The following is a 288,358-nucleotide window of genomic DNA, read 5'->3' on the forward strand; positions in this document are numbered from 1 at the left end:
CTTCTTCTTCTTCTTCTTCTTCTTCTTCTTCTTCTTCTTCTTGACATCTTTCAACCTTGAAATCAGTTCATTCTACCTCAGCCATGATCCTTTACAAGGGTACTTATTGTTACGAAGGCAATGCCAAAAAGCTCAGCTGTTACAAAAGGCATTTTATAAAAGGCCACATGCTAGATAAGGTGGCCGAAACACCAAGCAATCACTATAATAAAAACACAATAGACGGATGAATCTGGTAACAGCTTGTGAAAACAAGCATGAACCTGAAAATATCTCAGTCTAAGCAGCCCTGAGGTGATTGAAATTCTGTTTTCAACACTGGTGATAATCAATTACTGTAAGCTCAGGACTCTCAAACATGCAGGCTCGCCACCTCTTAATGGACGCAGTTCAATCTTGTTTCATACACAGGACCAAACAAACCAGTGGAAAATGGAAGATGATAGACATTAATGAGGAATCTTCCAGGTAAAAAAAGATAAAAAGATTACACAGCTGTTCTATTGAATCTCATCTTGTGTGGAGGCAGAGAACTGTCCTGCCACTTTGTACAGGGAGGATAAGAGCAGCTGGTGCTACCAAATCTAGACACATTTCAAAATGTGCTGTTTCAGAAAAATTTGCACTGCTGGCACCCCAGAACCCCTTGGCTGGTTATCCTTCACTTCTGCTCAACCCGAAATGGCACCCTGTGCCTTTCTTCATTGCAATAGGACTTACGCTTGTGAAAAGAAGTAGGGAATCTGATTTATACAACCATTTTTTATTTTGTGCCTCTACATATAATTCCTTACAGGTTTTTTTTTACTAAGTTTCTGCATGCCAGTGAAAACAATTGAACTCTATTTCCCTTGATTCCTTTCACAATGTCTGTTTTATTCACTGCATCTATGATGGTTTAGGTGAGTATGCCCTTCATCACGCTTTGTCTCCTCTGTCCAAATTTCCAATTATCTAATGAAAATTCCTAGACAATCACTTTCTACATTTGAAATATATGAAGTCATTTCTTGGCTTCAAAGATCCTTTCTATGAATAGAAGGCCCAAGGCAGTCTCTGTAACCATATGTGAGGTTTCAGAACCTGCAACACAGTATTTTCAAAAAGCTTATCACTGAAGGGCACAAACTTGTACAGCCTGCAATAAGGCCATTATGCTATCTTATGCATACTATTGATCTGATACCTAGTAGTAGTGAAAATCTGTTTTCTAGAAACATTTCTTTCTTGACACAGTCTCTAGATCAAGAAATGATGCCAGCAAGCACAAGTTTTTTTCTATAAATATTTACACAATGAAGTGATGTCAGAGTTTTCCAGTCTCTATGGTTTTGTATTGTCTTCATACAGTGGCAATACAGTAACGTGAACTGCAGTAGCTTGGAAAACCAAGACCTGTTTGCATACACATTCTTCTTCCTCCCTCAGCTCTGGTGTATTGTACAGCTATCTGCCCCAAGGGGTATCAAACCCCTAGAATGGGCAACTACAAGTCCCCATCTAAGGCTGAGAGGTGGGGTTGACTTCCCAATTGTGCAGCCAGGTGTTGCAACATGATGTGACATTAGAAGCCATAGTTGTAGCTGAAAGCTAAATGGTGTCCAGAGATGAATCTGCTGTTGTCAGGTTGATTTTCTTTAAGTCACCCTTGAGCTCCTTCACGATGTCTTTTTCAGAGAAGATTGGAAATTCAAAGGTAGATCGCCTTAGGTAGATCGGTGTAACTCGCTCTACGCGGGCTTACCTTTAGCCATGATCCGGAAATTGAAGCTCGTACAAAATGCGGCAGCCAGGTTGCTGGCGGGAACATCTATTAGGGACCGGATTACTCTGGTCCTGTACCAACTACACTGGCTGCCGATCGAGTACCGGGTCATGTTTAAAGTTCTGGTTTTGACCTTTAAAGCTATTCGCAGCCTTGGACCAGCATACCTACGGGACCGTCTCTCCCTATATCGCCCTGCTAGGCCCCTCCGCTCCTCGGAGGCGGACCTCCTGGTGATCCCTGGCCCCAAAGTGATCCGGCTGGCCTCTACAAGGGCCAGGGCTTTTACAGCCCCGACCCCTACCTGAGAAACCATGGTGATGCAGGGAGTATCACAAGGCCTCAAATCCCTGCTCCACTATACCTGAGCTGGACAGCCTGAGCACTCCTCCATCCAATCTTGAGGAACAGGAGCCTCTGCTGCCACCCCTAATACTCCCCTGCTGCCTTGAAGGGAGTGATAGGGAAGCTCCTGGCCAAAGCATGGAGGGCCCATGGCATCCCTTCCACCCCACATAGAGAACCTCAGAGTGAAGGGAAAAGTAAACCAGAAAGGAATCCCCTAACCTTGCACATGCAGCAGCAGAAGATAGAGCCCCTCAAGGGAGGCAGAGTGTGTTTGTGTAAAGTGCTGTCAAGTTGCTTCTGACTCATAGTGGCCTATGAATCAATGTCCTCCCAAATGTCCTAATGTTACCAACCTTGCTCAGGTCTTGCAAACTGAGGGCTATGGATTCCTTTATAAAGTCAATCCATCTCACAGTGGGTTTTCCTCTTTTCCTGCTGCCTGCAATTTTTCCTAGCAATTTTGTCTTTTCCAGTGATTCTTGTCTTTTCATTATGTGAACAAAGTATGACAGCTTCAGTCATTTTAGCTTGTAGGCACAATTCAGGCTTAATGTGATCTAGAATCCACTTTTTTGGGGGGGGGGGGAGGAGTTCTCGATATCAGAAATACTCTCTTCCAACACTACATTTCAGAGGAATATGCTTTCCTCTTGTCAGCTTTCTTCATTGCCCAATTTTCATGTCGATACACAGTAACAGGGAGCCCTATGGCATGAATTTACTTGATCTTGGTTGCCAGTGACACATTCTTACACTTAATATTCTTTTCTAGCTCCTTCATGGCTGCCCTTCCTAGTCTCAATCTCCTTCTGATTTCTTGGTTGCAGTCTCCCTTTTGGCTGATGATGAAGCCAAAGAATGCAAAGTCTTCAACAATTTCAGTTCCCTTATTGTCCATCTGCAGTAGAAATTACTTCATCTTGATGTTCTGCTGTAGTCCTGCCATGGCACTTTCTCCTTTAATTTTCAGCAGTAGTTGTTTCAAGTCTTTGCTATTTTCTACCAGTAATGTATTATCATTGACCAATCTTAAATTGATAGAGTTCCTCCCCCTCAATTTTCACTCCACCTTCATCTAACTCTAGTCCAGCTTTCCTTATGGTAGGCTGTACATACAGATTGAAGAGATAGGGAGATAAAATACATCCTTGTCTAAAACAAGTTATTTATCAGTGACTTGAATAATGGAATACAGGGCATGCTAATCAAATTTGCAGATGACACCAAATTAGGAGGGGTAGCATACTCCAGAGGGCAGAATCAGAATTCAAAATGACCTGGACAGATTAGAGAGCTGGGCCAAAACTTAACAAAATTAATTTCAACAGAGATAAATGTAAGATACTAAACTTAGGCAGAAAAAAATGAAATGCACAGATATAGGATTGGTGACACCTGGCTTGACAATAGTACTCATGTAAGGGATCTGGGAGTCTTAGTGACCACAAACTTAACACGAGTCAGCAGTGTGATGTGGCGGCCAAGAAAGCCAATGCGATTTTGGGCTGTATCAGTGGGAGTATAGTGTCAAGATCGAGAGATGTAATTGTACCACTCTATTCTGCATTGGTTAGACCTCACCTGGAATATTGTGTACAGTTCTGGACACTGCAATTCAAGAAGGATATTGACAAGCTGGAATGGGTCCAGAGGGCAACAAAAATAGTAAAAGGTCTGGAGTCCATGCCCTACGAAGAGAGGCTTAGGGAGCTGAGAATGTTTAGTCTGGAGAAGTCTAGGTTAAGGGAGGACATGACAGCCATGTTTAAATATCTGAAGGGATGCCATGTCGAAGAGGGAGCAAGCTTGTTTTCTGCTGCCTCAGAGACTAGGACATGGAGTAATGGATTCAAGGTGCAGGAAAAGAGATTCCACTTAAACATTAGAAAGAACTTCCTGACCAACAGGGCTATTTAACAGTGGAATTGACTGCCTCGGAAAGTTGTGGAATCTTCTCTTTGGAGGTTTTTAAACAGAGGCCGGATGAGCATATGTTGAGAGTGCTTTGATTGTGTGTTCCTGCATTCCAGGGGTGTGGACTTGATGGCCCTTGTGATCTCTTCCAACTCTATGATTCTATGATTCTAATACCTTTGTCAATTGGGACCATTTTGTTTGTTCATATTCTGTCCTAACAGTAGGCTCTTGTCCAGAGACTAGTTTGCACATTAAACAATGCCGTGCCACACATATTTAGTTTAAAACCAGCTTTCATGATACATAGTCAAATGATTTGCTGTAATCCATGAAACACAAGCTGATTTTCTTCTAAAATTCTCTTATATGTTGCAGTAACCAAGGTAAATTTGCAGCCTAATCTCTACTGGACACTGCAATTCAAGAAGGATATTGACAAGCTGGAATGGGTCCAGAGGGCAACAAAAATAGATATACATACAAGATGGCGTCCGCATTGGTGCTCGGCAGCGGAGCACCGCAAACATTTGCTTTTTAAATTTAAACTCTCTTTATATCAACCTGTACTGAGACTTCCGTTTGTTTCTACTGCACCCCACACCTTAGAAGGGGAGACCTGGCGTTCAAAGGCTTTTATGGCCGAGGGGAGAATAACAACTTTAAGACTCTGAGACAGCTTGGAAACTTGGCTTGAAACTCGGAGGAACCCTGAGACCTCTGGAGACCAAATTACGATCGCGATGAACCAGGACCCGACGGAATGCGGTATCTAACCCCCCTGTTACCTTACCGAGGCTTGTCTGTCTTCTCTGCTCTGCCGATGTTTGTATCGTCACTGGTGCCCCCATTAGAGGCACGCGGGTACCTATACAGCCAGAACGCTGGAAGCGGCTCATTGTGAAACTCCCCTGGCACTCCCCCCCCTGGGGACCCTATAGGCTGCTGCTCCAATCGGGAACCGGGGGGCTATCGGTTGACAGGTGATCCCCCCCGCTCCGGCTCAAGCCCGGGTCCGGCCCGCCGAGGAGCCTTGCAGCCGGAGGGGCTTGTGGAGCCGGAAGAAACCGAGGGAGCAATGCCTATAGCCCGAAGCCAGAGGCAGATTGATTCCCGACGTGGGCAGTGGCGACGGTGTGCAGTTGGCTGTGGGGGCCTTCCCCCCCGTCCCCTAGGGACCGTGGCTGGTGTTGGGGGGATCCCCGTATGTGTGTGATTCCCCCAATTCTTTCCAACATAGCCGCCCGCCAGCTGCTACTGAGAATCGCCACGTAGCTCCTCCCATAATAACGTCACTGAATACATCAGAATACAGCAGGAGCAGTTCCATCCTCTGCCACAGGCGACAGCAGAAGCGCCAAGCCTTGTGGCCAATCCTGGTGACTTTGGAGTGGACATTGTTACACTCTGCCACCCCAAGCAGACATAGTTTTTTTCACTCTGCAGACACTCTTCAGACAGAGTCCGGCCGTGGTTTACCAACAGGGAGGTTGGGTCCAGCTCCCAACGATCTCCCTAAACCATCGAAGACCCAATGATACACTGGAGCAGCCGGATGTTCCCAGTGGGAAGTGGATTTTATACAGTGGGAGTTATATACTTGAACTTCGAGCATATGGTGACATTATTAATTTACAAATGCGCATATACCAGGCTTTCGTAGCAGAGAGAGGCTGGAAGTTTTATTTTTTTATTTTTTAGGGACATATATATCAGCTGTGAGAGCGCTGGTTGTTCCCATTACACCGATACTGGTTTCTAGGACTGATTAAGGGGCCAGTGGCAGTGTGGCCTCTGTTGATTACTATCTGGATTACATCGTGTGTTTTAGGCAACTTGTTCAGGTGGTGTGGAGCCCTGACCTGCCGTCTACATAACAACTATAACAAATATTTCATCCCAGGAATATTCCCCACCATCACTTTTACCATCATCTTTACCATCACTCCTCGCTTGGGAACCTAGATGAGCAACAACGCATGCTTTGAGGATTGCTCTCCTTTGGTTTCTTTATCTAGCACCTCCAAATCTGTATTTTTCTTTAACTTAGATTTTACTGTTGGTAACTTAAGGTTACCAGTCTATTCAGATAGATGATTATTGGTAGTTGTTAGTGTATATAAGTTTATATTTTGTGGATAGTGTGGGATTTGTATTGAGTGTCTATTATGGACAGCTTCATTAGAGTTTAGCTTAGAGCCAGTTCCTCCTATAGCTAGTCTGGTCTAAAGGCCAGACTGATTAAGACTGGCATAACTAACTATTTGGGAGTACTAGCTGGGTTTTCTTTGGTGGGAGGGGAGGCTGGTAGAGCCATGGGGGCACAAAGCCTGGGGCCAGGGATCCCCGTACTAATGGGGCGGGGTAGATATGTAGCGGTGGGCGGTGGCCATATGATAGGAAGACACATGAGATGCAATTATGCTCGTTTGCCTTCTGACATCCGACCTATCCCGAGAAACGATGGTGGTTGGGGTCAGGGACACCCTGCATCGTCTTTGGTGTTAATCAATTTGCCAGGTCCATTAATAATAAGACCATGGTGCTCCGAGTTTTCTCGGAGCCCAACAAAGTGGACCCTGGCATGTATCACGAAACCTGGAGTGCCTTGAAGGGTGAGACCATGCAGCCTCTTCATGGCAGTCACTGCCCGGGTTTCAAGCGTGTCTCCACCCGATCACGAACCCAGGGCCGGGGGGGCGGTGATTCGCGCTTGTTCATCCGTGATTCCTATTCCCTTCAGGGCAGCCTCCCCGTCCCAGAGGTCACCCGGCATAGAGTGTGTCGGCCCTGGAGTGGTTGGCCTTGGCAGAGGCTGGCTGTTTCTCCTGGTGTACCCGGTGCGCCCTAAGCGACCGAGGAGACAACCCTACCCGCCGCAGCTGCTGGAGAGGAGTGGTGGCCGGACTGGGCGTTGCGGTTCCCCAGACTCATCGTCTTGGGGGACTTCTTCAATGTCCATGCCGCATCGCTGCACCCCTCCGCTAGTACAGCGGCCTGCCCGGACCTAGATGGTCATCCATGGCGACGCTTGTAGGTCTCCCTTCTCCTTGATAGGAATTCTGGCCCCACCCATGAGGCTGGGCACCGCACGCTGGGATTTGGTCTTCGTCGGTGGGGATAGGTCTGAGTCGTATCCCTCTACCTGACAGAGTGCGCCATGGTCCGACCATTTTGCCCTGAAGGTCGGCGGGATTGGACATGGCATGCGCTGGAAACCCGTCTAGGCGATGGGCTGATTTATGCACCGCCAGCGAGGAGACTTATTACGATCCACTTGGTTTCCACGGGAATGCTCTGCGGGACCCTGAACCCACCGGCACACTCGGCGAGCAAGTGGAGGACTGGAACTCCACGACTCTCAGCTTCGCCATCGGTGATGTTGTTTGCTCCCTCAAGGTCGTCCTCTAAGCCCCCGCTCTCGGCGCCGCTTCCATGGTATAATGGAGGAGTTCGCCCAGCTCCGTGTATGAAGCGGGCGCTTAGGGACGTCTAGAAGCGTAGGTGCATGGAGGAAATCTACAGCTGGCGAAGCGGCGCGAACATACTTATAGGACAGCTTATAGAAAGCCTATGAGAGGATGGCGAGCGAAGGCGAGGCGTAAGAGGACCTTCTTCTCACCTCACTCTCTCGCGTCCAGCTAGCTCACGCCCAGCGCAATTGTTTCGTATAATTCGGTCATTGACCTCCGTACCGCAGAGATCTTCAAATTCTCAATTGGATATCAGCTGTGAGGTTTCTTTTATGAGCTTTTTTATGCGGATAAGATCACGTCGCTACGCCACGAGCCTTCCATCCACGTTGGCTATAATTAGCGAACTGGAGACTCCTCTTTGCCGTCTTCGGGGCCTTGGTTAATGACGACCCAGTTCTCCTTCTGCTCTCTGAAGCCGCTGTTGACCAGAGCCTTTAGGCTGCTGGTTAGACCTAGCTACCATGTCCCTTCCTGGATCCCGCGTGTCCCGTCCTGGCTTGTAGGAAAACTCTGCCGGGCGGAGCCTACGACCCCATCTGTTGAGTATCATCAATGGTTCTCTTTGAGCAAGGAACCTTCCCGGATGGGTTGGAAGGAGCAGCAGTGGTCCACCCACTCTGCAAAAAAGACCATCGTTAGATCCAGGAGATCTGGCCATAACTACACGCCCGGTTTCGAATCTTTCTGTTTCTAAGGGGAAGTTGGGTAATTGAGGAGAGTGGTGCTGGAGCAGCTTCAAGGTTTTCTGGATGACACACATCGGCTTTTGACCCCTTCCCTAGTCCGGCTTCCGTGCTGGGCATGGAACCCGACGGGGAGATCGTTCTCGCCGAACCGTCACAGACGAGCACTTCCGCATCCAGCTTTGACCATAGGCGGATCGGCACTGCTGGTGTTGTTAGATCTCACCGCAGCGCTTTGATGTGAATTCGACCGCGACTCTTTTGACTCCACCGCCTGGTCAGCTCATCCGGAGGTCGCGGGGCACTGGTCTCCTTCAGTGGATAACCAACCTCGTTCCTCCGGGGCCGGAATCAGCAAGTAAAGGAGGTAGTCGCGGGGACCAGGGCTTCCCGGAGTGTGCCCACCATACAATGTGGTGTGCCTCAGGGCATTACTGTCCCCACTGTTATTTAACATCTACATGCGACCCCTTGCTCAGTTGGAAAGCGGAGTTTTGGGCTGATTTGTCACCAGTACGCTTGGATGACATTACTCCAGCTCTATATTCTGTTGATGGAGGGGGAGCAGCCGCCGCCCCTGCGGCTCTACAGCACTGTTTGGGAGGCGGTAGCTGGTTGAAGTTCGCGGTCAGAGCAGGCTGAAACTGAACCCTTCGAAGACGGAGATCCTCTTGGTTTATTTGGCAGCGTGAAGGAGGGGGAGGGACTCTTCTGAAGCCGCCCGGTATGGGAGGGGGGCCATATTGGCACCGACCCCCTCCAGTTCGCAGAGCCTGGGGTCCACCTGGATTCAATCTATCTCTAATGGAGACTCCAGGTGGGCCCATGCCACAACCTGGCTGCCTTTTTTCCACCTCCTCGGTTAGGCTCCGGGCCAATGACTGGCCCCCTTCCTCTCCAGAGCCGATCGATCTAGCCTCGGTGATCCATTGCAACGGTCATCTCTCAGACTCTGACTATTGTAACTTCGGCTTCTACGTGGAGCTCTTCCCTTGCAGCTTGATCCGGCGTATTAAAACTGGTTCACCATGCAGCTTAGCACGCTTCTGCTTACGGGCAGTACCTCTTTCGGGAGCACATCTCAACTCCAGTGCTCGCGGCAAGAGCTGCATTTGGCTTCCCAGTAGAGTTCCGGATCATCTTCAAGGTGCTGGTATTGGACCTTTAAAGGCCATTCACGGCTTGGGGACCATCGGTGATCTTCGAGACCCGCCTCAGATCACCCCATTATGTCCCTAGGCGTCCTCTTCGATTCAGCGGAGGCCAACCTACTGGTGGTCCCTTGGCCCCTCGGCAATGCGGTTGGAGCTCTCCACGCTGACCCTACAGGACTTTTACAGCCCTGGCCCCGGCCTGGTGGAACGCTTCTCCCTCCAAGCTTGTCCAGGTCTCGCGGGACCTTGGAGAGTTCCGCGGGGCCTGCAAGACGGAGCTGTTCCACGCCTCGGAGGATCCAGCCGCTAATAGTGCCCCATTTTTGGCCTCTGACACCTAGGCCGTAATTACATCATTGAGACTCACCATGCCCCCCTCCACCATGGGGTGGGAGGGTTTTTATTTATTATTTTTTATTTATTGATGCTGGACGCCACACTGCACTTTGAACCTTAACTTAAACTTAGATTTGGGTTTTAAATTGTAAATGTATTAGGAGTTTTACTGCTGCTTTTAAATGCTATTTAATACATTGTTTTAAATGCTGTACACCGCCCAGAGCCCCCAGGGGATGGGGCGGTATAAAAATCGAATAAAATAATAATAATAATAATAATACTTCCTCTCTCTTTTCTGAATCCAGCTTGAACACCAGGCATTTGTCATTCCATATATGGTAACAGTCTTTGTTGTAAGATTTTCAGCATCACTTCACTTGCATGGGAAATTATTTTGATGGCCCAATAATTGCTTCAATCTTTGATGTCTCCTTTTTTGGGAACTGAAATATAAATTGACCATTTCCAGTCTGTGGGCCATTGTTTGTTTTGCCACATTTGTTGGCATATTCTTGCCAGGATTTTGATAGACTCTGTTTCTGTGGCTAGGAACACGGATAAATTCACTGTATTGTTTTCCTTTTTGTCTTGATCTGTCAATGTGTTTCCATGTTGATCTTTCAGCCTGCCTGACCATGCTTCAAATTACCCCTTGATTTTTGGAACAGATCTCTAATTTTTTGTTGATCTATTTCTTTATGTTCTATTGCTTTGTTATAATAGTTCTCTGTGTCTGCATAGGAGTTGCTGGAATGCTACATTTAGACTTTTGAATCTGATTCTGTCACTTTTTACTTTTGCTCCTTACCTGTCTTCAACACTTTTAAGTGTTTACTCAGTCATCCATCAAGGCTTTACATTTCTTTTGGCTACAGGAATAGTCTTTGTGCATCCTACCTTGATAATATTTATAGTTTCTACCCACAGTTCCTCTGGTTTACATTCACTTGGAACTTAGTGATGCAAATGTGTTCTTTACAAGGTCTTTAAACTCTAAAGCACTACTAATATTCTGGTGTTTTTCTCTGATTTTTAGTATCAATGATTCATAGCCTGTGCCACAGTAAGCTACTGGTCTTGTTCCAGCAGAAAGAATAGAGCTTCTCCATATTCTGATTCCAATTATGTAATGTATTTGATTTCTATACTGATCGTCTACTGATGTTAATGTATACAATTGTCTGTTTGGTTGCTTGAAAACTGCAATGAACAAATTGTTGCCTTCACAACATTCTATGAGTTGCTTTGCTGCTTCATTTTGTGCTCCTAGACCAAATCTACCAAAATATTTGATTCTGCGGTTTCCTACTTTAGTGTTCCAGTCACCTACGATTATAAGTAAATCTTGTTTAGGTGTGTGATCAATTTCTTTCTGGGTGCTTGCATAAGAGTTTTCAATTTCTTCCTCACCAGCATCTGCAGCTGGGGCTTGAATGATGGTGATGTTGAAGTCCAATTGATATTATTCAGTCAGACTTTCACTATAGCTCTTGACTACCTGTGCTACATCTCGCTTCACTATTAAAGCAACTGTATTTTTTCTGTTTTTGTCATTCCTGAGTAAAACACTTGGTAATTTTTGGATTGAAAATGTTCTAATCCAGTCCACTTTAGTTCACTCACTCTCAGGATTGAAATGTTTAAAAGTTCCATTTCTTGTTTTGCAATTTCAAGCTTATCTTTTCACATTTCTCTCTTTCTGTGTTCCTATTTGTATGTGTTGAACAGCTTTGGAGTTTCCTTCTGCATCCATTCCAGTCAACAACTAAATGTGCTTTCAACTTGAGTTATCGCATCACTAAGAATAGCTCTATTTGTACTTGTCCTCCACTCTTCAAGGGTACCAACTTCCAGTACCGTATCTTTTTCATTTTGGATTGTCTTAGCATGGCATTTCAATGCAAGGGTTGGTCAGAAGTGGTTTCCCGTTGCCACCTTCTGCACAGTACTAAGCAAGGTTAGCTGTAATGGCACTGCTGTTATCTACAAAAGATCCTGCACTAGTATCATCTTCCACTACTGCTGTTGCTGCCCAGTAGATGCTGATGTGGCCATTGATTCCTGAAGGGGGTGAGTGCATCTTAGTCTAGTGTCTCAGATGTGACCATTGTACCTTGAATAACTCTGGTAGGAATTTCAACACCCCTTGCAGTATTGCTCCCAGCTTTGCTGACACTCACAGATCCCTCACCATGTTAAGGTGTTTGTCAAGGGGGGCAAAAAAGGGAAGACAACACAAGACAACTGGAGAAGGAGTCACTCTGCTCAAAGCTGGACAGGACCAGAACTGGGATTATGGGAGAAGCCCCTTCCTCTAGAGTAGGGGACTATGGGTCTCCAGATGTTCATGGACTACAATTCCCATCAGCCCCTGCCAGCATGGCCATGAACATCTGGAGAGCCACAGTTAGCAAACTCCTGCTCTAGAGGAACTGCCTGCCTCCGGGGGAGCTTCTACCCATGAGTCATGACTGCCTTACCCTGGCTTACAGGAGAAAATCTATTTTCTGTACGATGTCCTTTTCTGTAAGATGTCCTTTGTTGACTAGAGTGTGTTTCCTTCCTTAAATGGTAGGTAGAGTGGCAATTGCTGCTTTCAAAAATTCAGGTAAGTAAGAAGTAGGGCTTGCTTAATGTTCATGTGTTTTCAATGTCTTTTCCTTCTTCCAGGGAAGGGTGTATGTTAGAGAGCCATGTTGCAAATAACCCCCAACACCCCCCCCCCCCCCCCCGATTCTGCTTGTCACCTGGTGTTCCATTGGGAACTGTTTTTGTCTTTTCTCCTAGCTGGAAATAACTGTGAATGCAGTGACTTCATTACACTAGACTGTAAACAGAAAGCATTGCCTTCATTGTAGATTAACTTTGATGATATCATGTGTTGTAGACTGATGATGATATCATGTTTTGTAGCTGATGATGCCATAAAGACTATTTAAAATGAGGACAATACTTGACAAAACAAGTATGGTTTTATTGCCATGTTTCCCTTCACATTTCAGCACAGCCTGAGCTTTCTCTTTAATTTGCAAGGGAGAAGGAAAGATCAGTCACCACAATGCTTCAAGTTTTCAGTGTTACTTGAGTCACTGTGGCCGTGTGCTATTTGAAGGCAGTGTGTATGAGCCCATGGACCAATCTTTCTGTTGCTTCATCCACTTTGACTCCCAAATTGGGTAAAAACAATTTGCATCCCTATTGCAGGGAAACCAGGAAGCAATACACACTGTAATAGCCAGTGTTATAGGCTCAGAAAGAATATTTAAAAATCTGTTAACAAATGAGCAGGTTTCTGCTTGTTTCAAATGCAAATCTACATCCATTTTTCAAGTACTGCACAAATCCCTGCTAAACTTACAGTAGCTACAAGTCTCTCGTTCACATGCAGGAGGATCCATTTACCCAAATGCTTTGGCGTCACATAGGAAGCAAAGTATTCCAGTTCCCACCAAAGCCAGTTGGTACCTGGAAATATGTGGGAAAGAACAGCCCAATCACTTTATTGGAGTGTGACATCAAACCCATCAAAATAAGAACTTCTGGATAGGAGAACAGCTTCTCTTTTTTCTTAACTTAAAGCTACACAAATTATGTTATATGCAGCCCATAAAATCAGGTAAGAAACCTTCAAACTCATTCCATTCTATTTCTGTACATTTTGTATGCAAATACAGATGAAAAATTTAACTGACATATTGCTCTAGGTACAAAACATGTAGTAATCAGACATTCCATATTTTAATTATTATGCATGAATAGTTGTTAGTCATTAGGATGTGCCAGAAGGTAGCCACTCCCAGTGGAGTGATCGTTAATTATTAACTGTGTCATAAAATCCATTGTCAAGAAATGTTGCTTCTGTTGCTCTTCTGCAGAAATGACCCAGCTGTTAATGGAGAGCTTAGAAAGATGAATTCAGCAGTCCACATTTTGGCTGAGGTAAAACCAGGTGCATTTATTTCATCGGCATTTTAGAATTAGTAAGCATAAAATTAAAAATGTTGACTGTAATAAATTCAGTCATACAAGTGCAAGTCTCCAGCTATAATGAATTTATGGCAGATTTTAAAAAAGGTACCAGTAAATCATAAGAGGGAGCATGTCCATTTGACCTTTATTGAAGTATACAGGAAGTTTTTCCTTAGAAATCAAATATGAGAATGGAGATATGGCCAAACGTAAAATCTATCAAATTCAGTGAAAACTGTCCGACTTTAAATAGTAGCTGTAAGAACGACCAATATATATTCTTTGTTACAACCGCCCTCACTCTACAAGTAAAAAAAAAATAATAAACATTCAGTAAACATTCTTTCCTAAGGTAGTTTCCCTTATATATCAGTGATTTATCCATTCTTGTATACATAACTTTTTAAACATACCAATCAGTGGTTCTCACAATTGGAAAATAAAAGCACAAAAAAGTTTACACTCTTGTACAGGTAAATAAAAGATCATCTTGAATTAAACTGTATATCCTGAAGGGCATAGTATAGTTTCAATTTCATTACCTATTACATAATTAGCTTCTTAGATACAAATATTGACATATTTGGCTTGTGCTTCAAAGCCTTGTGTGTCTCTTAAGTCCACGTCAGTGCAGTTCATAATTTGAAGTCACTTGGAAGGTCTTTGCTGCTGCTTGGCTTGACTTGCTCATGCAACAGAGTGTCCTCAGCACTGGTCATGGCACTGCATTTCTCAGCTGGGTCCTCAGCATCTGGGTCCAGGCCTTTCGGGCAGGGCAGTTTTTGAAGCTCTTCTCGCAGTTGAGCTGTGTGACGCTGCGCACACATATGAGAGAATGGTGAGTTATCTTTTCCAATATTTTATCTTTTGGGGGGAGGGATGGAGTCATATTGTGATACTTCGTACAGGCAAAATAAAACCCATTCGTAATAACAGCTTTATGGTCTTAACCTGATAGTTAAAAGGTTTGTTTTTCACCACTATCTCCGAGGACAAGGCAAGCTGCAGCCTGCAGGAACATTCATAATTAAGGGAGTAAAAAGATTAAGAGCCAGACTGAGGAACAGTGGGTGTGCTTGGCAAATTCACTCCATGCTGCACATAGGGTTAAACCTGCACAAATCATGCTCTATAGCATGTTTAATCCTATTGGTTATTGTAACATCTTGATGACTGTTTACAAGCTTGATGTTGAAAATTTTTCTGTGTTTTGTCAGTGGCCTCATATTGAGAAGTAAGAATGGAAGAGCTTTGAAATTTTTAATTTCATTTGAGTCTTAAATACTTCAGTGGAGCATCCTAAACTCTGAAATACAACTTGGACTCATGTTAAGTTTTATGGATCTCCCCTTCCACTATGAGTCAGTTCATATGTATACAACTCTCTCACTCCAACTGAATGTCTGAAATAGCAAAGTATCATGAAAAGTGACACGATAGTTCTACTTCTAAAAGTTTGACTTCTAAAAGATTGTGGGTGATTTACTAGGAATATAGAATGGGGTCTGTGACTGCATGGTGACTTGCCTGCTTTGTGCAAAGGTTACAGACATTACATGATATTCGGATAGGGCTGACACAGTTGGGGAAGAGTCAACTGTCATGGTGTATGCTGGCATCGATGACACTGACAAATGTGGTTTTTGGTCTGATGGAAAAATTTAGGTTACTAGGCAGAAAGGCTGGGAGCTCAAATGTACATTCTCAAAGTGACACAGGCTCCATATGCAGGGCAAACTAGACAGACACGTATCAGGGATTGAGACCTTGGCGCAACCCTGCCCTGCTATGCTTCTGTCAGGAGAAGAAGAAGAAGAAAAAGAGTTTGGATTTATTATCCCCCCTTTCTCTCCTGCAGGAGACTCAAAGGGGCTTACAATCTGCTTGCCCTTCCCCCCTCACAACAAACACCCTGTGAGGTAGGTGGGGCTGAGAGAGCTCCAAGAAGCTGTGACTAGCCTAAGGTCACCCAGCTGGTGTGTGTGGGAGTGTACAAGCTGATCTGAATTCCCCAGATAAGCCTCCACAGCTCAGGTGGCAGAGCTGGGAATCAAACCTGGTTCCTCCAGATTAGATACATGAGCTGTTAACTTCCTATGCCACTGCTCAACTCGTATGTCTTGTTATTGCCCTCTAAAGGAACTGTTTTGCCACTGTGTGGGACATGAAGGTGGACTACATTGACCATTTGTCAGATCCAGCAGGGCTCCTTTTATGTTCTCACTGATAAGTACTCGGTCACATGTAGAAGCCAATACAGATGCTGCAGTCAAAGTGATGAACGTGCACACGTGATATCCTGCCATCTCTGAAAAACACTAACATTATTCTTCACTGTTCCTTCCATGGTGCAAGTTGACATGGAAGCATTTACAAGTGTTAGGACAGTTTAATGTGCCGTGTAGGGTTAAACTATAGGGGTGGCGGAGTTTAAATGTTACATTTCCAAGTATTGTTAATTGAGTAAGCTAAGAAATATAACTAGATTGACAAGCAAGGTAAAACTATTGACATAACCACTGAAAGAGGCTGACTACTTATCTTTCCATTACTAAGGCATGTTATGAGGACTAGAGATGTAAAGGCTGAAGGGGATGGGACAGAATCCTCCCCCTTCCAGTACTTTTATCCCTCCAAATTTTCCAGTGGAAAAAAACTGCAATTTGGGAGGAATAAACGAATTACTTTAAAGACAAGATTTTACTTACATATAAAATCTTATACTGCACGTTTTGAGGAAGACTATTTACCGTATTAGCTAATGTTAATTCCTGCATATACTGTAGACATGTAAAACATAATGTCAATTATATTGTTTAAATATAAAATGAACAAAAGAGGAAAGGATTCTCCAAAAATCCAAGCCTGGGGCAGTGCAAGGACCACCCAGAAGATCCATAGGGCGGAAATAATGAAATTATATTTTTTGTTTACTGTCCACTTTGTAAATTACTGCTCTGTCAAAAACAGCACAATAAAAATCAAGTAAACACTGCCCTTTCCCCAGCACCCCTCCCCTTCAAAGTTTCAGGAAATTTCATAATGCTATACTTGAAACAAGTACATTTCAATGTACCAGCAGGTGGTTCTGGAGCAAGGAAGCCAGCAAAACAGTGAGGTCTTCATGCATGATATATAGTATTAAAAGTAATGGTGGTGGAGAGGCAGGATTACTGCTTTTGCCAGCAGCTATACATTGGCCTGACAACAATGCATTGTAATAAGTTATGAGAGCAAGAACGGCTCTCAGTTGTGGAAAAGGGAGGAAGGAAAGTTTCTTAGTTCAAAAAATTTGGACTTCAATGTTCTGCCACCTTCAATGTGTCTCAGATCAAGCTTTTCAAAATCTCCATTTATCACCTGCTTTAATGCAAGTTTGTATTCAGGCAAGCGAGAGATTTTACTGACCACAACCCTGTACAAAGCAATCAATCCTAACATGGATCCTCACCTTTAGAGCTGCAGCATGATGAGACATAGTTCTGCCTACCCGTTTATCACTGCTGTACTGCTGTATGTCTGCTATCCACTCTTCACACTGGGCCATGATCTCTACTCTCTTCAAGTAGAAATGTTTATGGATAACCTATGAAAACAAATAAAAGGTTGGAGGGAAAAAAAGAACCAATCTGCAGCTTTCAAATTACCCAAACTGTGCAGCTGATGCTAACAAACCAAGAGGTAGTGTTCTCCTGGTGCTTGAATGACAACCTTGACACATGACTTTCTTCTGTAGGCACCATAATTCAATGTTTTTCAATGCAACTTTCATCACCAATTTGCATAGGAAATTATTTTAAACATCTTACTTTATCCTTCCCTTCTTTGTCTCAACCAAAATGTTGAGTACATGATGCATAGACCTGGGAGCTTGCAGTCTAGATTCCTTAAATATCATTCCCAACCTTTTTGACGTCGCGGTACCCTTGACCTCGCTCTTCATAACTCAGAGTATCCTTGAGGAAAACACCTATTTTTTAAAAATTGATTTACTTTATCTACACTGTTGTGAGCATCTGGAGCTGCATTTCCTGTAGGAGTGGCAGGCTACACATTTGGAAAATAAAGAAATAAAACTTGCCTGCAAGTAAGCTTCATTGAATGAAGAACAGCCTTCCAAACAACCAGCTATGGGGCCCACAACAAAGAATGCCATTTGCAAAATGCAGGGGAATATCAACAGGTTTAAAAGAACTCACAATCTTAAGTCTCTGGGGATGGGAGGTGTTAAACCGCAGATAAAATAAATCCCCAGGTGGACTGCTAGTGTCAGGCCCCCAGGCACTCACGCCATGCCCATTTATTTTGCTTCAGGGGGTGGTGGGAGATGGACCCTACCCTTTTGGGGGCCCATAAAATTGAACCCCCAGAAGCAAAGGTTACCAAACCTGGGTGGTGTCATCAAGAGAGTCTCCTGAAGATACCCTGAAAGTTTTGTGCTTCTACCTTGAAAAATGTGCAGCCTGCTTACACATCCCAAAATTCCCCATTGGCTGCAATTGAGCCAAGGTCTTCAGAGCAGAGAATCTGGGGAAATTTCCTGGGGTGCCTGTCAGGGGTGCATTTTTAAACCTAGCGGCACCAATTTCAGGGTAAAATCCAGAGACTCTCCTGATGATGCCACACGAGTTTGGTGAAGTTTGGTTCAGGGGGTGCACAGTTATGGACCCTCAAAGTGGTAGCCCCCATCACCTGTTAGCTCCCATTGGAAACAATGGGGGCACCCCCTTTGGGGGGTCCATAACCTTGGACCCCCTGAATCAAACTTCACCAAACTCAGGTGGTATCATCAGGAGAGTCTCCAGATGATACCATGAAATACTGGTGCTTCTAGCTTTAAACCTGCACCCCCTGAAGCCAAAACATGAAAAAGACACAAAAAATACAAAGAAAATCAGAAGGAACCCGAATATATTCGGATCTCTGAATATATTCAGGTATACCAAATATGGTATTTGTATCATTCGGGATAGTAAAGATTTGCAAGAAAAAATAAGACATTATTTTCTAGAAAACAAAGGAACAGTTACAGATGAAATTCTCTGGGACGCATCCAAAGCAGTAATTAGAGGTTATTGTATAGCTAGAGAAGCAAGATGGAATAAAGAAATAAATAGGAAAAGGAAAGAATTAATAGAAGGGATTAAAGTTAGAAGGACTCAACTTCAGGATAAATATGATACAGTAATAAAAAATGAACTAAACAAGTTATAAGCACAGCTAGATGATTTAGATAAAGCTGAGATGTGGAAAAAGGAAATTTGGGTTAAAATCAATTTCAAAGAGCAAATATAAATTCAATGAAAAGATTGGCTAATTATTTGAAAAAGAGAAAGGAGAAACAGAGAATAAGAGGGATAAAAGATGGTAGTAATCAATATTTAACAGAAAATAAAGCAATAAGGAAGAAATTTGAAGAATTTTATAAAGAATTATTTAGTTAAATCCAAAATGAAAAATATGATGAGAAACCAAAAAAGGTTTTAACACAGCAAGAGAGAGATCAAATGCAAGAAGGTATTACACAAGAGGAAATAGCTAATGTTATTAAAGATTTGAAAAACAACAAATCCCCAGGATTAGATGGGTTTAATGCCAAGTATTATAAGGAAATGTCAGAAGTATTAATTCCAGAGATGCAGATATTGTTTAACCATATTGTAAGAGGACAGAGGGCTCCAGAGACATGGAGGGAGACGGAAATAATAACAATTGAAAACCCAGAACGGAATCCAGAGCAGGTGGAATCATATAGTCCAATAAGTTTATTAAACCAAGATTACACGATTTTTGCAAAAGTATTTGCAAATAGATTAAAAAATATTCTTCTGAAGTTAATTGGACAAGAGCAATATGGCTTTATTAGAGGTAAAGATATCTGTCACCTGTTAAGGAATGTATTAAATGTAATAGAACATGGCAAAAACGAAAAATATGCAATGATAAAGTTATATGTATATAAAGCGTTTGATACAGTTAGTCATGATTACTTATTTCAAACTCTAGAAAATTTTGGTTTTGGAAAACAACTTATAAATACTATACGAGAGATTTACAAAGGAGGAAGGGCAAAAATAAGAATTAATGATGGATGGACAGGAATTGTAAATATTGAAAGGGGAGTAAAGCAAGGATGTCCATTATCACCACATTTGTTTAAATTGGCAACGGAATTTTTGGCAGAAAGGATTAATAATAAAAGGTTATAAAGTGAATCAAGAAGAAATAAGGTTAAACTTATTTGCAGACGATATTTTAGTAATAACGGTGAATCCGGCTGATACAATGAAAGAATTAAAAATAATTCTAGAAGGTTTTCAGAAATATTCAGGATTAAAAGTTAACATGGAGAAAACAGAAATAATGGGGGTTAATGTGGAAAAAAGACTATTAAAGAGAGGATTAGTAAAAAAAGAAGATTAAATATTTGGGCATTACAATAACACATAGAAAGGAGATGTTTAAATATAATTATGAAGCAAGGTGGAAAAAATATTAAAACGAATAAAAGAATGGAATAAGAAGACCTTATCGATTACAGGAAAAATCAGCGCATTAAAAATGTGTATAATGCCGAAAATGTTTTATCTATTTTGAACTCTTCCTTTGGAAATTAAGAAGCAATTCGAGGAATGGGATAGAAAGCTGAAAGCTTGGGTGTTTAATAATAAAAAACCAAGAATCATGAATAAGATTATATGTATGACAAAAAATTCTTTAGGTTGGGGGATTCCAAAAATGCAAGAATATTATGAAGCATTCCAGATTAAGAGTCTGATGAGTATAAACGAGGATAATGTCAAAAAATGGGTTTGGAAATGAAATAAACGGAGTTGGTGTCCATGGTATCTTTAATAAAGAGTTGAAGAAAGGAAATCAAACAACAATAGGTCCAAGAAAGGTCTTGCTAGATCTATGGGAAAAATGGAGAGGTAACTGGATGCCTGGCACCCTGGATGTGGCACCTTTGGGAAGTGTGGCTGGCAAAGAAGGAAAAAAAGTAATAAAAATATTGAAAAGAAAAGAAATTCAAATTGTGGCAAATTTGATCAGGGAAGGAGGAGAAATTATGACACTACAAAATTTTATAGAGATAGGAGGAAATGAGAACTGGTTGGTTTTGAGAGGAATCTGGGAAAGGATAAAGGTTTCACAGATAAAAAGAGAATGTATAATGTCGATATGTCTGGAACTATATGAAAAATGTAAAGGGAAAATTCTAGGGCATATATACAAATATATGGTAGATGATAAGGAATTCATGATAAGAACATTGAATCAAAAATGGGAGAAGGAAGGATTTCTAGACATTGGTAAAACTGAAAAATTAATAGATAGTTGGAAAAATATAAAGATCGAGAAATATATGGAGTTAGAAAGAAAAGTGATATTAGAGTGGTATAGAACACCAAAACAACTAGCATATATGATAAAAGGACTTTGTTCCAAATGCTGGCACTTTGGAGACCTAGAGGCATATTATAGCCATATGTGGATAGAATGTGCAGAAGTAAAACATTTTTGGACAATTGTATTGTTATATATAGAGAAACTGGTGAAGATTAAGATTGATTTAAATAATGACTTAATGTTCATGGGTGTAATGGAAGACAGAAGGGTGGATAAAAAATATAGTTATATGTATAAAATAATGATTAAAGCAGCCCATGCAACAATAGCCTTGCGCTGGAAAGAAAAGAAAAAATGGACATTTCAGAAATGGAATTAGAATATAATATCTGGGAGACAAAGGGACACTTGATATTTTTTCGGATATATTAAATCCAAAAAAATAAGACATTAATGGCAAGATAAACAGAATGAAATTTTGAAGATATGGATAATATACGTGGACTGGATGAAAGAAGCTCGAGTCAATAAAGGCATATGGGAGAAGAGGCTACAGAGAATAAACTTACTGCTGTTTGTGTGACAAAACTATGAGGAAGATGGAATGGGGGGAGGGAGAAAACGGGGGGAAATGTATTGTTTGAAAATGCATGAAGAAGGAAATTATTATAAACTGTAAAATTCAAATGATACAATAAAATTTTTTTAAAAATTGTATTATTTGGGCATACAGATAATTTTATGCCTGAATAAGCCCGAATCCATATTTTACCGAATATTTTCGGCATTGCTCAACCCTAGTCACAAGCATGGAAGTCAAAAGTTTTGTACAAAGCACAAACCTCTTTAAAACATGGTGAGGGATTTCTGATTTGTTCGAGCATAGCCCATTTGACTGTTGCTTGCCGAATATTTCCATCGTATTCCCTGGAACTCTGTGTGCCGCTAGGTGTCCCTCTAGATCTTTCATATCCTGGCTCATTGAAATAGGGCTCTGCAACTAATATGAGAGACTGTACAGACACCAAAACCTGTGAAGAAAAGTGAGCAAGAAGGTTTGGAAATAATCAAAGGAAGTACATTACAAAGCATTTGAAGATATCAAGACAATAAAAAGCACCTTGAGTTTCCCCTTAGTGCAGGTGGTGACCCAATGGCAATAGCGTGATGCTGTGTTCAAACATAATGGACCTTGGAATGTTTCAATTGTCAGGTAAGTTAAAGGAGCACACCAAAATTGCAGAGGAGAGAGAATGTTTGTCAAAGGGGATAAAAATATGTGAGTTCACACAAACTGATTTATGGGAGGGGTTTGTCCTGCCCTGGATAGCTCAGATTAGCCTGATCTCATCAGATCTTGGAAGCTATGCAGGGTAGGCCCTGATTAGAATTGGATGGGAGACCAAACAGCTGTATCTGAGTTGTCTCATATACCTTTAAAACAAATCCCTAATGCAGCAATAGCAGATCAGATGTGAGAGAAGATTTCAATCAAAGGACTCCAACATTACAGAACATCCATGAAACCAGTTAATTATAGAAATGAGATCCAAACTTGCTCCAACAGCTGTCAAAACCAAATCAGACAACAGGAAAATTGTGTGTGGGGGGAAGGAAACTGGCAATGGAAAGTCGCTTTGAGAATATCACATTCAGTTTCTGCTGCTGAAGAGGTAAGCTGCTTTTTCTGGCTTGCTTTTTCAATACAGGTAATTGCTGTGACCAACACTTTGAAAGTTCCAGCTGGATCGGTGATTCTTGTGCGCAATCAGATTCTCAGGCTCACAAAGCTATTAGATTAACCTACATTTCTTCTGTTTTGCTTTATCAGTTATGGGGATTCCTCCCAAATTCCCATTTACTGGCAGCTGAAGGCTGCAAAAAAAATCAAAGGCAAAGCTGCAGCTGTCATGAACTTAGCTGTACAGCACTAAAAATAAGACTGCCACAATGGATATTGGAGAAAGTAATTTGTAACAAACATGAATTCTCCAAAGAATGTAAAACCACATTATTTAACTGGTTCTCTGTTCTACAGTCAATTTCAAAACGCTAATTAAATAATTCTGTGGTAAAGGAAATTGTTCAGCAACACTGAAATTATAGTGCTTTCTCTAAACAATTTCATATATAAGGCATTCAGCAACTAAAGCAATTTGGAAGATCTTCTGAAGACCAAAACATATTAAAGCATAAAATCCACTTTAAAAATGTTAGAACTCCAGAAACAGACAGAGCGGTTACCTATATTTCAGGCCCTACTTCCCTTCCCCCAGGACCCTCAAGTTTTATGTTAGGAATTTCCCATTGCTTCCAGCACCTTATGGCCAGCTGGAATGACTCCAAAAGCAACAGGCAGAAATACATGGGCAGTTGCTACGTGGCTAGTGAGCATTCTGTCAACCTCACACTTTTAAATTCTCCAAAACAGAGCCAAAGCCTCAGGCAGCATAGTGATTTCAAAATTTATTGTAATAATTCTGATTTAAATCTACTCACTATTTTGGATTTATATATTTATCATATGCAATCTGTATGTGATAAATTATGAGCCTAGAGATCAACAGAACTGGATAGGCAAACATGAGTCGGAAATTACAAGGGACTACAATAATTGCCCCTTTAACATGTGGACACTTCATAGGTTTCTTGTATAGCAATGTTTTGCTTAATTCTTTATCTACTTCATTAATAGTAAATTCAGTTGATTTGTTGATTTATACCCAGATGCAGGATTTTTCTCCATACAGTTTTTTCTCCATATACAGTTTCTAAAAATAGTTCCTTCACCCAATAAGTGCAACTTATCATTTCAGTTTATCTTAAGAATCTCCAATACAATTTAGCAAGTGCCAGAAGGCTAGCAAAGGTAGGAATAACATTTCTTCAATCTATTGTGCCTGGCCTAAACCATAAATTCTTCTATAATCTCACATTCATGATAAAAGCTAATAAGTGCCCTTGGCAATTTGTATATTAATATTTCCCAAAGCAAACAACCTGTCAGTAAACCACTATAGCCTACTAAAAAAGGCCTATTATCCCTCATATATTCATTTCAAATGAGTAATCACATTGTACTACTATGACAACAGAACAAGATTCTCATTGTTTCCAGAATTTAATAGACAATATGATATATTCCATCTAGTTCATAAAGATTTTGTTCTTGAGGTTCAGGCAAAATTCATTTAAATATTTTATTTGCCAGAACTGTGTTGGCTAAATAAATTGTATGATAAAACACATTAAGATTAATAAAGCACCTATCAGCAGTAGATACTGAACCAAATGAGAATATTTACATAAAATACATTAATGTTAGGCAAGCGTGACTCTATGCTGAATTTAGTAACTATTAATATCAGTGATGAATAAAGCAGCGACCAATGGATTTTATGTCAAATATTTAGATTAGCGATCTCTAACATCAGTATTTTTCAGAAGAACCCCCCTCCCCCCCTCCGATCTCACTTTTATTAGCTATAGTGAGCTTCATGACATTTTAATATAACCTTGAATTGGAAACATTACTATAACACCTTGCTTAAATGTATACACCACACCTCCCCTTGCTGAAAAAGAAATGCCATATACCTGTAAAAAGCTTGATGTTTGGGGATTCCATTTCTCTTCTGGTCTTCCATGCCAAGTGTTAAGTATACTTAAACAGACCTAAAAATAAAGGTTTTCAACAGTTAAATAAATCCAGTACAATAAATTCAGTACATGATCACAAACAACAGATTGGAGATCCAATTCAAAAATCCATGGAGATCTGGTCTCATGCACAGGCTGTACTGTCCAAAATTAGAGCACGAGAAGAGCTCCAGACTTATCTGGGTCCTGTTTGTGAGCCCACAGGCGTGGGGAGCAGCAAAGCAGTCCTCCGGAAGTCTGTATAGTGGCTAGAGAGGCCACTGAGCAGATGTGAGTTGACAGGGTCTTCTGTCTGCCAGACCTTCTTCGTGGCTGGACAACCTCCATCCTCCGGACTGGACCTGAGCCTGGCCATGGGGGGGGGGCACAGGGAGGGGCTTCCCCTGCAGCCTCACTCTGGTCCTATTTAGGCCACTGACGTGTTTTTCCCACCCTGCCGTCCCTTTACTTAGCATTTTGTTATGGTTGGTTAGGTTTTATGCATTTTCTGTAATTTACCTTTCATATCACAATTTGCTGGTGGTATGGAAATGGATTAATCTGTGTGCTGCTTTCCCTCATCTTTAGGGACATCCTTAAGGAATTTGGGGTGAATGCTTTGTGGACATGCCCAGCTCAGCAGCTGTCAAGATGCCCTCACTCCAAGTGGAAGGGGAGGCTACATCGTGGCTGGAACCCATGAGGAATCCATCAACCTACTATTCTACTTTATCTCCTCCTCGCCCAACAGATGGGCAGGTGGCGAGGTGGAGGGGTATATTGGCTGACAGGGTGATTGCCTGATAATTCCATTGCTCCATGCTGTACCAAGGCTTTGACAGCTGCTGTAACCAATAAAGTTGTAGCCATTTTTAATCCAGTAAGTGGTCTGACTTTTTCTATTCTGGGTCTTGTGTGTGTGTGTGGGGGGGGGGGGAATGGGGGTTGGCACCTCCTACCTGCCCCACCCGCTTAAACCTTTACTGCAAATAAATATGCCTCTAACTGTTAAAATACGTTTATCTGCCAGCAACCTGTACAGTACAGTAGACTTGTCCGAAGAGTAATATTTTCTGGTTACCAAAGTGAACCACTTCCACTGAAGACTGCTACACAATTTGTTTTCACCACTTCTTCTATAATGAAATAAAACCCAAATGCTTACCTTGCCATCATTGTAAAGGTTTGGATTGAATCTCACACTGTGACCTCCAGTTGTCTCCAGATTCACAAGTGGAGGTGAATTAGGATAATCTTGAGGAAAATAAACATCAAATTCAAAGCATCCATTTGCATAAGGTGTGTCTGCTGGGCCAGTTATCAGAACCTTAAGGCAAATTAGAATTAGAAGCTTAGAAAACTACTCTGTATACAAGATGCTAGAACTGTAAGCATCCACAGGAAGTCACTTTCTCTAGCAATAAAATTCAGCTACTCAGCTCAAAGTTCATCCTTGTTCTATTTTCTACTTTTCTGCCTCCTTGGCTCCATAGTCCAACAGCCCTAAGCCTTCACTGATGTATGTACATGGATTCCTTTAGAAGTGTATCAAGGGGAAATGGTGTCCAGAGGCAACACCTCCTCCTGGCGCCCCCCCCCCGCTGCGCTCAGGGGTGGCCTCAGGGGCTGGGTTTGGATCAAGTCCCACCCCCTGCTTCTCTGCAGACCAGTCGGCCTACACGGAAGCTGGGGGGGTGGGGTTCAGCGGCAGCAGGTGGCCCAGGAGGGCGCCACGGCCGCCCCCACCTCTCTGCAGGGGGGGCAGGGCTTGGTGATGTGCAGCTGAGGTGCATGCCATTTTGTTATGTGCCCAGCGAAAGGTATGTGCCCAGGGACATGGGTGACCCCATGTCCCTATAAGCCTCTAGATTCCTTTGAGTGTACAGACAGTTTCTCTGTCCAAAGACCACATAAAATATTTTCTTCCTATTTCTCATTCCAGCCTCCTTGGCTTCTTTTTCCATTAGGCCATTGCCACCTGTACCTATCCTTTATGAATCTGAAAACATGGTCCTGCCTATAAAATCAAGATTGCATATATTCCACAATTCTGCAAATGGGTACAGTCAACTTTTGCTCTAAAAAGAAAGAAACAAATGACTACGCCAAAGTATTGGGCAGTCCACAGGCCAAGTCTGACTACCCAAGGTGTCAGCCTAACAGCTGTTGCAAGTTGATCTGCCAGGATGCTACTTAGGAAGGAGGATATTTGTCTCTCCATCCCCATTCTATTCTCAGACTAACTCGCCAAGTCACTTGCTGAGAAGGACTTTAGTCCTTATGGCTGCAAAAACAGGGTGAAAGCCACAAGAATTGATCTACAGGAGCCTTCAAAGGTTCCAGATAGGCTGCTTGGAAAAGTCTCAAGTGATGGAATAGGGTGGTTAGCATTCAAGGGTTGATAGTTCAGTGCTTAACAGAGTTCCTTGTCCCACAAAAGCAGAATAAAGCAACCAAAACAAGCATGAATCATAGTTAATTAGCATGATTTATACATGGAGCCAATCTCCATTTTCTTTGCAACTAGTTTTACCTTCATGATGTCCAATCGCTCCTCATCACAGCGGACAAAGACGCTGGATGAAGAAGAAAGTGGCAGAGATGTAGAAAGCGTAACAGCTTCTTGAGCAAGGCGTCGGGCTCTAGCAGCACTGTTTGCATCACTGGCATTTTTCACCTGAGACATATAGTGGTAATTTACTTTAAAAACCAGTTTTCCATCATCATCTTCCGAAACCATTTCAAAAGTATCTAGAGAGAGAGAGAAGTGTAACATTTCAATGTAGCAGAAGAAAGTGAACTTATACATGGGTAAAGTAAATAAATTAATGGGAAGGAAGGCAGATTGGATCTCATCAGACCTTGGAAACTCAGCAGGGATGGGACTTGCAAGACAGACCTCCAAGAAAGACTCTGCTGAGAAAGGCAATGGCAAACCACGTGTGCTTAATCACTTAGCTTGAAATCCCCTTGGCAGGGTCACCATGAATTTGCTGTGACTTGATGGCACTTTACAGTCACAACAAAATTAATACCATACAAATCATATATTTTCCAAAAGCCAAGACAATGGACTCAATGGCTTAGAACAGAAACAAGTTCCTCCTCATCACTTCAGGCATACAAACTGGCGTGTGGTTCATGCTTATGGGAACACTGTTCTAGATGCTCCTTATTCAGCTGTAAGCTGGCAATACTGTGTAACTGCGTTCTGGTTATAACGTTCATGTAGCCACAAGAAAATGTGAACAATTTACCATATTATATTTAATAGATAGAAGGTCTCATCTGATCTCCTGAACACAGTTTTTTCTGTGTTTTTCACTGGCAGAACAAAGCTGATTTACTGGGCGGGTATTTGTACCTGCATTGAAACCATGCCCATGATTCCTTCCCTTAAACATTAAAGTAGCCACTATAAAATACTACTGGAACACAGCCATACAACCCAGAAAACCCACAACATCCTAATGATTCCAGCTGTTAAAGCCTTTGACAATATATTAGAGCAATCAATTCATATACTGGTAATCTAAAACAAACCACTTTTAATATAGATTGAGATTGTGTGAAGTGCCCAAGTCTTCTACAAAAAACTCTTTTAAGTTTTGCTATTATCTGGCTGCTGTGAGTTTTCTAGACTGTGTGGCTGTGGTCTGGTGGTTTTAGCACTTAACGTTTCTCATGCATCTGTGGCTGGCATCCTCAGAGGCACGTCATAGTAAGAGATGTTTCTCTCCACTGCACAGGGTGGAGTAATTTATGTGGGCGTATCTGTTTTGTCCTCCTCTCAGATAGGAGATGAGGTGCATTTGGCTTTACCCCTTCTCACCTGAAAGGAGGACAAAACAGATACCCCTCCCACAAATCACTCCACACTGTGCCACAGAAGAAACACATCTTATCCTGACATGCTTCTGAAGATGCTAGCCACAGATGCAGGAGAAATATTAAGAGTTAAAGCAGTGATGGCGAACCTTTTTGAGACCGAGTGCCCAAATTGCAACCCAAACCCACTTATTTATCACAAAGTGCCAACCAGGCAATTTAACCTGACTGCTGAGGTTTTAGTTTTGAAAAAAAGGTTGGCTTCCTCCTCCTCTGCCCCACCCACTCGAGCAGGGGCCAGCCTGCTGTAGCCTCCAGCAAGTCCTGTGCGCACCACTCTGCACCTCTCTAGCATCTCTGCCTCCTCCGCACCCCTCCTCGGGCAGCAGCCACCTGGAAACAGACACCGGGTCCGCCAGCTGAGTCCTCCCTGCTCACTGTGGTGTGCGCAAGTCATGCTCAGTGGCCCAGGCCAGCCTAGATGTGTGTGTGTGGGGGGTGATTTTCCGTCCCCCACATGACGAACTGTGTGTGCGCGTGCCCACAGAGAGGGCTCCGAGTGCCACCTCTGGCACCCCTGCCATAGGTTCGCCATCACTGAGTTAAAGCAACCCGACCATGGCCACTTAGCCCAGAAAACCCACAACAACCAGTTGATTCTAGCCGTGAAAGCCTTTGACAATGCGTTTTGCTTTTATCCACAACCAAATGGAGTCTTTTTAAAAAAAATTTCAAACAAAACAAACAAATTTAATAACATAAGACTTTCAGAGATACAGTTACAAAAGGATTTCTGGCTCACTTTAAACATGTCCTCTTATTTGCTTTGCTGTTCAAATATTTTCTACTGATTAGACAAGGTTAATATAGAAAGAATGGAAGAGAATTATTTATAAATACCTTTTTTTTTTACACATTAAGCTCCCAGTGTCTGAAACATACTGAATATCTAAGCACTCCTGAAGCTACTCTTGGAACACTTGTTTGTGACATCATTACCTTGAAGGTGAAAGACAGATTGATTTCACAGAATTGAACAAATTAATATTAAACTTACCAAACTGGAGTTTTTTCATGACAACCACATATTTTTCTTCAAGTGATCTTAATACCGACAATGGCTTGGCCTTCACTGCAGCTTTTTTAGAGAATTCAGCCAATTTTCTCTCTGTTATAACATCATATTAAAAAGGTAAGGCAAAACAGATTAATTGAACTCCCCTTAATGTAGAATAATAATGCAACATCTCAGTCAAAAGTACATGCTTATAATGTTAGTTCAAATGTGGAATTCCCCTGAATTTAAAGACATATTACTATCTTGCACGTGCAGACGGTCCTGGCTTAATCTTGAGCCAACTCAATATGGATGGATCTACCTTGGTCTTGCTTTAGCCTGCCCATTGATATAACAGAGAGGTTTTTCCCCTAATGAAAAGCAAAAGCAGCTGGGTTCCCTCTCTCTCAGTATTCTACATGGGGTGCCCTACAAAAGTTATAACCATGTTAGTCCAGACGGGAGCAGGAAGGAAAGGCTGCTTGCATGTGGAAAAGGAAATGCTGGTATCTGTCCAGATATGCAAATGAATGCCTGTGAGAAAGGATGTATTCCTGAATCGTAAGAATGTTCACATCTGTTCTTGGATGCAGGCTGCTACCAATTTGCACAAATAGTTATGTCTGTTCGAACGATAACCCTGTCACTGAGTTACTTTACCATGGTTTGCTTGACGCAAGCTTGTTGTAGCAACATAAACTATCTCAGCAGTCCTTTGGATATCTGGCACCAAAAGTGTCAGTCCCTCTGGTTCTTGATCTGAAGAATCTGATTTCACTCCAGCTTTAGCCTTGTCCTTTTTAGATCTGTAAAATAATGAAGCGATCTCATATACTGAAAAAACCAAGACTTCAATTTAACATTAAAAGTACCATCAACAAAGACCATGAAAATGAAGGGTAGATATTTATTTTAAATGTGTCTCACCTGGATCAGTTTGTTTTTTAAAAACACACAACTTGGATAATTTTGTTAGATCCAGACTAGATATTTCTGTTGACTATAAGGGTTTCTATGCACTAAGAATGATCCTCAATAACACAGCCCCCAGTGCTCCCTGAAAATGGTACTGTCTAGACACAAATTCTGCACCTCAGTGAGGTCAGGATAATGCAGTCTTGTACATTTTAGAAAAGATTAAGGACATACCTTAGCCGATTAGTGTAGGTATCCACGCATGTCTTCATTTTAGCCAACAGAGTACCAACAGAAGCTTGAGATTCTAACTGCTCTTCTTCCTCTTCTCCGTTTTCCCCAGACAAAGGCAGCAACAATGGCACCATAGATGTGCACGAGGCAATAGCACGGAGAAGCTCTAACAGAGCTCTGTACAGAGGGACATGTCTGGCCATATCCAAAACTATGCAAGAAAGAAAAAGAAACTTTACTTAGTAAAGCTAGCTACCCAAAAGAGATCCTTACCCAGCAGGCACAATTACACACTTGATCAATGCAAAGGTCAACTGGTACAACTTCATAAGAAAATAGTGTAATTTTGTACTTTATCCTGTAAACAAGGTTCCCTTTAAAATAACACTTGGATATATTGGTTTGTCTGTCATACTAGGCAATACTAGTAAAGCTGGTGTCAATTCATTTACAAAGTCCTTTCAAACAACTGCTGTTAGCAATTTAGGTTATCACACACACATTAACATTTTAAAGCCACAGTACCATCTTAAATTAACGGAGAAGACTAAAACTGGAAGTCTATAACACAACTTCTAATTACATTTTTGTTTTGGCTGTTGAGTCATTCCTTAGATTATGGCTACTAGGCGGATGCTGCTATTCAAACTTGTAATGAAAGCCATGGAGAATCACCAAATGCACAAATATAAGAACAGGGAAACCTAATTAAGAACAGCACATTGAAGATGGATTTTAAACTGGATAAATTTGTGAGTCAACAAGATAATAATAGTAGCTAAAATGGCTGAAATAGCTGAGGGCATTGTAGGCTGCATTAACAAAAGACTTGGCATACAATTGTGCTCTTACACTCACTGCTAACAAGACCTTACTAGGCACCTCAGTTGAAGATGCTGGCACTGTGGATTTAGGGAACAGAAATTGTGATGAGGAGGGTCTAGAAACCACATGATACCAGGCATGGCTTAAAGAACTCAATAAGTAGGAAGAAAACAATTAAAAGAACATGAGCAAATGCTGAATTCTATTAATGTGGGATGGTAGTCACAGTAATGGGGGGCAGATTTTTTAGCAGTTTATTTACTTCATTTATACCTGATTTTTCTTCCCAATGGGAATCCAAAGAAGTTTTTATCATTTTCCTGTTTTGTATTTTATCTGTACAACAACTCTGCAAGGTAGGCAAGTCTTAGAAAGTGTGACTGGCCCAAAGCCAACCAGCAAGCTTCCCTTGCAGAGCAGTCACTGAAACCCGGATCTCTCAGATCTTAGTCTGAAACTCTTTACACTGAATAAGAACATAGTGGAATCTCCGTGCTTGGAAATTTCTAAGAGCTAGAAACAACATTTTTTTTTTTAGACCAAGTATTTAAGAACATTATGCATCTGAACAGTAATGGCCAAATCAGATGAGGTAGACCAAGGTAAAACCAAGCTTTGGCGTTCCTAATACTTGGTGATCTTAACATGCAACTAAAATTCAATCTTTCAGTTCAGAAGTTCTGAAAAATAACTGTGTATATTCTGTTGGAGTACAGTATTTCAAACGTAAGATTTTTACCAGAAAGGAAACACAGTGCTCATTAGAAAGCAAAAAACCCCTTATAAATACATAAACTTTAAGAACAGAAAGTACTAATAAATGCCCATTTGCAGACACTTATTTATCATTATAAGCCCAATGATCTTTAATCCTGTTTTTTTAATACCTACAGATATATTCATTCTTATACAAAAAACAAATAACAATATGAAAGCTAACATCAAGTTCATGAAAGCTAACATCAAGTATGAAGCACTACTGATAACAAATGTCTGAACTGCAAATAGTTTAGAAAATAGCAAGTAACAGGAAATTTGAATCATTCGCTAAAAATATTCAATGTCATTTCACTTACAATACATACCATTAAACAAGTCTGCAAAATGTTTTAATCCTCAGAAATGTTTCACAGCTGACTCCTCTGTCCCTAGGACATGCTATTTTTAACAACATCGCAGAGACAGACTGCTCTAATTCAAAATACTTAAAGGTGAATGGGTTCATAACATGTTTCTGTCCTTCTTACCAATGGGAAACAAAAGTCGATAATTCACGTTTTAAAGGCAGCAAAATTCCACAAGATGACTTTAGCATTTTAGACTAAGCATATTTTACTCTTGGAACTTATTTATAGCCAGCAGTTCTTTACATTTATTTTTACATTACTTACCCTTTTATTTATAAAGGATGACATAGCCACCCATGTCAGATGAAAGCCTACACTGATTCATCCACTATGTCTACACTGGCATCAGACCATGCCATATCATCATCATGGTGCAGGATTAAGCAAATGTGACTGAACATGAGTGAGCACACATTACAGTGCCTACTCTGTGGTGGTAACAGCAGCCAAGCATGTTCCCTTCTTTGCCACCATTGCTTCAGTGCAAATTTTCTAAACACTATCTAGGGCTGTGCCATATATACACCCACCAACGTTTTCAGAGTAAAGAATGGTTCCCTCCAACCTCTCCACACCCATTCTTCTTCCTTTTTTTAATGTCTGCAGAGTGACCAGCTAATGCAGGGGTAGGGAACCTGCGGCTCTCCAGATGTTCAGGAACTACAATTCCCATCAGCCCCTTTCAGCATGGCCAATTGGCCATGCTGAAAGGGGCTGATGGGAATTGTAGTTCCTGAACATCTGGAGAGCCGCAGGTTCCCTACCCCTGAGCTAATGCTTCTGCAGCATGCTCCTTTCTCTCCTTGAAATTTCTTGCTAATTTCCTACTTGATTCCAGTCCATGAGGAATCAAAATGTTACATGATCAAGTTTTATTTGGCTACACACCAATGTCACTGATAATACTGCCCTCAGAATGTTTGTTTTTTTGCAGGAGAGGGACAGCAGAGGAAAATGAGTTTCCATTACAGAGCCATTCAAGCAAAAGCTCTGTACCAGGGGTCTGCAACCTGCAGCTCTCCAGATGTTCATGGACAACAAATCCCATCAGGCCATGGTCATGCTGGCAGGAGATGATGGGAATTGTGGTCCATGACCATCTGGAGAGCCGCAGGTTGCAGACCCCTGCTCTATACCTTGCTGGAATGGTTTCAATGGCTGAATAAATGTCAATTTCCCTGTTCAGACAATAACTCACTTGATGGGTTCAAGGATTTTACTGAAGACATTAGAAAGACAGGAGAGTACAGTTCTGGCAAAAAGGCGCCAAAGCAGTGATAATATGTTGCAGCAAATCCTCACCCCCACATGTGAACCAAGACAGTTAGAAAGAGTCCAGTCTGAAGGCCCGTCCCAGCCGCAGAGCTCAAGGGAAACAGATAAAGCAGCACCTGCAAATTCAGCTAAAGCTCTCCCCAGTAATTCCCCCCTTCCAGCAATGGCCTCCTGACAATAAAGCACAACATACTAAAATGTGGAACATTTACTGCGCTGCCTTAGTTAAAGGGTGGTCATCTTATCTCTTTCATGGAGTGTTCTTCCACACAATGAAGAACAGTTCTGATCTTTTACAGAGAGCCCTAAGGGAAAAAATAAGGGAGGGAGAATGATTTCACAGTAGATGAAAAATGCCTTCCCTGTTTTGACTCAGTCCTAGAGTTGACACTGCTGGTTCAACACACAAAATTAAAACTTGTTGATAAGACTTTTAGATAGTGAAAGAGCAGCAGTTCATTTTTTAAGAAATTTACTCTGAACTTGAGTGTTTCAGATTTTAAGATGATAATTAGGAAGCTGAAACTGTCATTTATTTATTTTTTGCCAAATGGCTTAGTAAAAAGTCAGGCAGAGGTATCTGCCTTAAACTGGTCAACACCATGCTGAGGATGCTGCATGTTAATATTTATCCAGATTTAACAAAAAATTATTCCAAACAAAAAATGACACAGAATCAATTTGATTCCCCCCTAATTCATTTGCACTGTTGTTTTTCAAATTAACATGTTGCAAAGATTAAACTTAAGGCTACCTTGTTATTTCAGAGGGTAGCCATGTTGGGCTACAGTTAGATTTGAGTCCAGTAGAACGACAGAAATATTGTTGGTCCCTAAGGTGCTACTGGACTCAGACATAACATGTTATTTCAGACACACAACAAAAAGAAGTAATTCCAATTATTAATAAGTAATTCCAATGTGGTCACACAGAAAGTCTGAACTGAGTATATTCACAATACACAGACATCTCAGAAAAGAGAGATTCGTAGCAGAGATACACAAGGATTATTATGTAACAGTGTCATTAGATTTTAAAGAAATGAAATGATGGAAAGCAAAACGAGCCTGATAAACCAGAGCAAGTTCTTTTTTGTTGGCTGAAGCTTTTTGGTTGCGGAATACTGTATTAATAATGCTTGGAATCCAGTCTGCATGTGGGGAGCCACCCTTTGCACTGCATGGATTGCTACTCTGGAAGAAGAAGAAGAAGAAGAAGAAGAAGAAGAAGAAGAAGAAGAAGAAGAAGAAGAAGAAGAAGAAGAAGAAGAAGAAGAAGAAGAAGAAGAAGAAGAAGAAGAAGAAGAGGAGGAGGAGGAGGAGGAGTTTGGATTTATATCCCCCCTTTCTCTCCTGCAGGAGACTCAAAGGGGCTTACAATCTCCTTGCCCTTCCCCCCTCACAACAAACACCCTGTGAGGTGGGTGGGACTGACAGAGCTCCAAGAAGCTGTGAGTAGCCCAAGGTCACCCAGCTGGCATGTGTGGGAGTGTACAGGCTAATCTGAATTCCCCAGATAAGCCTCCACAGCTCAGGTGGCAGAGCTGGGAATCAAACCCGGTTCCTCCAGATTAGATACACGAGCTCTTAACCTCCTAAGCCACTGCTGCTTTTGCATTCTGGGAATTTTAAAGGCATGCATTAGAGAGGGGAAGCAAGGAGACCCTGTGTACACAGTATGGCATATAGGCTTTGAATCTTGACAACATCTTTTCAAAGCTATACATTTGCCTTCCTGTTCAGTGAAACAGTTATAACAAATTCACCGGAGAGCTGCAATTAAACATTACATTCTCCAGAAATCTGATCGGGGAGGATTTAAAGTAAGGCAACCTTCTCTCTTTGTGGTTGCTCTAGCTGTGACCACCATAAAACACCCTTTATTTGGCATTCTAACGCTTGTCTTTATTTTCTTTGTTCTTGTCCTTGAAGTTCTCAAAAGAAAGCATATTAAACTGACTGCTGTTGACAGCATACTGTGTGCTTTTCTGCGCCCTTTGAAAGTAGATAAGACACTTTAAACTTTTTCATTCTATTTACATGTGATTTATGATACTTTTTAAATTACGTGAGACTCTTCATCTCTAAGATACTGTTTCTGGTTGAATCATTATTGCTAAATGACAGGTCTCTAAGATAAACATAGCATCCCTGTCCACATCTGTTGCTTGCTGATCTATCTCCCTCTTCACGGTTCTGCCCGCTACACCTGCAAGTGTCAGACTGAAAACTGCTGGATTAATATAGAGGTTTTTGAAGCAAGACCATCCTCAAAGTATCCTCAATGTCAAACCTACAGCAGTCCAGATCTCAGTCACCTTCCCCGCTTTTATGTTTATCAACTAATTAGTGCTTATTTAGGGCATGGAAATTGTGGTTTTAGATACATTTTAAGCTGCACAATTTGGAAATGCACAATGACATCAAATCAGGTTATAAAAACCAAGCGGAAAGGTAAGATAATGCTCTATTTTTCTCTGGCAATCAAGAAAATGCATAAGTCTTTGGGTACAGATTTGGTACATGAAAACAACCAGCAATGGACATGATGTTCTTCCAGAAGAACTATTAACTCCCATACAACCTATCCAATTCCTTACAACAAGGTTCCCTAGCCTTGTCAGGCCTGAAGGAATTTTGAGACATAGCAGTGGGTGTGGCCACAAAATGGCTGCCACAACCTTTCCCCCATGCCTTCTTAAAAAATAGAGGTTCAATTAGTCAGAGATAAAGTAGAAGATATGAGCCTTTGAAGAGAAGCCAAAAAACCTTACAGATAATATTTTCCCTTGAAAAGCTACTAGTGGTAGACAAGGAAGAAGTTCTGGCAGCCATTGATAAACTAAATGCTACCAAATCCCCTGGCCCAGATTTCATTCAACCAAGAGTTCTTAAAGAGCTCAAGCATGAAATTGCTGATCTTCTCACTTTAATATGCAACTTATCCCTAAAATCAGTCTCCATCCCTGAAGGCTGGAAGATGGCCAATGTCACACCAATCTTTAAGAAAAGATCTAGGGGGGACCCGGGAAATTCCAGGCCAGTCAGTTTGACATCTGTTCCTGGTAAATTAGTAGAATCTATCATTAAAGATAAAATTATAAAATATGTAGAAAAGCAAGACCTGCTGAGGAAGAGTCAGCATGGCTTTTGCAGAGGCAAGTCCTGCCTTACAAACTACTAGAGTTCTTTGAGGGTGTAAACAGGCGTGTGGATAAGGAGGAACCAGTGGACATTGTCTACTTGGATTTCCAAAAGGCTTCTGACAAAGTTTCTCACCAGAGACTATTGAGAAAACTCAGCAATCAAGGAATAAGAGGGGAAGTCCTCCTATGGATTCAAAATTGGCTGAGAAACAGAAAGCAAAGGGTGGGTGTAAATGGAAAGTTCTCACAATGGAGAGATGTAGGGAGTGGTGTCCCCCAAGGATCCGTTTTGGGACCAGTGCTCTTTAACTTATTCATAAATGACCTGGAAGTAGGGGTGGGTAGCGTGGTGGCCAAGTTTGCGGATGATACCAAATTAGGTTGGGTGGTGAGAACTGCAAAGGATTGCGAAGAGCTCCAAGTGGACCTTGATAAATTAGGCGAGTGGGCTAAGAAATGGCAAATGCGGTATATGAGCCTTTGGGGAGGGCGGTATATAAATATAATAAATAATAAATAAATAAATGTAGCAAAATGTAAAGTGATGCACATAGGAGCAAAAAATCCAAACTTCACATACATGCTACAGGGGTCAGTTCTCTCACAGACCAGGAAAGGGATTTGGGCGTCTTAGTTGATAGTTCCAAGAGAATATCAACTCAACGCATGGCAGCTGTGAAAAAAAGGCAAACTCTATGCTGAGAATAATCAGGAAAGGCATTGCTCATAAAACTGTAAAGATTGTCATGCTCTTATATAAAGCAGTGGTGCGACTGCACTTGGAGTACTGTGTCCAGTTCTGGTCACTGCATCTCAAAAAGGATATTGAAGAGATAGAAAAAGTACGGAGAAGGGCAACTAGGATGATTGTGGAACTGGAGCACCTTCCTTATGAAAAGAGGCTGCAGCGTTTGGGACTCTTTAGTTTGGAGAGGAAATATCTGAGGGGGGATATGATTGAAGTCTATAAAATTATGCATGGGTAGAAAATGTTGACAGAGAGAATTTTTTCTCTCTTTCTCACAATACTAAAACCAGGAGGCATACATTGAAAATGCTGTGGGGAAGAAGTAGGACTAATAAAAGGAAACACTTCTTCACACAACACGTGATTGATGTTTGGAATATGCTGCCACAGGAGGTGGTGATGACCACTAACCTGGATAGCTTTAAAAGGGGCTTGGACAGATTTATGGAGGAGAAGTCCATTTATGGCTACCAATCTTGATCCTCCTTGATCTGAGATTGCAAATGCCTTAGCGGACCAGGTGCTCGGAAGCAGCAGCAGCAGGCCATTGCTTTCACATTCTGCATGTGAGCTCCCAAAGGCACCTGGTGGGCCACTGCGAGTAGCACAGTGCTGGACTAACTCTGGTATGATCCAGCAGGTTCGTTCTTATGTTCTTACTGTGGATTGTTGGTTGTACTGCCAGAAAGCCTTTGTGGGTTTTGGGACTCTGATCATATTGGCAACAACTGGATTCTCCTATGTAAAAAGGATCTGTTTCAACTGGATGAGGTATATGCTTGTGTGTGTTAGTAAGAAAGGATGAGAGAGAATTCTGGACACTGCTAATGCTTAGGATGGTGGGATGGATGCTCAAGAAAAAGGGGCAGAAGGGATGTGCATGGTCACAAAGGAAAAGAAAGGAGTGTGAATAAGTGAAGGACAAAGAAAAGGGAATGACTATGAAAGGGGTCAGGAATCAGGATCATTGCCTACATGTTCATACTAATTCGCAACATAGTTCATTCTATAGAAACTTAAATCAAGACATTGGAGCCATGAACAGACAAGACAATTCTTTCAATAAACCTGAAAAATGTCACAGCTTTGTAGAAAAATCGGAAATACACTAGAAATTAACATCCCCATAATAGAAACAGCACCCATAGCTTTTCAAAAAGAATTCCCTCAGTGGTAATTGCCAGGCAACCACATACAATTACCATCCTTCAGCCCTTGGCTTCTGCCAGTAAATGGCAGGGGGAGGGGACACGGTGTTTTCTAATATGGGTTTGGCTTTGAGGGAGGATTCACTGAGGTCAGTGAAACATTTTCAGCCTAATTTAATTCACAGGGTTATTATGAGGATAAAACGGAGGACAGCAGAATGATGTAAGTTGCTTTGGGTCCCCACTGTGGAGAAAGATGGGGCATAAATGAAATAATACAAATAGCTGAAGATAGGGGATAGATAAAAGGTAGTTATGGTTGGTTGATTGGCAAGATGGAGAAAAGGAAACAGCAAAAGATTGCTAGGAGGATTGCTAGGAGGATGAAAGGAGGATATGGTTTGCAGAAAGAGATAAGGGGAAATGAGAACCCGCAAGCCATTGCAGTTCCCTGCACACACCATTTTAACAATGTGACAAGTCTGACGCATGTATTCCAAACCAGGGTAGCCATAAACATGGAAAACTATTTTCTGTTTTATCTTTTGTCCCGTTTGTCAGTTTATTATTTGGATAAAGAAAACTTTATCTGAACAACTTACTCTGCCATAATTATTTGTTCTTCCAGAAGGAAAAAATCCTTTGGTGGGGCACAATCATGTGAACATGCCCTCCTTTCAGATCTTCTAAATTTCTGTGAAAATACTGTTTTAATTTATACTCAAGTAATCCTAAAAGCAGACTGAAATATGCTTAAGTACTCAAGCAAAAATATGCAAGCACTATTTAATGGTGAAGTCTTAATGATGAGTTGTTAATAACATTTATCACCCCAAGTCCTGAGATGGCATTATTATAGATATCCACATCAGTAAACTGTTACTAGTTGTTCTAGCACTGCTGTACAGAAGCTAAGCCTGCATGAAAACATCTAGTTATACAAACATGGCACAATCATTGCTAACCTAAGCATTGAGAGTTACCATTTTAGCTGGAGGGATGAGAGAGTAATAGGAGAATCACAATTACAACTTAAAATAAATAAGACTACACTGAAACTGGGAAAGTCAAAAGCACTAGATGGCACTTCTCCCCTGCCCCAGCAGCACAGCATCACAGAATGGATTAAAAAACCTGTATTTTTAGATAACCCAGGTTAACCTAATGTTCTCAGATCTTGAAAGCTAAGAAGGGTCATCCTGATCAGTATTTGGATAGGAGACCACTAAGAAATACCAGGGTTGCAATGCAGAGGCAGGCAATGGCAAATCATCTCTAAAAGTCTCTTGTAAAGCCCCCAACAAGGGCCACAATAAGTCATCTGTGACTTGCCAGAAAATAACAGCTTCAGCTCCTGGACCAACAACAGCTGTATTTTTTAAAACCCCAATTCAGAAATGCAATGTATTAGTGTAAAAGCATCATTGGTATTTTAAGAAGTCTGCTAGCAAACATATGCAGGAACCTGCTGAAGATCATGAAAAATCTGAGCCATACCATACATTAAATAAAATTAATACAAATATTTATGATCTCACCCTAGTCATTTTTCTTCACTGTATTGATTACACTTCATATAGTTTTTAATATTTATACAAGTCTTGACACATATATTACAGATGTCTCTTGAACAGAAGCCCTCCTTAAAACTATACATTAAAATTAAGCATCTTTAAGATCCCTTTGCTCTCCTTTAATGTTTCAGGATACTCCAAACTAAGAATAACTAAACCTAATGGACTATTAAATAGATAACATTGAGCAGCACTAAATTCTTTTTCCAAGCCATTTAACATTCCAAGTGTAGCTTAATTGGCTACAGATGACAATTTAAAAACCTTTTGTTTTCACATCAATGTATCTGCAAAGAACATCATGAATGGAACATATGAAACCATATTGGAAAACAAGGCTAACATAGGATGTTGAACAGAACCACCTTCTAATACCTAAAAATAAGTGTTAAGTAAAACAGTTGGTTGAAATGGGCTGACTAACAAAGGCTATTTAAACACAATAACAACTTCCATCAGTTATACCAGACACCATAAGTTGAAGGTCACTTGATAGCACTTAACACACACACTTATTTGTTTGTTTGTTTACATATTTATAGCTTGCCTTTCTCATCGGGGCTCAAGGCAGATTATACAGAGTGAGTCAATACAGTCAACAAAATGGGACAATACAGTCAACAAAATTCAATAAACAATGAGACAGGATTTGGGTGGTAGAACCAACCAGAAGTCTAAAAACAGAACTGTTAATGTGACACTTTAAATTATGCAAAATTATACAACAGGATCCAACCCACAGCAAACTAGCACAGTCCACTGTTCCCAATAATTTGTACAATGCTACACTGTTGCCTGCATAGAAAAACCTTCCTAACCTATAGTTATGTCTAACTTTTTTGAGAGTCCGAAGACAAACCCGCAGCCAACCACCATGCAGGACTTATTTCCAGCAAAGGCCTGTGAGTCCTGTGCAGTGACTGGGACCTCTCCCAGTGCACCCCCTGGACCTGCCTGATGCCTCAGACCACCCACTGTCACTGCCCGACACCTGGGACCAGTCACGTTCACTGCCAAAAGCCTCAGACTGCTGCTCATCAAATAAGCCAGGCAAGTCCCCTCTTCAGATCCTTCCCCTCCACCAACCCTCCTGTGGTCTCCACCATGCCACTGTTTTCTTCCAGCCTTTCCCAAATGCCTCAGAACTTTACTTGCCCACTGCAGTGCCTCAGACCGCTCCCTGGACCTGCTTTGCTCTTGGAGCCAATGGCAGTTATTTCCTTATTTTTTTAACGCATACACCAACCCCTTCCCAACCTCCAGGTGGGACCTGGAGACCACTTAAACCACTTCTCCTGGAGCAAATGGCTGCTTTGGAGGGTGGACTGTATGGCTTGGCTGTGGTTGGGCAAACTGTTGGCCAAAGCTGCAGTTGTTTCCTCACTTTGTTTTTTTTTAAAAAAACCATATACCAACAGCTTGTCAACCTCCAGGTGGGGCCTAGAGATCTGCAAATGCAACTACCTCCATACCCCTGAAACCACTTCCCTGGAGCAAATGACTGTGTTGGAGGGCGGACTGTTTTGGAAGGTGTACGGCTTGGTTGTAGTTGGGCACATTGTGGGGCACAGTTGGAGTTGCTTCCTCAAATTTTTTTTTCAAAAAACTCTAACACTGACAGTAGCCCAACCTCCCAGTGGGACCTGGAGATCTGTACTTACAACTTCCCCTGGAGCAAATGACTGCTTTGGAGGGTGGACTGTATGGCTTGGTAGTGGTTGGGCACATTAGTTGTTTCCTCATTCCCAACCCCGCCCCCCCCCCAAAAAAAAACACATTACACCAACAGCGTGCAAATGCCTAGGTGGGGCCTGGAGAAGTGAATGCACAACTGATTTCCAGACCAGAGAAACCAACTCCCCTGGAGAAAATGGTTGCTTTGACGGGTGGAGTGTCTGCCATTATACCCTCCTGAAAACTTTCCCCTCCAGAAACTCTGCTGGGGCTTGGTTTTTCTTGGGCAAATTAATGGGCAAAGATGCAGTTGTTTCTTCATTTGAAACCCTGCCCCCCAAAAGCTTGCATCTACGGCTTGCCAACCTCCAGCTGGAGCCTGGAGATTGATATTACAAGTCATCTCCAGACCTAAAGCTTGCCAACCTCCAAGTGGGGACTAGGCCCCCCAAACTCATTACAATGCTATCCATGCTGCCTGACTCCTCACAAACAGCAAAGTGTGAAACCCAGGCAAGTCTCCTGATAAGAACTTCCCCCTCCACAAACCCTACTGTGGCTTGGTGGTTCTTGGGCACATAGTTGGGCAAGATGGAGATGTTTAAAAGTAACATTGCACATGGGGCAGAAGAAGCCAAATTACTTCCCCATTCTGAAACAATCTTCACAAAAAACATTATATACAAAGAAATGTTACAACATTCACTACTAATTTAAACAGGACCTGCCTCACTGCTGCTCCCTCCACCAACAGCTGTCTAGAGCCTGTTGTTGTTCAGCACAACGGGCTTTACTGCTAATCTTGAATAATTCAGTTTTCACAGTTTGTGGAAAACCAGGAGAGCAGGAGCCTTCCTGGCCACCTCAGGCAAGCTATTCCACAAGGCAGAAGCCACAACAGAGAAGGCGCAAGTATAGGCTGTTGTTGATTTTGCCCAGTTGGAGGTTGGCACCTGCAAAAGGCCATGCTTGGATGAGCGAAGTGGTTGTGGCAGTGCATAAGGGGAGAGACAGTTTCACAGATATGAGGGTCGAAGTTCATGAAAGGATTTGCATACAACTCATGGGCAGCCAGTGGAGTGACTACAGTGTGGGAGTAAAGCGCATGCTCCATCTGGCTCCTGGTAACAGCCAAGCTGTGGCATTCTGCACCAACTGGAGTTTCTGAACTGATTTTGAGGCTCAAACTTTTGTGCAAATTCCACTACTTTGTGATTTAGGCCCACTCTGAAAGGAAAATTAGATTTTTATGGTAAATGCTAATGGTAGGAAATTATGATGTTATCATAACATTAAGAAAGATGAAACTAGACTATCATAGTCTCAGCTTTTGGTGCAACCAAGTGTGCATTCTGGTGCCTAGTATAGTCACAAAAGTCTTGGTGATTTCTGCCCATGCAACCACTTCCTTGTTCTCTTTTATTTTCAGGCTTGACCCTTTTCTTATAATTCTTCACGGCAGGAGCTATAATGTGGAAAGCTGTAATACCGCCAAGCCTACCATACTTGAGAAAACACTATTTTTACCTTTCCTTCATTAAAATGATAAGTATTAAATTAAAGCAAAAGCAACATTAATATTTTGTTTAAGCATATTAATTCAGAACACTGCATTTATCACACAGTTTTGTGGTTCAACATAAATAATTGTACTGAAATTGAATCTAATCTGTCAACCATTTTATGCTGTAGAAGAAACCAGAAAATGTTCAATACACAAATTTATCCTTGTAAACACAACACTCACACCCGGGTAATTCTGAAGGATTATTTTAAATATGAGGGAAACTTTGCCAGGGAATGAAGAACTTGGATAAACCCTTTTGGTCTTCTATTTAAGCAACAGAGGCAGTCTGATGAAATGGCTAATTATTACTCTATATTCTGTTGCTTCTGAAACAAGAGATCCTCCAGAGAATGCTGCAAAAGATAAGTAGGGTATCACTTATCTAATCAGGAGCAGACTGGGAAATGAAAATGGCCCAAGGACAAGCCTATAGGTGGGCAATCTCTACCAACCAACATTTCATGGGCCATTGAACTCAGTGGCACCAATAATGGACCTCAGCTCACCCTAATCTCACAAAATGGCAGTAGTACAAGCGGAAACAATTGGTGAGCTGACACTAATTACCAATGAAAGGTCTGAGCTAAGTGATCCATGAGGCACCAGCAGAATTGTTGGGGCTTGGCAACTGACAGCTCTCATAGGTAGTGACCACTACAAAATTTCCCTGTAAGCTGAACAGCCAACTTGCCCCTGTACCTAATAAGTGAAAAAGAAATAATTTCATAAGCTATTATTCTTCAACCAGCCAAACTGTGATTTACGACACAAATGCTACTGCAGTCTAATTAAACACCAAACTTTGTAACAGGTAAGGCAAGGTGAGTGTATGCCTGAGAGATAAGAACTTAATTCCATACCAATGCAAGGAGCCTGAGTTGGTTGGATCCAGTTCAGTGCTATTTAAAGCCGTGTGTTCTTTACAACAATTCAGAAAAGAAATGCCTATTTATTAAGAAATCAAGTTATTAATATTCCATTGAAACTAGTCTAAACTAGAAATCTGAGAACTGCACATACAGAGAAGATTTAAGATTTTAAAATACAAGACTGATGAAGCATCTCCAGGTCAAAGCTCCAGATGAGAGCTAACCAAACTCATTCTTAATTTGGGGGTACCAGATTAGAAAAAGGTAACCACTGCCTTAAACAACTGAAGAATTTATAAAATCTGTTTTGCAGTGGATGCCCTAGGATAAAATACAGCTTTCATAAGCCAGTTAGCAACCATTTACCTTGCCTCTAAGCCAAGTCCTTAATACAGAAATCTTGAAGAATGTTACTTCCTTTTATTTTCACTTCTTACCTCAGTTTATTGGCTCCTGGCATCTTCTCAATACCTTAGGGCATCTTTTAACATTGGCCTTACCAGGTTAACTCAGCATAGGTTCCTTTAGAATTTTTCCTTGTTATCTCTTCCCATAATTTGTGTCTACTGTTGCTATGTCTTTCTGCCAGAGTGGGCTTACCTGGCTGGCTCTATCACTCTAGCTCTTTGAGTCCCAGGAGGAATGTCAAAGAAGTTCAACTTGTACTGAAAATGTTTAAACCTGGTAGAATAGTATACTACAGGCACTCAATGAGATTAAATGTATTTGCATGGAGTATTTCTGGGCCAAATCTTTTACATACATAATTTGTTACACATACATTTTAGAGTACCATGATGTTTATACTGGAGTTCAAAATGAAAACACACAAATAAACATTAATCAAAGGAAAGCTGCAGACACAAGTGCAAGCCACAACAGCAGGTCTGTTTTCTACTTCTTCGACCCCAGGGAAAAACAGAGAATCCTTCCCTTAAATTCAAGAGGCAAAAAAATCAACCTTGAACATGTTTATATTAATATGGTCTATAAATTGAGCAAATAAGCGTGACAAAGATAAAAAGAGGCAGGCTGCAGACATTAACAGATGAGCTTTAATTTTCATTATTTCATCCGCCAACACCATTCAGTTTCAAGCAACTATAAGGGCTTGAAACTTGATAATATTAAGAAAGTGGAGGTATTTAGGGAGCTGAATTCTATATTCCACTCGAATTGCAGCTCAGCTACAAGGTTTTTGTATAAAACTTCTTTTTATGGCAACTATTTCTTTTCACAGTTAGTAACTGTTTCTAGTCTTCTAGTCCTGTTTAGTTTTTTTTCCACAACCCTTCCTAGAAGGCATGACTACATCTAGATTACGAAAAGTAATACGGATTTTCATCTGTGGAATATTATAGATACTGAGGTTACTGGCAAGCAGGTATGTCAAGATACAGGCTGACAAGGTAACTGCTTCTTCTTTGATTATTATTTATCCTACTTAATTACACTTCTGTTTCCAACTTAACCCATTCTAGTCCCTTATACACAGAAACATACTTGAAGAATTTATGATTGGATGAATTTATGATTGGAGAAACCAAGTTTCTCTCTGCCTTCAATTTTCCCTCTTCCTCTCTGGAAACTTTATAAATAAAAATGTGGATTATTTATTTTGACTTCATACCATCTGAAGAAGTGAGCTCTGACTTATGAAAACTCATGCTAGAACAAATGCTGTCAGTCTTTAAAATGTCACTGTATTTCTGTTTTGTTCTGACAGGAGAACTGCAATCACTTGAGCTGTGATGAATGGCTGCCCAGAGAGATTTAAGATGAACAACAGGAGCGTAAGAGTAACTCTGCTTTATTTATGTTGTTTTTTTCTGTGATTTACAGAGACAGGCTCAATTAAGGTAGAGGGACAGAAGAAAGTAAAGCCTTATTCTAAGAAGTTTAATCGCAGGGCTGCACATTTGTACTGCAGCTTCTAGTTCAAAGGTTCCTGCTATACTAGGCTGCCAGTGTACCTTCTTAGCTCTTTAGTTAACACAGATTAATCTCACTTCTACCCCCCACTCTTTAAACCTAGCATGATTGTGCTAGGGAATATCTCACTTTGATCAGCTATATTTTCTTTTTTGTAGGTATACTGCTATAGAAGGAAGGAAGATTCTTAAGTCATCAAAAGCAGAAATTTGAACATAAAGTATATCTGAAATACAGAATTAGAAGGCTTACAGTCTATATTTGTAAAACCAAAAGAAGATTCTTACCTAGGCTTGAGCAAAAATGAAAAAGATGGAAAATTTGGATTCGGGTTTATTAGGCTTTCAGACCTGAAAATCAGATTTGGGAAATCCAGTTTTTTTGGGGTCCATTTAAGGGATTTTTTGCTGTTTTTGCAGCCATATGCCTGTAGGGGGCCACATTTTTCAAGGTAGCAGCACCAAACTTGTAGGTTGGTTTCCGGAGAATCTCCTGATGAGATTACCCAAGTTTGGTGAAGGTTGATTCAGGAGGTCCAATTTTATGGACCTCAAAAGGGGTGGCCCATCTCAAATTGTTTTCAATAGTTTCTAATGGGAGATGGGGGCTATGTAGAACTGGGCCCCCTGAATCAAACTGGACCAAACCTAGGTGCTGTTATCAGGAGGGTCTCTTGGAGCCACCCTGAAAGTTTGGTGCGTTTAACTTAAAAACGCATTCCCTACAGACACCCCAAAAATTCCCCAGATTCTCCTACTAAAGTGATTTGGCTCCATTGTAGCCAATGGGGAATTTCTCGTGTGTGTGTGTGTGTGTGTGTGTGTGTGTGTGTGTGTGTGTGTGTGCGCGCGCGCGCGCGCATAAGGAGCACATTTTTTAAGATAGAGGCTTCAGAAGACCCTCCTGGCAAGAGCACCCAGGTTTGGTCAAATTTGGTTTTTTGGGGGGCAATGTTATGGGTCCTCAAAGGGGTAGCCTCTATTCCACAAATTTCACCAAATTTGGATGCTTTCAACAAGATAAGTTTCCCAAAGCCACCCTGAAAGTTTGGTGCCTACCTTAAAAATGCACCCTTACAGATACCCCCAGAAACTCCCCATTGGCCCTAATGGAGCCAAGTCAAGATCAAAGAATCCGGCAGGCTTCAGCAAAATCTGTGTGAGAAAATTTCCCACCATAGACTTGCATGTGAGGGAAAAAGTAATCACCATAGACTTACATGGGCTTGCTGTTGTGCTTCAATTGCACTGTGCTGGAGATTTTAACTCTGAGGCACCAAATTTGCTGCACAGCTGCTGGTTTTCCTTCACTTGGGTGCCATGGAACCCCCTCAATCAAACTTCAACAAATTTGGTTGGTTCCTCTGAGGAGAGTCACCAGCCCTGTTGAAATCTGGTGCCCCTACACACAGCATGACCCCCACCAGAGCCCCCAATTAAATCTGCAGTAGAGTGCCAGCTGGGCATAACAGCGAGCACCCCCATCTCCCCTTATATCTAGTATACCATGTGGTAAATAACTAAACTACGTGTTCTGATGAAACAGGTCTAAACATACAAGGATGATTGCCTATATTGTTGTCAAATTAAAAAACAAATCTAAAAACATGGTTTCTAACAACTCAACATTATGCTTGCAAAAAATCCATATATCTTCCAGAGCCTTGTTTTATTGTTAGGAATCACATACAGATAAAGCTGAAAACGGCTTCAGCATTCCTTCTAAATTTATCAAGTACCTTTGCTTTAAACAATAGCACGGTATGACTCATTTAAAGTCTGTCTCAATGCCACCTTATTGCTTTCAGATAAAAAAGCCTTATTAATACATGAATCCAAAGAAGTAAAGTAGTAATAATTTCAGTCATATATGTAACAGAATATTTTACATTAAGGGAGTCACTATTAATATAGACTGAAAATATAATATTTCCAATGTATTATTGATAGCTGTGCCCTCCTTCCTGATGAGACCTTTCAATCTGATCACCAACCCCCTTAGATGTTTTGAAAGCCTAAGTGCAGTGGGGAGTCCTAGGATGTGTCCCAGAAAACAAACCTGGACTGCCAAAACCAAGGCACATTCTATCATGGAGGCAGGATGTCAGTGTTAATGCATAGGGCATCCACCCACCCCCAGCTCCATGGCACGTGTAATACAAACATATCCTTTGCTTCAAAGAATGCTTCATCAAAGCAATATGAATCATTTTATGTCACCCTTAAGTGTTCACCTCCAATCCAACCACTGCTCAAAGAAGTCTAAAATCCAATCCGAACCGCATGATCCACCAAGGGGACACAGTTTTACCACTAGGTTCTTTATAACTACCTCACTGTGGAATGTCATGGGTCACCTCCTAATCCACTCTTCAGATCTGAGCAGCAGTTGACTTCAAACTGCCCAGTCAAATTCAAACTGCATTTCTTGAATCAGTCCTGATTCTGGGAAAGTGGGGTCTCATGTCTAGCCATGGGGTCCTTGTCCATAAAAGAACCAGCTCCATCCAGTAAAATGTGTGTAAGGTTATCTCACTGCCCAGTTACCCCTATATACACTTTGCAGGATTTTTTCCCCATTCTTCTTGATAGTCTGCCACCTTAGACTTCTGATGTACAGACTTCCCTCAATTTGCAACCTCTCACATAATCTTGGATCAGGTAGTACTGCCCATGCGAAATCCTTCCTTCCCTCCTCCTGCTTCAACCATCATCCTGATCCCATCCGCTTGATGTGTGTATGTTCGGGAAGCAGAGGGTGGTTTAGCGTGGATTATTGTGGTTCCCTTCCATTTTAGTTGTGGTTCTCAGGATGTAGTTCTGATTGTAGTTTGCTTAAAGCAGTGTGACTGACTATTAGTAAATAAGGGTTCCATTCAGTCTCGATCAGTTGGCCTACGTTACTTTTCCATTCTGAATACTGCTCTGGAATAAAACCTCCCTATATATAGACAAAAGATCCCTTGCTTCCTATTCTGGCACCCCTTTTAGTTAATTTCCCCCTCACTGTACGGGTAATACCATCACTGCTTAGCAAATCTTAAACACCAACTATGTTTTTAAATATATACAACATTTAAGGGTAGTATTGCCTTTAAAGAGAAAATTCAAGCATATATAATATTTACCTGGGAGAAGGTAATTAATTTTACTGAATAAAACAATGTTCACAGAAAGTAAGCATTGGTAGACTGCAGAACCCATTTACCCACCAAGATATCTACACTGTTTGCAAAAAAAAAAAGGTTTATTATGATAACTCTATGTATTTGTAAATAAATTTTTAAAAGACCTTTTAGAAACAAACACCTGAAAAACGTAATTATAATCACTCACCTGTAATCTGAGCAAGTGTTGCACAAGTTTAGCACAACAATCTTCAACCACCCAAATCATAATTCATGCACTGAGAGATTTCGAAGTATTAACTCGTACAATAGTATATTGCACACATTTCTTCTCCGAACAGGATGGATATTAAAAAGGTAATTCCATCCTGAAATAATAGCTTACAGTGGGATAAAAAACAACAACAATCCCTAGTAACCCTGTTTCAGCATAAATGCTTTAACTTAATATTTGTTAAATAGCTCTTGTTAACATCGTTTTATTCTATTCAGCACACTTTCACAGATGTTACTGGATTAAAATGTGCCTGGCCTGACAATGAAACAGCAGCACCATTGCAAATTGTTATGCAACTCACTGTCTGTAAGGGTGAACTGGAGCTTGCTCTTTATTCAGCAAGTGCCAACTGCATGTTTAATCAATGTCACCACTCACTACAGGGTGCAACTGAAGCGACTATCATTCTACTCCTCAGATTTGACTGCTGCTAAGTTATGCAACGCTCCGAAGAATGCCTTGAAATCGTCTGTCAGATGCTCTAAATGCAGGTGTGCACACTCCTAACACTACAGCACGCATGCATGCACACACGCACACCAAAAGAACTTTGTTTTTTCTGGACTCAACTGTAAACAAACGGCTACCTGCCACCATTTGGATTTACAACACAGCGACATGCGAAGAATATCATCTTCAGAGTTCACAAGATACAGAGCATGTTAAATGATTATTTAATTGGAATGTCTTGGGAAACAGCTACATACACAGGAGAAGCCGCAGGAGATTTTTAAATGCAAGACTGAATGGCATATTCATGGTCAGAGCAGAAAATGTCTCATCTGAAGGAAGAATGCAAGACTTAAAAAGGGAACAAACATACAAACATGTGTTGGATATACAGAGCAGGGCTTTCTTTCCTAACTAGGCGTCATTTCAGTGGATAACCAAATTAAGGCCTGCATCTGTTGGAAGATTTTGTAATGTTATTGCATCCTTATCTTAATTCATCAAGGAATTGTTCATGCATGTATACAATCTTCGCTCTGAGTGAAAAGAACAGCCCTCCATGAAGATAAGGCTGTTTCTCCACTGCAGTGAGGAGTAAGCAGCATGTCTGATGAGATTTTATTCCTGATGCAATGTAGGGTAAGAGAAGCTTTAAACAAGTATTTATGCAAAACCAATGTATTAATTTAGATTCCTACCAGCATTCTTTTTAATTTAATGAACAAAAAAGCCAAATACCATGAGACTTTAGGATATGAAAACTGCTGTAACATACAATGTCTTCCTAAATGCTGTGTGAAAACTAGCACATCTGGTAGATGCTAAATTTTGATTAGATTGAGAACGGAATTTTTCACTAGCAATGTTTAAATGCAAGACAGCAAACACTCAGTACCAAAAACTCAAGTAAACTGTCTCTACATATTTGAGGCACATGCTGTCAGATGTACTTTGATGCCACAAAAGAGACAATGTATATTCACAGAAGGGCTAATAAAACATAAATATATTAATTACTGGTGCTGCTACACTACTCCCTGTAGATATTCTGTATGTAAACATCTGGATAACTAAAAAATTACCTTCCAGGACTACATTTTGTAAATTTTTAGTTACTATACCAATATATAACACTAAGGGTATTCTCTCTCTCTCTCTCTCTCTCTCTTTTTCACATACACACACATACACACCACACACACACATGTGTGCGTGCGCATGCATGGACAGAGTTAGGGTTTCATGGGCACAAAGCCACCTTTCCACAGGAAGGACCGACCAAATTATGACTATCAGATGAAAATGTGCCTCTCAGTTACATTCAATATTCCCTCATAAACACCCGGGGTATTTCTGGCATATCAATGATAGGACTGTCCTTTGAGCCACATTTTGTATCAACTTTGTTTTAACACAAGAGCTACAGCTTTGTTAAAACAGGATGAAGATTTCAAAAACATTAATGAAACTGGCTCTTTAAAAACAAACCCCACAAATTGAAACCTATCTGCAATAAACCCTGAGTGGTCTGTATTAATTTTTTTGTTCTTTCCAGCCAGATGCCAGAAGCCTGGTGAAGATCGTTGCGGGCAAAATGAGGAGCTCTGCCATCACAACACTCGAAGATATAAAAAAGCAAGAAGAGAGTGAAGAAAAGGAAGAATCTGTTTTAGCTCTCTTGGGAATAATTGGAACAGTCCTGAACCTATTTGTGATTATTTTTGTGTACATCTACACAACTCTTTGATGTTTTAACAGCAATTCTGAGCATACAATGGAGAGACCAGCAGTGGCAAGACAGATTTGTAAACATTACCCAACAGGAAACAGTCTGAAAAATCAAACATTCCAGAGTGAAGCATCTAGTTAGAGGCATTAACTGCAAAAGGCACCTGCGAACCCAGCTAAATTTAATTATGTAAATGAAGACAAACATTCAACTGATGAAGCTCTAACAGAAGGAATGCATGTGGTATTCTGCTGCCACTGAATAAGCAAGACATTAATATAAACAAATGAAAATACAACAGATAATGGTGCCATAAAACCTTCCTACAAAATGTTTTATTTACTTGATCCCTATTATGCTTTTGGATTTCTGACTATGTATCACTATGTGGGTGACAACTGGAGCGGAAAGGAATCTAGCTCATTTTTAAACCAACTCTATGGGCTAAAATTTACACAGTTGTATAGAAAGAAGAGCACTGTACTGTATTATGAGCAAATAAAATTTTAACTGACTATCTTCTGCAACTAAGTCTCATTCTAACAGATTTGTAAGATGGTTTTCCCTTGAAATAATTCTCATCCAGATGTAAAATATTTTCTTAACAAAAAACAGCATTCAAAAATAATTTCTGTATTATAAAATATAAACATCAAGAAGAAATTTGGCATGAATGATACAGTCCTAAATTCAACTTGTTTTAGGAAAGGAATATACTGAGAGCAATTAGAGTTATGAGCTAATGGTTGGGGCGGGGGGAAGAGACTTAAGTCATTTTATTATTATTCCTGTTCCAAGTGTAAATCACTATTGGCCTAGATTCTGTATAAACTTTAATGAATTTACTTAAAATTCCATTGCCCCTCTAACTCCCATTTGTATACATTTGCTCTAAGGTTATGTTCTACTTTTGAGGAAACATAAAAACTTGTGTACTGGTAGATGTGTAGACAATTCTATTTTTCCAGATTCTACTTGCAAACCTACACTTTTATTCAAGAGCTGTTCTTTATACTGTCATGTTCTTTTCTACTTTAAATACACAGGTTTATGGCTCAGAAATGGCACTTCTACTACAACCTTTTTATTTTTAAAAAAATCACATTTGAGCATAGATTACGTTTGAAAAATAGCAATATTTTAACACAAACCAGAAGTCTTGGAGTTAATATTTTAGGCATTTAAAATTAATACTATATTAGAATAAAGTATCGATATGGAAGCATCAACAAGGCAGTTATCCTCTACTACTATGTAAACTTTTACACAGCAATTTCATTTTGAAAGGTGCAAGATTACTTTATAGATGAAGATCCTGAAATCTAGAGACAAAGTTGGGCTGGCAACAAGTATACTAGATTCAATCCCATTTCTCTATCCAATAGATTCACTTCAACCATTTATTGTTAACAACTAATATTTGGGAGACAAGACAGAGGCTTAGAGATACAAAGGGATCAAGGAGATTTACTTCCTTGGCATGTACAGGAGAGGTCCCTACTTGGCATGATGGCAGGGGAGAGGAGGACCCAGAAGAAGACACAAACAGAAGTTGAATGGAAAGAATTCCAAAAGGAACTATCCTAATCAAAACGAAGGAAATGAGTATAAAAACAAAAGAATGCAACAGACTATTGTCTTGGAAATGAAAAACAGGTAGGCACATAAATTCCCCAAATAAATAAATATTGACTGTTGAAGCTGAGGATATGATAATGTAAGAGTGGATGACAGGAAAAGGACACATAAATAACTTTTATTACTAGTATTTTATAAGCTGTAAATCTGTGAGAAATTGTGGGGGAAGACAAATTATTTCCAAGTCTTCAGAACTATAGGCTTTCCGGGGGTTCAGCAAGTCAATGTTCTCATCTCTCTCTGCTTTCCCCCTTTTGCCCAACTCAACTATTCTCAGCAACCTATGTCAATCCTTGAACTGGTTTTAGATATCCTCTTTTCCCCCTTCTGACTAATATTAAAAGTCACACCTTTTCTGTATAGTTAGGGAGCCCCCTGAGCAGACACTCCAAGCTTGTCTGTGGATGGGCAGCTCTTACTGCTTTTGTAGTTGGCACAAGCAGTTTACTACTATTAGATATAGTAAAACAGTATGAGACAGGAAGCCAAAAAGGCAAGATATGATGACATCCAAAACCCGGAACATGATGCATATAATATCTTCTATTAGGACCAACCAACTTACACATAATAGTATGTGAGCTTTCAAGTTTTCCAGAACTATTCCTTGGTTGGGATGTTATAATTTTTTTTTTAAAGGAAAATTCCTCAGGATGTGAGGGTGTGTTCTTTTCAAGTCTGAATTGTGGGTTAGGTATAAAGTTGCTTGAAATGGTGCTGGTTTCAAGTTACACTCAGCTCTTTTGGAATATGGTGAAGACGTTAAAACAAAAGATCAAGGGCATGCAAAATAATATATGTAAAATTATTCCTAAATAAAGGCATTGATAATTGACCCATTTTATGATTCCATTATTAGAGAACTCTAAAGCAGAATAACTGAATGTAAACAAGGATTAGCCCAAATACTTAAGAGTCTTTCCTACCTACTTTAGAAATTTTCCCGTATTTTGAAATTAAAAAGATTAGATCAAAAATTTACTACTGAAGATGGTTTCCCACAGTGGTTAATCAAATGCCCACCAAGATCAGGAACAAATATTTTCTTGCTGGTTTACCCCTCACCCCCAAAGATACAAGTGTTTTGGCATGGGCTGCCTGAATACCATAAAAATATGTGCACAATACATATATTTATCAAACTGACACTTATGTTGATTTGAGGTTTTTTTTAAAAGCCATCATCTGCCAAGATTGATAGCAATACACAGCAATGGATGGTGCTTTATAAAATTTAATCACGCAAGGTACAGAAGTCCAATCACTGAAAGTTTTCTATTCCTGTAATCTGTTTTCTTCTTCTGCAAATGAACTTTTAGCAGAAATTTTCATATTTGAATGCACATTCTGCAATTAAAATAAGTGTTGTACTTTATTTTCTTAAAATGGATATTCTGAAGTCCTGGTAAAATAAACTAAAACACATTCTGAACTAGACCAAAAAAAAGGTATGTTTGGTGAAATATATAGATACAACAAACAAGGCTTGGTATGGTACATATGGGAGGCAGCATGCTTTCATGTACCTTGGGCACTTGAGGGCTTTACAGGACTGAACGGAGTTCCAAAACCAACTGATATAATTTGGCTTCAGAATGAATATAATATTATGCTTTTAAAAAAGACAAATGTTAAGAGATGAATTTAAAGTTTTCGTATTGTTTAAAAAGGATAAGCCGAGGTATTACAATCGCTTTCTCCTACAGTCACTTCTGAGTCAGAACTCCGCTATTATAAATACTAATACTATTATACCATATGACTAGCATATTTTACCCAAGAAACCCTCGCCATGAAATCTGCAAAGAAAAAAGAAGCAATTGTCAAACTTCTATAATTTTTGCAGCAGTTTTAATGTATATGGTGCCCACATTCCTTCTGCTAAGCCCTATGAAGAGAAGTTTTCCTCAGCTCTTGTAAAAGGCAGAGGACCCCAGTGCAAACACTTAATAGTGCAAATGTATGGCCTGAATACTAGTTCTATCAGAAACCTTTAGACGAAAAGCAAGTATTGTAAATGTGTTCCAGTTAGTATGTCAATTGAATGAGAGACAAAAAATAAATAGAACACACATAAGTTAAACATAGAAAAAATTCAGTCAGGAGTCAATGAAAAAGCATCTATCTGGGAGTCTTTTAGGATAATTCTGAGAACGTTAAGAAAGAGCACTGCCTTACAAATAAACAAGGGGGCATGAATCAAAACATTCATTTATAATTTAGGAATACGGGCTTTGATTAATTTGTGCAATTAACTAGTTAAGTCACTTGTCAAAATGGCCATTTGCTTTATAGGACAGGCATTCAGCATTCACTGTGAATGCAGTTAACTGATGCCATCTACAGACTAAAAATTTTAATTTGTGTGCGAATTTGTTTTGTTGAAAGCAACTGTGTTGCTGGTGAACCCAAGGAAGCCTTTTAGATGAAAATTTTAACCACAGTAGAATGGGCCTTAAATGCAGCATGCACATCTGACGCAGGTGATTAACAGATGCTTGTTAAGTACTGAGATTGGATTCAGAGAATCTCACCCACCACTATCCCTTTCTTGATACAACCTTCTGCTCCACCCAAAAGAACATTTGAGGGCTGAAGAATTCTTGGGAGTGGCATCAGATGCCACATGAGGAGCTGAAGCGAGAAGCAGAAACTGGTTATCCCTCCAGCTCTTGGACTTCTTGAACAAGAGCAGGGATGATTTTCCCCTCAGTTTCCAGCAGTGCTGCATGCCAAGCCACTGTTGATGGTTCCCTAGCCACAGCTCGGGGCTACACAGGGGCTACAGGGTAGCAACACTCCATTCTATGAGTAGAGTTCTGCTTGCATTTCTCCGGATCCAAGTCAATAAGATGTCTCAGAAAAATTGATATAAACTGTATAAAAAGTTATGAACATAATTATGTATAAAAATTATGTATAAAAAGTTAGGAACTGTGCTGTGATAACACAGTCATAACTACATTTTTATTCTTTATGAATAGCATCGGAAATCAAAACAAACATAGAGGGTAATTAAGGACTTTAAAAACTGGAGTAGCCAGAACTTTTGATTATCTTGCCTGTATAGAAGGGCACAGCATGTAACAGAATCTGCATGGGTTAAATAATGCTGTCAAAAACTGTGCTTCTGATACAGTAAGATTCAATATCTGGGCAGTAAGAAGAGAAAATCTGAGTGATAAACCATACATATTTAGGGGAAAAAAGCACTCCAAAATCCAGAAGGAATCAAACCATGTTACACTCTTACGGAAACACATAAGCATTTATTGCAGCACAGGATTTGTGATTTAAAAAAAAGCTTATGTATGAGGCACTGGAGGGGGCTTATTATGCATGCAGTTGGATTCTGACGTTCTTTTTATTCTCTTTTTTCAACCGAGCCTTTCCACATTAACTTCAATTCTCTGAGAAAGGCACAATATGAAATTTTCCACCCATCATTTCATTCCTACCATTTCGGACAACAACCTCCTTGCTATGTTGTTCTGATGGGGATATAATGCCTTCCAAAAAGGAGGGCCTTATAAAGATTTCTAAAATATTATGCTGTTTATCAAAGACAAATGTTTCATTCAGCAGCATTTCATCAATTATGCTAATAAATCTTGAAAATTAAATTGATATTCATTCATAGCCTATGATCTGTAGCAATGTAAAAACTATTTTCTGCTTATGGTGATTTTAAACTGCTCAAATCACTTTTAAATTGTTCAAATCAAAATTACCGATATACCTTTTTTTTGTCTTCTGATGGCACTGGCATTTGAAGATAGAAAAGAGTCAAGGCTGGGACAGACACTAATCTTTGTACTGCTTATCCCACAGACTTTTGTGAAATCAGAATTTCTACACCCGACTTCTATGCAAAACATGAAAGCCGTCCCCAGAGTAATGGGAGACATAGTGTGAAAGAGGAATGAGAATTTACCATCACAGTCTACAACCCTATTATCCTATTCATACTAAGCAGTTCAGCCGGTGTATGTCTGTGTGCTAAATGCCATTAAGTTGTTTCTGACTTATACTACTTATATTTGATTTTCCAACTTTAAAAAAACTGGAGAAAATCAAACCATCTAATTATAGAATGTGTACACAGCTATCTGTTCCAAGTATAGCCTGCTTTTTTCTTTAGTTTATCAAACTGTTACTTCAAATTGTTACTTCAAGAATCACACCTAAGGCCTTGCCCTTAATGTAGACCTCACCAGCAGCAATGCCATCACTTTTTAAAAAGGTTTTTTGGGTAAAAGAAAACAACAGGAGGAGGAAAAAGAAAGAAGAAATAGAACATAATAGAAAAACAAAGGCACAGGAGACAGATCTTGTATTTCAGGTTAGGGATCACGGTGATCTGAAAAAGTTGAAACCTGGGGGTCCTTCAATGTGTTAATCTCAATGAAGCACACAAAAATCCTGACAAACTTTTTGTAGAATTGTTTGATTTGAGTATGACTTTAAACAACTCTTTGAATTTTATTTAAACCTTAGCAGTAAATATGGAAAGCATAACAAACGCAAAACTCCTGATAAGTTACTGGTCTTTAGATAGTTTGTCTTTGACCCAGTTTGCAAAGAGGCAAATTAAACACTGCAACCTGAAGCAACTTAATTACAGGCTGCATGTAAAACTAAAGTGATATGCTTTAGGATCAGGGGGGGAGATTGATTAGAAGCCTAAGACTGTGTATTAGATAAATTATTCACTTTCAGTGAAATTTTATCACTGCCAGGGCTTAAGTAGGAATAGTACACACTTTCTGAAACATACTTTAGTGAGGGACTAACTGCAAACTGTTTTGGGGCAAAACACTAATCTTAGTGTTCCATAAAGATCACATGGGAAGTATGGAGTGAATTGGAAAGAATGTTGAAGAAGACCTGAGGAAATTAAACGCACAACCTTGAATCAACCTTATCAGGAGCAGCAGTGGCGTAGTGGTTAAGAGCAGGTACATTCTAATCTGGAGGAACCGGGTTTGATTCCCCACTCTGCTGCTTGAGCTTGTGGAGGCTTATCTGGGGAATTCAGATTAGCCTGTGCACTCCCACACATGCCAGCTAGGTGACCTTGGGCTAGTCACAGCTTTTCGGAGCTCTCTCAGCCCCACCCACCTCACAGGGTGTTTGTTGTGAAGGGGGAAGGGCAAGGATATTGTAAGCCCCTTTGAGTCTCCTACAGGAAAGAAAGGGGGGATATAAATCCAAACTCCTCCTACAAGCAGCTAGAGATTCTTGGCAAAAGGCTTGGGTAAAGACAACAAGTTTGCCACACCCGTAACAGTCAGGCTCAAAAACAACCGAATACATCACGAGGGTTACACGCAGGCAGATAATGCTGATATTAGTACATAAGCTTCAGCAACAAATTCTGTTCCCGAGTGAACAGGATAAAAGAAGACTAGATATAATGTAAACAAAAGATTAGAACTACACATGCTGGCTGAATTGGAATCTAGCACCAGAGGATTCTAAACCTGAACCAAGATTTTCTTAGGCCCACAGTAATGTGCCTGAACTGACGCACATAGCCAGCTTTGCTTGGGATCGGCAACTAAAAAATCCCCCTTAAAGCACTGAACAAGAATGAGAGGCCAACTAGCACAAAACATTTCAGCTTGGAGTAGATCTTAAGAGTTCAAATATTTCATCACACTATTCCCAAAGCTTAAGAATTGCTTACTATTGCATGTTAGTCTTACTATTAGATGCTTCCAAGGCTCTAGCTGTTTCACACTAGTTATTTATTCAAAACATTTATATCCTACCTATCTAGAAATCCCAACTATTTCAACAATAACTGAAGTACCTAATGTCATCATTCATATCAGCAATAAAAATCAACACAAATAAAAAACATCAGCAAAAGCTCATAACAAATTAATAGGATTGATCATAAATCTCTTGAAACTATTAAAATGAGCCTAACATTTCAACATGAAAATACATAGCTTGGTATATCCTTCCTATCTCTCTCCATTGGACTGAACCTCAAGGTACAGCTCAACACTTTTGAATGACTTAAAGTGCCACACAGCCTTCAACTGCCCAAATACTGGCTTCATTATACATGAACTTGTAACTAAATTCAAGTTTACTGAATTGCAATTGACAAACCACTCCTAACCCTATGAGGCAGCTGTAGGATGAACATACGTATACACATGAAGATCACAGCTAATAATTTTATTTCATGAAAATTCAATATAATTTTAATTTATTCTCTCTTATATCCACATACATACACAATAACCCAAACTGTCCTATGATGAATAGCCTTGGTGCACAGAGCGAAGCATTGCTATGTTCATTTCTAACTGAAACTCCTTGCATGGTGACCCTACCCCTACAGTAATTCTAGAATAAGGACTAGATTTTGATACCATATAGCACTGAATACATAGCATTCCTGCTAGTTTTCTCTGCCTATCACTGCATAAACTTGAACAGTGTCCTTGAAATTATTTTACATAATATATTCTCAAAAGACTGAAGAGAGCCTCAGCAGCTAAATCACACTTCTACCGCTTGCCCCTCCAGTTAAGCAAATTCAAGTTCCCATATTTCACACACATTTTACAGAACATTTAAATGTCCTGTTTGAACTTGATGGACTTTTTGGAAGCAACTTTCATGAACTTCTAATTTTAGAACATGCAGTTTTATAAAACAAAGAACAGCACACTACCTGAATCATTGCGGAGATAAGATGACATTGCTGGAATAAGACATGATTGACTAAGTAGTTCTAGGAGAACTGATGGAAGGGCATTGCTGTTTTGTCCTCTGCTTTCATGACTGGACTGGACATCCCCATTTGATGTGCTGCCTGCAGGATTTATGTAGCTAGCCAAAACCTGAAAGTTTGAAAATCACACATCAAAATTATATTAATAGTCCAAAAAGTCACTGTCTATTCGTCACAGGACAATAAATGAGCGGACAGATTTATTATTCGGGCTCTTGTTACATGAAGTATGCAAAATATCTGAAACTAAATCTGCAAATTTTTTTCAGCTACAAAGCTGAATGTTTAAAAACAGAATAAATTTTGCAAATATCCTCCTGTATCAGGAGCTGTGAAGGTTAATTGAGGAATTGGTGTTGCAAAACAAACTTACATAAAACTTCTGATATATTGTAACTAGGAAGTTCACATAGTGAAAACAACCTCAAAAAACATCCAAGAATTACCCAGAACTCCGGCTGGGTTTTTTTCCACTGATGGAAGTACAACATATATGCATATAGGCACTCAAATACACAAAAAGCAAAAGAATGACTCTCTTCTTCAGGCCAAGCCACTCCCCCAAATGCTGTAAATCTTACCCCCTGGGCCAACAAAAAATAGGTCCCTGTGTTGCATCATGGACCACTTTTAAAACTTTCAAATGTGGCTTGTCGTGCAGCAAAAGGAGCTTGTCTGAAAAGAAAAGGAGCAAGAAAGGCCAGAGGCACAAGGAGAGATACTCTGAAGACCACTCAAGTAAGAACCTTGTTTTTTGGAAGTGCCACAGAAAGAGGCAGAGCACTTAATGCAAGGGAGACAATGAGCTGTTTTACAACTAAGTAGTCCAAAAATAATATATTCATTCCATAATTTAAAACAATTTTGATAGCACAAATGAATATTGTACAGTACCTGTAATAGACAAGTGACATGCTCTTCCTCCAGCCTTTGTTTGGTCAAAGCTTGTTCTACGTCCCATCCAGAAGCTGTGGACCCTGTTCCAAACCCAGTGCCTTTAGCCCAGTAAAGCTGCTGTTCTTCAGCTGCAGCACTATTATGAGTGCTGGACACCTGTGGCTAGTAAAATGAAAACAGGTCATCCTACTTTTTGGGATTGCATAGGTTTCATATTTTGCAGTCAGAAACAGAAATATATCCTATTACATATATAGATCTCGCTATTCTGTTTGTTGTGAGAAAGACATATGTTCACGTTCCATCTGCAGTACTAAACTATGTGATGAGACTTGTTAGAACAAGTTAAAGCAGTCTGCTTTTTGTTGCACAACTAGGGATAAATGTGGATTTCATGGCAGGCTTTGCTTAAGTGTCACAGAGCACTGTGGCTTATATGCAGCATGCACAAACTGGACCTGCTTAGCTATTCAGGCCAAACCATACTTGGCATAAAACAGGCATAGGGTGTGAATCCATGGCTAACCAAAATCCTTTGAGCACAATCTGGACATCTGCCCACACGCTGCCAGCCCCCCCCCCCCCTTTCTGATTAAGGAACCTGATATGTTTCTGAACATTGGGATTTTTACAGATTTTAAAAAAAATTCTGATCTGGTAAAAAGCAATGAATGAAGCAAAATTCTACATCAGAATCACCAGTGTTAACTGCCAGTAACTGAGGAGGATTTTACTAATTCCATTGCAGATCTCACTTGCCCCGGCTCTTTTCAAAGAAAATTTCAGCTGCATACCACTGGTGAAAGTTTGGACGCAGTCCTATATCACAAAGCCAATCAGAGAGCGGTCTTAATCAGTTTTATGTAAGTGTCCATACAGCCCATTTAGCTTCAAGCCTACAGCATATTCCTCAGTTTCCAACACAGCATATGGAGAATGATAATGATAACATCCAAACCATGACACATGCTGCACAAGGTATCACTGATACAGTTGGACCAAACTTTCTTGGACTGACTGTTCGGTCTTGGAACAAAGCCAAAGCTGGCATCTGGTCAACTAGTTCCAGGCCACTAGGCTCACTATAAAGCCCAGAGTGCCTATGCAAGCAGCACCTGCAAAACCAGTGGCCACTCAGATATCTTCATTCAGATTGCGCACCAGAACCTTAATTAGAGACTTAAGGACCTTGGACAGCCACTTCAGGATATGGCTCAAACATTATACATGGTGACAAGAGATAAAAAGAGCAAAACGGTTCAAAGAACCTGCTGAGCATGCTTCCTGTTGACAGCTTCATTTGGTAAAATAATCCTCTAGTGAGAACAGTAGTTTGGGAGGTTACTGCTGTATCATCTGTTCTATCCTTTCGATTCTTCTGGACCATTAAGCAAAACAAATATTACTTTAACTAATGGGCAGCACTTTGAATTCCACTGTAGTAACCGCATACACCTATGTGCATTGTATTTCACTATAAGGTTAAAGCATGTAGGAGGTGTATTACTTATACATTGTTAGAAGAATAAGGATCTTTATAGAAGGAATTTTCCAAATGCCACAGCCTTGAGATTGTTTTAGAAGATACTACCGCCATAAAACAAGAATGCATTTTGACAGTACATTAGAATTGAAAATCTAACACAAGCAGCTTAAGGATGAAAAAAGAAGAGAGGGGTGTGCTCCAAAGTTAATACCATCATAACTTTAGCAACTACATTTGTCAGCTAATGAATATAAAGCTAAACTGACCTCTGTCTGGTTGGGACTAGAATTGGGAACTCTTGGCGCATGGTGGCTAAGAGCTGACAGGCAGGCAAGGATGAGATGTACTGCTCCAATTTCTAATGCCATCCGCCTGAGGAGGACTCCATCATCAGTAGTCAAAGGTGTGGTGCTGAACAAACTGCGCAGCACATGAAATGGAAGAGTTGGAAGCACATTAGCTGAAGGAGACTGTAGAATGTGGCCTAGATGGAGAGAAAACACGCATTGAGCATTTCTGATATAAACTGCTAGCATAACATATTATTGCTAGCATAAACATATTAAGAACATAAGAAAGAGCCTGCTGGATCAGACCAGAGTCCAACTAGTCCAGAACTCTGCTACTCGCAGTGGCTTTTATTCTGATATAAATTGCTAGCAGAACATATTATTACATTACCAGTACTTCCAGGTTTAAAAAAATATATTTCTGCTTATTCTTTCTACACACGGGTTAAGAATGACTCCAGTGGGACAGAAATAGAGAAATATATGATTCAGCTTCCAGGATGGACTTGATTCAGAACACAAACTTAATGTTCTTAAAAGGGATACAATATATGGAAAGTTTATTTAGTACATTCTCAACTTTCAGGATAGTTTAGGAAAGTTTGCCTCACTATAGGAAGATCAACAGGATTCCCTTCCAGATTTTAAATTATATTAGTGACAGGAAAATTAAGAGGCACTAACAGATGCATTGTTGAACCTTCACTTTACTAACAAAACCAGAACATACAGATGGTTCCAGTATAAGTTATCAGCCATGACACACAAGATTTGTTCTTGCTTGAAAGGAATATAATAAAATCATGAAAGTGTTTCAAAACTTTCCTTGTCAGATATAAATAACAGTTATGTCTGAGGACAAAATATTCTTCCGGTTTACTGGTGGAGATTTTATCAGTGCAAAAAGGACAGTGTGTTCTGTTGTCACTAGTTGTGTTCTATTGACACTTGAAGCTCCTTTACCAGCAGTATGCACCTTATGCCATGAAAGCGTCACTGCCCTTAGATGATCAGAGTGATAGGAGACTACTTGATACCTTAATTTCCAGAACGCTTCATTAATTCAATGTTTGCTTAAAACTACTTTCATTGTTTTCCTAATATTTTAACCATAGTTAAGGGATTTAGAATTCCCTGTCGGCTTACATGTTCCCTCTCCCCAGCAAATGCCCTGCTCCCGTTTGAGCATCAACCATGGCAAGGTATTACATCTGCTTAGAGTTTCATTTCAATCTTGTACAGCTTTAAACTAGAGTTAAAATCATGATTTGAATCTGTTTTGCATAGCCTGATTAAAGGTAGCAACGGTTATGTTACACTTCTGTTTGTGACACCACATGCTTAATACTGAAAAGCAAAAGGACAGAAGGATTCCTACAGGAAGGAGAAGGAACATATAACCCTACAGAGTTCTCCTGGCTGCTTAACAATGCTTTAGGGACTACATTACAATAACACTGGGACTACGCAAAGTGTTATTCAGTTTGAATACGGGATAATAATTTATTCACCAGCATCTGAGAGGTTAAGTTACTCGGAAAATATCATGATTTATTCATATTGCTTGAACAGGTTTTCAATACTAGATCAGACCAATCCACTTCATATCTTTGCTATTATTCCTGACTGAAATATGACAGTTAATATGCTGATTTCATTATTTTTTTAAACAGATTTTTGTTTGAGTTTCATTCTACCAAGTAAATGCAAACCTTTCCAAATATGCACATCCAACATGTGGGGATACAAACAATATTGCTATGTAAGGGAAACTGGACCACTGCCTTTACAGACCCACCTTCCCACATAAGATGGAAAAATATTCCCATTTAATACAAGTCAAATTTTAAAGTTTATTCAGAGAGTTTATATGATGTGCATCAACATTTTCGCACTGTATAAATGGAGGTTAGCAAAAAGCAGAAGAATAGTGGTCAAGAAGTAGGGAAATGTTTTGATTGCAATCCAAGATTGCCTGTAGACACCAATTACAAAGATCATCTACCCAGAAACTGATAACCTTGGGATCAATTGTCTCCCACCCTGCACATTACATAAGAAAAATTGCAACACAAACTAGGAAGAGGGAAACCACAGCAACCCCCCACCAAGCTGCCAGCTAAGATTATTTTGCCTTCTCTTACTGGATATGATAACCTGTTTAATCTTGGACAGATCCAGATAAGAGGAATAAGAAAAATAACTTTCAGATGAAAAAAATAAGCAAATACATAATATTTAATCTTTGCAAGGCCATCAAAATCCAGTTTATTTAACCGAAAAAGTACAGTGACCACCTCAAAACCAGTGATTCTGAGCTATTTCTGAGCTGCAATAATTGCACCTGATCAAAGTTCTATTCAAAGCCCTGGAAACAATGTTCAAACTTTTTAAAAATGAAAAACGTTTAACTAAAATTCTGCTCAGTATTTACTCTGTGCCATGAAGGAAGACTCAAAATGCTGTCCGTAAGGACCAAGTTTGATTTTCATAACTTTGGTTCCAAAACCAGAAGAGATCAGGAATTCCATAAAAGCCAGTTCTATGTCTTGCCAAATATGTGTGAACTTGTACACTCAAGAGAAATATTTAGTAGTAGTCCCCAAATATACTTAATGGTTACAGTACGTACTTCCTTCACCATCATCTGTAACTCCCAACACCAATCTAAGCAGACACTGGGCATGTTTCCTCTCTTTAAGTAGCACCTCAGCATAGCCTGGGAGGCGAAGAAATAATCCAAAAGCAGCCAAAGAATGAGCAGGTATGGGAGACATAGTTTGGACTGTTGATTTGATTGGTGGTGGTTCTGCAGCAATTGTTTCTGGGGCTTCATAAACCAACTCTCCCGACTGCTCAATGGTAACCCATTCAAACTGATCACTGTCCTTCTGCTTCTCCTGGGTGGTGGAGGTAACCACTGGAGCACTCACCTTCAGAAAGAAAAGAAGATGCTTAATACCATTATCTGGAGCAGCCAGTAAGAGTACTTTTTGTTACACTGACTGTCACTAAGTAGTCCACAGAGTAATCATTAATGATAGTAAAAATACTTCAATAGAACATTCTCAAACTGTATTCCAGATGAATTATTTTAGACAGGCAGATTATGAGAAGGCAGATCATACTGAAATAACTCAAGAATGATGTATATATAAACTATTCTAGCAAAATAATACAAAAGCAGTAACAATTACTTCCAGTATTAGAATTAAAAGCCAATTCATTTCATCATTAACATCTCTTGCATTATATAATATCGTGAATTCTAAATCATCACTTAATAATCTTGAACAAAACAAAAACTTTAAAAAACTCTTTATATTGATAAAGAACCCACCTTCCTGGTGTGAATAAAATTTTAGATAAACCAGACTAATTTAATTCTGGATTTCAGCTAAATGACAATCCTACAGAGACTACTTGTGCTTTCAGTCATGGTTAGGACCAGAGCATGAGGTCAAGTATAGAAGGTCAACCATTTTCTAGGGACAAGTACCACAGTGACATGTCAAAGTACAACAATGTGAGAAATAACCTGAAAAGCACGTGTCCCCAATACAGATTTGCCCCACATTTCATAGTTTCTAAGTAAACTTTAATTCAAGAGATTAACTATGTATCTGTGCATAGCACAAGTATGAGTGTGAATAAAAGAGAATCCTGCACCTTCATCTGCCTTGCATACTCACTTGTCTACACACTGAGTCTCTTCATGCATTTTTTCTCAAGACATTAAACTCCAAAAAATCAGGGCAAACAGCTGGTCAAAATGAAGACTAAGGGGAGGAGGTCTTAAAAATTAGAAACGCAGTGACTGAAGTTTCAGAAAAAGTGATGCATAATCTACGTAGAAATTTTGTCTGCATAAACAAATGAAGTATTCAAATGTTCTCCCTTTTTGGTTTGTCTTCTGCTGTTTGCCTGGAATGTGTTCATATCTCAGCATCCCTTCTTGGTCCCACCCTGTAAAGCACAGTTTTATTGTGCGGGCCCATATCTTGCGCTACCTTCCAAATGGCAGCCAAATCGCAACTCGTGTGATGCCGTCTGCCTGCAATGCCAAACAGGACCTACTAATGTTCATGCCGCCCACCCTGAAATACTTATTATTTTACATTCATCCAGCCAATTTTGGACTTTAAACCACTCAGAGCTTCTGAAGAAGAGGCTGAGAATCAATGTCTTAGTACTTTATACCAAGACTTGCTGAACTCCTACATGTTGCCTTACTAGGTACATGGTGAGAGAGTACTTAGCACACATTATTTTCACTGTCCAAAAATGAAAACAGTTCTCATTTTAAAGAATTAGACAAGTCATTCTTTCAACCATTTCTTTCTTTCATCCATTTTGGAACTCATTGGGTGGCATGTTTAGGATTCTCAAACCGTCCCCCACCTAGGCAATGAAATCCTTAGTTTCAGTGACTTCACTGGATCACGTACATTAAGTCACACTCTACTAAATCTGACAAAAACACATCTGAAATACTCCAAAACACTGTGTGCGTGTCCATAATGGTTGAGGACAGCAGCGAATGTTATAAATTGTGGCCTGAATACGAACCTCTCCTCATCCTTCCTCATCAGATCACCTATTACTGTCCTCCAGGTTTGTTTTGTGGTGTTATTTCCCTGCTTTCGGTGATTAGGGTTTATATCTTATTCTACGTATATTTTATTGTGGGAAAATATTGTGGATTAGGATGCCATTACTGTGTTTGGTTGAAATGACAACTTTATGATGTGTCATTTTACATTTCATACTTTACTAATTTGTGTAACATTACGGTATTTATAGTTCTGCATTGTAAGCCGCCCTGAGCCCTGCCTTGGTGGGGGATGGTGGGATAAAAATCCAATAAAAGAAACAAATAAACCCCTCACGCATCTCCATCTTAACTACATTCCATTCAAGCGAAGCTCTCAAAATTACTATTGTCTTTGAAGAGAAAAACTGAAATACTGCGTAACATTTAATCAAAAGTTTTTAAAACATAAGAACAATACTGAACCTTTAACAAGAAATAGAACTACATTAAAATCTACTGGGCATAATCAAGACAAACTTAAATACATTCAAATTGCATTAATTTAAAAATGTGTAACCTCTTAAGATTAGGTCAGCGTCACACGTTTATATCTTGTACTTACTTGTTGGATTACATCAGGGTACAGCATAGGAAGCCTTTCGGCGATAAGGGCCAACCCACCCATTCCGGCAAAAACTTGCAATGGAGACTGAATAGGGCACGCTTCAAGAAAGGATTCATCCAGGACTGCATCCATGCACTCCTCACCTGGTGTGACTGCTTCGTCTTCAGCGCAAGATCCCAATAAATCAGCATGCTCTAAATTAGATTTAAATGTTTCAAGATCATGATTATGCAATCAGTTACCTTAAAACCAGCTCACTTCAGTGGCAGAAACAAATGCTGTAGTGATCTGAAGAGCTCCTAAATAAAAACAGAGGAAAGAGGTGGGCTTGTCCCTATGTAAACTGAAGTCTGTGTGTGTGTGTGTGTGTGCGTGCGTATGTATGAGAGGAGAGGCTGACAAATCTTGAAATTCCTTGGCCATCTAAGCAAGCTTTTGATAAAGGACCAGAATCCTGAAACAAAGCTGTGTAATCCTTGAGTATGTAGTCATTTTCTGAGCATCAGGAGGAAAAGGCAAGCACACCAGAAGTTTACATTTTTATTTCTTAAGTACATGCTATGACAATGATGGCAAACCTTTGAGCTCAGCATGTCAAAAATTTGGAAGATACCTAATTGACTAATCTGGCATGTCACCTCCTCCCTTGAACAGAAGTGAAACAATTATTTACATGTTTATTTTTTAAAAATACAGTCCCATCATGTGTGGTGCTGTGCTTTATATAAAGAAATGTCAAATGATGACAAAAATCACTCCAACTCAACAGGAAAAAGAGTTGTTGCCAGGTACTGGTGAATGCTGGTGTGCCATACAAAAAGTTGTGGTGTGCCACCTTTGGCATATGTGTCATAGCTTCACTATCACAGTGCTATGAAAAAGCCATGACAAAAGCGTTATACATAAATAACTACAGGGTTGTCATCACTATGACACACAGCTAATCCCTAATCTTAGCCTAACATTTCCCTCATTTCTCACAACAGATTTGGAAAACTCCATTTAATTGAACACTGAAGGAAGGAAAGCAACTGGTTAAGAAATTAATTCATTCACCACCACAGAATGAAGTAAATTTAACATATAAACCAATGATAAGAATTTCAAGCATGTACACTGTTATGCCACGTAAATAAACACATTCTGATGTGAAAAGAAAAATAAGCTTCGCACTTCTCATTGACACACACTACAATAAAATCATTGCTAAACTACTAGGTTTGCTAAACTACTAAACTACTGAGCCCTTCGGGGATAGGGCAGTATACTAAAATCAATCAATCAATCAATCAATCAATCAATCAATCAATCAATCAATCAATCAATCAATCAATCAATCAATCAATCAATCAATCAATCAATCAATCAATCAATCAATCAATCAATCAATCAATCAAAACAACAACAGGTGCCCTGCCATCCCGGGATTTGTCAAAACCCAATCTAGCCATTTTGAAATTGTCATAGATACAGAACATATGTATTCCCATTTATGCGCAAAGAAGCAAAAAATCCCTTAAATTTAAAATACCACCTAGGCTAAAGAAAATCAACACAATAAAACCATGAACACAGAGACTGTACAATATATATTGTGCATACCTTTTTCAGTATGGAGGCGCTTAAATGAATCTGTTTTTGAAAGGCTTGGGTCTGAGATCACTTTGGAGCCAAGCTTAACTGCTAAGTCTATGGATCTGTATCCTTGAGGAAGTTTGCGGTCATACAGCAGAGTCAGCAGCTGGGCAAGTGTCATCTCAGGTGGCAGAGGCTGGCCTAAAAAACATTAACTAGATTACTGCCAGCAAGTAGCCATGTGAGAAATTAAGATCTAGTAATTACTGAAGTGAACGCACCATTATTCAACTATTTTAAAGGATCTTGATGAGCTGTCTTAGAAACTGATGGTGCATGTTTTATTATTTGTAATTTTGCAAATCACTCTTTGTACACACATTTTTAGAAAGGAACGTTAGATACATACACTGTTAATTCATTAACAATTATTTTGCAAACATATTTTCAAATGACAAACACAACATAACTTAAATGTGAATTTTAAGAAAAGTTACACTTATAAGACATGCAGAGAACAAAAGTTGCACTAGGGGTAACAAATCAATTATTAGTTTATAAATAATATAAAATTACAGATCAAGTTTCAAGAAGGTTCCACCTGGCAAGACTTTAAAATGACACAAATACAACACATAGTTAATTAAATATGTTTTACTAAAGGGAGCAGCAGTGGTGTAGTGGTTAAGAGCAGGTGCATTCTGGAGGAACTGGGTTTGATTCCCCGCTCTGCCACTTGAGCTGTGGAGGCTTATCTGGGGAATTCAGATTAGCCTATGCACTCCTGCACACGCCAGCTGGGTGACCTTGGGCTAGTCACAGCTTTTAGGAGCTCTCTCAGCCCCACAGACCTCACAGGGTGTTTGTTGTGAGGGGGGAAGGGCAAGGAGATTGTAAGCCCCTTTGAGTCTCCTACAGGAGAGAAAGGGGGGATATAAATCCAAACTCTTTTTCTTCTTCTAAAGATTCAAAATTTCTGAAAACTTGAATCCACAGAAAAGGCTTTACTTCCTGGAAGGGGGGTGGGGGAGAGGAGAGACTGATAAATGTTATGAATACTTATGGAATTTAGTTTTCTAAAAACAAAAATGGCAACTATACAGAGTATTTGAGAGAACTGAATGCTGCTGCACCCTGTGTTAATTTAGCAAATGTCCGTTTTTACCATTTGAGACACAGGAAAAAACAAAAATCGAAAATTAAAATCAATTTATGGTAAATAAAAACAAGCATATTGTTTGGACAAAAACAGTTTCATATCATGACCAGGGGATTAGCTGTATATTAGAATATAGCGTTAACTTTTACAGCAACAGACACGTTAATTTCTTCACTAGTGAATGGTTGTAGACATTATAGGATATTAATTGTAGACAAAATTAGCCACATTTAAACACATCCATGGAGTCTAGAGGAATTATTTCAAGTCTGGAGGCATATGCATCTCTTCCTTCCAACCCCTACTCTGGGTCACTTAATAGGCAGTAGCAGAAAGTACTGGTATTTCAAACTAGCAAACCTGATTCTTAACTTGCCAAATATAGTCAATAAACTTTCATTTCACCATACAAAGTGCAACCACCTGCATTTTATTTGCTTCGGTAGATTATTATGATTCATTTAATTTATACCCTGCCTTTCTCCCCAATTGAGTCTCAAAGCAGCTTACACCATTTTCTTCTCCTCTATTTTAACCTCACAAGAACCCTGTGAGGTAGGTTAAGCTGAGCGAGTGTGACAGGCCCAAGGTCACCCAGCAAGCTTTCATGGCATGAGTGCGGATTCAAACCTGGGTCTTTCAGATACTGTTACTTCACAAAAGTTCCAGATTTAGACAACATCAGATAACAAGAATAATGTCTCAACCCCCTTCCGCCCTCCCCAGGTATTACCTGGTAGCAATTTATGGTAAAGGTGAAAAACAGGAACACTAATAGTTTTGCTGGAAGTGTCACCGCCTGTAGAGGAACTGCCTACTTTATCTGCTATTACTCTGCCTCGTCTGGATGGCGGACGAGGAGGCGTGGAGGATACAGCTCTCTTCGATTGTGACTTCAGTCCTATAAAAAAAATAACATTCTCAAAACAGTAATATTAAAGATACTGTGTGCACAAAAGAGCTATCTATATTCATGCAGAGTTCTACATGGCACAGTCTGAAATTTGAAGCTATTTTAACCCATGAGACAGCGCCTCTGAGTGTAAACTCTGGGTTCAAATACAATTTCTTCTAGACCAACTATATATAGTTGATCCAATGTTTGGTTAAGAACTTTTTTTAGAAGATGAAGGCTGTGTGCAATCTTGCATGGATAAGTGCCAAGCCTATTGTCTTTTTATAATCAATCCTAGTTACATAATGCATTCATAATTTTATATCATTGCCTTGCATACTCCTACCTTCCAGGGCTAATGAGTGCAAAAGCATGGTGGAAAAACAATGAGTGATATTTTCAATAGTTTAAACATTTTAGATTTGTACTTTGCTTTCTGCTCTTTTTTACATGACCTACAATGGCCCATACTATTTACCCTTAAGCACTTTCTCCCCCACCCTTCTCAAGATACCGGGAAACTTTAGTTCAAAGTTTAAAAGACTGAACACATACCAGAAGCAACAACAACACTGTAATTGTCCTGAAACCCATTTTCTGCTTTAACTTTTTCTTTTTCTTCATAGTTCTTTTTTTCTTTGTCCTCCTTTTGTTCACTAATTAACTTAGCGGTTATACTAGGAGTATCTAAAGAACAAAATTTTACGTAAAACGTTAAGATCATTATTTGAATACCAGTTTACTCAAAATCAATTTACCTGCCTACTTACTACCGTGTTTCCCCGAATATAAGACAGTGTCTTATATTAATTTTTGCTCCCAAAGATGTGCTTATTTTCAGGGGATGTCTTATTTTTCTGTGTTCTGTGGATTGGACATGCTGGCAGGGGCTGATGGGAATTGTAGTCCATAACATCTGGAGTGTCAAAGGTTTGCCACCACTGCTGTAAGATCAAGATTCACCAGTATGTGTTGCACTGTCTATTGTTTACGCACTGGAGATCACATTTACATAGCAGCACAAAATGCAGTTGTACAGATGGTGAACAGGTGTGTGGGTAGGGACTGTGCATTGGAATCTAAATGTGTAAACAAAACAAGGTTGGGGCCTGTGCAACATAGTGCTGTAGTGGCCTAGCTCAACTGTGTACATCTACACAGGACTACTATTTGGGGCTGGTGACATAGTTACCGTATATACTCGTGTATAAGTCGACCCGCATATAAGTCGAGGCACCTAATTTTACCATGAAAAACTGGGAAAACTTATTGACTCGCGTATAAGTCGAGGGTGGAAAATGCAGCAGCTGCTGGTAAATTTCAAAAATAAAAATAGATGCCAATAAAATTACATCAATTGAGGCATCAGTAGGTTAAATGTTTTTGAACATTTATTTCAAAGAAAAACAGTAAACTGGCTCTGTAAGTGGAAAAGAGGGTCAACAAGAACAATATGGTATCAACAATAACTTTAAAAGTACAAAAACCTTAGCTCAACCAGCAACCAAGCTAAAACACAACAGTTAAAATCCTTCAAAACTGAATTCATCATCATCATCTGTATGTCCAAATGTAACCCGACTTAGATTTTAAGAGGGATATTATCAGAAATGGAACATCTACTATTATCTTCCATTGTAAACAATGGGGGATGGGGCATCCCCTTTGGGGGTCAATAACTTTGGATCCCCTGACCCAAACTTCGCCAAACCTGGCTGGTATCATAAAGGGACTCTCCTGATGAGACCAGCCAGGTTTGATGAAGTTTGGTTCAGAGGGTCCAAAGTTATGGACCCTCAAAAGGGTAGCCCCATCTACTAATAGCTCCCATTGAAAACAATGGGGAATGGGGGCACCTCCTTTGGGGGTCCATAACTTTGGACCCCCTGAACCAAACTTTACCAAACATGGCTGGTATCATCAGGAGTGTCTTCTAAGGGTACCCTGAAATTTTGGTGATGCTAGCATAAAAACTACGCCCCCTGCTGGCCAGCAAAGTAAAAACACACAAAAAATTTAATGACCCGCATATAAGTCGAGGGGAGCTTTTTCAGCATTAAAAATGTGCTGAAAAATTCGACTTATACATGAGTATATACGGTACATCACATGCCAATGTCAATCCCATGTACTTCCAGCCATTCTTCTTACTAAAAGAAATGGATGACTCAGACCCACATATATGACATTTTTCTAAATGGGAGTATTATGAGCAATGTATTGTCTGGTGGGTCAAGATTTATTGGTATTGAAGTAAAGCATTTTGATAAAATAAATAGCATTCTATTATTTAGAAGAAACTTATTTTCCCAGTTAAGGTACAAGCCTTCCTTGATTTTAAAATTCATTAATTAGTTATTGAGAGGTGATTATGTAATAAAATGGAGAAATATTATTTTATTAAATTATAATTAAAATGGAAAGCTAGTATTCAGGTTTCATCTACAAAGAGAATCTGCATTGTATCTTCCTCATGTTGCCATCATAATATACAGAATGAATTTTCTATACCAGTACCACTCTCTTCCAGCAACAGCTGGTTCCATGCAAGTTGTACTTAGGAATATGAAAATAAATATAATTTAAATCATGATTTGCTGTCCTTCATATTGGTTACAAGTCACGGAGAAGCTAAGCCAAGGTAAGTCCATCTACTACAGTGTCCATGCAGGAAAGCCTGCACGTTGCAACCAGACATAATGGAGAAGCAAGAAAGATGCTCTAAAGATAGTTTGCTCATGTATGCTTAGATCAGGCTTAATGCATACCAAGATTTGTAAACCAACTAACCCATGGCTCCCCGTTATAGTTTGTGGCCAACTCTAAAAAACTGTAAATAGATGTAAATGCTTAACAGATTAAAGAAAACAAACCGACAATTAGATTAAGTATTGTTTTCTGTATACAAATTCCATGACCCTGAAAAGGTACAGGTTGAGCTATACAACACTTTTAAAGTGCTGGCATGGGGCTCCATTACAATTAATGCACAAACTAGCTCACAAAATACCTGTAAATGCTAAGGTACGTGTGCTAACTTCTACATGAGGTTGGGGGGCAAGAGGAACAGTTCTGTAGCCCTCCCACAATTTCAAAAAATGAACAGTAAGATCCTTAGTTGAGTATGGAGCCCTGCCTACAACACTCATACTCTAAATAAACAAATAGTTCAGTTATAGTTGACTCACACACACATATGTGGAAAAAATGGTTTCACTGATATGACTGCAAGCTGAATGTAAATTTCCACTAAATATAATTAAAGGCCAATTTTAAAATTATGATAAAAATAATATGGAACTTGCCTGACACACGATCAAGAACTTCTGCCAATGTTGTTGAGACTGGTAAGAGAAGAGTGCGGAACTTGTGCCCTGCCCCATACATTGGATGTTGAATTACATGGCTGGTAGCATTAATTCTACCCTTGTACAACTAAAAGTTAGGAGAGAGAGAGTTATTTTAAGCATTTAGAAATAGTCCATGTTTCATAACGATTACAGATGAAACTCTAAGCCTTGGGAACATGACCTTTGGGCAGTCTTACAAATTTAGGGTTCTTCACTATCTTAGAAAGAACAGGGTTGGATGACACTAGTGCAGCACAATCCCAGAAAGGTCTCTTAGAAATGGCTCCCAGGTAAAGACAAGCCATGGTTTGCCTTTAGGGGAACACAGCTGTGTATTTTCAGACTGCCATCCTCTTCCTTGAGAGAATACATAAGAGAGGAACATCGCAAGGAATACTGAATAAATCTGCAATAAGATGAAGAAACTGTTTACAATCAGTTAAGCATGAAGTTATCCCATATAAATGTAAGAATGAAGAAAAGCAGTCCAGTGTCAGTGGTGTATCGACAAAAAGTGGAGCTTGGGGCAAGAACTGAGTTTTCAGGTCCCAGGGTAGGCACCCCGGCCATCGTCGGTCCCTGCACCTGCTGGCACCCGCCTGGCCCTTGAGAAGGACTGGGCCACATCAGGGCCTCAGGGCGTCGCCTGTTGTCTGGGGCTGGGCCAGCGTCGAGGGGCCAGCAGGGCCAGGTGGGGCCAGCAGCTGCAGGGCCTGGCGATGCCCGGGGTGCCTCCCCCGGGGCCTTGCAATGGCCTGGGATAACACAGCCAGACGGTCCAGGGTGCTTCCTCAGAAAGGACGGCAGCAGCAAGAAGGCATGGGCCATGCTGCCGGGCCCTCTGGAAGACAGGGGCAGACCTGGATGACATGAGCAGCTCCCCCGCCCCCTCCTTAAGAACGAGGGTGGAGGCCAGTATCAGAGGACTGGCTGATCCCAGCAGGGCGCTCAGGGACAGCCGTGGATTGTGTAATGGTGGCTGAAGGAGGCAAGGCAGGCAGCAAGAAGAGAGGGAAGAGGAGACACACAAGACTTCTGCCCTGCCTGGTCTTGCTTGCTTGCGGCCAGTGGTGGGATTCAAATAATTTAACAACTGGTTCCAGTGGTGGGTTTCAAATAATTTAACAACTGGTTGTTTACAAGCACCATTTTAACAACCGGTTCTGTCAAAGTGGTGTGAACCTGCTGATCCCATCACTGCTTGCGGCCCCTGGACTCCAACACAGGGAAAGGAGGCGTGGTGTGAGGGTGATTTTCGGTGGCGCCCGGGGGTCATGTGACCCCACATGTTCCTGTGGGCAGTAGGCCCCTGTTCAATGCTGTAAAATGCTCAATAGTCAACTGTGTCTATTAGAGCTGTCCATTTCAGAACACAATGAATATTCTAGAATTGAAGTGTCTACATGGACACTATCACTGCTGTTTACAGACTACTGTTATGTGCTTTTCATGAGGCTACCTTTTAAAACTGCCTGGAAACTTCAGTTAGTCTAAAATGCAGCGACCATGTTTGTTTGTTTGTTTATTTGTTTATTAATGGCCCACTTTTCTCTCCAACAGGAACCCAAAGTGGCTCATAACATTCTCCTCTCCTCCATTTTATTTTCACAGCAATAGGTTAGGCTAAGAGTTTGTGACTGGCCCAAGGTCACCCAGCAAGCTTTCATGGCAGAGCAGGGATTTGAACCTCGGTCTCCAGAGATCCTAGTGTGACAAGCTAATCATTGCATGCTATTGACAGGGGGTAGATATAGAGATCAGATCATCTTTGTGCTGAAAGATATGCACTAGCTGTTTCCGGGCACAATGTAAAGTGGTCATGCTTATGTTTTTAGCCCAAAATGGCATGGGGCCAGAGAACTTGATGAACTGCCTCCACCGATGTTATTCAGCCTGCCAGTTAAGATGCTCTTCTGAAGCCTTGTAAGCTGCATCTTTGCTTACATATGTTAGGCAGGTGGTGAACAGAGACAGGGATTTTTTTTCAGTGGTGGAACATCACCTGTAGAATACCTTCCACCATGAGGCTGCCTGGTACCTTGCCGTACTTTTAAATTTTATTTATTTATTTATTTGATTTATATACTGCCCTCCCCCATGAGGCTAAAACATTATTTTTTACCCAGGTTTGTAACTGTGGGGTTTTATTTTTTAAAGGCTTCATGGTCTGCTTGTGGCCCAAGGATCAATTAAACAGTTTGATTTTAGGCTAACTGATGTATATGATATGCTGTTTTGCCCTGGCTTGTTTTAGAGGAGTCAGCTTAGGTGTTTGTTTTAATTAATTTCTAACACTGTTAATATAGAGATTGTAACGAGACTTATTCTTCATATGTATGAGGACATAGATAATTTCTAATCAGCACCTGTTAACTTTTCAACACAATCAGAACATTTATTTAAAAAAGTGTAGAATTGAATTCCTAACCAATTGAAGGGAAAATATCCCACCAGGGCTTGGGACTGGGTATTTGAAGGGCCGTCTTCTTCCATATGTTCCCGCCTGAGAATTAAGACCCCAGGGAGAGGCCCTCCTCACTGATCAAAAGAGCTCGTGTAATGTGTACATAATGAAAGGCCTTTTCAGTAGCAGCTCCACAGTTATGGAACAATTTCCCTAGGGAGATGCACCTGGTCCCCCCAATCTTTAGGAGGATGCTGAATACAGTTTTGGGTTAGATTTTCTGCCTATTGACAGTTTTAAATTTATTATTTTTTAATTAGCGTTTTTAATATTTTTTATTTTATATTATTTTTGCTGTAAGCTGTCTTGAGTTGTTACAAGATATAAAAACAACTAACAAATGTTTTTGAAAACATAAAATAAATTGCCGGAAAAGACACCATGCTACTGTAGTTGAAGGGGTTTTTTTCTGAACAATCTAAATCATTAGAGCTGTAAAAGTTTTTCAAATACAGTATTTGAAGCATAAGCACTAGTCAAGGCAAAGTAACATCAAATGTGAGCAATTATTAAGAATCTAGATATAAAGATGGTCCCAGCACTGGTGCAGACTGGAAAAAAAAACTTACAGGGCAAGGTGACTGAAGGAACATGGTCACTTTTTCATCTTCCAGCATCAACTGCAAAAACAGTCTTCTAATAAACCCTGAAATGTTTCCAGATGTTGGGAGATTGCTTCTTTGTGGAGAGGAGTGGAAGAGGTCACAAAGAACCTACAAATTGAATCAAGAAAATCTTAACAACAAGAAATGAACTACTACATTTCCACATAATTTTTAATTGTGAGATTTGTCTTCTCATCACAAAAGCTAGCAGGACTTAAGCATCCTCTGCTTATGTCATGGCATGGTTTGAAATAACAATAACTGGCTATATGAATAATTTGGAATAGCAACATACACCTGTATTATTAAAAAACACCCTGCCACCTTTTTATTTCTACTGTCTTCACATAATCATTAGTACTTTTAAAAAAGGGATTTGAAACTGGTGACACAGGCACTACATCTGACTGATGGAGGTAGGGTGCCATCCAGCTTTCCCCAGCACATGCTATGAAGAACAGGGCGGGAGAAGAAAGATGGCAGGGAGTAGCAGAATGTTTCACTTCGGGCATTCAAGAATTCTCTGCCACATACAAGCTCATTTCATACAGAGGCAGTCAGCCAAGTTCAGGGTTACAAAGCTCTTGCAGGCTGCTTGTGATCTGGCTGGTGCTACTGTATTGCACAAAATGAAGCTGTGCTCATTCATGAAAGAGTTTAGGCTGTTGCAGTGCTATCCATGCTATGAGGGCTGCATTCAGACATTATGCTAAAATTACATTCTGATTGTGCATGAATTTCACATGGGTATCTTTATTCCTCCCTTCTGCCTTCCCCTTTTCATGTGGAGAATCTCAGACAGAAAATAATTGTGGTTCCCTATGGCATACAAGTGCAGGCATATGAATTACTTAGTTTCCCTGCAGAAAGAACAACGTGGCACTTACCTATAACTGCTGTTCGTGGAGTGGTCTTCTGTGCAGGCACACATATGCCTGCACAGAAGGCCACGAAGAGGAACTAAAATTCTAATTCAAGATTTAATCCAAATTTAAAATCCTATTTGTGGGGAGAAAATTCTAACCAATAAGCTTGCATTTGTACATCCTGGGTTACTGGAGTTAACTTTTAACTGGGATTGGCTTCATGAGAAGAGAGGCGGGAGATGCATGGAAGCCCAGATCACAGGTACAGCTACTAGATCTAAACCTTTTCAGTTAATATGGGTCTCTTGAAGTGCTCTGTTCTTACCACAGGCACAAGGAAAGGCAATCTAGATTCCTCCAGAAAGGCTCCAGCCCACCAATGTTTTGTCAGTCATTTAGATTTAAACAATCAGTATTACCTGCACAAAAAGTTAATTTTTTTGTTACCTGAGCCATCAGCCTCTGGTTATTAGGATGGCAAGAGATGCATTGCAAGAAGAAAGCAACTGTTGCATTTTCAATAGCAGTCCTTTGCTGAGTGGTCAACCCTGTTCCTGAAGCTGCAGAAAGTAAAGTAGGCTTTGCACTAGTCTGCTGCATTGCCACACAATGTCCTCCAGAAGTAGCACCAGAATGGCATAGGAGAAATAAAAGTGCTGTCCACAGTGGGTTGACTTCGGAGCCACCTAACCAGTCCTTCATAAGGTGACTATTTCCAACTTCCGTCAAAAACCTGAGAACAGGAGCAACTAAGTCTGCTGTGATGGGCATCTTATTAAAGTGCTGTGGAACATGATGTCTTCTAAGCCGGTCTTGGGAATTATCTGTTGACTGAGTATTGCAGTCATAGGTAGAGCTGTGGTTAAAGCAAAAACTAGCCAGGCTTCTTACAAGCAATGAGGGCAAACCTGAGTCCAGCAGCTGTTTTATAGCTTCAGGAGACTGGGATGAGGCAGCAAGGGTAGCCAGATGAGACTCCGTTAGTGCAACAGGTGCTTGGGCATTTTTAGAGTCATCTGTTAGAGATGAGCTAAGGTCCTGTTTTTTACTGTCATCTGTCATTGACAATCTATGTTGCAACTGCACAGGGGGAGGAGTAATACCCATCCAACCCATAAGTAAGGAAAAATAATTTGGGTGAATGTGGCACATTGAACAAAGCAGACTGTCAACAGCTTTCTTCAAAACCATATTGCAGGGAAGAGACATGGACCAATTAAAGAGAGACCTAAGGACAAGGAGGAAAGAGTAATTAGATCATGGGCCCATTTCTCCTAGCTAATTTTAAAATCATATACACGCCCCATGAAATTATACTTAATATAGCAAACACAAGTTACAGGATATATAAAATAGTAATACTGTTGATTGATGCAATGGAATGTGCATCACCAAGAAGTCAAACATCAAACAGCTGCAATGGATTGTGGGCAGAAAGAGCAGTAGAACGACCAACAACTGCGAAGGAAAAACAGTTCGCTACATCTACCATAAACGCTTACGTTACTTACTCAAAAAGTTCTCTGTTCAGCAATGCTGGTAAGTCATATTCTATGAGCAATTCATAGCTATGCCATAAAATTGCTGCTACACAGTGCAAATGGGAAGGAGATGGCATCAGAAGACCATACTCTCTCGTGGAGCTGTTTGGACAGACATAGTTGATTCGGCCACTTTTCTTCAGAGCAGCTACTCTTGCTGAATCACTTACCCACTTCAGCAGGGCTTGAATTCTACAAAATAGATTAGACAGTACTGTTAAAGATAAAATCTCTTATACTGTTCTATATATTAGAGAGAAACTGGACTTTAGTGAACCAGTAAACTTTAGGCAGCGCACAAGTTAAAAATAAATGCTCACATAACTTACTTAAAGGAATAAACGTTCCTGTAATCCTTATCTGTCACCCACCTGCCATGTAAAGTTCAAAATGTAATGTATAAAGGACGCCTGACATGTAACATTCAAAATTTAATTTAAACAGGCAAGGCTTCATGACTATAGCCAAAATGGATCAGACAATTTGAGTCCAACTGAATCCCAAGCTACTAGCTTCATTTTAAAAAGAAAAGAAAATTATGCCTAGATTAAGTGAGTTGGAAATACCATTACTCATGGTTAGGAATTAATTTTACCTGATCTTGAAGCATAAGCATAAGCATTTTATTGTCATTGTGCACGCACAATGAAATTTACAGCAGCATTCCTCGATGCACACAATTCCAGACTCATACCCCATCCTTCCTTTCCCCTTCCTCCACAGCCCCAAATACATCAACACAAAGCCACGGAGTTCATCATAGCCACAACTCTAGAGTAGAAGCTGTCTCTAAGCCTCTTTGTCCTAGTTACATATCATGTAATGTGATTCTGGCCCAATACAAAACTGAACAAGGGGAAAAGGAGGCCAGGAATTGTTTGTATATGAGAAAATCTGCTTTCTGAAAATGATACACATAAATATACTTCAAAACATTATTGATTTTCCACTATCAATATCATGAACACAAAACTGTAGGATTGTATAACTCAAAAACAGATTTATTCAAGTGGGAGACCCACAAGGACATACAGAGAGTACCTAATTTTACATTGCATTCCATCCCCCATTATTTCCTCCATCCCTTCTCTTATACTCTAAATGGCTTCTAATCTTCTCGTTTCCTCTTTACCTTCTACCCTGCTCTCCCCTCCCCCTCCCATATCTTCAATTATCTCTGGCAGATCTGAGAAACTCTGGCCAGGCTGAGATCTATGGGTAGTGAGTTTCCCTCCATACTATACATAAACCAAGCTTTGGAGACCTTGTTAATATTGTTGCGGGTTGCTAGGCTTTGTTTATGGTTTTTTTTTAAAGTCTCATCCCCAATGTATGTTTTACAGATTTCAGATTATTCTGCTACCCTTGAACTTCTTTCAGGTTTGAGAGAAATCCCTGCCTGTTCCTAGTTCCATTTTCAGTTCTACCAATCATATGGCGCAGTTTGAAAACAGACATATTGATACAAAATTGAAGCCAGTAGAGTGCCCCTTTTATGTTGGGAGAATAAGAACCTACCCCCAAAGTGACCATTTTAACAGAATATACATCTACAATTTCCTAGGGTTGTCACCCTGTTCTACACTTCTATATATACACACATTGCTATCAGATTGCAATTCCTACATAGCAGGCACAAAAAACAAATTAGATGTACTGGTATCCATGCTACAACTCAGGTGGAATCCCATGCCTCCACTCTCAACACTTGGTTGGTCAGCTTCATGCACCCTGTGGGTGTGTGTATAAAAGATACACAATGGACCACATCCAGATTGCACAGAGATCAACAATGGCTTCTTCACAAGGTATTATTTATACCGTATTCCATTTGTATGTGCACAAAGATATAAAGCAAACCATTTACCTATCTTTTGTTCCAGGGTCTTGAGTAGTCCCAAGCTGATAGAGAATATCAATTGTGGAGTCTGATGATAGGCCATTTAATCTTCCAAAAAGCAAAGGACTATTCAAGTCTTCTCACATAGAAGGAAAATTGAAGTTTTATTAAAGATGAATAGAGAAATCTATGTCCAAAAATGCTTTTTAGCTGCCTTAAAGAAACCTCTGATCTTTATTCAAGAACTAAATCATAGTGATAAAGAAACACTTGAAACAATTAACAGCAAATAGACTTACAAAGTGAAGAATCCAGGATACTGCTGAAGCCTCATTATTTCTGTGTGCATCAGTTCTTCTGAGATAATGCATCAGTTTCTGCATTCCAACACTAAGCCTCTTTAGACACAAGATTATTGCTTCAAACAACACACAAAGCAAGCTATGCTCATACCTGTAGGATCACTTCCTGATGCAGAGCAGTTTCTTAAAAGAATGTCTATTAGCTTCAGGCCTATCCTGGTAGACTGAAGTCCAATTTTTACAAGCACGGCCTCAATGTTTGGAGAGTGCATGCCACAGTACGGAGACATCAACAGCGCAGCACAAGTTTGCAGCAGATTGGCTGTGGGTGCTGCTGCACTAGCCATCATTCCTTCTAAATCACTTATGTGAGTGAGACAGTGATGCAACAACCTTAACCATCCAATGCTGAAAAATAAAAGAAACTAAATTGGGGCTATCAGTTTGCCACAGTCTCATTATTCATGCAGATATTTTCAGAGCTGAACATGGCTCCAGTGACACTTTAAGGACCCAGAGTCAAGTGGTAGCCAAATGGGTTTTTTTGCATTCTTAAACTTCCATTAACCAAAAGAAAAACAAAGAAAAGAAAACAAAAAAGAAGAAGCATTGGATGACAAAGTTCCAGTTTCTCAGTGGAGCCATCCTTACACACCAGTCCCACCATTAGCAGAACGGAACTTGTACATCCAGCCCCAACCCTTAAATGTGCAATATATGTCCAACCAACTCTACATTTTCTCACGTTACCCTACAATACTTGCAATTGGGTTTTTCCTCTTATAATTTATCACAATTTACCCTGCAGTTTCTCTAGATTTTCCATATACACATTCCTCTCAGGATTCAGTTGGGCTAAGGTTTTAATTTTTAAAGAATCCAGCTTATTTCACTCAACACATATTTCCCTCTGTCCCTGAGGTACTAATTTAATCTCTGCTCACAGCCCCAGTTCTGAGCCCAAGATCCTTTTTGCCAAAAAGGCAGCAGATTTTAAGCCTATGGCCTGTTTTTCTGGACCTTTCCTCCATAAATTTTCTCTATATTTGGGAGAATCAGAATTATCACGGTGGTCTCTGTCTTGAAAAAGACAGATGTTCTGACTTGTTTCAGCAGCAGAATGCCATTTGTATACCTTCCTTCTGAACATGTACAGGAGCTTTCTGGCAAATATATCTTAAAAGAAATGGTACATAAGAATATCAGGATATTTCAACTTTTACTGTTCTATTGCCAAGACATACCTTGTTTTGGATACCTGGTCTTCAGAAGGAAGGAATGGATTGTTGACTGTTGCAGATGAGGTGTTACCAAAGGCAGTGAGGCCAAGCAACTTTATCTGAGAGAGGCCTAAAGTGCTAGCATCCCGTGGGCGGTGAAGGCGAAGACAAACAGCTGAGGCGACTTCAGCTTTTACAAGCTGAATTTTTATGTAGGTAAGACCACTTGTGATAACAGGAGTAGACAATGGCAACATGTTCACCCCATCTGCACTTATTTCAACTGATACTGATGAAGGGCAAGCTGTAGAAACAAAATGTGCACATACACACAAGTTAGCTCTTGGTTACAACTTGACAGCAGAAATTTCATCCTTTTAAACTAAAAAAAATATTAACAGATAAAACCCAAAAGGAGCATGCTGAACACTATACCAATACAACACTACAACAGCCTAGCTTAAAACAAGATGGTGATATACCAAACACTTTTTACAAGAACAAGTAATTCTCCAGTGCTGTTTCTTCATGGACATTTTTCCATTTGTAAAGATTGTTTCATGAGATTACCATCAAAAGGATGCTACTGCCAATATAGTATTAGGTAAGCCTGGCAGTTTCAAAGTTATAATTAATGCTTTTCAGTTGACTATCCCTAGACATTGACAGAGAAAAAAGTACGTATGTTTTACTAATTTACTGTGGTGATAAAAACCACAGATACATATGAATCCAGGGCCCTTTCCGCACACGCACGGAAACGCACCTCCACTGGCATGAATTATGCCAGTAGAGGCTCGGGGACCGTTCGCACACTAGTGTGTGAGCGGCCCCGCCTCTGGTTGCCCCCCTCCACTCACCGTCCCATCCAGTGTCACTCTGGAGGGCTGCAGGGACTCGCCCACGCTGCCCTCTGACCTCCTGGATGGGACAGTGAGTGGAGGGGAGGGGGAAAGCAGCGTTTTCCCACCAGTGCTGTTCGCACTGCGCCGACAGGAAGACAGTGATTTGCAAAACCCACAGTGGCGGCTTCACGCTGCTCCTGGGCGGCCAGGACGGCGCTGCTGCAATGCAGCAATGCCTCCTGTGCGAACAGCAGCCCAGGGACAGCGTTTTTGCAGTTTCTGGGTCGCTGTATTTCACCTGTGTGGAAAGGGCCCATAAGAACTGACCTGAGTTCAGATCAAATCAAAACAAAACGTTTCATTTCTATGTTGTCTTGCATAGTAGAAGGGATATTGTAATCACAAATCTGATGTAGAACAAGCAATGCAAGTGATGCTATGAAGTGATGCTCTGTGATCCCCACGGAAGAGTTCAATGTGACTGAACCACATCAGTCAACAATCACAGAGTTTCATTACGCATAGTTCTTTGGATCTGCTAAAATTAATCTTTCAGCGGTTCTGCATCTTCTGGTTTGTTTTTCTTAAATTTAAACAATGCAAAGGAAGTATGCCATATTGTCGTTCAATTGTTTAAGTATGATTTCAAAAAAGATGACTTCCACAAAGTTTTCAATTTGTTTGAAAGTAGTAATTAAGCCACACTTGATTTTTTTCCCTAATCAAATACTTCAATGTGAGAATTTGTTGCTAGTGGGACATAAAATATATGGTTTGTTTTACATTTGTTTAGTAAATACGTAAAACACACGCTATTTCAATCAGTTCATATTCTCATTTTCCAGAAACCCCACATCACACTAAATAAATTGTAGTAATGCCTTAGGTAACTATGAGATGAGTCATACCATCCTGAAAATGAGATTCGGGCATGGGCCGAAATAATACACCCACATAGAGCTGCTGCTGGATTCACGTTTCCGTCCCTGGAAATCTTTTATTTCCTAGATGCTGCATTAATGTACTGTGCCCTGCAGCATTCTCCTAATATACCATACCAACCAGTATTCAAAATATTTTAATAAAGAACTGATTAGTAAAGAGAAACCAAGGAAAGAAGGTATGGGCTGAACAGCAAAGATAAAAAGTAATGGAAGACACAATATCTGCAACTCAAGGTCACCTTATCTTCCAGAGTTGTATCAGATACCTACCTACCTGAGCTGAGCTCAGTACCTGAGCATATTTGTAAGTGGATCACAAGCTTCCTAACAGATAGGAAACAGCAGGTGAAGCTAGGAAAAATTACATCAGACACCTGTAAAATGAGCACAGGGCCCCCCCCCAAGGCTGTGTACTTTCACCACTTCTCTTCTCTCTGTATACCAATGACTGCATCTCAAACGATCCATCTGTTAAAATACTGAAATTTGCAGATGATACAACAGTGATTGGTCTCATTCGAGACAACGATGAAACCGCATACAGACGGGAGGTTGAACAACTAGCCTCGTGGTGCCACTGGAACAATCCAGAACTGAACAACACTTTAAAACCGTAGAAATGGTGGTAGATTTCAGGAGAAACCCTCCCATCCTACCTCCTCTCACAATACTAGACAACACAGTATCAATAGTAGAGACCTTTAAATTTCTAGGCTCCATCATACCTCATGACCTAAAATCGTCACCTAATATCAAAAATGTCATCAAAAAAGCACAACAAAGAATGTTCTTTTTCTGGCGCCAACTCGGTGAAGCCTTCAAACTGCTCCAAGGAGCTGCTGATACAGTTCTACAGAGGAATCATTGAGTCTGTCATCTGCACCTCTATAATCAGGTGGTTTGGTTCTTGCAACCCAACAAGATCGACACAGACTTCAGAGAATAATCAGAACTGTATCCAAAGTCACTGCTGCTAACTCATGCCTTCCATTGAGGAACTGTATACTGTATCGTCAAAAAAAGGGCTGTGAAAATATTTGTTGACCTCTTCGCATCCTGGACATAAACTGTTTCTAACTCTTACCCTCTAAACGCCGCTACAGAGCACTGCACAACCAAGACAACTAGACATAAGAACAGTTTTTTTCCCTCAATGCCATCGAATACTCTGTTAAACAAATAATTCCCTCTATAATGTTAAACTTATTTTATTATATATTTATTATGTAATTAGTGCACTACTTTTTTCATCATTCCTATTACCCATCTCCTCCCACTTATGACTGTATGACTATAGCCTGTGCTGACATTTTATTTTATTTTATTTTATGATTTTACATTTTATGTTTTCATTACTACTGATTGTTTCCTGATTGCTTACTAGACCTATATGACAATCATTAAGTGCTGTACCTTATGATTCTTGACAAATGTATTTTTCTTTTATGTACACTGAGAGCATATGCACCGGAGACAAATTCCTTGTGTGTCCAATCACACTTGGCCAATAAAGATTCTATTCTATTCTATTCTATTCCTAATCCATTGAAAATCTGTTACATTTAAATCATGTAAAAAGGATAAACAAAACTTTCTTGTCTTCTCACTTTCACTGATCTCCATAAAATGCTGTTTCTGAGGAATAGGGGACACTGAGGAACAACATGAGGAAGGTCTGAAGTGGGAAAACGGAATAGGCAGAATTTTTTTCTCGTAGAAAATTAGTCTGGATACAAACTTGTGACATATATGACCGGCTCTGGCTGTGTATCTCACTGTAAGGAGCATTCTTATTCCTAAAATATTTTATTATCCAAACAGCAATTTCTTCTACCCTCTACAAGGTAGCTGAAGTGTACTTTACTTATACTTACTTGCAAGAGATGCAAGATGAGGCTGGATATGTATTTCTTTTAACAGCACAGCAGCAGGGAGATGAATTGTAAGGTCACACCAGGCTTCCTCGGGCAAAAAGATGTAAGACCATGCAGCTGACCGAGCTCTTCTGTGGGGAGGAGTTGCCTGTAACAATACTTCAGCGGGCTGGGCTGTAGGGCTGCTTGATGTAATCGAACCTTCAAATAAAAATTACTAATTATTGTTTTAATGGTGGATGGTATCTGATAAGATCTAGTTACATATATTTCCCTACATTTCCACAGACATATACGCAGGGTGCTTCTGATCTGATACCAGCAGATCTGCCCTCTGCCAAGCATTTCAGCATGTCTCCACTCTCTGAGGGAAATCAATCTGAAATGTGTTTCAGTCCTGGTAAGTCATAACTGTAGCTAATATTAATGCTAATGTAACCATATTTATTATTGGTGAAAGAAGGGTAGTGAGAATTTGAAGTTCAGAAGTTGGGGTGGGAGGAGAAGAGTCCAGTTCCATGACTGATTCTAATGGTGTACCTATCATTAAGAAAAATCAGCACATTACATAATTAAGTTCACATCTACAACCTCTCTTCCATGAGGCAAGAGGCAAAAAGCCTCGAGGCTGGAATGATTGTGGTTTTAATCTCAGTCGTCAAGTAATTTTGGTTTTTGCTGCTTAGCAGTAAGCAAACTTGGCAAAATTGTATGAAACAATAAATATTAAGCATACTAAGTTGATTTTAACAACTTTTACTCACACAATGACAATATATAACTTCATACAAATGTACACCAGAAGAAAGCACGTTTTGAAACCAAATCAAAAATAGCTTGAAAGATATTTTAGCTACTAGAATAACAAATGAGCATTTTTGCTATCTTATTTGCTGAAGTGAAATAATCCTTTCTTCCCAATCTCATTTGTGCTGCTATTCAGTCATGGGCTCTTCAATACACCATGTAACTGTTGAGATGGCTCTTCAATACACCATGCAACTGTTGAGATGCTAACCAGATTTACTAGTAAATGTTACAAATTACTTAGCAAATAATATAGAACTAGTCTAATGGGACTCATAAATTTCTATGCCATCTGCTTCTTGCACTCATACTGGCACATAACATACCCAATGGTGCAAAATTGTGGATTCCTTCTGCATTATCAGGCTCTGAAGCTAGGACTCTTGCTTTCAAACTACTATCTGTTGCTTTGCTAGGGCCAGAGTCTAGAAATTTCATAATAGTTGACACCATGCTCCTTGCTGTGTTTACGATGGCTCTTGTACTGGTCACCATGTTATTGCAAATGAGCTGAACACCTCCTATAAGAAAAACAGAAACTTAATGAATGTTTAGGCCAACAACATGGAAAACAGGAGTTAGGTTTCTCCACTTTTAAGTAGGAGAGACATGCTTGATCTGCAAATCTGAACAGTTGGTTTTTATACCACATTTTTCTCCACCTTAAGGAAGAGTGGCTTACAAATGCAATCCCTTCTTCTTCCCACAACAGGTACCTTGTGAGGTAGGTGGGACTGAGACAGTTCTGAGAGAACTGTGACTAGTCCAGGGTTACCAGCAGGCTTCGTGTGTAGAAGCAGTGAACCAAATCCAATTCTCCATATTAGAATCCACCATTCACATACAACAGCGGGGACTCAAACACGGTTCTCAAGATTAGAATATGCTGCTCTTACCACTACACAATGCTGCTTCTCAGTCCTATAATGTTAACATGCCAGCTTCATGGTCTGAGATGAGACGATTTACTCTTTGAAATGGGACTCTGAGCTTCTCCCCAAAGAGAAATGCTGCTCCTGAAGGAGCAGCAGATGCTAGAACAGCATGCACTGCAGTGTGGAAATGCAACTGGCATGCTGAACAGTATTCTACTCATGTAACTATGATGTTGATCTTCATATTTTTCTAGATGTGGAGATGGAAAGCAGTCTTACCCATATCATGAAATGCCTTCAGTGCCTCGCTGGTATCCAGAACTCTTAATATGAACCACAGCAGGGGCTCAGATAACTGGCAAGTGGCAAGGGAACCCTACAGGAAACACATGGAATTGAGCACATGATTCCACAGGCATGACTTCATACCAATAGACTGACAGGTTTTGAAGCAATACATTCCTTTATAGAGTTAATTTATTCACACATAAATGAATGACAGGGGCCCACTTTACATTTGTCACTCCAAGCATTAAGCTGTACATGATAGAACATTTAGCTCCTCTTCTATACTTCACTTATCAACTAGTGATAACAAATGGATTAGTTAGCTCTGCAACAGCATGAGCCTAACAGACCTGACGATATCTTTACCAATCATCCTTCAGTATCCCTTAAAATTACTACTTAAAAATTACATCCTTAAAATTGCTACTAGTCAACAGCAATGACATCAAACAAGCCCAAAATCTAAGTGATATTTTTCATAGCAGACAAGGTTTAGGTTCTCTATTGTAGACAGGAAGGGCTAAAATGGATTAACAGAGACATAAACAGAAAGAAATGACAGACCAACAAGGCCAGTAATTCAATTCACGGGTTCAATTATCCATCTGCTATGTATCCACCTTCTGTATATACCGAGAGATCTACCTATGTAACTCAGACAATAATGTGCTTCAAGAGACAAGGTGCTGGCAATGCAAATAGACTCAAATGACTCGAATCAGCTACTCATGCCTGACATTGCAGAGAAGGCGAAGCACTTCTAACAATGGATTGACCAATCTGCGTCAAGTTTAAGGAAAAAATTTCCCAACACTTCTATGATGACTGTTCATGAGTAAAACCAAATTATCCTAAAGACACTACTGAGCCCAAGCCCATACTATCCAATATTATCCCCTTAGGTACAGCACTTTTCGATGCTTTGAAGAGATGAGGGAAAATATCAAATCAGGATGAGAGATTGCCTGAGAACCATAAAAGTGACTAGTTGTGACCATGGAGAAAGAGCAGGGCGTGACTTTACTGAACAAAGAAGACACAAATGAAGATGGGTACCCAGAAATCTACGTCATAATTCTCCCTTGTATAAAGGATAGCAGTACTTTCTTTATAAACCCTACATATGAGAGCAGATGGGGTAACAGGGCCAGTGGAGGTCCACTAGACTGAGCATGTGGCCATGCCACAGCCATTCAGATATGCACCATGCATCCCACAACAGAGGAGGGAAGGGCCTCTGCAATGCTCTGTAGACCCTACAATATAATTGCGCACACATGTCTGCAGCAAGGAAAGGATGATGTTCAATTAAATCAATTTATGGTGTGATGTTCTGAGCACTTACTTGTCTTCCCATATACCCACAGGCCATGTAGGTAAGAATTGGCTGAAGCATCACCTGCACTGTGGTGGCTTTTTTACTGAGCGTTGTTAATATAGTAAATAATCCATCTCCAACCGATATGGCATCTAGTCCACCATGAAAATTCTCATGTTTTGTAAGATGTAAACCACTTGCACCTAAGATATGCGACAGAATATTCTGATCAGATGGAAAGAAATACGAGAACACAAAATACACACCAAACTCAAAAATCTTTTCAAATACTGTCAAAAACAATGCAAGACCGTAAGTGCATGCTGCTGAAGACAAAAACGTGGGCACAACAGTAAGTAATTTCTGTGTGCCTGGCTATTATGAATGGTAAGAAGTATACAGATGTTTTGGATAGCTCTTCCAATGGAGTTAGCTTTTCACAGTTTTGAGGTTTCAGTGACAGTTAATAGCAAAGGCAACAGATTTTTTTTTCTCATGCTCACACTACCAAAATAAAGTCATAAAGTGGCAGGAGGACCTCTTTCTCCTATAAAGCTATTTATTCTCTTGAGCTTGCCTACTGCTACTCCAGAAGGGTACAACAACCCCCTGAGATATCAAACATCATCCCTCTTGGAGGATGCTATCTTTGAAAATGATTTTGCTGAAGCCTGAGATTTTTTTTCTAAAAAGAACTCAAATGGAGAAACTCAGGCTTCTCTGGACTTAAATTCAGAGAGTTGCAAGAATAATGAGCTTAATGTGATAATCCCAAAGGTGTACAGACAGACAAAAGGAAGATTCTCAGACAAATCAACAAGGAAAATTTAACAGGCTCTTTGAACACACAAATTCAACTCAAAATTTCACATAGAATCTCCTTTTACACTTACATAATGCACAAAAATTATGCATACAATAAAAAGTTTTAATCTTATTCCAATACAGAATGAAAGATTGCCATTTAGAAATATTTTTGAGAATCAAGCTTCAGTTCTCACAGATGTTTAATATGCCACTATTTTTCCCAATATCATAAAATAAACCAAATTTTACTTAATCAAACTTTAGCTTGTGGTAGTTTTGCTGTATCCAGTAGCGTACTATTAAAATTTTTATTAAAAACTGTTATTTTCCTAATTAATTTCTTTTGGGAGACATCCTAGCAAAGCTATTTTAAGGTTCACTTGGGCTTTCAATTTTCACTCTTTCCTACCAAGTCCAGGATATTGCCACCAGATGTGATCAAAAGATCCGAACTGTATTCCACATCTTAGGCCCTGTAACTGCAAATTCTAACAATTCTTGTTGAATGCATTACTTTCTTACTCATGTATTACACAGCTAAGGGGGAAAAAAGTCCAACCACCTATGACACATTAGTTCTAATTACACAAGGATTCCAGTTTATATGAAGACAGTAGAAATAAATATATATTAAAAACCACAGTGTTAGCATCATTTTGGCTCTGTACTTTGCCAGGACTAAGCAACAGCTAGAAAAATGTAAGACATTCTGAGAATTTTACAGGAACAGAAGGATAGACAACACAAGAATTCTCCAAACACTCACCAATTATCATAGCCATAGCACTGCTGTTACACTGCCCCAGAGCAGACAGGATCTGGCTCATAATTTGCTGGTTAGCCAAGACTAGGTCAGCCACATATGCTGCCGAGCCCTGAGTGCTGCCGCTGCTTCCGTTGCTGTCCTTTCCCCCTGAAACCTTTTCTTCATCTGAAACGCTGTCCGTGGTGCTGCTGGGCACCTGAGCCCGGGCACTATATTCTCTGTTGCTTGAAAGCGGCAGCTGCACCAAAATGTTGACCAGCTTGAGCAAATCAAACATGAGCTGATCCCTCGTCATCTCCCCGCACACAGCTTTGGCATCCCCTGGCCGGATGATATTGGCAAAAAGTCCTCCGAAACATGCCCGAGCACCCACTGAACTGTCAGACCCACTGCGAGACATCACTTTGTCGGCACATGTGATGTAATGGTGCACCAAGAATGTGATGGATTCAATAACAGCTGAAATCGTGCTAACTGAAACAACTTCAAAATTCTGCTCAAGTGTAAACTCCAGAAGCTTCACCTGTGCATCCAGAGGACCCTGGCCAGTCTGGAAAGCACCCCTAAAGGGGAATGAAATAAAGTTAGGACTTGAGGACAGATCTACATACAACACAGATGTTCATGTAACAATCATTGCCAGTTCAAGCATAACACTTTGAAAATGTACGCTTGTTTTGGGTGTAAATAGTTACGCTATCTATTTATAGATTAAAGTATGGTATAGTTTTTAAATAGGTACCTGCAATTATTTGCCATCTACAACACATTCTGCCTTCTTTCCCCAAAGGAAAGAGCCTGGAATCAGGAATTCTACCAACTACCAGAAGCCCCAAGAGGAAGCTGAGCAACTGAAGTCAAAGGCATATCTCGGGTGGGGAACAAGCCCTGGCTTGTTGGAAGGGGGGGGGGGGGAGCACCAGGCAGCCCAGAGCACCTGGGCGCTGAGTTCTCAGGGCACCATGTGGATTTGGGGAGGGGGGTGAAGTTACAGGCTCGGTTCTGCCAGGTCTAGCTTAAACTGCAGACTCCACTCGAAGTTCACAGTTTAAAGCTGGACCCAGCCAGGAAGCCAGTCTTGTACTACAGCTTTATACTGCTGTCTCTGCCTCTCAAGTCCATTTGACTTCAGAGGTAGCAGACCTAGCAGTATAAAGTTGGACCCAGCCAGGTCAAAACCCACAGTTCAAGGCTGGGCTTGGTCTGTCTGGATCCTGCATACCTACGGGACTGCCTCTCCCTGTATTGTCCTATTATGTCCCTCCACTCATGGGAGAGAAACCTACTGGACATCCCTGGCCCAAAGGAGGTTCGGCTGGCTTCCACAAGGGCCAGGGCCTTTTCGGCTCTCGTCGCTACCTGGTGGAATAAGCTCCCCTATGAGATCAGGGCCCTGTGGGACCTGAATGAGTTCCACAGGGTCTGCAAGATGGAGCTTTTCCACTGGGCCTTTCCATCTTGCCAGCCGGCCTGACCATTATCATCACTGGCCTCCCATGGGTGCAGTTGTGGTTTAGCGCCATGGGGGAGAGGTGGTTTAGTGCCATCTGACTGTTGTTTTAATGATTGCGTGATGTTTTATAGCTGTTTTAAATTGTAATTTTATTGTTGTTGCCACCCTGAGCCCAGTTTGGGAAGGGTGGGGTATAAATATAAACACACAAACAAACAAACTGAAGGCTTCTGAGATGGAGCCTGCAGTTTACGGCTGGAATCAGCCAAGTCCAGCCTTGAACTGAGCCCCAACCCGCTGAACTCCATGTTGGGGTGGGGGTGTGGCTCAATGCTGGGCAGTGCTTGCCCTGGGCACCACCTTTAGTAGATACCCCTGACCAAAGTACTACTTTGGGTTCAATCCTCACCAGCAGATTGCTAAAACAGCTCCCTTCAGTTCAATGTGGTCATCCACCCAGTTTGCTACAGGGCAAAGCTTGCAACCAGAATATTATTAGCTGCCAGAGGCCACATGCAGGGGAACAAGACCAGAAAGATCTTTAAAAAGCCTGCCATCGTCAATCTTCCATAAACTCAGTATTATACCCTCTATTCCCTGGTACTCTACCTCCAGACATCTTTTTGCCTCATTTCACTTATATATTTAAACACTCAATAAGAACACCACTTTTCACAATGGCAGTTTTTCATTTGCCTTCGCAGATTTACTTACTCCTTCCTTCCACTCACTTCCCCTTGTACATTTTATCCTACTTAGCCTGTTGTATATAAAATGGATGCACTTAGAGAATTTGATACTAGTATGATAAAAATCAGTTTCTAGTGGTATGTTCAGCACCAATTTAACATTTTTCAGGGTGGCTTTGGAGGAAACAACTGCTTCTTCCCTACCATATTGCCAGTGACATTAATATTTGTAATCTTCTCCACTATCACATGTGGAACATGGGTGAACATAATGGACAATCATTGGGAATTGACAATCATATCTATCTGTACATATATCTATTCACAACAATTGTTATTTCAAAGTACTGATACTGAATACAAAGTTACCTCTCAGTTGAAAGAATATGTATTAATTTCAATAAAAATTCACTGAACATTTGAGGGCATGTTGAAGAAAGATGAACTTGTAAACGAGTAAGAAATTCTTGCATAGCTTGCGTGGCTGTAGGGCCAACCTGTGGAGAGAAAAAGAATTAAGGAAGTACCTTAGCTAATCTCTGGTGAACGACATTTTCTGAAATAATCCTCTAGCCCATTGTCACAGAATGCAAATTAGTCTTCAAGCTTGTTCATCAGCATGTTTATTCAGAAACATGTTCCACATATTTCAATGAGACCTGACTTCTAAGTATTCAGGTTTTGGATTGCTGTTAGTCAAACCTGCTGCCTACCCACGTACTTTCCTTTAATTGAGTACAATAGTAATGCAACATTCACAACATGCTGAGATCATTTTGGCATGCCATGCTGGCCTTGTACATAACTATCTACGTACTGAGTAGCTTAGGGAAAACATTTTCTTTTAAAACAAGCAACTTACTAGCTTCAACTGCTCAAACTGTTCAAGATACAAAGTTGCTTGTTGGCAAATGCATACTTCTACAGTTCATCTGTTACATAGCTAATCATAGTGTCATTAAGATATAGGCAAAATGTATCTCAATAATATTCCAGAATCCCTGGCACTAGGATAACATGAATGCCTACCATGTTCGTTTATATCGTTACCACATTTAATAACATTACCTGTGGACTGTGTTGATTTGTTCCATGAGGATTGGTTCCAGAAAGAAATTTCACTAAAACTTGAATGAGGTTGGGATCTGACACCAACAGCTGGGCAGTACTTTCCTGAGATGTAATGGCACTGCTGGGACCAGCTTTAAGACCAAAGAAAAGTTGCAGCACAATTATATTTTTTGCACAATTTTCATATAACATTATTCAATAGTTCAGGTAAAATTCTACTTGGGAAATATTTTTGTTGTCGCTGTTTCAGCCCATTTTGCCAGCTTCAGTTGTGTCTGATTCTTTATTCTGACCCGCTCTGAAGCTGACAGCTCCTTAAGATAATAGATTGATTAAGTGGATAATTTAGGCAAGATCTCTGTTACACCCTAGAGCTAGTTATCCACATGGACCCATCCAAACAGTCACAACATTAATAACCCCCTTATTCTTTCTACTAGAAACACAAAAGCTATCATTGTATACCCAATAACTAAATTTTAAAATCTCAGCAAATCAATGTTTATTGTACAGCATGCATTTTCCAAGTTATTGCCAGTGTATAGTGCAAGTGTGAAAGGGCCTTTCACTTATGTAAAGTTTGGTCAAGTAGACTTGGTAGGATATGCTGTCTTATTTTTGGAATGTCTACTGCTTTATTCAAACTGAACAAAAGTAGTTTCCATAATTTACTATTTTAAAGAAAAGTAGACGACAATTGCTAAGTTTTACACTTAGGTTTCATTAGCGCAATAGTCATAAGTGCAAGAAACTTACAGTTGAACTGCATGTTCGTCATGAGAGTTAAACTATGAAGTACAAGGCACCATGTTCGCAGTAAGGTATTAGGATACCATGCCAGGACAGTCAGGAAGCTAGTTACTGATGCTGCAATAAACACACTAAGTTCAAAAACACTGCATACCATGATGGCAAGTTGCATTTTTTGTTTTATTGTAACTTTTTGTTATTTGGAAAGGAAATAATACTTTTTAGAAAGGGAAAATGCTAGAAAATTCTACTAGGCCAGAGATCTCAAAACGTCTCAACCAGAATAGCGCATTAAATGAATGCTAGTAACAAGCAAATGTGCAGGAGATTAAACAGATAAGAGCAATGGGAGAGAGAAAGTACACCGATTCACCAGTGCTTAACAGAAAACAACAGATGCCTTCCAGAACAGAAGGCAATATCTGGCCCTAAGGGCCACGTTTTACTATTTGGATGAAACCAAGGACAATAGCATATTCCTGTTATCTTTCACCTTGCTTAGTAGATGAGATTCAGTCTGTTCTCAAGTCAGCAATGACATGAGACAGAACTGTTTCTGTATGTGTGTTTTTCCCCAGAAGTAATCTTAGAACCTCTATACATGGCGTCAACATGTTCATAACATGTTATGATTCGCATGCAGGAATTAAGCAATCCCCTAAACACAAATATCTTCCTATGAAGCAATGTGATAACATGTGGATAAATTCCTTACTTAGGGAACAGATGCTCAGGCCCACTGACAGAAAAAAGTTTCAGGCACCATATAAAAAGATTCTGGATCTTATATTTACACTCAATAGCCAGTCTTGTAAATCTACTAGTAGGAAGTAATGTAAGAACCACATTAATCATATTTATTAAGATATTTGCACAATCTCCAGTCAGAAGAAAACAAATTCTGGCCCCACATTTAAAGAATGAAGAGGTGATTAGGAGTTGATAGGGTACATACAATGAGCAGAGACAAAGCTTTCCCGCACTGGGAAAACAAGATAGGGAAGTACATATTCACTATTCCATTTTCAGCTACAATTACACACAGGAATGAGAACCCCTTTTCCTAGGATCTATTACATCACTAGACCACTGTTCCACCAAGAAGATACAGGTAGCATTTTCCTTTGCGGGTAGCATTTTTCCTTTGCAATCCTGTGAGGTATGCTCAGCCAGTATGAAGGGAACTGAAACAATGTCATTTGCCAATGACCATCCAATGATCATCATGGCTGAGTGGGAATTGAACTCCGGTCGACCCTGACCTAATTCAACACTCTAGTCCAGCAATTCGCAACTGGGGTTCTGTGGTACCCTGGAGTGCTGTGAGCGTGTCCCAGCAGTACCGTGACAACGCTACTGGGCCCCCTCCCTTTGCAGAATCACCGCCCACATGGCACCAAAGGTGGGGGGTGGCAGGCAGGGGCACTGGGAGGGGAAGGTGTGTGTGGGGGTGGCAGGAGTAATATTGTGGCAGAGGCAATTCACGGGGTACCATGAAATATGAAGAGCAAGGTCAAGGATACCTCAATGTCAAAAAGATTGGGAAACACTGCTCTAGTCTCTATGTTACATGGATTTTCAGTCCCATTCTACAGGGAGGTATATACAAAAACACAATTACAGAGGCAAGTCTGGGCCATTCCCATTCAATTAACATACTGCTGGAAGGGCACATGGGTCAGCTGGAACAGATATCTGCACACAAAGCTATGATATATCAATGAAAGTCCATATGATAGGAAAGAAACTAGGGTATGTACGCATAAACTCACAGGAACATCTACATAAACAAAACATTTATAGATAACATGGTATATAAAGTTATCAATTCCTGCTTCTTATTCTGAAGATCTGAGTGGAATGCAGGCCAATTTAGCCATAAAGCCCAGTATGAGTACCAAAACATTTCTGTTCAGTTCCCTTCAACCAATTCCAATAGAAATATTATTTAAAGGGTTTTACATCTTGCAGCCCATTCTCTTATTTTAGATACCTAATCCCTCTGCAGCACTTCTATATTTTCATGTAATGTGAAGGTAGATTCAAGATCTATCACTTTAACACAGAGCTAATCTATATGCCTCTTAATACAATAGAAATTTTAGTGTTGACTATAACAAGAATGCCCACCTATTTTAAAATCCCACATTAAACTGTTTGTGCAGTAACATACAAACACGGAAGGATGGCAGCTTACCTTGATTTAAAGTAATGACAGGTGTCCGGTTGGCATTGTACAAGAAAATGTCACTGCAGTTGTCTTTAGTCCCAGTGGACCCAGAATTCAGGCTTAATGTGAGCCATAACTGTAGGAGGGACTCAAGCTAGGGAAAATTGACATGCAGTTGTAATCAAACAAACAACAGATAAACCATGGAACAAACACAGGAAGCTACATTCTAGCAAGCTCCTCTAACTCAGCATCACCTATCACTGACAGTGGCTCTCCAGGGACTCAGGCAGAGAAAGGACTTTTCCATCAGCTGCTGCTTAAATCCTTTAACTGGATTGCCAGAGGTTGAACCTGGAACTTCCAAATAGATTCCTCCCCACTTCTCTTTTCCATGCTGAAAATTTCTTCTATTCATGGTTCACATAATCCACCTCACAGAGTCTCCAATCTTTTTAAATTAGCATTTTGAATTATGAAAGAACAGCCATATATATGGTATAAAGATTGTTTTTCCAGGACTCTGAAATAAACCAACACAATGTTTTTTTGGGGAAAAAAGAATCTGGAACCTCTGCTTGTGAAAAGCATGTGATCTACCACCGAGCCACTTTCTACAGTTGAGAACCTGAGGATAGCTTGAGATTTCATCCAAGCATTATTTATCCTCTGTTGTAGTGCATCACAATTTCTGTGCCAAACAGTAGCAAGGTAATATTTAATTTTAAAACTGTACATTCTTATTTAAACACCAAATTGGAAAACCTGTCACCCATCTGCAGACTTCAACAGTAATTTAAATAGGACCATCCCCTTCTCCCTAACCCTAACAGACACGTGCACACTGACAACTCCCAACAATGAGGTAATAAGAACATATGTAGAGACAAGCAAGAACTTTACACTATTTTTATCAAGATTTTGGAATGAGTTATGAGATGACATGGTTGTATTCCTCTCTCATAAACCAGAAAGCAACAAAATGCTTGTCTGAGGTGTGTTTTAGAGAAGTAAGCTAGCTCGTAACAAGCATTCATTTCATTATTTTCTTCGTTCTAGGTCTTTACGAAGCAGTCTTATTGCTGGATTGTGTGCAATTTCATATATTATTTTTATCAGAGTAACTACCACCAGCACATATACAATATATATAGTTAAAAATATAATAGCTTTTACTACACAGTGGGTAATGTTTCAACTGTCCCCGTAACATAAAGGCATAAGTCCGCTATATAAAGCATGATTTTAAAGAAAAATACAAGTTAATAATTTTGAAATTATATCACTCGTTGCAATATTCTGTCTTCTGTCTCACTCTTTGTATAACCATTTTTCTTTGTAATAGTTAAAAAAAACTATACTCTAAAACCTGGTAAAAGATATACTCCAGATGAGAACTTTCTTCTGATCTGATTATGGTGGTCTGTAATAATACTCTTGTTCTAAAAATGAAAAAATGCTCCTTTAGGAGCTACAATTATGTAGTTTGGAAATTCATCTCAAGATATTGTAGCCTATTGACATTGCTATCTAATGTTAATGCACTGCTCAATGCTTTTCACTAGGACTATCTACCAAAAGTCACAATATATAGGAGTTCAATAAATGGTGGTTGCCCTGTTTGGGTAACTGGCTTACAGTGCAATCCACAAGGGAGAGGAAGGAAGCAAAAAAGTTCATGAGGTGGCGTTTACACCAGCACCAGGGCACTTATGCTGATCCTGAGGAGCCACATGCAGCGTGATACCTGGGTACCAGTGGCTGTGGTGGCAGCACTCCTTCAGTGCTGGAGCTTGTGCCAGCACTGAAGGGGGCATCTTTGGGGTGGCGTTAATGGGCTTCCTGAGCGCTTCTGGCTCTGGAACACCCTCCCTTTTGCCAGCCTGAACCTACACCAGCAAAAATGGTGGCTCAGTCCATTGTGCTGAATAGTGTGCTTTCACAGAGGTGGGGTGAGTTTCTCTGTCAGGTTGCACATCAAGCCTCTTAGAAGGCGCAATGACTGCATCATCCCTGGCTGTGGTGCACCTGCTTCCCCTCTGCATTGAACTGCCCAAGGCCAACATGATGAGAATGTGCTGCAAGCTTCAAGAGTGTAATTACTCACCTGAACATGATGGACTTGTAGCATGGAGAAGAGTTTGTTGAAACATGTACTTAACATTGGTATGGAAGACAGCTGGATGATAAACTGGTTGTTCTGACTTGCTGTGTGCAGCCCCCGTAACAGTGAGTCATCTGTTCCGCTAGGAGACTGAGTTACTAAAAAGAAAACCCCAAGGTTTTTTCAATTACCAAGAAGTTGCAGCTTTTCATTTTTGGCCACTGAACTCATACCTTTAATTTTCCAAAATAAACAAATCAGTTCCGTATCATTTAAACTGAATGCAAGAACCCCACCCCCCAAAGATGAAAAGGTATCAATTCAGATAAGCAGTCCAAGCTTTGTTATTCAGGATATCAGTGAAATTTTATGGTTTTTAGTGACAACATAGTGTATTTTTAATTGCACAGGTGTTTAAATTTTTTTAGGGAGCAACTTCTGTTGAAGTATTTTTCTATGAAGATCTTCAGAAAGAAGCTTCTGGTCTTATCCTGACTATTATGCAAGAACTCCAATTTCTGAAATTCCACTAGTAAATCTCCCCCTCCCCCATGCAAAAATCTTGAGATCTGAACTCAAAAGAAACTGTTGAGAAAATACTTGAAGTTACCATTTGGTATCTCTTTTTCTTGCTATTTGTTCCTCTTTTTTTTTTCTACCTACAGGAGTCAGATTCACTTCTCCATCTTTTCTACTCACCCTCAACAAGCAACCCAATGTTAGAATCTGTTCATGGAATAGTTACCAATTCAGAAGGGTTAATTAGCATATGGAACATTGACAAACTTCTGACACTTGATATGTACCATGAATCATAAAGCTACTTTTCATTTCCCACTACCTACAGTTCTGAAACATGTGGTATTTGAAGCAAGAATACTAGAGTGACTTGGGTGGGTGCCTTCCTCCAAACCTAAGAAGGTAAGAAGAATGGCTGGAACCAGTCTTCTATAATGGTTGAAGCAAATTACTTTCATCGAATCTTAGGGAAGTTTTTGTTGTTATCAAGAAATAGAACGGGGATGCTGCCTACATCTGTTCCTTACAGAACACCTAACAAGAAAAAGAATCTGGTGCTTCAAATGAGCCATTCAAACCTTTTCAAAAAGGAATGCTGGTCTGAGAAAAGGAGCTCAAAATAAGCATCTTCTTGCTGCGACATGGTGCTCTCTCTACTGAATATATTAACACGGTTCTTACATTATTATACAGGACATGTCCCATTGCTTGAAGAATCAGTTTTAAAAGGCATGTATGACTAGGAAGCCCAGATGTGTACTAAGCTGTCACATTTTAAAACATAAAGCTTTAGAGCATCCGTGCTAACAAAGAAAATATTATAACAATATTATAACAATCGGAGATGTGTAGATTTAACTGCAACATTACATGTAGGAGACGTGTTGGTTAATGCTTGCAGAATGGAATCGGCTTCCAGAGTAGACATCATTTTCAGCATCAGTTCTGCTTGCTGCTCAAGTCCAAGCTCTAAACGAGCATCTAAAGCTATGGAAATGAACATAAAAGTCAACTTTTAGAACTGTGTAAAATAAAAATAATTTGTATTCAAACAAAAATATTTTTCAAATCTTTAAGAGATGGGTCTTATGCTAGTTGCTGTAAAGGGAACCTTTTGCAATGAATTGATAGAATATTGTTAAATTCATGAAAAATGGCAAAAACCAGGTATCGAAATAATTAGTGAATTGGAAAATAAAGTCAAATGCCATCTTAACTGGCAACCATATGTGGATGTTAATTGCAGCAACATACCTTTCATACTTTTTGGCACGAACATTAATTTAATGGGAACTTTCTGATTACAATGCTTTCAGACTGTGGCCACAATCAAAAGAAACATATATGATTGCTCAGCAGGCTGTTAGATCTGCATTTCCTAAGCAAACTGCCCCTTCTCCTAACTAAACCACACTGCTTTTTAAACTCAGGGCAACATTCAAAAGCACCCTGAGATGTGGCAAGGACATGCTATAAAACGGCTCTTATCAAAACCATTTTTTAAAAAAACAAGTACATTCCTAACTACTTACCTTGAGAGACTGATACGCTCACAGTTTGTGAGCCATTCTTCTCAGCCGCAACTGGTGGTTTTGCCACAGAGATTCCAACACTTCCAATGTAAGGGTTGTAATTGTATGTACCATAGTCTGCACCCCAGTAGTCGTACCATGTGCTGCTTATTGGCTTTAATTAAATAAAAAAGTATGCAGTTACTTGCCTTTAAAAACCTCATTTCCCTCACAATTACAATACATAGTTTGTACTTATGTATTTAAAAATAATCATCCATTTCAATGATGATGTGCTGAAACTAGTGAAGAGATGCAGATGAGAGAAATTATTTCTAAGTAATGTTTGTTTAAAACATAATTTCCATGCCAAGATGAGGCTGAGCCAATCTTGTAGCACACTGAGGAAGGTGACATGCGCACTGCTTTTCATGTATACGCAGCTTGAAACTCAACCCACATGCATGGAACACTAAATATGCACTGAACTTTGAGCTGAACACAAACTGAGAGTCAGAGAGGGCAGAAGGTGGCAGGATTTCAAAGTGAAAGGACTGGGAGTGTCAGAGTGTGTTAAAGCTCAGTGTGAGCATGGCAGAATGTGTTAGGACTTCAGAGTGAAAACACCCAGTGTTGAGAGAATTAAGTCAGTGTGTCAGAGTGTATACAGAGAAAGTCAGAGCCTCAATAAACTGTTAGACAAAATAGACAGAGAGTCTGAGAGAATTATATGAGATAGAAGTTATCAGAAAGCATCAGAGTGAATTTATGTTGAGTGAAGTCAAAGTATTTGTTGACTCGGTTGATTTGATCTTACTTTGTAAATATTTAGCTTGAAATCGTGAAGTTACCTATCAGTTATAAATGAACTTACTTACTTTGAAGAAACATTAGAATCCCACCCTAATTTTGTTAGGCCCACGTAGGCCATCCACTTTGCCTTATAAGTTCGTACACACTACCAAAAAGAGGTAAAGGGTTGGGGTTTTTTTGGGGGGGGGGGGTTATTCCTGGTGGCAGCTACCGTAAGGGGAAGAATTAAGGGTACAGATATTAATTGGCACTTACTAAGTATTTATTTATAAAAGAAAAAGGAGTGGACATCACTTTTGGTGGCTACAGGTCAATGCAATTTGGTGGCAGCTGTGGGACTGAACATCCTGAGGAGAGAAACTATTTGGGCCATCACAGTAATAGTCTCTTTTCAAGGGTTTGTTTATGTCCTCCAGTTCAGAGGTTATCAAGATGGATAGACTGAGAAACTTTGTCCATGAGGAATGCCAGGGCATGTTAGCTAGAGACTCTTGACACCTATGCTGGGTTGTTAACAGATCACTGTGCTCTTCTATTGAACTGTGAACCACGTCTTACATAAATAAGCAGCTGTATTTGTATGATATAGGAGGGAAAAGGTAAGTCAAATGTCCTAATCATGTATGTGGTTTTATTACTTTGTTTCAAAAACTGATTCAGTCACTGCTCTGGTTAAATCAAAAAGATCAGTTGAAGTCAATATAGTTAGTTAAGAAATACTATATAACAAGCTCTGTTACTGCCATGTTCACAAACGTTTCACATACTACACTGGCCTAGTGTGACAGCCAGAACATTCCTTAGAAGTGTACCAGGGGTTCACGATACTTCCTCTCATAAAAATTCCCACTCCCACCCCAGAGTCTGCTTTAAGCATATAATACAGGATTACAACAACCACAACTTCATTTGTAACCAGAGCCCAGGAAATTTAATTAGCAATAATAATAAGGAAACAAATATTGTGCCACTGTTCAAAGCAAACAAAGCAGAAAAACTCATATGGGACAACAGTGGGAGGAGATAAGAAATTAAAGGCTGTGATTCCTAAGAATGGGAATATCACATCTGAACCAGGCCACTGCAAATGCTCTCCTAATAGCCAGTTATACCCTGTCCCACCAAAAAGTGTGGTTGTTCGTGGTATGGCAGAAGTGAAAGAATTTTTCCCCTCTTGAACGTAGCCCACTGCTTGTGTAACACACACACCAATGTGACTTTAGTGGCCGGCTCACTTGCATACAGAAAACATAAACCTCCTCAGTGACTACTATTGTGGACATGTCTGAATGCCCCACCCCCCACCAGGCTCCTCTTGGCAGCTTCCTTTACAAGTTTTAAGCCAAGCCAGGCTGATACCCTTTTGGTCCAACAGCAAAGAAAAAGTTTGCTTCCAACCTTCAGCATTCTGCTCAAATTGCAAAAGGAGAGCCAAGAATGAATGAGCGCTAAAGAAAACTTGAGAGCAAAAGGTGTAGGCAAGAAGATCCACATAGAGGGAAAGATCAATTGGACATTTCTCTTCTCACCTCTTCCCAGTTCCGATTTCCACTGCTTTGAATGCAAAACACAGACTCACACAAAAACCCTTCTTATCACCACACCCCAGCCAAGTTGGGGTGTAGAAGCCACACTAGAGGCTTGGGGATGAAACAAAAGAACACTCTGCATGAAAATGCACACTGAAAACACACCCCAAATGCCATCTCAGGAGCAACTGTGCAAAGAGAGGGTGGCTGGAGCTACTTTGCTCCCCAGGGTAGGACGACAAGGGATGAGCTGTCCCCATCCAGGCTCACAGCACCAGCCCCAGGCAAATCAATTCCGCTTTAGGGAATTTCAACGAGTCACAAATCAGCCTGGATAAACAAGCCTGCATGCGCAGTCCTCCCTGCATCCCTTTGGCAAGTGGGCTCAGTGGCTAATCCATCACTCCTGGGAAGCTAGCAGCAAAAGAAAAGAAGCCAGGAAGGCAACACTGCTGCTGCTGTGCATGAAAGTAGTTGTGTGCCCAACAAACATCGCTCCACCACTAAGGCAAACAAAAAGCAAAGGTTGAGAGCCCCTGCTAAGGAGAAGCGGCTCCAGAGTAGCTACTGCTTCCTCCCCCCCCCCCCCCTACCGCCCACTGCTGATGAACGGAGAGGTGCTCAGCAAGGAGGCGGGGTGGGGCTGGGGGTGAGACTGGCTCCAGGATCAGAGTCCAAGGAGGAATAAAAGAAGACTGGGTCTGCAACTTTGTTCCCACACTCATCAGGAAGCCCCTGGCTCAGCAGCCAAGCCTGGCATGTCAGTTTTTTGAGAGGAAGGAAGGAAGGAAGGAAGGAAGGAAGGAAGGAAGGAAGGAAGGAAGGAAGGAAGGAAGGAAGGAAGGAAGGAAGGAAGGAAGGAAGGAAGGAAGGAAGGAAGGAAGGAAGGAAGGAAGGAAGGAAGGAAGGAGCAACCAGCCCTCCAGATGTCTTCCCTGGTTCTTGCACAATGGATGTGAAGTAAAAGCTCTCCCAAGTCCTGGGTTCAAATTATAGAACAGAGTGGGGTGTGCCCCCTTTTTTAGCATTTTGACTGCAGGCTTCAGAACTCCACATGGATTCTGCACAGAGCTATATCTCAGTGGCTCCTATGGAAGGACAGGGAGAAATGTGTATTTTTGACAAAACCACTGCACTCTATTAAACTATATTTATGTGACGTATGTGCCCCCCCCCCACCAAAAAAAAAAAAGAACATACACAGATGACAGGGAGCTAACAGGGAATTAAAGTTCCCGAACGTGTTTAGGGTAGGCGCTAGGAATAGGCAGAAGTGGCGACTGATTCACAAATCTCCTGAGATCTTCTGGTGAGACAGAGTACAGTTTGATGCATTTTTTATTTTGAAGAGTGGAATAAGGTAATTTAATGAGGAAATAAAATAAAGGATGGCTCTGGACAGAAAATGAAAAACACTTCTAATCCAGCAGTAGTTAAATCTTTTTTCATTTAAATAAAGAACCACCTGCCTCCTAGAAGATAGAAATGAGTTGTTCCAATACCTGAACCACTGGACAGAAAAAAGTAGGAAAACAGAATGTTATGTGACGTATCTATTCACTTCACTCTCATAATCTCTACATGCAAAACAAAGCATTTGATATCATATAAGCAAGATGGAGAGGACAACAGAACTTGGGGGAAAAACAGATTGTTACAGGTAGGAGCTATTTTGAAAACTCACGTGTTCCATACCTTGAAGACTTTTGCTGCGAGAGGATCTTTTTCCAAATCAATATCTAAAGGATCAATATCAACTTCCATCAGGTCTTGCAGTAAATCAAGATCAATGTCTTTATCTTTTTCCAAAGATGATAGAGGTGGAGTACCTTTAGGTGATTTAAAGAGCTTAATACTGCCAAGTAATGTAAAGTCCCATAACAGATAAAACTGACAAATCCTTGTTATAGGTTATTAGGAAGTTGTTTACACCTTCCATATGGCATAAAAGAATGGCACCCCCACCCAAGACTTTCAGCATGATACACTGTCATAACCAAAGGAAGGCCTCTGCTTGAATCCCCATTCAACCGTTTTAATTTTGCTCTACCCAAAAACATGAGAAGCTCATGGCAGGAGATGAACCAGGGGCTGTGCCATATGGAAAACTCTCAGAGAATTTTCATCACAGACCTGATTGAGCCATTAATGGTTAGTATTATAGAAGACACAAACATAGGTAAAACCGCGTATTTTACTGCACCAGTAATTTAAAGAGTCATGCAAAATCATTGCCCAGCACAGTCTGAGAACCACAGGAATCAGGTGAAAGGAGTCTTCATGATTTAATTCACAGGCAATACAACTCCCATAAATACACACCTTCAACTTTTTTTCGTTTGTATAAGAACTACTTTACTGGAAAACACAAAATACTGTCAAATTGAAAGAGCCATCCTTGTCATCAAGTGCTTTCTGCTCAGCTTTTAAAAAGCAAAGACTGAACTGAAGTACATTGGAAGTTTAGAAAAAAAATCATGTCCAGCCTACACAGTTATCTTTTCTTACCTGTTATATCATGTGCTAAAGGCTCGTCAATTGTTTCCACTAACTGAGCTGTAGACTGCTGAAGAGAATCATCGGGGTCCACAGCTGAAGCTCCTGCATCTTCTCCCATTGCAGCTTCTTCCATGGCCTCAGCAGCTATTGGAGCCAACAGCTCTCCTACATGTCACAGAGGCAACTCATTTACCAACACAGCTAGAGAACAAATTTATCTAAATTGCCCAAACACTTGCACATATTCAATCTTCTCTTTTAAACTAAGTGATTTTTTGACATTTTCAAGCACTGACATGCCATAAAATACTGAAGCCATTTTGAAAAATTGGGCTATACAAAATAAGACAACTGTTGTTAAAATTTGTGTGTACAATGCCATAATTTTAGAAAGCCAGCAAAACACATAGATTTTTTTTTGAAGTAGCCAATTCATAAATAGCAGTTATGGCCAAGATTTGACTGTATACTAACCAACAACAACCCTCAACTAAGGGGTCCTTCTGCTGGGATAGATGAAGGACAGTTAGTCAAGGAATGTGGTGTTACCCAACATCAGCTGATGAATGGCCAGGAGGAAGAGACCACCACTCTCCAGTAAACTCATGGACTGCAAGAAAGAACAGAGACCTGGATACGGCCTCAGGGTTGTCTTGCACCTCCAGTCCTTTCATGGTTCTACTCAATGGTACAGTAATGCCAAATTTTGGGATTTGGCTATTCAGTGAAGTTGCTGCCTGTTGATACCCTTCCCCAGTGCACTGGGCCTCTGATACCCCTTCTCTGCACTGTGGGAACAGTTCACACCTGCCATGGAAACAAAGTTTTAACAAACCTGCGAGAATATCTTGCAGCATACATGTCAGAGAATACTGAGCCCATGCTCCTCCCCAAGAGATATCTCCTCTGTTAAAGTCCGTCCCAACTAGAAGCAATAGCAGCCTTTCCAGTTGAGATTCGTTCACAATTTCACACAAATGAATTGTAGGCCTTGTTGCATTGGCAATTCTAGCAAGAACCTGAAATGGAATTTCAAAAATGAAAAGCGTGATATGTAATTCTCCAAGGAAAAGTTCACTACATAAGATGCAGCACAAAAGCAACTGGTAATGAGAACAAGCAGCTGAATGTCCATCGAGGACTTATTTGGTTTAATAAGGTTCCAATGCATGAATTCTTTAAGTAGGATCATATAACAGTCTACATAACTATTCCACATGTTATCATTTACGTTCACCACACAACTGCCACTTTAACTTGAGTATATTGGTAAAATGTGCACTAGTATCAAACATGAGGTATTGAAACTAATGAATGTTATGCAAGATTCAAATAAACATAAATAAGGAAGAATTTCAGAAGCTGGCTGGAAAAGAATATTTTTCCAAAGGAAATAGGAAAGTGGTGAAATGAAATTGTGCAGGAGTGCACCTTTTATATTCAAAATAGAACTGTAGCTTTAGGTGCCCTGTAGCTCACTGTGCCAATCGAAATTTTAAAACTAGAATTTTAAAGTTAATAAGGTTTTTAATTACTATATATATTTTTAAAACTGATTTCACACACCATGATGTAAGCTACCCTGAGCCTGACTATAGTCAGGAAAGGACGAGATATAAATGTAATAAAATAAAGCTAAAAATCAAGTATCTGAAACTTTGCATCCCCCAGTATATAGTTCTTATGTCATTTTTCTCTACTGTAATTCAATTTTATTGAATTGCTTATTTTACATATTATACTGATCTTTACTGCATAATTTTTATATGTGTAGTTCACCTTGGTCTCAACCAAAATAGGAGATAATAAACAAAGTAAATAAATAAGAGCCAACTATGAAATCTTTCTGTTCCATGATACAGATTTTAAGGTTCATGCCTTAGTCCAGAAGATAGCATATATTCATCAATCAACTATGTTGACTGCATGTCAACTATCAAGCCAGCCTGCCACAGGTACATCTTAGGGCTGAATATATTTATCTTTTCCCAATGCTAGTGGTTAATCATGTAATATATTATATACCTTGCACACAAAAAGCAGAAGATCTGCATGACAAGTAAAATCCATTGACAACAAGAAAAGTGCCAACTTTTGCACTACTGAGATACAACGTTCATGTGCCAGTGTAAATGGAAGGGGTTCAATTTCTGGAGTTTCTTTTGTAGTTGATACTTCTGTATCTAATGTGGAACGAGGCCACTCTGCAGTCCGACGTAAACGAATTAGATCTTTAAAGTGCTGCAAAAGTCAAAAACACAGAACACATTTCTGAAATTTTCAGCTCATCGCTAACATACACAGCATCCATAAAACAATGTATGCCTTATATCTGACGAATGCACAAAGGAAAAATACAATGGAAAATCAATAACTGATTGAACATGCAAATGCTGTACTGCCCATTAGGCCAGAGGCTGTAAATCTTTGGGTTGGGTCACAATCCCTTTTTTAATGCATTTTGATTGTAAAGATCTGCTAAAGGGAAAACATGGGGTGCCATGCCTCTTGCTTGTCTTCCAATGCTTGCAGCTCAATGGGTCTTGGGATGCAAAAGTAAAAGACCACTGCTTTTGGTATGACTGACCTCATAAGAACATAAGAACAAGCCAGCTGGATCAGACCAGAGTTCATGTAGTCCAGCTCTCTGCTACTCGCAGTGGCCCACCAGGTGCCTTTGGGAGCTCACATGCAGGATGTGAAAGCAATGGCCTTCTGCTGCTATTGCTCCTGATCACCTGGTCTGTTAAGGCATTTGCAATCTCAGATCAAAGAGGATCAAGATTGGTAACCATAAATCGACTTCTCCTCCATAAATCTGTCCAAGCCCCTTTTAAAGCTATCCAGATTAGTGGCCATCACCACCTCCTGTGGCAGCATATTCCAAACACCAATCACACGTTGCGTGAAGAAGTGTTTCCTTTTATTAGTCCTAATTCTTCCCCCCAGCATTTTCAATGAATGCCCCCTGGTTCTAGTATTGTGAGAAAGAGAGAAAAATTTCTCTCTGTCAACATTTTCTATCCCATGCATAATTTTATAGACTTCAATCATTAGGTGATTGACGTCTCCTCTCCAAACTAAAGAGTCCCAAACACTGCAGCCTCTCCTCATAAGAAAGGTGGTCCAGTCCCTCAATCATCCTCGTTGCCTTTCTCTGCACTTTTTCTATCTCAATATCCTTTTTGAGATGCGACGACCAGAACTGAACACAGTACTCCAAGTGCGGTCACACCACTGCTTTATATAAGGGCATGACAATCTTTGCAGTTTTATCATCAATTCCTTTCCTAATGATCCCCAACATAGAGTTTGCCTTTTTCACAGCTGCCATGCATTGAGTTGACAATCCCATGGAACTATCAACTAAGACGCCCAAATCCCTTTCCTGGTCTGTGACTGATAGCACTGACCCCTGTAGCGTGTATGTGAAGTTTGGATTTTTTGCCCCTATGTGCATCACTTTACATTTTGCTACATTGAACTGCATTTGCCATTTCTTAGCCCACTCACCTAATTTATCAAGGTCCGCTTGGAGCTCTTCGCAATCCTTTGCGGTTCTCACCACCCTACATAATTTGGTATCATCTGCAAACCTGGCCACCATGCTACCCACCCCTACTTCCAGGTCATTTATGAATAGGTTAATGAGCACTGGTCCTAAAACGGATCCTTGGGGGACACTACTCCCTACATCTCTCCATTGTGAGAATTTCCCATTTACACCCACTCTTTGTTTCCTGTTTCTCAACCAGTTTTTAATCCATAGGAGGACTTCCCCTCTTATTTCTTGATTGCTGAGTTTTCTCAATAGTTTTTAATCCATAGGAGGACTTCCCCTCTTATTCCTCGATTGCTTTCTCATAATTCAGTTAGACAGATGAAGTGATAATATCAGATGTGTCAAATATTCTAAGAGGGTTAAGGAATCAGGCTGGGTTAAGGAATCAGGCTGGGGGGGAACTATACTAATTTCAATTCCTTATGGGAATGTAACTTTAACTGTTTTACTCCCCTTAGTGGAGCTTAATAGTGCCGAGAAGTAGACAAGAATGGGGTGCTGTCTGGTTTCCGGGTTGTATGGCCGTGTTCTAGCAGCATTTTCTCCTGACGTTTCGCCTGCATCTGTGGCTGGCATCTTCAGAGGATGTGAAGATGCAGGCGAAATGTCAGGAGAGAATGCTGCTAGAACACAGCCATACAGCCCGGAAACCAGACAGCACCCCAGTGATTCCGGCCGTGAAAGCCTTTGACAATACAATAGACAAGAATGTTTTATTCATTTTATTGTTTATTAATTGATGTTGTAAGCTGCCCTGAACTCATATGGAAGGGTGGCCTACATGTTGAATAAAATAAATGCGTTCCAGTTTACATGATTAAAGGAAATAATTAGTTGCAGAACTCCAGAAAAATGAAGGGTTTCTTAATATTCACTGGATAATTAACTAATACCATAGGTTAGATTCCAAGAGCTATTTTAGACTTGCCAAAGTGTGATTTTAACACTTTTTTCTTCAAGTAGCAGCTATCTATGCCATATCCGAAACAGCCCCAACAAAAGCAGTTTGCTATGCTATGTGGAACTGCAGTTGCCATTTCAAAAATCTAGCAGACACACAGACACACACACACACAAACTGTATTTATGCAGCTCTCAACCCTAAACTACTTTTTAATAATCAAAAATAAAGAGAAAGGAGAGCAAACACTTTAATACCACTTTTGTTACATGCTGTATCTTAGCAGTGTTCTTCAAGCTGATTCATGAACAGTGCTGAGGGATATTTATCAGGCTATAATGTCATGCTAGCACAACACCCCAGATAATTTCACCATGAGGAACTAACAGGTGCCTATTTTGAATCAACTGAGAAGTACCAAAACCAGGTAACACATCAGGTGAATGAATTAGCAAACAGATCAAGCCTTAGGAGGCAGAATGAACCCAGAACATATTTTGAATTTGCAGAAATAGTAGGTTTTCTGCACAAGACAATAAATATAATTGCAGAACATCATACCTTTGACGTGGCCTGTTTTAATTTTGCCTGTTCTACTAAAAGTTTATAGGATGATCCTTTGTTGCTTTGTATTTTCTCTTTTTCCATCTGTTCCACCAAAGCCTTCTGTTTTGCTTTTAATAAGTTAAGTTGCTAAAAGAAAATGTTAACAGAAGTATATGAAAATGTAAGCAACAAGATGCAAAATAGATACGTACTTTCATATGTTGGTAATGTTAAATTATTTTTTAAAATTTAGTTTGCATGTTAACAAAACTTTTAACAGGCTGCCAACGGAATTGAATTACAAAGCCAGTTTTAAATAAAAGATTTAAGTTACTAGAAACTGGTGAGCTTTCACATATTGTGAATAATAATCAGTTGCCGTCTACTTGACTTCAAGGCTAAGCCTCTTAGCTGTTTAAGTAGAGCAGCAGTTGAATTATTGCCACCTTTATGTCAGTGGTTCCTAAATATTTTCGCCATGCTCCTTGCCCTGAGTGTCAGACTCATGTGAGCTCCTCTTCTACCCAAAAGGCAGAAATTTGCTACTGTAGCCAACAGGGCACACATAGGATCTCCTCAGGTCCCTTGTCTGCAATTATTATATTGTCAGTATCTGTCACACTTGTATGCTTTCAGCTAGGTTCATGGTAGATGTGGGAAAACCAGGCACCTGGAATTTCCTCCCATTTGTCCCTTCACCTCAGTGCACCCAAGCTAACCTACATGTATGAAATCAGGAATCAAACCCACCACAGACTTGGAAAGTTAAATTACCAATGTAAGCTAAAGTTACCTGTTTGTGATGAACAAGTTGCTTCCTGATCTTTCTGGAATATAATCTATCTAAACTACTGTTGCCTTTTGAAGATCTATTAAGACTCTGTGTATGTAGATTATTATTATTAATGAAACTCCATTGATTGCCTAAGAGAAAAGAAAGTAACAATTTTACCATTTGATAAAAATTCAACTTTCAATACACAAACTGAACATTGGGTAGGCATTTCTTGCAGACAAAAATGAAAGGTTCTTAAATTATTAAATCCTACAATGTTATGACAGATTATTGAGCATTTGCATAAATACTGCCAGAAATATTCAGAACACTAATCCAGTTAAATATATTCCGTAGAAGTTCCTAACATCTAGAGCATGTACCAGTCTCATTAAGTAGGAAGAATCTAAATATTTATTTATTTTATTAGTTTTATATGACGCTCTTTCTCTCACAGGCTCCAGGCAGCTTCCAACACTTCATAATAAATAGACCAAAACCAGAATACAAAATAATGGTGAAAGATATATAACCTCTCATGTCCAAACTGAAAGGAAAGAGGAGAGGCCAGTGATGGGAAACTATAGCTGCTTCAAACATGCCTGGTACAACAGCTCTGTCTTATAGGCCCTTTGGAACTGGATAATGGAGTTTTCCCCTTCTCTTCCCCTATGTGCACTTGGCCAAGTAAACCACAATTTACCCAGCTAATAGGAAAGCTACATCTGACCACAAATCCTGCATGCACAGCCTTAGGGAAAACTAGGATCAGAGAGTGTGGACAAAAGAGTTGCAGAGGGAAGAAATTGACTGTTGTCATTGGAAGAAATGGTAAAATGTATCAAAGTGAACTGCACATTACATGCACACAATCAAGGGCTGGGAAAGAACAATGTGGTAGGGGTGCCATTATGTCCTATGGACATCCCCAAAAGCAAATTCAGGTGTACCCATTCAGTAAGTATGTACCATGCCACCAATACTGACTGTCTGTTTGGCCTGGGATTTAATGTTCAGGATATACCTGAGTGGTAAGTGCTTAAAATGGTAAAATGAATGGTAAAAGTTTAATATACAAGTGTTCATGTATGTTAAACATTTAACACTTGTTTTGTAACACTACTTTAGCGAACATGTTTTAAGCCCCAAGCCTTTAGGATACAAATGTAAACAGGCTAAGGAGAAACAATATACTATTTTCAGTCTTGCTTAAAAACAACTGTTAGGACTGTAACTATTCTCAGAGAACAGAAGCAAACTGTACTATTCAAAATATTTTGTACTGTACCTGTCAACAATCTCTCCCTGTCTTTTCCATTCAAAGGCTTTTTGGCTGTTGTGGCTTCATCTTCCACAGTTGCTACGTAATCCAAGAGCCTGGACACCAGCATCACAACCCAACTAATCATAGGAATGTCTAGAACACCTTCAAACAGGATTATTTGGTTTTAGATTAAATAAATGTTTCATAATAGGAAAACACTCAGCTACAAACCTTATTAATTAAGATGCATTTATATTCATTCCAGTTTAAGAGAAACAATATAATCATTGGTTCAACCCTCCCCTCCACCATTTCTCCTCCCCACTGGGTATAAAATCTTCAGGGAGACCACCCTGCTGTGTAATGGAACAAAATAAAGCTATGGTAATGCTGCCATATACTTTTTAAAAGGGTATCTGCGACAGAATACCCAAAGCAATAACTTACTAGATCAGTGGTTCCCAACCTGGGGTACACAATTTTTTTTTAATGGGTTTGCAAATATGGGAGTACAATTTTGGAGAAATGGGTTGCCAAGGAGTATGTGAGTGAAAAAAGGTTAGGAACTACTGTACTAGATTATGATTTTCCAATTACTGTAGTTCTTGAAATATTTAGAAAAGATGCAAGGTCAGTAATTTAGGAAAGCATTCTAAATAGTGACATTAGTATTTATAGGGTCCACATCCATAGAACCAAAAAGCAGTATTCTTTGTGGGGTCCTAGTGTCCCTAAAATTTCTCAGAGTGCTGATTTTTCCAACTTCTCCTGGCTGCCTCATAGAATGCCTAACTTCCTTTCCTATGTACACATTGAAGTACTTTCCACAAGTCCACAGATCTCCTGAAAAGTCAGTCAAGACTCTCTGTGCCTTAAGCAACTATAGTTAAATTTAGTTAAATACACAACACCAACAGTAACCAAAATATTTTAGCTTCACTTCTTCATCACGTTGGATATTTTAAACACTATTCAAAATGAACATACACAAATTAACAAGTGCAAGAGATCATAAATTTTGTACATGTGTAACCCTCCCCCCTCCTTAGTAAAGCACAGCTTTAGTAAGAAAACCAATTTGGAGATAACTACAAGATCTACAAGAACTTTACCTTCAGTGCACCTGTGCACAGGTAATGGAGGTTGAAGAGGGGACAACAGATTATCCAACAGATTCAGCAAACTTTCTAAGACGCCAGTGTTGCTAAGTGATCTTTGGCCAATGCAAGAAAGCAACATGAAGACCCTGAACATAAAAACACATGGAATTCTAAGTTAACTGTAATTCTAATGGTTGTGGTGGGTTTTCTGGGCTGTGTGGCGGTGGTCTGTTCCTAACCACATCTTTGCATAACAAGTTCCACCCAAACACTTACTGACTGGTTCCACACCCTGGGACATGGACAATATATACCCCACTAAACATTCCCTTCTCTCTGGACACAGTGTGTAACAGACTTCCCTCTGTGATACACCTCTGAAGATGCCAGCCACAGATGCAGGCGAAATGTTAGGAACAAGATCCACCAGACCACGGCGACACAGCCCAGAAAACCCACCACAACCAGTTGAATCCGGCCGTGAAAGCCTTCGACAATACACTGTAATTCAAATGTTTAAGTATTCTGATCTTTAAATACTATGTTGCTAAACTGGACAGAACAAGACAACTAGAAGAATGAGCATTTTCAGCAAGACAAAGGACTTAGTAACTATTCCTCCCCCCACCGCACCCTACCCCATTACTGGCTCCTTATACCCCAATCCAAAGGGGGACAGTGGTAGAGCAGAAGCAGGGGTCAGCACCACAGCAATCGGCAGTGCGAGTGCTAGGAAAGAAAGAGAAAATTCTCTTCTCTCCCAGGGAAGTCCACTGTTGTGAATGACTTAGGCCACACTTTTTGGTGGTGAAAGTCTGTGCCACTAAACGGGGTGTTCCTGGGCTGAAACTCCACTTGGAGTCAACTAAGTTGGCTCTGCCCCAGGAAAAGCCCCCTCCACATTGGCACATGCCCCAACAATGTTGAAGTGATGGCGTGGGGGCAAGCTTTCGGATTCAGGGCATGTGAAGCCACATAGTGCCCTGCTGCTGAGTTAAGTGCCTTTACTCTGGCATCTGTGCCACTTTGCATAGTGCTGGCAGGGGTAATACCGCTTCCAGGTGGCTTGCCCCCCCCCCCCCCGATTGCGCAGTTAAAGAATTAAAACATTATCTGTTGTGGACATGCATGGTACAGAGATTTTAAAGCACTTGTGACGGCAACATCCTAAAACATAAATCAAAATGACTCATATTCAAAAAATGAAAACAAAAGATGACAGTCTTAACGATGAAAAATACATTTTTGTCCAATACTGAAAGAATTTTAAAATCCTTTCTACCTATGCCTGAGTTCCAGTGGCAAACAGAACCTTTTCAAATGCCATATTAAACAACATTTTCCCAGTCAGATCAGCCTATAATGTAACTGAACAGCAAAGAAAATTCATCTTAAAAATACCTGTCCTGTGGAAAAATGAGAAGTTGTTCTGAATTGTATAATTCCTGCAGAACATTCGAAAGAAACTGTCCCCACCATCTTTCGCCTCCACATAGCTGAACAAGGAGAAGGCCTGTATGCAAGCGTATCTTTGGAGTTCCGCTGATACACAAATGTTTGAACAATTCTTCACAAGCTTGAGCATGAAATGTACTTTGCAGAACCACAGGAACAGAATGCCCTTTTAAGAAAACAAGACAAATTAAATTAAAAAGGAACACATTTCTGTACTTAAGCACAATGTGGATTAGCTAAAAACTGCTTGTCATGAAGGTATATTACTGATGACTCTGCTCAAAATTCTATTAACTTGATCTATGTTGAGTGTTCTCCTTTAATATGTGAAACATTAACACCTATGGATGATTTTTCTCCCAATGGAAGCAGATTCTTCAGCAAATGAAATATCAACTATATGGAGGAATAACCCGTGAATTTTCCTCCTACTTTTCCACCAGATACTGTGACCACCTTCCCACCCCTCCACACCAAGAGGCTAGAATTGGAAGAAATGCATAAAAAGTACTAACTGGAAGACCCCACCTGTTTTCTCTCCTAGTATATACCTCATGCCACCCTTACAAAACTTTAGCTGCCAAAGGAACTAAACTAATTTCCCCAAACATTTACTTGCTTTTTAAGAATTCTGTTTTCTGACAACAGAATAATATTTTCTGTTTCACACTATAGTATTTTTATGCTATGAGGTTTTATTGTGAACAGTATTGGATGGCTTCATTAATGTAGTAGTGTTAGCTTTAAAGTAGTTCTTTTTATGATTATGAGTTAAGTATTTATCTGGGAGCTACCTTGAGAGTACAGAGAAAAGAGACTACAGCCATTGGCCCTTAGGACAGTCCCTTAATTTTTGCCATCGAGCACAGAGATCTATGTACCCCTTTTCACTAAAAGATCTAAGATCAATTGTGAATTAATCTGCCACTATTTCCTGGACCTTCTTTGCAATGGCCATTGGATGAGCTGCATACAGAGGAAACTTCTGGGGCCAGTCTTAAAATGGCCATGGCAGCACCAAAAGCTCAACTGAACCACTGGCGAAACATGGCTGCGTATGCATTACAGAGAACAAAGGCAGAGATTTATTGTACAACAGTCGTTGGGGCAATATAAATGCTCTTATCAAAGAAAATGTTCAACAGTGCACAGAATGACAGTTTTGGCAAAGGCCGTACTTAAAAATGATTCTTTGATGTTAGTAGAGAATTGGGTCTATTTTCAACAACAGAGTGATTGTTACCACGCACGACCACACTTAAGGATCTTTTGGTGGAAAAGGATATAACTGTGCACATTGTAGTATATCTGCATGAGGACTGATCTCTCAACTAAGAAAGTCACTACCTGAGTACTTTTCATGTTGTCGCTTGTGTTTGAAACAAGGAAGCCAAGTACAACCACACAGTAAAAGTGACAGGAGCCTGGGTGCCTGGCAGCCGAAGTAGAAGACAACCAAAGCTTTCAGATTAAGCCTTGACTGTGCCTTCATCCCGCTTTCAGCCTCTACACTATTTCCTACTCTTTTCTGTTTTCTCTGTTTACACTGGAATTCAACTTACTATGTAGGAAAAAACCACTATGTTGTGCATAATGCCTAGATTTCTTCTCCAAGATCACTAAAATAACCAATAGTTTATAATACTGGCACTGAAACAGTAAGCAAATTCCGGGTAAAATTAACCAGACTACCAACCATTAGAAGAATGGAGCAAACTCAGTAAGGTATCCAACAAGTATCGGATAATTGTGCGTAACTGCTCTGTGGATGACATCTGAATCAACTCTTTGGAATCAGTTTGTTCTTTCAGGATTTTCCTGCTTGCCCCTATAGCTACTTTAAGCCTTTGTACAGCATGGTGAGCCAAGTTGAGCTGAAGCTGGAGCTGAATGCAGTCTTGATAAGCAGAAAAGACTCGGCTGTCTTCCTCTACTGCCTTATCAGGCTTTCGTAAAAAATACTGAGCATTGTTAGCACTGTTCAGTGGAGGAAGGTCAATGCTTTGCAGAAGTGTTTCAAGCCTATGGCAGGCTAAGTTATACCTGTAAAAGTTGGAGGAAAACACAGCACACAATTAAGCTGACATTCGCTGTTAATAAACATACTTCCTAAAAAATAGAATGCACATATATGTCTATCAGAGCAAGAAAAGGAGTTGTGTTAATAAGAAAAAGGGTTGAAAACACTTCATCAGACCTGCACTGTATGTCTTCCTGCAATGCAACCATCATGGCTAAGTGCTGATCAATATCTGGTTGATTTGTAGATTCAACTTCTCCTCTCAAAGGATCATGCATAATTTTCAGTTCACTTTCCAGTGGCAAGATATATGTATGACCATAATAAAATCCTAAAGGGATTTTGGCTCTAGCATTTGTGCTCCCATAACGGCCAATGACTGTGATCTGGAATGAAAGAAAATACAATTATGATGCCAATTCATACTACCTTAAAGAGGAAAGAACAATCAACAAAGTTTAACATGTATAACTTTAATAGAAACTTAAAAGATATTTACCTTCATGAATCGACAAACTGGAGGTGGAATTAAATCATGCAGAATAAGAGAATGGGTACTAATGTCTGTAGCCACCACCAATCTCCTTCCATCAACTTCTTCCCCAAGTGTCCAAATATCAATCGACAAGGAAGCCAGATCTCCACAAGTTGGAATCAGTACATCTGTCAACAATATGGGTCTGCCAAAGTCTAAGGTCACAAATCTCCTTGCACCTTGAGAAATGAAAGTTAGGGATGAGGAAATAAAGTACGAGAAAAGCAGTTCTATTCACAGTCAACACATTCAAAATATTGATGTGGTTGTCCATATATATTTTCCAAGGAGCCTCCCCCTTTGTATTCCCCAAACCACCATGTGATGCACGTCAGGATAAGAGAGAACCACTGGTCCAAGGTCACCTCATGGATGAGTAGTAATCGTGAACCCTAGGACTCCCAGTCCCCAGCAAAACATGTTAATCATTACATCATTGCCTAGACATTTCTCCAGACACTTGACTAGAAGGTCACGAATGAACGTGCCCCCAGCTTTCTAACCTTGAAACCGCAATCAAAAATGCACTTCTGATTCTGGTTGACTAGGCAAGCAATAACCATGGCGTGTTGATTTATAGTTGGCACTGAACAAGAAACAGAAACAGCAGAACAAGCCCATAGTTTGCTCCCAATACTCTTAAGTCATGGGTTGAAGGGCTTTTCAAATTGAGTCACTGTGTAAGGACAAGTATGAATTACATGTCGGTTCAAAGGGTGACCGTCCAGAAGACAATTGTAAAATAACCAACTGGAAGGTCTGTCCTTGTTCTTGCACTGTTTTCCTCTGCTTAGTACACAGTTGTTTTCATTTGACTGGATAGAGCAGCAATTAGCAGCTGAAACATGCACTAGTTCCACAAATTCAAAAGACATCTTAGGCTTCTGTTTCATTTCCATGCCACAATTGCAGACTGTTTTGAAGTTAACAGAGCTTTCAAAAACAGTAGATGAATACAGTATAGCAATCCACTTTCAAAACCACAATCCAGAATTCCACTGAGCGAATCTTCACAGTTCACTATTTTTGCAACTTTGCTTTTTAGTCCCAGCCATTATTTGGACCCTTAACGGAATGAGTTCATAATAATCAGAAAAACCTACCAGAATGCATTCGTTCTATAATGATGGACTGATGAGGTGGAGGCTGAAGAAAATGTGAAGCATGCGATATTGCAAGAGCCAGTCCAGTCCCAAGTGGATTCTAAAAGAAGGAAAAAATAACCATATATTATATTTCGCATACAAGTTTTGTCACTAGCTACTGCACATGCAAAAGAAAAAGGGCAGCCTTTGAAAACTCAAGATTGAAGAGCTCAAAATCATTACAGTGTATATGGATTAGTTTATAAGCATTCCAATGGAAAATTTCAAAAACAATAATGAGTTATTCATTTGCATTAAAGCTTCCCTATAAAGAGGTCAGGCTTAATAAATCTGAGGATATTGTATGTCAAGGGGTTCCATAGTTTCAGCAACACGACCTGTCAAAATACACTGTCTATGCTGAGGTAAACAGTCAAGCTAACAAGCATTCAAGGTTCCTGTCATTAACACTAATGAGACTGGAATGTCATTAAAGCTCTTCTTTTTAGTTACCGTTCTGGACTTGTTTGCATTTTTGTTGTGTGCAGAAAGAATAACTGGTGGATGATCAATGACTGAGCCCGGGAAAAGTTGTGCAAGCTCTGCATTGATAGCAGCAGAAACTGCCTCATTAGGTGGAGTTAGAGGCGGAGTCATGAACAAAGGGGTTGTTTTAGGAGTGGGTGGGATGACATCCGACGGATGAATGAAGAACCCTGGGGCGGCTACTGAGTTGGAAGGCACAGAGTTGTGAACAGGACCAACTGCTGATGCTGCTGCAGCAGCTGCTGCTGTTGTCTGGTGTAGTTTTGCTTCCAGCTTTGCTTTCTGCAGGGAAAATAAAAGAAGCATATGTACTGTAGGCCAGTGCTGCCTGGAAAGGCATTAGCAATAAAGCATCAAGCAACAAGCAGCACCAACAGAACAAAATAAATTAAATACAAGCAAATAGCCTCAGCTTTCTTTTAAAGTTACAATTTTTTTACAGGAAGTTGCAAGGTAGGCAAAAAAAGCTGATAAACAGAGCAAGAAAAAAACATGAATTTATAAGAACTAGTTCACCTAAATTTATTTCCTACCAAAAAAACCTTGATGCAGACCATGTAGGCAAAAGTACTCCAATAAAAGTCAACTGACCAATTAATTCTATACAATTTACGTGGAGACCAGCAGTACTCAATAAAATGTATTTTCAAGTATTGGTATTGAATTACTAAAGAGCAGCTTGTAGCATAACTAAAGACCAGCTTGTATACTCACAAATGTAGGTTCCCTTGCCTGCACACACTGAGGCACCAAGTGTTAACCCCCCAATTCCACATACAACATAAGATCTGGCAAGTTCACAAAACTCCAAGCAATATGAAACCCCACTGAGTATATGTCAGTACCTGATAGGAAACAGTGTGAACTAGATACATGGTAAACTTGGAAGTTAACTATACAGAAATTATAAAACTGTAGCCTCAGCCTTGAAGTTTCTGAACTGAACTGATTAATCTAAAAAGCATAAGCTACACAAATCAAATGTGGGTAGGTTACTAGTTTAAATGCAAGTAGTTTAGCCCAAGTGTCTTGGAACAAATAAACACACTTGGAAGAACAGGAACCATTAATGCCTGCTTTCTTCCTTTTTGAGTCCAAGGGTGATCCTGCTAAAGGTCTGTGACTAAAGAGCAACTGTTTATTTTTTTAAAAAAATTAGAATAAAGCCAATTGCATTTTTCATTTTCAGACAGATAAAGTGCCTTTTTCCCCCAAAATATAAATTTAAACTCAAGTACAAAATTCCCATACACACAATATATATATAAGCCTGTGTAAGGCTTAAAGTGAAATCCATGGGCTGATCATGTGCATTTTCCATCTAGGAGTTTAGTAATGTATGAAATGGCCCTCTTTGCTAGCTCCTGAAGATGTGCTCTTGGTTGAAAGTGTAAAAAATTTAAACACTTTTTTTAAAGATAACTACTCTTTCAGCTTTTGAAGTTTAGAGACATCATGAAAGAGATGGCCTCCAACCTGTTGCTGAAGCTTCAAAAGCTGCTGCTGTTTCTCTTGTAGCACCTGGAGCTGTTGCTCGGCTGAGGCCATTGCATGAGAGAGAGACTGCAAAGCTACCTGGGCCGCTGAACTCAATGCTGTCGAAGCTTCCCCAACTGTCCCAGATGAGAGGCCACCTACTGATGGGGTAACCCCAAACGTACTCACTGGCATGAAACAAAGAAACAAAAACATATTTGTAGAAAGGCAACAGACCACGTATTCTCCCTCCCCCCGCACTGCCCCATTTCACATTTTTGTAACAAAACTTTATTACATATTCAGTCTATTCTTTCCTCTAAGGAGCTCAGGATAGTATCAATAAGTTGCCCTCCATTTTATCCCCATAGCAATGGGGTTCCAATGGCAGGCTTAAAGAGTATAACTGGCCCAATGACAATAAGCGAGTTTAATGACAAGGTGAGATTTGAACCAGGGTCTCCCCAGGTGTAGCCCAACACTCTAACCACTACTCCATACTGGCTTTCAAATACTAAATAGGAAAGCAGCTTTGAAAGTCTAGTTATTTCCTTTCTTCGCAAGATTTACTTTCACCATCACAAGATTTACATTTTATGAAGACAATGTTTCAAAACTATTTGCTAAGCAAACAAGGAATTCAAAATGCTAACATTCAATATTTACATTTTTCTCCCACAACCCACTAAATTTTAAACGACTCTGAGATCTTACTTTCGTCTAATTTTAAGTTATAGGGGCTCAAAGTAATCCTTTTATTCTAGAATCTTATTTAGCCAGAAAGGTTCTATTGGCATATCACGATAGTTTGGCTGTTTTAAGAAGAAATAATAAAATGTTGTATATACCAGTAAACGTACTTGCATCGTCCCTTTCTATCCTGGTTCCATCACTAGTTGAAACACAGGTGAAGTGCAAAGGCTCAACTTCCAGGAGGCCAGTGAGGGAAGTGAAGCTGCCTTCAGCAGCTGCACAACTACTTATCTTACCATTCCCTGAATAATAATAAAAAAGCTTCATTCAATTTACTTTCATGACAACCTGTACATTAAAATTAAATCATTGTAATAGATACAGTTCAGTCATACTCCTAACCACTAAGTCTGGAATAAATATTCCCAACACCAACTGACTTTCAGTTACTAGGTTTAACCTGCACGTTACTAGGTGACACATCAGGAAGATATTTCAGTTGACAACATTCTTACAGAACTCTGTGCCTAGGTGTCACACTGGAACAGTAGAACTGTGCAGTGTCCAATTACAAAAAACTAGTGCATTTGATCTATCCAATTACATTCTATCCTGAGGCAGTTCTTAACCATACACTGGGCTTTGAAGAAAATATACATATTTGAATTTTAAGCAAAACGAAACGATTTGACAAATGTAATGAAGCAATTTATGAATTTTCAACCATACAGTACACAAGTTCTATACAAATAAATAAGAATAATATTGTACAGGTAGGGGGTTTTTTGCAATTCAATAGCAGAAGTTACTGTTATGATATGTGAAAAAAGAAGGTTCATTTCCTAGGTCGCTGGTGGTGACCCTATGGCACTCCAGTTGGCCATGCTGGCAGGGGCTGATGGGAATTGTAGTCCATGAACATCTGGAGTGCCATAGGGTCGCCACCACCATCCTAGGTCACAGATAGCTGAGTCAGCAACAAGGAAGGAGTCAGAAAGTCTGGAGCAACTTGTGATAGTCGACCTTTAACATGATTGGTGCAAGAGACTGTGACTCTGTTGCTGGGCAAAGTGCTAGCTTGAACATTATAAAGCTGTGAATAGAACTCTGTATGTATCTTTAGGCTTCTTACTTATCTTAGTGCTTAGTCCTGTTTAGCTTTAGAACTTTGCATAGTGTTTGTATAGTGCAACTATCAAAGAAAGCCTTCCTGTGGAAAGAACATCTCAAATTGGTAGACCAGTGTCTTATTCCAAGAAGAATGGGGAGGCTGCTTTGAGTATATATGCAGATTGAACTACCTGAACCTCGCCATGTGTCTGCTACTATAGGTAGGTCCGCTCTACTCTCCTGATAGTTACTTCAATGAATATGCTTACCTGAAAGGACATCAGATAAATCAATCTCATCTGACTGCACGCCAATGCTGCTGTTGTATATATTCTTACAAGAAGAGCCACTCATTTCCAAATCGAAGAGCACTGGGTCAAAAGGTGAACTATATAGTCCATACCTACAAAGAGAAGGTTAACTCAATATTTTAATTGCCATGAGGAAAGGCATACAGAATAAGACTAATAGGGAGTCCCAAAAATCTAATTCTGGTTTTCCAAGGAATTCAGCCCATATCAGTTGATGGATTATTATATTTACGCAGTAAGAATTGGAGCTGCACCTCAAAATTGAAGTGAGAATAAAAGGACCATTGATTACCAGATGAAAACCTGAAGTCAAAGAAGAGCTCTGTTTCTATATTCATAGAGGACAAGAGTCCACTTTCTCTTCTTCGGGATTAACTGGAAAAACATGGCCCTCATCCTGACAGGAGGGAGCTCCTTATTCCAATCACAGGAACAGAAAAAACTGGATGGGCAATTGGGTGAGCAGATAAATATCTGCAAACTGACAGAAACACGTGGACATGCATGCAACTCACAACTGGAGAATATACCAGTAATCAGACTGTATTTATTTTTGCGCTCTGAAAATGTATATGTTTCTTCTACTACCTTGTTTGAAGTAAAGCTTCCATGGGTGTTAATCGGTCTTGTAACTGTCTGGACACTGCAGTTAGCAGGGATGCACAAGCAGTACTGCAGCCAGCTAAATCTTCATCTTTTACATAATTCAGCAATACAAAATACCAATACACGGAACCTAGGAAAATTAGCAACAGTGTTTCAGTTTTAAAGCAGCTTTTCAATATATATTTTTATAGAAAGGGAAGGAGGGATATGCATGCACATTACCCACACGTAATTGAATTGCACAACAAAAAACAAACTCGCCTCCTGTCGCAGCTGCAGGCAAATAGGCCATATTGCCAAGCAAAGCCTTCAGAAGGACTGAGCCAAATCCTTGTTGACTTGGTTCAAATTTTCCATTGCTATAAGAAAAAAAAATGCAATGACTTTATTTTTATGATCATGCTGTTACACTGTTAACATGTAGTCAGGACTTCTCCAGCTTCAGCAACACGAGGACTCCCATTCTGATTTAATTTTTTTCATGAACTATCAAACCCTGCCCTCTTCTCTTACAAGCAGACAACATGCTTGACCCTCCTCCCTCACAGGTGTCCAAGATACCCCAGGCTGGCCCTCTTTTGAAAGGGTACATGGCAAGCTACACATGCCTCAAAGGGGTCTCTGTCTTCAAAACAATGCAGTGAGAACCACATCAGCTACAGTTTAAAAGCAAGCTGAAGTAAAATATTTGTATTGTCTACATGGAGTTCATCCAAGGTCTGTACTCAGAGGCTAAGCTGAGTATATGGAGCTATGACTCAAAAAGTCCTAACCCAAATTCTAATCCTTCCCACCTGCTGGCTGGAAGGAACTGTGTACTAGAAACTGAAAGAAACTAGTTAGTAGCTTCAAGCCAGAGGTCAGCAGCACAGAGATAAAAAGGGGCCCGGAAAAAATTCTCAGAATAATGCATAGAAACAGAGAAAGCTCAGTGCCACTCACTACTATTGTCTAAGAGTGTATCTATCCCTGTAGAGAAATCCTCTGCACTACAATAAAAACCAGTTCACTACAATAAAAACCAGAAATAATTATGACAACTTAATTAGGATAGTAATGTCTTGGTGACACGCAACCAATTAGAGCTCCTAGGGCTGAACTACTGGTTCCCTGTCACCTATCATGAGGTTGTACCCATGAGAGACCCAGGAATCAGAGTTCAGGAGTAGTTTCTGGCTGCCACAAGAGTCAGGAAGAAATCCTAGACCTTCCAGATCTATTAGTCTGGACCCAAGCCTAGCAGCTGTTTTTAAGGTGATATGGAAGCTAAGAGACTGTAAGCAACGGTGGCTGAAAAGGGAAGAAGTCAATTTAATTTCTTTCCCTTGAGACAGAGAGTCCGGCTTTTAGTCCTAGGACCCTGATAGGACTCCATTTTCATGTAAACTGGGTAAATGGGAGATATTCATCCACTATTTTCATAGACCATATGGAGCACCTGTATGGACCTGGACCACAATAAAGAAATGCACAATCATGAGAACACAAATGCACTCAAATATAAACCACTCTTTACCAACCTTATGCAGAGAGCCAGAAACCGTGCACATTTGTGTGCTATGCTTCGACCTGCTTCAAAGAAGCAAACTCGTACTATATCAGAAAGACACATCCTTGTTTTTGTCAGCAAGCTCTCATTTGTTTCTTTTGAACTGAAAAACAAATTCAACCTTTCAAACATAACCCTTAAAATAAATGGTGTTTTCTAACAAATGGTAGAACTGACAGTTTTTACCTGCCCGGTCCATTGGACTGAACTCCTGCCAGCCAACATAAAATATCTAACACAAGACTCTGAGCATGTTCTGTCACAATTCCATCTTCTGCCTTTTTGCAGAGAGTATTAAGAAGTCTTTCATGGAATTCTGCAAACTGTAACATTGCACACCGCTGAACTCTAGGGAAAAAAGAAAGTACAGGGAGAGAATTCATTGCTGAAAGTATGGGTATTAAAGAAGCCAGCTTTTTAAAACTATAATGCTCAAGCTCATGGCCAAAAGGGAGGGACCAGGGCAGGAATATGCAACACTTAAGAACTTTTCTCTCATTGGCTATTTCAACAGGACTCCCCCTCCAAGCCCCTACACACATTCAAAAAGAAAAACTGCTTTGCTTTAGTGCAAGAGCTGCCTTTCAAAGAGGCTAGTGTGTGTGCAATTTCTTCCTAAATTTCACTTTAAAGAGTTCTCATGGGATCCTCCTCTGAAAAAGCAGTCTAAGTCTCTGAGGATTTTGAAGCTTTGGGGCACTACGTTGTACAAAATATGCCAGAAAATCAGAAGGATGAATGCACATCTATCACAAGCCTTGCCCAAATATTCAAATCAACTCACACATACAATGAGAAGTACAAATATACAGCTCTCAAGACTGCAGATACAGGCCCAGAGTTAATGAATTCTATAGTAAACATGAAAATTTTGTTTAAATGGGGGTGAGGTGTTACCTGAAGAGCAACTGAAAGAGCTTGCCTAACTAGGCATGTGGACTGCAGTGTTTATAAATCAAAATTACAAATGATAGACAAACCTTTCCTTTGAAACAGATGATTTTTTAAATCTTCTAATAGTTACAGAGACTTCTTGAAGCAAATCACATCCTCTAAGGTTATCTGATTTCCGAGATGAGTTGCTGGCTTCGGTTTTACTGGATGATTTGTCCTGCAAATGTATAAAAATAATTAACAAACCAAATCGATTTGTTTCAAAAGTTGTATCATGACTGCAATCAAAACAGTAAGTTATCTATAGCAAGAACATTTATATAAAATTAGTTTAAAGTTAGATTGTTAATTCAGTTTGCATGCCTGCTATTTCAAACAACAGAAGATACCTGTTTCAAATGACAACTCTCTGTACAAATGGTTGTGGTGGGTTTTCTGGGCTGTATGGCCGTGGTCTGGTGGATCTTGTCTCTAACGTTTCGCCTGCATCTGTGGCTGGCATCTCCAGAGGTGTATCACAAAGGGAAGTCTGTTACACACTGTGTTACACAGTCTGTTACACCTCTGAAGATGCCAGCCACAGATACAGGTGAAACATTAGGAACAAGATCCACCAGACCACGGCCACACAGCCCGGAAAACCCAACACAACCAGTTGAATCTGGCCGTGAAACCCTTCGACAATTCATCTCTGTACAAAGTTTATACTGCATTTTCCCTTCCTACACATATACAGTGGGCTATATCTCACCAGTTCTTCCAGTGGCAGGAGGCAGAACAGAGTGCCCCCTTCTGACCACTAGAAAGGCTATGCTGAGGACTGTGGTATGTAGAATGAGGACAAAGACCAGATAGGATGGCAACTACAGTAATCAGAAGAAATTCAGCAGAAATGCCGGTGCTTTGCCCCATCTGCTTTGCCCCTCTCCTCATCTCCTTATCGCCACCACAAGTTTACTAAGAAGTAGCACCAATTTAGCAGAGGTAGCTATTTCACCTGTAGCCCATGTACTGTGGCATTCACAAATATCTCCCAACCCTCAGAGATGATTTTGGAGACAAACAGTAGGCTGGAGGAGGAGAAGATGAAAAAAAGGATCCATTCCACTCATTATTTCCACAAGATTTTCCACTGGACTCAATGCATTGCTAAAAAACCTGCCATATAGAGACAAGTCAATTGCCAAAAATCAAATGAGTTCAGGTTCTATAAATTTTCTTCTTTGCTTCTTTTCACAATTATATTGTGAAAGAAGTTTCAGAAAACAGGAATCCAAGGGGCTGGATCCAAAAAAACCTACAGTTCAGTTCATGGAAGAGAATCAGTCCCTTCCCACGTTATGCTACCCCAAAAGCTGCTTCCGAGGGCTCCATGACCTTACAGACAATAAGCAGTATGGGGGTCTGCAGCCTGAGTTGGAAATTATGGCACTAGTAGAAATTTCTTCTACAACACTTTAACACCTAAGGCACCTTCTGAAACAGCCCATTATTCGTTGAAGGCATTTTTTTTGTCATACACTAAAAATGAAACAATCAGAAGGGAATTTCTACAAGCAGGTAAGGAGCAGCATGATTCTGACCATGCTTTCTGGATATGTTATTTAAATACCTTGCCTGCTGCAACTTTTGCCAGAAGAGAAGCAAGGGAATGACCCTTGCTATTTTGAGGCTTTAGAGATGGTATCCTCACAACAGGCCATATTCCACCATTGCAAATTTCTTCGTTTCCTCTATCATTCACAGCTTTCACGTGGATTAAAAATGAACGGTATTTGCCACCTGCCATCCCTAGACAAACACACACACAAAGTGTAAAAAACAAAACCTTTAACTTACTTTACATGTACTTTTACACATACTGTTCAATACTTCACTTCTTAGATGACTCTCTAAAAGCAAGTTTAATCTTGGACTAGGGTAACACAAGCAGGCAGATATGTATCCATTAGGTTCCAAAAGTGACTCATATTTTGCAGTTTCATTTCAAAGTATTCTAGGAAGATTTTACCTTTAACAAGCTTTGGACTTGTAAGTGTCAACATTCCAGCATGCCCTGAAAGATCAAGTCCAGTAGCTAACCATACTGGACCACAGAGAATATCTTCTTTATGATCCTCTAAGAATGAACATAATCGAAGACCTTTTAAAAAAAAGTTTGAAAAAGTAATATTGCATTAGCCATTCACAAATGTTCATAAAGTTATCCTAGTAAAAGAGGTCTGAGATATTGCATTAATAACAAAGCACTGTATTTTTCACTACAGAATTATGGTTTCAAAACCCTACATATATACAGTGCTACAAAAGGAATTAAAGGAATGCTATTAAAGGAATGCTAGTGGTTGTGATGGGTTTTCCGAGCTGCATGGCCATGGTCTGGTGGATCTGGTTTCCAACGTTTCACCTGCATCTGTGGCTGGCATCTTCAGAGGTGTATCACAGAGGGAACAAGATCCACCAGACCACAGCCACACAGCCCGGAAAACCATCACAACCAGTTGAATCCAGCTGTGAAAGCCTTCAACAATACATTGAATGCTAGTGAGTGGGATCCAGATTAAATCTTCCAATAACAGGAGTGAGATAATCTCCACTAATTCCCTCTTCTGCCACAGATTCCAATTTGTGCTCATGCTTTTTCCAAGTACCCCCTGGCTCTAGAAGGTGGGCTGCCTTCAAAACAAACATGAAAGCAGGATTGATGAACATAATTTATGTTGTGCCACACTATCAAGTGAATCCTTTCTTCCTTCAGTTTTTTTTAATGGAAGATGCAAACCTATAAGGATGTACATAATTAGCGCACTCTAGTTTCTAGCTCTCCAGACTTCCTGTAGCCAAGCTGTTTTGCTGTTCTGCAAACCTGTAGATGCTTAGCATGATTGATCAGAAGCAACAAAAGTGGGGACCCATTTAATTGGCTACTATGATGTTCAGCCTGTTGATGGAATTAGCACAGTCCTGGAGCATGGCCAATAGTGTCTTCTTCCCATAAGCATTAGTGAAGGCAAAATGAGGTGAAACAGCTCAGCACTTTTCTTGGTAATAGAATTCCATGTCTGGCACTACCTGATTTTTTAGAAGTCTTTAGGTCCTCTATAATGATTTCAGTTGCATTGCTTTTTGGTTTAAACCATGTGGAACATGAATCCTATCAGAGTGAAAGAAGTTCCTCCAATCTAAGCAGCCTTACTTTCTCTTCTGTTGGGGGTTTCTAACTTTGCTCAGTAGAGCAACAGGATACATGGCAGTGCTTCTTCTGATTAAAGAAATTTTCATGTAAGCTGCTTTCAGAACTGAGTATTGAGCTAATAAGTGGAACTCAAATTTTAGTAATAAAAGTAAATAAGAGAAATACCAGAACAGCTAAGCAGTGGCAACAGCGAACCCCAAAACACCTGATTACAAATACCAACTGTTATTTTAAAGGAATGCTATAGTTCAGAATTACTCACATTGTGACTCCTCTACATCCATATTTTGCATTTCTTCATTCAGATCATCTAATCCTGGTTTTCCATTCCTCTCCATTTCAACATTATGCGCCGGAGACAGAGGAAAAGTTATCTGCCTGTCTACAGCTGCTTCTGTGGAATCCAATAAAGACATTTTACACTTCTCTTCAAAAATTCTAAATTGCTGTTTCTTGATAAAATCAATAAAGTATTTTCAATATATTTTTTGCTCCAAAATTTTTTTTAGATATGCTATGCAAGTTCAAATAGTTTATGGTATGAAACCTACCCTTTTATGATCAGTAACTTACTGAATGACAGCCAGGACTAAACAAGGCATTTTGAATGTCTGGGCATAATAACCAAATATTTAGAACCAAGCATTAAATCTCTATGTGGCTGCTCTGTGCAGAGGTTGGGGAAAGAGAGAGGAAATCCCTGACATATCCTTCAGTGCCATATTTTAAATGTACAAGTAATAAATGCTTCCATGTGCTGCCCCACTCCCTCCCTAGGCATCACTATGCCAGCTTACACAGCATTACAAGAAAGTAGTACATAGTTAATTCCCTCTTCTACTCTAAGGCCCCTTCCGCACATGTAGAATTTCTTTCAAATTCCGCACTTTCAATTCACTTTCAATGAACTTTGCAGCTGTGTGAAATTGAAAAACCACTTGCAAACATTTGTAAAAATGGATTGAAAGTGCATTATTCTGCATGTGTGGAAGTGGCCTGAGAAATCTTTATTGCTAGGAGAAAGCAGTGACCTGATGCCAGTACCATTTATGGCAACAAAGAAGCTACCAGCAGCCAATTATTTGCCAAAGCAAAATTGCCATGTTGCTTTCCTCATCACTGTCTGTTTTGTTTTGTTTTGTGCATTTTACAAATGTCCCCATAGATACAATTGTCATTAACACAGGTACAATTTGCAGAAAGTTAATAGATTAAAATGTAACTGGAATGGGATACTATAATTCAGAGCAAAGCAAACTTCATCAGCATTTATCTCACCATCTTAAATCACTCATACACATGGAAAAATCATACCCTTATGCTATTCTGAAGGAATGCTATTGCCTCCTGAGCTGTTTATCAATAAACCTGGTTCTAGTATTTTTGTTTTTAAAACAGATCCACTTTATCAAGTCAACATAAAACTTTTGAAGGTACGTTCAGCAGCAAAGTACTTTCTTAAAGCCAACTTTCATAGAATTGGAAGAGACCACAAGGGCCATCAAATCCAACCCCCTGCCATGCTGGAAACTTTGTTTTAACACAACTGATGAAAACTGAACAAAATTCAGATTTAAGCTATTGCCTTGGTACTTTCAACACACAAAATCCATTCACAACATATATACATTTTACCAACCTTACCTTTAAACACAAAATATTAAAACAGACAATCTGTTTACTCTTGGCTTACCACTGACTTTCCCCAAGCCTGGAGCTTTGTTTTTCAATAAAGTCACTTGAATCTGTGGAATGTTTGTGATGTTCGAATTCAAAACAAATTTGAAGTCCAGATGTCCAACCATACAGGCTTTAGGCAAAACCAGTTCAAAGACATGTTCATCCCAGCTATTGCTACCAATGGAAGAGGAAAAAGTCATGTAGATGCTGATATGTATCTTTTGTTTTACTATAGCTATTCAAGTTAACTTTTTGTATAATTTGTTACAGTGATATAAGGAACAAACTGTGTGACCAGATGTGGCTGTGCTCCTTGAAATGAATGCATGACAGGAAGCTGCAAGCCATTTGGAGATGAGTCAGTTAAACCAATCCTGATCAAATCCATTGTCATCTGCTCTGCTTTTTCCTTGTCTTGTTTGCTTCAGTTGTGTACTGACTCTCTATCAGGCTAACTCAGAAGACCCCAGAGGCAACAAGTCTTGTTTGAGAATATTAAGCAGAGCACTGGGTAAGATTTATAATACTCACTATTATACAGTGGAGAGGTCACCTCTACTGTTTGCAGTGGGGAATTGGCCTCAGGAATAGTAGAAGCCAAGTGAGTGCTGGGCAAAAGTAGAAAAAGGAAGGCCTAGTTTCATCCAGTTTGGTGTCTGGTTTTAATAATTAATTGCAAAACACATTGGTCTAGACGCCTGTGTAAAGGAATGCATGCCTCTGAGTATGTTTGAGGAGGTACAGAATGCCTTTTAGACATAAACAAAGCTCCTGTCCTCAATATACACACACGCACCACTGGTTTCAGACTAAAAGAGTGAAGAGGCATAATCCTCAGGCAGGTTTAAACTCAAGAACCTTTCCCTACAGAAAAGAAATTCTTCCCTGCAAAAAGACCAAATGACTGACAAGGCACCATACCAGGCAGCCTTAAGCCCCAACATTTCTCAGCAGTGTTAGAAAGAGCTACTATTAGTACAACAATTCAGTGAGACACCCCGTGACATTGGGACCTGCACAATATCGGAGTTTAAGTTGATGAGCACATGAGAACCCTAGAGCCTTCCCTGACCCCCTCAACAAGAATTCTCTGGATATGGGTCTGGGAACAATCTAGCATTTTGCCACTTCATTATCACCTCATTCTGCCAGATATGTAGATCAGATCTAACATATGGAACAAGCATACTACAATTTCAGCTATAAAAAGGATCAGTGGCTACCTGAATTTACAATAAGTTTTATAGATCTGTGAACTAACCCTGAAAGCTCTGGAGAATGATAGCCAAATGCAAGAAATGGAACCTTAGAAACTCACTATGAGGGTTCCTTCTGATCTGAGGTTAGGAAGGCATCTTGAACTTTGGGTGATTCCCACCAATTGCTCAGGGAGGCAGGACCAACTTTAACAACTTCCTGTCTCCCAGTTGGGAGTCACCCGCCTAAGACTGGTTACTTCATGAGATAATGAATCCAAGGACAGGAAGGAATAGAACAAAGATAAAATAATACCAGAACAGGTAAAAAACACTATTAGAAGCAAAAAGACTGATAACCACAGAAACAATATGAGTGGGGTTAAGGAGGATTAGAGCAAGAAAGCATCTTCCCCCCTGGTTTGAGCACATAGCATCAATCAGACTCAGAATTCTGCTTTCCTCTTGTCTTCTCTTTCTGTGTTTCTCACTCTCTCTTTTTGGAGGTGGGGTAAGATGCCCTTCTAACCTCAGAGCAGAAGGAACCTTCACAGTGTGTATCCAAGGTTCCTTTGAGGAGGAGGGTATCATGAACTTTGGGACTTCCAAAAGCAGCGTCCCAAGAGAGGGATGGACAATAACTATCATCTACCAGCATTCTATGACTGAAGGCAGCATTGGCCAAGAAGGGGCAGTCAAGTTCATAGTGTCTAACAAATGTTGAAACTAAAGACCATGTGGCCTCTTTGCTTACTTTCCTCCACTGAGGCTTCATGATTGAAGATTGCAGCAGTGGCTGTACACAGTGGCTGTACACAGAGTGTGCTGTGATCTCTGCTGGAACTGCCATGGGAGATATACTATTGAATGGTGTGGCAGATCTGAACTTCTTCCCCTTATTTGGGGCTGTTAATGAAGTAAAAAAATAAGGCTTGTCTTCCTGACTGACTCCGTATGTCAGAGGTAAATACTGAGGGTCCTTCAGAGAGCTAGTGAATGCCACTCCCTCTCTTTGGGGAGGCTAGGTAGTGAACAGAGGAGGAAGAGGAATCTCTTGACTCCTACAGAAGAATGAGTTAACCTTGGGAATAAAGGCTGGATCCAATCAAAGCACCATCTTGTCCTTGTGAACGTCAAATAGCCCTTCCCTGGCTGACAAGGCTCCCAGTTCCCAACTATCTCTTAGCTGAAATCACCACCATGAAGAAGACAGTTTTCATGGGTAGCCATTTAAGGAGAACTTCTTTTAGGAGTTCAAAAGGAAGTTTAGTGAGAGCTGAAAAAAACTACGTTGAAGTCTCCATGACAGGAAACTGTAGATCATAGGATTGACGTGTGCAAACCCCCATATGAGGATGCAGTCCATGTTAATAAGGGGACACCCGTTGTCTTAGATATTGATGTGGCTATAACAGTCACTTGGCAACAAGGGGGGGATTTTAATTTTATTTTTTAATGAATACCTTCTTGTAGGAAGGCCAGCAACTGACCCAGGCCAGGGTTGAGATAACTGACACACTTGCACTAGCAACACCTTGAAAGGTTTCCCAAATAGGATTGTAGATGTGCCATGTGGAGGTCTTTCTAGAGGCCATGCTGGCCTTTGCAACTGCTGAGAAGTAGCCTGAAATAAGAAGTCCATTCCTTTTAAGAGCCACAGTCAGATGGAGCCATCTAGGTCCAGATGTCAAAATAGACACTACTGCACAAGTCCTGGATCACTGCATTCTTCCAAGAGGGTTTAACTGAGAGCTGACTTAAGAAACCATGGTTTGTGGGCCAACTGGAGCCACAAAGCTCACTTCCACTTCTTCCTGACTTACCTTCAGCAAAGTTTCTGGAATCACCAGAAAGGGTAGGAATGCCATAGGAAGTTAGAGCATCTGCTTGTTCTGACTAAGGGTGATGGCATCTGGAGAAGAATCCCAGTATTGGATTATTGGATGCACAGGCAAACTGACCTTTGGAAACCCAACCCTTGCTGCAATTTATAAGGAGACCTCCCGTGTGAGGACAATTCATTTTTGTTGATGGTCTGTCTGCTCCGCCAGTCCATCTGGCACTTCAGCAAACCCTGAATGTGTTCTCTACCCAGGAAGGGTGAATTGGCTCTCTGCATGTAGGATGGATGATCAGGAACACCTGTTTGCTGATGCAGACTTTGATTGAAATATTGACCATCCTGATAAGGACATGTCACTCTATAGATGTCTGTCTGGAAGTAGGTGAGAACATATCTGAATTCTAATGTGTTGACGTTCATCATCTTTTCCTTTGACATCCAGGCACCTTGAGTGACATGGTCGAGCAGCAACACTCTCCAACCTAACAAACTAGCTTCTGTAAGGAGTTGTTTGGTATGCTCCAGGAGGTAGGATTGACCCTGTCTAAGTTTCTTGGGGTTGGAGCACTGGACCACGCTCTGTCTCAAACACACACACACACAAGCACACACACCAGGATTTTGTTGTTTCTGGGCAGCATATCTAATTGATATGGTCAGAGAAACCCCTGAAATGGTCTGAAGTGGAAGTGGGCTTGGAACTGTCACTGTGAAGGAAATCACTAGTTGCTCAAAGCATTCCAAAGGCATAAAACTGGGCAGTCTTGACTTGACCATTTCTTGGCTGAGCTTGATATTTTGGAAGTCTTGTATTCCATAAGAAAAAAACATGCTTTTTGCCTGCCTAAGATGACACTAGGCGTTGTAATCTCTGTGATGGGTAAGACTGATCTTTCCTTGTTCAGGATGAAGCCGTGAATCTCTAAGAGCTGAATGAGAACCCTGAATTCCCGGTCCCAAGTTGGAAAGCAGATCAGGATATCATCCAGATAAAGATGGATTTATATTCCATGCCATTGTATCAGAGCAATCAGTGCTACAAGGACCTTGGAGAAGACTTGGAAGGTGGATGCTAAGCCAAATGGGAGAGACCTGAACTGGAAATTTTGGTCATTGTGGACCAAGGAAATATGGGAATGTGCAAAAAGGATTTTGGGATAGATCACGAGATCTCCACGCAGAAACAGTTGCGGATCACATATCTGTTCACAAACTTCAGGTCTGGAATGTTTCTCCAGTACTTCTCTTGAGAACTGTGAAAAATATGGTGGGGGGGTGCCAATACCAAAAGTTTGGCTGGAACTGAAGCCACTGGATTTGGAATTCCTGTTGCCCCACTCGCCATCACCACCACTTTCACACATACACATTGGAAGGTGCCTGGCATCATGGTTTTCCTTGCTTCTCAAGCTGACCAGACTTATTGGACCTGAAGAACTGAAACTGGGATGATCTATTGGTGTGGGAGTTCCTTCAAAAGAAGCCTCTGCTGCTACACTACTAGGACCACCCTTGTTCTGGTCTGGTCCAGGATAAGGTGTAGTGGGAGTGCAAGGAATGAGGAGGGAAGGTTTTCCTACAGTCTCTCTGCACGTTTCTGGGCATGGTTTCTTTTAATCTCTAGCCTCACCAAGATCATGCCAAGACTTTCCCGAAATAGTTTTCTACTCTGAAATGGATATGCCATTTGGAATGCATATACCATTACTATGGATTCAGAGGGCAGATCTACTTGCCAAGAACGGAGCCATCAGGCACACCTGGTAGTATAAGTGGCTGCTCTAAAGCAGTATGCAAGGATCATTCCTAGCATCTGCAAAGAATGTGAGTACCCTGAGAGTGCAGTTGCCCTTCTCTATTGCCATTCTGTAGTCACTGTAATGGTGTGACCAGAGATTCCACAGGGGGCCCTATAGCAATTACACAGTGTGAGGGGCCAAAGAATAAACCTTTTTGGTAATGTGCTGGTAACTATCTGTTAAATATAGACTTGGCCCAGTCTCCCTTCAACACCCTTTTGAAGAAAGTTGGAGGGGGAACTGACTTTCCTTAGGTGAGAGTCCTGAGGGGGAAAAAATCCTTGTTCCCCTGATACCTGGGTTCACTCCCTGAGGGAGAATACTGGGTCAGAGGTTTCTCTGAAGGACATGGCCAGGATGGCTGAGGATAATAGGGACTGGTAGTCCTCTGTATTGAACAGGCTGATGGTTGCTCAGCAGCTATTAACTCCTCTTCTGGGGAGGACACTCCCTGCTCCCTCTCAGGGTCTTATTGTGATGAGGGGCTTTCTATCCCTCAGTGTTTGCCTTAGATGCAGGCAGAGGTAGCAAGAAAGGAGGAAAAGGCTCCCAAGCCAATAGGAACAAGGGTCCCAAGAGGATGAGGCATATCCCTCACTGCACCTGGACATTTCCTGGGGGGGAGGCAAGAGTGATCTCAGATTGGAGCGTTTTGACCCCTGGGATGGGGTCTGGATAGGGCAGTTCCTTTGGCAGAGCCTAGCATGCCAACATAGCCCTGAGGGATCAAGCTCTCTTTTATTGGGAGAGAAGCATTCATGTATTCCTTGCAGCTCCTGTCAAGGTTCTCCTTAGAATTCCCATCAGCTTAGTGAGCAAGGAATCCACCTGCTTGCTGCCAGGGGGCGGGGGATACTGTACATTACCCCGTTAAAGATCCATTCTGATGGTCAAGGAATCCATATGTATGCAGAGGTTCCAGCGGAAAAGCCTGTGGCATGCCATCGTAGTTGTCAGGAGCTGAACTGGCAGCCTAGAGAGCCATTTGCACCTGAGGTGCTGTTTTCCTGCCTTTTTAATGGTATGTCTTTCAGCACTTTTACTTTAAAGTACTCTCTGTGAGGAACACCTCTCCAATGCTCTATGATAGAAAGTTCACCTCTTCTATCATCTGTGTCCCTCCAAAGCCTCTGGGACTTGTGGCAGTCATTAAGAGGAAGGAGGGGGAGTGAGGGCAGTGAAAGCCTCAAAGAAAACAAAAGAAGCAGCAGAGCTGAAAGGAGATGTGAAAAGAAGGTGCAAAGAGAAAGATAGGCTGGAGAGATTAGAAGACTCTACTCCAGATCTGAATAGCTGTAGGAGAAAGGCAAGGGGTTTTTTTTAAAGGGGGGTGAAGCCACTGCTAAGAGTTTTCCCCCCAGCTGCAAAACCTTAATAAGGCAGGAGGCAAACTGGGTTGCGTGACTCCCAACAGAAGTTGTTAAAATTGGTCCTGAGCAAGTGGTGTGAATCACTGAAAGTTCAAGATGCCCTCCGCTTCAATCGAGAACGACTGAACCTTCTCAGACAAAACGCTATCTGGTAGTACTAAGAGAGTTTTTGGATCAGAAGTCTTCCCCATTAGCAACAGCTCTGAATTACAGGATGTGGTAGATCCCACTTTTAAACACATGAACAAATCTGTTGGATCAACTATTATGGTCCATGCATTGAATTCTCACCTGTCTGTCTGTAACTTCCAAGTCCGAGTATGCTGAGCTGCATCCCCATGATGCTGCTGATGCAAGTGCTGTGGATGCCTCCTTTGCTGCTGCTCCTGTTGGACCTCAACCCAGCATGGAGGAACTGTGGCAGAAAATCGTGGTGTCAAAGTCTCAAAACGAGTCAGCTCCACTAAAGACGTCAAAGTTTCAAGGGAAAATGGCTGGTCCACCAGAAGATCAACTCCTGTTTTAGAATTGAAGGAAAGGAAGCTCAGTGTGCACTAGGCCAACTAATAATCAGCACAAGGATAAAACACACACACACATATTACATTTTGATTACAGCATGATTTTGTACATTACAGGTTATAGGAAATTCTCTACTTATGAACAAAACACTGAAAACTACTGTTTCAAATCAGAACATAAGCATAAGCATAAGCATTTTATTGTCATTGTGCACTGGGTTTTAGCAGGGCAATATATTCTGCTAATCCTGATCTTGAATGCACAATTCTGCAAAATAACCACAGGCTATGTAATTCAGTCCATTCTGATTATAAAGGACTCATCTGGCATTTGCTGTGTAAAATACACAGGAGTTCTTAATTAAACACTATGTGATTTGTTAAAGGTACATCAAAAACATGAACAGAATAAGACCATTTGCCAAACAGGTATTTGAAATTTACCTGCAATGCCTGGACTGGAAGGATTCGATAAAGGCTTGGTACCTTCTGTTAACTGCTCTGCCACTTTAGAGAGCGATGCATCCACAAGTATATCAGCTTCATCTATATCATCACAAGTCTCTCCAATCTGGAGAAAATGAAGTTCTCCACCTAAGCACAGTTCAGAATTCAAGCACAAGTTTAGAAGAATCCAAGTTAAACAATACCTTAATCACAAACAGTAATAAAGACAATTCCCTTTCTAAAGGTATCTGGCTACTAAATTCACAGTAGATACGTTAGCACAAAGTTAGAGACAGAAGCTAGGTTAGGTGGATTTTAAAAGGATTAGTAAAACTCATGAATGTAATGCTTTCAACCTGTGAGTTCAGAGACAAACCCCCAATTGTAGTCACTGTAGGCAGAAGGGAATACTGCTATCAGACCACTACTTCTGCGCATCTCAAAAGCATTTAATAAGTCCCGGTTCTCACCTAATGCTCAGCCTGAATGGAAGCTGGTACATTAATCTCTGTTTGAGGTATCTTCCTGGCAAGAATTTAGACCATAGCTCCTTAGGAGTCTATGAGTACTTAAAATGCTTGCTGATAACTAAAAGACTCAAAACAAATCACCTGTCACTCAATTATACCAAGACCCCTGTCACTTGGGCAATCATTATCAGGATAGTTTTAGCAGCTACATATGGTAGCTCAGTAGAATAGAGCTTTCCAAGTAATCATAAGCCCTTCTTCATAGGGAAGAAAGTCCACCTCTGATCACCTTAAGAGGCAGTTTTTGTAATTACTGATCTATGGTCTCCTTTTTCGGAACAGCTCCAGTTGATGTTCTAATAAGCTTGCCTGGAAGGAGGAGACTAGAGGAAAGGAAAGGGTTCAACAGGCTATTTGAAATTTATCAGGAGAGTACCTCCAGACAGAACTCTCTTCCTTTTGAAAAGTCCAATGTTAGGAAGTCCACTACTAAGATTTGAGAGGGGACTTTTATTCAGGTTGTTTTTTGAACCAAAAGGTTGAAGCAACCACCCCCCCCCCCCCGAGATCCCAGAACATAGTTCAGGTTCTTACATCGTCATGTTTAAAGATGTTCCACAGTCTGAACATACTAACATACACTATTAAGTGATTTAGGAACAATGAAGTGCACACTGGGTCTGATTTTGAAACAGACCCTTAAATTCAAAATTAATAAAATTTAGAAAATTGTCAATTTAGATTGAAACACAATACAGATGCTAGCCAGAATCTAGATAAGCCTGTGTGTGCTCAAATCCTTTCCGCGTATGCATAATGAACCTAGGTGCCTATTTAGCTAAAATTTGGTTCAGGATGGATTTGATTTAAATCACTAGTCAGTAAGACTTGATTTAAATCATGGTTTTCTACATAAACACTCATTTACAACTGGATGAAAGTTTTGTTTCAGAATAACGTTTTAGATCAGTTTTACAGTTCTATCAAAAATTAATGGTTTGTTTACACTATTAGAAATATATAGATAGAGAAGTATGAAATTACTGCAAGGTGAACAACTTCATTCTGGCCACCAGGTCTTGCATTTCTATACTGCAGTATTTGCATTTTGCATGCCTGCCTGTCTTACCTAAACAGAGGCTGTTTTACAGCCTGCTGCCATTATAGATTTGCTTCTTCAGGGAGAGAAAAACTAGATAACCCTCAGGCTATATACACAAAGATCTGAAGAATATTTTGACCAAAAGGTTTCACTTTCATTTTCACTGCTTGTCTCTCCCTCCTCAAACTTAGCTGGTTGAGCAGATCTATTTCACTTCAATCAATCTTCTCCTCATTAAACTTCTTGAAATTTAGCACTAAAGAGGCAAGGGGTTGATTCTGTCATCATAGATTTGCTAAGGAACAATGGGATTAAAGTCTTTTTCTCAACCTTGTTTTGTTATAACATTTTTACTGTGAAGAAGCATGTTACCTCTGCAGACACAAATTCAGTTTTGAGAACTGAAAAAGAAAGCATCTGTGATAATTTCCGCTGAATGAAAAAACTGCTCAAAATACTAACAGAAACCTCTAGAAGAGTATGACACCATGAATGGATCAATGGAATTCAAATACCCCCCCCCCAAATTAAACATTGCATGATTATACAGTTTCATTGGTACATTATAAAAATTAATCCTTATTTCATGATGAATAACCTTTGGACTACAATGAAACAGAATTTTCCTCAAAAAGCAGTTCATTAAAATATGATTTAAATTAAAATTTCAATTTAAATTTTAAAAATCTAATTTTTAATTTTTATAAAATCATATTTTTACTCTCATTCAGTTACACATATAAATTTTCACTACATAGTCCTAGATTAAGCTGAGAGCATGCACATACAGAATGCAAATAGTAGAAACATCCATACTTAACATTGGTCTATGTATCGGATTTCTTTAAAAGGAATATCTGGAAAACAGCTCAAACTGTGCAATGCAGTACCATTTTTGCTGACACCTTCAAAATTATATGTGCAAATGCTCTGCAGAGGTCAACAGCAGGGCTACCAGAATAATGAAATACAGTCACAGGTTGTCTTTGCCTCCCCTTACATCAACCAGATCCAACTCAATCATCATATGAAAACACATCATATGACTTGCCCATATATATGAGTCTTTGGAATTTGCAGCAGCCCATGTCTTTGTTTTCTTAAGACCTTCCTTCCTTCCTATATATTTTTCCCTTTCTCAAAAAGCAACTAAGAGGTTTTTTAATTATATGATGGTTGGCATGTGCTAATAATCCAAGGTTCTTTTTAAGCACACAAGATATAAAATATACACATGCATACAATCACTTTTAAATGTTAAATAATACTCAAGCAAAGATATTATTTCCAGAAGATTCTAATCTTCAAACCTTCACAGAAGCTTGCTATTTAGTTACTGTGGCTGGCCTGTGCAAGCACAGTCCCAACGTGGGACTGTACAGAAGGGCACAAAGAGGTAACAAGCAACTTATATTAGAATGTGCCCTTGTTCGGTCACACCATAAAATACAAGTGTACAGCCAAACATAAAACTAACCTTTCCCCTAGTTATATTAATAATTCCTCTGATTTTCTAGGAAATACCAGGGAAAAGTCTGTATAGCTACCAGCATCTTGTCCCACTGCTCCACACAAAGGCTGCAGAGAGACTTCAGGCCAGCCAAAGTTCTCCCAGAACTTTCTCAGCTCACACGGAGGCAGGCAATGGCAAACCACCTCTGAATGCCTCTTCCCTTGAAAACCCTACGGGATTGCCGTAAGTCAGATGTGACTTGACAGCACACACACAGAAACAATGATCAGCCCAGTAAACCCTATTTGGCACGCAAGAAATTTCATTCTTTATTACTGAATTATTTTATTTGGAGCTTTAGATTTCTTGATTAATCCGCTATGTAAATTTGCAATCCCAGCCTTCCTAAAGGTCAAGAGATCACTGCCAGAAATCAATGAATAGGGGAAGAAACCAGATAGCCAGTGCTGCATGCATACAGGTTCAGTCACCATTACACTGACACAAAGACGATATGGTTTCACAAATTCTGGGAAATTGAAGAAGCTTTCTGTAATCTGTCAAAACTTAGGTCGTGCACTTAAGACCACTGCCCAAATTTATCTTTCATAAACTAAGGAAGTAAAAACAACAACAAAGGTTTCTCATCCCAACACTAATAATTTACAGTAAAAAGGGTCCCAGCTCAGCTCAGACAATGCACCAAACCATGGTTTGTGGCATGGTGACTGAACTGACAAATCATGGTTACAGCCACTATGGCTGTTCCAAAGGCCACTGCCACAGGGCTGGTGTCGAGCAGACACAAAATGAAGGGGAACAATAGCACTAAGTTACAGTCTGCCTGCCAATTTAGGAATTCAAGCTATGTTGAATTCTACCACATTCTACCACAATCTAGTTGAAGGCTACCACAAACAGTGGCTCGACATGTCAGAACTGAGCCTTATCCTTTTAAAGATGACTAACATTATGGAAAAGAATACTCTAGTGCAGGCCATGCTGGCAGGGGCGGATGGAAATTGTAGTCCATGAACATCTGGAGAGCTGCAGGTTGCAGACCCCTGCTCTAGTGCATATATTAGAAGTACTTTAACATCTCAATAAAGAATATATTACAAACACCTTATGTAAATTTCTGTTTTACAAATTTGATTGCAGAATTCAATGGAGTTCTTACCTTTGGTGCATGCACAAAGTCTATCAGTGCCTGAGCAGTATATTACAGACACAAATTTATCTGGTTCCTCAGTCCCTTCCTGTTTAGGTGGCTCCACTTTGGCTAGAATGTCAAAGTTTGAAAGATCTAGTATTTTTACAAATCCTCCCTGAGTGGTTATTACCAGATGCCCAAGAGTAGAGATTTCTGATCTTCTCTCTCTCTCACTGCCATTCTTTGAAGCTATTTGAATGTCCTCTGCAGGCTCCTCACAGTCATCTTCTCGATTATCCAGTATGTCTGGTGGGAGCAAAATCATTGAGGTAATGGTGTCCTGGGGGTCTTTGATATGCTGAATTTTTACAGGCTCTTCTTCTAGAGTCACAATCCTAGTGGCATAGTTCATTTTGTAAAGTACTAGGTAACCACCGCTAGCACTCCGCTGCTCTGGTTGGATTATTAAAGGCATCTGCATATCTGCTGGTGACTCATGCTGGATCATACTGATATTTGCGCCATTCACTACAGCAAGGCTGGAATCAAGCTCCCCCTTCCTTCGGTTACATAGTGCCGAGTTTAATTTGTTTAAATTATTCAAGGCCTCTACTTGATTTATTGCACTCAGGGATTCAACAGGGCATGCCTGCAGTCCTATCAACAAATGAACTCCATCTGCACAAGGAGTGATTGAATCTACACAAAGGTTCTCCTCCTCTGCAAACTTTGGCAGTCGTAGGCACTGAACCAAAGTCCCAGGCTTGGGAACCATAGAGTTCCACTTGTCAGAGTCTGGAGAAGTTAGGCTAGCTGTTGCATCTGCAAACTGCTGAATGTAAGTCACAGGGGGATCCTGTAACAGCAGTTGCTCCTGACTATCCAGCTCCATCTCAATGATCTGTGGAACTGTAAAACCGTCATCATGTAAACTTTTACTCATGATATTGTTCATCTGTGAAAAGATTTTTCCTGCTTTTTCATCAGATTCCTTAATGCTGTACAGCAGCAATATAGGCAACGTCCTCCTTACCAGAGGAGAATTTAGTTCTGAATTAGCACAGGAGTCATTGTCAGTTGATCCCTGGTCTGACACACTGCCACCGTGAGTCCTGCTTAAATCATCCAATGACCTCTGAGAATGACTACTAACAGGAGAGGTAGCAGGTGATTTGTATGTTAATAAACCTCCAGCTAATAAACAAGGAAAGGGAATGTTATGATGTTCCAGGTGCTTTTCCTTCATCTTTTCACTCTTACAGTTGGCCAGGCAAGAGTTTGCCCCAAGTTCTTCTAAATCTTTCACTGTATCTTCAAGTACATTTGCAACTATTTCCCACTGAAGCTTCTCTGGCTGCTGAAGAATGCTGAGCGCTGTTACGTCAAGGCTCACTTCCATGGTTTCTTTTTGCGATGTATGGCCTTTAAAGGAGACCAAATAGAATTAGAAAAACAAACCTCAACAAAAGATCTTTCAATGTCTACAGCAAAGGCTGAAACTGACAGTTTAATCAAGGAATAAGAAACTCAGGAAAAACAGCACTTTCATTTTTTAAACATCTGAATCTGCCCTTTCCAGGCATCTTATAACACAATAACTTGAAGTAATCCTTGTCTCCTCCAAGATTTACTTGTAACCTGCTATCCTCCTCCACTCCTCCACCACCACCACGATTTGACTGCAATGAAAAATTGACAGATATGAAGGAGGCTTTCTCTACTGAACTGTGCTCTTTTTTCTTTTAAGGAACCAGATACTCCACTGGTGAATGCTGCATCCCTGACAAGCATAATGGTACCTTGTATCTAATAGTGAAGTAGGTCTGAATCTGTGGATACCTAAATCCACTTTGGAACAGGACCACTTTCACACAAAAGAAACTTTTCTCCGATTGTGGGGATTCCCCAGGTTTACAAAAAACAAACAAATTGAAAACAAGGGGGGTGGGAAGAGGTAAGGGAGCACATAACAACTATGCTTCATTGTATGTACTGGTTACCAGTCAATACCAGGTCAGGTTCAAGGTTTTAGTTCTGACTTTGAAGGTCTTGTGTGGTCTGGGGTCCTTGTACCTTTGGAACCACATTTCCCCGTATCACCTGAGGAGGACACTCTGGTCCTGCAACAGTAATTTACTGGTGGTCCTGGGCCCCAAGGACTTTAGGTTGGCTTTTTTAGCCCTGACTCCAGCCTGGTGGATCTCTGTCAGCTGACCTTAACCACTTCCGCAGGGCCTGCAAGACAGAGATGTTCCACCAGGCTGAGGCCACCTGCTGTTCCTATCTATCATGCCGGCCTCCTACTAATTACCATTGACTAATCATTGATACCAACCCCTCCTCTTTTCTTTGTACCTTTTGTTCTTGCCACCCTTCTCTTTGATGACATGGAGAAAACATTAGAAAAGGAGATATATTTTATTTATTTTATTCTTTTGATTTTTTAGCCACCCTCCCTGAAGGGCTCAGATTATTGTCAGTTAATCTGATATTGCTGTCAAAAGTGTATATATATGCAGGTATATATAAGTTTTAGCCATAACAACGTATTACATTTTTGTATTTCATTTTAATCCCTGTAAACTGCCCTGAGCCTGACCTTGGTTGGGAATGGGTGGGGTACAAATTGAATAAACAAATCCATCAAAACACTGGAGTGCTGTCTGCACATATGAACAGACAATAACATTCCTCTGGAGCTGCTGCCTCATGGTGGAGGCAGTGGCACCACAAGGGAGAGCCTGGGGAACAGAGGCCAAGAGGTAGGCAGGAAGTGTGAGAGAGCAAAGTAGTAGCTAGAAACTCACTAGCTAGAAACTCACCCCATCCTGCTTACAAGGTGGCAAGGAAGAGGACAGCCAGACAGGCAGAGAAAGGCGAAGGAATGAGAGGTGAAGGACCCTCCCCTTTGCAACTGAGAAGGCCAGGCAGTGCAGTAGGGGGAGGAAGAAGTCGACCCCCCCCCAAACTGCCTCACCTCCCAGGCTTGACTTATCTCCTCCACCACTACCATTCACTAACTGACTCCCACTGTTTGAAGTGGGTGCAGTGACAGTTGGTGAAGGGAGAGGATGCAGCTGCAGCAGAATAGAAAGAGAGACAGAAGGCATTTAGTAATAAAACAAGGGAAAGAGTGCATGTTACAGAGAGGACAGAGCAAGAAAGACTGACAATTTGAGAGAAGGTGTGGGGGAAGAAAGGAGCGAATAGCATGGCTGTTTCTGCAAGTTTCCTGCAGGTCCCGCTTTTTATACATATTTGGAAGTACAAGCTGGTCATATTCACTTTGCGTTTTCAGACGCACATTTGAATCATGTAGCTGTCTCCCTAAAAACCTGAAGTGCTTCTTTATGATTAGTAAAAAGGTAATAGTGTCTAGATTTGTCTTGGCTCACAATACGACAAAAACAATGTATCTGATTACATGAAGCTTTATTTCCCTTCATTTCATACATACACATTTCATAACTGTATAGGTCAACTCTCATCTTTGTCAAAGCTGTATTAAGATCAAGCTCAGTCAACACTTGCTTCAGTGCTATGAACCAGCTATGCTCTCTGCCTCAAAGCAGCAGCCATCTACAGCACTAATTCATGCAAAGTCAATGGGACCTGGACCTGGGGAACTGGGGAATTAGGGGAACTGGGGAATTAGGGGAACTGGGGAATTAGGAAAAGTGAATACACCTCCTGCAAGTTCTAATTTCTTAAATGTAATTCAAAAATATTTTTAGAAACTTAAGGGCACACATGTCCCTGGGCACAACTAATCTGAACACATGGGGGTGGACGTGACCAGATGCCTTCCGGCCCAGTAGCCGCTGTGCCTGTGCGAGTTTCTCCCGTGCTGTGGCTGCTGGGCCGGGAAGAGGGGCAGGCCGAACTCTTACTCACAAGTAAGCGCTTACTTGTGAGTAAAGTCATGCCTGCCTGCTGGGCCAGGAAGTAGGTCTGGACAGCCACCGCTCCTCTTCCTGGTCCAACACCGGGGGCATGCGGCTGCTGGGACGAGAGATATGCCTGGAAGTGGGGCTGACCAAGCTCTTACTCGCAAGTAAGCAGTTTTAAAAGTAAGCACTAACTCACGAGTAAGCCCTGCTTACTCATGAGTTGGACTCCAGCCCCTCTTCCTGACCTAGCAGCTCTGGCGCTAGAGAAAGTTGCACTGTGGCTGATAGGCCAGGAAGAGGGGCTGGCAGGGCTCAGTGTGGGGGTGCCCAGAGTGGTTTTTGCCTCCGGACGCCATATGGCCCCCATACGCCCCTGAATGAAAGTCCAATTTTTCATCTGATCAAGTATCCTTTAATCCTTGTTAAATAACTTATAATCAACACTCTATGCCAAAAAATGCTCCTACCAGTCACTGATTCTGATCTGGATTGCTCTTCACTGTCTGAGTCTTCCAGTAAATCGTCACTAAAGGTAAGATAAACAGTAAAAAGATGATGAATTTAAGGCAATAATTTAATCAACAATTTAGCACTTAACCTATAATTTGGCACTTAAACTATAAACATTTCATTTATGTCATGACAATTTTATTTTCTTCAGTGTCATCCTCCCCTTAAAAATAACTATTCAGTTTGGATAAGGAAGTAAAAGGTCACTAGTGAAAAAACCGAAATGGCTGACAAGGCAAAAAAAAAAAATGAGTAGCAGTGGGAAATACAGCAATTTGTAATACCATGGGGCAGGTCTTAAAAACTGAAGTCAGTGCCAGCTGCTGATGAGTCAGTACAGTCAGGTCACTAGCTTTACTGGAGCTTGAATCCAATCCCATATTTTGAGTTTTCCCCTTCCTTCCCCCTTTGCCTCAACTTCCCATTTGTAAAACAGGAGCAACAACAACTTGGAACAGAAGGTTTGTGCAAAATCAAAGACAGTAAAGCACTTGGAAAAGACAAAAAACTGCACATCGAACACATTTAATTTGTAATATGATCGCAGAAAGAACAAAATCTTTTAAATGCTTTGCTAATTAAAAAAAATTATCTACCAAAATACCACCCTGTCAATAATTCTCACAACCCTCCTCCAAACTGAATTTATATTCCATATAATAAGAGTTTTACTGAGCAATATTAGGTCCCCTTCTAAATACATCTGGCAGAAATAACTGCCCTGCAAATGACAAAATACTATTACTCTGAGCATTTCTTCATTCCGAGACCCAGCGTGGTTTAGTGGTTAAGAGCAGTGAACTCTAATCAGGAGAACCAGGTTTGATTCTCCACTCCTTCACATGAGTGGCGGATTCTTATCTGGTGAACTGGATTTGTTTCACCCCTCCTCCACACGAACCCTGCTGGGTGATCCTTGAGACAGTCACAGTTCTTCAGAACTCTCTCAGCCCTACCTACCTCACAAGGAGTCTTTTGTGGGAAGAGGAAAGGAGTTTGTAAGCTGCTTTAAGACTTCTTTAAGGCAAGAAAGAAGAGGTATAAATCCAAACTCCTCTTCCTCCTCCTGTACAAAACTGTCTCTTGGATGAGATTTTGTAAACTGTGGCCCATGACATACCCACACAAACCCTACTTTTCAAGTAATGAAAAATTTTTATATTTATTTATTTATTTTTTAGATTTATACTACGCCCGATCGGAGGAATCCAGGCTGATGAACAACAGAACAATCATACAATTATAAATACATAGGCCCCATCATAAAATGACTTAAAACTCATAAAAACAGCGAATACTATAATACATAATAGATACTAAATAAATAGAAGAAGTCTGGCTCAATTTTAAAACCTACTGCCTCCCACAGGGGCTGGTGGAGCCTCACATGTGAGGGAGACCTGATGTAACCGCCCCAGAGCATAGAAGCGGTGAGGGCACCCTTATTAGCAGCTATGGACACTCCAAAGGCCCGGTGGAACAGCCTGCGGTCTTACATGAGCCCTGTGGAGGCACTGCGGTCCGCTGCGTGCCAAGTCTGTGGACAGCTGGAGGAAGGGTGTTCCACCAGGCCGGGGCCAGTGCCGTAAAGGCCCTGGCCCGCGTGGAGGCCAGCCGCGTCATAGAGGGGCCGGGGACCACCAGCAGATTGGCCTCTGCAGAACGCAGAGGCCGATTTGGGACATATGGGGTGATGCGGTCCCGAAGATACGAGGATTTGTTCAAATGATCAAAAAGTCTTACTTTTGCCGGTGAAAACAATGAGGCTGCTTGAGAATCACAGCATAACCCTAAACAGAGTCCCATCATCGTAAATTTCAAGAGCACTTTTAATGTAGCTCAAACAGGTGCTGAGCACTGAACTTGGTTGATGAAGAGAATATTAGAAGAGAAAGGAGGTTTCACTTGTGCAAAGGCTCCATGCAGGTCCCTTAGCAAGAGACCCATTAACAGTAAGCACACAGGGGTCTAATTTAGTTATGGGGAAGTATGCATCTGGTGACAATTTGAGAAGTACAAACTGGAGGAAAATCATATGAGATCAGAGACTAGAGAGGATAAATTTGCTGGGTTTTCTCTTTTCAAATGTTCTTATCTACATAGTACCAAATGTGTATTGCTACAGAGGTCTTTCTGCCAACATTCCCTTTTCCTTTGCAAACTGATGGCCCTGTCATCACTACATAGGACTCAAATTTATATTGAATAAGCAACATTTCACTATTCCATGGCCTACAATCATTTTTATTAAGGTTAAACCAGTATGTAAAACACTCTGTATTTTTTTACAATTATCCAGAACTAAGAGGAAGCTTCTTCAGCTTACCTGTCTCCCTCTAATTTTGGTATATCTGAACAGCTAGATGAATCTTCTATCCAAGCTAATGTTGGCCTCCTGGATTCAACCCCGGAGCTCTGTTCACCGGACAACACAAGCTGCTGCACGATTACTGGATCATAAGCATTGATCTCAAACTTTAAGTGCACCTAAACACATTCAAAAACAACTTCAATTTAGATGGAAATTCACATTTAAGAGAAACAACACGTTTACTCTTAAAAGATAAAGCACCTTCATAAGTTTTGAAACATCCCATATGCAGATTTTTCCTCGTTTTGTTGCAGCAGCTAACAAATGCGGACAGCTTCCAGATCCAAAGCATACAATCCTGTCTGTGCCATCTGTACAGGGAAACTGTGCTGGACTGGTAGCTAGGGTGACTGAGAGGGGCACATTCTGTGTGTGTTCACCTTTCACAAACGGGCAATTTGGGGAATGTCTCTCATGTTCAGACCTTAAAGGAATAGAAAAGTAAATAGCATTCATTTCTCTTGATACATTTCTGCAAACACTGATTAGGTTCTGAGACACCTCTAGGTTTGGAAGGCTGAGAGCAGAAACCTGCCATGATCCACCCCATCCCAGAACTTTGTTCTACCACTGAGCTGCCCCTTTCCCTGGAGGACAAAAACCATTTCCAAACAGCTTGTGTTTAGGAATTTTTATATCAATATGTTAAAAAAATTAACACAAACATTTAGGCATAATGCCAGATTATGTGGGAAAGGCTCCCTGCCCTCCCTACACTAAAAAGGGGTTCTCCTCAAAGGCCTATGGGGGCCAAGGTGTATGACAGCTACCTGCAAGGCTAGCATGTCAACTAAGCCCCTAAGAGATGGACTGGGGAGGAGGGGTTACTGCCGATGGCTCCTATTATGCCTCAGTCATGCATATCTAGATCAGAGGAATCTGTAATCAGCAAAGTTATGGCCTGATTTTATCCATTCCACTGTATGCCTTAATTTCTTCTCTCTCATACCTTCTAGCTAGTACCTGTGTGTTAATCCTACATTTTTACTTCAGTCTAGCCATTCAAAAACTGATGAAAATATAGATGCTTCAAAAAGAAAGGATGTTTCAATAGGAACAAGTTAAACACTAATAACATCCATGGAATGGGACCTAAGCATTTAACTTTGCTCTTAAGAATGTCACATTTTTCAGACTTGCTATCAATTTGTTGGTGAAAAGTTTAAAAAACAAGCTGGGCTGAGTGGCATATCAGTACATAAAAAGAGGAAACTCAAGGTAAAAGTGAAGCATCAATCTATGCAATGTCACGTTGAATCTGCTCCAATCTGTACTACAGCCACAACTGAAAAAAGGATGTACTGCTATGATTTCATATTCACAGACCCATAGAGTTGGAAGAAACCACAAGAGCCATCAAGTTCAGCCCCCTGCCATGCAGGAATACACAATCAAAGCACTCCTGACAGATGGCCATCCAGCCTCTGTTTAAAAACCTACAAAGAAGGAGACCATTCATAAGGTAACTATAAACAGATATTGAAATGTAACAGTATAAAAAAACACCACACTTGGGAAAGTTGGAACCTAGCCAGGAATAAAGCGAACCCAATACTGACTATCTAATTGGTTTCAAACATTGTGACTGTTGAAAGCTTGATGCCCAGGTAGAAACTCTGTCGTCATACCTGAATTCTACTGGATTCCTGAAGTCTGGTGAGATATCTTCAGAAAGCATTCAATAACATTTGTATTTGGGACATTTTATCAGTTATTAAACTGGATTTTGTTTAGTAGTTTTTTCTAAGCAAGATGCTATTCAACAGTTTTCTATTTTCAGCACTGCTACCTTTCTTGAATCCAAAATAAGAGGCTGTGAACATCATAATTATAACTACACCACATATCTCAGTTAATTTCTTGTCTAAAAGTACTTTATAACAGAAAGAAGAGTAGCTATGCCCTAAGAATTTTGTTCTCACCAAGGTTCATCTGTTGGCTCCCAGCACACCAAACACACACTACATGTGAAACACATGGCTCGGTCATCCCCTGATGAAGCAGGCTGTGAAAAAGTGGGAAAACACTAGGTTAAATAAAGTTATACACATTTTCACTAGGGCTTTTTAAAATCATGTTGACCAGAATCAGAAGACAATAAGGGCAGGAAATGTATTATCTGTAGTGGTTTTCAAACTTTCTATCTTTGGAGTGTCCTTTCCATGTGATCTTGTTTCCCAATAAATACCTGCAAGTCTACAATGAAACTGCTGACATTACAAAGAATTCTAGAGTATAATTGCAGATCCAAAGTAATTAACTTAAGTAGCCAGATCTGTGACTTGCCCTGTATGAAACAAGAATGTTTCTTAGAATATACCTAACAGTATGCAACAAGGCTGGACGCTACAAGAAATATTACTAGAGTCTTTCTGGGAATCACTATTACTGATTTTCTCCTTGAGCAACCCAGGAGTTCCTGAATCACAGCTTGAAGAATCACTGCTGCAGCATAACACTAGATTGACCTCTCTGACATTCAAGTGCAGTTAATTAAAGCTTAAGAATAGCCTATTGCTCTATGACAGCTGTCAACAGAATCTCCAACTTCAAAACCAACAACATCTACAAGATAAGAAATCTCATCCTTGATCTCCACATGAACTGCTAAGTAATCTCATAATGCCAGAATGCAAATATTTCACCCCCACCTCCAAGTGAAAAATCATCTGCCAGCAAATATTTGCATATATACAGATGGTTGTATACTTTACAGACAAAATCAGCATGTTACTACTTTCTTCTCCTTTTCCCCTGTTAACCTCTCAGGGTTGACAAATATATTACATTTAATTCAAAACTCCATGGAAAGACTAAACATCTTCAAAAACAAGGCAAAATATAATTCTAAAGAGCACCTTCACAAGAAATAAGTCTAGCAATGTATACAAGTTTAATTTTTTTTCTTTTACAACTCATTTTTTGCCAAACAGTATATTCACTGAAATAGGGAGAGAAAAATAAAAGTCAGCGACAGGATCACACAGTGAGAATCTGGGTGGTTTCTGTGAAATGTGACTTATTTTTAAAAAAAGATTAACAGGGGACTGAAAGCAATCTCAACTGTCTATTGTGTGTGTTTTCCCCTCTAATATGCAGATTGCAATGCTATTTAATTTTCAATCAAATGGCCTCAGATTCTGTCAAATCATTTTTATGCAGATGGAAATCACTTATTTTTATTTTTCCATTTGCTGCCAATAGAAATCTCAGTGCTATTATCACTTTAGAGGAAGACAGCTGAACAAAGTTAAGATCTCATTTTCAATGCTTACTGCAAATGAAAGCTTATGTATACAGTTACAAAAAGTTAATGAGAACAGTTTGAGTGTATTCCGTGGCAAAATTTTAATCATGAATCAATTCAGTTCAGTTGATTTATTTACAAATTTTACATCCTACTTTTTTGCCCTCACAAGAACCCCCAAATCATATTTTACAATCATTCGTCACCACGCTTCAGTCAGCAACAACAGAAATTAAATCCAAAAAAACAGCTGAAAACTAAATTGATGAAATAACTGATGTGTGCAGTCACAACGGAAATGTTTGCACCCAAATTCAATTGAAGAAAAGGGGATATTGGGCAACATTTGAGGAAAGTATGCAAGACCTAAACCTCTCAAACACTTAATATGGTACCACAGGACAAGGGGATTAGCACTTCCATGATGGCAAGAAGTACATAACCTGTACTGCTTACTTTCATATACAACATATTTGAGCATTTAGTGGAAACACTGCATTTCCAAACAACTGTTGATATTCTCAATTCATAAAAGGTTTTGATTTACCTGATGGTAGAATCCAGCTTGAGCCATGGGATCTGGCTGCGCCCACCTGTAACCTACATGAGGCCATGAGGTGAATGTCTCCCGTCTGTTGGCCTCACTATACATTAAGGACCTTCAAGAAAGAAAAAATAATAATATAATATATTTTAACAAAAATCTAGCACCAAGAAGAAAGAGAAGCAGCAAGGAAACTAAACAAATTAGACTATCTATTTTGTAAAGCACTATAAGTTTGCTTTTTATTTAGAAGAAAAGCAAGATATAAATATCCTAAATAAAGGTCTTGAAATCTTGAAACTCTTATATTCTTAAGCTCAGAATCAATTTAAATTTCTTAATCAGATTAAATTTTTTATAAATGATGCACAAATGAACAGGGGTATGTATTTGGCAAAGCTGAACTGTAAAAAGAAATCCAAAAAATATACCGGTAGTTAAGGTATTTTCTCTCTCCCCTCACCCTGTCCCCAATGGCAGCAATATAAGGAAGCTAACAAGTGGATCCTGAAAAGTGTTGAAAATGTGGCATTTTGGGGCCCCCAGCTGCTATTTTTTTTAATGTGGGAACTCCTCTCCCTCACCTTCTCACTTACCTGTGGGCCACCAAAATTCACATGGGCTCGGAGGTAGCAGAAAGTTGAACAGTGGGCTTGGTCCAGCTGGGCCTAGCATTCAGCTCTGTGCCACCTGCCGCCTCCAAGACCCAAGTGGTCTTCGAAGGCTCAGCTTTTTTCAGAATCAGGTTAGTAGAGCTGAAAATTTTTGAAAAATAAAAAGCCAGGAAAAAATACCCACCTCATTATGGGGGTTTGGCTTCTTCATATTTTCAGAAAAAAATATGGGTTTTTTAAACTTGAAAAATACTGGAAAAAATGTTGCACAGACTTACAAATAAACCACTGTAAAATAATTCTTCCTGTTAGTACTGATTCTCTTTTCCATACCTATCCACTGATCGACCAGGGCCCACACCAAGTTCAGGTCGTGCGCTGGGCAATAGGTAAGATAATCTATCCATCACAGACGAGGCTACAGGTAAGGCAGCAATATTTTGATTTATCTTCTTGAGTTCATTGACAATGGCACTGGCGACAGATTTCAATACGTGATGTGGGAGATGGAACGTAACTGTTGCCCACTGCAAGAGAAAATAAAAACCCAACCTCTTTTAAAGTACAAGTGTTATACAAGATGTAAGCCTCACATCCAATGACTATGCATTAGTTAGAATACCATCTTTATAGTAAGGCAAAAAGTCACTAACATAGGTTAAGAATTAGCAAAACAAACAGTTTATGTAATTTAATTAAAGCTTGCCAACTTGCCATTGTGTGGTAAGTTACACAATAGAGGAGATGGGGCATGCTTTGGTGCTCTTGGGCATAAACGATTGTTATACAATAACCATATTGTTATACAAACATGTATTAACAAGAAAATCCTCAAAATTTGTTAAACAGAGGGGAACTTCTAAGCAGCAAAATTCTAGAGAGAAGCTATTACAGATTACTCAAATTAGCCCCACTGATTTCCCTGACATTTCATATCCTACTGGACAACTAGAAGTGGAAAGAACCCTAGAAACCTGGAAAATAATTTGAACAGAATTTTGAAACTCCAGTATTGGTTTAGATCTAAGTGACCTCTGCGCACACTGAATCTTCCAACTATTTTTCTCCCTCTCAGCTACAAACCCTTGTGCTGTGTCACATACCAAATCCAGAATATCCTCTGACACTCAAATGCAATCTTTCAATTATCGCAAGTGGCTACAGGAGAGAAGATGAACTAGGAAAGCCTGTTCCACTCACAGGTCTCTAGATTCATGGAATTGTTTAATACCTGACCTTTTCAATGTGTGGGCATGTTCTGTGAGCCAGAAAACTCAGAAGGAAAAATATATAATTTTATTGAGTGCTGTTAATCCAGAGTATGACTTTGTCTAATAATTGCTGAAAGCCATTACATCTCACAAAGGACAAATATACCCCATTACAGGAATTGCTGGAATTTTACAGCTCAATCCAGCAGTTGGGCAGAAGGGACAGCACCACTCGACCCACTCAAAAGGTAAAAAATCTTATCTGAAACTCCTCCATAGAGAAATGCTGTGAAAATTGCAGAATATCTCTGCCAGCAGCCCCACCGGTATATGGGGGCTGTGAGGGCTCTGGAGGCTGACTAAGATCGACCTTGCCCCTGGAATGCTGGTGTAGTTCTGAGCAGCACAGGCATGCCAGCGGGGAGCTGGGTGGCGCAGCCTGGTGTCCCATGGATCTGCTGCGGCTGGGTGCTGGCCTGTTCGCCCCTCCACTGGCCTAAGTCCCCCAGAGAGAGCAAATCTGCCAGCGTAAGTCTGCACTGCCTCCAGAGGAGGATAGCCCCCCCGAAAGGACTAATGGGGGGATCCATTTCAAGAATTTAAAATCAGAACTTTTAAGGACAAACACGGTTAATTAAAAAAATTGAACAGTAGCCTCAATTTTCATAACTGATAGAAAAGTAATCCATTTTAGAAAGACAATTGAGAGCCAGCGTGGTATAGCAGTTAAGTGCAGGTGGACTCTAATCTGGAAAACTGGGTTTGATGCCCCACTCCTCCACATGAACTGCAGAGTTCAATCTAGTGAACTGGATTTGTTTCCCTACTCCTACATTCCTGATGGGAGCCTTGGCCTAGTCACAGTTCATTCAGAGCCTACCTATCTCACAAGGTGTCTGTTGTGGGGAGAGGAAGGGAAAGGAGTCTGTAAACACCACTGAGCCTCCTTACAGGAAAGAAAGGGTGTGGGCATAAATCCAATTTTTTGTTCTTTTTTTAAAACAACATTATTACAAGATTAATTCAGGCAACTGCATGGGTAGATCTAAGCAACGAAAATTAAATGAGTACCAAATGTTTGCCAGGAATAAAATCCATAAACTCACATCAGAAACTCAGAGAACAAAAATAGTCAAGTAACAATCCTTCTAGTATTGAAACATTTGGAATGTTTTCTTACCTTTGCAACTTTATGGTTTGCTGCTGTTTCATGTGAGGTATTTTTTAAGCCATCTTTCAGTTGTGTAAGGAACAAATCATACCCCTCTGTGCTTGACACATCTACCTTCTCCATACAAGCAGATAATAGTTGTTGAGCCTAAGACATGTAAAACAAGTTATCAGTTCTTCAGATACCTAAAAAGGAGTCTTGGTTCTGTATTTGCTTTATGATTTCTGTTTGCAAATTGCATTCCTATCAACAGGCATTCAAAAAGTCTTGCAAATCACACTTTTCATATATGTCAATTATGTTTTCAATGTTCTTGCTCTTTTCAAAAAGGAAGTAAACCTTTACTAATACTGGTTCTAGGTATGAATCGAATTTAAGAAAGCAGAAGCAAAATACTTTATTGTCCCACAAATGCTTTGAGGCATAAGCTACCTACATTGTGATGCATCAAAACAGTCAGATGGCAACCAGTGGAAAAATTATTAGGCACATATATGTTCTCTCTTCCTTGCCTGATGAACAGATAACAGCAATTTGTCTGCAGCTAATAACTTTATATCTGCTCAAGGCAAACAAATACTGAATGCCATTATACCCTGACAAGCTCACTACAAGTAATTAAAAAATCGATCCTCCAGAAGATAATCTATGAGCAGTGTAAACATAAGCTATTTCTGACTACAACAGAGCTGTGGCAGTCACCTGAACTCCCAGAGGCCGAAAGAATGCTTCAGACATTCACCAACAGTTTCCAACCAGGAGTGAGATCTGGCCAGAGGAACAAAAGGTACCCACCAGAACAAAACTTTTACTACCTCCAATAGCATAAATGGCCTTTCGTAGCAGCAATAATTGCTCATTTATGCAGGAAGAACAATTGTATTAGAGAAAATATCAAGCTACTGAACACTACATTTAACATATTGTCAAAATATAACAAGCACATTATCTAAATAAATAGAATTCGAGGGCATCTGATGAAGCTAATGGGCAGTAGATTCAGGATGGAGCCTCTCTGGACTTGGACCGTATCAGAATGTCTTCCAAGTATGGGTGTAGATGTATGCCTGCTGTCAGAGGGAGGTAATCAGTGTTAGGAGAAGGTTGGAGAAGACCCTCGGGGTGGTGGCCAGGCCGAAGGGCAAGGCTGAGAATTGTGGTGAATCTCCGGAAGCATTGGTGGGCTGGAAGAATTGGTACATGCAGGTAGGCTTCTGATAGGTCTAATGATGTTAAGTAGTCTCTCAGTCGAAGAGCTTCCACGATAATTCTCAGAGATTCCATCTTGAACCTCCTGAGTTGGAGGTGTTCGTTTACCGACTGGAGGTTCAGAATTTCTGTCCAGTCCCCTGCTTTCTGGGGGACCATGAAGAAGTGTGAGTAATGACTGCAAAATTTCTCCTCCATCAGGACAAGTTCTATTGCCCTGATTGAAAGGAGATGGTGGACTGCTGCCGCTGTCCAGGAGGCCTTCGGTTCTCTGTTACTGGTCGGTGAGGAAATGAAGCGAGAGCGGGGTAAGTTGAGGAATTCTGCAGAGTAGCCCTGGGATACCACCTCCATGGACCAAGAGTCTACGTGATCCCCCTTCCATAGGTGATGAAAATGGAGTCAGGATCTAGATGGCCCCTCCTGTCTGGGGTTCCTGTCGAACTTGCCCTGAGGGCAAAAGGAGCTACGTTTGCAGAAGGATCCCCTGGGTTGTCATGTGGATCCCCTACCATCCCTGAAAGTTCAGGGTAGGGACCTCTGAAAACGGAAGGTGGTTTGGCCATTGATAATTCCTGTCTGCCCTGACGAATTTAGGTTATACCTTTTTTTATCCTTGGTCTTGACCAGTAGCTGATCGAGATCTTTTCCAAACAGCGTGCCACCTTGGAATGAGTAGCCAGCACCTAAAGTTTCAGAATGCATATCAGCTTGCCATGACCTAAGCCAGGTGATACACCTGCTTACAGTTTGGGATGCCATTGAGCGGGCCGAGAGAATCAGGGCATCAAAGGTAGAGTCCGCAATTAATGTGGCTCCTGCTCTTATGCAGTTCAGACCTTCCCTAACTGCTTGCTCCTCAGGTGGAATGAGTTCGAGTGAACGCCTCAACCACTTGAAAATGGCCCTGGCAACTGTGGAGGCTGGGGCAATGGCCTTGTGTGAGCGTTTTAGCATTGCCTCTGACCTCCTGTCAAGAGGGTCTTTGATGCTGCCCTCCCCGCCTTTAAATACCAGACCTCCTGATTGTACAGCTAATATTGGAGTGTCCATTAATGGTATCTGCAGCATGTTTTCCATTAATTCTTGAATGACATACATATTTTTTGGCTGCGGAAAAAAGGTGCTTATGGCTTGCAGGGTTATCCCATTCTTTTTTATCCTTCTGATGAAGTATTCTGGAAGAGGGAAAGCCTGTTGTGAGGATTCCTCCTGGGGGAAACAGTTTTTGCTCTCCCTGGGGCATCCTTTAATGGGATTGGGTGGTAAGCCTGAGGTGGATGGTCATGCAAGTCCAGGGCAGACATGGTCTTTGCAATCAGGAAGGGGAGATCCTCCTATACAAAGCATCTAAATGTCAGAGGAAGGCAGTTGCATTTCCTCAGATTCAGAAAAGTTTTCCACTGATTCTTGCTCCTCCTCCTTTCCACTGGATTCCTCCTCCTGTGAGAAGGAGGGAGATATGGGATGGAGAACTAGGATAGCCCCTAGTGCCATCTGGATTATGGGAAGAGGTGTCTCTGAGGGGGGGTTGCCCAGTAGCCCTGGGTTCCCCCTCCATCCTGGTGGAGGCTTCTGTGTGAGGAAGGTAGCCAGTAGCCCTGACCCCCCTGCCCTGGTGGTACTGCTCTATTTGCTCAGACATTGTGCACTTTAAATAGTCAACAAAGTCCCTTGGAGAAAAGGAGTGCCAGTCAAAAGGGACGTCTGGAGGACAGCATAATGAGTCTACGCCCAATGCAGATTTCCCTTCCCCTCCCTGGGCTCCGCGTTCTTGCCTAGGCACCATGGAGGGGGATGCTGTTCTGTTGCCCGGCAGATTCTCATTATCCATGAGTCCCCTGGCATGAGCAGTAGCAATGGGGGGAGGAGTCTTGCTAGCCACAAGTTTCCCCTTCTTCGGAGCACTCGCCGCCACTGCAGGTTGAGCGCATTTGTCCTTTTTTGTGGCCTCCTGGTCCGCTTGAGGCAGTTACCCTGGACCTCTTCTTGGACGCTTGATTGGGTCTCGGTTTGGGTGGTAGCCCTGCCCCCTGAAGAGGCAGTTGTCCTGGTCCAGTGGTGGCGAACCTTTGGCTCTCCAGATGTTTTGGACTACAATTCCCATCAGCCCCTGCCAGCATGGCCAATTGGCCATGCTGGAAGGGGCTGATGGGAATTGTAGTCCAAAACATCTGGAGTGCCAAAGGTTCGCCACCACGGTCCTGGTCCATGAAAAGGTGGTTGCCCTGGCCCCTGTAGAGCCAAGCGGTTGTTTTTGCGGCTGGAGGTTCCTTCCCCTGTATCTTGGGCTCATTTTGTTGTGGGAGGGATAACCCCCTTCCTATTAGCCACCCTGGTGGCTTCAGCGGCCGACTTGGAGAAAGTCTCTCTAGGGGGAGAAAATTCCCGATCTGCCATTTTGGCGCGGATTTAGGTAGGAAAGACAAAGGTGACCTATTGAGTCCCCACCACAAAAATTCCAACCCCCCCAAAAAGAGAAATACTAGGGGGGAAGAAAAGGGGGCTCAACAATACCACCACACACGAAGGAGACAGGAAAGGTAGAAAGTCAGGCTGAGGAGTCGAAGAATCTGTGCACTCCCTGTCGGGGCAAGAAAAATACTGAGCAAAATGGAGTCCTAGCCTCAACAGGAAGTGAAAGATTCTATTTCCTGTTGCCCTGAGTACAGGCAAGAATCACCCACAAGATGTCCTCCGCCTCCAGGAGAAGGGTTTATTCCCCAATCCTCCCCTCCCCCTCTCCAGAATTTTCTGCAAATCTGGAAGATCCTTTAGGTTTGCACAACCTTACATTGTAGAGTGGATGGCCTAATTACATGGACTTTCTCTGATCAGCACAGGGGCCAGTCCTCAGCTATCAAGATATAAAGACTGTGGAAATTATAAATGCATAGTGCAATCATGAAACAGAATGGTAATTTGTTTCCCATGCCACAATAATATTATGTCTATCATGTCACTGGTTCAGGCCACTGGGAGTTCAAATAAATGATATTTTTGGTGACAGAGAAACAAGACCCTCTTCCAACTTCTTGTGCTACCACTGCGCCGAACCGAAAGTACTTCAAATTCTCAATTAAGAGGTTGTCAAATATAGAGAGAAAAGGGCATGTAAAACAGCATGACCAGAGGCTCTGGTTTATACATCTGGATAATACAAAAGTTTTATTTCATTGCAGATGTTTTAATTATTTTTAGCAACTATAGCATATGCCTACTTACTCAGAAAGTATATGAAGTGGAAAGCCATAAACTACATTCAGTCAGTCAATGACTAATTCTCCACATGGCCATACCTGTGGATACTTAAATTCATGGTTCGAGGCCATGTAAAAAGGATTATTTTTCTACCCGCCCCCCCGCCCCCCCAAGTTTTATCTGAACATTTGGATGTTAAAAATAGAGATTTAACACGTCCCAAAACAGAGGAATGTTGTCTGTGCTTGTGTGGATAATGCCTCTCCACCAGGCTGGTGGCATCCACCCTGATCACCACATGTTGGAGAAAGGAGAGCCATCCGTAGTTGTAGGCCAGAGAGAAGGGCAGCAGCTCCCCACCACTGCCACTGTTGTTCCCCTCAAAATGGTAGAGAGGAGTACAGATGGTTGGACTGAATGGCAGGGGAAAGGAGAATTGCCAAGGTGGAGACAACAGCAGTGCAAAGAGGGAGGCGGGAAGGAGTCCCCCTCGTCCCTACTATATCAGAAAGTTAGGCAAAGGAAGCAGTACTACAGGTGGGAGGATTGTTAGCTGGTGAGCGAGCAGCTTGATGAGGAAATGGTACAGGTGGGCTAGCCAACATGGGGGTGAGGTAGTAAGGTGATAATAGAGTTCAGAAGAAGGCAACAGGGGTAATGAGGAAGCAGCAGAAAGAGTGGCAGAAGGAGGGTTAATAAAAAAGAAAAGTATCAATGGGAAAACAGGACAAATGAGAGAAGCCAATTTGGGGGGGGGGGGGGCAAAATAGATGTTCCAGTGCCAGTGTTCCATGTCTTTATTTGTAATTTTAAAACATTTTTATCTTGACAGTTCAGTGAATTAATTTTTAAATGCCTTGAGTTAAACACACCCTCTTTAGAACTAGGCCAGCAGGTTATGTTGGACCATTTGTAGTTCTTCAATATTCACCTTTAAAAATTAGATTCCACAGTAATGAGAACATACAAATAAGAAATAACTATATTCATCTTTCCTCTAGCAGCTATAGCAGACTAGCAATGTACTCTTAAAAACTTGCTCATATTTTTGTTCTGATTCAGTCAGTTTAAAAATCTGAGAAATACAATTAACCCACAGTTAAGTTAGTGGGGGCACCAGCATTCCCCCACCCCCCAGCAATAACAATAACAGCTCTCAAATCAACAACTTACCTCAGTAACAGGCAATTCAAGCTGAACCACATCATCCTGCTTAGAAACAGGTGTTTGCAGAGCAGTGTCCAACAGCAAGATGCCATTCAGATCCTTCCTGCATCCAACTGCATAATCATCCACAAAGATGACTTTATCCACAGCGGAAATATACTGACATTTCACCCGTCCACCTGGCTTAGCTGCACAGAGTAAAAAGGAGAATTTTAAAAGTTTATTTTATTTTTTAATTATAAATATTTATACCTCACCTTTTACAAGCGTCTCTAGGCAACTTACACAGGTTAAAAACAATTTTAAAAAATCACAATTATAAATAAAATACAATAAAACAATAAAAATAATATTAAAATAACTCCAACCCCCACTCTCTCAGAGAGAATAAGTACCCATTCATTTCCAGGAACAAAAGCAGTTCATCTAGTCCCACAATTACATAAATTATCATGAATCACACTCACGATCACATTTCTATCAACTTTTTTGAGTCTAAAGGTACTTTTGAAGTCCTCTACTGCACTGGCAGGGGATTTGAATAGAGATTTAGAGATGGATGTAATCAGTGTATTGATGACATTAAATTCCAAAGCTGCAAATTACTTCTCCTAAAGATACCATATTCACCCTTTCCTTGAGTAGATAATCGTTAGACCATGGTTCATGCCAAATCCCTACCTCCGAAACAAGAATTACGCTCAAACCCTCTGTGCAAAAGATTAAGTCCAAGGTGTGACTCCTTTCATGTGCTGAGCCCATTACAACTGGAAAGGCCCAGAGTAGCCAAAGAGGCTAATATATCCTGGACCAGCCTTGGTCAGTGGTACTCAGCATGAATGTTGACGTCTCCCAGAATAATAAGTCAAACCTGAGGGGACCTTATCCAGCTGAGACACAGTGTCCTAGCCAGCCAGTAAGTAAGAAGAATGCCTAACTATCCTTAGACCCTGGTGTAAGGAACATACAATCAATGCCAGCTACAGTTTGCACTGGAACTTGAAAAACTGAAGGACTCACAGAAGGTAACAGCCACATCTCCCAAGCCACTAGAAGGACCACATAGTCAAAATATGTTATTTGGGATGAATGGACCATATTACCAGTTTTGTGCTTCACCAATCTGGCACTGCATAATATTATTGAAGATATGATTGGAACAGGAACCATTGCATCATCATCTTTCTGGCTGCTACGGAGGTTAGATAAGAAGTGAGCATTCTTGCCAAATGCTGGCCTTCTTTGAACATAACCACCCCATGCCTACCAGATCCTAACTGCACTAAAGTAGTACATTCAACATGCATCCTGTGGAAATAACAGATTACCCCAACAATCAATCCCACACTTGGTATGCTACCAGCAAATGAAAAACCATGATGTAATCCAGAGCTATTGTCTCGATGTGATGATGCTGAAGTGTTAACAGGCACCACAGAAACACATAGCTGGAAGGGATCTCAAGGGTCACACAGTCATGTCTGAAGGAAAATGCCTTCCTGACCTCAACTGGCAATCAGCATTAGCCTGGGCATGTAAGAAAGGGTCACAAGAGCTGAGTACCAATTCATCCCTTCCTACCCGCTCTCTCATGATCTGCCTATGGTCACAGAATCAGCATTGCAGTCAGATGGCCATTTAGCCTCTGCTTAGAAACATTCAAAGAAGGAGAGTTCACCACCTCCCAAGGAAGCTTGTTCCACTGAGGAACTGCTGTAACTGTCAGGAAGTTCTTCCTAATGCTTAGCTGAAAACTCTTTTGATTTCATTTTAACCGATTAGTTCTGGTCCTACCTTCTGAGTATAAAATAACCCACTTCATCCTCTATGTCAAACGCTTCAAATACTCGAAGAAGGCCTCTTAGTTGTCTCCTCTCCAGGCTAAACATACCGAGTTTCTTCAATCTTTCCTCATAGAACTTGGTTCCAGAATCTTCACCATCTTCATTGCCCTTTCTGGATATGTTCTGACTTGCCAACATCCTTCTTAAACTGTAGTGCCCAAAACTGAACACAATACTCCAAGAGAGGTCCAACTGCAGTGAAGAGATACCATCTTTTTGTATGATCTGGACTTCTGTCCTTGTACTTCGGCTCATGTCAAGACACTCAGTACTCTAGCAAGGAGTTTGACTGTTTAAGCTGGCTCCCAGCTAGCTGGTCTTTACCTAACAAACAGGGATTCCCACATGAGAATGGGAGGATCTGTCTGGCCTGCTTATTCTAATCAGTGGGAGGGATTGTGCCACTATCTTCCTACTGACCAATCAGACCAATATTCTACTCAATGCAATATGGTCAGTTCATCAGTGTCTGAGGAAGTTCTTGTTATCACCCAAATATCTGCCCTACCAGTAGTTAGGAAATACAGTTACAAGTTACTTAAAGAAGCTCATTTTAGACACACACACCCCACACAAACCATTATTTTCTCACTGCATTCAAAATTACTAATGTACTTATCCTAATATCTGAAGGCTCAGCTATTTCCTTTATGAAACAGTATTCATATTCCTTCAAATTCTAGTGTTTATTCTTTAAAATTGGAACAAATTGCATATTTGTCCTGTAAATCAATTAACTTCTTTTCATGGAATTAAGAGGCTACTAAACAGCTCTGTTGATGGAAGGATTTCTGTCCATGCAGCATGACCCCCTCAACTCCCCTTTCTTGCTACAGCCCAAAATGACACCCCACCCCCCATGCAGCTGAACAGGGGACCCTCAGCAACAGCACAAGCAGAAATGTCAGATGTCTGCAATAAGAGGAAGTGGTGAACTGCCTTTCATCAAAAGAAATCCTCTGTGGAATCCAACCAAACGTCTTGTTCAATCCCTTCATAAAAAACACAATTTGATCATGATCCAATCTGGTTCCCTGCCTCTGGGAGCACATCCCATACCAAACATGGGTGCATTAATACTAGTGTAACCCAGCTCTGATCAGTACAGTTTACTTGGTCATTTACACATTCATATACACATTTGTATTCTGCCTGTTACACTCAAATCAACCAACAAATAAAAATATTACAATAAATAAGAAAACCATTAATAAAATCAAACATGAAAATCATCCACATTCCAGATATTACTCATTCCCAATAATAAAATCATCTCGAAAAGAGGCTACCAGGTTTAACAGACAAATCAGTCAACTAAAGCTTTAGGTGCTTAATCACAATTTTCAACCCTACTAAGTAAAACTAAGGGCAAATAAACTTGTTAATAGATTTTTAAAACTATTTTGTTCTGAAGATGCTGCAACCAGAAGTAAACATTAAGAAAGCTCTTTTCTTTCAACAATGATGATTAACCAGCCAAAATTATGACCATCTGGACCTGCTCCATAGGGATGGAGCCTCCCCCACCAGACCCCATGTCCTACCACTCTACTGAGCAAACTTTGTAGCCTTCCTACAGTCTAAGGCAGGGGTCTGCAACCTGTGGCTCTCCAGATGTTCATAGACTACAATTCCCATCAGCCCTTGCCAGCATGGCCATTGGCCATGCTGGCAGGGGCTGATGGAAATTGTAGTCTATGAACATCTGGAGAGCCACAGGTTGCAGACCCCTGGTCTAAGGCTAGAACTATGTCAATGCCTATAAAGAAAACAGAACAGGGGATTGGTGGCATTGCACTGATTTTTTGCAGCGTGCAAAGTGCACTTACCATACAGGAAATTGCCTGCCCTCCTTCAGAGCTTGCAATAAAGAAGGAACCCTTGCTACTACTAATTTCCTCCTGTGCCTATCCATCCTGCTACACAGTGACTGGAGCAGCAGCTACCTCTCCAATCTCAGCATCAGTTGGTGCTGAAAATGGAAGCTACTATGTTTCTTTTTCCTACCTCAGCATAGCCACTACTGCTCAATGTATAAACTGCCACCTCCCACCACAATCCATACTAGTCTGATAGAAAGGTGAAAAGCATAGGGACATGTCAACAGCAGTTCACAGAGTGAACAACAGGGAAAAGAAATGACATGGCAATGAAAGCTTGAAAAAGGATGCTTGTCAGTGACCCTCACAAAGACCAACAAAATAGAGTTGCACTTACCTGCAACTGTTGTTCATCAATATCTTCTGTCCAGACACACACCAAAGACTACGCGTGCATAGGCCTGCCTCCAGATAGGAGTTTTTTAAGCTTCCTCAGACTGAGGGGGGACATCCCTCCCTTCTAGGGCCAATACAATGGCTTTTTCCCACCCAAAGTCATCATGAGCTCAGGAGGAGGAGAATCCCCTTTCCCTCAGTTTCTGTACTTCCACCTCAATCTTTAATTGGCCTTAGGGGCACCTACTACCAAATGAGAGGACTCCCAGTGGGGAAAGAAGGAGGGAATGCCTGCCTGCACAGAAGACAGAAATGAACAATATTACAATTAAGCACAACAATGTTCTCATCTTCCATCTTCACTGCAGCCTCACTTTGAAAATTTTAGCAAGCTACTCACTAAGAGGAGTTGGGGTGTAGTGAAGTACACCTTTTGCCAACACCTGCATCTCTCCTCAATTGCAGGTCTAACTTGCACCTTGGTGGAGTGGGCCTTGACATCAACAGGACAATACTTACCCGCAGTCATGTAACAAGAGCAAACTGCCGCCACCACCCGCCCAGAGAGCATTTGGAAAGAGGCAACTTTTCCCTTGCCAGGGCCCAAGTAAGAAACAAAAATAAAGTTGTCAGCTCTAAACTGTTGGTCCTACCAGTATAATATAATAGTCCCCTTCTGACATCCAATGAATAAAGGGCTTTTCTCGCTTCAGTTGAAGGGGATGGGCAAAAACACTGGTAAAACATCTTCCTGAACCAGGTTGAATTGACACCACTCTGGTCAGAGTGAATGATCACCTTTCAATTGAAAACCTTCAGGAAAGGGCTCCAGAAGGATAGTGCCCCCCTCAAATCCTAAGGGCTGCCAAATCACTCACTCTTTGGTGAATGTAACTGCCACCAAAGAAGTAACTTCTGTGATAATGCAGGTAGGGGACATGATGGTAGTGGCTCAAAGGGGGTGGGGGGCTTCATAATCTGTGGTAAGAGTAATGATAGTGACCACTGTGGAAGAATAGTGAGCACAGGAGGAATCCTTTGAGAAAGGGTCTAGTCAAGTCTCTGGGAAAAACAGTTAGCCTCAAGCATTTGTGGTATACAGAACAAGTTGAAAGGTGAACTTTAACAAATGTTGTGGCTAGACCCTTATGAGTTAATGATAACAGATACTGCAAAATCTCAGGCAACAGGTACAAGACTGGGGTTCTGACATTGGAACCAATGAAACTGAACGGGTCAAAAGCCCTTCTAAGGTGACTCCATAGCAAATTTAGACTAATCAGCAGCTGACAATACCTTTTCCCACAGAGCAGCCTTAAGCAGAAAGGTCCTATCAGACCTCACCTTGGGGGTAAACCTTTGACCAATGCTGAATTCAGTGACATTATGTGCCTCTCCTAAGCCCATAAGGCAAATTTCATGTTGGCTGCTATCAGTCATCTTGGTTGTACACTGTGAGCAATTTTTAATTAGGGCTTTAGATCCCATTTGGGAATGGAAGAAAGGTGTATGGCAGATCAGCGAGAACTTCCTCACCCATCAACAATCCAAAAGCAACGTTTTTTTACAAAACTGAAAACAGAGCTGGATTCTCCTTAACTGGAGAACAAACAACCATAAAACAGTGAGAGGAAAAAAACCCAGAAAAGTCCTTCAGACAACTAGCAGAGTTCCTATCTCAGTGGTGGCAAAAAAACCAACAAAAAACGAAAGGAAGGGTGGCACCATTCCACCTGAGCATGTGTTGGCTTTTGGCTCAAAAAGCCACTACATTAGCTCCAGAGGGAATATGCCCTCCTCAAGTCCTAAGAAGCTTTAAAAAACTTCTATCTGGAGGTAGTGCATACAGTCCCCAATGCACAAAAGACGGAAAATTAACCACTTCTTATTAAACCATAAATAACCACACCGTTCCTTCGGTATTTTATAGCCACCTTATTGTAGCTTTGGCAGTAAGCTAATATACTTAATCTATTTCTCAAAACAGCTGAGATGGGTTAATCAACTACAGTTCCCGGTTAACAGATGTAAGCACAAAGTATCATAACAAGCGTCTCTCAAAGTAAATTTCTTTAAATGCTTCCTAAAGACTTCCTAAAACCAAATTCTGCAAAATTTATAAGGCAAGGAAATCATAACTGATAAAGCTCACCATTCTCACCCCAAAGATCTTACCTCTTCCACTAAGAGGATTTAGAGAAGGTGCTCTCCCAAAGATCTTAATGGATGGTGGCATGTGTGTATGCTTGTGGGGGTGGGTGCTTATATGTAGACACAATATGCAACTTATGCAGGACTGTATTAGGATGTGCTAGTTAAAACCAGCATTTTAAATTATGCCTTAGCTGTAACTGGAAGTCCTTAAGGCTGACACCATGAGGAAGGAACCTGTGGCATTCTGTACTAGATGATGCTCCCAGACAGTTTTCTTATTAGAAAGAACCTATTTAGAATGCACTGCAATAGTTAGCCCTTGAGATTAGGAAGGCAGGAAAACTGCATTAGGAAAAAGTCTAATGCCATTTTCAAAGAAGGGTACAGTCAGGATACCAAATTTAACTGATAGTTGTGCACATGAGATACAATCCTGGCTCACCAGCAAACAGGGTTTCCCAAGATGATAACTCCACCCATGACAGGTAAACCTACCCATCCAAGATAGATTCCAAATTCCAATAATTATTTGCACCTTGTTCAATTTAAGTTCTAGCTCATTTTTCCTGTTCTGTACCTCTCTAGCAGCAAGATCTGTTATTAATACTTACATGCAATCTAGTATCACAGGAACATAAACGTCAGTGCCATCAACATACTGGTACCACATATATCACACACACATAGATTCCAGACAAAAACTATTCACAAATGTCAGTAATGGCAACAAGACAGATGTGGGAATCTCAACTAAGAGATCCATGATTAAAAGTGATACCTTTTATTGACATCTCAATTTTGCTACCTAAATGGCAGCTCCATGTTCCCATATGGATTAGGCTAAACAGTCAACAGAAATGATTTCCAAATAGATGTTTTAATTTGTAATAGGTTTAATTCCTTCATGATTCTATTCTAGTGATTCTGTTTGTTTTACGCCATGCAGTGCTAATGCCAGTGTTAATTTAAACTTTCTTGAGATCGTTCTTTGCCACATACTGAGGGACTAGACACAACAATAGTATATTTAATATTGGACATAGGTCTGGGTGGAAACATGAGGAGCTATGTCCACACAGAGAAAAGCCAAATTAATATAGTAAACACACTATGTCTCCAGCTTGAGGATATTTCCAGGAGAAAAAAGGTACAGACTGCTTGCAGGCAAACCATTCTGCCTCTGATAACATATGACGGATAAAAAAACCATATGAGATAAAAGATAAGAATGATCAATTCCAGTTCAAACATTTATAAAGAGCACAGTGGGTAGGATGCAAGGTTTGTTTTCAATACCAGAAGGCACTTTCAGCAGTGGAACATAATGTTACTATCTTCTCCTTTACACTGCGACCCACTGAGCTCCCAAAAACTCTGCTCCCAGGAGTCATGAGATCCTCAGTTGGAGCATGAGGGGAAAACTGGGATTCTGAGACACGAGGATTAATAAATATCAACCTTGGCTCTAGCACAAGGATTTTTGAGCTAAGAAATCTCCAAAGCCTGTTTTAATCCTGTACTTGACACCAAATAGAAGAGCCAGCACAGTGCAGTAGCTACAATGTGGGATCCCCTCCCCCCCGCCCCCCCCGAAAGCTTGCTGGGTGATATTGGGATAGTACTCTACTTCATCCTGACCTTCCATGAAGGTCTGGTTGTGAGAACAATGATGTAAGCTGCTTTGGTTCCACAAAGAAGAAAAAAGAGAAGTATAAATATGTAAATAGGTGGGAACACTAGTGTTCAGCTTCACTACCCAGTGAAGTTCATGCCCACATTTCTCAATGCAACTCAGAGCTACTCTAGTTAAAAAACATAGTAAATTCACCTTAAAGTCAAAGCCTCCCATTTTACTTCCATGGATAAGTGATACTATTTACATGTTCAACTCTCATCTAAACAGAAGAAAATAGCAGTAATGTGCAGTCAGTCTTCCAGACTAACTTCAGCTCCCTCCTATCCAAAGTATTCATATTCCTGCTCAACAAAACTGAGAACTCAAAGGTTGTTCTCCAGCTCAGGTTCTCTCCTCTCAACAACTTCAAATGTTGTAAAAATGGCAAATTACACCTTTGCTTAACTCCCTCCAACATTTGTAATATAATTAATGAATTCTGTAAGGTAATAAATCAAAGTTAATATACTAGATGACCCTATTATGTTATTTATTTTTAAATATGTATACTCCGCCTATCCCTAAAGGTTCAAGTTGGACACCGATGCTGTTTGCTTTGCAACTACCACAATTCATAGATAAAGCAAAATTATCTGTAATAGTGCCATTCTAAATAGAGTTACAACGTCTTAAACCTGTTGAAGTCAATGGTCTTAGAAAGTGTCACTGTTTAGGATTACATTGCAGAATTATAAAGACTACAGTGTATTTATAAGCAGAACTGCTTTCACTGCTGAAGGTCCACTGAAGTCACTGGTACAAGTGTACCAGCATAAAGTGCAATAATGAAAATTGACTTCAAAATAGGATGAATGTTATATGGAATAAAGTACACACTTAATGACATGACCTGAAAATAAAATCTGAAAACACCTAAATACCTTCTAGTATTGGTAAAAATACTAGACTTTATCACACGCAAAGGATTTTGGAAACATTCCAGTATATTTCCTACTGGCCCACCCAACTATATTCTCAGTAGTTTCAAATTCTTTATACAAGACAACTATATTTTTACTAATCATTAAGTCAAACCTACCTGGATTTGTAGATTTCATTCTATCCCAAAGCTTTGAGACAAGTGACACAAACTTTTATGCAAAGATACAGCAAAGTTGGCTTAATTAAAGAACAAATATATCTTTAATTTTTTGTTCATGTTTCAAAATGAAATCAACCTCCAGGACCATTTTTATTGTTATTTGACCATTTTTTTCCTGAGACTTCAAGTTTAGTGATTACGAATTAGTTCCCAATTAGACTTTCAGAAACCTGGCAATTTCCACAGCCTGAATGTGTTCACCACTATGAAATTATTTGGAAAAAAACGATTATCTCATCTCAAATGATGACAACCAAACAAGCAACACCTCATACTATCCCACCAATACATTTGTTCTGCTACAACGGAAATGACCACAGCACACACACAAAAATATGGTACACAAATTTAAACAAACATTTTTCATGCTACCACTAGAGTGGCACATTTGTTTTCTTTTCTAGGTATTATATGAAAATCTCTCAAATGACAGAAGTAAAACGATAAGAACCATTCCATATCTTTCATCAGAATACATATGTTTTTATTACCACACAAATTAATATACTCTACCACAATTCTAAGCGACACCTTTCGTAGGTTATTTAGCAGGCTTTGCTGTATCAGCATAACCTAAGATACATTAGAAGCACAATGAAAGGCTGTTTTGCATACATAATGCAAACATCAACCTAACAAGTGTTTCTGAGTAAACATATACAGCAGAGAAGTTTAAAGCATCTATAAGCCCATTCAAGATTCTCTGGCAGATACAATTCAGTTCTATTCAGGTACACAATCCACTGAGTTCAATGGGATTTCTCCCAAGCGGCTGACCAGCTCACATCTATTAGAGAAGGACTTTCTGTGGAAGCAACAGCTTTCATTCTGTGCAATTACTGTCAACACATTGGGAACGCAGAACCAACCGTTGCTTCCGGACACATACAAAGGAAAGAAAGGATACATGCAAACACCACATACATTAAAGGCGCTGTTTCCTATACAAAAACGCCTGAATGGTTTTAGCAGCGATACTTCCCTCCACGGCGTTACCAAAGTCGGTTCACCGGTGCTCCTGACTCCATGACAGAAACCGGCTTGGAAATAGGTGGGAGACGAGTGTTTAAGTGACCAGTTTATGAAAGGGAGACCAGCAAAGAAAAAGAGCGAGAAGCAATTCTTAGAGGAAGGCCCGGATGACGCCAGGCAACTTTGGACTCTCAACTCCACCTTTCCCCAAGCCGTTTCAGAGCCCCAGCCCACCCCCCCTCCGCCGGCTTCGGCTCCTCGTCCCTCGAGAGCAGCCCAGGGACCAGGTGGTGGGCGAAAGGGCAGAGGAAAGGAAACCGGCTCACCTTCGCGCTCCACCGGTCAGGAGGCCCCAGAGCCCAACGGACGCAGAAGGCGCGGGGAGTCCGGCCGCAGTCCCCCCCCCTCCCTCGCCGCCGGCCCCCGCCTCTCCGGCCCAAGGTCTAGGCCTGACCCGGCCACTCCCGCTCACCGTTGAGTGCCGAGGCCTGCAGCGTGGCCCCCGAGGTGCCGTCGATGACTTTGATCGCGCCGCGGGCGGTCACAGCCAGAATGGCGTTGAGCGCCGGGTGGTAACAGAGGCTGCAGAGCCCGTCGGCGTCGCAACGGAGGCAGCCGTCCCGCAACAGCAGCCACTCGCACAGGCCCGGCCCGGCGCCCGTCGACGCCGGGCCCGGCGCCGTGGAGCAAGACGCTCCCCCGGCCTCCTCCGCCGCCGCCGCCGCCATCGCGCAGGACAAGAGGCCCGGCGGGGCCGCTCAGTGACAGTCCCGAGAGCCGCCGCCGCCACCAGTCAGCATCCGGGTCCGGAGAAAGGGGGAGGGAAGGAGGGAGAGGGGAAAGAGAGAAAAAGAGAGAGCCTAGTGCCGGCGTAGGCAGGAAATGACGTCATGGCGCCGGATGCGGAACTATTATCCCTGGGAACTTGCTTCCGCGTTCGGTCCTTTCTTGAAACCAAACAGTTAAACCGCTGGCGGTGGGGAAGTGGGTGGGCGAGACTGATGCTTTTTGTTAACGTCTGTCTTCCCCACCCAGAAAGGGAGAGGAACGGTTTTCATTGCGTCACAAGCCCAAGAGACTCCGCCCACTGCTCTCGCTTGACGCGGGCTTTCCCGACAAGCTCTTTGTTTCTCAGCCGTGGAAACGGGAAGGCCGCCTGGCCCGTGGATGCGATTCCGGGGGAAGAAGGTGCCTTTTTCCAAAGCAAAAAAAGGACATGTAGAGGGAGGAACTCCGCGAGGGTGAGGGAGGAAAGCGCCTGTCTGGCCGGATTCTTTCATCTGGCCCGGGCCCTGGGACCGAACGGTATCCCCTTTCTTAATGATGGCCATTGGATCATCATGTTCCGTCTGGCCTCCAAAAACGAAAATGTGGGTTCCTGTATCAATGTTACCTAGTGCTGGGGGAGTTTGCTTCTGAAACCGAACGTGACGGGGCCAGAATCGTTCCGTTGTCCCCCAACTTCCCAGTTTTGACAGCCTATAGGCAATGCCATCCAAATTGACCCGCGTAACGTATTTTCAAAATCTATCTCTAGCCGCCAATTAGCAACTGTTCTGTTATAACCCACATTAGAGATACTAGGTGGGCAGCTATAATTTACCTTTTAATTAAAAAAAACTTATTTAAGGAAGTAAATGGTCAAAACTGGATTGCATGTTTACTACTGTAACACATTGTACGAGGGCTGTCTTTGACGAAGCTTTGGCTAGTACAAAAAGCAGCAGTGAGAGTCTTCTCTGGAGCTACCCAGTTAAGTTGTCCTAGATTAACCATCAAGGAAAATAAGTATGTGCTAAGGGCCTCAGGTGAAGAGGGCACCTTAGAGGATTTTTTCCTCATCACATTAATTTTGAGGGTATGGTCAATTGAAAATGCAGGAGAAAACTTTTTCTAGTATAAATAAAGTTATAAGAAAGCAACGGTAAGCATTATTTTGTATCTTTAATTTGTGTAAGTTAACATGGTATGTATCTTCAAGGCAAAAAACAATGGAATAATTGATGTTTTTCATACAAATATTTGTTAGAATTAGAATATTCTATATAAAACATATATATGTATTTATGTGTGTGTGTATGTGTGTGTGTGTATCTCTCTCTCTCTCTCTCTCTCTCTCTCTCTCTCTCTATATATATATATATATATAAAATGGTTTACTGTATTTATTTTGAATTACATATACAGTATATCAGGGGACCATGATCTTTTCAGTGCATAGGACCTCTAAAGGCCTTAATCTGGCCTTCAGTTGAGACATATATTTGCTTTGCTTCTGGGTCCAAATCAGAGTGCTGGTTATTACCTGTGAAAGTTATTTCCTGCCCAGGTATACCCCACGTGTCTACATCCACACGTAACCTGTTTGTAAGGCAACAGCGAAATCACGTATAGTGGGTTCAGTCCTCTGAAAGGGCCTACCAGAGAGGGCACCTTCAGCTGCTATATTTAGAAAAGCTGTGTCCGATAATTGGTTCCAGAGTGCTTTTCATGTGAGGGTACATTGTTTCAGCTTTGGCTCTATTGGTAATGCTATTCATTTTCAGTCCTGTTACTTGGATTGATTTGTGCTTGTAACTCTGGCCCTTTCTACACGTTGGCAGAAATGGCTCTCCACCAGCATTCATTATGCCAGTGGAGGCTCGGGGACCACTCGCATGATATTGTGCAAGTGACCCCACAGAGGCAGCTCCACACAGAGCCACCTCAGGACTTCCGGGGGTCGGAGGGCAGCGTGGGCATGTCCCTCCAGCCGTCCAGAGCTGCACAGGGAAGAGTGAGTAAATGTGACACACGGAAGGGCCAAAAGCGGCGCCCTCACTCTGGTGCAGTTTGCACCACACCGGCAGGAAGATGCCGCTTTTGAAAAACCTTGCTCCCGGAGGTTCAAAAGCAGTGTCTTTGCGCCGCTTGGGGGTGCGACCACACTTGGGTGGTGCGAGCTGAGTGAACAGTGTCCTAGGGCACTGTTATCGGGCTGTGCAGAAACAGCCAAAATTACATTATTAGGATAACTTGATTCTGTGAAGATAAGTGGGATATAAATGTTTTAAATTAATTATTTAAAATATTTATACCCAACACCATTGAATCATTAGTATCTTGCAATCCTAAACAGATTTATGTGTGAGGAAATCCCACTGAACTCAGAGAGGCTTACTTCTGTATCAAGTTTAGAAACTGGATACAAATCTTCCTGTCATGCTTTCGTTTTACAGTACATTACAAATTAATATGTAATGTACTTATTGTCTGCACTGCTGAAATACTTCCAGTATTTTTATGCTCTTGTCCATAACCTGATCAATATATAATTTCCGGATAGGTTCGGATGAAATATTACAGGTTGGAAAAAATAACATCTCTAGCTGCGGGTAGGGACAGTTTTTGTGAGCAACAGTAACAGGTAGTAGATTTGAAGACAAAGAAATAGAAGTGAAAGTTTTTACCTGGATTTAGTTGAGACTGAAGTGGGTCTGGAGTTCTGCCTTGTAGAAGTGTCTCTGCCTCTAACAAATGTCCCAACACTGCAGGACTATTACAAGGAATTGAGAAGCATGCACACAAATATTTATGACTAGCAGTAAAGCTTGTTGTACAAGCAAAAAAAAAAGGGAGTGCATGATGGATGGGAGTTTCTTAAAAGTGAGATTTTGAAGGCAAATTTTCAAACAGTTCCAATGAGGAAAAAAAATGGGAGGTGTCTAAGGAAATCAGGATGGATGTCTAAAGAACTTCCAATGGAGCTAAGGTTTAAAAGGGGCATGTACAAGAAATTGAAAAAGGGGGAAACCACCAAAGAGGAATTCAAACAAATAGCCAGGATGTGTAGGAAGAAAGTCAGAAAAGCTAAAGTGCAGACAGAGCTCAGAAATGCCAGAGAGGTTAAAAATAAAAAAGGCTTTTTTTGTTATGGCTGCAACAAAAGGAAGAAAAAGGATATGATAGGGTCACTGCGTGAAAATGGTGAAATACTAACAAAGGACAGAGAAAAGGCAGAACTGCTCAACACTTTCTTTGCCTCGGTCGTCTCTCAAAAGGAAAATGGCTCAACTGAGCCTTTCTAGGGAACAGAATATGCTGGGCATCTAGCAAACAGTGATGTAATTTGGGGAGATAGTCAGAAGAGGTGGTGTTTTGAAGCTAATTTTTTCAAAGAATTTAATAGCTTGATCACATTAACACATATTCCCAAACGGACAGTCATTGGTAAATCTACTGATCAGAACATTCAACATGTTGGTCAAAAGCCTTTCTAGGGAATTCTATTTACATTTGGGAAGGGGGGATTTGCTCTGATTGGTTTTGGTTGGTAGTGACTCTTTGCCACCACGTCTAGCCTTTTAATAACAGAATATGCTGATGACAGATTTGAACCACCTTCATTACACCTTCCATCTTTTTTGGGGGGAAAAATTAACTGAGCAGCGCAATTGACTTCTATGGGATTTGACTGGAGTAAATCTGTTCTGGATTGCAATGTAAGATTGTTAATACAGCAAGCAATCCAGAGCTGGTCAACTCAGAATTTTACTTAAGTCTATTCAGTGGGGCCTAAGCTCAGGAAAGATCCTTAGAATTGCAGTGAAAATCCTCTACTGTATCATATTCTCAAATATCTATCCACTTGTTACAACTTTCCCACTGGATTCTGGACAACTGGAAATAGAGTACTATTTTTGTCCTGGCTTGAACAAAGACTTAGGAATCCTCACTTATAGCTGTAAACAATCTTTAGCAAGATTTACAGTTTCTCACCCATTGCAGATGTTAGCCTAACTATTTAGCCTAACTATAAGTCATATTTTCTTGATTATATTTGAATTTTACCCCTGACCTGGCTTTTGTTTTCATTCTCCCTACATAAATTGACTGCATAGTAAGGTTCTGCTCATTGCATCTGAAGAAACTGGCAGTGTTCAAATGTTTGTGCTGAAATAAAATCATGTAAATTAATCTATTCATATATTAAACCTATGTCATTTCCCCAGTTATAATCTTGAACTATAAAGCTTCGTGATCATCTGCAATGTAAACTTGGAAAAAAGCATGCAAGTGTCTCCTATGCAAGTGCAAATATACCAGGAAGGAATATATAAGGAATATGGAACTGAGTTTAGAACATTGTAAGATGAACGTCCTCATTTTAAAAAGTGAAGTTACAAAGTTTTCCATGGAAAGCATCTATGAGCATAGGGTGCAGAGTCAACTCTGTAAACTGGAACATTTTTAACATGACCCTAAAGCTGGTTGTGGAAAGGAGAACAGGTTTATATTAGAACAATTGCTTCAAATTTGATGTGCAGTATAAGGGCTACATATTTTCAAGTATGACAAAGCTTTATACCTTTGAATAAACCTGAAAATTTATTTACATACTTAGAAACACAGAAATTCAACATATGAAATGTGGATACATCCCTTGGTTTCGTGAGTACTAAATAACCTTTATATGCATTCTGCAAACAAATTTCAGTTTGAAATTTTTATAAAATACATTTTATGCTATATTTACATACATGTTTAAGAACAGGAACTGAATATAATGCTATAAACAAGCTACTGCTAATATTTAATAACTGTAGACATATCATTTTCTTTGCATAGGATAGGCAGAGAAGTGGAATCGTCCGAAACATTGAGCTTCTGTTCATATGAGTTCTGTTCATATGAGAAGACCTGTCACACTCAATGCAAATGTACACTAATCCAAACAGTATTCTGGAGAGAAGGCTTCAGAGGACGACTGCTTTAAAGGAGCCAGATAACTGTACCAAATGTATTTAATTCTTAAATTGGTTTGATAAGCCAAATAAATACATCTCTTCATCACCATTCCTTGGTGGAAATATTCATACTGTTATTTTATAGCCATACTATACATATTGCAAACGGACAGTCAGAATTGCAGTCAAAGTCCTGGGCTCTAATACTAGTCTTAAATAGTTAACTAAAGTGAATTAATGTTTTAATTGTAAGCAATTATAATATTTTGGTGTACTTCTTTTGATGTAGCCTTCTCCTTTGTCACTTACCTACATGCCAATTCATTTTTCTTATTAAAAAGAGGGGCAGTCATAGAAACTTAGAGAGTTAGCCATGGTTCTGAAAACTGTTACCAGAGGATTGTAGTAAGCTGTGCTAGTAGGGTTGAGCACCTTCAAAGCTTTAACAAGATGTTTATACAATGTGCTTTTTCATGAATTAGAGGCAAATATGGTAAGATTTTGCTCATGTCTGAAGCAATTTCATAGAAAGTACTTATATGAAGTCTTCTCATGTTTCTCTTTTGGTCATGGGGGTTGATGTGGAAGAGCACATTTATGAAAGGAAATTTTGAAGACCTGAATCTTCAAAGGGCATGACATAAACACTAGTAATTTATAAATGACAGAAGGAATGTTTAGGACTGATAATTTCACTTCATTTGTAGCAGAAATCTTGTGATATCACAATCACATTGTACAGTTTGCTACAGAAAAAGTTACTCAGAAGATTACCACCACTAAGAATTAACACACCAATTTTAAGATGTCAAATATCATCAATCTATAGAGACTAAAGGACAAGATGTCTTTAAGATAGTGAGCACTGTATAATTTAAGTAGTATGTCTGAATTTAAATTAGAATAAAGGGGCTTTCAATGAAACTCAGAGATTTCTGTAGCAGTCTGATGTCTAGTAGTTGACTTGTTATTCGTTCAACTAAAAGGCCAGCTCAGTAACATAAGTAGCAGTTTTGCAAGACCAAGTTAATCTTTTCAGCTTTCCTAATAGTCAACCTCTAGTCACATAAAACAAAGATGTTAGGAAATTAGTAACTGTAAGAATATGAATAGAAGTGCACATTAGGAGACATCCCATTCAATCCCTCAACGATGTCCATATTTATACTAGTGGCTCCCAGTTCAACAAACAATTTTACTGCAGGAATCTACTTTTCTTTGTGTCTCATATTAAGTTAAATCTGTGAAAACCTTGGAAATGCTGAAGGACATTGAACAAGTCATGATAACCAGGTCATCAAAATAAAAACTGATTGTATTGCAAAGCAAAGTTCAAATGCTCTCATTCTTCAGTCAAGACTTTAGAATATAATTTTACAAAAAAATCTATGCCACACTGAACAGTATTAAGTCAAAACAGAGTACAGTTTGGGAGAAGCTTTGTTTATTCTATTGTAAGACACTGTTCAGAAACATAAGTTTTATTTAACTTCTCTCCCCACTTCCTTGTTACCACTACCACAAAGCTGCAGGTGAAAGAAGAGAAAACCTTGCTGAATTTTTAAAAAATTAACATTTTTTAAAATGTCCTATTGCAAACATACACTAATAATTAAACATAAGAACTAATTTAAACACTAGAATCTTCACGTTGTTATGCAGTCTATAAAATCTCTTAATATCCTAAAGGTACGTATAGATGATAACATAAAAACACTTTTTAAAAGAATTTATAGCAAATAGCCAAATGAAAAGTATGTGAGGCACCACATTTATGTCATGTTTACAGTTTAGTCTGATTAATCAGGACTGATTTATAAATATCTAAAAATTTGCTGTGCAGAACACAAAAACTGAATTTTCAAACTACTACCAATAATTAGAATTCTCCTTTGCTTACTATGCCTATCATTGGGCCCTGCTGCTTTTGGCACAGGTAACAAGCTGCAATTCTGCTACTTCAGCTCATAAACACATTGTTCTTATCTTGTTCAACAAACTAAGATGTCTTGAAACCCAAAACTCTGTTATAAATCTGTAACATAACTAGACCTGTTTAAATAATGTACAGAGATATATTTAAGTTGACCACTTTTTGAAACCTTGACAACAAGGCATGATTCAGTCATTTCTCCTTTCAGTTGGGCTGTATTTCATCAGTCTGACATTTCATCAGTCTTCATAGTAAGCAAGACTATTCCTGTTCCAATTCAGTATTTCAGGTCACACCCCGGTATACAAGGACAAAAAATAAATGTACAATAAGAAGATGGGATAGATCAGGAGGGGCTTCTTGGTCTTAAACTCTTCTCCAACTAATAATGAAGCAGCACTGTATGCAGCCCAAAAGACTCCAAAAAGCTGAAAGAAAAGAAAATAAGAGTGGTTACATTATTATGCACAGGAAGAACTATCCAAATACTGCAACAGACCAGTATTTCTTCCTGGGACAAGGAGGAGGAGAAACCACTAGAAGTGACAATTACTTGAAATTACTAGAAGTGACAATTACTTGACAATTACTTCAAATCATTTAACAACTGGTTCTGATGGTGGGATTCAAATAAATTAACAACTGGTTGTTTACAAGCACCATTTTAACAACCAGTTCTGCCAAAGTGGGGTGAACCTGCTGAATCCCACCACTGCTTGAAACTAAGGTCTGCTGAATTCGGTGGTACCCAGCACGTGTGTCCATTCAGGAAATCAGCCATCCTGTTCTGAAATGGCAGGCCCATTCAGTCAGTTGAAGATGTAATCAACCCTGGTCTAAACTTATTGATTTCATAGGAATGCATTGTTAAAGTCCTAAAAGATTTCAAACTATACCAGTCCACTTTGGGTCCCCACAGGAAAGAAAGGTGGGGTATAAGAATACACCAAGAACTATGTTCAACCTGAACTATATGACAGACCTATGTAAAGTTTTAATCACTTCAAAAATAATGCTTAACACATGTATTCCTGTATATTTCCAGAAACTTGCTGTATGTATTGTCTAGCTTACCATGAACATTTCATAAATCAAAACCATTTTAAGGATGGGCAGCCCAATCCAGAGCCCCCAGCAGCCAGGGATGGTGTCACCCCGCCATCTTCAGAGGGCTTTCCAGCAGCACAGGGAGAGAAAAACGCAAAACAAAATCCGTTGCCAGAAAGCCCTCCATAGGGCTTAATGAACTTATGTCACCCAAAAGAGTGGCATAAGTCCAGGAGCTGCGGGGCAACTTGGCGCAAACCCAGGCTTTACCCCCGGGAATGCTCAAGCCCGCAGGTCTCTCCCCCCATGCCAGCATCAGATTGGGATGCCAGCCGTAGGCGCCTTCGCCTCCTCCACTGGTGTGGATGCCCCTTGTGCCAGCGGAGGGGGCAAATTTGTCAAATGCTGTGCTGTTTCCCCCACAGACTGGACTGTAAGACTACTAATGTAATCACCATATACTTTGGATAAGCTGGCAAGCATTACACATTCATATTATTCACAGTGAAGGAATGCTCATAAACATATTCAAACATCTCTTCTGATGGGTCAACATTTCCTCCCCCAGTTCTGCTCTCTCTGCTTCTGTTCTTATTACTTCCTTCTCTTAAGGCCACTAGATGATCTGTTTTAACAGTACCTGCATCTTTATATTTATAAAGTCCACTTGAAACCCTTTGTGACGTGCACACCCTAGATGTGCGTACATTGTAAGAGTGTTATATGGCCAACTTCTAAATGGAACAGAAGACAGAAAACACTTCCTGCATTAAAATTTAAACCAGAGTGATTTTAAGACACAACTCTGACCACCTGACAAGCATAACATTGCACTTACTTTTATTAAAGTAGAAACAACTTCAAATGATCCAACCACCAAGAGCAGAGGTGCTATTACAATAAGAGGAAGTAAGGAATATCCAATCACTCCAAGAACCTGGCCATATGCCACCTGAAAATTTGAAGTTAATCAAGTCATGGACATCATTGACAACAATGCAGTGCACCAACAAAAAAAGCACCAAATGACTGCTAAATGTTTCATTATATCTTTCTTTAAAGTCTTCCTGCCCTTTTACTGCATCATCCAATCGTCCACATTATTTCTATCAGTCTCTATTATTTCCCTACAACCTTGTTTTGTTAATCTAATATTTGCTTTTATTTACATATTTTAGCCCATTCTTTATCTAATGAGCACAAGATGGAATATGTGCTCATTCCCCTCTTCTGCTACATTATATCCTCACAACCTTGAGCCAGTGACTCTCATCCTTAAGTCACCGGAATGTTTTATGACTAATGGAGTGTATGATCCTGGGCCTCACCAGTCCCAGTTTGACTAACTCCTTACATCACAGTTGCTGTGTCTCCAGGGAAGGGTCTTACCCCTTCTGTATAGGTTCAGAATTGTTGCTGTTGCTATATTAGAGTTAAAAATATAAAATTGAAAACGCAATAGCTTGAACAATAATTTTAAAGTAATTTAAGTAAGGTTCTTACAGATTTTTTTACAAGATTCTTACCTCTCCTCCAAGAACTCTGGCCAACAGGAAGATTGTCAAGGATCCAAATATCCAAATAGTTATAATCCAGGATACAACCTTTAAAAATTATAGTTATAATCAATACAGTATCTCTTTGCTATGAATAACTATTTTTGATGGAATTGAGTGACAAAGTTTGACTAATTTCTATAAGTTCTCCACTTGTTAAAGTTGCTTGAACTGAAGAAAGAAAAGCAAAGATAATATTTTCCCTCTTCTAAGGAGATTCCACAGCAGCAATCTGACAATGGAAACCTGTGGATGGAAGTACAACAGGTCTCTTGTTTTGAATAGCAAACTTCTTTAAGCCTTTTTTGTCTCCATAGTCAAAGGGAGCTACATGTGGAAGGAAGAATGTGATGGTCTTGTGAACACATACAGAAGTTTCTGTCTTGTTTCCAGCTCAGCAACTTGCAGTAAATTATGTCATAACACACCTATTAAACCAAACAACAGTATGTATACAAGAAAGAGAGCTATGCATGCATGATTCATGAAGTTTGAAGGTGCAGATGTGCACCTGGATACATTTTCATCTGCATCACAATGCACATTCAGATGGAGCTTGATTTAGTAAATTCACCTACCTTGAACTGCCCATATAATGAGATCATTGAAAAGAATAGGACAACTGCCAGTGGACCCCAGAAGTCAGGATTATCTCTAACTACTTGTCTATTAAATCCAAGTGAAGGCATCGGCATCAAGACACACCGAATTTTGTAGTATATATCCTTCAGATCAATGTCTAGCTCCTCCCTAAAGTTACAAAAACAAGATATTCATGACTTGTCTAAATTATTTAGATAGATTAACTCTGTTTATGAAATAACACAAGGCTGTATTCATGTTAATATCACTTTGAATACAATACACCCACCTAACAGACCCAGTTGAAAGAAGCACCAGCAGATACCTTATTTGCTGCTGCTTTATTTTACATCATAGTAAAGGATTATTGAAGCATACAAAAATGCACACAAAATAAACAGATTTTCCTGTGTTTGAGGCACCCTTAACTGCCACTGAGCAAACATAAGCACTTTCAGTTGTCAATAACAGCAAGACCCTTCCTGATAGTGCTGCTAGCCTCAAGCAATAGTTACCCAGAATGTATTGGCTAACCTCAATAACTGAGTTGCTCATTTCCTGCAACTCCCTAATCATTCAAGGGCGATATATGCAGAAACGCTCACTTTAGCCATCTTGTAAAAACAAGTCATCATCTACCATGTCTTTTCTTTCTTGGCATATAAAAAGCCATCCTTCACATGATATCAGTTCTATTGCAGATCTGAGTTCAAATGGAGTTTATAGCCTCTGAGCACATTAATTCAATTTGTGGTATCTCTAAACCATGAGAACTTTTATACTGATCTGAAAATAAAATTATATGTAAAATGTAAATAATATTGAATGAAACAAATAATTTAATTAAGAAAAGAGATTATGCTTTGATTTTGAATACCAACAATCACAGATTTTTCAAACAATGCATTTATGTGTTTTCAGTCTGAATGCTTTTAAATGGGTTATGTATTAAATCTGGTTTAATATTGTTACTTAGATTATGATTTATGTCTTTGCAACTTGGCTGTTTTTTATTCAATGCCTTGAGTCCAAAAAGATAAGGTAGAAATATTTTGAATAAATTAAATAAATACTAATTTATTTACATAAACATATAATTAGTTGCAGAATATTTACATACAAGAGTGGTTTATTATCTTCAGGGTCATCATCCTCTACTTCCAAAAGCCAGCCATAACCTCTCTGTCTTAAGAATGTAGTTGCAGTAGATTCTTTAATAAATTCTCCACTTCCTACTCCAAGATTGAGCTTCACGTCAGGAGAGGCTATTGAACCACTAAGTTCTTAAGAAAAGAACAAAAGACAGTTACAAGAACCCACATTCTAGAATATGAGTATCATTGATATATGCCTCACAATTTGTAGTTTATTTTAACCAAGGATACGTTTATATATACTCACATCTATCAAGACTAATACCAAACATAATCAACATCCTTAACACAAAGTTATCAATCATCTTTTAAGAATAATAGCCTGCCATGGCAATTAGCATCAGTCTATAAGTGCCCAGAGCCAGAACTGAGACTGATCCATCTTCTTACCACTGTTAGGGCTTAGTTACTAGGCAGGTTGATACAGGGAGAAGCAGTCCTCCAAGTATGTGAGTCCCAAGTTGTAAAGGGCTTTAAAGTTAAGACCCAACACCTTGAAGAAAGCCTGGAAACACAAAGAAAGGGAATGTGGCTTTTTCAAAACTGGTATGGTATGAACCTGGAAGCCAGTGCCCATCAAATGGAGGACATTAACTGAGGCTTATGATCCCTTCAAGGGCAGGCCCATATAGAATGTCACACAATAATCTATCACTGGTGACAGAAGAATGATTCTGCTTATCTAGGTCAATGAAGATAATTTATACAACAGATGACAATTATATTTGTTTATTTATTACATTTTCTCCCACCCTTCTAAGGTGCTCAGTGTGGTGTACACCACTCTTTCACTTCCATTTTACCCTCACAGCAATCCTTTCAGGAAGACTAGCCTGAGAGAGTGACTGGTCCAAGGTCACTCAGCAAGCTTCATGGCAGAGTATGGATTGAATTTGGGATTCCCAGATCCTAGTTCAACACTTATCCACATCACCAAGGAGGGACCCTGGAAGGAAATCTTAAAAACATAATCTATACACTATCCTAAGAACAAGGCTCTTCATGGACCATACAAAAGTGGAATGAGAAGTATCTAGGATCATGTATTCTCCCCATACACTTATGAACTGCAGCAAAGCACATTAGTGATGTATACTGGCACTGCAAAAGACTAAATATTTGACAGCAGCCTGGGCATTTCATGAGCTACAGCCCGAATCTGCAGATGAAAGTAGCCTGGAAATTTACACACACACACACAATATGAACCTGCCTAGCAACTAAGGTAGTCTTCAGAAGCCCTGCTCCATGTGACCCCATCTTCTGAGGCAAGGCTGAGAACAGAAACAAAACCTCCAGTGAAGCTTCTTTTGAGTTCCACTTCAAAAGAAAAGCAGGTGAGAAGCAAAAGAAAAAATGAACCAACTTAAACTTAGAACTCAATTCTTGCAAATTGTTTTCCTCTTCTTAGTTTTAAGCACCAGGTGAAAACTTTTCCTCTTGTCTCTTAGGCCCCTTCTGCACATGCAAAATAATGCGTTTTCAAACCACTTTCACAACTGTTTGCAAGTGGATTTTGCCATTCCGCACAGCTTCAAAGAGCACTGAAAGCAGTTTGAAAGTGCATTATTCTGCATGTGGGGAATGAGCCTTAGTGATCTCCCTCCCTCTTAATCAGCATAAATGGCTTTCTGGATGCAACCAACGTTTTTTCTGTAGGAAAAAACCCAATCTGTTTAGTTGTAATATTGTTATTACATTAGCTTTTGTGCACCAATATCACTATGTAAAATTTGTGAAAATTTAGTTTTTAGTCAGGAGAGATTGGGTGACAACTAATACTTCTTAAATTTGGTTTCTATGGCAACATTGCTTTGCTGAAGCACTATACATTGACTATGTATCCTAGTCTTATGAGACAGAAGTGCACAGTTCTTATGGAAAAAGATACACACAAGGATGTATGTTCAAGGCATACCGAATTTGGTAGGCAAATGTCTTGAGAAAACTCTGATGTCTAACACTACAGAAGTTGACCATCCCGCATTTAACAAAATGGAGAGGGAGACGACAGCCCATGAACATCTTCCAGTCCATCCCACCACCAACATCCAGCTGCATTACAAATGTCAGAAGCGCCACATTCAAAATCCTTAACAAATCGGATTTAGGTGTGTGCGTACGTGACAGAAAATCCGCAGCAGCCAAGAACAGAACCCCCGAATGTGTTTACAGCATATTAACTCAGCCTCTTTTCTGAGGCGGCCCAGCTCACCAATCAATCAAAGGAAGTTACCCATCGCTTTTAGCAGGCTAAAACAACCCTGCTTAGGACTGCACAGGTAATATGGGCTTTGCGACATAAGAAGCAAAATGCTCCCTCATTTCCTTGGTCTCCCCTTGGAATAAACATCCGTCCGGGCTACGCGCAGGTGCCTTTGCCACGCAGACGAGGCTAGGCCAAGAGGCGTTCACACGGACTCGACTTTCTAAGCCCACCCTGGAAGCACAAGTCCAGACTGGGGGGTGGGGGGGGGGGACACTAACAGAGCAGCCGCCCCCGCCTCGCCTTCAGCAACCACAACCCTTCGGAGCGGCCCGAGGGGAGGGAAACTGAGCGGCTCCGCGCGGCCCTTCCCTCGCCCACTCTTACCTTCAGCGTCGGCCGAGGAGACGAAGGTGAAATCTCCGTTATTAGCCGCATAGAGTGGTGGCGGCGGCGGCGCAGGGGGGGGCTGCTGGGCACTCGGAGACTGCATCGCCTCTCCCGCGAGGGGCCTCCAAGGCCCGGCGGAGACGACCCAGCGGAACCCCCTCGACAGCTGCCCGGAGAGGCGGAGGCAAAGAAGCCACGCCCTGAAGCCAGGCGGTGAGACGTCAAGTGACGCCTCCCCTCCAATTGGACCTTGCCGATTGGCTGGCACTTACCTCTTCCTTGTTGCCGTCACCTTTCCCGCCTCTCAGCCCAATCCCATTGGTCAGAAGGATCGTCGCAACTGGTGATTGGCGGAGTGATGAGAAAGAAGGAAATAGATTTTTAGCTGAGGCTGATGTTGTTATCGGCCACCTTGGACCCCCCAACTAGCCTCCCCCCGCTGAATGTTCTTGGTTTGTACCGTGTAATGATCATAATGTAGCCTTTTCCAGATTTCGCTTGTTCGTACTGCTGATATCCTCACATCAGCGGTTCATTACTGGATTTCAGGTTGCCAGTCTCCTCCCACTGCCCAGTTAACCGGTAGCAATTGCCAGCTTAACAGGATCTTCATGTTTTGGGCCAAGCTAGGCAAATGGGTCTTTCGAAAGTCTAAAAATGAATTGTCACAGTAGAAAAATTAAAATTCATAAAATAGCATTTCGAGTGATAATTTCGAGTGTCTCATAATTTTCCATTTGATTTGTCTGGTTCCTTGTTTCAGTTTAGATATGCATATGAAAATCGATGGATAATGCATTTACTGCCTGAGGCACTTTACCATTTGCATCCATTAAAACTGAGTAGTGGCAGATATAGCTAAACACATAATTGGATGTATAATTGGATGGGTAGGTGTGTTAATGAAAAGTTTTAAATTCCAGAGACTAGAATATGGTTTACATAGCTGGGGAAGTACTTCACATGTCTTCGTTTTTTCAATGTGGTTTCAATGGATTTCATGGCCAGAACCATATGCCAATTTCTTGCAAAAGTTTCCAATATCCTGAGGTAGTGCCTCAAAGGGTATGCTCAGAGTGAGTCTCTCTTTCAGCTGCTGTTCCTTCTCCTGCCAAAGCACTGGCAGGGATGAAAAGTGGACAGTTCCGAAGTGGTGGACAGGCCTGTCAGCAGAAGCATCCTCAGCTCTGCCAAACTGGTTACCCTTGCTATGTCATCTTCTCAAGGTCAGGAAGCCCTGGCAAGTATGAGTGTCAAATGGATGTTCCCTTCCACCTCTCAACTCAGTTACAGGAAAGTGCTCCCAAATTAGTGAAGGAAGCAACAAGAGGTTACATTTGCCTTTAGAAGGTGGCTCTTCTCTTCTCTCCCCATCCACACCCATCACTATGACTTCCATTTATCCAGACCTCTGCATCTACATTATTAAGAAATTAGTAAAAGATGTTACACATAATCTGAGATTAAAAAGTGCAAAAAGTAGAAGCCATAGAAGGAGGGTGAAGGATTCCTCCTACCGTTTGTTCCTGCCCTACGTTTGTTCCTTCCCCTCACTTCCCATGAGGAGATGAAGAAAGTGGTCCAGCAGCTGACAGCACCATCCCTGTGAAGAACTGGGCTGTTACTCCCCAGAAGTCTGCCAACAGAGACCACCATTGCAGCTCTTTTACATCCAGCAGATTATAAAACCACTACTCCTCCCTGCCTTTGGTCCTCAGACCAGGATACTCTCCCCCTTCTGGCAAATTGGAGTAATTGCATTACAACATTGCTTCTGACTCCATGGCTTCAGATAAGAGGAATGGTGGGGGAAAGAAACAACCTCATTGGGCTCAGCCTCAACATGGCTGTTCCAATGTGAGGATTGTCACTTACTTCTGGGACCCAGCCTACCTACATGTTGTGACATAGGAGAAAATATGAAGACCAAACTGCACACTGTGTGGGAGAGCCATGGCTGGCAGTGCGATCCTAAGAACGTTCTGGGAGTACATTCTGGCCTATTGAATAAACCTGAGAAGGTTTCAATCTGCTTAGGATTGCTCTTCTGATTGCCAATGTTTTTATATTTATTTAGTGCAGCCATAGAGGAAATCAAAATTGAGCGAAGGAGCAGTACTGGAAGAAGCAAGTCTTTCCCAGCCTAAATTCCCCGCTCTCCCAAGCCTTTAGTTAATACATACTTACTGAATGGTACTGGTACTGAATGTGGCTGCAGGAAAGCATGTAATTAACATCAAAAACACTTAATAGATGTAAGACTGATTTCAGAAAAGGCCAAAAGGACATTCCAGTTTCTTACATTTCACTATCTGCTATGAAAAATGATTACACTTCATATAAATGAATCAATTGTCTGGATGGTCTTATTTTTATAACTAGAAACTTGGCAATTTACACTGCTTGTATGCTCATAATTTATTTGATTGGGTGGAGGGCAATGATGAGAAAGAATCTCTTCACAAACTGAGTAAGAGGAGATATTATGTTAATTATTAAAACTGAAGATTATGATTCTTTCATCTCCATCCGTGAGTCAGATCCCCGGCTGCCATCCCCCCCTCAAGGCTTCCTGGCAGCATGGGGAAGCTTGAAAAGTGCAAAAGCCTCCCCGCCACCAAGAAGCTTTTATGGGCCACAATAGTCCTACGCCATTGTTTTAGTGGATTAAGTCTTCAGTACAGCTTGCTGGCATAACCCCAGAAGGGAGCCGACTAATGTCAGCACCTCCCCTGGCCATGCCCCCTGCCTCCCACTACCCCCCCCCCCAGTGCTGGAACACGGCACTTAATGCCACGCCAGCATCCATGGGCCCCTACTACCACTGGCATAGTGGGGACAGGCTTGGGACATGACCACAGGAGGTGCTAAAATAGCTGGGATTGAACCAAGGACCTTTTGTACTCAGAAGATATGTTGTGTGCCTTCCTGCTAGCAAGGGTGCGCCACAATATAGTTACCATCACTAAGAAAATCCTACAATTGCACTTTATATGAAAAAATGCAAAATATGAATGGCTTTGAAGGAATATATTGAAGGCCCTCTATCCTATATTCATTCAGTTTCTCTGCAAGACTGAAATGCACAATAACCGACATCTGGGTTTTATGTATTTTTCTACATAGAAGTTCCTATTCAGAATTTTTTTCTATGTAGAAAAATCTGCTTGAAGCAGACATCAAATACTGTCAGCTCCTATTTGTGATTTCAAGGCAACTATTGAAATGGGATTCCATTAAAAAATAAAAGGATCTGCTCATAAAAGACTCTAACAGTAAGATAACTATAAAAAAAACCCAAGTGAAGTCCCACAAGAAATTTGCAGAGATAGTTGGGTAGGAGTTCCTCCCACCCTACCCTTCAGCAACATGCAAATGGCATGCCAAGACTTCCTCCCATTTAATCTTCCCATTTTTTAGACTTCACATTTTTCTGAGGACCTTGGGGGTCCCCCAAATCTGCAGAAGCATCTGTTTGGGATAAGTGTGTCCCCATCTGCATTTAATTGTTTGCAGATGAGGGCATGTGTGGGAATTAGATATTTAGATATGTATACATGTTTCACTAGACATTTGATAACATATTCAAGTTTGTATTTTTTAAAAATACAAGTGCAAAAGTCTGCATTTAACACCAGTCTTCCAGACTAGTCTTCCAATGTGACAGTGGGAGGTAGTTGTTTCTGTTAGTAGATTCCAATCGAGCTATCATTTTCTAATTTGGATGGGTCACTTTGATTTCACTATCAGTGTGGCATTGTCGAAGGCTTTTTTGCTTCGAACATTGGTGTTGAGTCACTTCCGGGTTGCTGGCTGTGTTTAGCAGCATTTCGATTCGGCTAGAGCATCTGTGGCTGGCATCTTCAGAGGATCTGAAGATGCCAGCCACAGATGCAGGCGAAACGTCAAGAGGGAATGCTGCTAGAACACGGCCATACAGCCCGGAAACCACACAGCACCCCAGTGTGGCATTGCTCACTATTAAATTGCCTTCTGATGCAAAAATGTAATATTATGTCTCTGAAAAATGCTCCAAGTCAGCAGTTCTAAAGAAAAGGTGACTCTCAGAACAACTACATTAATATCTCTGCACGTGTCCTTGTGGTTTATGCTAAATGTGAGGAGAGTGTCATGAGATTATCCTTAAGTGGTCACACTAATGATACTGTGGGATTGATGTATATCTGTTTTTTATTTTATTTTTTTTGTACTGGCCATTGACCATAAATAAATTAAATAAATACATAAATCCTTGGGCGGTTACAGCGGTTTTGTTGTTTTGTTTCATAACTATTGAGCTCTTTTTCACATTAATAATTGCAGGCTAACTCACATAGACATGGAAAGCTACTCCTAGACTAAGGTGACCAGATGGTCGCCTTTGTGAACCGGGACAAGCGTCAAAGATGGGCGGCCGCTGCTGGCAAGCAAGATGCGCACGCAGCTGCAGGATAAGGCTGCACATTGCGCCTTCTGGGGTGCTCCCCATGTATGAGCGCCCCAGAAGGTTAAAGGCAGCGCCCGCGGCATGCGCATACGATGCGCTGTGTCTAAGGCGCTGCCGGCTTTTACTCCACACGCCTACCGTCCCAGTTCGGCCACAAAGGTGACCATCTGGTCACCTTAGTCTAGGAGTAGCTTTCCATGTCTATGTGAGTGCGCGGCATGAGTGCGCGGCCGCAGGAGTGCATCGGCTTCGAGGCGCCCCGCTTCCCCGTCACTTCCTGTCACTGGGTGGAAGCGGGAGCCCGCTCAAGAAGGCCACATGAGCTCCTGCAGCCGCCATGCAGGAGTGCTGCCAGACTGCCTTGCGCCCCAGAAGGCAGTGCAGCAGACTTCCAAAAATCAAGACACTTGAAATAACCCGCGGGATGTGGGACAAATTGTTTGAAGGCGGGACGTCTGGTCAGCCTATCCTAGACACAATGCAAATACTGCAACAGCTGAAAAAAAACAGGGATCCTTATAAAATACAAAATATCCTATGCTCTAATTTGATCCTAGTCATGAAACTACTCACCAAAGCTTTTGAGATATAGAGGTGTCATTCATTACAAAAAGTCCTGTTAGGGACAGGTCAGGGCCCTGTCCTTAGAGCTAAAGCTCTGTCCGGTTACTCACAAATAACCATCCATAAGCTTCTTCAGTGTTAAGAGTTTTATTGTTCAATTCTGCGCAGAAGAGGGAACTCTCCTCTGTCAGCAACAGGGAGGAGGTTCAAAGAGCTGCTGCCTGTGTAACATAATTTATAATTACAAAAACATACCTCCCCGCTCCTTGCTCATTGGGTTGAGTCAAGTAGACGTACAGACCTGGTCATCTTATCCCACCTTTTACCACACCTTTTCATCCCACCTTTTTAATGTAACTTGAGTCTAAAACACCTCATGTACAAGTTTCTATAGCAATCAAGTCTTCTGCTACTCCTTATTTATTGCTAGATCCCTTATCTCTCTGAGAGGCCTCGTTTCTTTCAACTCAGAGCCGAGCCTGTGTCAGGCTGCTCCCTGAGTTTCATTTCTCTATGGCCTTTTAATTCACCCCTTTCGCATTCCTTTGTGTTTACCAAATCTTCAGCAAACTCAATTTTAAGCCTAATCAGGGATGTTAGCTAAGATGATTTTATATATATAATGTGCTTCACTCTTTGTGCAGGCTAACTTTATGCACATATAAGCACATATATATATAAGCACACATATATATAAGCACATATATATATAAGCACATATATATATATATATGCACATAAGCACATATATATATATGGCTTAAAACACTGTGAACTATATATGTGTACATATCAGTCCCAACTGCACTGTTAGTGATTTGTTAATCAAGTACTTTGAAAGGAACTATCATTCAGTTTCACTGGAATAATTTTAGTGGCATTTATTCAAACTATTTTCAGTTAGCTTAAATTTCATCCCGATGATTAAAGAACTGATGGTTCCCTGGGAGAATAAGGCAACTTCTTGTCTCGTTATGCTGATAGAACAGCTAAAAAGAAATGCCACAGGTCACAGAATGTGCGCTGAAGAAATAGACCATTACAGACTCTGAGGCTGGAATTTTTGGTAAGTAAGCAGCTGAGTAAAGTAAAGGCCAGACTAGGTGTGAGAGTGTCCACAGTTCAGACCCATGGATGCTGCTTCCACTTTAAAACAATTTTAAAATGCTGCAAGGACCCAATCCTCATTAGGCCTGCAGTGCACCAGGCTGAGCTATTCCCCCTACCCAGTGCTTTTTTGGGTGCTGAAATGGCTGCACCCACCTCCCCCTAGATGTTTCAACAGTTAAACGGCCTCATTCGTTTTTTAAATGGCAGCAGCATCCACAGTCCTAGCTCATACCATGTCTAGTTTTAAGAATCCCATGTGATCTTACAGTCTAAACAAGCACTGAGATCTAGCAGTCAATTTGTAAGCGTCTTAAAAATATGTAGTGATTTTAAAAAAATATTATTATTACTAGCAGGCCCGGCCATGCGTTGCTGTGGCAATTGTCCTTCTCATCACAGTCCGCAACCCACACAGATGTCCATGCAGGTCCAATGATCCCCAGCATAGCCTTTTGGGGTGGTCAAATGGAATCCCTCTTTCCCTTTTCAATGCACATCGTTATATGGTGCTGTCTCACACAGCAAAGTGTGTATGTGTTTCACTTCCACTCGTATTACCTATTTACTGTTTTAACTGCTCATCTCTGCCCATCTGCACGAACATTCTAAGCCCTCAGGCCACAGACAGACAGGCTGCGTGAACATTCTAAGGATGACAGTTAAACACAGCCAGCTTCATGGCCTGGTGCACCAGGAAAAAGACGTTTTACCTTGCTCGGGTATGGACTTGATTTGAAGGTCCGATTACCTGCCTGCAACAGGGAGGGATGTCCTGTGAAAATTTGGGGGCGATCCGTCCAGCAGCTTCTGAGGGAGACCATCAGGGACAAACACACTATTAGATTTATATATGTATAGATTAGAAGCTAGCATGGATTCATCAAGAACAAATCCTGCCAGACTAATAATGATTACATTTTGACTGGTTACCAGGCATAGGAATACTGTCAACATAACATACCTTGATTTCAGCAAGGCATTTGATAAAGTCCCCTATGATATTTTGGCTTTCCACCTGATTAAACATAAGCTAGACGACAGTACTGTCAGCAGGATTCACAGGTGGCTGGAGAAGTCCCCTGGAAGCTTATCAATCATGCTTCATCATTGTAGAAGAAGGTCTTAAGTGGAGTGCAGACAAGTTTTGTCCTGGTACTTTTTAACAGTGAGTGAAGGGCAGTGAAAATGATGGGGGACTAGAAAACAAGTTTAATAAGGAAACACTGAAGGAATTGGGTAAGTTTAGCTTGGAGAAGCCAAGACTGAGGGGATGCATGATCATGTTTTTTAAATTCCTGACAGGCTGTCAGAAGGAAGCAGGCAAAAACTTGTTCTGTACTGCTTCAGAAGATGGACAAAATCTGACAGATTTAAGTTACAGGGTGGCAGATTTTGATTTAACAATAAATCAACTTCCTAACAGTAAAACTGAAGACATAAACCAATTACTTGAGTTGGGGGTTCTTCCCTATTGAATGTCTTCAAGCAAAAGCTGAACAGCCATCTGTTGGGAATTTTCTAGCTGTGAATTTCCTACATTGTGCAAGAGGTTAGAATAATTGGCCTGTGGGACCACTTCCAGCTTTAAGGTAGCCCCCTGTTCAAGCACCACGTCATTACTGACACATCACATTACAATATTTACCAGGCAGACTATTTTTATGACATGGCTTGCTGTTGCCTTCCCCTGTCGTTTACACTTTACCCCCAGCAAGCTGGGTACTCATTTTACAAACTTTGGAAGGATGAAGGGCTGAGTCAACTTTGAGCCAGATACCTGAAACTGACTTCTGTTGGGGTTGAACTCAGGTTGTGAGCAGAGCTTTTGACAGCAGTGCTGCTATTTATCACTGTTTGCCACAGGGCTCCACACAGGTCACCTTATCTATGAACCAGTGGTCTATCTGGTCCAGCATCCTGTTTCTCACAGTGAACAACCACAGCACACTGAGATGAAGGCTTTCTCCTGTTTCCAAGTACTGGTATTCAGACCTTTGCTGCCTCTGTACATGGAGGTTTATTTTAGTCATCAGTAGCCTTTGATGGACCTATCCTCCATGTGCTAGACTGGGTCAAATTTTAATTACTGTTTCTATAAAATGGTAAAGACAATGTAAAAGCTCTGTTTAAAAACCTGAAAATAAAAAATAAATGACAAATTCAAGCACAGGAGGATTAATATTAACTTTCAAATTCATGAGAATGGAAGAATTCAGAACTATCTGAAACTGAACAATGAGGTAATTTGGTGGATCTTTTTAGAGAGGGCACTTCATACCTGTGACACCATCACTCAGAAGGGCTTGTTCTAAATTAGGGGTCGGGTCCCCACAGGGTCAGAGCGAGGGGGAACTGCGCCCAGGGCATGTGTGTGCCCTGTGCCCCTGCCACACCCCCACCCGCCCCCACCCCGGAACGTTCCCTCCACATCCCCGCACTGGTATGGGCCTGATGCTTTGCGCACCCCCCTGTCCCCTTGGCGCTACGCATTTGGGTCCCCAACCTTTCTGAACATGCTGGGACCTTGGGAATTCTACCAGGGTTGTGGAGAAAAACACAGAATGTTAGGGAGTGAGATTATGTATAACTCTAATAGCAGTGGTGGGATTCAGCCGGTTTGCACCACTTCGGCAGAACCGGTTGTTAAAATGGTGCTTGTAAACAATCAGTTGTTAAATTATTTGAATTCCCATCCCCGGAACTGGTTGTTAAATTATTTTAATCCCACCACTGTCTAATAGTTACTCTTTAACATTTAAGGCAGAAGCTCTGTTTAACAGGGTACCTTTTAATATGAATATATCGAGTTTTTAATGTTTTTGCATACAAAACAGCTTACCTTCAATGATACAGTGAAAGTCTTTGTGCTGTGGTGAAAGCTGTTACGATCAAATCAAATCTTCAAGGGCCAGTCAGAAAACCTGTTAGACATTTTGTGGGGGAGGAGGTGTTTATAACTCCCCAATGCTTCAATCCTACTTTAGACCCCCTCCTTTATTCACAAAAGCTATCCCTGTGGGAGGGTCTACTGGCAGCTCTCATTAGTCACCAAGTGAGCACTTAAGCCTATCCCTGACAATGATTGTGCCTAGTAGGTTTCTTTAATAAAAGAGTTTGCTTTACAAACATAAAGGTTTGTCAGATTCTTAACGGGGCTGAGGTTTGAATAGTAATTTTAAGGCAATAAGGCCACTGTACTCAGCAACATAACCAAGTTCCCTTGAGACGAGATGCTTCAGAATTAGCATCAGATATCTGCACTCTCTGACCCCCAAGTCTCACTGGCTATAAATTACTGCTTTTGTATGGAGATAAGCAGCTTTGAGGTTTGTTTTATTTGGACTGTTTCCCACAAGTGTAATAAAAGTGTCCTTAATGCCCCTCAGAGGCTTGTTAATAAGATTAGATGTAGGGCTGTAACATTTGTAGATGACTATCCGATAAATGGCTAATCTGCTTTCAAGGTGGGGATTGATGAAAAAATCACTCTTTGGTATAAATCCTGAACAGTAGTAACTGTGCACTTTTAGCAGTTTGTAACTATTAATGTACTGTTCACTAATTAAAATTCTTACACAATGTCATTTCACCTTGGCCTTGAACTATCTCAGATGTGTAACGAACAAACTAAGTTCAGTACAAAGTAATCATAAACAGTTCTATATTCGCTGGCTTAGAGAGATCCGTAGACAAGGCAGGAGAACTCTGGGCACCTATGGTCCACTAAACAAACCTGACTTCTTATTTTGAAGGCTTATTTGAAGGTTAATTATTATTTGGAAACAACACTGAACTCCAAGATAAAATTTATTTTGTTTTTCTATCCCTTACCTACAGTTAACAGTTATTAAAATGTGGGGCCAGGACCGCGTTTCTGGTCCTACACAGCTGAGTTAGTTTTAAGAAAAACTTAAAGTTAGCAATAAAAGCAAAAGACATCTGACATTAGAAACAAACAGACAGTTTTTACTTAGCAGAATATAGATAAGATTACAGAATGTGAACTCTCCCGGGGGAGAGACACGCCCCGGTGCTCTCAAGTGAGAGACACGGAATTTAGAAGGTTACAGAAGGTTACCCCTCCCGGGTGGCTCTCGAAAGAGGCACGCCCAGTAGAGGAAGAACCTTATTTTTTATAGATGCAAAGACGTCACACAATCCATCCCCTTACATTCCTTCTGTAATTCAAACGCTGCTAGCGCATGCCCTCTCTGTCTGCCCCTATACATATACAAAGGACAGCCATAAAACTAGCTTGCTGTCTCCAAGAAAAACCCGTTTTGCTGTTTTTCTCCCAGAGAGAGCTATGTCCCTAGGCAATGCAGTTCTGACTCTACATACTTTTAGATCATAAAACTTTCCTTCTCTCCCAGCAAGAAATGTTAAAACATAATTCTAACAGATTTTACAATGATTCTAAGACAATAGAATTATAGTAAAATACAAGTAAATGTGAATCACTCATTATCATTTATGTGTTCATTTAACTATATAGAAAAACACTTTGTAATTTAACTAATCACATTCATTTAGCTAGTTCTAACAAAGTCATATAAAATGCATATGTCTTCTGTCACGTAGTAGCCTGTAGTTACAAGATCCCAAAGATGTTATCTTAGCTAGCCTGCATAGTCACTGACAAGCCTGGCCTTTTGACCTACTGCAAAAATGCAGGCTTTTGGTCACTTACACAGAAGCTCCCATTTTGATTTTTAGCTTCTTTGGTTCATTTGGATTTTCATATTTCTTGATTAAATACAAATTTTATACACATTCTGGCCTGTCTCCACAAAAACATAACCTTCAGAACAACTGTATTTTTCAAACATAACAGGAACACTCCTCAATTACACTGAACCAGTCCCCTCAAAAACACAATACAGAAATGTCTTTAAAATAACTGTACAACTATAAACCTAAAACAATGACAAAAGATAAACTTAAAAAAAACCCAGCAACAACCTGAAACATTCGCTCCCTAAACGCATAATCGCTTTTAAAATTATAGCGCATAGCAGTTAAAATTAAACATTCTAAAACATATCAAGAGACTCCAAACAAAGCAGTACACATTTTAAAACCCAAAACAGCACAAAAACCCCAAAGAAACTCTTTTTAAACAGAACCAGAAAGCACGCAAAGTACTCCTCCAACTACAACCCATCAGGCAAAACCAAAACCATGGGAAATCTTGAAATAACAATTTAAATAATATTTTAAAAGAAAGGGCAGATACCAATAAAGTATTTTGAAGGATATATATTTGGGCCAAATATATCAAAGCACACATTCCTAAGCACACATGGAAGGGGTGTGCTACACCAGCTTCATTGATGGCCAGATTGGTTTAGGGCTCAGTTGTGGTGCTGGCATTGTCTTTTAAAACCTTTTGTGGAGATGGATCAGAATGTGTATAAATTTGTGTATTTAATCAAGGAGGATTAATTCAAATGAAACAAGGATTTAAGAATCAAAATGGAGTGTCTCTGTATAGTGACCAGCTGAAGCCTGCATGTTTGCAAAGGTCAAAAGCCATGTTACCTATGCAGGCAGGCTACAGATAACATCTTTGGGATCTTGTCTACGTGACAGCAGAAAGGTGCATTTTATGACATTGTGTTAGAACTAGCTAAATCAATGTGATTAATTAAATAAGGGAAAAGTATTCTATATAGTTAAATGAACATAGAAATAATAAGAGTGATTCATATTCACATGTATTAGTATTTCACTATAATTCTATTGTGTTAGAATCATTGTATTAGAATTATGTTTTAACATTTCAAACTGGGGAATTGTTAGAATCATTTCAAACTGTTGGGAGAGAAGGGAATTTTTATGACCCTATAGAATGCTGCATAGCCTAGCTGCATGGCCTGAGGACATTGGCTTTCTCTGAGAGCCAACCAAGAATAACGGGTTTTTCTTGAAGACAGTGAGCTAAGCTTTTATGGTAGTCCTTTGCATATATGGGCAAGGATGGCCCATAAGCTCACAAGCGATGCAGTTTGAATTACAGAAAGCGTGTGGACGATGAGAATAAGGGGGGTTTGTCTTATTGTGACCAGGAGACAGATCCTGACCAATGAGATTCTTAAGGGGTATGGACCATAATACGTAGAGTAAAGGGATGGACTGTGTGACGCCTTTTGCATCTACAAAAAAACTCAGGTCTTTCCTATACTCGAGCTGTGACTCTCACTCTGAGAGCCACCCGAAAGGGGGCGTGTCTCTCGCTTGAGAGCACCACGGTGCCTCTCCTTCGGGAGAAGGTCACCTCCTGGTTCTAAAGTTTGTGCCTTTCCCTCGGGGGTTGGGGAAGGTCACCTTTTGTAACTTATCTGTATTCTGTAACCTTCTAAATGCAGTGCCTCTCCCTCTGAAGGAGAGTTTATATTCTGTAACGTTCTGAATTCTGGTTCTATCACTCGAGGGCACTGGGGAGTGTTCACATTCTGTAACTTGCTATATTCTGCTAAGTAAACTGTCTGTTTGTTTTCTAATGTCAGATGCCTTTTTGCTTTTATTTCTAACTTAGTTTTTCTTAAAACTAACCCAGCTGTGTAGGACCAGAGAGGCGGCTCTGGCCCCACACTTTAATAGCTTGGGTCCAAAGTACCTCCACCCATATCAACCTACCAGATAGGATTAGCAATTTTGGGTTGAGAAAGTCCTGGAGATTTGGGGGTGGAGCTTGGGAAGAGTGAGGGAAGAGAGGCTATGTAGGCCTTTTCTGTGTAATTTTCAGTTCCTGAAAGCGATCCTTACTGTAGATCAGTGATAGCGAACCTTCTCGAGACCGAGTGCCCAAATTGCAGCCCCAAACCCACTTATTTATCACAAAGTGCCAACACGGCAATTTAACCTGAATACTGAGGTTTAAGTTTAGAAAAAACGGTTGGCACCAAGACGTGCATTACTTGGGAGTAAGCTTGGTGGTAGTCGGTGGCTTTGCTTTGAAGCAACCGTGCAACTCTTCCAACGGGTGAATCACGACCCTAGGAGGGTTTACTCAGAAGCAAGCCCCATTGCCAGCAACTGAGCTTACTCCCAGGTAAAGGATTCCGTGTTAGTTCTTCGCATGAAAATCAGTGGGGTTTAACAGCGCTTAAAAGGGTTACCTAAACTGCTTCCCCAAAACTAGGTCTTAGGTTTAATGCTAATAATCGAGCCCCGTGGCCTAGGGCAGCCTAGATGTGTGTGTGGGGGGGGGGGCGACTCTGTTTGCGCATGCCCACAGAGAGGACTTTGAGTGCCACCTCTGGCACCTGTGCCATAGGTTCGCCACCACTGCCATAGATTAATATACCTTTGAAACACTAATTATAGTACAGGAAAAATTAGAATATTTTTCCTATTGATGTTACTGGCCACTGGGTGTCACTATAGGCCAGAGAACTGGGAACATACCCATTGGGAAACTCAGTTCTTTAACGTTTTCAACGCTTGCAGCTCTATGGCTCAAAACTATGATGTGATATATATGAAGATAATTCAGAAGGACTATTTTAAAAGTGCATTGCAGATATTGGCTTATCAGTATCATGCCAAAATCTCATTCTCCAAAATTCAAACTGAGAAGTAGTAAAACATGTCTGCCATAACAATGTAAAAAGAGCTCTGCTGGACCAAAGAGGTCATTCAGTCTGCCATTCAGGATGTAAATTTAAATAATTATTTTTTAAAATGTACATGTTGCATTTCCTGACATGTGCTCAAGGCAGCTCACAAACAGGCAGGGTTGTGAACTCGGACTTTGGAAATACCCAGAGATTTGGGGACAGTGCCTGGGGAGAACTGATCTCTCTAGTCTTCAGATCAGCTTTAATCTGAGACCTCAAGATCCCACCTGGAGGTTGGCAATCCTAAAAAACAGGGCTATTGGGAACCACCATGTCCCCCTGACAAAGATTCTACCTTGCTCCCCCACTTCCCACCCCACCCAGCCATATGGATGCTGCAGCTTGCTGCTATTAGGAATAGATAGTAATAAAGGAATTGGCATGTCTGTCCGGCTGTTCATTTCTGGCAGGCAAAACTCATGAGAAAATAAAGCTAAGAATCTCAAAATCAGCTGTCTGCTTCAGGATGACTGTGGAAGTTCCAAGGCTAAAAATGAAAAGAATTGGACTATCTCTCTATCCCTCCCCCATACCATTTGCGATGGAAGCTAAGAGTCTCAGTGGCCCTTTCTAAATAGACACTTCAAAATGTTTTGGGGCAGGAAATAGAACAAATAAAACATTCTCTTCAAGAAGTTCTGCATTGTTCCCCCCTCCCCCCAAATGTTTTATTTGCAGCCTCAAAACACTGCATCCTCTTCTCTAGTGATTTTTTTGGCTAAATGTTTTTTTAAAGGCTTCATTTGTGCGCTGTCCCTTTAAAATGCCATTTTGTGAGTTCACTCTTTGCCTGTAGAAGCCCCTTGCCCTGTTTTTGGAGCATTTCAGAGCTTATGGACCCAATAGGATTCCAAAATGCCCTGTGGGACCCAATGCCTCCCAGTGGTTCAGTGAATATGCTGATAGATGACTGGCAAGGCCAGACCTTTAAAGCCATTGATGAGATCACACCCCGACTATTCTCTGTGCCCTCATCCCAAACTGGCCATCGTATTCCATGGAGTTGGATGGGTAGAAATGAGAGGTCAGATGACTAGAGTGAATATGGCAGAAGGTTTGCAATCAAGCTGTAAGAGCATCTCTTAGGATGTTTATGTAGGCCTATGAGATGGCGGTGAAGGCTGCGAAATTTTTTTTTTACAACCAACATTATGTCTGCTAGTTCAATCCAGCCAAATTGCTTTGGGTAATTCAGCAGTTAATGGCCCTGTCAAATAGTCCACAAAATAGTAGTGAACTGGTGTTTAGCTGTGAAGATTTTATCGCCATCAGTATTATTATATTGTTTTGTTTTAATTATATATAGTGAGTTTTAAATATTGTTTCTATTTTATTTTTATCTTTATGTTGTACGTTGCCCTGAGCCCTTCGGGGGAGGGCGACTCAGAAATAAAAAAAATAAAATAAAATAAATAAATGGGACTTGCTAGGAACAATGTGTCACTCCAGCAGATAGGCTGTGACAGCAGACTGAGCAGAATATGGAGGGGAGTGGTATTAGCCATGCCCAGAGACTTCCCTATTGGATCCTCACCTGCAGGAATGAAAGACAGAAACAAGTACAGAGACAAGTGACCAGGAGAGCTTTGCTGGGTGCACTCATGTCTGTCCTGGCTTGCCAGGAACTCCAGTTCATGGCCACGAAACAGAACTCTGCTGCAGTTGCCCTACCTCGCCATGAGGCACAGGCTGGTGAACCATGTTCACTTGTCCTACATTGATGTGCTCAGCGACTGCTAATGAACCATCCACCATGGCAGTTATAGTATTGGAGTACAAGATGCATTATTTCCTTTCACTCTTTATTCTTCCAGCCTTTCCCCTCACCAGATGTGACATTTCTACTGAAAAAAACACACTGAGTATTTAAATATCATTACAAAGCCTCCAGACTAGAGGACAAAGTGACACGCCATGTAAAGAAAAGCTCTCTGACATCTGTGGCTACTTTTTATTTCTAGCAATTGGAAGATTAAATCCCAGCCAAAGTCGTATAGCCATTGTGTTTTAGCCATGCAAATAATTTTACCTGACATGTGAGACACAATGGTGGAAAAAATATGGCCATAATAACAGGTGAACATCTACTGCCAGAATAGCAAATAAAATATTTTCAAAAACAGTTATTCAATTTCTGTCTTACTTGGGTGGGAGGGGAGCAGAGTTATGGGTAAAATAAAACTAATTTTGTGGTTGACTAGAAGGGTTTTCTGTTCTATATTGTCTGTTGTGAATGGCAGCAGGTTCTCCAGGAAGTCTCAGAGAAAAATCTTTCCCTGAAGCTGCTATCTGAAATCTTGACAACCAGAGATTCACTGTGTGGTGGAATAACTATAGCTATCACTACGGATCACCCTGTCAGTGGGAAGGAAACTTGATGCTTTAAAGTATCAGGAGTTGGCAATGAAGATGCCTTGAATCAACACATTGCAAATTGTCATACACAGTTTGGGTCTTAGAAGGAGGGAAATGAAGGCTCATGATAAACAGTTAGATGAAAAGCATATACTATTCTTGAAAGGTTTTTCAATTTTGAAAATAAATTAAATAAACATAAGGCACATATTGAGAATTCAGGAAAGAAGTGTGTAAGTTTACTGCAAATAATCAAAAGTTAAGCAATAGGCAGGGAACTGAAATTGTTACAAAAAAGAACAACAACACTGTTGTAGAATTATTTAAATTTTCTTTTTGTAGTTTGACTTGGAGTCCCGTAGTTTGGCAACTGCTAAAAGAAAGGATTTAGGATACTGAAAAATTATTGGGAAAGTAAGAAGCATGTGACTAAACCCAGATTTGTAGTGCTCAACACTGACACATTATTTCTGAAAGAAGAGATTTCCTCAAAGTTTACATTTGATCTATTCCCCCTTCTCTTCCTCCCTCTCTCTTTCCTCAACCTAACCTGACAAATGAGAAATAGAGCATTCTGATGACAAATCCAATCTGCAAGTGATCCCTCTAGAAGTTTCACATAGATTTTAAATTGCGTGGGAGTCAGCCTGGCACCTTTTGCAACCCAATAATTCAGGCAAGCAGCTTCCCAAAGACACTTTCTGGATATGACAAGTTGGATTGGAAGAATCAAATTAGTCCATTTCTTATTTTAGACTACTGGTCAAGGGGGAAAAACTATGATTAAGGGAACTGAAAGCTACAAAGATGCTTTGCAGAATAAACCAGTTTGATTATCACTTTCTATTTCTTCCAGCAAGTTGAGCAAGGCAAATGCAGTTTCAAAACTGGATCAGAAGTTAGGCTGAATTGGTCTAGGTAGTTAGCATTATCCATGTACGACTGAAACAGAGAGGTCATGAACGTCTGCAAGAAGTCAACAGTTGCTGAAACTGTTAGGTTCTAGACCAGGGGTCTGCAACCTGCGGCTCCGGAGCCGCATGCGGCTCTTTCAGTCTTATACTGTGGCTCCGCGTGTCCTGGAGGTTGGAGGTTAGTGTGGGCGTGTCCTTCCAGCCCTCCAGAGCAGCGCTGGAAGGAAAGATGAGTGGAGGGGCCAAACCAGAGGCGGCTCCTTGTGGAGCAGCCTCTTCGGCTCAATAGATCTTCAGGACCGTGGAAAACGGGTCCAAATGGCCCTTTGGGTGGTAAAGGTTGCCGACCCCTGTTCTAGACTAAAAATGTGTACTCATGACCACACTCCCCGAAGCATCTAGGACTGTTCCCTGAGCTGGATCCAGTGAGGTTTTTTTTGGATCATGAAAAAGGGAGGAGTGCCACCAAGAAAGAATATGCCGAGAATTATAGGGCCTGCATTAATTTATTATCACTATTTTCCACTTTTAAAAGGAAGCACATTTCTGGTTATGACTATGTTTTCCATCCAATTTAGACTGCATTTTCATATATTTATCCCTCAGCCCAGGAATTCTCTCTGCCAAATTTCAGAGATAGCAGAGAAAGAATTCCAGTTTATAAGCAATTAACATCAAAACACATACCAGAAATAAATGAGCTGTTTGGTGGATATAATTCGTGAATTCATTTATTCCTTCCCTCCCTAAGCATACATACCAAAAATTAAAGATCGCTTTTACTGATGACTTATTGAATGTTTTGCACAAGACTCCTCTAGGAGAGTACATTTTCCCCCTCTCCTTCATGACATTTGAATAAGTAGCTTTCTAAATGCTACAGCATCTTTTAAAAAAATCCATGAGGACCTAACCACATGTTTATTTGCCTGTTCTCTGATCTAAGAGGGTCTAACTATATGTTGGAAGGGGAGGGGTTATGTAGGTGAGCACAGGATTTTTCTTCCCTAATGATGCTCTGAATTCTCTGAATTCTGCTTATTTTTGCCTTTTGCACTGCTGGTGTCATGCAAGTGGGATATAACATTGGCACAACTGTGATGCAGCATCAGCATAAATCCACTATGTTAGCATGTCTTTATGGTACACCAGCATAAGGCGATCTAGCAACAATCCAGTGAATATAACTTGAAGATAAGCAGTTATTTATCTTGTTATTTTGAAGCATTTTAAGAGGGGGATGCAGTGACTATAGATAAATGTGTCCCGTCCCCCCACAAGTTTGTTTGGAGAAAATATGTAATCAGTTTGTTGCAGTCAGACAGAATTAGTTTCTCTTGGTTCAGAAACTGAAGGTAAACAGGAGCAGTCTTTTCTTTCTTAAACCACATCAATTTGATTATTCTCTTTGCACTTAGAAAAGAGGTTTCACTGTCTTTTGGAGCTAGGGTTTTTTATTGTCAATCAGCTGTTACAGACTGCACTACATTTCAACATTAAAAATATTAAATGTTTTATGGTAAATGGCCATTTGAAGTGGGCTGCTTCAATTCCTGCATTTTGCCGGTCCATTTAGCAAAAATCAGATAGCTGCTACATTTGCTAGGCTGGACTCTAGGCAAAAAAAAGTATAACAGATTTCTATCACAGATTTCACTAGGTTTACCAGGCTTCGGGTGGGACCTGGAGATCTTCTGGAATTACAACTGATCTACAGAGACCAGTTCCCCTGAAGAAATGGCTGCTTTGTATGGCATTATATCTCAGGTTCCTCAAATCACACGCTTCCCAATTTCCCAGGGAGGGCACAAGCCTGAACTGCGCCCAGGCCCATACTTAGGCTATTTTCCCACAACAACACTGTACTGTTGTTAGAACAGGGAATACCCCTGTGCAGCTGGGAATTCTCCATGGTTCCCAAAGCTGCACAGTGTCTGCCCCCATTGGGTTTTCAAAAACTGCCAAAATTGAGGCACTTTTGAAATGCCCCTGTGAGACTCCTCTGACTCCGCGGAAAATACCACAGCAGCTAAACCGGGGCCATTTTTCCCGCCTTGCAGCTCTGGCCCGCTCCACCAATCAACAGGCACTGGGTGTTTGACAGAATCGGTCCCCTCCCCCCCTCCCCTCCATCAGAAATCCGTGGAAACTGCCGATGGAGACTGAGGGGGGGAGGTGGGGCTGCAGCTTGCCACCATCTGCTGCTGTCCTCGGCTCAAAATCCATCGGTGGTGGCCCTGGCTTTTAAGAGGGTGGGCGCCTCCCACACCAAGCCTGGCCTCAGCCAAGCTCAGACTGAAGCCAGCCGGTCACAATCCCTTTAGTTTGATATTGTTGACTCTGAACCCCTAGCTTCACCTGACTGGAAATGGAGCTTGGGGGGCAGAGCCCAGACTATCAAGCTAGAGGTTCCAGAGCAGCTGCCTTCAGTCTGAGTGTAGCTGAGGCCAGGCTTAAATGGGCCCCACACCAGACCTCCACATGGAGAGGAGAACTGGGTGAACCAGTTCACCCCCAGCCTGTTTGCAATCTCCATGTGGAGATTGTGAATGGAGGTGAGCCTCACTCACCAGCCTTCAACTGCAGCCTGGCAAGCAGGGGTGGGGAACAGCTGTGTGTGTGTGTATATGTGTGTGTGTGTAGTTTTCCAGCCCCTGGGCTTGTCCTGAGCACTGTTTAGGTAGATAAGGTTGTTATAGTGTTGGTCTAAGATTTTGAAGACTACAGTTCATGAAAAAGAAAGCAGATTTTCCAACCTCTGCACATGTAGGTGGGATGAGACTGCACAGTTTTGGCTGGCAGAACAGTTATAGTTGTAGAGCCACCAGAAAAGAATACCAAAGAAATAATCATAATTCATAATGAGTCCAAAATACTCATCAATTTCCTGGCTCTGATGGAGTTCAAAGAGAGAAGGTCTTCCCAGAAAGATAATAACAGGTAATTGCTTTCAGGGTGGACAAAGAGGCTGGCAAGGTGGAGACTTCACATGTTATCTGAAACAGGCTTGTAGCTTAGGAGATTTTCAGGCAAGGTCCACACAGTTGCTTGATAGTAGTTAGATTTTGCACTCAGTAAGACATGCATTTGCTGATGAAATTAACATTGGTGGATTTGCAAGCCTGTGACGATGGGTAGGTATGTGGATACCCACCAGTGAAACAGTCTCCAGCCCAAGGTTTTGGCCATTTGTTAGCATATCCTTGACATTACCTTTTCCAAATTGAGATAATGCTACCTCCTACAATGGGTTTCTTCACAAGCAATATTATGCACTGAAGGTCTCCACTCTCCTTTATCTTTATCAAAACAAACAAACAAAACCAGCCCTATGCCTCCTATGAATTGGCTCATTTGTTTCAAAGACAAACAGGACTGGTTGAACTTGAGAACAAGGCAGCCTGAGTAGCTTCACGATACTCCCTGACATGGGCCTTACTCTGCCCCCCCTTCCCCGCTAAAGTTTAGGACCCTGGACTCCAAATTCCAGCCCCAGTTCCCCAGGAATTTCCATGCCTGGAGTTGGCAACCAGAGTCCAAAAATTAAATTTAGGAGGATTTTTTAAAATGTTTATTTCAAAAGCAATCCAAAACATAATATTGGAAGCAGAAGTGCATAAGCAAATTTACAAAAGAAGTTCAAATAAAGTCAAATGAAAGGCAATATTGTTTTGCACTTAGTTTCTGCAGCAGGATTAGTTACACACAGATTTACAGTATCAGTTTCCTCATTAGGACTGAGAGTTCTTGACATTTTGTATAATGTCTGTTCATAAATATTGGTCCCATTTCAGTGGCAAACCATTTCACAGTCTGCATGGAAATGTCATGAAACCTTGACAGGAACAAAAGTGCTCACACCCCATGATTACCAAAATGGTGTCACTTAAGTTGGAGGTAAATCCCACCCAAAGGCTTCTCCTATTTTGGGAATTGCATTTGACAAGTTCATTAGCATCATCCATTAGATTTATGACACACATTGTGATAGTTCAACAAGCATCTTTGTGCTAAAAATATCATGTAGGAAGGAGCAGTTAAAATGTTAGGTAATGGTACAATGTCTTACAGCCATGTCCTCCTGAAGGATCTTTCCTATTCAAAAGTGCCAGTTGGGCTGCCTTGATTGGGCATGCAGTGAGCCACCTCTTTGCATTGCGGCTGAGAAGTTAACCTCTCTCTTTCTGGGACAGCAGAGTTGGGGGTACAGTTCAAGGGGGTGAAGTCGGGGGGGGGGTCACAATTTTGGTTCTTGCCCCGGGTGCCATTTTAGGTAGGTATGACCCTTAGTCTCCATGCTGGGGCATGGGAAATCACTATTGCTTCACTTTTCTTCTAATCTGCATTCTTAAAAGTCTAACCATAAACAGCACTAGCACATAAATAAGGGGAACTCCGAACTGAGGTGAAGCACCCCTTCCTGAAAGGAACACTACAATAAAAATTTATGCCCACCAGGAGAAGCTCCTGCATGCATAAGTACTCAAGTGTCCATAACATTTAAATTGGCCTTGAGTTTTCCAAGCAAACAATGGAAACACTTCATACTATTGATACACTTACTTGGAAATGACCAGTCCTTTATTCGGCAGAATGCTAGTTAATTGTCCTTGTTGGCCAGTTGACGTTTTATCAATGGGAGCTCATACTAAGAAAATTGGGGATCTCTCTGTCTCTGAATCAGATAGCCATTATTACTTAAAAATATATCCTCCAAGCTGAGAGGAGGCCACAGAAGCAGCAGCTTTATAATGGGCACAAACAGTGGTGGGATCCAAAAATTTTAGTAACAGGTTCCCATGGTGGTGGGATTCAAACTGTGGCATAGTGCCAATGGGGCTGGGCGGGGCACAACGGGGGTGTGGCCTGGCATTCTGGGGGCGGGGCATTCCTGGGCGGGGCTGTGGCAAGGACGCAGCCACTGTGCCGGCCCTTGGGCGGGAAACGAATGCACGTAGGCGCAGGCTGCCACGCACGCCGGTGCACCTCCTGCTAGACTGCTTCAAGTTCTGCGCACTACTGCTGAGAGGAGGGGCGTAACTAAGGCAAAAATCACGTGGCAAAATCACCAATTAGTAACCTCCTCTCGGCACACATAAATAATTAGTAACCTACTCTCGGGAACCTGTGAGAACCTGCTGGATCCCACCTCTGGGCACAAAATAAGAATGGTAAGTTTCTGACTGAGGTAGCTGGGACTGGCATGGCATCTTCATCTTCACCTATGCTTTCGTTATCAGGGATGTAATGTGAATGGGGCAAGCCAGGGCTCCTGCTCTGGGCACCAGTTGCCTGGGGTATATTGGCTGCCGCCACCCTTGCTGCCACTGCTGAACTACTGCAAAGCCTGTAATTGTTTAATTTAGTTCCAGGTTAGTGGCTGAGAAAAGACTGGGGTGGGGACAAGGCCAGGGAAGGGCACCTGCCTTCAGTCTCTTTCTGGACCAGCCGCTTCCTGGGAAGGGCACATGCCTCCAGTCTCTTCCTGGGCCAGCCCCTTGCCTAGAACTAAGTTAAACATAATTAAATGTAAAGCAAACAGTTTGGGCTTCTTATGCAGTGGGAGCAATGGAGGGTAGAGAAATGTGGGCCAGTCCCATCTCTGCTGATGCCACCGCTGCATAAGAGTCTATAAGAGTTTGCTTTAAGTTTAATGATATTTAACTTAGTTCCTGGTGAGTGGCCAGGAGGAGACTGGGGATGAGGACAAGGGCAGGGACAGGGTGCCCTCCCTGGCCTTGTCCTCATCCCAGTCTTCTCCTGGGCTTCCTCCTTTGGGATCCAGCTTTGCAAATGGGAGCAAGGGTCTATGAATTTTCCCCATATTCACAGGCACCCTGCTGCCTGTCTTTTGCAAAATCAGGATCCAGCTTTGCAAACAAGGGAGAGGGCTATGGAGATGGGAAAAACTCTCTCCGTCTTCACAGACACTCTGCTATCCCCCCTTTGCAAAGCTGAGATCCAGTTTTGCAAATGGGGGGGCGGGGCTTATGGAAACGTGGAGAACTCTTTCCATCTTCACAGGCACACTGCTGGCTGCTTTCCACAAAGCCAAGATCCAGCTTTGCAAATGGGGGCAGGGGCCTATGGTACCTATGGTATGCAGGGGTACCTATGGTACCTATGGTATGCAGGGGACAGCAGGTACCTATGAAGATGGGCAGAGTTCTCCCCATCTTCATAGGTACCTGCTGTCCCCTGCTTTGCAAAGCTGGAATGTTTTTTGGGGGCTCAATGTCAGTGTTTGCCTCAGGTTCCATTTCCTATAGATACGACCCTGTTACCTATATCTCTGTAAATCCAGTATATATTTTTCTTTATTTATTGACATCTTTATTGGTCACCTTTCCACACTACAGCCATTTCTGCACAGTCCAAATACCCTGGGTTGAGCAAGAGAAATATCCCGGTTTGGCCAAGAAGTTTGCACAGTTCCCAGTCCTAAAGCAGGTTTGTCCTGGGATATTTCCCTCATCCCGGGTTTTTCAAAAACCGCTAAAATGTTGATCTTTTTGCAAAATCCTGCATTGAATTGCTTCTGTGTGAAGGCCATGGGAGCAAAACTGATGTATTTTTCCAACCCCACCACCTGATCTCCCTGCCTTACATCATGTTCACCCTGTTCCAGCTCACTTTCACCAAGCGCTGGTTGCTGGCTGAACCACACTCAGGCCAGTCCTGCAGCTCTCGGCTCATGTTCCCAATGGGATCCTGGGAGGGGAGGGGTGGGGAAGTGCCTGCCTGGCAGGATGCTCTCATTCCATGACAGCCCCAAAGACCGCTCAAATGTTATTTGGTATATTGGGGAGGGGGAGGTGAGTGTCTCATGCTGTGGTTTCCTGCACATCTTTAAACATGGATGGGACATAGTGCTCTGCCCAGTATTGGTCAAAAGTTTTTACTTTGTATAGCACAACGTGCTTGCCATGTTGCTCACTGCACCGGCTCCTTTCCAAAACTAGAGAAAAGGTGTGTGTGTGTCCTGTTTAGTTTTCCTACAGTTGCTGTGGATCCATCAATCAGAAGCATTGCCTTTGGGAGGGGGGGGGTGTGTGTGAAGCCAAGCAGAATCCAGCACACTGGGGATGTTCGAGCATGAATGCTGCATCTAAATGGTAAAAACAAAAAAAGCTGGGCTCATGTGAAAGAAATTGGAGCACGTCCTCCCAGTCTTGACTCAACTCCTTCACAGAAATGGGCACCCATGCAAAGGGAGAAACCGGGATAAAACAGGCCCAGATTTTGAAATACTGAATGTAACCCAGTATAATTATGGTGTGCGGAATCAACCTACGACACTCATGGTGGCTTACAATATAAACCCAGGTAAAACCATTAAAAACACATTAAATGTCACTGATTAAAATAACAATTTACAACAGCAGATCAGAAAAACTAAACAAATAAAACACCATTGTGAATAAAATAATCTTCAGCTGCCTCCTGAAGATTAAAAGGGGACCAGGCACACTGCCCTATGGAGGTCATGCCATAGTCATGCTGCTGCCACCAAAAAGCCCTTCTCTCACGTACCCATTAGTGTAAACTGCAGGTAAGTGCATACTGGATTGAGTACAGTTTTCCGCATCCAGTTGTCAGGATGGCATCCTCCTGTCATTTGGGGGGCGGGGAAGTCAAGCGAGGAATGCTGATTCACATTCTGGTGTCAACAATCTCTCCTCTGGGCCAGGCCTCTGGGCCTGGTTTAGCTCCCATCCTTCTAGATGTGAAACATTTTATTCCCTTTGTACTTTTGCTTTGGCCAGCTGGGAAGGAGGGGGACATTGGGGATTTAAGATCCTGCTCGATATGTGGTTTTCAGAAGCGTCTATTGATTGTTACTCTTTGGTACTCCAAATAAAATCTACAGCTTGCAGCTACAGTCTATTTTGGACCGGAGTCTGACACCAGTTAGGCTGCACTTAAACTCATGTATGTAGAAAATATTTGCATGCACACATAATAAATGATCCCAAAAGGGAAATAATCAGAATAATGATGGATGTTAGAATGATAAGGAAAATAGTGATGTCATTCATTATAAATAATAACAGCTTGCAGGGGGTGCTGTCTTTGCCGGGCTCCTTGCCTTGATGGCAATGGGCTGTTCTGTTTTTAGCAATCTATCTCTGCTATCTGTGCTGCAAGAAACAAACCTTCGTCCAACATTTCAAAGGCCCACATAGAAATGGAACAGCCTTATCTGTCCACAGTGAGTTGGGGCAGCAGACAGCTCAGATGGAACTTCAGCATGACTCTTGGCTGTCTGTGCTGCTAAGTTTAGGGAGCATGAATAAAGGTATTTATTCCTGGCGAAAAAAACAAGACCAATTATTTTCTATGGAAACTGGAAAATAAACACCCAAGCTGGCAGCAAAACATCTCCCTTCTGTTTAAGAAAAAGCCCAAGTGAAAGGTTACTTTGTAATCTTCACTGCTATAGTGTTTATTCAGTTAAATTCTACATTAGTTTTTCTCAAATAGAGCTTGATAGAGCTCCCTCTGAAGTCAATGGAAAAAGTCCCTTTGGCTTCAGTGGAAGTTAGGTCAGGCCCGCAGGGGCACATTTCGCTGTGGATCAGTCAGCTCAATCCACAACTCATTTAAACAAATACTTGGACTCATGCCAATTTTGCGCCATTAGAATGCAAAGAACTCAATTTTTAAAAGCGAAATTCTTTGACAGGCTTGTGGACTGGTCTGTGTAAAAGTAAAAGCTGAGGTGATGGTGAGAGAAGGTTGTGTATCTGTTTCCCCACAGGTGACTCCCCAATATAATAGATTGTAAATTAAACTGGCAAAAACAATTCCAAAGAAATATCCCTTTTGCTGCCTCCCCCACCCCACAATGGGAAAGAATAATTTTACTGGAAAACTTGGCCTAAAATCATAGTGATATGAAAATGCTTCCTGGTTAAATTTTAATCTGGGATTTACTATGGGACATACATTTACTATGGGCCTTTCCCCACTTACCTTAAGCTCCGTGCTACTCTCTTCAAGTAGCGCGGGGTCCTCGGGCACTCCCCATGACAGGGGCGGCGACAGTGAAGCCGCCCCGACGCTGCCGCGATCGTGGCCCCTCAGCGCGCGGCATCCCTGGTGCTGGAGAAAACGGCACCTTTTGATAACCCCACACTCTGCGTGGGGTCGTGGGGACGCCCAGGTGCGCGCCAGGGATGCCGCGCGCTAAGAGCAGCGCATGGCATGGGGGGATCGCTTCGAGTGGGGAAATTCCCTATGTTTACTACATTGGGCCCAAAAGAGCAGCAAAATGTCCATATCTTTTCAAAATGATCTCTATCTCTTTTTTGGCTGCAATGTTTAGATTGGGATGAATTTTAAAACTATGCAAATGTGTACCCCAACTCTTAGCATGTTTACTCAGAAACACTTCACACCAAATTCAATAAGATTTAAGCCCAAGGAAGTATGTATCAAATTACTGCTGTATATGTAGGCACAGGAATGTATTTACTTTGTCCCTTACTGGTTATTCAGTTAATGTTTATGCTGTGAAAGCCTATATTAATCAGGAGTTAGGAGACAGAGTATGGAGAATGTTTATATTCAAAATAAATTTCTTCTAATTAAATCAGTGGTGAAGTTAATAATATCAGGAACTGCTGGTCACACTTCCTGAAATCAGTGGTGACTACTTCTGAGTAATCATAGTTAGGACTGGGCTGCAATGTCTCTCTTTGGATTGTTCCCACTCAGAAATAACAAGCAATCCAAAATGAAAACAATTTCTTCTTTAGCACTAATCACATCGAAGGCACTTTGCAACTGATAGACCTATTCTCCATGAATCTGTCTAATCTTTTAAAGCTGTCTATGCCTGTGGCCATCATTACATCCTCTGGCAATAAGTTCTACATTTTAATCACTCCCTGTGTAAAGAAGTATTTTCTTTTGTCTGTCCAGAATTTACTGCACATTATCTTCACCGGATGCCCTTGAGTTCTAGTATTTTGAGAGAGTGATGCAAAGTTCTCTTTTTTAACACTTCCCACCCTAAACCTCTAACTTGTCTCCCCTTAGCTGTCTTTTTTTGTAAAATGAAAAGTCCCAGACTCTTCAGTCTTCCCTCACAGGGATGGTGCTTCATCCCCATAATTATCTTAGTTGCTCTATTCTCTTCTTTTCTCAACTCTGCAATGTTCTTTTTGAGATATGATGATCAGAATCCTATGCAGTATTCCGAGAGGTTATCTCATCAATATTTTTTTTGCTATCAAGTCACATCTGATTTAGGGCAATCCCTGGTGCGGTTTTCAAGGCAAGGGACATTCAGAAGTGGTTTTGCTGTAGCCTGCCTCTGCATCATGGCCTGCATATTCCTTGGCAGTTTTCCATCCAAATACTTGCCAGGGTTGACCTTCTTAGTTTCTGAGGTCAAATGAGATCAGACTGGGCTATCCAGGTCAAGACCAAAAGTCTACACAGGGGAATAATAATATTTGTTTTATTTTCAAACCCTTTCTTAATAATCTCTAACATAGAGGTTGCTTTTTTCATTGCTGCAGCAAACTGGGTTGACACTTTCATGGAGCTATTTAGAAGAAGAAGAAGAAGAAGAAGAAGAGGAGGAGGAGGAGGAGGAGGAGGAGGAGTTTGGATTTATATCCCCCCTTTCCCTCCTGTAGGAGACTCAAAGGGGCTTACAATCTCCTTGCCCTTCCCCCCTCACAACAAACACCCTGTGAGGTAGGAGGGGGTGAGAGAGCTCCGAGAAGCTGTGACTAGCCCAAGGTCACCCAGCTGGCATGGGTGGGAGTGTTCAGGCTAATCTGAATTCCCCAGATAAGCCTCCACAGCTCAGGCGGCAGAGCTGGGAATCAAACCCGGTTCCTCCAGATTAGATACACAAGCTCTTAACCTCCTACGCCACTGCTGCTCCTTTACTATGACCCCAGGATTTTTTTTCCGTTCTGTCTCAGCAATCAGTTCAGATCCCATTTGCCTGTACTTGAAGTTGGGATTTTTTTGTTCCAGCGTGCATCACTTCATGCTTACCAGCACTGAATTTCATCTGTCACATTGTTGCACACTCACCCAATTTGTGGAGATCCTCCTGCAGCTCTTGACAATCAGCCTTGGTTTTCACCATCCTGAACAAGCATGTGTCACCTGCAAATTTAGCCAGTACACTACTCACCTCTAGTTCCAGATCTTTTATGAACATACTAAATAGTACGGGCCCCAGAACTGATCTTTGTGGGATCCCACTGCTTACTTCCCTCCATTGTGAGAACGGTCCATTTATTCCTATTCTTTGCTTCCCACCATTTAACCACTGTTCAATCTGTAAGAAAATCTAACCTCTTATCGCATAACTCCCGCATTTACAATTTTCACAGTAAACACAGAAGTAAAAAACATTCATTGAGCTTCTCTGCCATCTCCCCATCTTCCATTTTCAATCCTTTTATCCCAGGGTCATCCAAAGTCCCAACTCTTTTCTGGTTGGTTTCTTGCTTTGGAAATAGTTAAATAAATGTTTGCTTGTCTCAATGCTTTTAACAACCTGCCCCTCAAATTTTCTTTTTGCACGCCTAATTATTGATGGCCAGAACCTGTGGTCATTTCTGTTCAATCCATTGGGAACAATCTTCCACTTTTTAAAAGCAGCCTTTTTACTTTTTAAGTCAACACTCCTTTTCCTCTAAACATTGATTAAATGATTATGGCAGACCAGGATTTAAACAAGTATGTCCGCCACTGACATATAATTTGGCTGTCAAGAAGATCAGTCTGACAATCCTTGAAGTGCAAAAGTAACTGGACAGTGACCTAAGTGCTGAATTGATGCTCTGGTACCTCACCTGCCAACCATTAATATTTTAAATGTTGAGTTAAACACAGTCAAAATAATGGGACTCATTTCACACAGTGTAACATACAAAAGAAATAGAAAGTAGATTACAAAAGTGCAGTGTTTTGTGAATTGCTCAATTTTAGATTAAAGATTCTAATTTTGGAATGAGCGTGCTAAAGCCTTGAGCTCTTTTTTCTTTAACTTTTAAGAAATGCTCTCTGAAATATTAATTTACTGCAAGTTCACTATGAAGCAAGTATTCCTGGTGAAGTAATTTGTTTGTATAGGTTAGCTTGAAGTATCAGTCAAGAGGCCTTTGGCCTAGTCACTAGCACAAGCTTGGCTGTCTAGAGCTCACAGCACCTGTCAAAAGACTGTTGCTAGAGCAACTGGATTCTCCCATGGGACAGACTTTTTGTTGCGAGGCAACTGGTCCTTAAAGTGCATCTGCAGTGGCTATTCTTCATGAGGCTTAACAAGAAGGTAACTTTGGGGGAGAGGGTTTCACATTATGAATCTTAATCAAACTTGGCTAATAATGGCCTAATGATTAACAGTGAGATAAAGGAGAAGAAGCCTTTCAACAATACCTTCTGTAATGTGGTTCTCTTCTCTGGGAGAAGCTAGGTTAAGTTGTGGAAAGGAAATTGGGTGTTGGGAGGGGCCTTCCTGTTCTGATTTCCCCACAGGGTTTTTTTCGCTTTTATTTCATGTGTTTGCAGATCATGGAAATCACTGATCCTCAGTGTGTACACTGAAGTTTTAGACTATTTCCCATGCTGCCGCTTTCCTACAATCACTCTATTTTTTTTAAAAAAAATGTCTGACAATAGTGGCAGCTGCATTATTAAAAAAAGAAAAAATCAAGGGGCACTTTAAAGATTAACACATTTATTGCGGTGCCCTCAGTTGGCAGAAATATAGCAACTGGCATCAAGAATAAAAATTGAATAATGGGGTCAAAAGGGAACAAAATGCAAGAGCATGGATTTTAAGGTACCCTTACAGCTTTCCCATCAGAATGACTTTTGCACCTCCAGAGGAAGGGAAGAATTTTTTGCTGACCCACTCTTTCTGCTGAAGATTCCCAGTATTTTCCCCATGGTGTTCCTTTGGATCCACTGATCCAGAGGAGTACAATACTGGTGGATGGGGTGCAGGTGGAACCAGAGGCATATCTAGGGGAAATGGAGCCTGGGGCAAAATCTGAGTTTTCTGCCCTGCCAGGTGCTCCATTTTCCCTAGATAAGGGGTGGGGGGAGAGAATTTGAGCTGTGTGCTGATCTCATGAAGGAGTGCCCAGGTCTACCACTGGGCAGGCTGGAAAGGGCCAAGTCAACGTGCCAGCATGGGCTCTGGCTCTGGAGGGTCAATGGCTCAAAGGATGCTGCTGAATCCACACTGAAAGCATTACTTTCAATGTTGATTAAACAAGGGAGCCAAGATTCTCCCTTTAAGGTGGATTTAAAAGGAGAATCTGGGCTCCCGTTTAAACAACACTGAAAGTGATGCTTTTGGGGGGGGGGAGCCACCCGAAAACAGCATCAATTTCAATGTTGTTTAAACTAGGGAGGCCAGAGAATCTGGGGAAATTTGGGGGGGGGGGGTGCCTGTCAGGGGTGCAATGTTTAAGCTAGCAGCACCAAAATTTCAGGGTATCTTCAGGAGTTGTTCCTGATGATACCACCCAGGTTTGGTGAAGTTTGGTTTGGGTGTCCAAAGCTACTATTAGCTCCCATTGAAAACAATGGAGGATGGGGCACCCCCTTTGGGGGTTCATAACTCTGGATCTCCTGAGCCCAGGCTTACCAAACCTGGGTGGTAACATCAGGAGAGTATCCTGAGGATACCCTCAAATGTTGGTGCTGCTAGTCTGAAAAGTGTGTCCCTTGCAGGCCGAAAACTGAAAGAACACTAAAAATACAAAACCCCACAAATGAACCTGAATTTTCCCGCCCCCCACAAGACCAAATGGCGGATGCCCGGGGACATATTGCCCCATATGTCCCCCTGGCAGCTATGCCCCTGGGTGGAACCAAAGACTGTAATGAGAAGGGAGTTGCAGGAAGGTTACCTAAGTTTATACTGACTCAGTTGAGGCTGCTTAGAATCTTGAGGCTTTTAGCATTCTTTTCGGGTCAATTTTGGTCAATTTAGTCATGCTGTTTTGGTTGATCTCCTAAAAACCCAGTTTTTGCTTAATTTCTCTCTCCTCCCAGGTTCTTTCCAGTTCTTTTCTGATCACTTTTACCCTGTCTTTTTCTGGAAGTCAGTTATGAACCACTTTTACCCTTTTTGTGTAATATTTTTGTTATTTTTTGTCCAGGCCACTCCCATCTTCCTACAGTCCACTTTTCAATGACCAGGCTGTCATTATTATAAAAAACACTCATTCTCTTTCTTTCCTGCACTGAAAACACTCATCATGGTGTAGCAGTTAAGAGTGGTGTATTCTAATCTGGAGAACAAGGTTTGATTTCCCACTCCTCCACATGAATGACAGACTCTGATGTGGTGAACAGGATTGGTTTCCCTGCTCCTAGACTGAAACCCTGCTGGGTGACCTTGGGCTAGTCACAGTTCTGTCAGGACTCCCTCAATCCGACCTACCTCATAAGGTTTTTGTTGTGGAAAGAGGAAGGGAAGGAGTTTGTAAACCACTTTGAAACTTCTTACAAGAGAGAAAGGTGGGGTGAAAATCCAAACGCTTCTTCTTTTTCATTTATGAATAAATAAACATTTATCTTGATTTTTATTAGTCCCTTAATATTGTTTTTGCTAAATTCTTCTTTCTAACAAAATCAGTTTTAAAATGTTCAATTAGAAATAACTGTAATGTTTACTACTAGTTTATTTAAGTAATTACTTGCTTATTTACTTTAACTTTTTATACCACCAAGGCAGGGAAACCACTCAGTCAGGTTTTTCCTGCCTTTTCCCTTCAGGGACTGTGGTGCTTCAGAAAAGGTAGTGTTTATTTGAAAGCACTTTCCCTCAGCCCTGTTATCACTGACCAGAAGGTGAAGGATGTCTGCTGACTTTTATTTTTCTTTTCCACAGGCACTCCCTTCACAAAGGCATGCTGAAATAAATACTTGAGGCAAATATAAAGTTAAACAATAACATGTATTTAATAGGCTAAGGAGATGGTAAAGGTAGGAATGTTAACTTGGAGATTGATTTGGATGAGGCAAATAAGGCAAGAGGAAAGAGGAATATGTTTACACTATTCACAAGAGAACTTGGCACAGAGATTTAAAATTACTTAGTTCAGTTTAGTTTAGATGTTTCAAAGATGTTTCACAGTTTGTACAGCTCCTTTGCTTAGATGTTCTGGCTAATTGTTACCCACATACAGGATCCTAACATAGGCTACGTACATTCTCTCAGTATCTTTGTACAGCCCTCCCAGTTAGGTAAAACCCTCAAGAATAAAACAAAAATTCTCTACTGACATAAACCAAAGCAAATCCTAATATTTCAAACCCACTGGCACACTGGCACACTTCTCTTCCAAGAAGATATTCCTAATTTAGTTTATAAAGACTCTTCAGATTGCCTATTATTAAACTCTTCCCACCAGTACACTTTGTGTTTTTGATTGCTTTCACCCAGCACACAGGCTGATAACAATAGCTCCTGTCACACACTTTGATAGAACTATCCCCTCAGAGATTTTTAGTTTTTACTCAGTTAAGACAGACAAGAGATTTTTAGTTTTCACTCAGTTAAGACAGACAAGTCCTAACAGCATGAAGATTTCAGTCCAAAAACCTCTCCGCTTGTTGTAGTGAGGAGTTTAGCTTCCTCCCTCTTTCTGTATCATGCAGTTACTTGCCCAGAGTGCAGGAGGCAACACCCAATCAGGTGGCTCCCCTGTTCCAAGACTTTTCCTGCCTCACTCTGAAAGGTAAAAAATATTTTATTTTAACAGAACTGCCTTTTAAAAAATACACATTTCTATTGCAGTCTGTCACATCTGCCTTTCTCAGTCTAGGTCAGGGGTAGGGAACCTGCGGCTCTCCAGATGTTCAGGAACTACAATTCCCATCAGCCTCTGTCAGCATGGCCAATTGGCCATGCTGGTGAAACTTGATAGTATGTAGTTCCTAATTTATCTAGGTTCTAGTCTAGGTGGATTATGCAGTGATATTCAAAGTGGATCATATAGTGTCTGAAAAGTTCAAATGTTTGTGTGCACATCTTTTCCCCTATGATTGCAAATTCCTTTGTGATGGGAAGAAACATATCAAATAACAAACAGGTTATGAATAAAACTTTGTGAATTATGCCTATAAATGATTACTTCATTTGATTTGACTTTTGTGAACTAACAACACAGAATTACAATTTCTTTCACTTATCCTGTTAACATTAATTAAATTAATAATGTAATCAATATCCATAACTTTGAGGGCTTGCTAGCTTTGGGGACCTAGCAGAAGGGCATAAAACAAGCTCAGGGCAGGATGGTGGTCCATGGCTCCCTAACAAACCTGCCCAAATGGCACAGGTTTGTCCAAGTACAAATAACTTTCTCTTGAGTCCCCTTGCAATAGGGAGTTTCTTCACTCCCATCCCTCATCTTTCATCCTCCCACCAGGCATCTCCTCGCTGCCTCCTTTATGACCCACCCCAACATCCGGACCCATCCCCTTGTTATCAGGCCACTTTTTCTCCTCTGATCCCACACCTGCCATAATTTGAAAAGGGTTTCATCACCTTCAGTAGCAGCTGCTACAGCCTGCCAGCCCGCCAGCCCTGGCCAGAACTTTTCTATCTGTGTCTAGGGGGCTTGTTCTCTGTGTAAGGTGCCCACTGCTCATTCTCTACCTCAGCCTCCAGGATCAGGGCGATCCCACCCCACCCAATCCCTGGCCCTGGGTGCTGTTACCTGACAACCTCTTGCCCCCAGTCTCCTGGGCTACATATTCTCTTCCATTTTCTTCTTAGTTGCTGCTTGGCCACTGCATCTGGAAAATATAGAAGTACTTTCAGTGTCACTTAACACTACTGGCTGAACATTTTAAAATGTGTATTCTTGCACAGGCTACAACAGATCACCCACCACTGGGTTTTACTCTATATTGGTTTTACTCTATATCTATATGAAGAAGAAGAAGAAGAAGAAGAAGAAGAAGAAGAAGAAGAAGAAGAAGAAGAAGAAGAAGAAGAAGAAGAAGAAGAAGAAGAAGAAGAAGAAGAGTTGGATTTCTATCCCCCTTTCTCTCCTATAGGAGACTCAAAGGGGCTTACAAACTCCTTTCCCTTCCCCTCTCATAACAAACACCCTGTGAGGTGGGTGGGGCTGGGAATGCTCTGAAGAGCTGTGACTAGCCCAAGGTCACCCAGCTGGCATGTGTTGGGAGTGTACAGGCTAATCTGAATTCCCCAGATAAGCCTCCACAGCTCAAACAGCAGAGCAGGGAATCAAACCCGGTTCCTCCAGATTAGAGTACACTTGCTCTTAACCACTACGCCACTGCTGCTTGATGAAGACATCAATGTATGATTTGCAAATATTTCCAACATCACATTTTGTTTGTGTGGTTGGGTTGAATTTCTTTAGATCTGACTGAGTTTCGTGTAGTTGAAGCCTGTGAGTTTGGGACTTCAGAGTCACTTCTGTTAATGGGCAAAAAGCAGAACTGGAAATGACTGTATCAAGTTTAAAGTATGTATGATGCTTAAGTATGTATGACGTGCTAAGGGCTTCTCTGTTTCCCAAACAAATAATTTCTGCTCAGATCTAGGGCATTACTATGTTGTCCTCTGATCCTATATGACAGAGATTGTCTGTTCTTTGGAAACCATTCTACAGGTTCAAGGTATCAAGGTATATTTTGTTCCATGAATTGTCATTTTCATGAATGGACAGAATTTACAATAAGTGCCTTTTAGCAGTAAGGGCATCCCAGCTGTGAAGCATTCAGGCATACATAAAAATGTGGATGATCTTCACCTTTGGCATTTATCACAGCTTGTTTAAAATTAGCTAGGTCCACCAAAAACCAAATAATTTGGCTATCCTGATTGGATGTGCCTGACAGTTAACTGTCCCCAATATATATGGTTCATGTTTCTGCTTAGTTGTGTGTCTTATGCTACTTAATGCTGTAGTATTTTTATCTCTTACAAGCTAAGCAGATCAATACATGGATGAGAATCCTTCAAAGGACATCTAAAGCAAATATTGAAGCTGGTTATATGGAAGGTCACCCTGTCATCTGAACAGAGAGGAGCTAGAGGGCAATGACAGAACAGCAAGGTTTGCTCATTTTTGTCTCACCCTTTTCAGTATGATCAGAAAACTCTGTAACTGGATTGTATCAAATGCACTTACATGATGTCCCCGCATAGTTTGGACCTGAGTACTTGTCTGCTTGCACTGCCACTCACACGGTCAGGAGTTCGAGCCCCCTGTGGGTCAGATATCCTGGCAGCTGGCTCATGGTCAACTCAGCCGTCCATCCATTCCTTGGTCGGTAAATGAGTACCTAGCACATAGCTAGGGGGTAAAGAATAGCTGGGAAAAGCAATGGCAAACTACGCCACAAAAACGGCTTGCTTATGAAATCACTGCTTGCAGTGGTACCCCAGGGTTGGATACGACTGAAGGAGAAACTTTACCTTTACTTGTCTGCACTGTTTTTAATTTTTAAGACAGGTGAAATTAAATTTGTCTTGGATTTTTATCTCCTCCTCCCTGACATCTGAGAGCTTGCATTAATGCACTGAAAATCCTAGAGGGCAATGACAGAACAGCAAGGTTTGCTCCTTTTTGTCTCACCCTTTTCAGTATGATCAGAAAACTCTGTAACTGGATTGTATCAAATGCACTTACATGATGTCCCCACATAGTTTGGACCTGAGTACTTGTCAGCTTGCACTGCCACTCACACGGTCAGGAGTTCGAGCCCCCTGTGGGTCAGATATCCTGGCAGCTGGCTCATGGTCAACTCAGCTGTCCATCCATTCCTTGGTTGGTAAATGAGTACCTAGCACATAGCTAGGGGGTAAAGAATAGCTGGGAAAAGCAATGGCAAACTACGCCACAAAAACAGCTTGCTTATGAAATCACTGCTTGCAGTGGTACCCCAGGGTTGGATACGACTGAAGGAGAAACTTTACCTTTACTTGTCTGCACTGTTTTTAATTTTTAAGACAGGTGAAATTAAATTTGTCTTGGATTTTTATCTCCTCCTCCCTGACATCTGAGAGCCTGCATTAATGCACTGAAAATTAGAGTGATGCCACAATGCAGAGAGGTCAGATGTACATACTGAAATGTATCATGAAAAAAATGAACAAAAAGTGGGGAGGCATAAACATTTCAACCCAGAAAAGAACAGATAACTAAAAAGAGTGAGGGAATGTAGGGATGAGCCAGCTTAACCCAGCAGAGCCTCAGACAGAGCGCAGGAATGCCTGTGCCATCTGTTGCCCTCTGGGCAAGTGAGCTCACCTGTCACAAGACCTCCATGACTCACAGGTCACAAGATGCCTGAGTCATGGGTCACAAGATGCCCCAAACAAAGGGTCACAAGACCCAGGTGTGGAATTGACCGAGACGGAGATGTTTCTTCCTGCACGTACACTGCCCCCGCAGGCCATGAGCTGTACAATATTCTCCCGCTCTCCCGCCCCCTTTGGAAACCCTAATAAAAGGTGCCAGGGACCAGCACATGGCAGAGTTGCCAGATCCACGGATCACGCTTCCTGCCACTGGCTCTCTCCACCGGATGATATCGCTGCGTCTCGCCTCTTCCTCGCGACCCTCGCGGGCCGACTTCAAGGGAAAAAAGCAGAAAACTTTGTATGCAAAAACATCAATGTCAATTAAGAAAAAAGCTAAACTTATGTTAAATCACAAAAACTATAATCAAATTGTGAATGTTAAGAACTGTGCATCAGAATCCACAAGTTTTGGTTACATATATAAATACCTTCCCCTAGTGTAAAAAAACCATTTTTGGTAAAACTGCACACTATGTACCTGGGGATGTCATACCCTTCAAGCATCTTTCCTGTGACCAAGTATGGTTATAAATAGCATAAAATACAAATGTATTTTGGCTACAAGGTCTTCTTCAGTGGCTTAATTTTTTTTTACAGTGCACACCATACAAAGTTTTTTGTTACAATTACAACATGCCCGTCCAAAGCACTGAACATTCAGAAGCAAATGTTTTTATGTGGACTAGATATCCCTCTTTGTTGTCAATTAGGACTATTAGAGACAACTTTCAAAATGATAAATATCCGTGCTCCTGATTTCTCTATAAGCCAGGTCAAGAAAAAAACCAGTGGAGTATATATATGGGAAACCAAGGGTATTTGAATGTTCAGTGCTTTGTTCAGTACACTGTAATTTTAACAATAACATTGTATGGAAAGATGTGAGTTAAGGGAGAGATCCAACTGCTACATTAACTAGACAGGAAAGGAGCCACTGTTTTTCTGCCTGCAAGTTCTGCTCCTTCCCACTGTTGCTACTGTGGGTCCAAGCTGCTGGTGTTGCCATTACAGTTCCCAGGCCCAGCATGGCTGACTACCTTGCTGAAGGTCTGCACTGTTGTTGCTGCTGCCTGTGGGTCCAGTATGGTTCCTGGCATAACTGCTGCAGCCAGTTCTGCAGCCAGAGTCACCGCTATAGCTCCAGGGCTTCAAACAGCTCTTTGTCTTGCCACTGGTCCACACAACCACCAGAGCAGCCCCCAAGCCTAGCACAGTACTGGTCTTTCCGATCTACCCAGACCAGCCTCCGCTGCAATGGGAGAGGGTTGAGCAGGCAGAGAACAAAGGGTGGACAGGGAGTAGAGCAGTGAGAATGTGGGATGGGATATAAAGGACAGGAAGAAAAGGTAGCAGGAATAGGGTGCCCCCTTCCCACAAGTTCCTTGTACATCCCCACTTTTTTATATAATGTGGAATAAGCCCAAAACAGAAGACACTCAACATGAAAGGACAAATTCTGGTATTGCTCATTCTAAGTCCACTTCTGCCCATCCCGTTTAGACTGATGTGGGGCCGGTAAAAACACCATTGGGGGGGGGGAGATTGCACAGCTACCGCTGCTGCAGCACAGCAGCAGTGGTGCCCCCCCCCCCCGGTGTTTTTTGGACTTGCTCAACAAGCGAGTCTTTTGGAAAATATTGGCTTCCATTCGGTGCCGAGTGAACAGCACCGGGTGGAAGCCAGCATTTTCTCTGTGCCGTTTTTCCCCGTTCTTACCTCTTCTGGGCTGCCATCACTGTACAGAGGCCAGGGAACACACCTCCTGGCCATCATCCCTGGAGGCGTTGCCATGGCCACGGGGGCGTGTCCCCTGGCCTCTGTAAAACAACAGCAGCCAAGAGGAGGTAAGAGCAGGAAAAAAGTGGCAGCCCTGTGCAAAGGCAGCCCCGCGAGCCGCTGAGACATCGGGGCCATTTGGCATGCAAATGGCGTGCGAATGGCCCCAGGGGGTGCATTGACTGCAATTATGTTCGTGCACCTCCACTCGTCTGCCCGTGCAGAAAGGGCCTAAGTGTGTATCCATACATCTAGATACATCTAGATACTCTAGATCTGTGGTGGCGAACCTATGGCACTCCAGATGTTGATAGACTACAATTCCCATCAGCCCTTGCCAGCATGACCAATTGGCCATGCTGGCAGGGGCTGATGGGAATTGTAGTCCGTGAACATCTGGAGTGCCATAGGTTCACCACCACTGCTCTATAGCAATAATTAACAGGATTTTTCCTGCTGTGGACAAGCCAATCCAGTTGCAAATGTTTGCTACAGTGCAACAGCACAATATCCAGCAGTGTGCAGATGCAGCCTTAATCTGAAAAGTCACAAATGCATGAAAAATAAGACTATAGGATTGGAAAACAGCAGCTCTAGGGACAAACAAACTGATCATGTTGTTTTTTATTATTTGGGTTTGAGTTACTGAGCATTCCTCATGCTGTGAACCTATTCTGAACGTTATATCAATCACCAGGAAGGCTAGAAACTTTCTTTCTCTGAAAATAAAACTGATCTCCTTTAAGCTTTTCATAAACAATGGAATCTAGGATGGGCTGGGGCACACATTCAGCCAGTTCCTCTGCTGGTTTCTTATTGCTGGCATCAATTTTCATTTTTTTCTTCTTTTTTTCAAAAGGAGCAAATACCAAAGAACTCCATCAATATAAAATGATTGCAGTCTGGATTTATTATCCAACTCCATTTCATTGTGTCAGAGAATATACATTTGGAATACATTTTACATAGACCTTTTATTAATATTGTAGTGGTCCAAATGTAGTGATAAAGCAAGGTCATAAATGTAGATTAGACTAGCTGCAGACAGGGCAGAATTCCAGCAGATAACATGAACAGCTTGTATGGCTGCAGTTTAGGTCAGTTCCCAGATGGGCAAGTATTAATGCTGTCACTGGATGGCTCTTTTCCAAGAATTTTACAAAAGTCACTCTCTTAAATGCTGGCTGTCATCCAGCAGCTGAGCAACACATGCCGCTAGGATATTCCCATTCTTGGCTAAGAAATGCCTTGCTTTGTAGTTGACAACAGGACCTTGCTTGCATTCTTTGTTTGCTGGTTCAGGGTCACTGTTTACAGTTGTAATTCTGAGAGATTTAAGAGTATGTGAATGTTTACTCATACTAGTATGCATCCTTCACAAGAACAACAGAAATGACTACGCACGTAACATTTAGTGTCTTTCACATCAAATTGAAATCTGGTGTCACTTTTGCCTAGCCTGAACAACTAATTCATATTTGACACAGTTCTTATTGCTTGTAAATGAATAGCTTTGTTCCTTTGTTACAAGAGAAGCCGGGTCAGGGATAAGTTGGCACTTTCCCCCCTCATTTCTGGAAGAGGTGCAAGTTCCACCTTTCCATCTCTCCCAAACTCTGCCATATAGCAGCCTTTTCAGATAGCAACCACCACCAAATTCTTGGAATTTGCTTTGCCCTCATCCCCAATAACTTTTAAAAGTGCTTGTTCACTACTTTTCTTAGCATAATTTGTCTTCATCACTGACTGGAAAGGTAGACTTAAACAGGGGGAAATATCTATGCTGTAGAGAAGGGCAAGGACAAGTGATGTCAGTTTCCAGGATTTAAAAAAAATGTGTACATATTTGCTTCAGTGCTGTAACTCTGTATGTTCAGTGAATGTGCCAGAGGAAGCCCTTTGCATGTATACTTGTGCATACTTGTGTTCGCATAACGAGAAGTCATACAAAATGCAGGCTCCCTGATCATACTTGCAGAGCTTATGTAGGAACAATTTTAGACATGTGAGCTCTGTGCACATCTTCAGCTGATTGTGGGGCATGGACAGTGGTCAAAATCTTATGTCCTCCTCTATGCATTCACATTGTACATGAGATGAAGGTAACAATATGAGGGTAAGGTAGGCTAGAAAAGAATAGGAAAAGAGGAACATGAAAAGTGCTGAATGTGCGGGATAATATCAAGTTACTTTTCTTTTGAAATCTAAAATGAGGGTTCCCATTACAGTAAAAAAGTGGAAAAAATAAAGGAAGATTAATTTGTTGAGTTTTTTTTTAAAAAATACAATAATTGTATTCTTTTAATTTTTCTATAAATATATTTTAAATTAAATACTATCATAACCTACCAAAATGCATCCATACATTTGAGATAATGAGCAGCTCTGTCAGTGTGAAGACTATAAGATAAAATATTCAATAAAACTTTATTCTTCAAGAATTAAAATGACATAGGACACAGACACTAGCCAATAGGTGTCTACAATATTTATGCTACCATAATTCACACTTCAGTTTCAGATTCTTTCAATTTCTAGCTGAGGCATAGCCCACCTGTGAGAATATCCAAATCATGTCTTTGGATACTCTGTCTATTGATGAGCTAGATATATTAAGGAATGGCAGGAATGAGTATGCAGTTCACACAGAAGGTTACAGCTTTATTGTCTGGTGCATTTCACTGACCTTATGCACAAAGGAGCCTGACATTTGAAATCTGGTAGCCCAAGTTGAGAAAAGATTTTATTTTGCTTCCCACTATGTCTGCATTTCTATGAAAGGGATCTCCTCCATCTTTGCTTGTTGAAGGGAAATTTCTGTGCATTGGCTAAAATGCACATACAGTATTTATGTACAGAACCCTACATGAGAATAAGCTTAGAAAAGAGAGAACATTTACATGTTTCTTTGTGTATTTTCTGTGCATATGATTCATAGAGAGTATTTCTTTTCATTTTACCTTTTATAGTCCATCTTTCTAAGACTCAAGGAGGATTACATGGTATAAAACAGGGCAAGCAGACAGCAGAAGACAACTAATGAACAGTGCAATAGGCCTAGGATTATAGAATTGGACTTCTGGCTTTTGGCACCATGATGGCTGCAGCTCTCCTGAGGGAGAGATGACCCTGTTGTCTCATTTTTGCTTGGTGATATATCTGAGCAACAGGATTAAATCTGGATTAAAGTGAACTACCAGAGAGAAAGGCACAGTGCTCTGCAGAGATGGGAATGGAGGGATAAGGGGCACTGGAAGAAAAGCAGAGACCCCAACCCTTTCGTTCATTGAAGCCTGCCTACCATCATCTTGGCAATGGGAAAAGAAGCAGTTTTTAAACTGCTTTAAGCTATAAGTGATGCTGCTTTTTTTCTGAAGAAGATAAGAAATGAAAAAGGGAGTCTCACCCTTCATTATATACTTCACCCAGCAAGAATTTACTTCTTACCAACAGATAAGTACAATTGAATTATTATCCTCCATAATCCTCCTCCTGATGGGAGGTGGGTACGGTCGTCTGTCTCTTCCCTGCCACCTTTTGAAAACTGTCCTGGGAATCCACATTCTATAACTGCTGTTGGATACCTGAAGCTTGCTTCAGAAAAGAATTTATCATACACCCAGATTTATAATCCACCACACTCCAAGAATAGGTCTATTGTCAGTTTCAGGTTTTGGGGGTTAGTTAGAATTTGGGAGCAATTTATAACAGAATAAATTAAATAAATATAATGTTAGGGTTAGGGTTGAGACAAGAGCAAGGACTCTGGCTTGAATTGGGGTTATATTGAGTTCTAGGGTGCCTTCCAAGAATAGGGCAATGGTCAGTTTCAGGTTTTGGGGGTTTGCCTTAACCCTTGCCCTTGCATGAATGCCAATCTTAACTTTTTATTTTTATTTAATTTATTCAGTCATAAATTGTTCCCAAAATTGTAACAAAAACCTGAAACGTAAAACAGACCACAGCCCTATTCATGGACTGCGACTTAGAACTCAACGTAACACTAAGACAAGTCTGAGTTCCTGACCTTGCCTTAACCCTAACCCTAACATATTATTTGTATTTCATGTTTTCAGTCATAAATTGTTCCCAAAATTGTAAAGAAATAAATTAAATAAAAATAATAAGCTAGGGTTAGGTGTAAGGCAAGGGCAGGGGCTCAGGCTTGTTTAAGTGTTCAGTTGAGTTATAGGACGCAGCCCGAGAATACGGTATGGTCAGTTTTAGGTTTCGGGTTTCTATTACAATTCTGAGAAAAAATTGTGATTCTATAAATTAAATAAAAATAAAAAGTTAGGATGAGGGGACAGGCAAGGGTAAGGGTTAACGCAAAACCCCAAAATCTGAAACTGACCGTAGCCCTATTCTTGGACTGTGCCCTATAATTCAACGTAACATGAAGACAAGCCTGAGCCCCTGCCCATGCCTTAACCCTAACCCTAACTTATTAACTTATTATTTTTATTTAATTTATTCAGTCACAAATTGTTCCCAAAATTATAAAAAAAATCTGAAACCTAATACTGACCATAGCCCTATTCTTGGACTATGCCCTATAACCCAACATAACAATATGGCAAGCCAGGGCCAAGGCTCTTGCCTCAACCCTAACCCTAACTTATTATTTTTATTTAATTTTTTTCAGTCATAAATTGTTCCCAACATTGTAACAAAAAATAAATTAAATAAAAATAATATGTTAGGGTTAGGGTTAAGGCAAGGTCAGGAACTCAGACTTGTCTTAGTGTTACGTTGAGTTCTAAGTCGCAGTCCATGAATAGGGCTATGGTCTGTTTTACGTTTCAGGTTTTTGTTACAATTTTGGGAACAATTTATGACTGAATAAATTAAATAAAAATAAAAAGTTAAGATTGGCATTCATGCAAGGGCAAGGGTTAAGGCAAACCCCCAAAACCTGAAACTGACCATTGCCCTATTTTTGGACGGCGCCCTAGAACTCAATATAACCCCAATTCAAGCCAGAGTCCTTGCTCTTGTCTCAACCCTAACCCTAACATTATATTTATTTAATTTATTCTGTTATAAATTGTTCCCAAATTCTAACTAACCCCCCAAACCTGAAACTGACAATAGACCTATTCTTGGAGTGCGCCCTAGAAATCAACGTAGCACTAAGGGAAGCCCGAGCCCCAGCGCTTGCCTTAACTCTAACCCAAACTTATTATTTTAATTTAATTTATTCAGTCACAAATTGTTCCCAAAATTGTAATAGTAATCAGAAACCTGAAACAGACCATAGCCCTATTTGTGGACTGCGCCGTACAACTCAACGTAACACAAAGGCAACCCTGAGCCCCTGCCCTTGCCTTAACCCTAACCTGAACTTATTATTTTTATTTAATTTTTTCAGTCATGAATTGTTCCCAAAATTTTAACAAAAAATCAATTACATAAAAATAATAAGTTAGGGTTAAGGCAAGGGCAGGGGCTCAGGCTTTCTCTTGTGTTACGTGGAGTTATAGGGAGCAGTCTGAGAATAGTGCTATGGTCAGTTTTAGGTTTTGGGTTTTTGTTACAATTTTGGGAACAATTTATGACTGAATAAATTACATAAAAATAAAAAGTTAGGGTTAGGGTTCAGTCAAGGGCAAGGGCAAGGGTTAAGGGAAAACCCCAAAACTGAAAAATCACCATAGCCCGATTTTCAGACTGCGCCCTAGAACTCAATGTAACACAAAGGCACGCCTGAGCCCCTGCTCTTGCCTTAACCCTAACGTATTATTTTTATTTAATGTTTTCTGTCATAAATTTTTCACAAAGTTTTATAAAAACCCCAAAACCTGAAACTCACCATAGCCCTATTTTCGAACTACAGCCTAGAACTCAACGTAACACTAAGGCAAGCCAAACCCTCTGCCCTTGCCTTAACCCTAACCCTAACTTATTATTTTTATACACTTTTTTCAGTCATTAATTGTTCCCAAAATTGTAACAAAAAATAAATAAAATAATAATAGGTTAGGGTTAGGGTTAAGGCAAGGGCAGGGGCTCAGGCTTGCCTTAGTTTTACATGGAGTTATAAGGCGCAGTCCGAGAATAGGGCTATGGTCAGTTTTACATTTCGGGTTTTTGTTACAATTTTGGGAACAATTTCTGAGTGAAAAAATTAAATAAAAACAACAAATTAGGGTTAGGGTTAAGGCAAGGACAGGGGCTCAGGTTTGCCTTATTGTTATGTGGAGCTATAGGGCGCAGTGCGAGAATAGGGCTGTGGTCAGTTTTAGGTTTCGTGTTTTTGTTACATACATTCCTTGGACAGTGAGAAACAGACATCCAAAACCTACCCTGCCCCCCGGCTCCTAACTGCAGAAGCTGTTACAAAGTGAGATAAGAGACAGATTGTTAGAAGCTGGAATCATTGCAAGTAGCTCCCAAAGCTGCCCTCTAAGATTGATCCTAAATGAAATATGGCAGGGCCTTGGCTAACATCTTGCAGGGCCATGACATTCTTCCCCTCAAGGCCCCTATACCTGAGTGAAGAGGGTAGGTGTTATGAAACGCACACACTAGCCAGGGGGCAGACACATGAGTTGCAACCCTTTTTTCTGTTTGCCTTTATTGAAATGTTTCCAAGAGATTAGATATTGCAACCGATTCTTCCTCAATTGAGAGTCCAGCACTTTAGAGACATTCTACATGATTTCCACATCTGTATAGCAATTACACATATATCAGGAATGCCCATCGCTCTGATTAGAGATCCCTGAAGTAATAGAGAGAAAGGGATACTAAGGGCCCCTCCGCACTGTAGGATTTGACCTTAGTTCGATGTAGGTCTGACCTGGGTACTCCGCACAGCCGTAGTGTTGGACTCGTGTCTGTCTCGGCTCACCCCCCTCTCACCGTTAAATTTTCAAGCTCGACTGGGAGGTGCAAGTTCCTGGTGAACTCGGGTTGCACTCAAGCTGAAGCCGGCGGAGTGCGGAATCTCCCTCGGCTCGACTCTGCCAGCCAGCCAATCACAGTGCAGTATTTTCGGCCATGCGCAGAACGGGATACTTGTGGCCACAGCGAGAAGCGTGCCTTAAAAAATCCTCCTATGTAGCTCCTACATCAGTAGACGAAAAAAAGGGACGTGCACTCACGTTTCCCGCCATAGAACGGCAGCCAATCGGGAATGAGGAGCGGAAGACGCAAGGAGGTAATCCCGCCCTCTGAACTCGGCTCCGGAGACACGAGTCAGCTGCTTTGTGGAGAAACGGAGGAGTTGAGCTCAGGTAACGATTTCCGTGGACACAAGTCAAACCTGAGTCGCCTTGTGTGTACGGAGAGGGCCTAAGTGGATCTGAGATATACCCCAATCTTTATTTTATTAATTTTAAAAAAGCATTCACAATATTTCTATTTTATCCCCACCCAAAAGAAACAACCCAAAACCACTACTCTATGCTTACAAAATATTAAAACCACACTCCCAAAACCAGAATAAAAATAGTCAGCAACACACATTCACATTGCAGCAGGGATAAAAGGTCATGGTAACTATTTTCTAATTCAAATAAATTTGAAGGTGGACATAGCAAGAGAAGGGCCTTAGAAACCGCTCTTCATTTTCAGCCAGCTTTCTAGGGAACAAGACTGTCTTTTAGAGTCCCTATGACTAAATGGATAATTAAAAGTGGAACTGATGCTTAGGTTTCAGTACTTTAGGCTGGAAAAGTGTGTTAAATATTCTGTTCCCAAATATCATTTTCTAAATTTTAATTGCATATTGTGAAGGCAAACATTTACCTCCATTTTGTCAGTGTTGACTTATAAACACATAGCTGAACCAAGGAGGCTGCTCCAGTGGCTACAAACATCTCGCCATTGAGCCTCCTTATTATTTTCCATTCTCAAAGGTGTTTTGTGTTTAAAAATTACTCAGGCAGAAGGTATGTCGATGAAATTGTGAGCTGGAGCAGTTGGCCTCCAGAACAGGTCATCAAGCACCATTTGCTCTTATTACTTATTACCTTCTGGAGGCTGTTTCACTTTAAGGCATATGTGTGCTAGAACTGTAATACTTCCTTTAAACTAAAACACACAAGGGCAAAGGTTTTGCTGTGAAATTGTATACATTGATATTCTTGGATGCAAGTAACCATTTGGCATTAAGTGAAGGCAAGAACCTTTACTTGCAAGCTTCGGCTGTACTAAAAGCTCTTGTGATTTACAGTTGGCATATCTTCATTATGCTGCAGTATTTCCAAAACAAAAATGAGGGAGGCTATTTGGATGACTCCATGGACATAAAGCTATCTTGTTAAATGTTTGAAATATGTTTGTATCGTCTTGATTTAAGAAAAACCCTCTGGAGATACATAGTTCTTTTATTTTTAATTAAGCAATTTAAAAAATAGAACTGTACACTTCTCTTGTTATTAAAAGTAATTGGTCAAACTGGTGAGGAATTATTGGGTTTCTCCAGAAAGATGTTTCTTGAAAAACAGCTGCGTACCTGCACAGATTCACTTGGGAGTAAGTCCCATTGCAGTCACTGGGGCATGTTTTTGAGTTTGTATGTATAGGATCCATCTATAAGGACAGCTTCTCCAGCAATGGTAGCATCAAAATAGGAAGCCAAACTAACAGAACAATGGAGGCAAAGTTTTTGCTGTTGATGTACTCCCCTTGCGAATTGGAAGGATTCCTGATGGGGATGGGGCATCCATCTATGGCTCTGACACACTGGGGGAAGCCCAGCTGCGCAAAACCAGCCATGACCCGTGGGTAGAAAAGCAAGGAAATAGAGTAACTGCACTGAGGGGAAAGGGGCATGGTGGGTGGTGGAGGGAAAGTGTGCATGCACTGGCTCTTGGAGGGGAAGGCACGTTATCTGCCATGTGAAAGCTGCGCCAAAGAGCAGACCCTGCATGTGCCAAAAAATATGCGGTCTCAGCGCAAAGTGGGCAGCCTAGCCACACCAGAGAATCCACAAACCTGGTCCACATGATCTGCGAACTGAACCACTCTCTTGAAGAGTGCAACCCTCACCACCTGGCAAAATTCATGCACGGCATTAGCTGCAGAAATGAGGCTGACACCAAACTGCTCTTGGACCTCACAGAAACTGTTCAGGCTGCCAAGATACCAGATTGCCAGGCCAACTATCATATCCACTGGGAATGCTGCACACATGTTTGCATCCTGGTGTCGCAGGTGGGGACTGAGGCTGTCCATGATTCTCTGGTAGGTCGTCCCTGCATTATTTTGAAGTTCCTGAGCCATTGCTCCTTGCCCCAGTTAGCCATCACACAGTTTTGCCTCCAGTTGCAGTTCCCATGTGGGTAAACCCAGTACCGATGGTGCCATGGGTCTGCCACAAGCACAAACCATGCACGCTGCCAGCGTCTCCTCACAGCAGAATGTTCACGTTTGCAGGCCATCCGTGCAAAAAACTCCCGATGTGTGTCAATGGCAGTGTGCACTGTTCCAAGGATGCTTTCCAAGAGTGCCATGAGCAAACTCAGCAGGTGCATCACCTCTGGATCAATGCTCAAGAGCAGCACAGTAGAAACTGGGGAAAGTCAAGCCTCTGAAAATGTGCTCCTACCTGTGCGGCACAGAGCAGGTTTTTTTGCAGGCTAAAGAGTTTAAAAAACCAGGCTGGGTATGTCCAATCATGACTCTGCCCTAAAAACTAACCAATCAGGATGCTGACCCTTGCCCTCTACTCAGGCCCCTGACCAGGCGAGCAGCTGCAAGCCTTGCTTGTTTTGGCCATGCAACAAAAATGTGATGTGCAGAAGGAACGCACCCCTAACTCAGTAGTCACTACATGCATCAGTGGGTGCCCAGCCTGTCTCATTTGCTTGTCATAAGTGGATCTATCTGGGCATCTGAATGGTAGTGTTGATCCAATTGCGTGTTTACTCAGAGCACTGGTGGTGTTGGGAACAGTCAATTAGCTGGAAATGTATTGGTGGATGGAAGAGAAGTGGAAAAGATGGTGGCATAGGGCATGCCTGTGAAGATGGCCCCTGTCAGCATAACCCTTTTTCTGCATAGGTTATATAATGCTGCTGCAGTAGCCCAGAGAGATTTGTACCAGAGTAGGATGGAATATGAGACCCCAGTGTTTGCTCACTGCTACTAAAAAAATTGGGCTTAGAGTACCCCCAGACATAGATCCAAGGACTGCATGTGCCGACAACAGCCAATCACAATGCCATGCAGTTAAGAGCCAGAACCACTTGCAGTGTAAATTGAAAATTGAAAAGACAGGGTGAGAATGCCCTTCCTTGATACTGCCCCAAACCAGCAGCCAATCAGAACACGGCTGTTGTCCGCATATGCGTGGAAGAGATTGCGGAAGATCTTGCGGTGCAAATGGAAAAACCCTGGGCTCTTGCGGAAACAGCCAGGGCATTACGTACAGGCCCTGCGTCGAATCCTGGGAAGAACCAGGGAGTCACGGGGAATCAGAAACAGGGCAAATAGTGTCATGGCAGGTAGGCTCCCGGATCTACCATGGGGCATTTTGACCGTGAAAAATCAGCCTAAAAGTACCTCAAATAAGATCCAAAACAGATTTGATGAAGCTTGTGGACATTTGTAAAACTGTGCAGAACCCTAATTCATATTGGAACCACAAAGGGAGGCAAGAGACCATTTAGCCCTTCAAGCTTTGCTTTGTTTTGTGAATTGCAACCTCTCATCACCTGCCCTATTAGCATTCTAAAAGAAAAAGGATCTTTAAAAGATACAAATCAGGGATGAAGGTTCTTGCAATTTGTCTTTTACAAATGGCCCAGAGTATTTCACGGCATTGTGGTTTGCTATCCCAGCTGATTTGGCACTAGTGTTAGTGGCCTACTTCGATCCTGCTAGCTTATTTGGTTTAGCAATAATCAGCATGTGGGGTTTGATACAATCACAGTATTGATTGCAGATGTCAATTAGTACAAAGTACAAAAATATTTATTGTAATAGGCCAAAGGCAGGGTTACCAGCCTCCAAGTGGTGCCTGGATACCTCCTGCTGTTACAGTTGATCACCAGACAACCAACAGCAGTTCCCCTGAAGAAAATGTCTTCATTGAAGGATGGACTGCATGGCCTTATATCCTGCTGAGGCCCCTTTCCTCCCCAAACCCCACCCTCCCCGGGCTCCACCTCCAAAATCTCCAGGTATTTCCAAGCCACAGCTGGCAACACGAGCCAAAGGCCATTACAATTGGTACGAGATAGCTACAGCAAAAACATAACAGTGTTAAATAGTCTTAAAACACAATAAAAAAACACACATGAACACCTTCACAATAAGCAATTAAAATAGTCCAGCCTTTAGGCACAACTCTGGCCCATATGTTTTTGGCTGCCAAGGCAAATTGTGCCATTCTGTAAGAAACATAATGATCCAAATTGGAAAAAAGGAAAACTGATTTCTCTTCCAAAGAATAATTTATAACCATTAAAATGTCATCAAGCAATTTATTCCTGGTCTCTATATACCAAGAACAAAATGAGATATAATGGGGAAGATCTCCTGAGACCAAGGCTCCACTAATATATAAACAAACAGCAGTCGATATTTTTATACAGTGACCAGATAAAATGACAGAAGACATAGTTTGTAACGGCACAGATGTCAAAGCTGTTCTAAGATTGGGGAGCCCCGTGGCCCACAATGGGAAGCTGCAGTACTGCAGACAAAGCTCTCCTCATGATCTGAGTTCGGTCTTGACTGAAGTCAGTTTCAGGTAGCCAGCTCAAGGCTGATTCAGCCCTAACCCAGCATGCTGGGGGTAAAGTGCAGATGACTGGGGAAGGCGTTGGTAAGCCACATTAAATATAGTCTGCCTATACTTTGTTTCACATAAAGATGTTAGTAGATTGTATATTCCTCTGCCATGGAACAAAGCACACTGGATCTTCTTTGTGGTGAAATGCTCTGCCTGGGTCCTAATGCTTACCTAGCCCTGTCCCCCCATCTGTTTGAAAGTTTAAACGTTAGAATACATTTTGGCATAAATGCTTCTGGATCAAAGTACCATGTTCAATAATGCGCAAAATAATGTTTTTGAAAAGGCAGTGTGAAAACATGAATAATTCTCATATTTGTTCGAGACTATATTCTAATGCAGAAGCATACCATTTTCTCAACTGCAGCACCTTAACTGACCAAACTAACATCTTTATTTGAAACAAAGTATAATAAACATTGTGATATGATGTTTCCCCATGGGTCAGCAGTGACTTGGTGCTTGCACCTTTATCTAAAAATTGGAGAAAATAACGTTGGACAGATAATAAGCTCTGCCATGGTCCTTTTAAGTAATTTGAACCAGGGAGGAAATCTAGAGTAAGCAACTGTATTTCTGTTAAACACAGAATTGATCTCATATTCCTAGACAGTTACTCCCCAACTCCTCCAGCCTTGCCCAACGAGGAAGTTTTGTTCTAGTATTTTTTCACCCCTGAGGTGTTTTCTCCTACTGCATCCTTTAGTTCAGGTCCTTCATGGGGAGAAAACTGGGATATAAATACATGATAAGCATCTAGTTTTGTTCCACAATCCACAACAGGGAAGGGAGGGAAAAACAAAGAGTTTGTTCAATCTTTAAGGCGTCTCAAAGCTGCTTACTATCACCTTCTGTTTGTTACCCAAAATGATGGAGTCTGCCCCTTTTAGAGTGGGGTGGGATCAGACCTTGCTTAGTGAAAGGGTAAGGGTCCAACCAAGATCTTTTCTTCCTGTTTTTATGATAGATTTTTCTCCATAGAAATCCATTGGAATAAGGAATACAGTTTAACAAGTTTTATTAAAAATAATAAAATAAACTTACACAAGCAAATTGTGTGTAGCAAACACACAAATTTGTAACAGGCACACAAAGGGGTTACACAGTCCTAGGATTTAGAAAGTGTTGTGGGGGGAAAGTCTGGATTAGATTGGAATTTTGTGGGGAAAGAGGCGATAATTACCTTATCTTGGAGCAGAAGGGTCCAAGAGAAGCAAAGTTCAATGCAGGGGCGTAACGAGGCAGCCCTGGGCAAACTGTAGCCCTGGGCAAAACCTGAGTTGGATGCCCCCCCCCCCCCGCCCCACATGGGCGGCCACTCCACCACGACCAAATTTTTTTGCATCAGGACATTGGTGCCTGCAGGGGGTGCATTTTTAGACATATTAGCACCAAAATTTCAGCATATCATCAGGAGACTGTCCTTATGCTACTCCCCATGTTTGGTGAGGTTTGGTTCAAGGAGTCCAAAGTTATGGACTCCCAAAGGGGGTGCCCCATCCCCCATTGTTTCCAGTGGTTCAATGCCTGTACAGTGCTCCATAGAGACAGGGTGAAAGCAGATGGCATTGAGGAGAACAAGAGGTCAGCAGTATGACTTAATTACTTAAGCCTGAGGAGCCTCTAGAAATTATTATATTTTAGGTTGAGTTGATTGAATCACAGCTCTGGGGCTTTTCTGATTCAAATGAAGATGGTTTTTCCCAGAGGTTAGTCAGGAAGAGGAATATAGGATTAGTGAGGCAGAGAAAGGCTGAAAGAAAGTCCTGATTGTGTTAGGTCATTAACTATCTGCATATCCTTTGTTCTCTGGAGACAGGTGTGCTGCAGTTGAGATGGAAAACACCTGCATGGCAGGATGCAGAGAGCGGTAGTTCTCTAGGCATGTGGGCCACAAGTCATGAAGGGCTTTAAAGTAGCAGCAACTTGAACTGGACCTAGAAACTAATAGACAACCACTGAAGAAGGAGCCTTAAAATTGAAATAATGTGGTCCTAGTGTGGCTAGGTCCCGATAACAGATCAGCGGCTGCATTTTGAACTTGCTGAAGATTCTGGACTTTCTTCAAGGACAGTCCATTCAGAACATGTAATCTAATAGTCTAATCAGAAAATATTCTGATTGATTAGCTTCTATTTGTTCAGATTGTTTTAGGCTTCCATTTACTGACCTGCATTAAACCTATGCAAAGTAATTTTCAAGAAGGCAATAGATACAACTGCTGCTATCATTCAGCCACTGCAAATAAACCTACTTTCAATTAACAATGTATTTCCAGCAATGGAAACATACTGGATTTTAGCTGAACTAAAGTTCAGGGGGCTGGAAGATACCTGAATCTAAAATGACTCAAATGACATTGTTTATATGAACAAAGAGAGACAGAGAAACAACTATTGCTTATACGGATTGTATGCGATGTTGTGAAATAGGTTTATTTGAACAGACAAGCCCTGAAGTGGTAATAAAATGCTGCAGGAAGGAAATGCTTTGAGATCAGGTTCTGCAGAAGTCATTACTGTAATCTGTATCTGTAGTTTCCTAGCAACAGCTACTCTAGCAAACCCCTCTGAATAGTCTCATGGGTCCAATGCCACATATCTGGAATGACATTGTAGGACATGTAAGTCCTGAGTGTTTGGAGGACTGGGACCTCAAAGTTTAACAGGCACGGCATAACTTGCAAGCCTTCCAACTGCAGCCACAGGTTTCAGTTAATCATAGACCTCTGGGGGAAACAGCCTCCAATATAATATATGACCCTGGAAAAAATGTTTTAGTGCATAAATAATGATAAAGGTATTTTTAAACTTTGAAATAACCTTGCCATTGAGGCAGATTTAAAGGCTGTTTGAAGGAAATGCTGAGGCTCAGTATAAACTGTAAAATAAATTGCTTAAAGGGCAGGAGGCTTTTGTTTTTTCTCTTTCCAAATACAATTGTTTTGAATTATATCTATTTATTTCAGTCCCATTCCCATTGGGATTATGTATAAAAATTTAGAGTAAGAGATACTTTGGAATTTTTGATGACTCACAGGTCACTTCTAGTAAAATGTGACGGCAAGGATCCAGCAATGGAACATGCACAAGCTTGAAGAATTATGAGTGCACACAGAATTTTACTTTCTGGCTTTGCTGTTAATGGCTACCCTTTATCGAATGGGTATAGTACAATGGAATTTCAAAACTAACTCCATTCACATCCTGCTAGGGTGTAGGAAATACCTGCTACAGGGAAACATGGGCTGCCTGATGGCATCTTAAGGACTGTAATGAAAATAGAATCTTACCATGAGGAAATCACCCTGACCTGGTTGGTCCAGGCTAGCCTGATCTCATCAGATCTCAGAAATTATGCAGGGTTGGTCCTGGTTAGTAATTGGATGGCAGGTGAATACCAGAGAAGGCCAAGAATACCAGAGGAAGGCAATGGCAAATCACCTCTGTTAGTCTCTTGCCTTGAAAACACTGCTAGGTTGCCATAAGTCAGCTGTGACTTAATGGCACTTTTACACACACACAAGGAGAACAAATTATACTGTGTCCTGAAATGATGCCGTGTTTTTTTCCTCCACCCACCACATTACTGGTGAATGCTAGCAGGAGAGGGTCTGCATTTAGATCAGTCATACCTGTCAGCTTTAGCCACATCTGTAACAACAACAGCTACAATACTGACCCATCTGAAATGCAAAAGTATTCTTATTGTGACATCATGGTAATATTTCTAATAGAAAATGAGGGCCTCAAACATTTGGAATAATTAAAAAACACTGTAATAGCAAATGTATCTAGTCATTTGGGACATTTTAAATTTTGGCTGAAGCTCCTTATTATATGGTGTTAAACTTCTTTTATTACAATCTCCATTAAAATTTTTAGTTTATGGTTGAGCGAGCACCTATGGTTTATATGCTGCAGGAAAGGACATTGAATCTTGCATGAAAAATAGTGCTTTGCCAGCCAAAGTCTACTCACAAGAATTCCCAAAGGGGCTTTACTGCACACTGGTTAATGGGAGATTAATCTTTTAGAACTAGAGGTTGACATATGCAGTCAGCATGTAGCCCACTATATGGGTCTATAAGCATTCAAAGTAAAAAGAGAGTTCTGCAGAGCTTTGCATTTTGTTTTTAAAAGAACTGTTTCTTTCATGGAGAGACTCTGCAGCTTGGTCATCAAACAAACCAATGAACTATAGTGCAGTTGACCTCTCAAAACAAATTAATTGTTGATTACTCCCAGTACACCCAAATCTGAAAATGACATTATTGAAAATGTAATGACCATAGCTAAACATTGTTCATGGTTAGTAATGTAAAACACTGAAATGCCAAGTTATATATTTACAATAAGGTTTGTATTTCTTCAGGTTTTTTAAAAGCTTTTTCAAGAGGATCTATACCAGTGGTGGCGAACCTTTGGCACTCCAGATGTTATGGACTACAATTCCCATCAGCCCCTAGTCGGGACTGCATTACTCCGATCCCATACCATCTCCATTGGCTGCCCATCGAGTTCCGGGTCATATTCAAGGTGTTTTTACCCTTTAAGGCTATAAACAGCCTTGGGCCTACATACTTGAGGGACTGCATCTCCCCATATTGCCCTGTTAGGACCCTCCGATCTTCGGAGGAGTACCTATTAGAGGTCCCTGGCCCCAAACACATCTGGCTGGCCTCCACTAGGACCAGGGCTTTTATGGTCCTGGCCCCCCCTCTGGTGGAACAGGCTCCCTAAAGAGACCAGGGCCCTGTGGGACTTGAGTTTCTTCAGGGTCTGTAAATGGACCTGTTCCGCCAGGCATTTGGCCAGCCAGGTTGAGAATTATTCCATCATCCAGACCTCTGGTGGGCTTGGGGGGGGGGGGGAGAGGGATTTGTTGCCATCTGAATTATCTGGTTTTAAATTCAAAAATTTGTATTGTATGGTTTTTAATCTTGTTTTATTATATTTAATTATTGTATTTTATGTTGTTTACTGCCCTGAGCCCTTCAGGGGAGGGCGGCCTATACATTTAAAGAATAAATAAATAAATATAAATAAAACAGATATGCTATAGCTAGGGTTGCCAATCTCCAGGTAGGGTCTGGAGATCACCCAGAATTACAACCAGTCTCCAGACTGATCAGTCCTCCTGGAGAAAACAGCTGCTTTGGAGAGTAGACTCTATGACAGTAAACCCTGCTGAGATCCCTCCCTTCTCCAAGCCCCTCCCTCTCCAGGTTTTCCCATCTCCAAACCCAGAGTTGAAAACTCTAACCACAGCCCTCTTGCAAATTAGAGCTGTACCTCAAACAATACAAATGAATGCCAAAATTTTACTTTATAACCAATTAAAATAAAATAACCATAATTTAATGGTTACACAGTTACCCACTGTGAACATTACACGTGAATATTAAGTTCCAAACAACATACCATTGCCTAGCAGTTCTGGCAACATAAAATTAAAGCAGCTGATCCATATGCAAATAGTTGGTTTGGTTCTTCTTGATTTTAGTCATCTCTGAAGACAGATTATAAACCATATGAAATCAAGTTCCAGTCATGCTCTGAAACGTTCATGCCTTTTCCCTTCTGCTGACTGGAATTCTCCCAGGGAAGAGAAATCACCATCTTCACTACATTTCCATTTTTATATAGTACTTCAAGCTGCGAAACACCAATCCACCTGGTGGAGATATGTTAGGCTTCAGTTTCTTTTAAAAGTAACATTTTCAGCCATCTTTTTTATATATATCATTGTTGATGGATGGGTATAGCTTGCTTCTAACCAGACAGCCATCCCTGCAAAAAATCCTCAGATCCCAGCCTCTCTTTACAGCTCTTCTGCAGCTTCCTCGGTGACATGTTCAGGCCAAACTCCTGATCTCTTCAGTATACTTGGCACACATCTCTAAGAAAGGCAATATTTTGTTGGCAAATCTCTATAGTATGAAATGTTTAGGAACCATTGACATAATGTGAATTATCTTGCTGTGTTTCCCAGACACTGCTTCCAGGACTGATTCTTGAAGCCTGGACATAGTAGTTTGCTTGTAAATTCGTTGCCTGAATGAACTATGTTTGTGATTTGATCCCCAATGACTTGGGCTCATACACACTCATACAAACTACATTTAATGATAGGGATTTATAATTGGATATGCAGATATGTAAGTTATCTAAGTTTAACTCTTCCCCTGTACAATTTTCCTGATAAAATTTCCCACCAAGCTGCTTTAAGCACTGGGGGTGAGGACATGGGACTCTCCAGCTGGGAAAATGACATGAGGCAAGAATTAAACCATAGTATCCATCAACATAGACCTGATTCATATAGGGACCATGGCTGCTTTTGCAGCTAAATTATTCATCTTAGAACCCAGCCATTGATACCTAGCAACACATGGTTTGGGGAAGCAAAGTATATGTGTATGCAGGAAAAGCACAATAACATGTTGAGAATATAAGCATTTGTCCAAATAACAATGCTTGAGTGTGGACACTTTATTCTGCACCCAGGCATACATAGAAATGTAGGTGACCAGCACAGAATGAAACCTCAGAGTATTGGAATGAAATATAGGGGGGAGTTGTACATCTAATCCTCATTTGATCTGTTATGGAGATGTTCCCTATCTGGTGAACTTGCCTTGCCTCTGGAAGCCCACTAATAACATATTCTATTCTTCACTGCTTTAAAAAAAACCTTAATCAGATCTTAAGGTCTGTTTTCACACCACTGAAAAGAAAACCATTAAAATTAAGGTTGTCATGAGTCAGTTCCAGTGTTTAATTTTCTGAAGAACAAAGCGTAATGGTGTGTTATCCATAGAAGGTTAAAAAATGTACTTTAATGGTTGGTTGCATTTCAGTGAACTGGTTCTTGGCATCTCTCATCACTGATTAATGATGTTATGAACAAAGTAATCGGAGACACTGGGAGTCATGCAACTGTGAACAAATGAAATAGGCCAAAAGACATTTCTGATTTCAAAGAATTTTTGTATACTTTCCCCTTTGTCAACTGCTTGTGGTATATACAAATAATAATCTTCTTTTGGTGTACACAAAATATGATTTTAGAATATTTTAGCCAAAGTAGACAGTTTAAGTCTTGGTTTAAATAAGCGAGCACTTGTACTAAAAATAGCTTCACATCTCTTTCAGTGCCAGACTTGTTGAATGACTTATGTGAAAGGAAAAGAGGCTAAAAAAAAAAAATATAAATCCACAATTCCTAACATGAGGAGCAAGCTTTGTCCTAGATCTGTCAGGGAAAGGACAGTGTGAATATTCTTGCTCCTGTGCATCTTCCATTGCATTAGCAGGATTCTGTGTTAGGGAATGTTGGCCATCATGAAGTCAACCTGTTTTAAAATCTGGCTTGGGATTGGCAGTTGGAACTTAATTTCTAGAAGAAGCCATGATACAGCTCAATCCTACATGAAAATACAACTTTCTGATGTTTGAAGACATGCCTGATATGTCATGGCATGTGAAAAAAGAGGGTTCATCTCCTAGGAGGTCACAGATAGCTGGGTCAGCAACAGAGCCGGAGCCAGAAAGTCTGGAGTAACTTGTGATAGTCAACCTTTAATGTGATTGGTGCAAGAGACTGTGACTCTGTTCCTATGGAAGACTGTTGCTGGGCAAAGTACTAGCTTGAACCATTATAAAGGAAGTATATAGAACTCTGTATGTATCTTTAGGCTTCTCACTTATCTTAGTGCTTAGCCCTGTGTAGCTTAAGAACTTTGCATAGTGTTTGTATAGTGCAACTATCAAGTAAAGCTTTCCTGTGGAAAAAACATCTTGTGTGAAGTATCTTATTCCAAGAAGGTGGAGAGGCTGCTGAGTGTATGCAGTTGGACTATTAGACCCCCTTTCTTCTATGGGTAGCTCTGCTCTACTCTGCTGATAGGTTATGAGCCAAGGTGCCAGATGTCAGATACCAGGATGCCAGATGGCAGATGTAAGGTCTACTTGTGAGTAAGGCAGAAGAGGGAGTCCAAATTTGAACTGTGCTGCAGCAGTTTGGAACAGCAAAGAAGATGATGTTTGCAAAAGCAAGTATGCCTATTGAGAAGCTGAGTGAGAGCAACCATATGTCATGGGCTTGCAAGATGAAGTAAGGGTGGGTAGCGTGGTGGCCAAGTTTGCAGATGATACCAAATTATGTAAGGTGGTGAGAACCCCAAAGGATTATGAAGAGCTCCAAGTGGATCTTGATAAATTAGACAAGTGGGCTAAGAAATGGGAAATGCAGTCCAATGTAGCAAAATGTAAAGTGATGCACATAGGGGCAAAAAATCCAAACTTCACATACATGCTACAGGGGTCAGTGCTATCAGTCACAGACCAGGAAAGGGATTTGGGCATTTTAGTTGATAGTTCCATGGGAATGTCAATTCAGTGCATGGCAGCTGTGAAAAAGGCAAACTCTATGCTGGGGATCATTAGGAAAGGAATTGATGGTAAAACTGCAAAGATTGTCATGCCCTTATATAAAGTAGTGGTGCGACCACACTTGGAGTACTGTGTTCAGTTCTGGTCACCACATCTCAAGAAGGATATCGAAGAGATAGAAAAAGTGCAGAGAAGGGCAACGAGAATGATTGAGGGATTGGAGCACTTTACTTATGAAGAGAGGCTGCAGCGTTTAGGACTCTTTAGTTTGGAGAGGAGACGTCTGAGGGGGGATATGATTGAAGTCTATACAATTATGCATGGGGTAGAAAATGTTGACAGTGAGAATTTTTTCTCTCTTTCTCACAATACTAAAACCAGGAGGCATACATTGAAAATGCTGGGGGGAAGAATTAGGACTAATAAAAGGAAACATTTTTTCATGCAACGTGTGATTGGTGTTTGGAATATGCTGCCACAGGAGGTGGTGATGGCCACTAATCTGGATAGCTTTAGAAAGGGCTTGGACAGATTTATGGAAGAGAAGTCGATCTATGGCTACCAATCTTGATCCTCCTTGATCTGAGATTGCAAATGCCTTAACAGTCCAGGTGCTCAGGAGCAACAGCCGCAGAAGGCCATTGCTTTCACATCCTGCATGTGAGCTCCCAAAGGCACCTGGTGGGCCACTGTGAGTAGCAGAGAGCTGGACTAGATGGACTCTGATCTGATCCAGCTGGCTTGTTCTTATGTTCTTATGAAAAACTACCTAATAACAGAAGACTTATAGACTGTTGTGGAGACAACTCCAGCAGCTGGTGATGTAGCTGGTAAGAGAGCAGTTGAGAAAGCAAGAGCCTAAATACTTCTAGCAGTGGAGAATTCTCAGCTCCTGTATATTAGAGACTCTAACAGTGCAAAGAAGTCCTGTGATGAACTCAAGAAAATTTATCAACAGGAGAGGCAAGCCACAGAAAGAAAGCCAGTGGGAGCCAGTCCTGGTAACAGACATCGCTGTAATGTGAAACCTCCTGCAACTTCAGAGACAACACCTGTAAAAGCCTATGCAGTGAGAATATGTTTTTCCTGTGGATCCAGAAATCACCTAGCCTGAAATTGTCCAAATGACAACAGGAACAAGGGCAGAAGAGGAAATTTGCAACCAACAAGAAGAATGACCAATTTGAATATGCTGTGCAGGTGACTAAAGATTCTGAAAAGCAAAATTCCTGGTTGACGGACAGTGCCTGTACAGCACACTGTTCAACAAAAGAAGTCTAGTGAAAATTGACATAAATAATGATTTATTAATGGTAGGAATAATAGAAGATAAAAGGGTAAATAGAATTCTGGGACCAATGTATAAAATTATAATCAGAGCTGCATATGCAGTAATAGCATTGGGCTGGAAAGATAATAAGAAATGGACAATCTCGAAATGGTTGGAATATGTATGGGAACAAATACAGTTAGAAATTTTGAGATGATGGCAAAAATATGTTATGGCAAGAGAAATTAAGATACATTATGAAGATATGGACAATGTTTGAGACTTGGATGAGAGAAGCCGGATTTAACGAAGAAATCTGGGAGAAGAGAACATGGAGAATGAACCTTCTGCTGCTTGCTTGAACAACAGGGAAAAAGAAGGGGGGGAGGGAGGGGAAAAATGGAAAATGTATAGTTTGAATAAAATATACTGTATGTAATGGTTATATAAACATTCTATACAATAAAAAATTTAAAAAACAAAAGAAGTCTACTTCAAGCTACTGTATCCCATGTGAGTCTAGCAGATGGCTCAATTTCTAAGGTAACATTGCAAGGCACTGCATATGTTCCTTCCCTGGGTAAAAACTTAAATAATGTCCTGTTTGTTCCCCAACTAGATTTCTGTCTATTAAGTGTGGCATGTTTAACAAAGGAGGAGTACAAAGTTGAATTTAAAAATGATATGTGCTATGTAAGTAAGCAAAATGTAAATTCTGCAAAAGGGCAACTGAAAAATATGTTGTATCACATGATTCCCAAGGGTAACGGGAGTGTATAACAACTGTCTAGTTAGCAAAACAAACCATTACATGATAACTGTGTTCATGAATTGCACCGTGTACCTGGACATGCAATGTGGTCAACAATTAAGCAATTAGGTAAAGTCTGTGATATTCAAGTGAAACCCTGTAAACACTTTCTGGAATGCTCTGTATGCAGTGGATGCAAGGTGAAGTCCTATCCCATACCAAAATTGAGCAAGAGACAATCAGAGAGACCATTTGCATTATTACATGCAGACTTGGCAAGTCCTTTCACACCTAGTCAGGTTTTCAGAAACATCTGATTTTTTTAAAAAATGGAAGCCCCTCTTCCCCAGTAGAGGAATACATCACTCGACACATACAGACAATATAAACTTGTGATCGGTGGAGAAGAGGAGCCCATGCCCTGAGGCAGTCCATCACAGTGTCCCCTCTGGAGGCTGATGGGGGCACAGGAGGTGCAGAAATCACTCCCAGATGGTGTCACTGCAGGTGGGAAGGAGCAGGAGACACTGCCACTCTTCCCTCAGGCAGCAGGCTATTGGCTGGGAGGTGGATGGAGGAGCTGCCACTGTCATCCCTTCCCACTGCAGCTGTGTGATACACAAAGGTGTGGCAATGCAGCCAGGCAATAGAGGAGACACCAATTGTGCTGAAACCCTCTAAACCATGGAGGAGGGGCATATAGACTGGTGGGTGAGGAAGAAATCACCTATGCCATCCCCTGCCAGAAGTTGGTGAGTGAGTAGGTGAGTTGGGTGGGTGGTAATGGAAAGAGAACAGTGGCAGTGTTATTTCTGGTGGGCAGGCCTGACAGGCAATGGGATGACCTGGCAGGCAAGGAGTAGGGGATGGAAGACCCCCCCCCCAATTCTTGCAGACCCCCATTTCTATAATCCTTTTCCTATTGCTTTGATCATTGATTGTGTTATGCTGTTTGATTGCACTGCTTTACATCCTGTGACCCACAAAATGTAAACTTCTTTCTTGTGATCCACAAGAAAGGCAGGCTATAAGGCAAATAAGTAAATGAATATTTTTCCTTACAACAATTTTGCTCCAGCTTTCTTCTTTGCCCCTTTTCAGTTCTTTCCCAGCTTTATCACTCTTTCTGATAGTAAACTGCCTAAATCCCATGCAGATGATAAAAACAGACTAATTAGCCAACAAATGACAAAGCAGAGGACTCATTGTACTTGGAGGATTCATCAGGTATGCGGCAAAATAGCTCTTTGCATATATATATATATAATATATATATATATATATATATGCAAAGAGCTATTTTGCCGCATATATATACACACACACATAAATACACACACACACACACACACACACACACACACACACAATGTATATACAGAGGCTGATTAGAACTGACAGCAGTCTAGAATGCTTTTATGTGGCATATACTATCTCCTCATATTCTAGTCAATCCCTTGGTAATATTTTGCTGTAAATCTGAGAAAGTCATTTTCAGTGCATTTGCAGTATGAAGACTGTTAGATTTCATTGCTGGCTTCATAAGTACAATTCCACACTATATGAGAATTCCTAACTCATCCCTTTCCTATTGCTTGGCTTTGGTAAAATAGTAAGATTTTTTTTCCTTCAAGGTTTGATAGGGGCTGCTGAGTCCAGACTCTATTTCTGTTTGCGCACATGTCCTGTGAGCTTCAAAAAGGAGCCACTGTTAATGGCTGATGCATTAGATTCACTCAATCCTTTTCAAGGAATGTCAGGAGCATCAGGATGCTAGCAGAGTAATCTACATGCAGCTCAAGGACTTTTTGCTGCTTTAGGTGGGGTAGGATGAATTAATCCCTGGACAGACTGTGTGAGTTCCAGAATCCCCTTCACAGAGACTGAACTGCTGCAATGGGGCTGAGCTATGACAGAAGCTCAATATAAGAATGCTACTTCCCATAGGAAAGATAAATTGGCTGCTTAACTCTCTGAATTTAGGTAAGGCTCAATCCTGACAAAGCTGTCCACAGGTAGCACGAAAGAAAAAGAATTTCTGTAACCTATTTAATTAATGTGTACTTATCTCAGTTGTACTGTTGCACACTTTTTATCACCTGATGCAAATAATAATAATAATAATCTTGTTGAAACACTGAAGCTTATACTAGTTCCATATTCACAAACAGTATATGTTTAAAGTATTGAATAAGGATTCAATCCAGCAATATTAACAAGTAAAATCTCTTATGACATATTGCCTGTATAATGTCATTTGCCCAGAAAGGCCAAACGTTTTTAAAAGATGTCTGTGATCTCAAATGTGTTAATGGATTATTTGCTTTGGTGTTTACCCAGATCCCATTATGGAGGTTTTAATGTGCTCCTTGTACCTGTTAATTACTCCTAGTAGTGCCTGATAATAAAAGTGAAGTCATAACAAGTACTTCCCTTCTCTGTACTTCATGTAAGTTAAATAAATATTACTGTGCATTTAAATGAATCTGAGGAAATGTTTATGAACTCTGTGTGGACATATTCTGTCACTGATACCTTTAAGATGCAACCAAGGCAACCTGGATTGCAACTTTCCTTTCCCCTTTTCTTCTTGTTCCTTTGCTTTTCAGACAAGGGGAAAGGAGGTGAAACATGACTTCCGCATGGCTCCTGGATCTAACTCGGGCCCACCCTGTGAAATTTCCCTTATCCTGCGGCTTTTAAAAAATCATCAATTGGCGGTTCTTTTAAAAAAGACGTGCCACTCCCGCTCCCGTGCAAACACTGCAGAAAATGGACCGGTTTATTTTCCCCACCTTGCTGCCTGCAGCCAATCAGAATATTGGAAAAACATGACAGTTTGCGCATGTTTAGCAACATTGGCGAGGAAAATGAAACTAAACTGGGGCCATGCATAATCACTTGGAGTTCTTCCTCCCAGCCTGAACGTGCTGACGGGCTGCCGTGTGGAGGGAGAAACGGAGGCCCTTTCTGCACAGGCCATTTACAGCGCCCTAGGGATGGCAAAAACGCTGTCCCTAGGGAGCTGTTCACATGGGGGGGTGCAGCTGCATTGCAGCCGCGCTGCCCTCGCTCCCTTCCAGTGGCATGAAGCCGCTGTTTCCAAACCTCACTCCCCGAGTGAGGTTTTCTGGAAACAGTGGCTTTCAGCTGCTGCCGTGCGAATGGCAGCGGCTAGAAGGCGCATCCCCCTTTCCCAATCAACGTACCTTACCTGCGACCTTCCGGCGCATCGCCCAGGCCTGGGGACACGCCCCCTCTGCCCTGCGTCTCCAGAGCTGTTGCGCAGGGCAGGGGGGCATGTCCCCTGGCTGGGTGACGCGCCGGAAGGTCACAGGGAAGGTACGTCGATCAGGCGACGGCAGAGCGCTGCGCCGTCTTCCCTGCCCCTACCGGGACCATTCATGTGAACGGTCCCGGGGGTGTGTGTCAGCGCTGACACACACCCCAGCATGGCCATGCGGAAACGGCCTGGGATACAAATATCCTAATATGTATTATCCCAGTTTTTCCCCAGGATATTATGTCCGTCCGGAAAACGCCACCATTGATATGATAGTGCCCCACCCAGTCTTCTGCTAGCTACCAGCTGCTTGCTGAAAATCCAGTAGGTGCGGGGTAGAAATACTGAAATTAATACATTAAAAGTGGCACATACCGACCCTGCCTGGAGCCCCCAGTGTAGTGCCACTGTTCCCATCCCCGGTGCTTGAGCTCTGAACGTGCTTGGTTTAAAGTCAATCATCTCCTTAAAGAAGATAGAACATTGGAAGAAAACCATTACATCTTTACACATGTCCAGTGGGACCGCTTTGTTCAGAACCAGGGCACATTATTCTGAACAGCAGTAGGCAAATGAAAATTGCACAAGTGGAACTTGAAATGAATCAGTCTATTATATTGCTAATATTATATTGCAATCTATTATACTGTTAATATGAACTGCTGAGTGTTCTGCTGAATGGTCTTTAATTTAATTGTGATGTAGTTTTCAGTAACATCCTATATTCTCATATAGAAGATCTGCCTGCCAGCTAATATCCTCCGTTCAAGTCCTGCTATTTGTGTTTCACTGCAGAAAGGAAGTGGGTGGCAACCAGAGTCAGGGCTTCCTCATCAGGAGCACCTTTTAAGTGGGAATTTCCTCCCACTTGAGCCTCACCTGGAGCCTATCCTATTTTCTTTTAACTATCAGAACAAAACATCTAATTATACCCTCGTTCAATGTTTTTACAGTCTGAAGTCTTTTATAGTGATCATGCTAGTCTAGAGGAGAAAGATGGCATCCGGAGCAGACTGGTAGTTTGGTGCTCCGGTAGTTAATAGTTTTTTTCAGACCTAGGAAGGTGTGTATTTTTTCACTATCGGGAACTTTAGCAGTTAGTATTAGTACTGAGTACCTTTTCAACCAGGTTAGATTGATAATGGACCAGCTCGCTCTGTGCCTGAGTTCATTTGTGGTCAGCTTGCTTTCTTGCTTTGGCAAGCAGCACTTCAAGAGGCGGCGTTGTCCTCTTGCCTTGGAGATCTTTAGATGAAGGTGGGAGGTTGGTGGCAGAAGCCCTCTGCAACGTCTGGCTGAGACACCCAGACAGCAACAGATAATGGTGATTTACGAGCAGCGCCTACAGTTGATGCCAGAGGCAGCCTGTAACTCGCCGGCAGGGAAGATACTGAGGTTGGGCGCTTCTGCTTCAATGCTGGAGGCAGCTGGATGTTGGGGGGATGCCCGTGGCAGGGGCCTCCTTACAACATGCTGGGGACTCCTGTCCAACAGTCAGGATATGCTGGCAGCGGCGGGGACCCGTGGCAGGGGTCCCTACATTGGCACACAACTTTTAGGAGTCTCCCTTTTGGCAGCTGGGGCTGGGCACGCCCGGCATAAACATGGCAGCGGGAGCAGCTCCCCAACTAAAGCTGAAAGCTGAAACTGACCATTCACAGAGCTGGTGGACATTACTCTTAATTAGTTCTTAGAGTTGTTTAGAAGGGAGCTTAGCTTGAAATGTTTAGTTGATTCTACTGATTTTTCTCCCTTGCTGTGATGTTAGAAATCATGTTGTTTGGTAGCAGTTAGTATGTTAGATAGTGAATTTGTTATATTATTGGCAGTTGTAGTTGTAGGTAGTGTTAGTGTAGGAGTGATGTTTGATTAGTTATTGGTTTAGTTGTGACACTGCCACTGCAATGAACTATTTTAGATGTTTAGTTTAGTCCTAGGTGTTTTTGTAATTTGATTATATTATGGAAAGTGACCATCTGGGTTTAATTATACTGTTAATCATGATGTCACTTGTTTTTGTCATCTGATCTTACCTTATTATGATGTTAAGGTGTTATGATTGTTATTATGTTGTTATAATACTATGATGATATAATGTTGTTATGAAATGTTATTGATATTTGACATACTGTTTATTGTTGTTGTAGCCTGACATCTGACTATTGTTGTCATGTTTATAATGTTGTATTGTTCTATCATGATTGCTGATGTTTTGATATTTTGTAATACTGCTTATTGTTGCTTATATTATGTGTGTTGTACACCGCCCTGAGCCCTCCAGGGGAGGGCGGTATAGAAATTAAATTACCATACCATACCATGCTAAAATGTTTATGCAGGGTTTTTATTACTTGTTTTTTAATGGTTTGTTAAAGCTAATGATTGATTCTTTTTTGATGATATGATCATGTTTTACTTTTTGAGCCATCTCTAGTGGGTTTCTGGAGTGGCCACATATATTTTTTTCTAAATAAATAAATTTGCAAAGTTTTAAATTGTGTGGCAAGGAATATGTTTTATCACCTCCTGATGAAAAGGAGACATCTATTTTTCTGAAGTTTCACGATGCATTCAGGAGGTTGGGCATAGAGATTTCCTAGAATTATAACAAACAATGGAAATCAGTCCTTCTGAAGAAAATGGTTTCTTTGAAGGATGGACTCTATGGCAATATACTCTGCCTAAATAAATCCTGTCCGTTCCCAAACCCTGTCCTCCCCAATCTCTGCTCCTAAATCTTCAGTGTAGTCTAAGAAAAGTACACCTGCAGCTGCTGCTGCTGCTGCTGCTGCTGCTGCTGTGGAATAGAAATGCCTTTTTCTTTATCAGGAAGAGACACACACAATTCATTCAGCACTTCATTCAGCCTTCAGCACTACATGTGGATGGCAAGCTGTATATCCTTCTGTCCTCATCTTAACTCAATTGCTTTAGCCCATGATTGATGCTTCTCACATTACATTGAGGGGAGAGCAAGTACATACAAGGTCTAAACAGATAACATTTTACATATTTCTAAAAGCTGACTCTCTGGAGAAATCTCATGAATTATTTCATGCAAGTAGTTTTATTATTTATAAACAAATAATACATATTACATAAAACTCTCTGTTCCCTAATAAAAACTGAAAAGCATAGTGCATCGAGGATAATTAAATAAGCTGTGCATTCTTGGCCCATATAAAAACTATTTATTATAGGACATTCAAAAAATTTCCCTTTTTTGCCAGTGGGTAATAGAAAGTTTTAAAATCTATGTTGTGCCAAGTGTATACTTCAGTGATATTATCTCTAAAGCAATTACGAAGTTTATAGCATAAATATAAGGAATATGTCTCAGTTTTTCAGTATAAATCACATTTTGCATATTTCTGTACCCTGGGGTTAGAAATGTACCATTTAATGTACCTCATAAATCTAAGCTGGAATAGATATACTCTTGAGTCTATATTATGATTTGTTAGCATTTACCAAAAATGAATATTATAACTTGTTTTGAACTGAAGAGACATAAATATTTGAAATATATAGTTCCACATCAACATGGGATTTTACTAAGCAATGAAAACATGCAAAAAAAATAATGATCAGATCCAATGTGTCTAAACTGTGACAAGTATGGATAGTGTAATGAAATTCCAGTTGCTGTCTATGGACAGGAAGACGAGATGGCAATGGGGGAACAGAACTCACCTATCTCATGGCATGGTGTCACAAATGATTATGTTACTGCCAGGGTGCAGTAACATAACCAAGTTTGTCTGGGTTTTGTCTAAGTAACTCCCTGAGCAACATACACAATAAAATAAAAGAGGGCTTTATTGAAGAAACTGAAGGAAAGATATTTTAAAAAGGCATGTAGTTCAGCGGCAGTGAAAAGCACAAAATAGCAAAGCTAACTAGGAGTCCTGACATAGCACAGTTGATTCTTAAGGCAAAGAATTTCCAGAGCATAATAGAAATATCTTCTGGGCAGTAAGGAGGGGTAGAAAGGAAAGGGTAAAAGGAGAACGATTGCTCAAACCATGCATAGAAAATGCTGGCCCTAATCTCCTTACCACCTCAACCAATCACTAGGCAATATGTCTGGTACTTTCCAGGGAGAGAATAAGTTCCCCCTCACATACCAGATTCACAGCTGAACGGTGTCAGCAAATAGTCTTTTTAGATGACCTTGACCAGTAGCTACCCATGTGGGGGTGGAGTGGACAAGGAGAGTGACTAACATCTGTAGAGAATATGAGAATAGTGAACTTAACTCAAACCAACTGAAAAATTCCTCTAAGATGGTTTCTCTCTTGACCTGGGGGGCATCCTAATTCTGGAACAGTTACTGCACAAGTACTGTCATCATGCAAGCCACCGTCAGCAACCTTGTTTCCTGTGGTGGTCCCAGTGCTGTAGCAGGAGCGTTCCAGGGCATGGCGAGGTGGGTGGGGGCATGGCAGGGGCACAGGGCGCACGCATGCCCCAGGCACAGTTTCCCCTCGCTGTGGCCCTGGGTGGTCCATTAAACAGATAGAGAATCATGTCATCTTTGGTTTGACTATAACTGAATATGAGCAAGAAGTTCTGAACTGGCTGTTCTGGTTAGTCAAGCAGTGAAATTGTAATGGGTCTGTTCTCTCTTAAATATAAACAATGCCTGGAATTGAGTTTACTCCTCTTTAACTTAAGAAAGCTGTGCTTTGAGTTTTGGCCCTCTGTGCAATTGAGTTTGACACCCCAGCTGTAGGCTATTTAATGTGAGCAGAAGATCAAGGCCAGATCCAGAAAGGGGGTGAGGGAGATTCTATCAAGAGAGGGAAGAGTCCCCTTTCCCCCTTAAGGTGGGGGTCTTAAGCCTGCGCCCCCAGTGACCTGGGAGAAAACATCATGGGCGGGGAGTGCCATTCCCATAAAGGTGTGTAGATGGGAGGGATGGTTTAAAAAGTTACCCCTCCAACCTCCAAACAACCCTCTGCCACTGAAAGGGGGTGTGCGAGCCCTTGGATCTTAAGGAGGCTTTTTCAATGAGCCCCACGAAGTTGAGGGTGCTTCCTCTCCATCCCCCTCCCCTGCCCCCTGGCATCTTTGCAGCAAAGGCACAGGTGGAGGTACCCTCCTCCTGACCACCACCCTGATATGAGCACCCCTGGAAACCCAATTGCCCCCGGCCCCAACAACCCCCCCCCCCACGCTGCAATTCACATTGCTGCCGAGCTCCTGGAGTGCCAGGTTCATGCTGGTCAGCCTGGGCACCACTGCCTCCTAGCACCCCACGCAGCCAGGGCTGAGCCAGGCAGCTGATGGGGATGTTGCATCAGAGGGGGGTGGAGGGTGATGCCTGCCTGCCTGCCTGCCTGCCTGCCTGCCTGCCTGCCTGCCTGCCTGCCTGCCTGCCTGCCGCCCTCTGAGCCACACGGGCCACCTTTCCCCCCACGTTCCATGAGGAGTGGGACTTGCTTGAGTGCGCTCCCCTCTGGGCGTCGCGGTATAGATCAGCCCGTGGGTTTTGCATCGGACTGGAACATTTCCCATGTGCATGTGTCATTTTTCCATTTTTTTTTGTTTGGAGGGGGATGTCTCCAGTGGTGGGATTCAAATAATTTAACAACTGGTTCTGGTGGTGTGATTCAAAAAATTTAACAACTGATTGTATACAAGCACCATTTTAACAACCAGTTCTGCCGAAGTGGTGCGAACCTGCTGAATCCCACCACTGGATGTCTGTGAAACTAAGGTAACATGATTAGAGAAGCGGCAGTATGCCATGTTTGTGCCATTGAAGCTTCACAGACATCTCCCTCAAAACACAGGATTTCTAGGCAAAACAAATTTATTCATTTACTTTTTACAGCAAGATAGTAAATGGATGAGCTGCAAGCAGAGAAAACCTCCATGGGGAATCTACAAGCATGAGCAGTGGAAATTAAAGTAAAAGGTTTGGCCAGGAGAAATAAAGCACTTCCTCAAAGGTGGAGCTTCCCCGGGGGCATCTGGGGACAAATGCCCCAGGCAGCTGCCATTCAGTCACATGGGGGGGGGGAAGAGAAAATCACCCCACACCCCTCCTCCTTCCTACAGTGGCCCTCCTTAGATTGGGGTGCTCAGCACGGGCTGGCTTGGCAGTAGGTGGCGAGCGAGCGAGCGAGGAAATAGGTAAAGCTTGGCTTGTCCCGCCAGGCCCTACTCTCCACCTGCCGCCCCCGCCGCAGCCTGGAGAGCCCCATGCTGCACCCTGACAGGCAAGCCCTTCTCACCTTCCCCCACCCCTGCAAGCCCTCCTGGCCTCCCCCCACCCCCAGCAAGCCCGTGGGCCCTTCCCTGTCACCTCCCACCCCTTCGAGGAAGCCCAGAACCTTCCACCCCCACCCTAACCTACAGCTTCCCCACAAGCCTCATTTTCTAACCTTCCCTTATTTCTACCTTCTGCTTCCCTCCCCCCAATACTAACTCCCAACCCTCCCTACCCTCATACTCACCTACCAACCCCCTGCCACTTTCCACCCTCCCCACCTCAATCCTAATCTTTCCACCCTTCCCCCACCCCTAGTCACACCTTCTGATCCTCCCCACCCCAAGCCTTACCTTCTAACGCTCCCCTGCCCCAAGCCTCACCTTGCCAACCCTCCCACTCCCCAGCCCTCACCTTGCCACTCTCCCCCACCCCAATACTAACCTGCCAACCCTCCCCTCCCCTATCCACATCTTCCAATCCTCCCACCACCCAAAGCCTTACCTTTCAACCCTCCCCTCCCCACCCTTCACCTTGCCATCCTGCCCTACCCCAACACTAATCTGCTAGCCCTATCCACTGTCATGCTCTCCTACAACAATCCCCACCCCTAGTCAAACCTTTCACTCCACCATCCTTAGCCTTATCTTTCAACTCTCCCCCACCCATGCCTCACCTTGCCACCCTGTCCCACCAGAAATCTCACCTTTCTTACCTCCCCCACCTGAAGTCTCCCATTTCACCATCTCCCAATCTGCCACTCCAAGCCTGCTCTTTCAACCCTCCCACCACCTCAAGCCATTCTGTTCCATCCTCCTCCACTCCAGGCCTCACTTTGCCACGCTCCCCCCACCCCACCCCACTCCTCTCCACCTATCTTCACCTTCATCAAATACAACAGCAAATATAAGCACTGAAGAAATAGCTCTTTATTCCAAAAGAAACATATTTTAAACAAAACTTAAGCATTTTTGAGAACCACAGTCAAATACCAGAGGGTTAAAATGATCCTGAAGCAAAAGTTCACCTGGAAGCAATATGAACGGCCTTTCCATTTGCCAGATGCAATAATGCTGCTTTAGAAAGCTACTAAACTGGCCAACTGCGCATTTCTCAACAACACTCAAATGGTACCTAAGAGATACATTTCAAATTGCAAGTTGATGGTTTTTGGCACTCTATTGGAAGCTTGCATTGTGCAAGAAAATCTTTATCCAGGAGGTAGAAAGCAGGGTCAAGAGACACAATTTAAAAAACGGAAGCATCTAAGAAAAGCTTCTCAAGGTATGAGCTGGTGGTATCCCAGCAAATAAAAGAGAAAATGTATTTATACAAACCCCCCCCCCCCCCCGCCCCGCATCACCACACACACAAACTTAAATGTGCATTTTGCAAAACATAAAAAGGCAGTTTAAAATGTTGCACATTGGCCATAACATTACTTGGTATCTTGTTTTCGGAAGGTAATCTGTAATAGCTGTTGTACAATATCCCTCTAATGGACAGACTGTTTTAGTGTTAGTGCTGATACCTGCTGTCCCTGTATGAATGGCCCCAATCACCTGTTGGCCCATATGGCAAACAGACAAATTCAAAGCCGTTCACATTGTAGGATACCTTTCTTCCACTTTTGGAAAACTGAAGCCTGAAAAAGTATTTTAGTATGTATAGGCAACATTGACCAACTGAGAGCTGATCTGTTTCTTGAGAACACTATTGGGTAGGTTTTGGTATTTTTACTCCAACAAATGTGTAAGATCAGGTAGCTGAAATTTGGGCTGCAACATTTCAACAATAATTTTAAAATTAAAATAATATCTGTTACACATAATTGTTAAAAGGCTAAAAATCTGGGTGATTTTTCAACAAATGTTTCATTTCCATGTGTATTATCTGACTACAGCCCAATCCAAAAAGGAGGGGGGCCGATAGAGTGGTGGTCAGGGACAGCACCATGGTACCACCTCCAAAGAGGCAATCAGTGGCATGGGCACCAGAGAAGGAAAAAATCATCTTCTCTCTCAGAGAAGCCCATTGTCGTGAATGACTTATGCCACACTTTTTGGTGATGTAAGTCTGCACTGCAACAAGAGGGCCAAAACTCCAGAGGGAGCTGACTAAAGTTGACTTCGCTCCCAGCAACACCCTTCCCCACACCAGTGCAGGCCTCCAACAGTGCAGAAGTGACAGTGTGGGAGCAAACATCCGGATTTGGGCACCACGGAGCCATGCAGTGCCCCACTGCTGAGGTAAGGGTCTCAGTGCTATTGTCCATGCTGCTTTGTGCAGTGCTGGAGGTAATGGTCTCCAGGGGTCACACTGCTTCCACTGCACCTTTTCCCCTCCCTTTGGATTGCACAGTTAATTTGTTTACTAATATTGAATCAGAGTTTTCTTTCTTAATAGGGATTTTGTTTCTGGCACAAAGAGAATCAACAAATGTTGTTTCACAAGGTTGTCAGTGTGCTGCCACAATGCTGTTAAAGACAAGAGGTCTATTCTGTACTAAACTGCATTGCAATCCATTCTTACTATTAAACATCTCACAAAGCCTATTTTAAGGAACAGAAGGCCACTCCTTTGTTCTTAGTAGATTCAAGTAGCAGAGTAGGAAGCTACCAAAGCATTCAGAACTATCAGAATTGTTATTAAAATTGGCTTACTTCTGCGCACCACTTCACAATGCGCAAAGACTGGATGAAAGTGGTTATGTACAACAGTATGAGTCTAACTACCCAATAAACTATGAGATTGAGCCCAAAAGGACAATAAATGCCCCCTAGAGTGAGCACTGTCAGCCAAGATAGCTTGATGCTCTGTATAATCCTGTCAGGTAATATTTTTTTTACTATGTATAAGGTGTGGATATGTAGTAAAATAATAAACTGTAGGGTTTCTGTAGCCTTTCCAAACCTTCAATAAACACGTAATGGAGGAGAAGTGAACCAGTGGCAGCATGATCCCCTATCAGCTTACACAGGTTCATTTCAAGCATAGAGTTTATGTGAACACAGCAGTGCATGCACGAGGCTTGCTCTGGTTGATCAGCAACCAGATTTTTCGTGGGTCCCAGCAGCACAGAGAGAATGCCACTTGCACACACAAAGAATCTATACAAACTGGCGGTTGTAGGTGTTCTGGGCTGTGTGGCCAGCTCTGATGGTTTTTGCTTCTAATCTTTTGCCTGCATCTATGGTTGGCATCTTCAGAGGCATGCCATGGTACTCTCCGTGGTACAGTGTGGTGCAGATGAAACATTACTCACTGTGCCCAAAGAGAAACACATCTTCCTGTGACTTGCCTCTGGAAATGTCAGTTACAGATACAGGTGAAAAGTTAGGAGCAAAAACTACCAAAAACTATGGTCACACAGCCAAGAAAACTCACAACAGCCAGTTGATTTTGGCCATGAAAGCATTTGACAATAGTCTGTAGAAACCTTCAAATGAAGGCATGCAGATCAAGGGTAGGGGCTGTGAATCAGTGGTGCTTTGCATGCAGCTAGTACCAGGTTCAATCTCTGGCATACCCAGTTTAAAAGCTTTCAGGAAGTTGATGATATAAAAGACCTTTGTCTGAAATCCTGTCCAGCCACAGAGCCACCTGTTGGATGTCATCAATGACTCTCTTGAGCAAGGAGTCTTCCCGGGTCGGCTGAAAGAGGCGGTGCCTCTTCTTAAAAGACTGGATTTAGATCCTCAGGATCAGGCCAATTACCACCCAGTGTCGAACCTTCAGTTCCTGGACAAGGTAATTGAGAGAGTAGTGGTGGATCAGCTCCAGAAGTTTCTGGAAGATACTAAAGTATATCATGACCTTTTGGGCCACTGCCTCAGTGATGTCGGGATTCAGGAGACAGCCTTGTGCTGGATGAACTCATTTTTCAGGGACCGGGGACAGCAGGTGACCTCAGGAGAGGAAAGTTCCAGGCAGTATTCCACTGAGTGCGGGGTGCCGCAGGGGGCGATCCTTTCCCCGATGCTTTTTATCATTTATATGCACCCCCAGCTGAGTTGGTCCAGAGCTTCATGCTGTGGTGTCATCAATATGCAGAAAGTGAATCCAGCAAAGACAGAGGTTGTGTGGGTGGGTCGGGGGAGATGCCATCCAACTTCAGTCTGCCTGTGCTAGATGGTGAGGCCCTACATCTGGCCTTGTCAGTTACCAGTTTGGGGGTAATCCTGGTTCCAAGGTTTCCTTGGTGGCCCAGGTCTCAAAAATGGCCCAGACAGCTTTTTATCATCTTCGCCAGGCACGACAGTTGGCCCCTTACCTCTCCCATTCTGACCTGGCCACTGTGATCCATGCAACGGTCACCTCCAGATTGGATTATTGTAACTTTACGCTGGCCTGCTCTTGAATCTAATCTGGAAATTAAAACTTGTTTAGCATGCGACTGTTAGGCTTCTAATTGGAGCCTCTAGCAAGTACCATATAACACCCGTCCTGTACCATCTTCATTGACTGCCTATCGAGTATTGGGTTATCTTCATACTATAATTTACTATGAAAAGTATATTGCAGAAAGACAAATTTGTGGCCTCTTCAGTATTTATATTATTATAGGAACATTTTTAACTCAAAGGGCTAATGGGTAAATTTAATAATACCAATCTAAAAGTGAAACCAAGGATTACAGTCACTGACCAATCTAGCCATTTTAAAGATCCTGTGGATATCTTCCTGGACTGAGATTGATTTTCCTGTTATTTAGGTCAGACAGGATGGAGGTTGGAGCCATTAGCTTTGATCGCTAATCAATAAAAAGAAACTGTAGGGTAAAAAGGAGGAAGAAAGGAGACTTTCTGGAAAGGAAAACAGTGCTGGGTTAAAGTATGCAGTTGCCTATGAAAGGACTGAAAAATCTAGTTTAGTATTCATAAATGGAAGTGGTGCTATATGCTTAAGTCAATGATAACTATCAAACCATGGTAAATTGGAGAGAAATGCTTTGTGTAGTTGCTAAGACACAGACAAATTTGTTGTGTTTAATCCTGATTCTGTTTCGTTTTCTTTCTTGTTTTTAAAGTAATCAGCATTACTTTCCATTTATTTAATATGTGATTACGAAGGTAACTACAGCACCCTGCTGCTGCAAAAATCAGAAAGGGGGAGAGGTGAGATTGGAGTAGCTTTGTGTTCCAATTGGCAAATAAACTCTAGGGCATAAGGTTCATGGTTCAGTACATGGAGCCAGAAATCTGTCAAGCCAATGGGTTATGTGTGTGTTAAATCCTTCAAGTCACTTCTGACTTATGATGACCCTATGAATTAATAACTCCCAAACATCCTCTCATTTACAGCCTTGCTCAGGTTTAGCAAATTGAGGGCTGGCGTCTTTATTGAGACAATCTATTTCAAGTTGGGTCTTCCTGTTTTCCTGATGCCTTCAACTTTTCTAGCATGAATATCTTTTCCAGTGACACTCTTCTTCTCAAGGGTGGATTCCGCTTGGTAGAAATATAATGGGCTGAGGAATGGAAATATCCTGGTTTGGGGAAGTACTTCACACAGGTATCTTCCTCAAAGCAGGATTGGCCGGTTATATTTCCCTCAACCTGGGTTTTTCAAAAATTTCTAAACTAGCGATCTTCTTACCCAAACCCAGGTTGAACCTGCTCCCGAGAAAACAGCATAAACGCCAAATACTTCATTTTTCCTACCCACTGCCTGTTTTCCTACATTACCTCATTTCTGTTTCATTTTTGCTTAGCTGCCGGCCAGTGTGACTCACAGCCCACCATTTCCCAAACATCCCCCGAGCACGTCTTCTCCTCATGGCAGCGATTGTGAATGCCATTTCACCTATATTTGTAGCTCTTTATGGCTGACCTTTTCAGACTCAATCTCCTGATTTCTTGGTTGCAGTCTCCCTTGGCACATATGGCAAGCTGAAAGAATGTGGGAAGTGGCTAGCCTGTTGAAATCATGAAATCAAGTATCAAGCTGCATTACCTTCCTCATAGTGCCAACATTTCGCTTTGTTACTGTAAAAATATTTGTACTCCACTCTACTTCTATAAACACAATTTTTTGAAATATGTTTTTATAACTGCTGGGAGAACTCGAGCTGCAGGTAATTATTACATGAGATCCATTACCGCTTAATTTGGATGCCCTTAATTGAGCCATATGTTTCATCGAAACAACTCCTAGACAATATATCTGTAATAACAAATGGCAGACTTCTGCTTCCCTAGAAAACAGGGAAGACATTTCTACATTGTGGACTGTTTCTGTCTGTACATATATGTTTGGAATGTACTTGTACAGAATGTTAAAAAACAGATCAAAGAATGGAACTAAAATACAAGTTTATTTATTTATTTTCTTTTAGATAGGCCTTTCTCCTAAATTATTCTATTAAACTTCTGATTATTTAACAGCAAACCTTTCCATGGCACCCCTCACCTTTCCTCCTCCTTTTCCCCTCCACATGTCAGTTTTGTATACCGCCCTCCCCCTAAGGCTTAGGGCGGTGAACAACAGCTTTAAAACATACATAAAAACATAATTTAACTCCATTGCTGTGTCAGTTTTTTTTAATCACCTTTAAAGCTCTTCACAACCTAGGGTCCAATTGAAATACATCTCTTTGCATAGTCCCATGGACCAGACAGTCTTCTCTTGGTGATATCTGAGGTGTTTACTTTTGCTTTAAAATCAGGAATAGGGCACTCACTCAGCTTTTGACTGTTAGGTTAACAGTGAAAATACGAGTGTGTTCAAAACAACATCTATTTATTATAAAGAAGATACAGAGATGGGAACCCGTGGTTTCAGGACAAGCAGCCCATGCAGTCTACTATTATTACTAACAAACAGAACTAACAAGCAAGGACCTCACCCCATGAGACTAAACCAACACATATAAATATTAGAGAGGGAAATAGACTGTTCCACTATAATGTATTCAATACACGAACTATAATACCCTGTTCCAAATGGCAATAGTTATGGCTTTTCTGTGGTAGTAGGTTCATTATTCTGGAGTGGCCTACCAGTGTGCGCACAGATGGTACAGATGGTGAGTACAAGCATGTCAGACTGTTTTATTCCAGAGGGCATTTGATGGGGTACAAAATGTTTTAGCAGCTTTGGCCTTGCTTCTGTCTGTTTTAGTTTTACCCCATCCATTGTTGATGAATTGCTGTGCTACTTTTTATGTTTTTACAACTCTTGTGACTTTGTCAGTCTTTTAAGGCTGAGTTGATAAGGCAGATTATAAACATATTAAATAAATTATTAAAAATAGAACCCATTCCATAATTATGCACCACAGACTGTCTGATTTGTAATGGTGTGGAGAAGATCATGTGATCCTGACAGTCCACTACTCACAACTAGCCAACTATTTGTGGAATAATTTAAAATGGTTTTCAAGTAGAAGTGGCAATTGGTGTGCTGATTCCTTAATACACTGACTAAAAAGCTTTTTCATTTTTGAGGATTTAAAAATATTAGGACATGTCGATACTTTTAAATCAGATTTCTTCAGCACAGCTGGCTTCAGCAAAAGCAAAGGTAATGCTAACCTTGGGAATTCAAAGTGAGGGTATCCCTCTAATTGGAAAACACAAGAATATTGACACCATATTGTGCCAAACTCCATAGGCAAAATCTTCCAAGTGGAAATATGCTCAGCAAGACTTTGTGTGAAATACAGACACACTATTATTTTAAAACTTCAAAGAAATATTTGCTGAGTTAAAAAAATAACTGTGCAGGTGTCCAGTATTAAAAAATTCTTTATTTGTATAAGATTTTGTACTAACAGAGTGTTCCAATAACCTACTGAATGAAAACAGTATGGAATTACAGCCCTATCCTGGATAGCTCAAGCTATCTCCATCTCATCAGAAACGAAGCAGGATCAGCCGTGGTCAGTATTTGGATGGGACAGCACCAAGAGATACCAGGGTTGCTCTGCAGAAACAGGCATGGCAAAACACCTCTGAATGTCTCTTACCTTGAAAACCCTGCAGGGTCCCCGTAAGTCTGCTGAGACTTGATGGCAACAGGGAGGGGGAGCTCATGTTAATTATTTAAATGATGGTGATGTTATCCATCCAGTCATTCTCGACCCTTGGTGACCTGATATGTAAGCTCTTTCCACATTTTTCGATTAAGTACTGCTTCCTTCAGCTGGTTGATGCTCATGCCTGTATCCGCTTTTATGGTATCTAGCCATCATATTCTTTGGCGTCCAGGTCTTCTCCCGCCATTGACAAATCCGTGCATCATAGATTTTTCTAGCGAATTTGATCGCATCACATGACCAAAGTATGTAAGTCTGAGCCTGGGTATTTTCCCTTCTAGTGATGTATCTGGTTATTATTATTTATATTATAATTATTTTAAATAAACTGGAACATTTGCTGAATTCCAAAGTTAATGTTCAAAAACGTTTATATATGGCAGTGATGGCGAACCTTTTCGAGACCGAGTGCCCAAATTACAACCCAAAACCCACTTATTTATCGCAAAGTGCCAACACGGCAATTCAACCTGAATACTGAGGTTTTAGTTTAGGAAAAACGGTTGGCTCCAAAGCATCCATTACTCAGGAGTAAGCTTGGTGGTAGTCGGTGGCTTTGCTTTGAAGCAACCTGCAACTCTTTAAACGGGTGAATCACGACCCTAGGAGGGTTTACTCAGAAGCAAGCCCCGTTGCCAGCAATCGAGCTTACTCCCAGGTAAAGGATCGCGCTTTAGTTCTTCGCATGAAAATCAGTGGGGTTTAACAGCGCTTAACAGGGTAACCTACACTGCTTCCCCAAAACTAGATCTTAGGTTTAATGCTAATAATCGAGCCCAGCGGCCCAGGCCAGCCTAGATGGGGGGGGCAGTTTCCCCCCACATGACAAACTCTGCACGTGCCCACAGAGAGGGCTCTGAGTGCCACCCCTGGCACCCGTGCCATAGGTTCGCCACCACTGATATATGGCAAACGAAGGTGAAGGTTAATGATAGAAATCTGGGGTGTTAACATTTTTCCAATTACCCCTTGTATGAAATCTTTGAAAACCAATGCAATATAATTGTCTTGTTCTTTCAGCTTGATATAAATTGTAGATGCACAAAATTTTATCCAGATTATCTTTTTCATGTTTCCCACTAAAGAATAAGGACTTACAGCAATAAGTGCATTGAAATATTAAATAGCTTCTAGCAACATATCTCTTGACCTACCAAATGAGCGACTCCACATTCTACGAAAAGTGACCCAGCCATGTGTAAGGGGAGAAGATGGCATTAGATCTCAAATGAATAAATAAATGCACACATTTTCTGGCTTTAGTGCATGCTTTTGGAAACCCAGATTTTGAAGGGTTTCTGCTCTTTCAACTATCTTTATGTAAGGGTTTCAATGGTGTTGATGTTCAGAACAGCCGCCTGGCCTTGACTGAATTCCAAAATCCGGGCGATGGGCCAGCATCTGCGGCGGAGACTCTGGTGGAGGCCTTATCTCATCGAGGGAGATGAGAACACCGTTCCCATGAGAAACCGGGAGGGGGGATGGGATGGACAGAGTTATAACCTGTGCTTCTGGCGGGAGACTTTATTCCTGCCACGTCGTGTACGTGAGCTTTCTAGGATGTCTGAATAAACGGTCTTTTACACCAAAAAGCCTTTTATTTCTGCTTCTATGGAATTCCTTACATTGTGGCAGGAATCCTAGTTCATCTATCTTCCCAGTGTAGTGGACCTCTGGTGTCTCGGCATGGAGAGGTTGAATATTCCTGAAACTGTGGAAGGCGCGGTAGCCCCCAAAGAGGGCTCCGAGCTTTCCCTTCTGGATTTGGAGGAACCGGCGGGAGAACGGGTCACCAGCTGGTAACTCTTTCCCGTCCTCGTATCAACACGAGTCTTCCCTTACTTCGTTGGGACGAGGGACGAGGGAACGATCATGTGGACTTGCATGAGTCGTTTGGGGCGCTGTCTATGGATAGATGCGCCTGTGGATCGGATACCTACCGTTTCCGTGTGGATTACAAACCTCAGATGCAACCTGTCACGGAGGAGATGGGCCTGACCACTTTTCATCGGCAACCCAGGAGTCAATTGAACGATTCCTGGACTTCGTATTTCGATGATGCTCCCAAGAATCCACCGTGGCATAGCACTGGGGCCCGTCCTAAGACCACCGTTGAAACCGGGACTCTATCGGGGATTGGGAGGGTATCCGTACCAGCTTCCAATCGGACCCCAGATCCGGATCAGCAGCTGCACCAGAGAAGCCGATGGAGCCACCGGTGGACCACGAGGAGTGCTGAATTCGATGAGGAGGAATCCGGAAAGCCTGCCTTCTCATCCGGACCTATTTCCCTTCCGTCAAAAGAGAGCTGGGATGAGGAAGTGGCCCGACTGCGAGATGCCCAAGAAGCATGGGCCCGTGAGCGCCAGCTATGGGAAGAGCGGGAGCAGCTGCAGCAAGAGCGTGAAAACCTGCAAAAGGACCGGGAACAGCAGCGCCAAAGAAATCCAACTTCGAACTGGACCGTGCCAAAGGCTGGCGTTGCAACGGCAATATATGCAGGATCTATCGGTCCATGATAAAGGTCCTGGAACACTCCAAAATGGACTTAGAAGCGTCAACGCAGCGTTAAGGCCATGCGTGCACAAAGTGAACTAACTGCAGCCATTCAACGAGACGAACTGGCCAAACTGGAGCGAGAGAAAGCAGCTTTGCATGCGCGCAAGATGCCTTGACTCGCAAGGAAAGAGACTTAGCCGCCTTGGAAAAGGAGCTGAGGAAGCAGCGGGACAAGATACCCCAAGCTGGAGTCTACGCCGTTACCGGTACAGCCAACGCCAGAGGGGCGACGCTTCTGGGTCCTGCTACTCGCGTATCTGCCACCTTCCAAAGGCCTGCTCCCACCAGAGCACCAGCGGCGCCGGCACCTGTGCCTCCACCTCCCCCGATTCCGGCTCTCCCTGCGCCGCCGCCTCAACCTGCGCAACCGCCGCCCCAGCGAGCTCCGAGGGCCGTGGAGAGAGGATACTACAGACCTCCGATACCTGCCTGTTTCGATGGGACCGCTTCCAAACTCCCCTACTTCATCCTGCAACTCGATGCCCACATGGAGGACTATGACGATTTGTACCGGTCTGAACGCGAAAAAATACGGGACATCGGTTCCGTCTTGGATGGAACGGCAGCCGACTGGTTTGTGACTCTTTTTGACCTGCAAGGGGATGATACTCGCACGGTGCCTGCGTTCCTCCAAGCCTTAAGGGCTCACTTCCAAGATCCGGAGGCTGAAAATGAAGCCATCCGCACCATTAAATCTATTCAGCAAGGCAACCGCTCTTTTGCCGAATTTGCCCGTGAATTTCGTGCGGCGGCTGCTCGACTCCCTCCTGAGTGGCCTGAGCGCATGAAATGTGAATACTTCTCGGATGCCGTCGACGGCAAACTGCGAGAACGGTGTTCCTTATTCGGATCCCACGCACTATTGCTGAATGGATCGAATTGGGATCTCAAGTGGCGTCTCGTTTGGATTAAGCTTCAGCGCCGGGGCCGCCGCACGCCCAAAACCAGCTGCTACGACCACCTCTGCGACTTCGCAAGTCAAGCCCAGCAGTCTCTACTGAAACCACCTCCGAAGCGCCGTCGCCGTTTGGGATTGTGCCTTTACTGCGGAGGACCGGGTCATCTAGCTGCCAACTGCCCGAAAAAACAGAAGCCAACAGATCCGGCTGCGCGCACCCCGTCAGCCAAGCCACCACGTAGATCCGGGCCGCCTCCGGCGGGAGCTCGTCTAAAGGCGGTTACCGAAGGCGACCCAGAAGAGGGGGGAAGTGGCGGTTTGCCTCTCATCAGCAGCCCATGGATATGGGTTGACTCCAGATCACGGTGAGTGAAGGCAGCGCTCCCATTACGGTTCAAGCGATTCTGGCCAACCCCGCTAAAGCACACTTTCGTATTATAGCCTCAGCCCTTGTAGATTCTGGGTGCTCCCATTGTTTAATGCGGCCCCAAGTGGCTGAAGAACTTGGATTAGACCGAGTTCCCCTAGCTAAGCCCATACCGTTCACACAAATGGACGGCAGCCCCCTCCGGGGCGAAGGACCGGCCCAGTTCAAAGCGCCACCGGTTCTCCTCCGCTCGCTGACCATTGGGAGAAAATTAGTTTTATTCTGGCCCCAGTGGCCAAACACTCCATTGTCCTGGGCATGCCATGGTTGTTGTTGCATGAACCAAATATCATTTGGAAAGAACGGATCTTAGAATTCACTGGCCCTGTGGAGAACACATGAATTGGGGGATAACTCACCTCTAATGACATACACCCTGGCCGTCAGCTGTACGCAGCTCAATTGCCCGAATCCACAGGCATTCCACCGGTTTACCAGGATTTAGCCAGAGTATTTCAGGAGCAAGAATGCGATCAATTGCCACCCCATAGAGACACTGACTGCAAAATCGTATTACAGCCAGGGGCTCAACTGCCCAAGGGTAGAATCTACCGCATGAGTCCCAATGAGGAGAAGGAACTTCGTGCCTTCTTAGACAAGAACCTTGCTCGTGGGTTCATATGACGAGCTACCAAACACACACATGCTGCTCCTGTATTATTTGTTAAAAAAAGAGCCGGGTCTTTAAGGCTCTGTACGGATTACCGAGGACTCAATGCGGTTTCCCTGTCCAATAAATACCCTTTGCCTTTGATCAAGGACCTTTTAGATGCATTGGGCAAGGGACGTATTTTTACTAAATTGGATTTAAGAGAAGCATACTACAGAGTCAGGATTGCGGAAGGCTATGAACATTTGACTGCATTTAACACAAAATTTGGACAGTATGAATACTTAATAATGCCATTCGGGTTAAGTGGGGCCCCCGGAGCTTTTATGGCCCTCATCAACGAAGTTCTACATGACTTACTATACAAGGGAGTAGTTGTGTACTTAGATGATGTTTTAATTTATTCACAAACCATGGAGGAGCATGAAGCCTTGGTTCGGGAAGTATTAAAACGCTTGCTCGACAACTCCCTCTTTGCAAAACTTTCCAAATGTTGTTTTCACCAATCCTCCATAGACTATTTGGGCTACCGGATCTCTTCCGAGGGGTTAAAGATGGATCCTGCTAAGATCGAAGCAGTCCTCCAATGGCCTGCCCCCACCAATCGGAAAGAACTCCAGTCTTTCCTGGGGTTTGCTAATTTCTATCGTGACTTTATACCCCAATTCGCTGAACTGACTCTCCCACTCACAGACCTCTTACGCACTAAAGGTAAAGACCCACAGGCTGCCAAGCCCGGGCCCCCCCTTTCTTGGTCTAAGGAATGTCAGACAGCCTTTCAACATTTGAAATCAGCTTTTACTACCGAACCCATCCTAAAACACCCTGACCCAGATCTTCCTTTTGTGGTTCACGTGGATGCCTCGGACAAAGCGCTTGGTGCAGCCCTGTTGCAGAGAAATAAAGATGATAGGCTTGTTCCGTGTGCTTATTTATCAAAAAAATTCTCCGGTGCTGAGCTCAACTGGACTGTAGGGGATAAAGAGACTGCGGCCATCAAAGTAGCGCTCTCCACTTGGCGCCATTGGCTGGAGGGGGCTAAACACCCCTTTCAAGTTTGGTCGGATCACAAGAACTTGGCCGCCCTTTCCACCCCCCTCAAGATGTCCGCAAAACAACTCCGTTGGGCCGATTTCTTTTCTCGTTTCTCTTTCACCGTCCATTTTTTCCCTGGAAAAACCAATAAACTGGCTGATGCGCTCTCGCGCCTACCCGGGGAGGGGGGTGGAGCTGCCTTACGGGATATCCCGCGCACTGTTCTCTCCCCCTCCCAATTGGGGCTGGCTGTCACTCGATCTCAGACGTCCGCTCCTCCTTCATCGCCCATTCCCAGCCTGGTCTCTCCTTTCCTACAGGAACTCGAGGAGGCGGGGCTGCGCGAGCCGCCAGCGGAGGAAGGTGACTCCCACTAAGCTTGGTGAATGGTGTTTGGAGGCGGGGGGATTGTTGGTGCGTGCCTCCCCTCCGTAGCAAGTTCACCGAGGCCTGTCATGATGCCCGCTCGGCTGGACATTTTGGCTTCCTTAAGACTGCATTTGGCCAGCCGTCAATTTTGGTGGCGCACTATGCGCAAAGACATTGAGACATATATCAAAGGATGCTCTGTTTGTGCGGAAGCCAAATCCGTTCCGGGAAAGCCCCATGGTCTGCTAAAGCCTCTACCGGTGGCCTCCCGTCCCTGGGAAGTCATCTCCATGGATTTTATTACGGATTTGCCAGAGAGCCAGGGCAACACAGTCTTGTGGGTGGTGGTGGATTTATTTTCCAAGCAAGCCCATTTCATCCCATGTACTTCCATCCCCTCCGCTCCTAAGTTAGCGCGTCTGTTCATTCAGCATATATATCGTATACACTCCTCCCCCGTCAAGGTGGTGTCCGACCGCGGGCCCCAATTCATTTCAAAGTTCTGGAAAGCTTTTCTGGGCTTGTTGGGGGCCGCCCCGGCAATTGCCGCCCCCTACCACGTTCAAAGTGACGGTGAGTCGGAGAGAACGAACAGAACCCTGGAACAGTATTTACGTTGTTACACCAACTATCACCAAGACAACTGGTGCGATTTAATTCCGTTTGCAAAATACGCCTACAATAATGCGGTTCATAGCAGTACAAAGAAAAACCCCTTCGAAGTTGTGTCTGGCGGTCCTTCCCTCCGTTGCCACAACTACCCGCAGAAGCGTTGAATCCTCCAGAGTTCCAACAGTGGATTTCATCTCTGGCGAGGGGTGGAAAACAGTCCAGACCGCCTTACAACAAGCTAAAGATTCCCAAAGCTTCAAGCGGATAAGCACCGCTCTGATTTCCCTTTACGTGTGAAGCCTGGGTGTATTTGTCTACCAAGAATCTCAGAGACGTACATAAATTTTCAAAACCGGGTAAAAGATTCGTGGGACCTTTTAAGATTACTAAAGTGATTAATGATGTCACTGCCCGGTTGGACTTGCCTAATTCTCTAAGTAATATCCATCCTGTCTTTCATTCCAGTTTACTCAAGGAGGCTCCCGTTTCCGATGCCTGGCACGACCCTCCGGAGATACCCCCGCCGACTATAATTGATGGCCACAAGCATTACGAAATTGACGCCATCCTGGACTCTCGCTTTAATCGCAAACGCTTGCAATATTTAGTCTCTTGGGTGGGATATTCCTCTGGGTATAATCAATGGGTCTATTCAGAAAATATTGACGCCCCTTCCCTTATTTCTGCTTTCCACCGCACCTTTCCGCGCAAACCTGGGGGGGAGAAGTTTTTCTTAAGGGAGGCAGAGTGTAAGGGTTTCAATGGTGTTGATGTTCAGAACAGCCGCCTGGCCTTGACTGAATTCCAAAATCCGGGCGATGGGCCAGCATCTGCGGCGGAGACTCTGGTGGAGGCCTTATCTCATCGAGGGAGATGAGAACACCATTCCCATGAGAAACCGGGAGGGGGGATGGGATGGACAGAGTTATAACCTGTGCTTCTGGCGGGAGACTTTATTCCTGCCACGTCGTGTACGTGAGCTTTCTAGGATGTCTGAATAAACGGTCTTTTACACCAAAAAGCCTTTTATTTCTGCTTCTATGGAATTCCTTACACTTTATTTGCTCTCTTCATAACAACAACAAAGCTGTTAAGCTGTGCTGACTTGTAATATCCTATTGAACACTGTATGGTGCTCTATGGGACTACAACTAAGCAAAACAGCAGTCCTGGAGGAAAAGATGAATTTTCTGCACATCCAGAATTTCTTATTTTTATATGGAAATTTAATATTGAACATATTGATCACAGCATGACCATTAGAGTTGAAATAATTGAAAAATGGTAACAATAGTAAATAAGAGCAAAAGAATAGTAAAACAGTAAAATAGGAGCATAATAGTAAAAATGGTTACAATTTAGGAAATGTTATGTTTAACTGCCTACAGTGAAAATCAGTCACTATTCACTAGGCTCTACCATATTTTGGTCTTAGCCATGTTTTAGGACACTTTGGGATGGAATAATGAATATTTGCAGCATGCCAGGGCTCTGGCTCTACCATATGTTTTCAACCTTCCATAAACAAAAGGTGGAGTCTCATGAATTTGCACTGTGTGCACCATGTCTCATCTCATTTGATACTGAAATTGTCACAAGTCACTCTGACAACATGGAGTCTGGCCTCAAATAACTCATAATTAAAGAGTTTCCTGATCATATGCTTTCATTACCATATAGCAAGGGACCCTCTCATTTAGCAGTCAGAGATGTTAGACACCATCCGCTAGGCACATTTCTACCTAATATGCTATAGTAATGAATCATAATCCAGCTGTTCATGAAAGAAAATGGCGGTAAGCAAATTGCTGGGCTTTGTCAGGAAAACATTTCTGCTGGAGGCTTCAATTGCATAGAAATCAATGAGCTGAAAGCATGTAACAAAAAAATCCTTATGTGAAATCCTTGCAAACAGGATACAGTCATCTGCAGTTTGAGTGGTTCATGAGGAGTGAACAAAATGACTGAAGATATGTGAACATTCAGTGGTTCGGCTCATGTCCTGTTGCCAGTTGAGATTGTTCATCCATTCATTGACCTGTCCATGATGGTTTGGGAGGTTATTTTGCAATAGTCCTTCCTAACAGCACACAAGTGTAAATTTTGCTTTTTACACAAGTGTGTTCCCTCACAGCCTAGATTCTACTTTTACCCTTCCAATATTCTGCCTGGCAGGTGTGATGAAAAGAAACCTGTCCTGCCCCTGAGAAATAAAGCAGACACTCAAATTTTTCATACCTGAGCCTATGCTTCAGCATCCAATCACCTTTCAGAAAGAGATGGAATGCTGGAGGAAAGCACAGCAGTTTTGGGGTCCGCTTCAGTAGTAAAGCACGTGGCATGGCAAAGTGATTTAACTCTGTTTCTGGGTAAGGACAGAGTACCTGGTTGTGAGATTTGTCTCTGGTCATAAGCATACCTCATACTCTTGGAAAAGGGCAGGCTGATCTGGGTGAAATCCTGGGTGAAAAGATCAGATCTGGTGGCTGAAGGCCCCTTCCACACAGCACAGGGAAAGCAGTTTGCAGACGGGATAAAGTAACCCACTCTCCTGTTTTCCCGTTGGCACACCTCCATGCAGGCACTGACCAGAGCTCGTGGAAACAATGTGGGGTGCTGTCACACCTTCACATGGAGGCGTAGGGTTTTTTCTTTATCTCCCTTGCTGTGTAGCCATGGGGCAGGCTGGCATGGACCCTCACAGCCATGCTGCCATCCCTGTGACACCGCATGGCTACGCTAAAAACTGGGAAGCACAGCTGAGAAAAGCGCTTCCCGGGGCAGCTGTTCGCTCAGCAGTGGCTGCAATCCAGGTTACAACTAAAGAATCACTGATAGTGCGATTCTTGAAAAACCCTAATGGTGGTGGTGGGGGGGGGAACGTGAAGCAAACTGGTTAGGAGCGGAATCCATGCAAAGTTCCCCCCAACACAGGTTTTATCCCGAGGTTAGCCCAGGTTCATTGGCCTGTGCGAAAGGGCCCATAAGAGAATTCATCTATATATAAATAACCAGGGTCCACAAAGCGATGAACATAAAAAGATTTAAACACTTAAATTTCAGTTAAAAATATAAAAATCAAATTAAAAGCCCACAAGCACATAAAATATGATTCAATTAAAACACATAAACACAAAAATATACAATTCAAAAAACATACCATTTATATGTAAATCTCACAAATCTCAGTACATCTCACTAAAACATTGTTTTGTAGCTATGAATTATTCATAGGGTTTTACATTTAGCAGTAGAAACTAAAAATATCCAGAATTATCCAGTCCATTACAGCATTTGGCTCAACTGGATTTTGGGAAAAGAAAGATTGCAAATACTGACAAGGTTTCTTTATCCATTGAAATCCACCATCTAGGCAAAGATGTCAAAGGATGTTTGGCCTCATGGGAGTAAGCATTCCTGGACAAGGGAATAAAAGTGAAAGGTTGCAGTTTCAACCCAACATTGGATTTTGCAGTTCCAGGTGCAGGGAAGATGAAAAATGGAAGACTGCAGATCATATCAAGATATGTTGCATCATCAGGTTTTGTGTTCCCTTGACTAGGAAAAGAAGAATGTCTCCGATTTGCAGACAGAAGCAGGATTTTTTTACCTTGTCAGGTTTTAAGAGCAGCCTTTCAAGTTCCAAAATGCTACTTTGCACCTGGAAATAAACCTCAGGAGAGGGGAAACTAGGATATGGCTGGTAATACTTAATTCTTGGCTCAGACTATTTTTTCTCCCACTTGGCCTTTCCCCATTGATTATGATTGATGGATTTCAGTCTACATGGAAGTAGGCATCTAAAATCTAATCTATCTTATCTAAAATCTTATCTCTGGGTTTTTCTTCACAACTTTTACTCAATATGGGCTATGAACAGTCCAAAAAAGCCATTAAACAGCATGTGGCAGATATAGAACCCCAATCAGATCTAACCAGGTCTCCAAACTATTTCTCGTGAGAGCAACAGGTACTCTACCTCTTTTATGAAATATTTAACTAATCATGAAGTACCTAAACTATGGAGAGCTTTTACTCTGTCACAATGCCATGCCCTCCCTTCAGGTGTCCTTGAAGGCCGATAGGGGAAAACTCTTTATCAGGAGAGCCAATGATCTGTGGATTTAGGCACCCAGAAACAATAGAATATGTGTTTCTCCAATGTCAGTGCTATAAACGTACTAGTTTTATTTTGCCACTGCTGCATAATTTCCAGGTCACATGAGTCAATTTTATATTCTCATGTTGCTTAAAGATTCCAACCCTGTTATAAAATATACTGTTGTCAGGTTTTGTGCATCAGCACTTGAACTTTGTTGTAGAATGGTCTGAGCTATAAAACAGGCTTAATAAATACTAAGGTAGTCTTACTAGAGTGCCCTGTGACCGAATAGTTATATTTTTTATCTGCCAATTTCACTGTCCCCTTACAACTTGTTTCCTTTGAATACTTAAACTCTTATCCCATCCCCATTGTTCCTATACGATTTTCTTCTGCTAATAGATTGTTTTAGATATATATTTACAGTTTTAATATATTTTATCCTTTCAACTATATCTTATTTTCCTTGTGCTTGTCTATATTGGTCTGTGACTGTAATAAAGACCGATTGATTACCTTGTCATGTTGTATATCTCCAGGAACAAGGGAAGAATAATGGAGCTAATTCTGTTAGAATGTCTGCCTTCATCAGATTTTACATCCTCTTATCAAGAGCAGGAAACAGGCAAAATGTTGCAAGTTTTATCAGGAGTTTTGCAGACAGACATGAGTTAAATGTTCCATGTGGAAATAGAATGCAAATTTGGTAAGTTGATGTATCTAAGGCGGAATCCACACACGCCAAAAACAGTGCCCAAGGGACGGTAAAAATGCTGTCCCTGGGGCGCTGTTTGGACGACTAACGCCTCCAAAATGAGGCAGCGTTGTGCTTTTTCTGGGGAAATGCCTCATCAAGCAAGGCATTTGGGAAACAGCGTTTCCATGCCCATACTGTCCTTCAACCCCTCCCCATCCCTGCGGAGCTCGGCAAGGACAGAAGGTGAGTTTGGGGAAAGGAAATGGAGGTGCCTCTGTGTGGAGGCGTCTCCGTGGGCAGTGGCTGCTCTGGGGCCGCTCACACCTCAGTGTGCGAATGGCCCCAGGGTGGACTGCTGCTGTCCCCACCCATGCGAAATCTACTTCTCATATACGATGTTTTAGATGGACAATACGATGTTTTAGACGGACAATAAATTCAAAATCCTTTGGGGTTTGAATTGTTGCTGGCTTCATAGGCTCTGTGGCACTTCCCCTTCATTTCTGTAGCTCTCAGTACTTCAGCCAGGAAAGCCCTGCATTTTGAGAAAGGACAAAATGCAACAAAAGAGACAAGGTTGAGTCCTATGTAATTTAAACACAAGAAGGCTCACCTGCACTGATTGCAGTTGTTAAATAAAAAGGCATCATCTAGCATAGGGATTCATGGTCTGATCACACTACAGTAGCAAATTACCATAAAGTGCTCTTTTGAAGAATACCAGAGAAACTGTAGCTGATGTACAATGCAGCTAGACTTCTGACTGTCATCAGTTTTAGAAAGCTCACCTCATCAGTTTTAGAAGAACAGCACTGAATTCTAGTTCATGCAGTTTAGGAAACTGATTCTTACCCAAAGACCTCAATGGTCTTTTTACCTGGGTGCTCAAAGGACTGTTTACTCTGGTGATGCGAACCTGCCCATTAGTTAGGATGCTGTACAAATGCTTTGCTCCGTATGTTGCCATCTTCAGCTTAAGGTGGATGGCAACAAGAAGAGTCATCCCTTTTGTGACATGATAACTCTGGAACCCATTTCCTCCTAAAGCTTGACTGGTGCCACAGTTCTTATACTTTAGGCACTAAGTGAAAACCTCATTATTTTCTCAGGCATTTTGCTCAGGCATATTTTTTCTACATCCCTTGCTGCAGCTGCATATTTTTCTGTCTCCTAATTTTATAATTAGATGTTAACATTGAGGTAGATGCTAAGGGTTTTTGTTGTTGTTGCCATTCTGTGTTAATGTTATGAATGAAATAGTGCTTTTATTATCTACCGCTGCTTAAATTATTTTAATTATTTTTCCCTGAGTTTCTTTGTAATGATTTTGCCATGAACCACCTCAGGCATCTTTAACAGGGAAAGCAGGATACAAATATTTCAAATAAATAAACATCCAGAGAGTAATACTGAATTACATTAGATTTAATCTAAATCAACACTGTAAATTAATCTTGTGTTTTCATTACTTGGCTGAAAAAGAACTACAAGACTGATCTAGAGTTCATATTCTTCTTCAGTGTATCTTTGATTTGGTTCTCATGTCTGTTTTTGCAGGCATGTTACCTGAGATAAGAGTCCAACTATCGGGAAAAGAAAGTTTCTATCCTGACTCCTCTCTAGTCTCCAAAGCCAAGAAAATGGAGCCACATTCCATCCAGTCAGCAAAGATGAATTCATGAGTCTCAACACCTGTGAGAACTGTATGGGCTCAGCTGCAGATAAACCCCCACCACTCCATCTCACTCTGACCCCCCCCCCCTCAGGTTACATGACTAATAAAAGGGTTACATAGTCAATTGATGTCATCAAGTGCAGATCTGATTGGTCACATGAACTCAGGCCAACTCAGACTCTTGGCCATAAAGTTTAGCATTTTCAGCCTAGCTTTGCTCTTGGCATTCATGGCTTCTTGACCCAACCTTAGTCCTTTTGATTTTGTAGCTGCTTCAGACTGTTTCTCCATGCTGATCTTTGAATGACTGGACTTTGAAAGTTGAAGGATTTCAACTGGAAGGGTGACATCTGATATCTGAAGTATTGTTATTAGCATGTAGTTAGTCCTTTTGATTTAACCTTAGCTTTTTGATTCTCACTGCACACTGTTCTTAATTGTATTCTTGCACAATTTTAATGAATCACTTTAATTATATCAGGCAACTTCAATCTAATTCTAGTACATAGACCTATGTGGCTACACTTACCAGTTTAATGTGTGAAACTCACACTGCAAGTGGTCTGCCTTGCAGAAGTAATTTTTTTTACTTCAATCCCAGGAAAGTTGGAAGCAGGCCCCTTGGCTTCCGGCTATTTGAATAATGAAAAGGGGCCAGCATACCATGTGGCCCAAAGGGCTCTGCCAGAGGGGCAAGGGCACTCAGGAGCCCTCATGTCAATGACTCTCCTGATCTCACATTACCAATGGGAGACTAGGGCCTTGACAGGATTGCTGGCCATGTTGCCAGGAAAATCCCCCAGAACTCTCAGGACATTTCCTCCAAGGATGGCCCATCTTAATCGCTTCCCTGTAGAGAGGGAGTGAAATCTGAATCCCAAACTTTACCAGGTAATGATCCATCCATGACAAGGGACAGATCTTAAGTCCCCCAACTAGGGGTCACATCCAACCCTCCCTGTTGCAAAGACCAGGTCAAGAGCACATCCAGTGAATGTGTCAAGCCAGAAACAGAGTCAGTCCCGTTGTTACCATGGTGGTCATGAGGTCCTGAGTTGGACCATCAGAGGCATCCTTGACATGGAGGTTGGAAACCCCCAGAACCACTGAACTGGGAGTCTCCAACACCCCCTCTGAGGCGGCCTCCACCAGCTGAGGCAGGGAGGCAGCTGGGTAGCGGGCAGGGGCGAATCTAGGCAAACTGGAGCCCGGGGACAAAATCTGAGTTTGGTGCCCCCACACTCCCACCCCAGGTATGGACGACCACCCTCCCCCACAACGACCAAACAATGATTTTTTGCACCAGCTCACAAAACACCTCCCACCACCAGCAAAACATACATGGCTTTCTCCCCACCAACTCTCTTTCCTAATTGTGTCCTCACACCAACCCTGTGAGGTAGGCTGCTAGCCTGAGAAACAGCTCCAAGCCAGTGCAAGGGGAATTAACTGTTAAGCATGTAAATCACTCACAAGTCACCCCCCATCTGAAGGTTTACCAAGCAAACGTCAGCATCATCTCTCACAAATCACCTCCTACCCCCAGCAAAACAGGCATGGCTCTCTCCCCACCACTTTCCTAATTGTGTCCTCACACCAACCCTGTGAGGTAGGCTGCTAGCCTGAGAAACAGCTCCATGCCAGTGCAAGGGGAATTAACTGTTAAGCATGTAAATCTCTCACAAGTCACCCCCATCTGAAGGTTTACCAAGCAAACGTCAGCATCATCTTCAGTGCTGCTGCTGCTTCTGGGCTCCCTGCTGAGCTTGCTCTTTCCCTGTGTGCCTGCTTGGGAGAGGAGGCTTCAAAGTCAATGTCTCGCGCTTCATTTTAAAGAGCCCGAGATAAAGGCAGCTGGGTTAGAGGGAGGGGAGGCGGAGCTCCCCAGTCCTGCTCCTGGGAGCCCAGTGGGACTTCTCCCCCGCCCCCTGGACACTCCAGGCCACCGTACAGAGTGGGCGGGGCCACAGCAGGCACTGGGAGCAGTCCTCTGGTTCAGTGCCTGCTTGCTAGGGCTTGCTCAATCCCTCGCTGTGTAGGAGGATGTTTTGGCGCCCCCCACGTGGCCTCAATCGATGCGCCCGGGGACAAGGGGCGCCCCATGTCCCTAGGCAGGAACGCCAGTGGTAGCGGGGTGAGTAGCACACCAGCAGCAGTCCCAGCTTGTCTCTATGGACCACTGTCACTCCACCATCCCACCCCACCAGCCTAGACTGGTGCTACGCACAGTAACCCTGGGGGTGGGGACAGAGCTGGGTAAGCACCAGTCCCCCATTTCCCCCACCCAGATCTCTGGGATGCACACCAAGTCAACCTCCTCATCCAGGATCAAGTCCCAGATGAGGACAGATTTATTTTGGACTGACCTGGAATTCACAAGCAGCACTACCAGACCAGACTGGATGACACAGATCTCTGTTCTCCCAAGTTTGTAGGGAAGAGTAAAAGAGGTGATAGCATACAAACATCTAGGACCACTTCTCTGCAACCTATCTCTCTGCAACACCATAGCATCCCCTGCCCAAAGCACTGGAATATGGTCCTTGGACCCCCCCTCTTCCCCCACAGGGTCATGCCCTCTGATTGAGTGACATAAATGCAGCACTGTCAAACTGTGCATGCTACCTTAGTGGATGCTCTGGGGATCACAGGAATTTATGATGGACTGGGTGAAGTCCATGACTACAGCAGATCAGGACAAAGATGGGAGAAAGCACATCTATTGACATTTCACCACTTTAAAGTTGGATGAATTGTGCTTCTCTCATTTTAATGCTGGGTTTGGAGGCCATTTGATTAATAGTTCTGGTGGCTTCCCATAGGCACTGCTAAGTGGTAGAGCAGATGCAACAAATATGTCTTTGCTGAGAGCACTGGTTGTTAGGACCCATCAAAGGAGTCTTTAAAAAACTGACACCTGCATGTAATCCTAACAAGAGTCTAATCCCGTTACCAGCTGTTTCCTATGGCTTGTAGGGGCATATGAAGAGATATTTCTTTCTACCTACTGCCTGCCAGTATGAATTGGTCATGGGGATGATCTTACATAGAGGAAATGGAAAGAAAAGTGAAAGAATTGTTTTGCAAAAGTGAATACAAAATGCATGCCTGTGTAAAATAACTTAGCAGGCCTAAGGCATTTGAATTTATGCTCTGGCGTCAGTACTGTGCATGTCAGTTGACAAGGCTTGCAATTTTCCAGACTCTTCCACCTTATAGCTGCTCATTAATTACCTTCATTTGTCATCTGGCAGTGCAAATAGGGTACAAATGTTTAGTCTGCATCTTGTGTTAATATCTGGGAGCAGCAGATGATGGAAGGTTTCCAGATATCTGCTGCGTAAATGTTCTCTATTCAAATTGCTTAGCTTTGAAACCAACCAACATTCCTGATGGCATGTTTCTCCTTCTTCTCATCTGAATGTGTCAGATGAACTGTCTTTGAAGCTCTTGTGATATTATCCCAGTTGATATTTATAACAATAATACACACACACACCCCAGTCCAGCACACTACAACCAAATGTAGGTTGGAAATTCTTTCAGACTTTTAGAGCAAAATTGTAAAGTGGCTTGTGAGGACTTAGAAAAGGGCACCTTCTCTGCCAGGTTCCTTGAAATGCCAATTATGCACTGAGTAAATGCTTTTTATTTTTCAGCATGCATCCTGCCTTTCCTCAAATGATTTCAGACACACAATTCTGTCCTTATAGCAGTTCTGTGAGATGGGCTAGACTGAGGCCCCTTCCGCACACACAAAATAATGCATTTTCAAACCACTTTCACAACTATTTGCAAGTGGATTTTGCTATTCCGCACAGCTTCAAAGAGCACTGAAAGCAGTTTGAAAGTGCATTATTCTGCATGTGCAGAATGAGCCTGAGAAACACTGACTTTACCAAAAATTCCTGGTGAGAGATTTCACACAACAGCTGAATTTCTCTGGACTTTCCCCATACTAAACATGCAAAGAACTATGGGAACTGTATATCCCTAAATATAAATGGGTGCATGCTGTGAATTCCTAACAATTCATGACTTTCCAACATATATCCATATTTAGGAATGAATATTTCCCATTTTACACTTTAAGATTGACACAAAAAATGGTAGAGCCTAGCTAACACAAGGTTAACATTAGCTTCATGTCTGGGTAAAGATTTGTACCTGAGTTTCTAGGTGTAACTAGGATTGTCAAGGAGAGGGCTGGCGATCTCCTGGAATTACAACGTATCTCCAGACTACAGAAATCAGTTCCCCTGTAGAAAATGGCTGCCGGGGGGGGGGGGGGTATGGCATTATATACGTTGCAGAGGTCCCTGCATACCCCAAACTTTGCCCTCCACAGATTTCACCACCAAAATCTCTGGGATTTTTTCACCTCTGATTTGGAAACTCTAGATATAACCCAGTACTTAATCTACTACACTACACTGCAGCTGTTAAGTATTTTCACACAGAGAGAAGAGAACAATGAAACTGGGTGGGGGAGTCTACTAAGTCACGCCTACACAACTGGTGACATTGAATTAGGCCTTCAGTTCTGTACTGTGGCTTTCCAAATGTTTAACTTGTAACAGAGAGCTGCATGACTAAACCGTTTCTTTGTTTCCCAGTCTATACAGGCATAAAGTGGAGAAAATAATTTTGTTCCTTTTATAGAGGCTTAGTATCTGGAAATGGTCAGCTGAAGCTTCATGGAGCCATATTATATCATATGGTAAATAAGCCTCCAGGCAACTGGCAATGCTCAACACGGAACCAATAGGGAATTTAGGGAATAATCCTAAACAGGTATACACTCAAGTAACTCCCATTTTATTCAGTGGGGCTAACTCTCAAGTGACTGTTCTTAGTACTTCAACCTTTTTGTTCTTGATGGATCTCCATACATGACTTGAGAGCTAAGAACATGTAAATCATATGTGCAATATGCAGCTTTTGAGTGGAAAAACCTTGCACAAACAATGTATTATGTTCTCTATTGCATTCAAGAAAATCATCTTGTAGGACACTGTAATGCAATCTGTCAATCAGTAGTAGTATTAATTCTGCCCTGAAGGTTCATTTTCTATTTAAGATGACAGGCTCTATCCTTATGCCAAACAAAGATGATCTCTTCAAGAGCCTCAACCCCAATTCCCATGTTTCCCATATTAACAAAGACAGTCTTCAAATTATAATGTTGAAATTTACATTGGTCTGCATTCAGCATTTCTTTGTTAATAATTAACCATGGGTGCTCTTGGTGATCTTGGCAAATAATAGTTCTAACAGTTGCTAGTATATTTGTATCATGAGATCTTTTTTGACTCATAGGAAAGCCAAGTATCCAGAGCTTGATGCTTTTATTGTGTTTAATTTGTTGGAAGTGAAGGACTGTACACTGTTTCCTGCCTCAAACACAGGGGGGCTTTACCATTAAGTCAGATAGCTAGAAAGGGACATAGGCATTGACACCTTTTCTCTATCATACTGACACTATCCCTTTGATGTGTAGATTGCTATTCTCAGGGATTTCCTTCCTTCCTGCTTCCTCCTCCTCTCCATACTCTTCTCTTCCCTTGCTTTCCATGCTGCATCATGTGTGAAGAGGGGATGCTGCGCAGATAGATTAGAATAGTGAATCTATCTCTCCACTTTTCTATCTAGAATGGAGTTCACTCATAAATACTCTTCTTATTAGATTAGAAATGAAGAAAGACTCCGACTTTTCTTCATGCCTACGCACATACACACATGCTTGGGGATGCTCCGCTGTGCTTTTGCCTCAGCTCACTCTGCTTGTAATGCCAAGGTGTCTCTCCCCAGAGAGAGATAACCAACATAATTTTCTGCAGTTTTTTAAAATTCTGATTTTGTATTGTGTGATTTGATCATTCTGTCTAATGAATGCAAGCAAGGGATCAAGTCTGTCATAGTTGTTTACTGCAGTTCTTATAATTATAGCTTCACTCTGTTAGGTAAATAGAATTCTATGTTTAATCTGTTTGTTATCCTGATGGAAAACAAAACTGAATAAATACTTCAGTAGAAAACCAAATGAAAAGAAAATGATTAGTCTAGCAAATAAATACTCAATGTAGCTTTCCATAGTGCATCTTTGCAAGAAGAGGTTTACATTTTCTTTTTCAAGTTGTTTTTAAGTGTAATTTTGATAACGTTTAAAAACACACCCCAATGGTTAAGATAATCTAATTTGTTCCCACAAAAGCTCCCCCATCCTCAAACTATATAAATATATCAAATTTTCAACATGGTCAACAGATACTTAGATCTGGAGACTGGAGCCATGAACACACAAGATAGATCTTTCTGCAAGCCTGAGAAAAACCCTAGGTTGGAAGAAAAATATGAAATATAAAGGCCATTGCTGCAGATGGTGAGACTTACTTGCACAATAAATACACCACGACGACAGGCTGGAAAAGGAATGGGCCGCAGCCCGTTTATTGAAATATCAAACATAACAGCAATAACTATATACAAAAGAGCTGGAAGTGACAAACGGGTCAGCTAACATCCCATCCCATCATATGGGACTGGCGGGAAGGAAGCCCCAGAGATAATACTCACCTTGCTTCCACCCTCTTCCGCCCATGCTGAGGAGACGGGCACCCGGCTAAGCCCCAAGGCCGCACACAGCCCGTCCTCCTGCCTTGCTTGCTGGGGTGTCGGGCACCGGCTAAGCCCATGGCCGCCTACCGGCCCGACCCACCCCACTCCCTGGGGTGTCGGGCAGCGGCCCGGCCTGCCTGCCTGCCAGCCTGTACCCGTTCAAGTACCACCCCCCGCTCCATAACAGGGCATTGCCTGGGAGCCCCTAGCGAGGAAGGCTCGTTCTCTCCCCAGATGTCGCGACACCCGTTCACCAAACCCGCCGCGAGCTGACCTCACAGCAGCTCACTGCCCAAGCTCCCTCAAGCCTGAGCCTGTCCCTATCTCAGCAAATTGGAGGGAAGCGTAAGTTGAATGGATTGACAGCGCCACATGTCTTGTCAAACCGTGCTTTTACTTTGGGTCCAGGCCGGGGCCTTCCATCTGGCTCGAAAAGAAGTCTCTGTTGTCCCGGGGAGAATTCTCGGGGTGGTCCGCTTCACCGCTCCCCTTAAGAGGACCACCTTGGCGGCCGCCTTGTCATGACCTTAATCTGCAGTGCGCCCTGGGTTCCACGTGAAAGTGGGATCCACAGCTGCGCTCCAGTGGACCCGCTGCAGCATCTCAGACCAAACCAAGGTCATACCAGGCCGCATGCCTGGCAAAGCTCGGCAAAGGTGGCCACCGCACACCGCAGGCTTCAAGGTCTCGACCTGGCAGGGAGGTCACCTCCGTCCCCCAAATGAATGACCAATAGGTCCGGCGTGGCCGACTGGAAAATATATTCACCAGTGGCTTTTGGGCTCCAGCTCATGCCACAGCATGTGCCCCTGCCCCATCCACACAATCCTGCACGTGTGCCCCGAAGTCCGAGATGTCGGCCCTGGTGTCGAAGTGCAGGCGATATTCTTCAGCAGCGCCGCGGTTGATGAGGCTGTGCCCTGACGCACCCACACCTGTCGATAGACAGTCTGGCGGGCGCCCCTGGAGGCACTGTGGAAAGAATAGCGAACAAGTCAGGTGTGGGCGAATGTCCACCCGAAAGGCCCCGGACCGCCACCTGCCCAAAGCGCGAAATGTCTTCCTCTGGCGTCCTACCATGCTAAAAGCCGCTGACGTGGCGGCTCCTATCCTGAAGGAGTGCAGGCCAAATTCAGCGCGTCGGGCAGCCCAGCCCGGGCCAGGCATGCCCGGAACACCGCCAGGAACTGGAACCTGGTGAGGGGGACCCATCCTCATGCACTAAGAGCATGCCACCGGACCCGTGGCCGATCGCCGGAGCCGACGCTGATGAGTGGAGGGAGGGGGCAGGAGAAGCGTCGCCTGGTAGAACTGGCATGGTGACCTGCTAATCACGCGACCCTCACTGGTCAGTTTTGAATGAGCCAGCCACGCGATAGACCATGTCCCGCAGAATTCAGGACTAGGTGCTCCCCTTTGCAGCGCGGTGCGTGGAAGGCCGATCCCTGGTGGGGGCGACCAAATTCCCCGGGCCTCGAAAGCCCCATGGTGTGCCAGGTGGAAAGCGGCCGTGAAGAGCAAGCGCTCATGGCGTGAAGCGCCACACCTGCCGCCGAGCACCCCGGTGACTGCCCAAAAGCACCTCCCTGGTGACTGGAAGCCTGAGAATCCCTCTGCCTAGGGTCGCACTTCTGCGCCAACCAGCCACCAGCCCGGCACTGACCGATCGCACGCCTTTGGTAACGTCCGGAAAACCCGAGACCCTGCAATAGAAGCTGATGCCCGCCAGCTGCACCCCATGGTGCGGGGTGCATCCCCTGCCCATGGAGCCGGACAAGGTACTTTCGAGGAGGAGGCCCGTGTCCACCTTCCGCCGCGGACATCCCGCCCGGTGGTCAAGGTGAAGCCTCCGCGTAAGTCCCGCCACGGCACCGCTCGCATACTCGCTCTGCATGTGGCCGGTGCCAACGGTCGTTCAAAACACCTGTGATGCACTGCTTTCGCTGCCAAAGGTCTCCAGAGGGACGCCCGGCACTGTCGCCGAGAACAGCTCCGCCTTGAGGGCCAGGCGCCGAAAACGCATCCACCTGCTGGTGAGAGATAAGGCATCCAGCAATCTCATTCTGCAAACCCGTGGAACGAAAGCAGCTTTAAAGGAAATGCAGCAAAGAGAGGCGGGTAAGAACCAAATTGCGAACCAAAGCGCATGACCCGTGCCGACTTGGAGGGACTGCCTGTTCACCTCACGAACCACAGCCTGGTTATCACCAACCAGAAAAGCACCCTTCTATTTTGCCAAAGGTCGCGCCAGAGCGTGCACCGCCACTCAAGATGGGAAACAGCTCCAGAAAAGTGAGATCCCCTGGTGATACCCTGTGAATGCCAGGGCCGGGCCAGAGACGCTTGGAGGCCCACCCGACCCTGAAAGTAAAACCCCAAAACCAAAGGCACCGAGGAGGCGTCAGGAGTGCACTCTGCAACTCCAAGCCGGGTTCCAGAGGTGTTCCTGCCACAGGGAAATGCCGTTGAAGCCCCGAAGGAACTTTCAGCCAGCCAGACCTGCCAGATCCTCCTACAGACTCCCGGGATACCTTTCTGATGTGGTGATCAGGGGACTTGCAGCCCGACAAGCTGACCTGCTGGCCAGCCGAGAGAGCAGAACGTCCTGCCAGAAGCGCCACCACCCTGCAAGCCCGAAATATAAAGGCAGGGCCCAGTAAGGCATTGGACCTGGCGAACCCTGGCAATGTGTTTTAAATGGAGCACGCAGTTGCAGCAGGGTGGTGAGGGCCAGGAGCTTATCGCGCCAAGCGGGGCGACAGAGGTG

General features: G+C 41.6%; 2 protein-coding genes and 2 long non-coding RNA genes across 8 annotated transcripts; 2 read left to right on the forward strand and 2 right to left on the reverse strand.

The window, feature by feature from the left end:
- Positions 1 to 13,614: 13,614 nt before the first annotated feature.
- On the reverse strand, positions 13,615 to 174,410 carry BIRC6 (baculoviral IAP repeat containing 6). 5 transcript variants are annotated; one of them, XM_048484188.1, is made up of 74 exons: positions 174,040 to 174,410; positions 163,611 to 163,792; positions 158,037 to 158,174; positions 155,979 to 156,172; positions 155,035 to 155,146; positions 153,163 to 153,245; positions 151,442 to 151,664; positions 151,196 to 151,356; positions 148,827 to 148,885; positions 144,497 to 145,891; positions 140,289 to 140,438; positions 139,615 to 139,840; positions 133,129 to 133,289; positions 131,698 to 131,829; positions 130,251 to 130,382; positions 129,852 to 130,030; positions 128,326 to 128,456; positions 127,532 to 127,693; positions 127,317 to 127,448; positions 126,058 to 126,155; positions 125,779 to 125,926; positions 125,149 to 125,282; positions 123,937 to 124,071; positions 123,176 to 123,264; positions 121,568 to 121,882; positions 121,073 to 121,172; positions 119,934 to 120,148; positions 119,612 to 119,820; positions 119,111 to 119,457; positions 117,361 to 117,580; positions 115,972 to 116,105; positions 114,884 to 115,021; positions 113,614 to 113,744; positions 112,836 to 112,967; positions 109,837 to 110,052; positions 108,647 to 108,830; positions 107,821 to 107,976; positions 107,008 to 107,141; positions 102,992 to 103,145; positions 102,330 to 102,446; positions 100,944 to 101,098; positions 98,864 to 98,990; positions 96,673 to 96,783; positions 95,914 to 96,047; positions 95,215 to 95,342; positions 92,704 to 93,266; positions 91,158 to 91,333; positions 89,804 to 89,900; positions 88,976 to 89,170; positions 87,843 to 88,043; positions 84,204 to 84,483; positions 83,111 to 83,367; positions 82,685 to 82,793; positions 80,788 to 81,009; positions 79,724 to 80,504; positions 78,375 to 78,518; positions 75,297 to 75,426; positions 72,547 to 72,678; positions 71,830 to 71,997; positions 69,965 to 70,138; positions 68,360 to 68,556; positions 65,836 to 66,136; positions 63,180 to 63,397; positions 61,425 to 61,589; positions 60,471 to 60,639; positions 30,672 to 30,882; positions 30,183 to 30,328; positions 29,523 to 29,633; positions 27,171 to 27,388; positions 25,803 to 25,964; positions 24,596 to 24,673; positions 21,841 to 22,029; positions 17,100 to 17,234; positions 13,615 to 14,463 (listed from the first exon to the last, which is right to left on the reverse strand). In XM_048484188.1, the coding sequence occupies exons 1-74, from the start codon at positions 174,293 to 174,295 to the stop codon at positions 14,284 to 14,286; spliced, it is 14,478 nt and encodes a 4,825-aa protein (XP_048340145.1). In that variant the 5' UTR covers positions 174,296 to 174,410; the 3' UTR covers positions 13,615 to 14,283. The 5 variants fall into 5 exon arrangements, with proteins under 5 accessions (XP_048340145.1, XP_048340127.1, XP_048340136.1 ...); XM_048484170.1 differs by having other exon boundaries at positions 123,077 to 123,264; XM_048484179.1 differs by having other exon boundaries at positions 123,925 to 124,071.
- On the forward strand, positions 50,256 to 54,408 carry LOC125426085. The gene is made up of 2 exons (XR_007243495.1): positions 50,256 to 51,048; positions 51,965 to 54,408. It is a non-coding gene; the product is annotated as an uncharacterized LOC125426085 (long non-coding RNA).
- A 1,284-nt stretch (positions 174,411 to 175,694) lies between the features above and the next one.
- LOC125426090 lies at positions 175,695 to 179,402 on the forward strand. The gene is made up of 2 exons (XR_007243497.1): positions 175,695 to 178,624; positions 178,657 to 179,402. It is a non-coding gene; the product is annotated as an uncharacterized LOC125426090 (long non-coding RNA).
- Positions 178,912 to 188,361, reverse strand: YIPF4 (Yip1 domain family member 4). The gene is made up of 6 exons (XM_048484210.1): positions 188,159 to 188,361; positions 185,532 to 185,694; positions 184,408 to 184,579; positions 183,800 to 183,877; positions 183,112 to 183,225; positions 178,912 to 181,654 (listed from the first exon to the last, which is right to left on the reverse strand). Exons 1-6 carry the CDS (start codon positions 188,262 to 188,264, stop codon positions 181,517 to 181,519), a joined length of 771 nt encoding a protein of 256 aa, XP_048340167.1. The 5' UTR covers positions 188,265 to 188,361; the 3' UTR covers positions 178,912 to 181,516.
- Positions 188,362 to 288,358: the final 99,997 nt, after the last annotated feature.

The sequence above is a fragment of the Sphaerodactylus townsendi genome, linkage group LG01 (genome assembly GCF_021028975.2).
Source record: "Sphaerodactylus townsendi isolate TG3544 linkage group LG01, MPM_Stown_v2.3, whole genome shotgun sequence".
Lineage (NCBI taxonomy): Eukaryota > Metazoa > Chordata > Lepidosauria > Squamata > Sphaerodactylidae > Sphaerodactylus > Sphaerodactylus townsendi.

Bases quoted from the DNA above. Each gene is read 5' to 3' on its own strand.
- YIPF4 (XM_048484210.1), bottom strand. From the start codon at position 188,264: ATGCAGTCTCCGAGTGCCCAGCAGCCCCCCCCTGCGCCGCCGCCGCCA. The intron at 184,580-185,531 runs GTATGTAAATAT...TTGTAACTTTAG, and splicing joins GAAGATAATAAACCACTCTT to GGAGGAGCTAGACATTGATC. The intron at 183,226-183,799 runs GTAAGAATCTTG...TCAAATTTTCAG, and splicing joins CCAGAGTTCTTGGAGGAGAG to GTGGCATATGGCCAGGTTCT.
- BIRC6 (XM_048484162.1), bottom strand. From the start codon at position 174,295: ATGGCGGCGGCGGCGGCGGAGGAGGCCGGGGGAGCGTCTTGCTCCACG. The intron at 117,581-119,110 runs GTTGGTAGTCTG...TTTTCTTAAAAG, and splicing joins TTTGCTCCATTCTTCTAATG to GGCATTCTGTTCCTGTGGTT. The intron at 93,267-95,214 runs GTAACTTTGTAT...ATTCCCCTTTAG, and splicing joins CATATTCTTTCAACTGAGAG to GGGTGCTTTCCAGACTGGCC.